This window comes from Oncorhynchus mykiss, chromosome 22 (genome assembly GCF_013265735.2).
Source record: "Oncorhynchus mykiss isolate Arlee chromosome 22, USDA_OmykA_1.1, whole genome shotgun sequence".
Classification (NCBI taxonomy): Eukaryota; Metazoa; Chordata; class Actinopteri; order Salmoniformes; family Salmonidae; genus Oncorhynchus; species Oncorhynchus mykiss.
The window spans coordinates 42,832,936-43,121,293 of record NC_048586.1 but is presented as its reverse complement, the minus strand read 5'-3'; the positions used below and the strand labels follow the sequence as shown (position 1 = coordinate 43,121,293).

Here is a 288,358-nt window from a genome sequence, read left to right as displayed (position 1 = left end):
ATTGGCCTATAGAGAGTCTACTGAAAACGGGCCCACAAAGTCTACTGAAAACTGGCCCAGTCTACTGAAAACTAGCCCATAGAATCCACTGAAAACATCTCTTCATGGCCACATTTTTGTTGGTAGCTGTGTTCATGTCTACCATCTCAACGACTCTAAACCTTAATAATCCTATGAGTCATTCAAAACTAATATGACAATAATACAAAGTAAAAGAGAAAAATACAAGTTATGATTTCAGCAACTGGTTCCACATAGGATGTTACATTGCATAAAGCCTGTGGTCTTCGAACATGAAGTCCCTCTTCAATACTCACTCACACACACACACAAAACCACACCACACGAACACACACAAAGCAAACAATATCTCCTGTAACCTTCATATATGTATGGTGCTTAGAGGACTCTCTGCCACTGCATTCTGAACAGAAAGCACTCCAGCAATGACATAGTACAGCAGATGTCTATGCGTCAGAGCCACACAAAAGCCTTCCTCTTTCTACCCAATGATCAGGTTATCTTAAACATTTCCACTGTGCACTAGAGTCTGAATAGATACAGTGTCTAGTGCCCTGGCAAGATCTCTTTTCTTTCACCTGCCTAAAGAAGTATTAAAGAAGCAGCGTAACCTGGATCTTCACCCATAATGCCATGCAACAGTGTCCCTTCATTTCTAAACAATTTATTCCCCTAGCCGTGTTGCAAAGCGCATTTTAGAAAAGGCGCTGAAAGACGGCGAAACAATGTAGCATTATTGTGGCGGCATTATTGGGGTGGCAGGTAACCTAGTGGTCAGAGCATTGGGCCAGTAACCGAAAGGTTGCTAGAGCAAATTCCCGAGCTGACAAGGTAAACATCTGTCGTTCTGCCCCTGAACAACAGCAGTTAACCCGCTGCTCCTAGGCCGTCATTGTAAATAAGAATTTGTTTTTAACTGACTAGCCTAGTTAAATAAACAAATAGAATAGAGGGTGATGTTCATCATAGAATCTGAAAGCTTTCATTGTTTCTAATTTTCTTTTCTAAATAACTTTCACTTTTCCAGATACATCCTTGGGTGAAAATAAAGTGCATTCATGCTACCTGAAAGGGGCTTTTAAAGTTGAGTACAGCTAGCGCTGGCCTGAGAATGACTCAATGTTTATAACCTTACCAATGTTTATAACCTTACCTAGAATACAAGACGACTGATAAATGGATGAATACTCTCCACCAATTAATTGAAACTGGGTCCAGAGCATATCCAGAGCATATAGTAACCAAACCACAATGCCAGATTTAGTTGGAAGTAGAATATAGGCAGAAGTGTCCTACTCATAGGGGGCACGTGCCCACACAGATTTGTCCTGTAAAATGTTTACATATGTGTGTTTTTGTTTGACTTTTCTCTGTAATATTACTAGCCACTTTATGGAGTTGGCTTTTAACTAGACCAGACAGGTTCCCAACCTCCCAACCTCATATGTAGCTACCAAGAAGTCATTTCAGGTTATCACTCAAGCTAGCTTGCCTAACTAACTATCTTAGCTGGCATACCTGCTGGCAAAATGAATAGTCTTTAGAAAAGAAAGCAATAACTAAATGTACTGAATAAGACTCCTTTCATTCCTTTCAATATTTTACCCAGATTTTAGCAGAGATGTAGAGAAGCATATTTTTTTTGACCACCAGTCAGGAGGATACAGACAGCACAAGAGGTATGCTTAGATATTCAGAAAAATATACCATTTTTTTACATAGCATAATGATTATGGCTCTAGAATGTAGGGAAAAGCTGTTTCAGGTGTTTGAAAAATGCAGCCTTCCTCATGTACTTTGTGCCCCCTCCGGTATTGGGACTGCATGACACCCTTGAATAAAGGTGATTTTTACATAATTATCTTTTGGAGGGAAATCTTTCTCAAGCATATTATTGCAGTATTTTATTATTGATTTGGAAGCTGAAAAGCTATGAATCTTGAAGATTAAAGTACATTTACGATAAGATACATAGAGCCTTTTTCTCTTAGCTGTCAGCCCCCTTCCCATAGTTCACAGACCCCTTCTCACTTCATTCCGCTAACTGGTGCTCCAAGCTTCTCCGTCGCTGACCAGGCATCAGCCTCCCTGCTCTGATAAATGGGCTTATTTGAATTGATGGTAGATAATGTAGACACAGTCTTCATTTCTTGTCACTCAATTAAACTGCAATTATCCCAAGTAAAGGAGAGTAAAAAAAAAGTGGAAAGAACGGTCAAAGAATGAAGGACTGAAGCTCCCTGGGAGTCTTTCTGTCAGACACATTAGCCCAGATTGGCTCCATTCTGATAAAAGACCATTCCTCGCACTTGGCAGTGTACAGCAAGGTGCAGACTAGCAGCAACCTGCGGCTTAGATTAGAATTCCTGTACAACGTTTGTGCCATGCCTCAAAGTGGCTGGGAAGAAAAATACCTAAATGTATACAGGTTGTCTTTCAGCTAAAGCAATATGGCATTTAGATGGGAGTCCTTTGTGCCTTTAGTGAAGCTGAGCGCATCAAGGTTTTAGCCCCAAATAGTCCCCATGGACTTTTTTGTTTTATGATGCAAATGCCAGGGACACGTTGTCGGGAGCAACAAAAGTGTGTATTATGAGAAACCTTTGTCGTCACTATATAGTAAGTGACTGATCAATGTAAGAACCCTGGAGTGGACTACACAGGGGTTCACAAAACTACTCATGATCCCGGGGCGAACTAAAATCTGCTTCGACCCTGAGTGTGCCTACTGTTCCTTCACAGAACCAAAGAGAAACTTTCTTCTTTCTGCCTGCAGATGAATCAGAAACACATGAGACCCTCCACTGGCACAAAATCTAAGCAGTAAATGAATGCTTTTTGTAATTACTGTTCCTTGTAGTAATTATCACTTGGGACAATTTATGGATCTCCTTATTGATTTGACTTGAACCTTGGCAGAGCTTAATTTGGATCACTAAGACAGACACTCTGGGGTGTCAGATGCCTTATAACAGCTCTGTGGGGCTGTAGGGAAGCTAAGCTTTATGGACGTTGCTGTCACTTGTGTATTTAGCCGATGAACATCCCAAAGGATCATTCAATGTGCTGTGTGAGGGTGCAGCTAACCCTAACCCTTCGGTGTAGCCAGCCGGTTGGGGTGTGGCTCTGCATGGGTATCGACTTTGGAAACCAAAAGGAGCGTTCATAATGACCCCACTTTAATCCTGACGCAACCGATTAGTGCTTTGAAGTCTTTGATTTGTAAATGCCCCTGTTCCTCTGCATCACAACTCCTACCTCTCAGGCTCCATAGATAAACACAAATAAACAGATTATTTAACTCATTAAGCAAACATTATCTTAACGCCCAAATACAGCCTGCCGTAGAAGGCTTAAGCAATAAGGCATATGAGAACACAAGGATTATCGTGTGACAACTCCCGACTAAGGGCTGTTCTTAGGCCCGTAGTGAAACTGAGATTACCAACATGCTTTCATTAAAAACGTTATCTTAATGAGTACATTTGTTTTATTTCATCTGTTCAACAGACTATATAGACAGGGCAAAAGCCAGTTGTTCATTCTGAGGTTCTGAAGTTGCTAACCAAACAGTGTGGTCGTTCATTCTTCAGGGATGCTTTGACCCAGTCGTTCATTGCATTCATTCCACATTGCTATGCTAAGCAAATCATTGGCATGTAGATATAGTAGTAGCTAACTAGCAAGCAGAGGTTAAATGATGACAAGAGACAAGAACTTCAATAAATAATGATTGTAAAAGTAATGTATACAGTAAATAGGCAAGAATAATTAATAAAATAATGATTTTATGAATAATGCATAAATTGGCAAAACACAGCTTACTTTCAAGTCAATAGTTGTGGAGGATAGCTAGGCTAATGTTGTTTCTCCTTTGCTACCTAGCTAGCCAACTATACCCAATCACATCAAACAGCTGAAATGACAGCAAACTACGTGCATTTTAGTTTGTTTTTTCCTTCGTTTCTGTATTGCATTTCTTAGGATATATCCATTATAAACATCCTGATAAAACCTGGCTCACATTCAGGTGCATGGCACATTGGAGATTAGAAAAACTGCAACGTCAAATCAAATCAATTTTTTTGTCACATGCTTCGCAAACAACAAGTGTAGACGATCAGCGAAGTGATTACTTTACGGGCCATTCCCAACAAGGCAGAGAGAAAGAAAATAGAGAAGTAATAGAAAAGTAAAACACGTAATAATACAAGTAATAATAAATACACAATGAGTAATAATAACACAATAACTTGGTTATACATACGGCATACCAGTACCGAGTTGGTGTGCAGGGGTAAGAGATAATTGAGGTACAGTAGATATGTAAATATAACTAGGAATAAAGGGACAGATGATAAACAGTAGCAGTAGCATATGTGATGAGTCCAAACATTTAGTGCAAAAAGGGTCAATGCAGATAGTCCGGGTTGCTTATTTGGTTAACTATGTAACTAACTACTGTTTAAAAAATCCTTGGCATTTAGCTAACTAGCTAGCAGAGGTTCAATGATGATGAGACACAAGCACTTTAATAAATAATGATTGAACAAATAATTTATCGATAGTTAGTTATGGAGAATAGCTAGGTTGATTCCCAGCTAGCAATGAGGAATCTGCCCAGAAGCCGATTGAATCGGCCCAGAATCGGGTGTCGGACTCGGCCTGGAATCAAAATTAATGACCGCCCAGAATCGGCCCAAGGACATCCCGGCCAGCTACCCTTACTTGGACGATGCTTGGTCAATTGTGGGTTGCCTCATGGGTCTCCCGGTCACTGCAGGCACAGGTCTCAAACCAGCATCTGTAGCAATGCAGTTTGCACTGCGATGCAGTGTCTTAGACCGCTGTGCCACTTGGGAGGTTCTATCCACAAAGTTTTTAATGTTTATCAGTTGCCTTGCATAAAGTATCAAAAATACTTAAATACTACACAGGACTCTTAAAGAATTTCATTTAAATGTTAATTGTATTTTTTGATCACAGAAACAAATATGGAAAAATAAATAAATAATATGTTAATTTTATAAAGCAGCCCCTGTAATCATCTGCCAGAGAGTAGCCCCAATCGGCCCGACCCCCAAGTAATACATTTCTGCCAGATAACTCTCACTGGAATCGGCCCGGGCCCCAAGTAATACATTTGGGCCAGACAACTCACACCAGAATCGGCCCGAGCTCAATCCCCGCATCCTAGCCATAAGTACTACTGCCAAAGGCAGCCCAGACTCAGGCCACATGACGTCGGCCGAGTCTGACTGTCAGCCGAGGGTCCCGACTCTCAGCCGGAATCGGCCCAGATCCACTGTGCAAGCTGGGTGTTAACTTAACTTGTCCTTTGCTAGCTAGCTAACCAACAAAAGCTAGCACACAATCATCAAGCTGCTTAAATGACAGCAAACCATGTGCATTTTCATTTGTTTTACCTTAATTTCTATTGCCATTCTTTGGATATATCCATTAAAATGACCCTGATAAATTAATTTGCCTGGATCAGAGAAACTGTCAGTCTCATCACATTCATCACATCACATTCATATGAATGGCACGGTGGGCTGTGGGACAGTGGATGCACATTGATAAATCTAATGGAACTGTTAACAGGCATTACCTGTGGAATGCGGGGATTGTGGTGCTATCAACCAATCAGCATCCAGGATCCAGGATTCAAATAACCCGTTTTATCATCATAAGTATAACCCCTTCTGCCGAAAGGAACTAATAAAACTGCTGCAGTGTGTGCTGCTCTGTGCACAGTAACAGCTCCTACAGTAACAGCTTACGGAGAGGAGAGTGTACTCTGTCAAAATGTGATCAATAATTCCCATAAGTGTCTCATGTGTTTTGCATGGAGAACGGGCTGAATAAGCAACATCTGAGGGGTCTGTGTGACTGGAGCCTCTCCACTGATGTGTCCATCAATTAATGAGATCACCTGAGACAGCCACTGTCACAGCCCCTTCACACAGGACTTAGTAACAGGACACATGCCCTCCCATTGATCAAACTGTCATTCAAACCCCCCGATCCTCTGCTTAAACACACACACATGCTCTCACCCACACACACATACAGTAGCAGTCAAAAGTTTGGACACCTACTCAACCATGTTTTTTTTTTTTTTACTATTTTCTGCATTGTAGAATAATAGTGGAGACATCAACAATATGAAATACCACAAATGGAATCATGTAGTAACCAAAAAAGTGTAACTAAATATTATAGATTTTAGATTCTTCAAAGTAGCCAACCTTTGCCTTGATGACAGCTTTGAACATTCTTGGCATTCTCTCAACCAGCTTCACTTGGAATGCTTTTCCAACAGTCTTGAAGGAGTTCCCACATATGCTGAGCACTTGTTGGCTGCTTTTCCTTCACTCTGCAGTCCAACTCATCCCAAACCATCTCAACTGGGTTGAGGTCGGGTGATTGTGGAGGCCAGGTCATCTGATGCAGCGTTCCATCACTCTCATTCTTGGTCAAATAGCCCTTACACATCCTGGAGGTATGTTGGGGCGACCCCTCCTGTCTCAGCCTCCAGTATTTATGCTGCAGTAGTTTATGTGTCCGGGGGCTAGGGTCAGTCTGTTATATCTGGAGTATTTCTCCTGTGTTATCTGGTGTCCTTTGTGAATTTAAGTATGCTCTCTCTAATTCTCTCTCTCTCTTTCTCTCTTTTTCCCTCTTCTTTCTCTCTTTCTTACATTCTTTCTCTCTCTCTCTCTCAGAGGACCTGAAAGAGGACTACCTGGCCTGATGACTCCTTGCTGTCCCCAGTCCACCTGGCCATGCTGCTGCTCCAGTTTCAACTGTTCTGCCTGCGGCTATGGAACCCTGACCTGTTCACCGGACGTGCTACATTTCCCAGACCTGCTGTATTCAACTCTCTAGAGACAGCAGGGGCGGTATAGATACTCTGAATGATCGGCTATGAAACGCCAACTGACATTTACTCCTGAGGCGCTGACCTGTTGCACCCTCGACAACCACTGTGATTATTATTATTTGACCCTGCTGGTCGTCTATGAACATTTGAACATCTTGGCCATGTTCTGTTATAATCTCCACCCGGCAGAACCAGAAGAGGACAGGCCACCCCTCATAGCCTAGTTCCTCTCTAGGTTTCTTCCTAGGTTCTGGTTTTCTAGGGAGGTTTTCCTAGGCACCCTGCTTCTACACCTGCATTGCCTGCTGTTTGGGGTTTTATGCTGGGTTTCTGTACAGCACTTTGTGACATCAGCTGATGTAAGAAGGGCTTTATAAATACATTTGATTGATTTGATTGTTGAGTCATTATCCTGGGAAAAACAAATGATAGTCCCACTAAGCGCAAACCAGATGGGATGGCGTGTCACTGCAGAATGCTGTGGTAGCTTTGCTGTTTAATTGTGCCTTGAATTCTAAATAAATCACTGACAGTGTCACCAGCAAAGCACCATCACACCTCCACCTCCATGCTTCACAGTGGGAACCACACATGCGGAGATTATCCGTTCACCTACTCTGCGTTTCACAAAGACACGGCTGTTGGAACCAAAAATCTCAAATTTGGACTCATCAGACCAAAGGACAGATTTCCACTGGTCTAATGTCCATTGCTTGTGTTTCTAGGCCCAAGCGAGTCTCTTCTTATTATTGGTTTTCTTTTAGTAATGATTTCTTTGCAGCAATTCGACCATGACGGCCTTATTCACACAGTCTACTCTGAGCACTTGAAGAAACTTCCAAAGTCATCAAGGCAAAGGGTGGCTACTCAAATATAAAATATATTTTGATTTAACACTTTTTTGGTTACTACATGATTACATATGTATTATTTCATAGTTTTGATGGCTTCACTATTATTCTACAATGGAGAAATAAAAATATATATAATCCTCTGAACGAGTATGTGTGTCCAAACGTTTGACTGGTACTGTGTATACATCAGAAATATAAACACAATGCAGCAGGTAATATAAGAAACTGTGTTGGCCTCCATGTTATAACCCAGAAAAAACATCCCAGTCTTCTCAGGAATACGTTTTGTCACTTTGTCAGGCACCATCGCTATAAGAGGTTTATCTTGAGAGATGTGACATTCAGCTGCAACAATGAGCCGTCTGCAGGAACACTCTTATTTCACTCTATTGAAAAGAGGGAGTTTTTTTCTCTCTCAATGACATGGTTATTATCATGATGATCACTTTTTCTCCTCAAATAAGATTGACTTCCATTTTCAAGCAGTGTTAGGGCAGCTCTGTTAGAAAGCATCCAGACCCTGGGAACCATAGTCAAGGTTCCAATGCATCCTCACAATTTCTTCATTTGCTAGAGGTCACAGCTACTATGGTTGCTCCCTTGACATACTGATGGCCAAACATGCAAAGGCTTTTTCATTGTTATAACTGATTGAGAAGAGCAGAAATACCTCCGCAATTCATTCCAGGAAGAGATATGGGTTTGTGTGTGTCATATAAATGCAAATTGTCTTTATTTAAGACAATCTGGTGCATCTTGATAGACATGTGGATGACAATAAGGAGATGGTCACCTTGCTATAATTCTGTGATGTTATTGTTTTACAGACAGTGGAGGTGACCATACAAATGAGCTGTTTTTGTTCTTACTTTCATTCACAATTCATTCAATTTTTGCCAAGTGACACTGGCAAGACATAATTATAAATTATGTATTTATGCTTGCAAATCCATCACAAGTTATCCTTATACATGTTATAAAATAGCTCTTGAAATGTTGTGTGCTGGATATTTTGAGTAATCGTTTGAAGTTATTGGCCTACATTATCTTGTGAGCCATGCGTGTACATTTTTATAACATTTGTGTACCGGTCCCGTTTCAGGAAACTAAGTGTATGTCACGGGGTCACTACATTGCAGGAGAGACGTTTGAACATAAACTTTTTTTTCATCAAAATTCATTTTTTTTGTTGCAAAAATGCCTTCTGGAACATGTGAACTTTCATGTGCCTTAATAACAAACTTGTATGCCATCTGTAAATACGAATAAAATTGTTAAATTATGAGCCTAGTTGGTTTAGCCACATAAAAACACAGCAAACTTCCCAATAGCCATTGTTCGCTGAGATAATGATTGGGTTGGACATGCAGAGAGATGAGTTTGGATTGGCCATATAGCACGCTACTATTTATTTGAGCTGGTCAGTATGTCTAGGTAATCCTGTCTAATGTGGCTTTTTTATTTTATATATCGTAGTGTAGTAAAACTGCATAAGTTTTGCTCTCCACTTTCTGGAGGACCGAGTTTTGAAATCAGTGAAATTTGAGTGTGATAGCTAAGGAGATCGAGAAAACAGCTGTCTCCGGATTACATCTTCAAACTGAGGGCAACCATGGCATTCGACAGGAGACGCGCACCATCCATGATGTATACGGGTAATATAGTCTAACTAGCTACATTTTCAGATATTACACGCTTCTAATTTTGACAGAATGTGGTTTCATTTCAAGTTAAAGTGTACTGTTAGCTAGCTAACGTTAGCTGGCTGGCTTGCGAGCTAACGTTACTTGTATAATCTTATTATTCGTATCTCAGAGCAATTTGCTTGACTAGCTAGCTAACATTGAAACTAGTTGGTTAACTACCTGCATATTCATGCAGGGTAGTAATGTCATGATTTTGGATTATGGTTCATTGTTTAGCTAGCTAGCTACTTGTCTTAACAAAAGACTCCACTATGCAAGTAATCATTTCGGGTGTGTTCGTAAATTCAGTCTGGCCATTTACTACGATTTCAGAGCACTCGTGTCTGAGTTTGCCAGAGCGCAGAATAACTAATGAATTTACGAACGCTCAACACCCATTGAATATGGCCGGTGTCAGTAAACGTTGGCAAAAAAATTGTAATTCAATTGTTGCCAGCACCACAGTTACAGTCACCAACACTCTGGATAATATGAAAACAGCTAACCACATCTGCTAGGGCGAGTAAAATGGTCAGAGTGGGGTGTTCTCTCATTTGTGTCTGGAAGTAGCTAGCAAGCTAGATAATGTTAGCCAGTTAGCTTGGGTGCTTGACTGCCATTGTGAGGTTAAAATGTTCGGATCAACCTTACTCATCGGCTAGAGCGTCCATAGTGGGCTCTGAACGCTCCAGGAGCGAAACGCTCTGAATTCATGAACCGACAATCTGACACCACAGTTGCAGTCACCAAAGCTCTGAATATCGTAACAGCCTAATCAGATCTGCTAGGGCGAGTAATGTTCAGTGAGCTGTTCTCTCATTTTTTGTCTTGAAGTAGCTTACAAGTTAGCTTAGGTGCTTGACTGCTGTTGTTAGTGCAGTATGCTCAGATCAACCCTTAAAGAGTTGGGTGGGGCTAATGCTTAAGAGGGTGTGAACGATGCTGAATGGGTGTAGACAAGGAAGGGCTCTCCCGTAGTAGTACCAAAACATTCAAAGGCCATTTTCTCAAAGGTGAGTTTACAAGTTTAACAACTTTCAATGCAGAAGTACTTTCCCATCGTTCCTCAACTGTAGTGTATGATATACCATTTTCTAGCTCTGTCTCTACAATTATCCAATGTAAAAAACATAATTTAAAAATGTTCTTTAAGACCGATTTGAGCCGGTCGGTCAAATTTGTTCCAATACTTTGAGTCACATCCACACATCTAGACTTAGGTAGTTTTAACTTAGGTGATGTTGTGACACATGTGAATACAGCTGTTCAAGGTCGAAAGTGATGTCAACTAAAAGTATTAATGAAACTCAAAGGTTGAACAAGAAAGATGTACTTTCAACATTTACATAGAAGTGCCAGCAGTCTCTTCTCTGCTTGCCTTTGAGCTTGTATACAGTGTCACCGATGAACAAGGTACTCACTCTCGTTTGCTGAAGGACAATGGTACAATATGAAGGCCCGAATAGCATGTCAGTGCACTGCTGCAGGTTCAAGGGGATTGGATCACTTTTTGTGTGCCGAACGGACTCAATTCTACCTCCACAGAAAAGCGGAGTGAAACTGGAAGAGAACTGAGAAAGAACAGACTTTGTGGGGGCTAAGGGAGAGGGTGGATGAAAAATAGTCTTGTAGCGTTAGTTTCTCTCTGATCCCAAATGGAACTATACATGTATCTGAGAGATGAGCTGTCTAACTACAGTATGGCGGGCATTGCTACAAGCAGCCGCTGTCTACCTACAGCATGGTAGGCTGTGCCACAAGCAGCCGCTGTCTACCTACAGCATGGCAGGCTGTGCCACAAGCAGCCGGTTTCTTCCCTGTGTGCCTGTGCTGAGCTGGCAGGACCTGGTGATAAAGCTGATGGAGGTGGTGGTATCAGGTGGCAGGTTGGATAATTACAACTCTCTATATGGGCTGTGCAGCGATCCTGGGCCCGATAAGGAAAAGGGGGCAGCTTTAATGCACCCGCTAAATGTTGGGAAATAGTGGATAATGGCAAAGTAATCTCAATGCCTGCAGGGACACAAGTGTCTTCTTATTGATTTAAAGCACAGGACTTGGCGAGAGAGAAAATGTGGGTGTTTTATTTTAAGCAAAAAAAATGGTGCCCTGTGGAAGGTTGTAGGGATATCTGACTTTATGACAAAAGGTTAAAGGTTGCTCTATAATGATTCAGGAAGTCTATTTAGCCACCGCTGTTATTTAGTTTTGCCTAAAGATGTGGAGATATCCTTCAATGAATGATTATATGTGAATCACTGACAAGACTTATCAACCTCGGAGGTCTTATCAACCTCGTCACAAGACTTGGAGGTCTTATCAACCTCGTGATTTTCTTGTGCTACAGTGGCATGCACAAGTATTCAGCCCAATTGGCATTTTTCCTATTTTGTTGGCTTACAACCTGGAATTAAAATTGATTTGGGGGTGTTTGTATCATTTGATTTACACAAGATGCCTACCACTTTGAAGATGCAAAATATTTTTTATTGTGATACAAACAAGAAATAAGACACAAAAAAACAGAAAACTTGACAGTGCATAAATATTCACCCCCCCTGCCCAAAGTCAATACTTTGTAGAGCCACCTTATGCAGCAATTACACCTGCAAGTCTCTTGGGGTATGACTCTAAAAGCTTGGAACATCTAGCCACTGGGATTTTTTTCCATTCTTCAAGGCAAAACTGCTCCAGTGTCACGTTCTGACCTTTATTTCCTTTGTTTTGTCATTATTTAGTATGGTCAGGGCGTGAGTTGGGGTGGGCAGTCTATGTTTGTTTTTCTATGATTTGGGTATTTCTATGTTTCGGCCTAGTATGGTTCTCAATCAGAGGCAGGTGTCATTAGTTGTCTCTGATTGAGAATCATACTTAGGTAGCCTGGGTTTCACTGTGTGTTTGTGGGTGATTGTTCCTGTCTCTGTGTTTGCACCAGATTGGGCTGTTTTGGTTTTTCACATTTCTTGTTTTGTTAGTCTGTTCATGTATAGAGTCTTCATTAAAGAATCATGAATAGAAATCACGCTGCATTTTGGTCCGCCTCTCCTTCAAGTCAAGAAAACCGTTACATCCAGCTCCTTCAAGTTGGTTGGGTTCTGCTGGTGTACAGCAATCTTTAAGTCATACCACAGATTCTCAAATGGATTGAGGTCTGGGCTTTGACGAGGCCATTCCAAGACATTTAAACATTTCCCTTTATACCACTCGAGTGTTGCTTTAGCAGTATGCTTAGGGTCATTGTCCTGCTGGAAGGTGAACCTCTGTCCCAGTCTCAAATCTCTGGAAGACTGAAACAGGTTTCCCTCAAGAATTTCCCTGTATTTAGCGTCATCTGTCATTCCTTCAATTCTGACCAATTTCCCAGTCCCTGCTGATGAAAAACACCCCCACAGGACTACCTGCCACCACCATGCTTCACTGTGGGGATGGTGTTCTCGGTGTGATGAGAGGTGTTGGGTTTGCGACAGACATGGCGTTTTACTTGATGGCCAAAAAGCTCCATATTAGTCTCATCTGACCAGAGTTCCTTCTTCCATATGTTTGGGGAGTCTCCAACATGCCTTTTGTCGAACACCAAACGTGTTTGCTTATTTTTTTCTTTAAGCAATGGTTTTTTTCTGGCCACTCTTCCATAAAGCCCAGCTCTGTGGAGTGTACGGCTTAAAGTGGTCCTATGGACAGATACACCAATCTCTGCTGTGGAGCTTTGCAGCTCCTTCAGGGTTATCTTTGTTCTCTTTGTTGCCTCTCTGATTAATGCCCTCCTTGCCTGGTCCGTGAGTTTTGGTGGGTGGCCCTCTCTTGGCAGGTTTGTTGTGGTGCCATAATTCCGTTTTTTTATCATGTATTTAATGGTGCTCCGTGAGATCTTCAAAGTTTCTGATATTTTTTTATAACCCAACCCCGATCTGTACTTCTCTAGAACTTTGTTCCAGACATGTTTATATAGCTCCTTGGTCTTCATGGTGCCGCTTGCTTGGTGGTGACCCTTGCTTAGTGGTTTTACCTACTCTGGGGCCTTTCAGAACAGGTGTGTATATATACTGAGATCATGTGACAGATCATGTGACACTTAGATTGCACACCGGTGGACTTTATTTAACTAATTATGTGACTTCTGAAGGTAATTGGTTGCACCAGATCTTCTTTAGGGGCTTCACAGCAAAGAGGGTAAATACCTATGCATTCAACACTTTTCAATTTTTTTTTTTACATTTTTTTTTTTTCACTTCGTCAATTTGGACTATTTTGTGTATGTACATTACATGACATCCAACTAAAAATCCATTTAAATTACAGGATGTAATGCAACAAAATAGGAAAAACGCTTGTCTTGCTCCATAAATGTGCTTTCAAACTTTAGCCATTTTGTGTTGTATCTGCCAGTTCTCAGGTCCTCAAGACATGAATTGACAAGCCCCCCCCCCCAAAACAGGGCACATGACATTTTTAAACCCACGACAAAATATTAACTTTGCTCACATAAATTATGTATTTATTCCAAGCTCGATATGACTATTTATGTGTAATGTAATGCAGGAGACCTTATTGTTGATTTGCTAAACCTGTCATTATGTATCTTGACACTTGGGGAACGTCTACTAGGCATTGTACAAACACGGAAGACATGGGACCAAATGACTTCTAATCTAAATACAACAACAAACATCTTTAAATAGTAATCAATTGGATTTTACACACGACTGAACTGTTCAAGGCATTAGCTTTATCTATGTATTAAGATACGAAACGGAAGCAAATGGTATTCAATGGATGCAAAAATGTACTTCTTTCAATAGCGTCTGGCTCAGGGGATCATGCAGAGAACATTCACTCCTCTATGTTTAATTGGATTAAATTGAAATTGAACAGCTTTCACTGCTGTCATTTTTTTTATTTTAAAATGTAAAGAATATCGTCATAATTTCTAATAGATGTTTTTTTGTCATTGTCCCATTATTCTCAATTCACAGTAGTGCTCAATGCTTAAACCACAGAATTGGCTATGTGAGGAAAGCTGATTGAGCTCTCGTGTGTTCATGGAGAAGAGAATATCGAGCATGTTAGCACAAAGATAAGTGGCTATAAAATAGGAACAATAGGGATGGTTTGAAATGGGTTAAAGAACCTGACTACCTGGTTAAAGAACCTGACTACTTGGGGTTTAATGGTTTCACCCTCCTCCTAGTGATCTACTTGGCAAGACTTGCAGTATTTATATGTCCTTAATCTCTTCCTATAGAAGGCCTGGTTCAGTCTTTAATCTCTTCATATAGAAGGCCTGGTTCAATCTGGTCCTTAATATCTTCCTATTGAAGGCCTGGTTCAGTCTGGTCCTTAATATCTTCCTATAGAAGGCCTGGTTCAGTCTGGTCCTTAATCTCTTCATATATAAAGCCAAGTTCATTCTGGTCCTTAATCTCCTTTTAGAGAAGGCATAGTTCAATCTGGTCCTTAATCTCTTCCTATAGAAGGCCTGGTTCAGTCTGGTCCTTAATCTCTTCCTATAGAAGGCCTGGTTCAGTCTGGTCCTTAATATCTTCCTATAGAAGGCCTGGTTCAGTCTGGTCCTTAATATCTTCCTATATAAAGCCTAGTTCAATCTGGTCCTTAATCTCTTCCTATAGAAGGTCTGGTTCAGTCTGGTCCTTAATCTCTTCCTATAGAAGGCCTGGTTCAGTCTGGTCCTTAATCTCTTCCTATATAAAGCCTAGTTCAATCTGGTCCTTAATCTCTTCCTATAGAAGGCCTGGTTCAGTCTGGTCCTTAATCTCTTCCCATAGAAGGCCTGGTTCAGTCTGGTCCTTAATCTCTTCCTATGTAAAGCCTGGTTCAGTCTGGTCCTTAATCTCATCCTGTAGAAGACCTGTTCAGTCTAGGTGTCAGGAAGGGGGATGAAACAATAGGGCAGAAGACAGAAGGCAGGGCTGTGATCAGGCAAGCACAAAGAAAATACCACCACATCAGGTCAAGCCCCCCAGATATAGGGATTTTACTTAAGTAAAACAACCAACTTTTGCTGCTATGTCTGCAAATTATCTCACCTCTTGAGCTTCCATTTCAGACTATATTATGGCTAGGCTTTGGAGTGAACCGTATGAGATCTCTCCATAAAAATGTCCCCTGTGGGCTTGTTTTGCTGTCTGCCTTCCAAATGCATGATATTTTTCTTGTCAGCCTTATCACCAGTCAGTGTGCTGTGAAGTAGGAGGGCTCTGCTCCCTCCGTCTCAGAGGATGGACCCAGGCTTTATCACCAGGTAATTCTCCCACTCTCACCAGCCCATCTTATTCCCACTCTAACCTCAGCCCCGGGAGAAGGAAACAGAACACAACAGAAAGGGGCTGAAAAAACACTAATTTACATCAATTTATTAGATCTTAATTACATGTGTTGGCCAAGCTGGCAAATGGTGTTACTATTTCAGTAAATAGAAAAGGCAGTGAATGAATCATTGATAAATCAAATAGGAGTGAGGTTCAGGTGTGGAAATACTAATTGAATTGAGGGTTTAATCAGCGAGGCTTTATCATCAGGAAAGTCAATCTCAGGGTGCACACTATAATCTGCTGGTCATGCTTCAGCAACAGGCTATTATGAAACAGTTCTTATACACAGGATAAATGCTGCTGAGTTCAGAATTAAATGTGTTTAATTTTTTTACCCAACAAATGTCAATAGTGGGGAGTAACATTTATGAAGTTCACGATTATGAGAAGATGAAAAGCATCTATTTTTGTGCTCAATGGACTGTACACTTACTATCTACAGCTGATAACAACTTTTCCCTTAACTTATTCATATAATTCATAGCTATTTGCGTGTTTGTGTCATAAAAGGAGATGCTCTTCACAGTGATTCGCGTGGTTCTCTGCTGGAATGTTATCTAAAGCAATGACAGCCCAACAATAGGAGCACAACGTAGTGTTGAGAGAGACGCGAATACTTTCAGTTGAGGCTGCAGCTTGTCTCTCTCAAAACGTCAAGGTGCACTTGTCAATCAGCGGCCGGTCATTTTTACTCGCATCATCTCCTGACGATCAGGCTGCCTCCAAGTTGAGACAATGGAGCAGTTTCAGTGACAAGGCCACTATTTCCCGGCCGCAATGAAACAACATTAGCGTTACTCGTTTAGGCTCATCAAATTGCGAAAAGTAAATCACACCAACTAGAGGACGGACAACTACAGCAGTCAATGGAGCTGTATGTCCCATCTAAGTAGCGCATCCTATTGAGTTCATCCAATGTTCCAATGTCATTCAATCAAATAACTTGTTTTCTTCATTAATTATTTTTCCTGCATTATGTATTTTTTTGAACCTTTATTTAACTAGGCAAGTCAGTTAAGAACAAATTCTTATTTTCAATGACGGCCTAGGAACAGTGGGTTAACTGCCTGTTCAGGGGCAGAACGACATTGACATAACACATTATATCTCAACGTATCCCATCAACCCCTCCTCATCCTGTATCACTGATTATTTCAACACTGTAATGGCTGATGGGATGGCATGGGCATGAGAGTTTTCATGAGAACTAATTGAAATTACGGAAAGGCCACGACTTTAGGACAAGACCTAGTATGCGTATGCACTAATAATAGTAATACTACTACTAATATGTAATAATAATCGTCATAATACTCATACTAATATGTAATAATAATTATAATGATAATAATAATAATATAGAAAAGACGGGAGGAAGGAAGACTCAATATTGACACTGTTCAGTCGGCTACCTGTCTTACCAGCTGAGTTGTCATAAATTCATACTCAGGTACAAATGCAAATCATTCATGAAAGACGACTTTATATTTAATTCAATTTGGCATTAATTCATACACTATATCAAATTAAATGCAGGGACTACAAATCGCCATGTCAATTGTTTGATGCAGCCTTTTTTTTCACTTTTTCATTTTAATAATTATGCACAACCGAGAAGGTGCGGGAACAAACCACTTAAACAGACGATTTACTCAACGAGTCTTTCAGATAACTGTAATTGCTTAGTTGAATATTCGACAACCTAATTTCGGTTGTCGATTCTCCGCCCTTGGGAAAGTCCTTTGAAGTGAAAGTGAAAGGGGAAATTCAGGAAAATAATTAATTTCACCAAACGCGATTAGAGACACTCTACCGTCGTCAATATTTAGGCGTATTTATGACAAACTGCTTTTCACAATATCAGAAAATTAAAGAAGACATTCTTTACTTAGCTATCTTGCGTCTAGGCATGTACCATTTCTATAATACCAGTGCCACCCATGGAGCAAGGAACAGGAAAAGCCACTCAGGAAGAGATGAACGACATTATGCTGTGGATTTAAGAGCCAGTGCAGAGTAGCCTACAACAGTAGGATATTTAGATCAAATAAAAAGTAAAGACCATAGTTATTTAGAAATAAAATAGCGTGCAGTTCAAGCTTTAATGTCACATGCGCAAGTGAAATCACTTTCTTGCCAATTCCAAACCCAACAATGCAGTAATCAATATCTATGTAGCACCAACAATAATATAAGGTAGAACAAAAACACAAAAAGTAAGAAGTTATATACAGGGTCAGTTCCAATACCATATTTACAATGAGCAGTGATACTGGAGTGATAGAGGTAGGTATGCATAGGGGTAAGGTGACTAGGCATCGGGATATATGATAAACAGAGTAGCAGCAGTGTAAATGATGACTGTGTGTGTGTGTGTGTGTGTGTGTGTGTGTGTGTGTGTGTGTGTGTGTGTGTGTGCTTGAGTGGAGTCAGTATGCATGTGTGTGCATGGTATGAGTGTGTTGGAATGTCAGTGTGTGTGAGTGTGTAGAGTCATGTGAGCGTGTAGAGTCCTGTGAGTGAGTAGAGAGACTGTGTGTGAGAGTGTGTAGAGTCCTGTGAGTGTGTGGAGTCCTGTGAGTGTGTAGAGTCCTGAGAGTGTGTAGAGTCCTGTGAGTGTGTAGAGAGACAGTGTGTGAGAGTGTGTAGAGTCCTGTGAGTGTGTAGAGAGACAGTGTGTGAGAGTGTGTAGAGTCCTGTGAGTTCGTAGAGAGACAGTGTGTGAGAGTGTGTAGAGTCCTGTGAGTGTGCAGAGAGACAGTGTGTGAGAGTGTGTAGAGTCCTGTGAGTGTGCAGAGAGACAGTGTGTGAGAGTGTGTAGAGTCCTGTGAGTGTGCAGAGAGACAGTGTGTGAGAGTGTGTAGAGTCCTGTGAGTGTGCAGAGAGACAGTGTGTGAGAGTGTGTAGAGTCCTGTGAGTTCGTAGAGAGACAGTGTGTGAGAGTGTGTAGAGTCCTGTGAGTGTGTAGAGAGACAATGTGTGAGAGTGTGTAGAGTCCTGTGAGTGTGTAGAGAGACAGTGCAAAAATAAATACAAGGGTCAACTCAGATAGAATTGGGTAGTTGGGGATGAGAGAGAGAGAGAAAACAGACACCATTGTCAATACAACCCATATTTATATTTATTCATTTTCCTTTTTGTACTTTTAACTATTTGACACAATATATGACATATGACATGTCTTTATTATTTTGGAACTTTTGTGAGTGTAATGTTTACTGTAACTTTTTATTGTTCATTTCATTTTTTTTTTATTATCTACTTCACTTGCTTTGGCAATGTTAACATATGTTTCCCATGCCAATAAAGCACTTACAGTGAAACATTTAAATGAATTGAGAGAGAGACAAAGTAGCCTATTGACGTTTCCATGTTCACTGCTCATTACCTCTGTCATTGGGCGGCATGTGCAATCAATTGTTTTAAAATAAGCCTTTTATTTAATTTACCCAGTGTTCGGAGAGATCTTAAACTTACTGTGCATTTTCAACGTACTCTTAAGAAAAGCCTAGACTTCTCGGGAACAGTTTGGTTACAAGCCCATTACGTTATTTAGCGTCTATACTAAAATTATATATATTTTAAATAAAGGTAGTCTTACTAATAGTATTATTAATATATTATAATATAATAATATATCGTGACAATAATAGGTTAGTCATGATGATCCATATGATAATATGCTATATAGAACTACACTATTAATTTCACTATGAAGGACATATGCCATGAGATGAGGGGATATAGCCAAATATACAGTGATGCGTTTTCTTCCTAGTCCGTCAGTGTGTGTCAGATGTACTGCGCATGCTCCTGGAGCACTTTCACTACATGCCTCTGAAAACCTTATTTCACATGGGGCAGCCCGGAGTTATCAACCATTTGAGTAAACGCTGGATTCAAGTGCTGAGTGGTGGTTAACAGTCTGGCGATAGTAGCAAAACAAGATAAGAACTTCGCTAGGCATATTGCCTTCTCTCTTCTATGCAATATTGATTTTACTCGTCGGACATCAACATGCATCAGAAAACATAACTTTTACTGAGTTTCTCATCAGGACGCAGCGCATTGCTCTTTTCCAAACGGATATCTTACAACGGTGTGATGAAGCACTGAGATTTTACGTACGTTAATGAAATATGTTATTTTAAGCATTTTATCTCACATAATTATTGTTTCTCTGCTAAATGTAATTTAATTAGATTACTTAGTTGTATCATATATGTAGACCTATGTAACTGTGATTTGCGTTGTTAGGCAACCTGAGGCTTTACTGTCACTAAATACTAGAAAGAGACTTGACATATTGTCTGTGATATTTCCTTTTTCAGACCATAAGTACTTTGTACCAACATGTCTAAACCAATGGATCACGTAAAACGACCGATGAATGCCTTCATGGTTTGGTCCAGAGCGCAGAGAAGAAAAATGGCTCAGGAGAACCCAAAAATGCACAACTCCGAAATCAGCAAAAGATTGGGAGCGGAGTGGAAACTTCTCACTGAGTCGGAGAAAAGGCCATTCATTGACGAAGCTAAACGACTGAGAGCCATGCACATGAAGGAGCACCCTGACTATAAATACAGACCTAGGCGAAAGCCAAAGACTCTGATGAAAAAAGACAAGTTTGCCTTCCCAGTGCCCTACAATCTTGGGGAGCACGACGCGCTTAAAGTTAGCGGTTTATCTCATGGAGCACTTTCCGAACACCTATTAGGGAACCCCGACAAGGCGGCAGCGGCGGCCGCAGCAGCGAGAGTCTTTTTCAACCCGTCCATGTCCACGAACCCCTATTCGTTTTTTGAGCTCGGATCGAAGATGTCAGAGCTATCCTCGCCCTCGTTTCCTTACCCATCTCTGGGCTACCCTGGTGGCACGGCTTTCTCTGGAACTGGCGGTGTCGGTGGAACTCACACCCACACTCACTCTCATCCAGCCCCGGGCAACCCAGGCTACATGATCCCCTGTAACTGTACGGGCTGGCCCTCTGCGGGTCTCCAGACACCGTTAGCCTACATCCTACTCCCCGGGATGGGCAAACCTCAACTTGACTACCCTGCATATGCAGCGGCATTATGATAGCCTATTGGACTTAGAAGAAGTTTAAATGTGAAAAAATATTCATGCAAGAGTTTATTATGCATGCACAAACTTGTACATGTGATAAAGTGCTCGTCGTCTCAGATATCACATGTGTATGTATATTGATTAATGCCTTTATCTAAGGTAGGGCCTAATGCTTATTTAGAGAACTCACGAAACTAATATTCATCTGTCAAATCCCAGAGGGACAGAACAAAAGGATTGCAGGAATACAGAGAGCAAAGGGCCCTTGTCAATGTGAATTCTAATTTGAAAGGCACCATGTCTGTTGCTAAAGCACCTGCTTTACTGGCTTGTTATCAAGTAGGCAGTTTACTACATCACACAACAAATCAGATATAAACATGAACTGGTCATACTTATCTTCATATATTTTATCTGATAATTAAATATTGTTTAAGAAATATAAATCACTTGCTTTTATATGATTTATATTGTTGGTCAAGAAGGTTTGTTCATTTCTTGTGCTTCTGGCTACGCTCGTGTTGCTTTATTGTTTCAATCAGAACGGCATAAGCCTGTAAATGTGTACAGCTAGCGTAAATGGTGGTAATATTTAATTTGCCATTTGGCTAGTATTTGAGATGTGGTCTGGAACTGACTGGGTGGTTTGGCTCAAAATCCAGTTGATATTTTAAGTTTTCAAACACTGTTTTATAGATGTCTGTAATATTTATTGTTTAGTGGGAATCATTATGCTGACCCGGTTGATTGAACAGTGGACATACCTTGTCCTGTAACATTTGCACAGGAAATATTAAGTGCTTATGGGATGTAATTTATTTAAAGGAATCACACTGCCAAGTATGAAGAGCCTAAAAGTTTTTTTTAAATTCGACAACAATCGGTATCCTTTCTTTCAACATTGGCAATTCACCAAATTGTCATTTATTATTTTTTGGTTTCTTGAGACCTTCGCATTTATGTGCGTTAGGTGCAGCACTCGTTTTTACTAACTCTTAATTAATTAAGTTGTATGTTTTGTGTTTTATTTAAACACCACTTACATGTACTTTAAACTCGTAAATGCTATTATGTTCATTTGTTGAACAAAGGGTTATAATAAAGCTATTGCGGACAAACAGAAAGAATCGCGCTGTAGTTCTTGTTGAATTGCTAACAAGATGTTTATCTGAATTGCCCTGACATGGTCAGCCCAGGTGGAGTGTAATATATCCTCCAAAGGCCGTTTTTGTTCCCGCTGTGAATATCATTACTCGGAAATCTAAATCCACCCATTGTAATCAAGAGCCAAAACCTGATTTATCACAATTTTAATCGTGAATAGGAAGGAAGATAAAACTGAGTGAGTTTCTTTAAGCCCTCCCAGTAAAAATGAGCTCTTTAAGTCTGTAGAACAGAAATCTCTATGAGGTTTAAAACAGGGCCTGAATTAAGTGTCAGCTTCCAATTACAAAACACAACTAATTGCATTGTATTTCATGTATTTTTGTTATATATACTTTCTTCAACATTCGTCACTATGTTACGGTTTGTGTGTGTGTGTGTGGGGGGGGGGGGGGGGGGGGGGGGGGGTGCTCGTGCGCGTGTGTGTTGGTGATATCTCTGAATTTATGTTCATATTATGACATGTAATACATTGGACATGATATTTAAGCAAACTACCCCTCCTAGATTACATTAAGAAGTTAATTCATATGGATCAGAGCGATTATGCAAAACTAATTTGGACTGTCCAAGGATAATTATCATCCGACACGGTTAATTAGACCCTTTCACCATTCTGCATTCTCTATTGTAACACCCCGATCACTTCTTTCAACTGAACTTTCTGCTTAGCCCTGGAAATAACGCACAAGTGGCCTTGTTCCATTCAGTATAAAATAAAAAATATATAAAATTCAATATTTATCCTCCCAACATTATTTCTGCGCATTTTAAAACAAACGAAGTCAACGATTCACGGGGGACTTTTCTCTGTGTCTTTGGTCCCCATTCTGACACCAGTGTTTTATAACCAGCAGTTTGGCCTTGTTGGAGAATAGCCTACATACACATCAGTAGAGTACGCTAGGTTATTATGGGATATATATTTTTTCGAAAACAGAAAGGATATTGATTTTTGATTTTTGTTTTCTTGAAGGTACCACTTATTTGATCGTTTTTGGTAGGAAGTAAAACAGAGATTGTTAAAGGGTAGTCAACAGTTGGCTGACCGAAACGCCTGAGGTCGCCAGGTTAATAAAAGAGGCGCATTACCATCTCAGTGAAAAAAATCCCTCTCTTTATGTGGCCTTGTATTCTATATTTTACTTAAGAAAAGGGGGAGAAATCTGAAAGAACTGTTTCTTCACTGGGAGCGTTTAGACGGTCAAGGAGGTTTTGTCTGGGAACAAAACGTGGGTTGGGAGGTTTTTGTGAGAGTGTTGTTTGTTGAAGTGGAGCTCAGCAAAAGCGTCTGCTTTCCTTCATTGTGATGAAAGCAATCAGTGGTATTTGGAAAACTGTTAGCATTGTGCAGTTTTTCTGTGTCCATTGTGGAGGATTTCTTTTCACAAGGTTTTTTTTTCCAGCCTATCCAGCTGGCCGGAGTGAATAGCACTGCAATGTGTACACGCTTTGTCCCTCGAAGCCCTTCAAGTAGCCCACATTGAATAGAGTGAGTTGACACTGCATGACAGTGAAACAACACAATAAAAAATACATGGGCACGTGAATAGAAGCAGGAGCATAAATAAATAAAATGGGTAGCCAAAACTGGATAAACTGAATGACAAAACGGTGAAAGGAGGAACTAAAATATATTTAACACGCTAGATTAGCATTAGAATGCAATCTACAAGGCTGAACAATTGGTGAATAGGTTTACCGGCCAAGAAAGAAATGGACTAAATGCCTTTTGAATAGATAAGCCGATGCTTTTTTTTCTCCTTGGTAGAAAAGGGGCCTCAATGGGAAAGGTGGAGATGCAACTATGCAAATAACTGGGAGAAAACTTTTTTCTTAGAATTGTTTTTTTCCAGAGTTTGATTCCAAGATAGGCAGGTCATAGAAATTCAGCCATGTCAGTGTCAGTATTGAAAATGACCAAAACCTTTTCAACAATCATGCTCATAAGCAATATTGAATTTCATGATCATTTCATTTTCATGTTTTTTATTTAAACTGGATGCATGGAGACTGAATGATGATCACTGTCAAATCCCTCAATCACATCTCAAATGTCTCTGATTGCTTTAGCCTCCTAGCCAATACCAGGGCCCCCAAAACAACATATTTGAATATTTATACTAGTAATTGAAATAAACCTTTTCACCCACACATGCCCAGGCATGTCTTGGAACATCTTAATACACATATGCTTATGGAAATGAGTGAGGTGCCTTGTGTTTTGTATTTAGTATTTATTTATTATGGATCCCCATTAGTACATGCCAAGGCAGCAGCTACTCTTCCTGGGGTTTATTATGGATCCCCATTAGTACATGCCAAGGCAGCAGCTACTCTTCCTGGGGTTTATTATGGATCCCCATTAGTACATGCCAAGGCAGCAGCTACTCTTCCTGGGGTTTATTATGGATCCCCATTAGTACATGCCAAGGCAGCAGCTACTCTTCCTGGGGTTTATTATGGATCCCCATTAGTACATGCCAAGGCAGCAGCTACTCTTCCTGGGGTTTATTATGGATCCCCATTAGTACATGCCAAGGCAGCAGCTACTCTTCCTGGGGTTTATTATGGATCCCCATTAGTACATGCCAAGGCAGCAGCTACTCTTCCTGGGGTTTATTATGGATCCCCATTAGTACATGCCAAGGCAGCAGCTACTCTTCCTGGGGTTTATTATGGATCCCCATTAGTACATGCCAAGGCAACGTCTACTCTTCCGGGGGTCCAGCAAAATTAAGGCAGTTATACAATTGTAAAAACATTACCATAGATTTCACAACAGTTTTTTAAAAATCTGATTCTACTGCTTGCATCAGTTCCTTGATGTGGAATAAAGTTCCATGTAGTCATGGCTCTATGTAGTACTGTGCACCTCCCATAGTCTGTTCTGGACTTGGGGACTGTGAAGAGACCTCTGATGGCATGTCTTGTGGGTATGGATGGATGTCTGAGCTGAGTGCTAGTTACAGTATGGTTATGGTATGGTTATGGTCCTGTCTTTGGGTTCGGGGATGACAGTTTGTGTATTGTAGCTTGTTAGCTGCTGGGAAAAAGGCCCTGCATCTTTTAGCCTTCGCATGTCTGGGATCACTGACATTTCAAAGATACTGGGACACCTGCTGTAAGAGAAAAACATATCTTCCACCTTCAATGAGGTGGTTATTATTACACACCAACTCAATAGACACTACATGTGTGTTATTCAGCATGCTTAATGTGGGTTACTGCTACAGTAGCCATTAAAAAAATAATGATTAAATTTAACCTTTATTTAACTAGGCAAGTCAGAGAAGAACAAATTCTTATTTACAATGACGGCCTACACCGGCCAAACCCGGACGACGCTGGGCCAATTGTGCGCAGCCCTATGGGTCTCCTAATCACTGCCAGTTGTGATACAGCCTGTGATACAGGCATAATATATCATTTTTCATTTATATGAGTGTTAGTATGCTGGCTATTACCATTGTCTTGGGCCTAGTGGTTAACTAATGGCTGTTGGAAGTTTTGCAGGGGACGTTTTTGACAACATCTAGCATGGTGAACCTGTGCAGTAAAATGATCCCCCCTTTACTCAGAATGACACAATCACCTTGTGCTAGCAGAGTTGTATTTACGTAATTTCCACAGTGTATTTGAAATAACTATACATCTTTCCAGACGAGGGGCGGTCACACAAGATCAATACAGTAAAGCACTATGATTTCCCACAGATAACATTCATTATAGTTTACTCAATATTTAGTTTCATTTACCCATTATATAACCAATTCATTTAACCATTATATTAGTCGCATTATACATAATATTGGGAATATATATATATATGTGTGTGTGTGTAATTGTTTGTCATTTAGCAGGCACACTTATGCAGAGTGCTTTACAGGATGTGCTCAAGGCGCATTTGAACCAAAGATGTTTCAGTTATAGCCCAACTCGCCAAACCGCTAGGCTACACCCAGCCCATATCATACACATCATATTTAGTCTCATCATTGTCAACATATGCAAATGATTTTTCTTGTTTCATATTATTTTTTTTTAAAAGTATATAAATAATGCATCTGCGTTACAGTAGATCAAGAGGCAACGTAAAGGTTTCTCTCATGATTTCAAGCCTTGGACTGTCTCAGATTTTCATAAACCCTTTTATGTGCCTGTAAGACATTTGTAGAGGAGAGATTAGGCAAATGAACATGCACATGTAGCACTGGGTCAACTCTGACCTCGGATAGATATACAGACGTTCTACATTCCTAATTTGCTCGGGGCTACCCCACAAGGGCTTGGATTAAAGCCTGGCTTCAATGGTTTAGTTGGATCAAATTTAGCATTTTTCTCAGAGATGAATACTAATAAACCATCATCAGCTCTTTGTTGTGTTTTATTTCATGAATTTAAATACTTGGGACACATTTTTTTAAACAGATCTGTACATTTTATATTGAACAAAAAATATAATTGAACGTGCAACATTTTTAACGATTTCACTGAGTAACAGTTCATGTGAGGGAGTCAGTAAATTGAAATAAATTCATTAGGCCTTAATCTATAGATTTCACATGACTGGGCCCACCCACTGGGAAGCTAGGCCCAGCCAATCAAAATGAGTTTTTCTCCCAAAAATGGCTTTATTGGTCTCAGATGATCCTGCAGGTGAAGAAGCCGGAAGTGGAGGTCCTGGGCTGTCGTGGTTACATGTGGTCTGCGGTTGTGAGGCCGGTTGGACGTACAGCCAAATTCTCTAAAATTATGTTGGAAATGGTTTATGGTAGAGAAATGAACAATAAATTATCTGCCAACAATTTTGGGGAACATTCCTGCAGTCAGCATACCAATTGCACACTCCCTCAAAACTTGAGACATCTGTGGCATTGTGTGTGACAAAACTGTTAATTTTAGAGCTGCCTTTTATTGTCCCCAGCACAAGGTGCACCTGTGTAATGAGGTTGCTGTTCAATCAGCTTCTTGATATGCCACAACTGTCAGGTGGATTGATTATCTTGGCAAAGGAGAAATGCTCATTAACAGGGATGTAAACATATTTGTGCACCATATTTGAGAGAAATAAGCTTTTTGTGTATATGCACATTTTCTGGGATCTTTTATGTCAGCTCATGCAACATGGGACCAACACCTTACATGTTGCGTTTATATTTTTGTTCAATATAGTATGGGTGGAGAAAGAGATATCTAATGCTATAGGGCAGGTTTCTCTGTTAAGAACCTCAAAGACATCGCTGACTTCTCCAGCTCATTTCAGGCAAATCAAAGTGTGAAAATGTCCTTTCCTGGAGCAATCTCTCCATCATCTGGTTGCGTCAAGAATGTTTATGAAGGCTATGCGCCGTATTACCTGTAATCTCCAGAGAAGGACCGGCTCCATTTCTTACTTCTCTTTGCTCACAGGAGGGGAAAATGCCCCCAAAATATCTTCATTTGCACCTTTCCGACCAAACCTCCATGTCTCATATCAAAGGCTCCAAAGCATACATGTCACTGTGCCCAAGGTGACCAGAAGAAATGAGAAAATCTCTACAGTACATTCCCATAAACATGCCACATCCTCTGAAGTCTAGCTTCACTTTCAGGAAGGTCCAAGTTTGTTTAAAAGTACATAATGCAATGGTATATGGACTCCTGCTGGGGCTCAGGGAGGCATTCTGAAATTAGGAACAGGGGGGTGAGCAGAAGGTGTCTCCTCTTGCCCAGGTGAGTGCATGGTGGAGAACATATCATTTATCACATTTCCGCTAACATTATCCACGGGTAGCTCTGAAATATTTGAAGTGTATATTTGGTCAAAGACCAAATATTACTTTTACAAATCCATATTATTGAAGGCCACCACATCATAATTACATTTTTTACTCAAATAACTGGGTTAAATTCCAACAACTTGACTTATGCCTGTGCTGTCACTGTGGTACATTTCTTTGTTGCTGCAGGAGGAAATGGTGAAACTACTTCTTCGTTCTTGTGTTTGTAGAACATTATGCTTCGGAGTCACTAAGGAAGGATATCTTAGATTATCTGTAAATATTGTTGGCATAACTATACACAATTGCTCAGGGAAGGTTTGTTCTGCGTTTGTATGGTCATCAAATGACTCATAGTTTTCCCCCCAGGCCAAGAATTCATCCAATGAAGTCAAGCAGTTACACAAGATATTATGAGGGAGAGGACTGGGATTTCCATGTGATCTTTGCATGAAAAGGATTGAAATTGTGATCTACAGTAGATAAAGTGGTATCAGTTGTCTCAGCGGTCAGTTCTCTTGTGTTATGTGGCCTGCCAGAGAAAGCTTGCTAGGTCACATCGTAACCATTTCTAGAGAACAACTTGACTTTATTGACAGTATCAAGGATAGACTCTACCTGTAGAAAGTATTCATTACCTTTTGCGAATAGTCGTGCTATGTCACAGATAGAGTATAATTCAAAATGGTGTATTTAGTAACCCTTTCCTGGAGTCAAATAACCAAATCGTCTTATAGTGGCCTCATGGATGGAATGTTGTTAATATTTTTAATAATTTCATAATTAATCATCATTATTGTTGGCTCCCGAGTGGCGCAGTGGTCTAAGGCCTTAAGGCCATCTAAGGCCATCGCAGTGCTAGCAGGCGTCACTACAGGCCCTGGTTTGATCCCGGGCTGTATCACAACCGGCTGTGATTGGGAGTCCAGTACGGCAGTGCACAATTGGCCCAGTGTCGTCCGGGTTAGGGGAGGGTTTGGCCGGGGTAGGCTGTCATTGTAAATAAGAATTCGTTCTTAATTGACTTGCCTAGTTAAATATTTCAAAAAACCTGCTGAAAATCTAGTGTTTCTAAGTCAAAGGTTTTTGTTATATTTCAGTCATCTGTGATGTATATAAAGTGTAATTGTCACGCCCTGACCTTAGAGAGCCTTTTTATTTTTCTATTTGGTTAGGTCGGGTTGTGATTTGGGTGGGCATTCTAGTTTTTCAATTTCTTTGTTGGCCGGGTATGATTCCCAATCAGAGGAGGCTGTCTATCGTTGTCTCATACTTAGGCAGCCTTTTTTCCACCTTTAGTTTGTGGGATCTTGTTTGTGTGTAGTTGCTTTCTGCACTGCATGTAGCTTTACGTTCGTTTTTGTATTTTGTTGTTTTTTCGGTGTCATTTAAATAAAATAAAAATTTACGCCTACCACGCTGCACCTTGGTCCAATCCATCTTATAACAATCGTGACAGTAATATTGCAATGCAAACTCAAAATTGAATGCATTTCAACTCTATATCTGACATGGTAGAGGTGTCTTTTTTTTGTCCATGACCATGTGTGTGAGGTGTATGCTTTTGTTTAAAATATATTTGTTTAAGACTACCAAGAAACACTCTGTGTGACCTTATTTAGCCCACTGTAGTAATAACTGTATAATAGCATGTCTAATGTCAAAATCAAGCACAAATTACTCATGGGAGTAAGAGTATTTGAACATGAATCAATTTGCCATAGCTGTTAGAGACAGGTAAGCTTTAAGATACCAGGTCTACAGATGTAGGATCTTAATTTGATCACCCTGTTGCAGGAGAACCTTCCTGCAATGCAGGAAATGTAATTTGTAAATTGTTTAGTGTATTTGAGGTTTAAAAAGTCTTCTGAAGTTTGTCATTTGCACTTACTGAAAATATATCAACCCCTACTATGTTGGTACCACTTTGCTTGACACCCAGCGTCATAACACATTATGACACTGTCATAACCATGTCATAATATGTCATAAAAGCTGACATAACTGGCCATAACCTGATATAATATGGTAATAACACTGTTGTGCCACATATATTTAAACCTGTTGTGACATTTATTATGTTATTTTATGGCTGGTAATGACACCTACATAAGACTGTCAAAACACACAAAACATACAACACAAGGCAAAACAATCCATTACAGCCTACATGTCAACAATAAGTTTATGTTTTTTTTTATATATATATATATATATTTTTTTTTTGGAAAACCATGTTAAATTATCATTGTAATTGTGCACACATTGATGTCAGACATGTACCTACCCTCAATGCTCTGTTGCTGATGACCGGGATGAATGCAGAAGGAGATTTTAGGAGCAGGACTCTCTTTTCGACTGATAACTGATATAAGTGCATGTACGTGATAGGCTTATCCAGCTTGTATGATTCTGATGGTCACAATGCTTCTCGACAGTGTCATGAAGTGTATTTTCTTAGTCCAAGAAAGTGACAAAGGACTGTCATAATGCTTCTTGACAGTGTCATGAAGTGTATTTTCTTAGTCCAAGAAAGTGACAAAGGACTGTCATAATGCTTCTTGATAGTGTCATGAAGTGTATTTTCTTAGTCCAAGAAAGTGACAAAGGACTGTCATAATGCTTCTTGACAGTGTCATGAAGTGTATTTTCTTAGTCCAAGAAAGTGACAAAGGACTGTCATAATGCTTCTTGACAGTGTCATGAAGTGTATTTTCTTAGTCCAAGAAAGTGACAAAGGACTGTCATAATGCTTCTTGACAGTGTCATGAAGTGTATTTTCTACAAGTTGTTTAAAATATGATGAAAAAACATGACTGTAAAGAATTTATTACGACAACAACAAAGGATTTAAGAAACAAAGTTTCAAACAAAAGGAAACTCCTTCGCAGGGGAAAAAAGATAGGGTTTTGACACTCTTATGTAGATGTCATAACCAGCCATAAAATTACACCATATATGTCACAACAGGTGTAAATATATGTGATATGACCATATGACCATATCATCACAGGTTATGACAAGTTATGTGAGCTGAAATTACATATTATGACATGGTTGTTAAATGTTACGAAACTGGGTGTCAAGTAATGTGTTACATAAAGGTCAGCATAATTCACATTTCCTATTGCTGCAGGATTATTTTCCTGCTGTAACAGACTTGTTCAAATTATGATCCTACATCTGTATTCCATTGCCTTCATTCCATTACTGTGCACTTGTGTCCCTTCTTAAACAGCACTTTGTGAGGCAAAGACTCTCCCCTGTCTTTACTGTAATAGGCTGTATAACACTAAAGCTCCCACTATGGTCTGGAAGAAATTAGTACGCTGACAATCTCTCCCATCAGAAACAGTGGAGCAGAGCTGCTTGATGATTCTAGATCAGTGGGATTCAAACTTTTTCAGTGAGAAACCCATTTTTTTCACCAGAATTTTTTGGGGACACCATTAAAAATATATATTTTTTAATTACATTTTTGGTAACCCCATTGCAATTCCCCCCTTACCAAGACTTTGAATACCATTGTTCTAAATTGTTTAATTTAAGTTCAGGCACCACACTCGAGTAGCTTTTTTCTTCTCTTCTCTTAATCATATCACAATCAATGTTCACCTGTTGAATGTAGACACACACACACGTATTTAAATTTGTCTGAAATATTATACAAAATATGCAAATGAAGTGATGTTGTAACAGTCTTCTTCCTCCTCTGACGAGGAGCAGTAGGAAGGATCGGAGGACCAATGCGCAGCGTGGTAAGTGTCCATAATGATATATTTAATAAATCAACTGAACAAAATAACAAAAGTACAAACAAACAACTGAAACAGTCCCATATGGTGAAAACACTAACACAGGATACAACCACCCACAAAACACAATAGAAAACAGGCTACCTAAATATGGCTCCCAATCAGAGACAACGACTGACACCTGCCTCTGATTGAGAACCATACTAGGCCAAACACATAGAAATATAACAACAGAACAAAACACAGAAAAACAACATAGAATGCCCACCCTAACTCACGCCCTGACCAACTAAAATAAAGACGTAAAAAAGGAACTAAGGTCAGAATGTGACAGATATTTAATTAAATAAGTCCATATTTGCATATACTGCAAATTCCTTTTTCTGGACACTAGATGCAGTCAGCCTAAACGTATTGGTTTAATGTTTGTTAAGACACTCCAGGACCGGACTTATTCAGACTCGATTATGGATAAATATGTAAGTAAAATGAATCTTTGGCACATTTTTCAAAGCAAACATTATCTAGAATATTTATTTTTACAACGTATCAAGTCTGAAGAACATAACCACACAAACACTGGTGAATGCAGATGCTTCTGAAGCTGAGAAAAATTACGTGTGGGAAGAGTCTGTCTTTCAGGAAATGGCAGTTAAAGACAAGTACATTGAATTTAGACTCCCAGTTGCTAAATGCCTATTTTGACCCAATAGCCATCTCTTCAAAGTAAGTTACTCCATATAGTCCAGTTTGTAACATTCTGTATGAAATGGTCTTTAAAATGATGTGTGATTCAATGTAGTGAACTTTTAAATGATGGATATATATATATATATATATATATATATATATATATATATATATATATATATATATATATATATATATATATATATATATATATATATCCATTTAAAAGTAGTTAAAAAGCATGAAATGTTGATGCCACTAGTATGGCAAACTAAAGAAAATATACATTCACATTACGTTTTTGACATTTTTATGTTTACATTTAAAAAAAATAGTCATATTAAAGGACCAAACTACCAAACATCTCAACATTTATAAGTAGATACAAAAATGTCATTTCATCGTGTGGTACCTGGCCTCATTTCAGTTGATGAATCCTAGTGCTTGGGTCCCATCGTGCAGTATGAAAGCCCACTGACACAATGTGACTCCTCCTGAGTGACGACTCACTCTACTGGTTCACTGTAGGAATTACTGCTCGATTAGTCAATGTCTAGGATTACTGGGAATTGTCAATTCAAATGTAAAATAATGCTAATATGATAACTCTAATATGATAACTCTAATATGATAAGTATAATATGATAAGTATAATATGATAAGTATAATATGATAACTCTAATATGACAAGTATAATATGACAAGTATAATATGATAACTCTAATGTGATAACTCTAATATGATATGTATAATATGATTACTCTAAAATGATAACTCTAATATGATAAGTATAATATGATAACGCTAACATGATAACTCTAATGTGATAAGTATAATATGATAACTCTAATATGATAAGTATAATATGATAACTCTAATATGATAACTCTAATATGATAACTCTAATATTGTCACACCCTGACCTTAGTTCCTTTTTTTTATGTCTCTATTTTAGGTTGGTCAGGGCGTGAGCATTCTATGTTTTGTTCTATATTTGTATTGGGAATTCCCATACCATACTTAGGCAGCCTGGTTTCGCCCTTGAGTTGTGGGTAGTTATTTTCTGTTTAGTGTGGTTTGCACCTGACGGAGCTGTTTCGGTTGTTTCCGTTGTATTTAGTGTTCAGTTTAGTAAACTAATGTTGAATACTTACCACACTGCATCTTGGTCCTTACCTTCTTCCACCAACAGTCGTTACAAATATGATAAGCATAATATCTCTAATAACTTTAGTATGATAACTCAAATTTTATCTTAATTTAACCAGGCAAGTCAGTTAAGAACAAATTCTTATTTACAATTACGGCCTAGGGTTAACTGCCTTGTTCAGGGGCAGCATGGCAGATTTTTACCTTGTCAGCTCGGGGATTTGATCTAGCAACCTTTGCGGTTACTAGTCCAATGCTCTAACCACTAGGCTACCTGCCGCCCAGTTGAATGTAGACATATATGATACCTGCCACCCAGTTGAATAATAACTCTAATATGATCACTCTATTATAATAACTCTAATATGATAAGTATAATATAATAACTAATATGATAAGTATAATATAATAACTCTAATATGATAAGTATAATATAATAACTAATATGATAAGTATAATATAACTCTGATATGATAAGTATAATATAATAACTCTATTATGATAAGTATAATATAATAACTCCAATATGATAAGTATAATATAACTCTGATATGATAAGTATAATATAATAACTATATTATGATAAGTATAATATAATAACTAATATGATAAGTATAATATAACTCTGATATGATAAGTATAATATAATAACTCTCTTATGATAAGTATAATATAATAACTCTAATATGATAAGTATAATATAATAACTCTATGATAAGTATAATATAATAACTCTATGATAAGTATAATATAACTCTGATATGATAAGTATAATATAATAACTCTATTATGATAAGTATAATATAATAACTCTATTATGATAAGTATAATATAATAACTCTATTATGATAAGTATAATATAATAACTCTATTATGATAAGTATAATATAATAACTCTAATGTGATAAGTATAATATAATAACTCTAATATGTTCAAGATCCATACATGGTTCAGTAATATACAGAAACAATTTAGAAACTTCTATGAAGAGGTCAGTTTTTTACATTATGTGGTCTTTCACCTTAAGACATTTATAGTCAAATAAGAGTGTGATTTGGATTGGATTAAAGATGATGAAATATGATGTATTTTCTTGTGATGTGATGAGATTATCTATGATCTGACTGATGGGAGACATGACCGATAAGTACAAATGAGTTTAAAAAAATAAGATCCCTCTCATGAGCCATTTAAAAAAATATATATTACTTTTATATAACTAGATAAGTCAGTAAAGAACAAGTTCTTCTCTACAATGACGGCTTACCTCGGCCAAACCCGGAAAATGCTGGGCCAATTGTGCGCCGCCCTGTGGGACTCCCAATCATGGCCGGTTGTGATACAGCCTGGAATCAAACCAGGGTCTGTAGTGATGCCTCTAGCACTGAGATGCAGTGCCTAAGACCGCTGCACCACTCTGGAGCCAAACATGTATTTATGTAAGCACAATCCTATTGTGAGGCACAGTCAATCAATTGACAAAGTTAGACTTTGTTGAAATATTCCATTCTAATAGTGCTCAGCGTGTACCAAGAGCATCCACTCTCCCCTTAAAAAAAACCCAAAGTGTCTGGCGTGTGTAGGATTACTTTTTGAATCCATCAATAAATTAAAATAAGATGGAAGGTGTACAGCTTTAAAAAATATTCTGTCAACTGACATGACATTTTTTGTTCCATTTCCAAATGTCCGCTGGCAGAGATTGTTAGCTCTCATATTAAATTCTCAGGTTTTTAGGGCAAACTCTATCTATCAGAAAGAGAAACGATGAACTTGAAGAGCTGATGCCCTGAGGAGCAGTCACAAAGAATTATATCCTTCTTTAAGACACAGGCAGTTGGCACACACTCTGCTGCATGTGCCTATCAATAAAACAGATTATTTTCACTGGTTATTACATTGGAGATCTGGGGGGCTCCTGATTGCACCTTTAATGAGAAGGAATGATTCCTTCCCACACTCTCCACAACAACTTAAAGTGAGATGTAATGCCATTTTTTTTTCTCCATTTCTCCCTTCACTTATTAAAATGAAATCTTGCCCACATTAATGTATAGGTTTTTATTTATTCACATTTGAACAGGATTATAATATGCAAAGCTTGATTTGGGATTCACTCGGTGCATTGTGATATCATGGCTCTGCACACACATTCTGCATACTTGCTTTAATTAACAACCGCAGCAAAACAGATCATTGCCAAATGATACGTTGCTCCATGACTAATCTCAATGTTCTGAAATGTTAGAAGCCTCAGCCCCCACTTTAGTGGATGTGATAACTTTGGCTTTATCAGTGGAATGAGGTGCACCACCTGGTTTATATAGCTCCTCTGCAGAAGAGCTTCCGTCAAGATTGGATTCTAAAAAGCAAAAGGTGAATTTAATCCCGATTTCCTGATGGCTGTTTATGTTGTTATTATCTTGAATCGCTCATGGCATCATCAACAACAGCCCCATGTCTACTGTGACAGAAACACTTTAAACTATTTTCTGCCTTTACGCGGTCTCTGTAGATAGTACAGACTATTTACATATCTAATATGTAAATGTAATATCTGCATGGAGGTTATCATTATTTATTTATTATAATACTTAAAATTGTATATAGATACCTTTGTACAGTGCCTTCAGAATGTATTCATACCCATTGACTTATTCCACATTTTGTTGTGTTACAGTCTGAATTCAAAATGGATTAAATATACGTTTTTTTTCTCCCTCATTTACACACCATAATGACAAAGTGAAAACATGTTTTCAGACATTTTTCCAAATTTATTGAAAATGAAATACAAAAACAGAGTATCTAATTTACTTAAATAGTCACACCCCAGTCAATACTATGTAGAATCACCTTTGGCAGCGATTACAGCTGTGAGTGTTTTTGGGTAACTCTATAAGTGTTTTGCACACCTGGATTGTATAATATTTGCACATTGTTCCTTTTAAAATTCCTCAAGCTCCGTCATGTTCATTGTTGATCATTGCTAGACAGCCATTTTCAAGTCTTGCCATAGATTTTAAGATTTAAGTCAAAACTGTAACTAGTCCACTCAGGAACATTCAATGTTGTCTTGGTAAGCAACTCCAGTGTAGATTTGGCCTTGTGTTTTAGGATATTGTCCTGTTGAAAGGTGAATTTGTCTCTCAGTGTCAATTGGAAAGCAGACTGAACCAAGTTTTCCTCAAGCTCTACTCCGTTTCATTTTGTCCTAAAAAAAACGCCCTAGTCCTTGCAGATTACAAGCATACCCATAACATGATGCAGCCACCAGCATGCTTGAAAATATGAAGAGTGGTACTCAGTGATGTGTTGTGTTAGATTTGTGCCAAACAATGCTTTGTATTCAGGACAAAAAGTTAATTTCCTTGCCACATTTGTTGCAGTATTACTTAAGTGCCTTGTTGCAAACAGAATGCAGGTTTTGGAACATATCCCTCTGTCATTTAGGTTAGCATTGTGGAGTAAATACAATGTTGTTGATTCATTCTCAGTTTTCTCCTATCATAACTATTAAACTCTAACTGTTTTAAAATTACCATTGGCCTCGTGGTGAAATCCCTGAGCGGTTTCCTTCCTCTCCGGCAACTGAGTTAGGAAGGACACCTGTATCTTTGTATTAACTGGGTGTATTGATACACCATCCAAAGCCTAATTAATAACTTCACCATACTCAAAGGGATATTCACTGTCTGCTTTTTATTTTTTGACACATCTACCAATCTGTGCCCATCTTTGCGAGGCATTGAAAAACCTCCCTGGTCTTTGTGATTGAATCTGTGCATGAAATTCACTACTCGATTGCCAATAATTATATGTGTGATGGGTTAGTCATTCAAAAGTCATGTTAATTACTATTATTGAACAGTTCATGCAGCTTATTATGTGATTTGTTAAGTACATTTTTACTTCTGAACTTATGGCTTGACACAACAAAGGGGTTGAATATTTATTGACTCAAGACATTATTTGCTTTAAATTTATGAATTTCTAAAATGTTCTATAAACAAAATTCCACTTTGACATGATGCGGTACTGTGTGTAGATCAGTGACACAAATCTCAATTTAATCCATTTAAAATTCAGGCTGTAACACCAGAAAACGTGGAAAAAGTAAAGGTGTGTGAATACTTTCTGAAAGCTCTCGCTTCCCATCTCCGGCCCTCAACGACCGGTCCTGGCAACCCATCCTTACACACACCTGGCAATCCTCATTACCCACACCTGCGCCTCATCATGAGGCACACCTGGACTTCATCACTACCCTGATTACTTCCCCTTCATCCAGCACTCCCCAACATCCCTCTTCAAGCAGTATTGGCTCTGTTTCCTTGTCAGACGTTTCACTTGTTTTGTATCGGTCTACGTTCACTATTATTAAACTCACTAACTGTACCTGCTTCCTGACTCCCCGTGTCAACGTTACAGCTCTGTATGTCCTGTATGTGCTTCCATAGTGCATTGATGATCATAACTGTTATGGGAACAATGTCATATTCAGCAGCAAATGCACATTTTCAATCTTTAAACATGGTCAGTGGATGAAGCACAACGTTATGTTGACCTCATTGAGAGCATGACTTCATACCTTAATTGGAAAATGTCAAGGTCTTCATAGCAAATCTATTATGACTGGTCCACTCAGATTTCACGATGCCGTGTGAACAAATCGAGCACAGAGCATCTGTGGTAATGTCTGTTGCTCTTCGTGACAGAGCTTTATAGAGTCGTAACGACCTTTGTTTTTAGGTGTTTTGAAACCGTCCTGGATGTCACATGTTCATTGATTCAGCACAGGTCAGGAGGAAGAGAGAGGGATCGAAAAAAAAGGGAGAAGGAGCGAAACAAAGTAGGAGAGAAAAAGGAAGAGAGAGCGAGGGACTAATCAGAGGTCTGTCCATCCGCCCTCGTCTCATTGTGATGACTCGACTAACAGCAGCATCACAAGGCTCGACATGACATGTTAGAGGACCTGTGGACATTCCTCGTTCACGTCTCAGTCAGTGAGAGGCCCTTCATTTGTCAGAGTGAGTTGAATAATGTTCAGGCTTTTTTACATAACTTAGCCACTTGGTCTCATTCGGCCCAGGTGCGGCCTTAAAGTGAGTGTGAAATAGCTCCTATGTAAAGCTGCCAATAGTAACATGAAGGTTAGTTATTTGGGCCAATGGGAGCCTACCGAGTGGCAGAACTGCTTCTGTGGTCTGAGGCCACATATTATACTTCCCTAGGTGGAAAAGGACTGAAACTGCCTGTACACAAAGTTGTTCAAGCAAAATGGCTGTTTGTTATAATCTGAAATGGGTCTTGTGTTTTTTTAAGTGCTATTTCAATACAGGTAGAATGACTTCACGAGCAACATAACTTTTTCTTCTGAATGCTATCCATGGAAAGTGTCACGGGAGACACACAAGGAACTTGAATGAGTTCAAACCAGCTCCAGACTAGACTGACAAGATTAAGGAAGGAAGGTGTACAAAAGACACACAGTTGCCACAGAGCACTAATGTACATAGATTTATCGACACTACAGCTCAAAAGTTTGGGGTCACTTAGACATGTTCTTGTTTTTCAAAGAAAATATAATTTTTGTTTATTAAAATAACATCAAATTGATCAGAAATCCAGTGTAGACATTGTTAATGTTGTAAATGACTATTGTAGCTGGAAACTACAGATTTTTTATGGAATATCTACATAGGCGTACAGAGGCCGATTATCAGCAACCATCCCTCCTGTGTTCCAATGGCACGTTGTGTTAGCTAATCCAAGTTTATCATTTTAAAAGGCTAATTGATCATTAGAAAACACTTTTGCAATTATGTTAGCACAGCTGAAAACTGTTGTGCTGATTATGGCGGTTTTGGAGCAGTGGCTTCTTCCTTGCTGAGAGGCCTTTCAGGTTATGTCGATATAGGACTTGTTTCACTCTGGATATAGATACTTTTGTACCTGTTTCCTCCAGCATCTTCACAAGGTCTTTTGCTGTTGTTCTGGGATTGATTTGCACATTTCGCACCAATGTACGCTCATCTCTAGGAGACAGAATGCGTCTCCTTCCTGAGCGGTATGACAGCTACTTGGTCCAGTGGCGTTTATACTTGCGTACTATTGTTTGTACAGATGAATGTGGTACCTTCAGGAGTTTGGAAATTGCTCCCAAGGATGAACCAGACTTGTGGAGGTCTATAAAAAATTGTCTGAGGTCTTGGCTGATTTCTTTTGATTTTCCCATGATGTCAAGCAAAGAGGCACTGAGTTTGAAGGTAGGCCTTGAAATACATCCACAGGTACACCTCCAATTGAGTCAAATGATGTCAATTAGCCTATCAGAAGCTTCTAAAGCCATGACATAATTTTCTGGAATTTTCCAAGCTGGAATTTTCCGAGGCTCAGTCAACTTAGTGTATGTCAACTTCTGACCCACTGGAATTGTGATACAGTGAATGATAAGTGAAATAATCTGTCTGTTAACAATTGTTGGAAAAGTTACTTGTGTCATGCACAAAGTAGATGTCCTAACCAACTTGCCAAAAGTATAGTTTGTTAACAAGAAATTTGTGGAGCGGTTGAAAAACGAGTTTAAGTGACTCCAACCTAAGTGTATGTAAACTTCCGGCTTCAACTGTACCACGTTTTGTTTGTTGGTTGGTGTACAGCGTGTAGACATGTTGGAATATGTCTCTCTAATTTGATGTACAATGCATCTTGACTGCTTGGGTATTTCAGGTAGATGGATTCTTAGCACAATCAGTTTTTTCATGCAGTTTCATTCCCCCAGTGAACAACGTTGCCTACAAAATGGGTAGTAGTCATCCCATTATGTTATCAAGATGACCCTTTGACTTAGTGATCCATTCATTCATGTTCTATTTAGTCCCATATCTGTATAACTCATCTCTGACCCTATCTGACCTCTTCTTCACCCAGCCCCTTGGAACCATACAATAAATAATGTGAAGACCTATTCCACGCCCATCCTCCTGGAACAATATAGTAAATATAGTGAAGGCCTATTCCTCACCCAGCCCCCTGGAACCATACAGTAAATATAGTGAAGGCCTATTCCTCACCCAGCCCCCTGGAACAATATAGTAAATATAGTGAAGGCCTATTCCACGCCCATCCTCCTGGAACAATATAGTAAATATAGTGAAGGCCTTTTCCTCACCCAGCCCCCTGGAACAATATAGTAAATATAGTGAAGGCCTATTCCTCACCCAGCCCCCTGGAACAATACAGTAAATATAGTGAAGGCCTATTCCTCACCCAGCCCCCTGGAACAATATAGTAAATATAGCGAAGGCCTATTCCTCACCCAGCCCCCTGGAACAATATAGTAAATATAGTGAAGGCCTATTCCTCACCCAGCCCCCTGGAACCATACAGTAAATATAGTGAAGGCCTATTCCTCACCCAGCCCCCTGGAACCATAAAGTAAATATAGTGAAGGCCTATTCCTCACCCAGCCCCCTGGAACAATATAGTACATATAGTGAAGGCCTATTCCTCACCCAGCCCCCTGGAACAATATAGTAAATATAGCGAAGGCCTATTCCTCACCCAGCCCCCTGGAACAATATAGTAAATATAGTGAAGGCCTATTCCTCACCCAGCCCCCTGGAACAATATAGTACATATAGTGAAGGCCTATTCCTCACCCAGCCCCCTGGAACAATATAGTAAATATAGCGAAGGCCTATTCCTCACCCAGCCCCCTGGAACAATATAGTACATATAGTGAAGGCCTATTCCTCACCCAGCCCCCTGGAACCATACAGTAAATATAGTGAAGGCCTATTCCTCACCCAGCCCCCTGGAACAATACAGTAAATATAGTGAAGGCCTATTCCTCACCCAGCCCCCTGGAACAATACAGTAAATACAGTGAAGGCCTATTCCTCACCCAGCCCCCTGGAACCATACAGTAAATATAGTGAAGGCCTATTCCTCACCCAGCCCCCTGGAACCATACAGTAAATATAGTGAAGGCCTATTCCTCACCCAGCCCCCTGGAACCATACAGTAAATATAGTGAAGGCCTATTCCTCACCCAGCCCACTGGAACAATATAGTAAATATAGTGAAGGCCTATTCCTCACCCAGCCCCCTGGAACCATACAGTAAATATAGTGAAGGCCTATTCCTCACCCAGCCCCCTGGAACCATACAGTAAATATAGTGAAGGCCTATTCCTCACCCAGCCCCCTGGAACAATATAGTAAATATAGTGAAGGCCTATTCCTCACCCAGCCCCCTGGAACAATATAGTAAATATAGTGAAGGCCTATTCCTCACCCAGCCCCCTGGAACCATACAGTAAATATAGTGAAGGCCTATTCCTCACCCAGCCCCCTGGAACAATATAGTAAATATAGCGAAGGCCTATTCCTCACCCAGCCCCCTGGAACAATATAGTACATATAGTGAAGGCCTATTCCTCACCCAGCCCCCTGGAACCATACAGTAAATATAGTGAAGGCCTATTCCTCACCCAGCCCCCTGGAACAATATAGTAAATATAGTGAAGGCCTATTCCTCACCCAGCCCCCTGGAACCATACAACAAATATAGTGAAGGCCTATTCCTCACCCAGCCCCCTGGAACAATATAGTAAATATAGTGAAGGCCTATTCCTCACCCAGCCCCCTGGAACCATACAGTAAATATAGTGAAGGCCTATTCCTCACCCAGCCCCCTGGAACCATACAGTAAATATAGTGAAGACCTATTCCTCACCCAGGTACCTGGAACTACAGTGCCTTGCAAAAGTATTCGGCCCCCTTGAACTTTGCGACCTTTTGCCACATTTCAGGCTTCAAACATAAAGATATAAAACTGTATTTTTTTGTTTAAAGCCGGATTTGGATACAAAAATATTTCCCAAGCTTTAAACATCCCAAGGAGCACTGTGCAAGCGATAATATTGAAATGGAAGGAGTATCAGACCACTGCAAATCTACCAAGACCTGGCCATCCCTCTAAACTTTCAGCTCATACAAGGAGAAGACTGATCAGAGATGCAGCCAAGAGGCCCATGATCACTCTGGATGAACTGCAGAGATCTACAGCTGAGGTGGGAGACTCTGTCCATAGGACAACAATCAGTCGTATATTGCACAAATCTGGCCTTTATGGAAGAGTGGCAAGAAGAAAGCCATTTCTTAAAGATATCCATAAAAAGTGTTGTTTAAAGTTTGCCACAAGCCACCTGGGAGACACACCAAACATGTGGAAGAAGGTGCTCTGGTCAGATGAAACCAAAATTGAACTTTTTGGCAACAATGCAAAACGTTATGTTTGGCGTAAAAGCAACACAGCTGAACACACCATCCCCACTGTCAAACATGGTGGTGGCAGCATCATGGTTTGGGCCTGCTTTTCTTCAGCAGGGACAGGGAAGATGGTTAAAATTGATGGGAAGATGGATGGAGCCAAATACAGGACCATTCTGGAAGAAAACCTGATGGAGTCTGCATAAGACCTGAGACTGGGAAGGAGATTTGTCTTCCAACAAGACAATGATCCAAAACATAAAGCAAAATCTACAATGGAATGGTTCAATAATAAACATATCCAGGTGTTAGAATGGCCAAGTCAAAGTCCAAACCTGAATCCAATCGAGAATCTGTGGAAAGAACTGAAAACTGCTGTTCACAAATGCTCTCCATCCAACCTCACTGAGCTCGAGCTGTTTTGCAAGGAGGAATGGGAAAAAATGTCAGTCTCTCGATGTGCAAAACTGATAGAGACATACCCCAAGCGACTTACAGCTGTAATCGCAGCAAAAGGTGGCGCTACAAAGTATTAACTTAAGAGGGCTGAATAATTTTGCACGCCCAATTTTTCAGTTTTTGATTTGTTAAAAAAGTTTGAAATATCCAATAAATGTCGTTCCACTTCATGATTGTATCCCACTTGTTGTTGATTCTTCACAAAAAAATACAGTTTTATATCTTTATGTTTGAAGCCTGAAATGTGGCAAAAGGTTGCAAAGTTCAAGGGGGCCGAATACTTTCGCAAGGCACTGTATATAGTAAATATAGTGAAGGACAGCAGCAATTACAGAGGTAACATGAACCCTTTGATTAGGGCAGTGTTATTTTTTACATCACATGCGACCAAACTAGTCCTGACAAGCTCTGGTTTTGTCTCATCTTGTCTATTGCCCAGTTCTATGGTCAAGGTGCGTGTGGAAAAATGACCTAAAAAAGCTGCAGCTGGCCTAGAACGGAGCAGCATGTCTGGCCCTCAAATGTACGCGGAGGGCCAATGTCAATAACATGCAGGTCAGTCTCTCCTGGTTAAGAGTGGAGGACAGATTGACTGCATCACTGCTGGTCTTTATAAGAAGCAGGGTTGGGGTGGCTGTAATCAGATTACAGATACTTTTGAAAAAACAGATGATTACTTATTGTATTACTTTTAAATTCAGAGCCGATGTTTGCGAGAGAGAAAAAAAATACATGATGACACTTTTCTGTTTTCTCAATGACGTTCAAATCAGCATTGAAAAAACGCGCAAGTTCTAGTTTGTTCTGCCGTGAGAGTCTGTCCACAAGTCAGAGGCCTGTAGCGGGGGGGGGGGGGGGGGCGGGGGGTTAAATACACAACAAGTAAATGAGGGAATTGAAATCAGGTGTGAGGAAAAACAAGACAAAACAAATGGAAAATGAAAAGTGGATCGACGATGGCTTGAAGACCAGCGACGCCGAGCACCGCTCAAACAAGGACCCGACTTTGGAGGAAGTCGTGACAAGACCACTGTGAGGACACACAAAATGTGCTTTATGGATCCCTTTTGTCTTCTTCTAGTGTCTCTTAAGGGAAAGTAATTCAAAAGTTAATGAAAGTAATCAGATTACGTTACTGAATTTGGGTAATCCAAAAGTTACACTACTGATTACATTTTTGGACCGGTATGTAGCGGATTACATTTAGAAAGTAAACTACCAAACCCTGGAAAAAATATTGGTGTGCTGAAAGTACCGAATTGTCTGTTCAGCCAGTTAACACACAGATTCAAAACACATACATACCCCACAAGACAAGCAATCAGGGTCTGTTCACAGTCTCCAAGTCCAGAACAGAGTCTGGGAGATGTACTGTATAGAGGAGCATTGACTACATGGAATTCTCTTCCACCTCAGGTAACTCAGGCAAACAATAAAATAATTTTTTAAAAGCGGAAAAAACACCTCAATGAACAATGCGGACTGTGAAAAGACAGACACACTACACACACATTATTCTTAGTATTTTTAATTTATTCGTTTTTCTTGTTATTTTTTTTTCAAGTGGTCATGGTGTTCTTAGTTTGGATTTGTGTTGCTGTTCCTGTCCGTCAGTGTTCTGTGTTATGTCATGTTCTGTGTTATGTCATGTTCTGTGTTTTGTCATGTTCTGTGTTATGTCATGTTCTGTGTTATGTCATGTTCTGTGTTATGTCATGTTCTGTATTAGGTCATGTTCTGTGTTATGTCATGTTCAGTGTTAAGTCATGTTCTGTGTTATGTCATGTTCTGTGTTATGTCATGTTCAGTGTTGTGTCGTGGTCTGTGTTACGTCACGTTTTGTATTATGTCATGTTCTGTATTATGTCATGTTCTGTATTATGTCATGTTCTGTATTAAGTCATGTTCTGTGTTTTGCCTGGACCCCAGGAAGAGTAGCTGCTTCTTCTTCAGCAGCTAATAAATAAATAGAAAATCTAATCCTGACTTGCTCCAGGGCTGACATTTCAAACATAACATCACTAAACAAAACATACCTTAAAGGAGAATGGCAGAGCAGGGGGTTTAAGCAGAAACCTGAAATTCAAGTTTTAGCGAAGACAGCGGACCCAAATTTCCTGCCCCTTCTTCTTGGTTACGTGCTTCTGCAAGCCTGGGCCCGGGGGGTGACATCGTATCCCTTACACAGGGATTGCCAGTGCATTTACATAGCATGGTTAATGGGAGATCAACACCAGGAAAGCGTCTGGAATATAAAGCTTTCTTGTAAAAAATAATGAGCGAGTGATTGATCCATACTCAAACAAACCGGTTTGCTGAGTTAATACCAAAAGCAGATTAAAGCCAGTGCCAAAAAGTGCCCTGGCATGCAATGCCTTTCGCTTAGGTCTCCAAACTTGTCATCACATTAGCACAAGGTCAAGGAGTACATCCTACCACTCTCATAATCTGCTTTCCTGCACAATTAACCTTCTATAATAAGGAAGAAAGAGGAAATCACTGAATCTTTACAGGTGACCATCTTTTAGTTCTTCAGAAACGTAGAGGCTAAGGTTATTTTTTTTCCTCTTACTTTCCCACTTACGACAACACGGAGAAACTGCTGTTTTATTGTGCAGAGACTGCTGGCTGGCCACTGTACGTTAACGAAGCCAGACAGAAACAGACATGAAGAGATAAAGCGAGAGACAGACAGGACGACTCCAACCAGACTGGGTCTTTCCTTGCCCCAGAAATCTGATGTAAGAGAGGGTCTGGTGGCAAAAAAAAAAAAAATTCTGAATCAAATAATTTATAATTTCATTCTGACAAAGAGAGAAAACGATGGGAAAGAGGAGAAAAAAAAGCAGGACGGTATGGAGAAGTGACGGGCTACGAAAAGAATAAGGAGAATTCAGTGCTGCTTCTTCAAGGGAAAAGAAGAAAAAAAAACATTGATGACACCCGGTTCCATTCTTCCGCTCTCGCCTTTCTCTGCTCTTCGCCTCACAGCACGGCGGGCTAAGCTGGGAGCTGTAATGTCATTAAATTGCAAATGCTTTTTTTTCTCTCCATTTTTTTTTTTCATTTCCGACACACACTGTTTACTTATCTGGCAAAAACATATGTTGGAAGGAATCCGTTCAATTCTGCCCATTGCCTTGGGTGAAAGTACAATAGATATGTGCCCACTGAGCTCCTTCTGTCCTCTCCTGGTACCACTTTGCCTTATCTACAAGGCTGCTTAGCAGCAAACTGGCGAGTTCAATGAAAAAAAGGGAAGATACAGTGCTAGATAAGGGAAGAACAGTGAGGGGAGAAATGCTTGGAGAGAGAGAGAGAGAGAGAGAGGGTCATCCCATTGCAAATGATTTCACTCCCCTCCATCTGCATAAAGGACTATTTTTAAGGCATCTCCAGCTGCTGTATATTTTTCTCACTCTGCCACACATTTAATTTTGCGCCCCGTGTTCTGAATATGCTTAAATGCATATCTCTGATACACCTTTAAGACGGAGGAAAGAGGATGGGGGGGAGGGGAAAGCAAAATGAAAGATAAATGGTGTGATTTGCACTATAAGTCTATTACATTATGGCATTTACATATAGTTTACCTCTGCAATTCAAATATTTGTTCAACCACCTTCCTATCAGCATTTGGGCTTGTTAAAATATGTATAAATCTCTGTTGAGGAAAAAAATTGAATTCCCAGCTGTAGTGGAAAGTTTTTGAAAGGTGCCCCATCTTCCCTCCACTTGTCCCCCTGCTCCCACCGGTAAAACCTACGGCAGACACAATGAGGCTGGCCCCACAAAGACACAGGTATGGACCGCTTTGTGCCTCGTGAGATCCCAGTAGTCCCCCCCTCAATGTTGAGACAGAGAGGAGAGATGGTCTGGGTCTGGCTCAGAATGGTAAAGACTGGCCGTACAGCAGCATGATGATCCATCTCAATGCACCCACTGAACAGACCACACTGCAGCAACATGGTCTTACGGGTTGACATGAATAGTGTCACAAAAAATACTATCAAGTGCAATAACAGATGTACTCTATTACAGTTTCAATGCCAGCAAAGTGAAACATTCAATAGTGCCTAGATACATGTCAAATATAGCCAGGCTGTCAGATGGCTGTGTTTATTCTACAGTGTTGCAATGGGGAAGTTTGATCTGAGAGAGGAAAGCCTGCCCCTCTGAGTAAGGAAGAGGCCTTGGATTTTCCTAGGAGTGAAAGGGGGACAGAGAAGGGTATTCAGAGCATGGTTCTTCTCATTCATCATCTGGCCCCTTACATTTGAATACTCTCACCCTGTGCAGCTGAGAGAATGCTTCAGTTTTCACATTGTTGCTGAGAGAATGCTTTAGCCTTCGCATTGTTGCTGAGAGAATGCTTCAGCTTTCACATTGTTGCTGAGAGAATGCTTCAGCTTTCACATTGTTGCTGAGAGAATGCTTTAGCCTTCGCATTGTTGGCTTTCTCTTCTTTTCGATCGGCAATTAAATGCATTTCAAATTGAACAACTGTACAGAAAGCAATTATGGTGAGAGAGAAATCCATTGCTTTTAACCTCCTTTGTTAATGTTTTGCATTTTGGGGCAAATGTTTTATTATGTGAATTTCACAATCAAAAACATATTTGTAGAGAAGATTCCACACAACTTAATAAAGAGTTATTCATTTGAAATGTAAATGTTTAAAAGAAAATATCATTTTAGTCTCTTATTTCCCTTCTATTTTAAAAGCAGAGCGTGTGTTTCTTGTAGCACGGGAGGTTGGTGGCACCTTAATTGGGGAGAACGGGCTCGTGGAGCGCAATAAGTGGAATGGTAACAAATACATCAAACACATAGTTTGCAGGTGTTTGATGCTATTCCATTTGCTCCGTTCCGGCCATTATTATGAGCCGTCCTCCCCTGAGCAGCCTCCTGTGTCTTGTAGGTAACATCCGACAGTAGGCTGGTTGTCCTTTGTTGTGTCATAGTCTCCACCCGGGTCATGTGATCAGTCGATTAGCATACACTGTCATCTGGTCATTTTCAGCTTAAACACCCTCCACATGTGTAGTGTTAGCTTTATGTACAAAGCATCAACTGCAAAACCAATCTCTTCCCCCAGCCATGCATTTTTAAATAACTGTAAATAACTCCAAAACCTCTTCTTACGAGGTTTACCCCTGGAGCACTTTGTAACTTATCAGGGCCGCCTTGTGCCTCCTCTAATGCCTGCATTATGCTCAAATGGGAATCAGTAAGCTGCAGGAAGCAGTTGGGCGGGAAGCACTGGAGAAAGAATCACTGAATGGTCTAGCCAATATTCCGATTGGCATAGTGAAAAATAGTAATTTTGTTTTCAGCAGTCAATTGCAAAACAATATACCATATTTTATTCCCTTGTTATACTGTAATTGTTGAACAATTCTGTCTGCGCTTGAAAGATCCTGAGACCCGGGACAGAGGAACAGAGGTTAAATGCTTACTTAAAGAGGATCATGCGTTATAGGATTTTGACAGGGCTTGTGAGAAGAGCATTAACAGCCAAGCACTTTAACCACTCAACCCTCTTTTTCTCCCTCTATAATGCAACTTTAATATATTCTGATTGAAAAGTGCCCAAAGTCTTTTTTGTATTTCTAATTTCCATCTCTAACAGTACAAAGGGGCAGATGACTAATTAGGCCCTTTATATGCATGTAATGAGCATGTATGCTACTGTAGGTTCCCCATATACAGAGCATTCTGTATATGTCCTTATTACGTCCTTATTCTAAAATGGATTAAAAATCTATTTCCCTCATTAATCTACACACTATACCCCATGATGACAAAGCAAAAACAGGTTTTTAGAATTTCTTTCCAAAAAATAAAAAATAAATGAAATATCACATTTAAGGATTATGGTTTAAGATGTTATACTGGGCCCCTATATCTATAGGCTACGCCACCCAGTTCAATGTATAGGCAATATAGAGTAAATCATTACCTGGCATGGTTGGAATTTGACCAATTTGGCAGTTTAAGTACAAAGCTTTACATACCCAGGTTATTTCATGGTGTGTTTGGCTTGGTCGATCATGCCTCTGAACAAAGACCAGAAACACAATACTGCCCCCTGAAGTCAATTAGACGTACTGCAACCAGCCCATTAGAGGGCTGGTTCAAATCAAAGGACACAGCTGCTCCTCCAGTTAGACTGTAGGTGCTGTATTTATTATTGATCTCCATTAACTGCTTCTAAGGCAGCAGCTACTCTTCCAGGGGTCCAGCAACATTAATGCAGTTTATACAATTTCTTAAAACATTTGAAACATTACAATATTACAACACACTGTGCGCTCTCAGGCACCTACTCCACCATTACCACAGATCTACAGTACAAAATCCATGTGTACGTGTGTGTATATAATGCGTATGTTATAGTGTGTGTGTATGCATGTGTCTGTGCCTGTGCTTGTGTTGCTTAACAGTTCCACTGTTTTATAAGGTGTATTTTTATCTGTTTTTAAATCAAATTTTACTGCTTGCATCAGTTACCTGATGTGGAATAGAGTTCCATGTAGTCATGACTCTATGTACTACTGTGAGCCTCCCCTAGTCTGTTTTGGACTTGGGAACTGTCAAGAGACCTCTTGTGGCATGTCTTGTGGGTATATACATGGGTGTCAGAGCTGTGTGCCATTAGTTGTAACAGACAGCTCGTGCATACAATTAGTGATGAAGTCAATCTTTCCTCCACTTTGAGCCAGGAGAGATTGACATGCATATTAATAATATTAGCTCTCTGTGTACATCCAAGGGCCAGCCTTGCTGAACAGTAGTCCAGGTGCGACAAAACTAGGGCTTGTAAGACCTGCCTCGTTGATAGTGCTGTTAAGAAGGTAGAGCAGAGCTTTATTATGGACAGACTTCTCCCCATCTTAGCTACTGTTGTATCAATATGTTTTGACCATGACAGTTTACAATCCAAGGTTACTCCAAGCAGTTTAGTCGCATCAACTTGCTAAATTTCCACATGATTTATTACAGGATTTAGTTGAGGTTTAGGTTTTAAAGTATGATTTGTCCCAAATACAATGCTTTAGAAGTTTTAGAAATATTTAGGACTAACTTATTCCTTGCCACCCACTGTAGAACTAACTGCAGCTCTTTGTTAAGTGTGGCAGTCATTTCAGTCGCTGTAGTAGCTAACATGTAGTGTTGAGTCATCCGCATACATAGACACACTGGCTTTACTCAATGCCAGTGGCATGTCATTAGTAAAGATTGACAAAAGTAAGGGGCCTAGACAGCTGCCCTGGGGAATTCCTTATTCTACCTGTATTATGTTGGAGACTTCCATTAAAGAACACTCTCTGTGTTCTGTTAGACAGATAAATCTTATCCACAATATAGCAGGGGGTGTAAAGCCATAACACATATGTTTTTCCAGCAGCAGACTATGATTGATAATGTCAAAAGCCGCACTGAAGTCTAACTAAACAGCCCTCACAATCATTTTTATCATCAATTTCTCTCAGCCCATCATCAGTCATGTGTGTAAGTGCTTGTTGAATGTCCTTCCCCATAAGCATGCTGAAAGTTTGTTGTCAAATTGTTTACTGTAAAATAGAATTGTATCTGGTCAAATACAATGTTGTCCAAAAGTTTACTAAGGGTTGGTAACAGGCTGATTGGTTGGCTATTTGAGCCAGTAAAAGGGGCATTACTATTCTTAGGCAGGGGAATGACATTTGCTTCCCTTGAAGCCTGGGGGCACACACTTTCTAGTAGACTTAAATTGAAAATATGTCAAATAGGGGTGGCAATATCATCCACTATTATCCTCAGTAATTTCCCATCAAAATTGTCAGGACCCAGTGGCTTGTCATTGTTGACAGAGAATATAATTTTTTACCTCTTCCACACTCACTTTACGGAATTCAATATTATAGTGCTTGTTTTTCATAATTTGGTCCGATATACTTGGTTGTGTAGTGTTTGTTGCCGGCATGTCATGGCTAAGTTTTCCAATCTTGCCAATGAAAAATCATTGCCTAAATTTACACTAATTACCACAGCCACAAAGTAAAAATTGTCTAAATCGTAAAAATTATGAAAACAAAAAGTTGCTTTTTGGTCTTAATTTAAGGTTATGGAGGCATACGGTTAGCAGTGTGTTTAAGGTAAGGATTAGGTTTAAAATCAAATTTTCTGAAAATAAATTGTAGAAATATGCAAGGTTTATGACTTTGTGATTGTGGTAACTTGTGATGACCAGGCACAACTCTGATATAAAGTTGTGGTTGTTTTTTCAAAGATGCCAGGTTGTCACGCATCCTTCTTATATCAGTAGTCTTGTAACAATCTTATCACTACGAAACTTCTATTCGATCAAATAAGCCCTTAAATATTTTGTCAAACAAATTCGACACTCTCACATTGACCTCCATACAAAAACTCCTCTCTTTGGTGAAATAAAAATTTAAGAACCCCATTTGCTGGAGAAGACAGATTTTGTCCTCAGTTATCTCTCCTCTCACTTCTTCCTCTCTGTTCAGAGTGCTGGTTTAAATCAGATGATTCAGCTGCTGCTCCAATCAGTTCTTCCCGTTTTCAGACAACTGAGCTCTGTTTTCAATGAATGAAGCTGTGCTCTCCATTACCATTAGAAAAGACCCTCTTTCTCCCAACCAACACATTATATTCCTTGAAATGTGTGCAGAGCACAACACATAATATTCACATAGCCATTAAGGAAATGGGTACATTTTGCCATCAACATGGTAATGAGTAGATCATTTCACAAATTAAACACATTACCTCCTGTGATATCTTTTGAAATGTTATTAAAGGAGAATGTCAATTTGCAGCACTTCAAAGGCTGAGCAGCACTTTCCCTTCACGCAACGCTGGCCTTTCATTTGGAACTTTCCATTTTAGAACTGTGCCACTTCCATTGGGGCTGATGCAGAGGACTCTCGACACAACCGGGCAACATTGTCTCCCAAACAAAAGACGACAACACACTGCATGCATATTCCACGCCGGTGCAATTAGCAACTCGAAAAATCAACAGCGCTCAAATTGTTCTCATACAATGTCCAATCACTCAGTGCAAAATCAAAGGGTAATAATAAATTAATAATGGGAATTAGGTGGAACAAATGGAAAGGATAAAACCAATACTTCCTCATCTACAATTTTAAAGGGGATTCGCATATACACAATAGAAGCATGCTTTTTGATAGAATGGAGTATATGTATCCAAAAAAAAGATTGTGAGCAGAGGGAGACCAATATAAGGGCCATACTGGGTTTTCTCTGTCCAAATGCTTATGGAATCTTCCTTTTCATATGGCAGATGATGTTTCAATTGCACCTCCTTCTGCTACTTTTCTGCCACAAAAAAACGAATGAAAGACATCATCATCATCATTCTTGTGCTCATAATAGGTCCTAAAAACACTTTCTGAGTATTCCTGTGTTTTCTTAGAATTTTGTGTAACATCAGGACATCAGGGACAGTTTAGGTATCGGTAGGTGCCAAATCTCAGAAAAACAACGTATACAATTTAAAGTTTGAATAGAACCCATTTACCTGCATCTACTGTTACTTTCTAAAAGCTATAGGGGTGGCAGGGTAGCCTAGTGGTTAGAGCGTTGGACTAGTAACCAAAAGGTTGTAAGTTCATATCCCCGAGCTGACAAGGTACAAATCTGTCGTTCTGCCCCTGAACAGGCAGAACCCACTGTTCCTAGGCCGTCATGGAAAATAAGAATTTGTTCTAAATTGACTTGCCTAGTTAAATAAAGGTAAAATAAAAAATAGCAGGACAAAATGACTTCATATTACCTTGTAACAATGAAGTGCTGGACTACAGTGACAAGCAGCACATAAGAATTCACTCATACCACTGTACATAACCACAAATACTTGTTTTCAAGAACACTTGCCGCCAAGGAGCTGATTCTGCCCCAAAGATGGCTCTCTAGCACCCCCATGTGGAGGCTTCGGGGGTCTATGTGACACAAAGTTCCCATTTCACGACAAGCTTCAGTCGTAATTCATTCAAAGATCTATTGAAATGAAAACCAGCAGGATTTATTGATGTTTTTTTGGGCCAAGAAAATGTGATTGTTTTTGGAGAGATATATCTTGAAACTGTACTTCTAGATGTAAGGAAATTGGTAATGCATTTATAAACAGCATATAACTGTATGAAAAGATACACAATGAGAAACATATACACACAGTCTAAAGTTGTTTTGTTAAAAAAGTGCATACCCATGGAGGTTTGAGGAAACATTCAGTTGAACACATGATTTCAAAAGAGCTCCTTAGGGATCTATGAGAGGATTCCAGTGTGACTAGTCCCATACTGTTGTAGAGTACAGTACATTAAAGGCCAGTCATCCATTGGATGATGTCAATTGTAAAATCAAACAAACCCTTCCTCAGATATTTACATGTACAGTTCTATATGTTAAACAGTGAAGACCAGATAACAACCAGATAACAGTAAACAGAGAAAGGTAGACCTAGATGATAAAAGTTTTTTCAAACGTTCAAATTGTTTATGATGAAACTCCTACTGAATTATGCATTTTTGCAGTAAAGGCACCAAAGTTGAGGTTGAAGTTCATACCTGTTACCAGAGGGCAGTCTTAGAAAGCAGTGGTAGAGTTGAGCGTGGTGTGAATGGTGTAAAATAGCTCGCTACTGTGGTATCTCTGTGGGTGGGAATGGGTATCAGATTAATGATATGAGAAAAAAATCACAAATTGTCATGGAGGGCCAATATTTTTTTATTTTTCTGTTACTGTGCATCTCATCTGCTACAACGTGATTTTTATTTGAGGGCGAGCATTGTGCAAACATACTGACAACATTGTGATCTGGGCTCTTAAAGACACTGTGTGGGTATTTGTATCACTTGTCCCTAGAAATCTTAGTTGGATAATTATTCCGGGAAAGAGCGGTTTAATTTCTTGTAGGCCAACAGCCCACTGTCAATGCTATCTGTCATCAAACGAAATGGATCGGAAATTCCAAAGTGAACCTTGAAGTTTCATTTTCTGGAAAATGGGAAAGACAAACACCATCAACTCGAATTAGTTTAATCTCTGTGTCTTATTGGAACTTATTGACCACATCATTGCTGGGAACTGGTGTACAAATACATTTTTTAGGGTGAAAGTAGAAGATTACAGCAGTGTGAAAGAGACAATGAGAGCTCTTGTGCTAGGGTTGGTCTGTTTTGTGGCATGGCCTGGTTCTACAGAGGCTCAGTTTCCTCGAGTGTGTAGCACGGTAGAAGGGATCGTCTCAAAGCAGTGCTGCCCTGCCCTCGGGTCTGATCCTGCTAACGTGTGTGGACTTTTATCTGGATGAGGACACCAAACCCTGGGGTGGACCAATTCCAATGAGAAACTGAGATGACCGTGAAAGGTGGCCAACTACATGTTTTAATCAAACTTGCAGGTGCTTCAGTAACTAATGAAATTATAACGTTGAAAATGTTAAACTGTACACTTTTAAGATATCTGCATTTTATTACATTTCTTACACACGCATGACATTTCTAACTTCAAGTTAAAATTCAATGTAAAAAGTGTATTAGTATGTTTTGCAGTATAGCTATAAACTATGCTCTATATTCCCTCCCTGTGTCTAGGTAACTTTGGTGGCTTTGACTGTGGTCAGTGTACGTTTGGCTGGACAGGACCAAACTGTGACGTGCATAAATCCCCAGTGGTGAGGAAGAACATCCACTCTCTGACTCCAGCTGAGCTCCAGGAGTTCCTGGATGTGTTGGACCGGGCCAAGAACACCACCCACCCAGACTATGTCATTGCCACACAGCACAGGCTGGCCCTGTTGGGGCCCAATGGAACCCAGCCCCAGTTCTCCAACAACATGATTCTCCCATAAAGGACCTGTCTTCATAACTTGGCACAGATACCACATACTCAGTCTGGAGAGAAACCTGCAGTTAAGAGTGTGAAGGTAAATTAATTGTTGTATTTGTCTTACAAAATATGAATATGCACTTGGGAAAATGTCAGCTTCCTTGAATGAGTGTATCTGAATAGTTTATCCTCTGCAGAGACTGACTGGCAATGAGAACTTTGCTGTTCCATTCTGGAACTTCGCCACAGGGCAGACTGAGTGTGACGTCTGTACAGACTCTCTCCTGGGGGGGCACAACCCAGATGACTCCTCCCTCATCAGTAACCAGTCCAGGTTCTCCAATTGGGGGGTGGTGTGTGACAGGTCTGGAGCAATTTGTGTCACAATATTGAATGTATGATTCTTATCTGATTACATAAATAAATGTGTGTTTTGATTGGTACTGTTTCTTAACCCAATAATGCCAAATTCAGCGTTTCATCAAATATTTGTTTCATATTGTTTTGATACCTTAACGGGTCTTAAAATTCCAAATCAAATAGCTAGATCCTTGGTATGACCATCTTAAAACAATTCCTTATGTTAGCTTAGACTCTGGAGCACGATTTCCCAAAACTCGGTGCTCGGGACCCCAAGGGGTGCAACGTTTTGTTTTTTGCCCCAGAACTACACAGCTGATTCAAATAATCAAGATTAGATATACGAATAAGGTGTTTAGTGTTAGGTCAAAAATAAATATCTATGTGCATCCCTTGGTGTCCCCAGGACCGAGTTTGGGAAATTCTGCTCTAGAGTCTAAGCTAACATGAGGAATTGTTTTAAGATGGTCATACCAAGGATCATTTAGCTATTTGATTTTGAATTTTAAGACCCGTTAAGGTATCAAAAAAAGATGAAAAAAAAATACTTGATGAAATGCTGAATTTGGCATTACTGCTATTAGCCCATAGAAATGCATTGAATAACAGATTCACTACATTGGAACAACAAGATAGTCCTTCAACAAAAAGTTAAGGAAGTTTGTTTTGAAGTGTTTGTCCTACAGTTTATCTGAGCGATACAAGAAAGATCAGAAAACACATTATTGTAAATGTATTTAACCCCTTTTGTAGGCACTAAACTATCTCCATATATACTTCTAGTAATTTTTTTAAAAACGGGTACCGGGGGACCATCAGAAGAGTATTGTGAGGCTTGTGGGTGTCCTAGAGCAAAACAAATCAAAAGCACAATCAAATCAAATGTTATTTGTCACAGACATTTTTAGCAGATGTTACTGCTGGTGTAGGGAAACAGCTTTCTTACTGTAAGTAAGTATTCTTCTTGTCCAAATGGGATAGGGCAGTGTCCAGTGCGATGGCATCGTCTGTGGATCTATTGGGGCGGTAAGTAAATTGAATTGGGTCGAGGGTGTCAGGTAAGGTAGAGTTGATATGATCCTTATTAACTAGCCTTTCAAAGCATTTCATGATGACAGAAGTGAGTGCTACGGGGCGATAGGCATTTAGTTCAGTTACCTTTGCTTGCTTGGGTACAGGAACAATGGTGGACATCTTGAAGCAAGTGGGGACAGCAGACTGGGATCAGGAGAGATTGAATATGACCGTAAACACTACAGCCAACTGGTCAACGCATGCTCTGATGACGGGGCTAGGGATGCCGTCTGGGCCGGAAGCAACGCTTAAATGTCTTACTCTCGTCGGCCACGGAGGACGTGAGTCTACAGTCCTTGGGAGAGGGCTGCATCGGTGGCACCATGTTATCCTCAAAGCGGGCGATGAAGGTATTTAGCTTCTCCGGGAGCAAGACGTCAGTGTCCGCAACGTGGCTGCTTTTCTCTTTGTAATCTGTGATTGTCTGTAGGCCTTGCCACATACGTCTCGTGTCTGAGCCGTTGAAATGTCACTCCACTTTGTCTCTATTATGACTGTTTGATTGTCTTACGGAGGGAATAAATACACTGTTTGTATTCAACCATTTTCCCAGTCACCTTGCAATGGTTAAATGGGGTGGTTCGCGCTTCAGTTTGGCACGAATGCTGCCATCTATACACGGTTTCTGGTTTGGGTGGGTTTTAATAGTCACAGTGGGAACAACATCCCCTGTACACTTCCTAATGTACTCAGTCACCGTGTCCGTGTATAAGTGAATGTTGTTCTCAGAGGCTACCCGGAACATATCCCACTCCACGTGATCAAAACAATCTTGAAGAATGGATTCCGATTGGTCAGACCAGTGTTGAATAGACCTTTGCACGGGTACTTCCAGTTTGAGTTTCTGCCTACAGAAAGGGAGGAGCAAAATGGAGTCGTGATCTGATTTGCTGAAGAGAGGGCCCTGTAGGCATTGGGGAAGTAGCAGTGGTTGAGTATTTTATCAGAGTGAGTACTACAGTCAATGTGTTGATAGAACTTCAGAAGCATTTTTCTCAAATTTGCTTTGTTAAAATCCCCAGCTACAATAAATGCGGCCTTAGGATATCTGGTTTCCAGTTTGCATAAAATCAAGTGTAGGAAGCCAAGTGGTTAGAGCATTGGACTAGTAACCGAAAGGTTGCAAGATTGAATCCCTGAGCTGTCAAGGTAAAAATCTGTCGTTCTGCCCCTGAACAAGGTACTTAACCCACTGTTCCTAGGCTGTCATTGAAAATAAGAATTTGTCCTTAACTGACATTACTAGTTAAATAAAGGTTAAAAACATGTAAATGTTCCTTGAGGGCCGTAGTGGTATCGGCTTGAGGGGGAATATACACAACTGTGACTATAACAGTCATTCTCTTGTGAGGTAATACGGTCGTCATTTGATTGGGAGGTATTCTAGGTCGGGTGCACAAAAGGACTTGAGTTTCTGTATGTTACCACAATCATTACTAGTTAATCATATAAAGTTAACCAACACCCTTCTTCCCGGAGAGTTCTTTATTACTGCCTATGCAATGTACTGAGAATCCAGCTGGCTGTGTGGACAGAGACAGTGTATCCCGAGAGAGCCATGATTCTGTGAAACAGAGTATGTTACAGTCCCTGAAGTCTCTCTGGAAGGAGATCCTCGCTCTGAGCTTGTCTACTTTATTGTCCAGAGACTGAACATTAGCGAGTAATGTTCAAAGGATTACATTCGGGAAAGTCGTATTCCTAGTCTTAATGCTGGTGAGTTACCGCCGCCCTGATATCCAAAAGTTATTTCCGGCTGCATGTAATAACACACAAAAACTTTCTGGGCTAATAATGTAAGAAGTAACACACAAAAAATACTGCAAAGTTGCTTAGGAGCTAGAACCAGAGCTGCCATGTCTGTTGCTGCCATCTTACTTGTACTGACATATACAGTACTTGTTTGTGAGAGACTCACCATTCCACAGAGGTGTGTAGCCCAAAATTGTTCGGACACTACAGACAGGAGTTGGCAGAAGAGGCTGTACCGAATTCAGATCAGTCCTGTGAAGTCTCATCTTTCCACAGAGGGGTCTGGTGGCACCTTAATTGGGGAGGACGTGCTCATAGGCTGGAACGGACAATATGAAATGGTATCGAACACATCAAACACATGGTTTCTATGTGTTTGATACCATTCCATTCCAGCCATTATTATGAGCCGTCCTCCGCTCAGCAGCCTCCTGTGCATAATAGTTTTGTAGGCCAAACTGTTCGGATGCTTCAGAAGTTTTTTTGTGAAAAGGCCAATTTTCAGTCACATGTTCTGACAAACACCGCTCTAGCGCCACCTTTCACCTCAGATGCGGAAGGGTGATATCGACGGAATTTTGTGGATTGAGATGCAACCCATGAAAAAAACTGATACACTACACGACCAAAAGTACGTGTACACCTGCTCGTCAGACATCTCATTCCAAAATCATGGGCATTAATATGGAGTTTGTCCCCCCTTTGCTGCTATAACAGCCTCCACTCTTCTGGGAAAGCTTTTCACTAGATGTTGGAACAATGCTGTGGGGACTTGATTCCACAAGAGCATTAGTGAGGTCAGGCACTGATGTTGGGCGATTAGGCCTGGCCCCGCAGTCGGCGTTCCAATTCATCACAAAGGTGTTCAATGGGGTTGAGGTCAGAGCTCTGTGCAGGCAATTTCTTCTAGACCGATCTTGACAAACCATTTCTGTATGGACCTTGCTTTGTGCAAGGGGGCATTGTCATGCTGAAAGAGGAAAGGGTCTTCCCCAAACTGTTGCCACAAAGTTGGAAGCACAGAATCGTCTAGAATGTTATTGTATGCTGTAGCATTAAGATTTCCATTCACTGAAACTAAGTGGCCTAGCCCAAACCATGAAAAATAGCCCTAGACAATTATTCCTTCTCCACCAAACTTTACAGTTGGCACTATGCATTCAGGCAGGTACCGTTTACTGGCATCCCCAAAACCCAGATTCGTCCATCGGACTGCTATATGGTGAAGCGTGACTCATCACTCCAGAAAACGTGTTTCAACTGCTCCAGAGTCCAATGGTGGCGAGATTTACACCACTTCAGCCGATGCTTGGCATTGCGCATCGTGATCTTAGGCTTGTGTGTGGCTGCTCGACCATTTCATGAAGCTCCCGACAAACAGTTCTGTACTGACGTTACTTCCAGAGGCAGATTGGAACTTAGTAGTGAGTGTTGCAACTGAGGACAGACAAAAAAATGGACAGTGCCACTGAGCTCTTCAGTAAGGCCATTCTATTGCCAATGTTTGTCTATGGAGAATGCATGGCTGTGTGCTCGATTTTATACACCTGTCAGCAACAGGTGTGGCTGAAATAGCCGAATCCACTCATTTGAAGGGGTGTTCACATACACTATATATACAAAAGTATCTCTAGCTTAAACAGATGGATTTTGATGGGGATTTATTTATTACATTAATTAGATTTCCGGGGCCTCCGGAATGGCACAGTGGTCTAAGCCACTGCAATGCTAACTGTGCCACTAGAGATCCTGGTTTGAGACGAGGCTCTATCGCAGCCAGCCGCGACCGGGAGACCCATGGGGCGGCACACAATTGGCCCAGCATTGACCGGGTTAGGGGAGGGTTTGGCCGGCAGGGATGTTCTTATGCCATCGCGCACTAGTGACTCTTGTGGCGGGCCAGGCGCAATGCACGCTGACATGGTCGCCAGGTGTACGGTGTTTCGCTGACACATTGGTGCGGCTGGCTTCCGGATTAAGCGGGCGTTGTGTCAAGAAGCTGTTCGGTTTGGCTGAGTTGTGTTTCGAAGGACGCACTGGCTCTCCCGAGTCCATACGGGAGTTGCAGCGATGGGAAAAGACTAACTACCAATTGGATACCAGGAAATTGGGGAGTAAAAGGGACGCAAAAAAATCTATCAATTATTTATTTTGAATCAAAAATAAATTAAAAGTCATTAAATTAAAATACAAAACATTTAGAAAAAGTTTATTTTTATATTTTTACATAGAATAATTTGATTTACGAAATTGTAGGAGAAGGGTTAAAAATGTGTATTTGATTGTTGCTGTTTCTTAATCTACAGCAACTTTCCTGTTATGGTGTGTGGGTGTGTTGATGAAAGTTAGTTTCCTTGACTCTGCCTTTCTATGTTGTGTGTGTGTGTGTGTGTGTGTGTGTGTGTGTAACAAGTTCTGTCTCATGTTAGAATTTCTCTCAAAATGTCAAATTTCGAGGTGTCTAAGGTTAGGTTTAGCCATTAACTCCACATTTTAAGTTTAGGGTTAAGATTAGTAATTAACTCAATAATCTTAAGGTAAGGCATTAACTTAAAATGGTTAAGGTAAGGGTTAAGGTTTGGGATAGACTTAAAACTAAAATCTCAAAAAAACGTTATGTCGCTGGATTCGAACATGCAACTTTTGGCTCCAGAGGCTGATGCTTATGCCACGTGATGCATCAGAACAGCCCTTAGCTGTGGTATATTTCCTGTTATAAACTGGGTAGTTTAGGTCCTGGATGCTGATTGGCTGAAGCAGCATTTCAGCCGTGTGTCTATCAGACAATATACTGTACCACGGAATGATGCAAAAATAGTTGTTTACTGTTCTATTTATGTAGGTAACTAGTTTATAATAGCAATAAGGCACCTCAGTGGTTCACGTTACATGGACAATATACCACATCTGTATCCATGCTGTATACTCGCATTGTGTCGTGCTTAAGAACAGCTATTAGCTGTAGTATATTGGCCAATATACCACATGCCCTCGGGCCTTATTGCTTAATTCATTTCTCGTGGACAGACTATGTAAGCATACATGGTACCATAGATCTGTCATGATACAACGGGATGCGTGAGATAACGAACTGCATCAGTTCCAGGGCATTGGACAAACCAGGATTTCACAGGTGTTAGCATCTTTTGAATTTCGGAAAGGGAGGGGACATTTGGCCCATAGACTTGCCCTTAACTTGCAAAGAGAGAGTGGAGGTCTTCATTCGGGTTCTGAATAAAGCATCTGACCAATTACGCAAGACTTTAGTTGTGAGTTAACTGAGATTAATGGGCTATATACCACAAACTCCTGAGGTCCCTTATTGCTATTATAAACTGGTAAATAGAACAGTAATTTTGTATTTTTCATACCGTGGTTTATTGTCTGATATACACACAGATTAAATGCTATTTTAGCCAATCAGCATCCACAAATAAAAAAAATGATAATTAGGTCTTTTCTCCCAGCATGGATGAAAATAATCGCCTGGTCACTCTGTGTAATGGAACTAGTGAGGGACGTATAAGGAGAGGTCAAATAGGAGGACCAACATGCTGCACCAGCGAAGACAGCATGGCTTTGAACCCTTAATACAATGGAAAGTACACAGACAACTCTTGAACTAAAGCCTAACAGGAACTAACAGTAAGCCTACAGTTTCTGATTATGCCTCTATGCAATGTTCATGTTATTGTAATAAATGGTCCAACTGAGAAGATCAATTGAAACATAACTCAGGAAAGTACTGATATCTTCAACATAAAATCCTGAGGGTAGAACGTTTGAGCACAGTCATGTCTATCCAGCTAATAATAATAATAATAATAATAACAACAACTTAGGGATAAACCTATACAGAATAATGAATACATACTGATCTTTACTAAAGCTAGTGCCTGTAATTTTCAGTGCCTGTTCCATGAATGATTTCGGACAAAAATGTAGTCTGTTTGAGATTAAAGTGAATTCGACATCCTTTCATTCTATAGTATTGTCACGTTCGTCGTAATGATGTGACCAAGGCGTGATAAGAATACATTCTTCTTTAATAAACAAAGAACTTAAACTAACAAAACGACCTTGAAGTTATCATAAACCGAGTCCTGACATGCAACTACACATAGACAATAACCCACAAAACCAAAATGGACAATGGCAACCTAAATAGGATCCCCAAACAGAGACAACGATAAACAGCTGTCTCTGATTGGGAACCAATTCAGGCCACCATACACCTACCAAAACCCCATAGAATTACAAAAAAATCTAGACAAAACAAAAAACACACATACCACCCTCGTCACACCCTGACCTAACCAAAATAATAAAGAAAACAAAGATAACTATGGTCAGGGCGTGACAGTACCCCCCCAAAGGTGCGAACTCCCGGCCGCAAACCTAAACCAATATGGAAGGTTCTGGGTGGGCATCTAACCTCGGTGCCGGCTCTGGTTCTGGACACTGCCCCCTTCTTTACCCTGGGTTCGCTCTTGTAGCACTGTCCCGTGGCCCGTCGCTGGAGACCCCGGGCTGTGGCCCGTCGCTGGAGACCCCGGGCTGTGGCCCGTCGCTGGAGACCCCGGGCTGTGGCCCGTCGCTGGAGACCCCGGGCTGTGGCCCGTCGCTGGAGACCCCGGGCTGTGGCCCGTCGCTGGACGCTCTGGACTCCGAGGTGCACTGTAGGTGCACAGGGTGAGTGCGGGGAGGAGGAACAGGACGTACTGGACCCTGGAGGTGCACTGTAGGCCTGGTGCGTGGTGCCGGAACTGGTGGTACCGGGCTGGGGACACTCACCTCAGGGCGAGTGCGGGGAGGAGGAACAGGATACACTGGACCGTGGAGACGCATTGGAGATCCAGAACATAGAGCTGGCTCAATACGTCCTGGCTGGATGCCCATGCGAGGAGCTGGAATAGAGTGCACCGGGCTAGAATAGCGCACTGGAGACACCATGCGCATCTCTGCATAACACGGTGCCTGACCAGTTACACGCTGCCCACGGTAAGCACAAGGAGTTGGCTCAGGTCTCCGACCTGACTCAGCCAACCTCCTCGTGTGCCCCCCCCCACAATATTTGTATTTATTGGGGCTGCCTCTCGGGCTTCCGTGCTAGCCGTGTACTTTCATATTGTCGCTGTTCCTCTATTCTCTGGTATTTTTCCTCGTAGTATCGCCGTTACGCTTTCGCTGCCTCTAACTCCTCCTTAGGACGGCGATACTCCCCCGGCTCTGTCCAGGGTCCTGCTCCATCTAATATCTCCTCCCAGGTCCATTTCCCCATTAAGCGCTGTTCCTCCTTTTCACGCTGCTTGGTCCTGGTTTGGTGGGTTATTCTGTCACGTTCGTCGTAATGATGTGACCAAGGCGCCAGGTGATAAAATACATTCTTCTTTAATAAACTAAAAACACTTAAACAAAACAACCGTGACGCTATCATAAACCGGGTGCTGACATGCAACTACACATAGATAATAACCCACAAAAACCAAAATGGAAATGGCAACCTAAATAGGATCCCCAATCAGAGACAACGATAAACAGCTGTTTCTGATTGGGAACCAATTCAGGCCACCATAGACCTACATATACCTAGTACATACTAAAACCCCATAGATAGGTCAGGGTGTAGTATATTATACATATTTCTTCATGACAATAATTAAAGGTGTTACAATGCTAGCATATTGTTTCTACGAGCTTACATTGAATTATGTAATTTTTCGATTTAGGATATTTATTTTTTCAATTCAGTTTTAGATTTAAAAAAAAGAAGAAGTTTTATCTCATTCCCTTCTGGCAGTATATGTGTGTAGCTATTGTGTGATTGGCAATGTAACTTTTCACTCACCATTCAACAGTCACATGCCAGATCATAGGTAACAGGGGGTAGGGAAAGTCTAGCTAAATGACACAAGCACAAAGCATATCAGCTATTTCTGCACTGACGTACAAAACATCATAAGTCTTCATTGATGTGTTTGGTGCTCCTCCCACAGAACAAAGAATGCTTGTTTCTCAGAGGAATTCAACAATCAGTTGATGACTTTTTCTCAGTGGAGAATGAGAAAAATTATTATTAATAAAACAGTATAGACACACGATATGATTAGGCTATCATGATTTAAATGATTTAGGATTATATGTATCATATGTCATGTGATAAAGAGGGAAGCGAACAGGAAACCAAATATCCTATCTGTAATTATGCAAATGTCTATCAATCAGTCTACTGTGGATTTAATTTCTAGCAAAAACAACCTTATGAGAAATTACTCTCAAATACTTAAAAAAAATATTATTCATGGGACTAACGTTGTGAGCTTCACATTAGATGGGTGGCAGGTAGCCTAGGGGTTAAGAGTGTTTAACCAGTCATTGAAAGGTCACTGGTTCAAATCCAGAGTCAACTATGTGAAAAATATGTTGATGTGCCCTTGAGCAAGGTACTTAATCCTAGTTGCTCTGGATAAGAGTGTCTGCTAAATGACTAGAATGTAAAAATGGACCTGTAGATAGCTGATGGTCTAACCGACACATTATGTATTTTGGCCTGAGGTATTTCTCTGTTAGGAGTCAAGCTCATAGTTGCCTGGTGTCAGGTGATTACCACGAGACCGTAATCTGTTCTGCCCAGACTTAAAGAGAGCACATGAATTGGAGGCTTTGTTAAAGTTGATGAGACCGACTGGAACACAGTCTACTCTCAGGCTGGCTCTTAGTTAACATTTATGACTGTAGCCAAATGTTGAATACACAACTTTGGAGCGTTACATATTTAATTCCTTGCGCTTTTGGAGAAATTAACTAATTAAGCATTGATGTGAACTGGTATACAAACTGATTTGCTAGTGGACAGACATGGACAGAAGAGGACCAGAGGTGTTGAAGACGATGAGGGCTCTTGTGCTAGGGTTGGTCTGTTTTGTGACATGGCCTGGTTCTACAGAGGCTCAGTTTCCTCGAGTGTGTAGCACGGTAGAAGGGATCGTCTCAAAGCAGTGCTGCCCTGCCCTTGGGTCTGATCCTGCTAACGTGTGTGGACTTTTATCTGGACGAGGAAACTGCTCCGACATCAGAGTCAGTACCAAACCCTGGGGTGGACCGTATAGGTTGAGAAATGTTGATGATCGAGAAAGGTGGCCGACCAAATTCTTCAATCAGACATGCAGGTGCTCAGGTAAGTAACATATTAATAAGGTGTTACATTTAAGTGTTAATAGCAAAAAAAGTGTTTCAAATTTAATAAAATATGTTTTGTTTAGACCACATTATAACTCATTGTTAAATTGTGATTATTAGGAAGACGTATGTAAAATATTTCAAGACTGTTGGGTGAACGTAACTTTGAGACCATTTAGTTACCCTAATGTTGGTGGCTGAACTACAGGTATTTGACAATAACATTTCATCAAATAAATGTATCATATTAATGTATTAGTTTCTAAAATGTATTCCAATAAGATTTATTTACAGAAACCACAATTCTTGGCCATTCCCATAGTCTTGACTTGGTTTGGTTTATATTTTGTTTATATTCCATCCCTGTATCTAGGTAACTTTGGTGGCTTCGACTGTGGTCAGTGTACGTTTGGCTGGACAGGACCAAACTGTGACGTGCATAAATCCCCAGTGGTGAGGAAGAACATCCACTCTCTGACTCCAGCTGAGCTCCAGGAGTTCCTGGATGTGTTGGACCGGGCCAAGAACACCACCCACCCAGACTATGTCATTGCCACACAGCACTGGCTGGCCCTGTTGGGGCCTAATGGAACCCAGCCCCAGTTCTCCAACATCTCCATCTACGACTTCTTTACGTGGCAGCACTACTACTCTGTCAGAGACACACTTTTGGGTAAAACACCAATGCATTATTTTCTGAAGTCATAAGTTTATAGATTCAAAAAATAATATGAATACATTATTAAATTATATTCAACCTTCAAACTAATTCCTTTTTGGTTGAAAATGAAAGACAAATGTTATAAATGACTCACTTGCTACGTTACTTACATGTTCTGAGTTATATATGACTCTCCATGTACTAGAAAGCTAGCAGAAGAGAACATTCAAACGTTGCTCATAAACCACCTGATTTGTTTCTTCTGTAGGTCCAGGTCGTCCCTTCAAGGCCATTGACTTCTCCCACAAAGGACCAGCATTCGTCACCTGGCACAGATACCACCTCCTTAGTCTGGAGAGAGACCTGCAGGTAAGAGTGGATTTGAAAGCTGAGGACATGAAGAACAAAATAGCTTCAAACATTGAAGAAAATAAAAGTAAAACGATCCTCTCTGCTGCAGAGACTGACTGGCAATGAGAACTTTGCTGTCCCATTCTGGAACTTCGCCACAGGGCAGACTGAGTGTGACGTCTGTACAGACTCTCTCCTGGGGGGGCACAACCCAGATGACTCCTCCCTCATCAGTAACCAGTCCAGGTTCTCCAATTGGGGGGTGGTGTGTGACAGGTGCGCTGTTGGACAGAAATGTGTTTAAAACATTGTGTGAAACAGATTAAGCCTAGTCCTGAACTAAAATGCATGTTTACTGAAGGATTTCCATTGAAAGTGCTTTTTAATCAGTTGTAATTCATGTCTCCGAAACCAGCCCAGTATGCACACTACCACTTAGAAATGTCAAATCAAATCAAATCAATTTTTGTGTTTTTGAAAGAAAAGCACATTTTTTTGTCCATTTAAAATAACATCAAATTGATCAGAAATACAGTGTAGACATTGTTAATGTTGTAAATTACTATTGTAGCTGGAAACGGTTGATCCTTTATGGAATATCTACAGTACATAGGCGTACAGAGGCCCATTATCAGCAACCATCACTCCTGTGTTCCAATGGCACGTTGTGTTAGCTAATCCAAGATGATCATTTTAAAAGGCTAATTGACCATTAGAAAACCCTTTTGCAATGATGTTAGCACAGCTGAAAACTGTTGTGCTGATTAAAGAAGCAAAAAAACCTTCTTTAGACTAGTTGAGTATCTGGAGAATGTGTGGGATTGTTTACAGGCTCAAAATGGCCAGAAACAAAGGACTTTCTTCTGAAACTCATCAGCCTATTCTTGTTCTGAGAAATGAAGGCTATTCTATGTGAAAAATTGCCAAAAAACTGAAGATCTCATACAACGCTGTGTACTTCTCCCTTCACAGAACAGCGCAAACGGGCTTTAACCAGAATAGAAAGAGGAGTGGGAGGCCCCGATGCACAACTGAGCAGGAGGACAAGTACATTAGAGTGTCTAGTTTGAGAAACAGATGTCTCACAAGTCCTCAACTGTCAGCTTCATTAAATAGTGTGCGCAAAACACCAGTGTCAACGTTTTCAGGTTCTTGGCAATTTCTCGCATAGAATAGCCTTCATTTCTCAGAACAAGAATAGACTGATGAGTTTCAGAAGAAAGTCCTTTGTTTCTGGCCATTTTGAGCCTGTAATCGAACCCACAAATGCTGACGCTCCAGATACTCAACTAGACTAAAGAAGGCCAGTTGTATTGCTTCTTTAATCAGCAAAAAAAAATTCAGTTGTGCTAACATCATTGTAAAAGGGTTTTCGAATAATCAATTAGACTTTTAAAATTATAAACTTGGATTAGCTAACACAATGTGCCATTGGAACACAGGAGTGACGGTTGCTGATAATGGGCCTCTGTACGCCTATGTAGATATTCCATAAAAAGTGTGCCGTTTCCAGCTACAATAGTCATTTACAACATTAACAATGTCTACACTGTATTTCTGATCAATTTGATGTTATTTTAATGGACAATTCATTCATTTTTTCTTTCAAAAACAAGGACATTTCTCAGTGACCCCAAACTGTTGAACAGTAGTGTATATAATATACCTGTGCTGGTTATGCTTGGTGCACGTATGCTATTTGTTATACTACTGGTTACATGTTCATCATGTGTTTTGTACCAGACTCATTGTCCTTAAATGTTGCTTGAATCTTTTCCCCTCCCCAGCTTGGATGAATATAACCGCCTGGTCACTCTGTGTAATGGGACCAGTGAGGGACGTATAAGGAGAGGTCAGATGGGAAGAGCGAGAACCAACATGAGTCTGCCGACCATGAATGATGTCAGGAGCTGTCTAAACCTCAGAGACTTTGACAACGCTCCCTACTATACTAACTCTACCTTCAGCTTCAGGCAACCTAAACTGTTCACATTGACCTGGGACCTTACACATTCACCTACATGGTGAAATTCTATGAGGTCAAGTCAAATTAACTCTCTAAATAGCATTGTTTCTGACTTCCAAATATACTTTGTCTCCTATACAGGAATGCTCTCGAAGGCTATGACAAGCCAGATGGCGAGGCAGAGCTTGACTCCACAGTTAACAACCTGCACAACCTGGTCCACTCCTTCCTCAGTGGAACCAGCGCTCGGTCTCACTCTGCAGCCAATGACCCCATCTTTCTGGTAATTATCTATTTCAAATCAAATCAAATCAAATTGTATTTGTCACATGCGCCGAATACAACAGGTGTAGACTTTACAGTGAAATGCTTACTTACAAGCCCTTAACCAACAATGCAGTTAAGAAAAATACCTCAAGAAAAATAAGAAATAAAAGTAACAAATAATCAAATCAAATCAAATCAAATCAAATGTATTTATATAGCCCTTTGTACATCAGCTGATATCTAAAAGTGCTGTACAGAAACCCAGCCTAAAACCCCAAACAGTAAGCAATGCAGGTGTAGAAGCACAGTGGCTTCGAAAAACTCCCTAGAGGCCAAAACCTAGGAAGAAACCTAGAGAGGAGTGGCCGGTGGGGTGGTCGGTCCTCTTCTGGCTGTGCCGGGTGTAGAATATAACAGAACATGGCCAAGATGTTCAAATGTTCATAAATGACCAGCATGGTCCAATAATAATAAGGCAGAACAGTTTAAACTGGAGCAGCAGCACGGCCAGGTGGACTGGGGACAGCAAGGAGTCATCATGTCAGGTAGTCCTGAGGCATGGTCCTAGGGCTCAGGCCCTCCGAGAGAGAGAAAGAAAGAGAGAAAGAGAGAATTAGAGAGAGCACACTTAAATTCGCACAGGACATTGGACAGGAGAAGTACTCCAGATATAACAAACTGACCCTAGCCCCCCGACACATAAACTACTGCAGCATAAATAATCAAAGAGCAGCAGTAAAATAACAATATTGAGGCTATATACAGGGGGTACTGGTACAGAGTCAATGTGTGCGGACACCGGTTAGTAATTGAAGTAATATATACATGTAGGTAGAGTTATGATGTGGTTGCCTATGAGTCTATGTATTTGACTGTCATGTGAGATAATGTAAAGAATTGGTAGTTGGTCAGATCTGTGCAGACAATGCAACAATGTTTTACAGTTACATAACTCTCTCTCTCTCTCTCTCTCTCTCTCTCTCTCTCCTCTCTCTCTCTCTCTCTCTCTCTCTATAGGTGCTCCATGCTTTCACTGACGCCATTTTTGATGAGTGGATGAGAAAGTCTGTTCCACCCAACTCCAGCTTCCCAGATGAGATGGCTCCCATTGGTCACAACAGACATTATAACATGGTGCCATTCTTCCCTCCTGTGACCAACGAGGAGATTTACGTGGCTTCTGATCAACTGGGATATTCTTATGCCATTGAACTCGATGGTTGGTGATTTCACAGATAACTTTTGCAATTAAATAATCGTCATCGACTTGTGCTTGTTTTATTAGCAGGTCAATGAAATGAGAACACTTTGATAAAGATCTTGTTGCATTAAATCTCTTCTTCTCTCCCTTCCTCAGCTACAGACGGTGGAATCGTGTTTGTGATGGGCTCCAGTCTGGGTGGTGTTTTCCTGGGTGCCCTGGTTCTTCTACTCGTCCTGGTGCTCTACTTGCAACAGTGTAGGAAACATAGCTTTGAACCCCTTATCGAAGCAGAGTTCACCAACAGAAAGTACACAGAGGAAGCCTAGAGACTGTAGGTACATTTTGGCAGTGTTCTGCACAACTACATAGAGTAGGCAACCAAATAGAAAGACGTAGCCAAACAGGCATCCCCGAGTCAGGGGGTCTGGGGGTGCTTGCTCTCCTGGGCTACTTTTTTTCCCAGAAGGAGCTCTATTTTGGTACATTCTAATGACTTGACTCCATCTGAAATACACAGTGAAATGATTGATTACTTTTTCGAGTTTACCTCCAAGTTGGAAAAATTAGTTGTGGTATAGACTTTTACAATTTGTATTGCTGAAAATGTATGAATTCAATGTATTGTTAGTTGTTTTGGATATTGTCTATGTCTATGTCAGAGAACGTTAAAACTGTTTTAACATTCTCTTGAGATTAAAGTCGTATTTACAGTTTTGCTGCAAGATATGAATTGCCACAATGTTTGTTCTTCAAATTATATATTTTATTTAAACAGACAAATTAAGTAAATAGCCCACATTATCTAGAAAAAATAATTAAAGGTTTTGGTTTTCCAGTTCTCTTTTCCCATTTTGTTTCAGGTTTTCGCTCTCAAAATCACATTTCTTTTAACCCTTAAAGTCTAAGCCATAAATGCTACATGTAACAACTTAAAATATTTTTTTGAGTTACAGTTCAAATAAAGGAAATCAGTGAATTTAAATACAGTCATTAGGCCATAATCTATGCATTACACATGACTGGGAATACAGATGTGCATCTGTTGGTCACAGATACCTTAAAAAAGGTAGGTGTGTGGATCAGAAAACCAGTCAGTATCTGGTATGACCACCAGGCACCAACTGAGTGCCTCATGCAGCACGACACATCTCCTTCACATAGAGATGATCCGGCTGTTGATTGTGGCCTGTAGAATGTTGGCCCACTCCTCTTCAATGGCTGTGCGAAGTTGCTGGATATTGGTAGGAACTGGAACACGCTGTCGTACATGTTGATCCAGAGCATCCCAAACATGCTCAATGGGTGACAAGTCTGGTGAGTATGCAGGTCATGGAAGAATGGTGACATTTTCAGCTTCCAGGAATTGTGTACAGATCCTTATGACATGGCAGTGCATTATCATGCTGTAACATGAGGTGGTTGCTGCGGATGAATGGCACGACAATGTGACTCAGGATCTCATCACGGTATCTCTATGCATTCAAATTGCCATCTATAAAATGCAATTTGTTTCGTTGCCCGTAGCTTATGCCTGCCCATACCAGAACCCCACCATAGGGCACTCTGTCAACAACGTTGACATCAGCAAAACGCTCACCCACACGATGTCATACACGTGGTCTGTGGATGTGAGGCCGGTTGGAAGTACTACTAAGTTCTCTAAAACGACGTTGGAGGTGGCTAATGGTAGAGAAATTAACATTAAATTCCCTGGCAACAGCTCTGGTAGACATTCCTGCAGTCAGCATGCCAATTGCACGCTTCCTCAAAACTTGAGACATCTGTGGCATTGTGTTGTTTGACAAAACTAGCCACTTTAAACAATGCCACTTTTATGTTTGGATACCCTACATTACTCATCTCATATGTATATACTGTACTCTATACCATCTACTGCATCTTGCCTATGCCGTTCTGTACCATCACTCATTCATATATTTTTATGTACATATTCTTCATCCCTTTGTTGTTGTTGTGGAAGTGTTAGGTTAGATTACTCGTTGGTTATTACTGCATTGTCGGAACTAGAAGCACAAGCATTTCACAACACTCGCACTAACATCTGCTAACCATGTGTATGTGACAAATAAAATTAGATTTGAAAACTGTGAATTTTATAGTGGCCTTTTACTGTCCACAGCACAAGGTGCACCTGTGTAATGATTCGCTTCTTGATATGCCACACCTGTCAGGTGGATGAATTATCTTGTCAGGGATGTAAACAAATTTGTGGACAAAAATGTAGAGAAATATGCTTTTTGTGTGCATGGAAAATGTCTGGGATCTTTTATTTCAGCTCATAAAACATGGCAAAAACACATTACATGTTGTGTTTATATTTTTGATCAGTGTATATGGAATTGTTTTAAAATTGTCATACCATGGACTATTTAGCTATTTGAATTGTATGACCCCCGTAAATATTATTATAATTAGTCATAAGGAATAAGGTTATGAAATGTCTCTCCTATATCTAGGAAATATAAGAATTCTCAGGAATATATACATTTTGGAACACATATTTAACCCCCTTTTTTTGATTGCACAAAACCACTTACATACTTTCATTCTTTAAACCGGTACCAAGTTACCTTCAGGCAAGTGATGCTTCTCGGGCTCCCCGACTGGCAACAGCGGGCCGAATGTGGCTTGTGGGTGGTATTACTTGGCCCCCCAAGTTTTCGGGAACAATTTTTTTATTTAATTGTACACAAAATACTCTAAAAACACCAGGAAATCAGCTACAAGTGATGTTCATTTTTGAAATCTATTCCCAAAAATTCCCACACATAATAAAGAGACACGTGATCATATACAAATGTTAGCAACATTTGAAATGATTATGTTTTAATCAAATATTATATCTGTTTGGGCTGCTTGCGGCCAATTGGCAGTCAACAAACTATTACGTTCTGGGCCGCGACCATCCGCTCAATAATAATATCATCCCACTGCTGAATCTAGTTGATGATCCCTATTTGTAGATCAAAACAGAGAACACTATCGTGTTCATGACAGTAAGGCTCATATTAGTTTGTAGACCAAACGGTTCGGGCGTTACAGCTAGATGTTGGCACATCAGTGGTACCGTGGGGCTAAAATAGTTAATATGCTACTTTGTACACCAAACTGTTCAGACGCTACAGACGTTTCCAGGAGGAGACATATTTTGGGGATTTCTCCTGGTCTGACAAACAGTGCTGTAGTTCTGCCACATTTTACAGCAGATATGGAAGGCTGACATAGGCGGATGCAATGGACTAAGACTCAGCCCATACAAGAAAACAGATACAGGGCCTTCAGAAAGTATTCACACCACATTTTGTTGTGTTACAGCCTGAATTTAAAATGGAATAAATTGAGATTGTGTGTCACTGGCCTACACACAATACCCCATAATGTAAAAGTGGGATGTTTAAAATAAAATAAAAATCTAAGTAATAAAAAGAAAAAAAAGAAAAGCTGGAAAGTCTCTTGGGTCAATAAGTATTCAACCCCTTTGTTACAGCAAGCCTAAATAAGTTCAGGAGAATAAATGCGCCTAACAAGTCACATAATACGTTGCAAGGATCCGCCCATTTTTTTTCCACCGAAAATGATATACCCAAATCGAATTGCCTGTAGCTCAAGCCCTGAAGCAAGGATATGCATATTATTGGTACCATTTGAATGGAAACACTTTGAAGTTTGTGGAAATGTTAAAGAAATGTAGGAGAATATAACACAATAGATCTGGTAAAAGATAATACAAAGAAAAAAAAAACTTTCTTATGTACTTTTTTTGTACCATCATCTTTGAAATGCAAGAGAAAGGCCATAATGTATTATTCCGGCCCAGGTGAAATTTAGATTTTGGCCACTAGATGGCAGCAGTGTATGCATAAACTTTAGACTGATCCAATGAACCATTACATTTCGGTTCAAAATTTTGTATCAAGACTGCCCAAATGTGCCCAATTGGTTTATTAATAACTTTTCATATTCGAAATTGTGCACCCTCTTCAAAAAATAGCATGGTATTATTTCACTGTACAAGCTACTGTAAATTGGATAGTGGAGTTAGATTAACAAGAATTTAAGCTTCAGCCCATATCAGATATGTCTATGTCCTGGAAAATGTTCTTGTTACTTTCAACCCCATGCTTTAGCCTATGTTAGGTTAACCGTCCCGTGGACGGGACAGATCCCTAATTAACATGATTTTTGAATGACTACTGAATCTCTGTACCCCACCCATAAAATTATATGTAAGGTCCCTCAGTTGAGCAGTGAATTTCAAACACAGAATCAACCACAAAGATCAGGGAGCTTTTCCAACACCTCGCAATGAAGGGCACTTATTGGTAGATGGGTAAAATAAAATAAAAAGCTGTTGAATATCCCTTTGAGCATGGTGAAGTTATAAATTACACTTTGGAAGAGGTATCAATACACCCAGTCACTACAAAGATAAAGGCGCCCTTCGTAACTCAGTTGTTGGAGAGGAAGGAAACTGCTCAGGGATTTCACCATGAGGCCAATGGTGACTTTAAAACAGTTACAGAGTTAAATGGCTGTGATAGGAGAAAACTGAGGATGGATCAACAACGTTATTGTTACTCCACAATAATAACCGAAATGACAGAGTCAAAAGAAGGAAGACTGTACATTCCAAAACATGCATCCTTTTTTCAACAAGGAACTTAAGTAATACTGCAAAAAAATGTGGTTAAGAAATGTAATTCATTTCCTGAATAGAAAGCGTTATGTGTGGGTTAAATCCAACACAACACAACACTGAGTAGCATGGTGGTGGCTGCATCATGTTATGGTTATGCTTGTCATTGGCAAGGACTAGGGAGTTTCTTTTTTGGTTGATAAAAAAAAAAGCACAGACAAAATCCTAGAGGAAAACCTGGTTCAGTCTGCTTTCCAACAGACATTGGGAGACACATTCACCTTTCAGCAGGACAATAACCTAAAACACAAGGACAAATCTACACTGACGATGCTTACCAAGATGACATCGACTGTTCCTGAGTGACATAGTTACAGTTTTTACTTAAATCAGCTTGAAAATGTATGGCAAGCCTTGAAAATGGTTGTCTACCAATGATCAACAATCAATTTGGCAGAGCATGAAGAATTTTAAAAAGAATAATGTGCAAATATTGTTCAATCCAGGTGTGCAAAGCTATTAGAGACTTACCAAGAAAGACTCACAGCTGTAATCATTGGCAAAGGTGATTCTAACTTGTATTGACTCAGGGGTTTGAATGTTCATGCAATCAAGATAGTGTTTTATTTGTCATATATTTTTTGCATATGTTTTGACATGAGTATTTTGTGTAGATCTATGACAAAGAAAAGACAATTAAAATAGTTTAATCCCACCTAAATGTGGAAAAAAATCAGTGAGCAGCTCACATATCACTGCACCTGTACATAGCCCTTCTGTGAACAGCCCATCCAACTACCTCATCCCCATAATGTATTTATTTATTTATCTTGCTCCTTTGCACCCCAGTATCTCTACTTGCACATCTACCATTCCAGTGTTTAATTGCTACATTGTAATTACTTCACCACCATGGCCTAATTATTGCCTTGCCTCCCTTATCTTACCTCATTTGCACTCACTGTATATAGACTTTTCTTTTATTCTACTGTATTTTTTGACTGGGTGGGTGAATAATGCAAACGTCTAGCAACCCAAATGTTGTGAATTCAAATCTCATCACAGGCATCTTTAGCATTTTAACTAACTACCACTTTTTTAGCTACTTTGCAACTACTTAGCATGTTAGCTAACCTTTCCCTAACTCTAAATGGAGTGTGTCATGTATTTACATATAGAATAATACTAAATGCTCTGAGACCATGATGATGAGGGATCTAATTATCATATTTTGTTCCTGCAGTGATGATTCACCATCTTCATCTAATGTTTCATAGTTCATCTGCAGATAATCGCCAAAAGCCTTGGCCTACCAGTAGCCTATGCAAATTAGGGAGCCAAATGAAATCTCTCTCACCGAGCTTCGGTAGGCTATACTAGCTATGTTTCCATTAACTTGTCCAGTGATATTTTTGTCAACATCTATAAAGTTTCCATAGAAAATATATGCGACAGTTGCCCGCTAGGATGCGTTTCCTTTTAACTATCGTGTAGAAAATAACTGCTGGACGTAATTATGTCACATCTAACAAATTCAAAAATTCACAAAAACCTACAGTGCCAAATAAATTTTTTTTGTGGTTGAAGTGTTTCCATTACTCATTTAGGCAAATTGTGTTAATTAATAAATTGCCGACAACTGTACGCCCTCCCACTTTCATGTCTCAGGTAGCCCGCAAAAGCCAGAATGGATTGAATGCAATAATTTACTAATATTTGCCACATTCTAATTCTCATGTGCCTAACATATCCTGATTGGCTGTCCAGGCAAGTCCGTCCCATGTTGAAACTTGCACTTCTGGTTTACTTGCCCCGATGTGATACCACGGCATGGACGTATAACCACTTTGCATGATCCATGAATGGCAAAGGGATATGGATATTCAGCTAGCAGGATTTACGCTGCACCAGCAAGATAGAACAGCACACTCTGATAAGACAAGTGGGGGCGGCGGTCTGTGCATATTTGTAAACAACTGCAGGTGCACTAAATCTAAGGAAGTCTCTAGATTTTGCTCGCCTGAAGTGGAGTATCTTATGATAAACTGTACACCACACAATTTGCCAAGAGAGTTTTCATCCATACTTTTCGGTGTTGTTTATTTACCACCATAGACGGAAGCTGGCACTAAGACTGTACTCAGTCAGCTGTATAAGGAAATAAGCAAACAGGAAACAGCTCACCCAGAGGCGGCGCTCCGGGGCCCTGGGATTGTAATGCAGAGAAACTTAAATCAGTTTTACCTCAATCAACATGTTAAATGCGCAACCAGAGGGAAATAAATTCTAGATCACCTGTACTCCACACACAGAGGCACATATAAAGCTCTCCCTCGCCCTTCATTTTGTAAATCTGACCAAAATTCTATCCTCCTCATTCCTGTTTACAAGAAAAAACTAAAGCAGGAAGCACCAGTGACTCGGTCTATAGAAAAGTGGTCAGATGAAGCAGATGCTAAACTACAGGACTGTTTTGCTAGCACAGACCGGAATATGTTCCGGTAATCTTCTGATGGCACTGAGGAGTACACCACATCAGTCACTGGCTTTATCAATAAGGGCATGGAGGACGTCATCCCCACAGTGACTGTACGTACATTCCCCAACCAGAAGCCATGGATTACAGGCAACATTAGCACTGAGCTAAAAGGTAGAGCTGCCGCTTTCAAGGTGCGAGACTCTAACCCGGAAGCTTATAAGAAATACGGCTATGCCCTTCGACGAACCATCAAACAGGCAAAGCCCCAACACAGGGCTAAGATTGAAACGTATTACACTGGCTCCGACGCTCGTCTTATGTGGTAGGGCTTGCAAACTATTAGACTACAAAGGGAAAGGGAATGACACGAGCCTACCAGATGAGCTAAATCACTTCTATGCTCGCTTCGAGGCAAGCAACACTGAGGCATGCATGAGAGTATCAGCTGTTCTGGATGACTGTGTGATCACGCTCTCCGTAGCCAATGTGAGTAAGACCTTTAAACAGGTCAACATTCAAAAGGACGGTGGGCCAGATGGATTACCAGGACGTGTGCTCCAGGCATGTGCTGACCAACTGGCAGGTGTCTTCACTGACATTTTCAACATGTCCCTGATTGAGTCTGTAATACCAACATGTTTCAAATAGACCACCATAGTCCCTGTGCCCAAGAACACTAAGGAAACCTGCCTAAATGACTACAGACCTGTAGCATTCACATCCAAAGCCATGAAGTGCTTTGAAAGGCTGGTAATGGCTCACATTAACACCATTATCCCAGAAACCCTAGACCTACTCCAATTTGCATACTGCCCAAACAGATCCACAGAAGATGATCTCTATTGCACTCCACACTGCCCTTTACCACCTGGAGAAAAGGAACACCTACTTGAGAATGCTATTCATTGACTACAGCTCAGCGTTCAACACCATAGTACACTCAAAGCTCATCACTAAGCTAAGGATCCTGGAACTAAACACCTCTCTCTGCAACTGGATCCTGGACTTTCTGACGGGCCGCCCCGAGGTGGTGAGGGTAGGTTACAACACATGCTGATCCTCAACACTGGAGTCCTTTAGGGGTGCGTGCTAAGTCCCCTCCTGTACTCTCTGTTCACCCACGACTGCATGGCCAGGCACGACCCCAACCCCATCATTAAGTTTGCAGATGACACAACAGTGATAGGCCTGATCACTGACAACGACGAGACAGCCTATAGGGAAGAGGTCAGAGACCTGGACGAGTGGTGCCAGAATAACTACCTAACCCTCAACATAATCAAGGCAAAGGAGATGATTGTGGACTACAGGAAAAGGAGGACCGAGCGCGGCCCCATTCTCATCGATGGGGCTGTAGTGGAGCAGGTTGAGAGCTTCAAGTTCCTTGGTGTCCACATCACCAAAAAACTAGAACGGTCCAAACACACCAAGACAGTCGTGAAGAGGGCACGACAAAGCCTCTTCCCCCTCAGGAAACTAAAAAGATTTGGCATGGGTCCTCAGATCCTCAAAAGGTTCTACAGCTGCAACAGAGAGCATCCTGACTGGTTGCATCACTGCCTGGTACGGCAACTGCTCGGCCTCTGACCGCAAGGCACTACAGAGGGTAGTGCGTACGGCCCAGTACATCACTGGGGCTAAGCTGGCTGCCATCCAGGACCTCTACACCAGGCGGTGTCAGAGGAAGGCCCTAAAAATTGTCAAAGACTCCAGCCACCCCAGTCATAGAATGTTCTCTCTACTACCACATGGCAAGTGATACCGGAGTGCCAAGATTAGGACCTCTCAAAAGGCTTCTCAACAGTTTTTACCTCCAAGCCATAAGACTCCTGAACAGGTAATCAAATGGTTACTCGGATTATTTGAATTGTCCCTCCCCCCATTTACCCCTCTTTTACAATGCTGTGGTGGATTGACTCGTCGTTACCACTTAAATTACATTGGACGAGCAAATTAACGAGCATCATGCTTTCCTCCCTGTAAAGAAATTCGACTGCAACCAGAGATCTGTATATAATGACGAGACACTCATGTCTCCGCCCCAACAATGGGAGTCATTGTCCCAAGGGCGGGAAGGCAGGCGACAAGCTTAGGTCCAAAATAAGTCCATCGATAACACTGTAAAGTAACCAGGAACAATGTGAAACCTGCAGATAGTTCCTGAATACTTTACAGTGCTATGTAAAACCTGCAGATAACACTGTACAGTAACCAGGAACAATGTGAAACCTGCTGGTAGCACTGTAAAGTAATGAAGAACAATGTAAAACCTGCTGATAGCACTGTAAAGTAACCAGGAACAATGTAAAACCTGCTGATAGCACTGTAAAGTAACCAGGAACAATGTAAAACCTGCTGATAGCACTGTAAAGTAATGAAGAACAATGTAAAACCTGCTGATAGCACTGTAAAGTAACCAGGAACAATGTAAAACCTGCTGATAGCACTGTAAAGTAATGAAGAACAATGTAAAACCTGCTGATAGCACTGTAAAGTAACCAGGAACAATGTAAAACCTGCTGATAGCACTGCAAAGTAACCAGGAACAATGTAAAACCTACTGATAGCACTGTAAAGTAACCAGGAACAATGTAAAACCTGCTGATAGCACTGTAAAGTAACCAGGAACAATGTAAAACCTGCTGATAGCACTGTAAAGTAACCAGGAACAATGTAAAACCTGCTGATAGCACTGTAAAGTAACCAGGAACAATGTAAAACCTGCTGATAGCACTGTAAAGTAACCAGGAACAATGTAAAACCTACTGATAGCACTGTAAAGTAACCAGGAACAATGTAAAACCTACTGATAGCACTGTAAAGTAACCAGGAACAATGTAAAACCTGCTGATAGCACTGTAAAGTAACCAGGAACAATGTAAAACCTGCTGATAGCACTGTAAAGTAACCAGGAACAATGTAAAACCTGCTGATAGCACTGTAAAGTAAGCAGGAACAACGTAAAACCTGCTGATAGCACTGTAAAGTAATGAAGAACAATGTAAAACCTGCTGATAGCACTGCAAAGTAACCAGGAACAATGTAAAACCTGCTGATAGCACTGTAAAGTAATGAAGAACAATGTAAAACCTGCTGATAGCACTGCAAAGTAATGAAGAACAATGTAAAACCTGCTGATAGCACTGTAAAGTAACCAGGAACAATGTAAAACCTGCTGATAGCACTGCAAAGTAACCAGGAACAATGTAAAACCTGCTGATAGCACTGTAAAGTAACCAGGAACAATGTAAAACCTGCTGATAGCACTGTAAAGTAACCAGGAACAATGTAAAACCTGCTGATAGCACTGTAAAGTAATGAAGAACAATGTAAAACCTGCTGGTAGCACTGTAAAGTAATGAAGAACAATGTAAAACCTGCTGATAGCACTGTAAAGTAACCAGGAACAATGTAAAACCTGCTGATAGCACTGTAAAGTAACCAGGAACAATGTAAAACCTGCTGATAGCACTGTAAAGTAACCAGGAACAATGTAAAACCTGCTGATAGCACTGTAAAGTAATGAAGAACAATGTAAAACCTGCTGATAGCACTGTAAAGTAATGAAGAACAATGTAAAACCTGCTGGTAGCACTGTAAAGTAATGAAGAACAATGTAAAACCTGCTGATAGCACTGTAAAGTAACCAGGAACAATGTAAAACCTACTGATAGCACTGTAAAGTAACCAGGAACAATGTAAAACCTGCTGATAGCACTGTAAAGTAATGAAGAACAATGTAAAACCTGCTGATAGCACTGTAAAGTAACCAGGAACAATGTAAAACCTGCTGATAGCACTGTAAAGTAATGAAGAACAATGTAAAACCTGCTGATAGCACTGCAAAGTAACCAGGAACAATGTAAAACCTACTGATAGCACTGTAAAGTAACCAGGAACAATGTAAAACCTGCTGATAGCACTGTAAAGTAACCAGGAACAATGTGAAACCTGGAGATAACACTGTAAAGTAGAACTCCTATGTATATGTGATTCATATATATTTTCATGCTTTAGCTGTTATTCATGATAGAAACTTGAACATACTCGCACCCTGTCATACAAGACATTGTTGATGGGAATTTACAGTACAATGTTTACAGTGCTTTGCTTATACTTGCAGCTACGGGTGGCAGGTAGCCTAGCGGTTAGAGCGTTGTGCCAGTAACCGAAAGGTTGCGAGATCGAATCTCCAAGCTGACAAGGTAAAAATCTGTCTTTCTGCCCCTGAACAAGGCAGTTAACCCACCGTTCCCCCGGTAGGCTGTCATTGTAAATAAGAACTCGTTCTTAACTGACTTGCCTAGTTAAATACAATAGGTAATACAATTAAAAATGATTTAATAATAGGATATTGTCACCTAAATCTCATGAATCAGTTTTCCAATTCTAAGCAACAGATATCATGATCTTCTTTTTGTTACAATAGCCTGCAGACAGCCTGTAAGATTGACATTATCATGTCATTATATTATTATTATATTATTATGTTTTTCCCTAATCTGTTATAATATACTTAAAAAAAAAATATTGTATTATGCATTTCAATCATTTTTTTTCTTGAAATTACAAATGTAAGTCAACAAATTGCAAAGCTGTTACAATCTTTTTAATAAATATTTATTTGCAAGAAAGAGTAACAAAACACAGATGCAACCATTTTAATTGCATTAAAAAACTGTAAGGCATTTTTGTTTGTACGGTCTTTATGTTAACTAGATCGTCAACCTTATTGGCTTGAATCAGTTTTCCAATTCTAAGCAACAGATATCATCATGATCTTCTTTTTGTTACAATAGAATGCATTTGACTGTATGATATGTTGATGAATAATGTTTCGGAAACATTTGTTTGACATTAATTTGCTGATCCATAAACATCAATTTTCAAGACAAAATATTGCAAATATATTACCATTAAAAGTGCAATGATACACAAAATAAAAAAAACAGCATCCTGCAAGATAATTATTCATATTAAAGAATCTTATTTTAAGGACACACTGACAAAGGGACAAAATGTTTTGTTCTCCATAATTTTGCACATCATAATTTTGCCTTACATTCATACAAGATGAACACTAATACTGGTTTATCAAGAGGCAACGAAGCAAGCTCACACAATTTATATGCTGCACTGAGTCCATTAAGAGACCATGATAAAAGCTGAAGGATTTTAATATAATCCTAACTCCCTTGTTATGTAAGCTTAGCTGGCCTTTTGTGGTTTACTGAGTTGACCGGCTGGCCCTCTGAGAACACCGAACACAGACTGGTTTTGTTGGCTAGCGTTTGAAGGGGGGGGAATACAGAACTCTCCTTTCAGTAATACCGATCCTCTTCCTAGTCTCTGTAGGCATGCTCTACTGCCTATCCTCACTGGAGCATTCAACCCTGTCCAGACACTCTCTACCTTCTATAATTCTAATTTCACAGGTGTCTGTGGTCGGCATTGAGCCTGTCACCGCAGATAGAACCCCTCAGGCCCCAGAGATAAATGCAGGTGTCTTTTTTGTCTTCTGCATTTTTAGCCTTCAATGTGCTTTTAACCTACTACAATTTGGCACGTCATCTTGTTGATCCTCAGTCATTATTTATTGTTTTTAGTAATGAATGAATGAATGCAGACAGTCTGGTTTGAATCAATGTTATGTGTACTGTACACGAGAAAGGGCTTGCTAGAATTTTTAGAACAAGGTGTCTTCCTGTATCAAAATTTGCCTTCATAACGACAGATGGGAAGTTCAAGACATCACATTGTTGGAAATGAAAACCCTTTGCAAGGCAGATGACCATGCAGTATTCTTATGAAGTTAAGCATGTGCAATTAAAGTTGAATTAACAATAAAAACATCATTAAAAACATATCAATCCTGAGTTATCAGGTAAAGGTTCATATCAGAGGATATAAAAAAATAGTGACACTTAAAAGGGACTAAATGAATGTATGCCTTCAATGACCTCCCACCAATACATTTCAGGTGGATAGTTTGCACGTTTGACCGTTCTCTTACTCTTTTCAATGATTAGAAAATACATAGTGGATATCACCATAGAACATAAAGCAATATTTCTGATGAGGTTCTTTGTGATATGATAACATTTGCACTCAAAAGAATAGAACGCAGTAAATGGTATAAACTCATATCAGATATGAGCAATACACAGTGTTGGGGAGTAGTGAACTGCATGTAGCTCAACTAGTAATTTAACTACATTTTGCAGTAGCTTGGTGGTAGTTGAATTACATTCTAATCTTGGTAGTGTGTTCAGTAGTTAATGACTTGTTACCATGTAGTGGTGTAGCTAACAACTGGAATTACACATTACTCTTTTTGCAAGATACGGGTAGGAAATCATTTCCTTTCTTTTTCGGCATCAGACCTGACTAATTCTCACTTGGAACATTGTGCTTGTGTTTAATAGACAAAATTACACATTCCGTTAACATTTTATCCCAAGATGCAATTTGTAGTCTATGACATTTCAGATTTGCATATGATCATTCATTTTTGAAGTAGTTTGGATGCAGTGAAATACTTTTTTTTAATATAATATATTACAATATATATAGCGTTAACATTATTAGGGTAGCTTTTGTGTAGCTTAACTTCTTCCAGTTTGAAGTAATTGGTAGCTTGGGAAACTATATTTTCAGAGTAGCTTCATCAACACTGGTAATAGAATATCTTACCTTACCTGAATAACATTAACAACAAACATGTTTCATTGGTATCATTTACTGTCAATGTAGATGTAATCAATAATATTTAAAGCAGAGGAAACAAGGTAGAAACCAACAATTATTGTGACAGCCGTACTGTTTCTAATTTTTTATTTTAAATATGATTTTGTGGTCGTCTGAGGTTTGTTATTTGAATGAAGAAATGCACTTCTAACCTGTCAACAAGTAAAAGACCTGTCAACTGAGATCACCTCATAGTATAATGTGGTATAACAGTAAACCAGAGTAAACATGTTTTAGCTGTGACTCCTGGTCACCTCTAGGTGTAACCTCTCCACATACTCACAGTGAAAAAAACATAACAACCTTCTATATCATTGAGAAAAATTAAAAATAAAATAGGACCAAAAGTGCAAGGGCTTTTTCTCATGGAGACCTAATAACATCTGCCTTGTGCCAGACAAAAGTAATTCTTGAACAATGTTTAACAGGAGATCATCTGTTTCTATCTTGGAGTGACTGCAGTCATGTGAAGCCCTGCCTAAGGATGGAATCAACAACCAGACACTCTTTGGGAGGAGGAAAGGGGAACCAGGATGCATGACTGCTGTCTCCAGAGCAGAGTAGAGACCCCTCTATCTATCCGAAAGGCCAAGGCTGCCTGAATACTGTCTGCTTGACTGTAGCTCCAGTCTGTTTGGGTAGAAAAACACAGCGTAGAGAGAGATCCTACTGTCCACGTTGGGTGAGTTCCCCCAGCATTATCTCCATAGTCTGTGCAGTGCCAGGGCTGAAAGGGCCAGGCTGGCCAGCAGGGCTGCTGAGGGGGCAGGGTGTGTGGCTGCTGCTGAATCCTCCATCGGGCCACTCCCGCTCCGGTCCGCTCCCACCACCGGGGCCTCGGTGCTGGCAAAGTCAAACTCAGTGACGCAGGCCTCCGTGCAGCCGCTGCCACTGCCCGAGCCACTGCCCTCGTCGCCTGGACAACAGCACAGGAACACACAGAGCACAATGAGCAGTCCAAAGATATACAGGGAGAGGAACTGACAGAGAACAACTAACAGAAAGAGCAACTGACAGAGACTATTGATATAAAATACACTTTGAACGTTAAAATGAAAACATGAACACAGAAAAAATTATTGCAGATTTTGAATGTGAAAACGTTTAATAATATAAATGTATACAGTACCGGTCAAAAGTTTCAGAAGACCTACTCATTCGAGGGTTTTTCTTTATGTTTAATATTTTCTACATTGTGTAATAACAGTGAAGACATCAAAACTATGACATAAAACATATGGAATCATGTAGTAACCCAAAAAATTTAGTAACCAAATATTTGAGATTTGCCTTTGCCTTGACAGCTTTGCACACTCTTGGCAAAGCTGTCATCACACTCTTGAACAATCTAATATATAAAATGTATTTTGATTTGTTATACACTTTTTTTAGTTACTACATGATTCCATATGTGTTATTTCATAGTTTTTATGTAGAAATGTGCAAAATATAGAAGAACCCTTGAATGAGTCGGTGTGTCCAAACTTTTGACTGGTACTGTATATACACAGTGCATTCAGAAAGTATTCAGACCCCTTGACTTTTTCCACATTTTGTTAGGTTACAGCCTTATTCTAAAATGGATTAATTTAATGTTTTTCCTCATCAATTTACAAACAATACCCCATAAGTGAAAACAGTTTTTTTTTATGTTTGCAAATATATATATATATATAAATACAAAAAAATACCTTATTTACATAAGTATTCAGAACCTTTGCTATGAGACACGAACTTGAGCTCAGGTGCATTCTGTTTCCATTGATCATCCTTGAGATGTTTCTACAACTTGATTGGAGTCCACTCGTAGTAAATTCAATTGATTGGACAGGATTTGGAAATGCACACACCTGTCTATATACAGTAACTTGCGAAAGTATTTCAGGCTTCAAACATAAAGATATAAAACTGTATTTTTTTGTGAAGAATCAACAACAAGTGGGACACAATCATGAAGTGGAACGACATTTATTGGATATTTCAAACTTTTTTAACAAATCAAAAACTGAAAAATTGGGCGTGCAAAATTATTCAGCCCCCTTAAGTTAATACTTTGTAGCGCCACCTTTTGCTGCGATTACAGCTGTAAGTCGCTTGGGGTATGTCTCTATCAGTTTTGCACATCGAGAGACTGACATTTTTTCCCATTCCTCCTTGCAAAACAGCTCGAGCTCAGTGAGGTTGGATGGAGAGCATTTGTGAACAGCAGTTTTCAGTTCTTTCCACAGATTCTCGATTGGATTCAGGTCTAGACTTTGACTTGGCCATTCTAACACCTGGATATGTTTATTTTTGAACCATTCCATTGTAGATTTTGCTTTATGTTTTGGATCATTGTCTTGTTGGAAGACAAATCTCCATCCCAGTCTCAGGTCTTTTGCAGACTCCATCAGGTTTTCTTCCAGAATGGTCCTGTATTTGGCTCCATCCATCTTCCCATCAATTTTAACCATCTTCCCTGTCCCTGCTGAAGAAAAGCAGGCCCAAACCATGATGCTGCCACCACCATGTTTGACAGTGGGGATGGTGTGTTCAGGGTGATGAGCTGTGTTGCTTTTACGCCAAACATAACGTTTTGCATTGTTGCCAAAAAGTTCAATTTTGGTTTCATCTGACCAGAGCACCTTCTTCCACATGTTTGGTGTGTCTCCCAGGTGGCTTGTGGCAAAACTTTAAACAACACTTTTTATGGATATCTTTAAGAAATGGCTTTCTTCTTTCCACTCTTCCATAAAGGCCAGATTTGTGCAATATACGACTGATTGTTGTCCTATGGACAGTCTCCCACAGCTGTAGATCTCTGCAGTTCATCCAGAGTGATCATGGGCCTCTTGGCTGCATCTCTGATCAGTATTCTCCTTGTATGAGCTGAAAGTTTAGAGGGACGGCCAGGTCTTGGTAGATTTTCAGTGGTCTGATACTACTTCCATTTCAATATTATCGCTTGCACAGTGCTCCTTGGGATGTTTAAAGGTTGGGAAATCTTTTTGTATCCAAATCCAGCTTTAAACTTCTTCACAACAGTATCTCGGACCTGCCTGGTGTGTTCCTTGTTCTTCATGATTCTTTCCGCGCTTGTAACGGACCTCTGAGACTATCACAGTGCAGGTGCATTTATACGGAGACTTGATTACACACAGGTGGATTGTATTTATCATCATTAGTCATTTAGGTCAACATTGGATCATTCAGAGATCCTCACTGAACTCCTGGTGAGAGTTTGCTGCACTGAAAGTAAAGGGGCTGAATAATTTTGCACGCCCAATTTTTCAGTTTTTGATTTGTTAAAAAAGTTTGAAATATCCAATAAATGTCGTTCCACTTCATGATTGTGTCCCACTTGTTGTTGATTCTTCACAAAAAAATACAGTTTTATATCTTTATGTTTGAAGCCTGAAATGTGGCAAAAGGTCGCAAAGTTCAAGGGGGCCGAATACTTTCGCAAGGCACTGTAAAGGTCCCACAGTTGACAGTGCATGGCATAGTAAAAAACCAAGCCATGATGTCGAAGGAATTGTCCATAGAGCTCCAAGAAGGGATTGTGTCAAAGAACAGATCTGGGGAAATGTACCAACATGATTCTTCAGCATTGAAGGTCTAGAACACAGTGGCCTCAATCATTCTTAAATTAAATAAGTTTGGAACCACCAAGACTCCCTGCCAAACTGAGCAATCGGGAGAGAAGGGCCTTGGTCAAGAACCCGATGGTCACTCTGAAAGAGGCCCAGAGTTCCTCTGTGGAGATGGGAGAACCTTCCAGAAGGACAATCATCTCTGCAGCACTCCACTAATAAGGCCTTTATGGAAGAGTGGCCAGACGGAAGTCACTCCTCAGTAAAAGGCAAAGTACAGAGAGATCCTTGATGAAAACCTGCTCCAGAGCGCTCAAGACCTCAGACCAACAGGACAACGATCCTAAGCACACAGCCAAAACAACGAAGGAGTGCCTTCGGGACAAGTGTCTGAATGTCCTTGAGTGGGCCAAGCCAGAGCCCGGACTTGAACCGGACTACAACATCTCTGGAGAGACCTGAAAATAGCTGTGCAGCGAAGCTCCCCATCCAACCTGGCAGAGCTTGAAAGGATCGGCAGAGTAAAATGGGAGAATCTCACCAAATCAGGTGTTGCAAGTTTGTAACGTCATACCCAAGAACCCTCAAGGCTGTAATCGTTGCCAAAGGTGCTTCAACAAAGTACTGCGTAAAGGGTCTGAATACCTATGTAAATGTGATATTTCCGTTTAAAATTTTTACTGAATTAGATTTTTTCATAAATACCTGTTTTTGCTTTGTCATTATGGGGTTTTGTGTGTAGATTGATGATGGAAAACTTTTAGAATAACCATTTTAGAATAAGGCTGAAACGTAACAAAATGTGGAAAAAGTCAAGAGGTCTGAATACTTTCCGAATGCACTGTATACGTGGAGTGTTACTTACTTGAGTCTTGAAAGTAGATATCATTGCCATTGTAGGCATTTTTTAACTTGTTTGTCATCACTCTCAGAGCCATGATCTGCTGGCGAATGAACGTGTCCGGCCTGGTGATGTCCACGCCCACCTCAGGGTTATTCACCTGATTGGTCAATCCGTCTTTCAGAACCTCTGGGAAATACCTGCCAGGCCAGACAATAACCATTCCTTTTCATTTTCATACATATTAAAAAGAGTTCCCATAGTTACCAATGCAACTGTTTTTTAAAGAAATCATGTCTTCTGCACACCGAGGCAAACACCAATTTGTTAGACAATTAGTAGAACATTTCATGTGGAACATTGGTGCAACACAGAGACTTCGGGTGAATGAGAGTAATGGCAGAGCAGTTAATGACACTCGACAGCCTCATTATAGTCTGGTCTGGCCTCCCCTGCATGCTGTGTCTGTCAAACAGAATTCTCCGGAACTGAGGCTGTGGGCTCTGCACCCTCCAGTTGGATAAGACAGGACAGAGACAAAGGCTGGACCCGCCATGTAACTCTCTACAGTGTTGTTTTTGTCCTCTGCTCTCCTTCTGACAGGCTGGAATAGCACAGGTCTGTCAGGGGTGACCAGGGTGAGTAGAGTGAGCTCTTGAAAGGCACTTGTCTAGGGATGTTTTGACATACTTTGAAGATATTTCTCCAGGGAAATTGTTACAGGGGTCACTTGCTATTTATTATTTCACAACTCAGTCACCGGTGCCACCCATCCAAGGCTGTGCAATGTTTCCCCACATCCACCAGTCTGTGCTGCTCTGAAACAGACAGCTTCGGGTAACAACACACCAAGAGGTATACTTTTTCAAATTATTTTTTAAATCATATTTTAACTAAAACCTGATTAAAAACCTAAACTCTGAAACAAGACCTGGGCTGTTACAAAAATCTGTTCTCCTACCAATTACTAATGCAAAAAAACCAACAACAACGACATAATAATACGCTTTCTAAACATCTGACAATTTACTTGGAACACCCACACAACCTATCACAGGTTATACTGGTCAGGCAACAAAACCGACGATAGTTGACATGGTGACAGTGCCTTCAGCATCTTCAGTTATGTTTGTATCTCAACCTTTGGGTGTTCAAACCCATAGAAAAACCAGTAAGGGGGAAGTATGTTTCCGCATCTAGACAACCTGGCATATCAAGAAAGACGGGGAAGAGATCACAATTCAAGAACGCTGGGATAAATGCAACCTCTATGTAATTATCATACAAAATTAAATATTACATTCATAATGACTCATTTAGTAATGAGATAGTCACATATAATTGATCTTTAGATGGTTCTTCATATGTCTGTGATGTTAGATTTTCTAAAAAAAACAAACAAAAAGTGAAACAAATGGAAAGAAAGAAAGTTGGATTGAATAAACCCATTTGAACTTGGTACTAGAAGGTTATATCTGCAATCCAATTACAAGCCTGAACAAATACCGATGGACCAATCCGAACACATCTTTGCCATGTCCGTCTAAGTATGGTCTAGGCTAGACTTGCCAGCAATAATGGCACGGAAGCAAAATAACAACGCAGTCAGAAATCTTAAAGTAAATGTTGTCACATCGTTGTTCAGTGATGATAGTAATTTGACTGATGATCATAATACACGGCTTAATATATTTGATGATGTGTTCGGGCTCTATCTTAGTAAAACAGTGTTATTCGATCAGTTATGCATTCAAATAGCTGCAGTAGTCTTAAAAACTGAACAATTGTCAGAAAGAACGTTATGGCTGAACACAGATTGACATTTCAGAGCCATAAGGTTGTATATGTGATTGCACCCTCCTAAAAAAAACATGATTTACAAGCATCTCAGGAGTTTGATACTCTGCACTTTAGGTACCTTTAAGGTGAGAACCTTAATGGGTTATGAAATAAGAATTCACTACAAAACAGTTTTGAGATCTGGGATGTAAAAACATTGATTCTCAATATCTCAGAACTATGCTTTGCGCAGATAGAACTTAAAGTCCTAACGTCACTAAGTAATATGCACATAAAAGTACAGGATGTATTATGACCTTGGAATAACAGTAGTTTATTAGTCTCCCCTTTTGGGACAAAGCAGAATTTAACTTCAGTTTACAAACATTTTGGCCGCTAACGCAATTAATTCCAGCAACGAGGCATTATGCTGGTTATAAAAAGACATCAAAGCAAATTAAAACCAACATTAAAAATGGAATCAGCTACTTCTAAGAGAAAAGGAAGAGAGACAAAAGACTGCTCAATCCAGAAACCAGATAATCATTGGAATTCATGTTGAAAGGTGGAGAGCATTGAAAGGTTAGAAGTGTGAAGCTGAAACTGCCACCCTTCATATGGACTGGTTTTTAGTCTACTTGCTAAATTACCTGCTAACCTTAGTGTGTGTAAAGTTCAAGCTAGCTAACATGGCTACTTAGCTAGCTAGCTAAGGTCCTCTGTATTCTGACTGTTTTGTACTCAAACTAATCTAACGATAGCTGCATCATGTAGCTACACTGCATAAACTCCACAAGATGGCCAAATGCCTTTATTTCAACTAGCTAACACTAGCTATCTAGCTAAAGCTTGATATGCAGATTGTTGACATCACAATTTAGTGGGTTTGGTTTGTAGATTATAATGATAGCTAGCTGGGTGGTAAACAGCATTTCAGGCCCAGGACCACCCCAAAAAAGTGCATCAGCTTTTACATCCGGTACAGTAACATCACAGAAACATGCATTTCTCAGGGAGATACTGGTGAAGACAATCTGATTTAGAGGGAACCTGGGGCTGTACAAGTTGTGGTGCAAAGCCTAACACTGAAAGAGAGGTAAGAAATTCTATATGCATTTTTTTTTATTATGCTTCTTGATTCAATAATGATATGGTTGCTTAATCGACCAAAATAGTTAGCTATGTTTGCCTGTTCAGCACATTGCCTGCCTATATACAGCATTGATTCCTACATAGCAGTGTTGGGATTAGTTACTTGAAAAAGTTATATATTACTCGTTACATTTAACAAAAGTAACGAGTTACTTTATAATATCACTTTGTGTGGAAAATAACGCATTATATTACTTTGCATTACTTAAATGAAAGAAATCTAAATCTGCCAGAGGGAGCAATGCGAGCCATGCACACTCTACCAAACATATGCTTCTTACTAACAGAGGTTAGATCACTAGTTTCTCCTTTCATCTGTGCCGCTGCTTTCCTGCACTAGTATGCAAGTGCTGCGCTATCATGTGGGCTCCTTAATTAGCCATATACAGTACCAGTCAAAAGTTTGGACACACTTACTCATTCAAGGGTTTTTCTTTATTTTTACTATTTTCTACAGTGTAGAATAATAATGAAGGCATCAAAACTATGAAATAACACCTATGGAATCATGTAGTAACCAAAAAAGTGTTAAACAATATTTTATATTTCAGATTCTTCAAAGTAGCCACCCTTTGCCGCGATGAAAGGTTTACATACTCTTGGCATTGTCTCAACCAGCTTCACCTGGAATGCTTTTCCAAAAGTCTTGGAGTTCCCACATATGCTGAGCACTTGTTGGCTGCTTTTCCTTCATTCTGCAGTCCAACTTATCCAAAACCATCTCAACTAGTGACCATATCCCCCGTGCATCCCACAAATGCAGAGGTGTTGCTAACATTCGCGATAGCAAAATTCAATTTACAAAATAATATTAAAAAACAACAGCATTTTCGTCTTTTGAGCTTCTAGTCATGAAATCTATGCAGCCTACTCAATCACTTTTTATAGCTACTGTTTACAGGCCTCCTGGGCCATATACAGCGTTCCTCACAGAGTTCACTGAATTCCTATCAGACCTTGTAGTCATGGCAGATAATATTCACATTTTTGGTGACTTTAATATTCACATGGAAAAGTCCACAGACCCACTCCAAAAGGCATTCGGAGCCATCATCGACTCAGAGGGTTTTGTCCAACATGTCTCTGGACCTACTCACTGCCATAGTCATACTCTGGACCTAGTTTTGTCCCATGAAATAAATGTTGTGGATCTTAATGTTTTTCCTCATAATCCTGGACTATTGGACCACCATTTTATTACGTTTGCAATCGCAACAAATAATCTGCTCAGACCCGAACCAAGGATCATCAAAAGCCGTGCTATACATTCTCGGACAACCCAAAGATTCCTAGATGCCCTTTCAGACTCCCTCCACCTACCCAAGGACGTCAGAATACAAAAATCAGTTAACCACCTAGCCGAGGAACTCAATTTAAACTTGCGTAATACCCTAGATGCAGTCGCACCCCTAAAAACTAAAAACATTTGTCATAAGAAACTAGCTCCCTGGTATACAGAAAATACCCGAGCTCTGAAGCAAGCTTCCAGAAAATTGGAATGGAAATGGCGCTACACCAAACTGTCTTCCGACTAGCTTGGAAAGAAAGTACTGTGCAGTATCGAAGAGCCCTTACTGCTGCTCTATCATCCTATTTTTCCAACTAATTTGAGGAGAATAAGAACAATTGAAAATGTATTTTTGATACTGTCGCAAAGCTAACTGAAAGGCAGAATTCCCCAAGAGAGGATGGCTTTCACTTCAGCAGTGATAAATTCATGAACTTCTTTGACGAAAAGATTATGATCTTTAGAAAGGAAATTACAGACTTCTCTTTAAATCTCTGTATTCCTCCAAAGCTCAGTGTCCTGAGTCTGCACAACACTGCCAGGACTTGGGATCAAGGGAGACACTCAGGTTTTTTAATACTATATCTCTTGACATGTTGATGAAAATAATCATGGCCTCTAAACCGTCAAGCTGCATACTGGACCCTATTCCAACTAAACTACTGAAAGAGCTGCTTCCTCTGCTTGGCACTACTATGTTGAAAATAATAAACGGCTCTCTATCCATCGGATGTGTACCAAACTCACCAAAAGTGGCAGTAATAAAGCCTCTCCTGAAAAATCCAAACCTTGACCCAGAAAATATATAATAAATGACCTTTTAATGGCGTCAGGCCGAGGCTCTGCATCTGTCCTCGTGCTCCTAGATCTTAGTGCTGCTTTTGATACCGTCAATCACCACATTCTTTTGGAGAGATTGGAAACCCAAATTGGTCAACACGGACAAGTTCTGGCCTGGTTTAGATCTTATCTATCAGAAAGATATCAGTTTGTCTCTGTGGATTGTTTGTCCTCTGACAAATCAACTGTACATTTCGGTGTTCCTCAAGGCTACGTTTTACGAACACTATTGTTTTCACTATATATTTTACCTCTTGGTGATGTCATTTGGAAACAAAATGTTAACTTTCAGTGCTATGCATACGGCACACAGCTGTACATTTTGATGAAACATGGTGAAGCCCCAAAATCCCCACTACCTGGAAGCCTGTGTTTTGGACATAAGGAAGTGGATGGCGGCAAATGTTCTACTTTTAAACTCGGACAAAACAGAGATGCTAGTTCTAGGTCCCAAGAAACAAAGAGATCTTCTGTTGAATCTGACAATTAATCTTGATGGTTGTTCAGTTGTCTCAAATAAAACTGTGAAGGACCTCAGCGTTCCTCTGAACCCTGATATCTCTCTTGACAAACATATCAAGACTGTTCCAAGGACAGATTTTTTCCATTTATATAACATTGCAAAAATCAAAAACTTTCTGTCCAAAAATGATGCAGAAAAATTAACAATTTGTTTTATTTTGTTATGTAGAACAGGAGTACTTTGGCCATTTCTTATTCACTCTTCCAACTTTTCAAAAGGATGCCCAATGTAATGTTTATCCGGACTCTGGATCAGTCAGGATTGGAGTAGCCTTTTACTATTTTTTTTCCTCTTTTGTGGTCGAGCTGATTCAGATCCAAGAACCGAGGATGATGCTTCTTTCTGCTCAGGGCTAGACCCCCATGTTTTCTTTCAAAGTGAAAAAAACAACAGCAGAACTGGGGTTGCCCACAGTCTGCGAATTTCAGCTTTAAAGGGCGTCACCAGGGAAGGCATCTGTTAAGACTCTGTTTGGTCGGGTGCTTTTATGTCTCCAAACTCCTCGAACTTACGAGTGCATAGCAGTGTTTCCACTTGTTTTGCAATGCCTCAGCCAGAAATGTCAAGGCTCTCCAATAGCGAACTGCCATATTTGGGCCAGCGCAAAATACATAATCAGAATGGTTCTTAATTCAGGGACCAGACATATTGTGGAAGTAATTTAGTGCTAGTTTACCCAAGTGTTTGGGGTAAGCAGCTTGTGTTCAGGTGCGAACACTTATTGTAGTCGAGTCTTACCTGCCCTTGGTGTGCCCATTCCAACACTGGTCATCATCGGTGGCATTCCCTGCTGTCAACCTGTGTGGCTTGCAGATGTCCTCAGGCAGGTTGGACCAGAACTTCTTGAACAGCTTCAGTTTCTCCTTGATGTCAATCAACTGAGCATGTGAAAGAATGAGAGGTAGATTTAACATCACACTGACTTGAGGATGATGTTACGCAAACTCATCAGGGAGGGAGGGGTACATCATATTGGGATAAAGACTGCAGTGTACACTTGCTACTTTATCATCCCATGGAACACATATATTGCAGCTAAAATAATGGTACAATTGTCAGTGTACATTCTGAGAGGATACATGTTTAAAAATGCATTTCACCCAGAGCTCAAGGAGACAAATAACATGTGCCCTATAAAGAACTGATAAAGGCTAATGTTGAGAAAAGCTTAGTCCAGACCAGAGATACAGAATATTGTATCTCTCTCTATGGTCCAGCCCAGCACCCCACAGAGTCATCCTCAGACACATGTATATAACAACCACAACATGCTTAGTGACTTGCACCATAAACTTTGAGGGTCCTTCTAAACCACTCAAGGCAATAGAACGGCAGGACCTCAGCCATTTCACCAGCTGTCATCATTGGCAGCTCTATGGTGAGAAACATCTCGGTTCCGGGGCAAAAACCCTGTGCTACCCTGGAGCATGAGTACAGGAAATTACAAGGCATCTTCCTACCGTTTTACGACTGCTGCGGGGGGCTGGCGCTGGCGCAGTCCATGTGGGGTCAAACGGCATTAGGAGGACTAGCTCAGAACTGCTGAAAATGTTTTTTAAAGAACTGATTCTAGCTCTGAAAGATTCCAAAAAGCGGCCAATTATTTCAGGCCAGGTACCATCGCTGGGTCACGGCTGTGAAAGATTCAGCAGGCTACTGGCATTACACAGCTGGCTAAAAGGTTACTGGCATTACGCAGCTGGCTAAAAGGCTACTGTAGCTCTGTTGGTGTAGCTTTTATAGATAACTTTGTCACCCTTTGGAAACGGAGTCCATCCAAATCATCTTGGCTCATGTCCGTATATTTCAAGGCTGCGTTGAGACAATGAGTAATCTGTGACCCAAGCCCTGCTCAGATAATCCCTAACATTGTGCCGTTGATTAGTCGTAGCGCTGCTGCAAATGTACATTGTCCCAGGGGTGTTGTCAGTCATATTGTAAGTAACCTAATGTATGTCCCTCCAACTCCCCTGAATGCTTATGTCAATCCTACAGCTATTGTCAGCAGTAATCAATCACCTACGAACCTGAGATATACTGTTAGCACTGAGGTGGTTTGCCCTTGTAGGAAGTCCACTGTCAGTCAGCTCAAACATAAATATCACTGTCATGTCTACCTCTGATAAGCCTCACAGTAAAGCAATAAAAACAATCAAGAATCGCAGAAAAGAGCTAAAAGTAGCCCACATTAACATATGTAGCCTTTAATTTACAATCTGCAGAAACTATGAGAATAGAAAGGTTCAGAACATTTGTGAAACAGCACAGTTAAAAATATATGGCAAATACAAAATCAAAACTGGATGGTATTCAGGGATAGATGGAAGGGGTTGAGTGGAGCTGAAGGATGGGACTAAAAACAACAAGATAACTAATGTAAAATATACTGCGTCCGTAAAATGTATATAAGTTCAGAATTTATGTGAATCGGCACAGTAAAGAATATATGGCAAATAGAAATCAAATCTGGATGGTCTTCAGAGATGGGATTAAAAACATGCAAACGATAACTATTGTGAAATGGGGGGGGGGATAAAAATATATATATGGGGGTTGGAAATGATGCAGACAATTACATTGATGAAAGCTAATCTATCCACAATATTAAAGCTGATCTACCCACTAAAAAAACACAGAAACATATGTAGCCTAAAAAACAAGGACCATGAAATCGATAACTTGCTAATAACAGATAACATCATTCATCACAAAGCCCACTGATACTGCCAACTACTTGAATTATTTTTTTCCTTGGCAAGATTAGCAAATTTAGGCATGACAACAAATTCTGAACCTACACATCCATGCATAACTGACCAAATTATGAAAGACAAACATTGTAATTTTGAATTCCGTAAAGTGAGTGTGGAAGAGGTGAACAAATTGTTGTCTATCAACAATGACAAGCCACCGGGGTCTGACAATCTGGATGGAACATTACTGAGAATGATAGTGGATGATATTGTCACTCCCATTTGCCATCTCTTCAATCTTAGCCTAATGGACAGTGTGTGCACTCAGGCCTGGAGGGAAGCAAAAGTAATTCCGCTACCCAAGAATAGCAAAGCACCTTTTACTGCCTCAAACAGCTGACCAATTAGCCTGTTACCAACCCTTGTAAAAAAAGTAAACTTTTGTGTTTGACCAGATACAATGCTATTTCACAGTAAACCAATTAACAAAAGATTTTCAGCATGCTTATAGGGAAGGGCATTTAAGATGTAACCACTTACACAAATGGCTGATAATTGGCTGAGGTAAATAATAAAAAGATTGTTTTGTTAGAGTTCAGTGCAGCTTTTGACATTATTGATCATAATCTGCTGCTAGAAAAACATATGTGTTATGGCTTTACATCCCCTACTCTACTGTGGACCAAGAGTTACCTGTCTAACAGAACACTAGGTGTGTTCTTTAATGGAAGCCTCTCCAACATTGTCCAGATAGGGTCAGGAATTCCCCAGGGCAGCTGTCTAGGCCCCTTACTTTTTTCAATCTCTTCTAATGACCTACCACTGTCTCGGAGTAAAGCCTGTGTGTCTATGTATGCTGATGACTCAACACTGTACACGTAAGCTACCACAGCAAGTGAAATCACTGCAGTCAGTTTCAGAATGGGTGGCAAGAAATGAGTTAGTCCTAAATATTTCTAAAACTAAAAGCATTGTATTTGGGACAAATCATTCACTACACCCGAATTATGTGGAAATTGAACAAGTTGAGGAGACTAAACTGCTTGGTGTAACCCTGAATAGTAAACTGTTGTGGTCAAAACATACTGATGCAAAGGTAGCTAAGATGGGGAGAGGTCTGTCTGTGATAAAGCGCTGCTACAGCATGCCTTCTTGACATTGCTATCAAACAACAAGTCCTACAGGCCCTAGTTTTGTGGCACCTGGACTTACTGTCCTGTCCTATGGTCAGGTGTCACAAAGAGGGACATACGCAAATTACAATTGGCCAAGAACAGAGCAGCACGACTGGCCCTTAAATGTACACGGAGATCCAACATGAATAACATGCATGTCAATCTCCCCTGGCTCACTTTATCACATTATTTGTGAGAGGTATTGACGTGTTGAATGCACCGAGCTGTCTGTTTAGGCGACTAGCACACATGCTCAGACACCCATGCATACCCCCACAAAATATGCCGCCAAGGCCAATACACAGTACTACATAGAGCCATGACAACATGGAACATTATTCCATATCACGTAACTCAGGAAGGCAGTAAAGTCAGATATTTTTTTTAAATAAAACTACACCTTGTGGAACAGCATGGACTGTGAAGAGACACACACAGGCACAGACCCACGCGCACACACACACACGCTAACACACGCACTCTATACACACGCACATTTGGATTTTGTATTGTAAATATGTTGTAGTAATGTGTAGGGAAGTGTAATGTTTTAACTCCGATGTAAATTGCCTTAAAATGGCTGGACCCCAGGAAGAATAGCTGCTGCCTTTGCACAAACCAATTGGGGATCCATAATAAATCCCAGGAAGAGTTGCTGCTGCCTTGGCAAGAACTAACAGGGATCTATAATAAATACAAATAGCTGGATGTTGTTTTTAAATGTTTGGATTTACGTGTTTCACAAAAGCTGAAGGGAAACCTGATAACATCAGGGTGTTCCCATTATCTGTCTGCAGGTTAAATTGTAGTGAACCTGTAGTTGAACATGAAAAGGTGCAGAACTTACAGTGGGGTCGCCGCCACTGCTTTTGAGGTGTTCATCCTGTCACACGGATGCCAAAGCACTTTAGCAGCTCTGATACTGCTGCCCAGAGGGGTCAGGACTCCACTCAGAGCACTAACATCACTGGCCATATTTAACTACACCACACAACTGACTGCATCAGGATAGCACACTTCTGGTTACGACATGATGCCATGTGTGTTATTTCATAGTTTTGATGTCTTCACTATTATTCTGCAATGTAGAAAATAGTAAAAAAAAAAAAAAAAGATAAAGGCTTGAATGAGTAGTTGATCTAAAACGTTTAGTGTTTATATATCTGCGTCATTGTATGTTACAAAGGAGAGGTAAACATCGATCTCATGTGATCCCAATTGAAACAAAAAACAGAGATTACATTGACATACCACTGACTCCTCCCCCATATTAAGTGGACCACGATTCCCTTGTGACAGATGATCTGAGGAACTGAACGGGGCTGTGTTGGTGAGGGCCTGTGTGGCGAGGGGCTGTGTTGGTGAGGGCCTGTGTGGCGAGGGGCTGTGTTGGTGAGGGGGCTGTGTGGGTGGCTGGATGGTGTAAAGAGGAGATAAGAGATTAATTTTGTCCAGTCTGTATTACAGAGCTTTGACAATAAATGAGGGCTTTAGCTTTATGTTCTGTAAAACAAAAGCAATTAATGTGTTTAATGGGAGTTTAATGGCATAGACATGAAAATATGACAAGGCTCCAGATTTAACTGGCTTTTAGAGTAGTTAGATATTCTTATTGATTTAGGGGGTGATATAGTCACACAATTCAGTTTCATAACAAAATAACTGAATACATTAAGTATGTATTTATTTTATATAAATGTAAAGAGATTGCAATGTCGTATCTGTCCCATTATAGCGTCTGGGAGCATACGGGCAGTGACATTGAGGCCATCTCCATTTTGAAGTAGTCCATGTTCTTCTTCTATTACTACTTGGAGTTGGTAAACAAACTGTAAGGGTGTGCAGTATACTGCCATCTAGAGAGTGTTGTTGGAACAGGTATAAAGCCATTGTTGGCTATTTACTACCACCTGCAGTTATGGAATGTTTGCTCACGAGTATAATTCATTGGCTGACTCTGCTGATAACCGAGATGGGATTATGTAATCCTTCCTTAAACCATAGGAAGTCCCACCAAGTTGACTACTTCAAAATGGTAAAACTGGCTTTTGGGCACTAGAGTACTCTATGCATCTCTATGATTTATTGATAGCCCTCATTCTAGGAACATTTCAATATATAACTGATATTCCTACAGAGCGAACAAAGACCATCTCCAGAGAGAGAAAATGTCCTTTTATACCATCTAAATGGAATTTGACTTTTATTTTCTACCTCACCTTCAAATAATTCAGCACACCCAAGGAGTGAGAATAAATAAAGAGGAAGGGAGAGTGTGCTTTTTCACAAGTAGACCAGATGCAATTTACTTCTATAAGCTGTTTTTGGCTATCTGAGTCAGTCTCCATCTTTATTCTGCATTCCCTATGAATAAATAAAATGGTATGAGGACTGCATCAATAAGCTGATACAGGCAGGCTGGCGATATGACCACTAGATGGCAGTCCATCTCTGAGAAATTGAAGGTGTGTGTGTGGCAGTGTTTCCCAAAACTCGGTCCTCGGGACCCCAAGGGGTGGACGTTTAGTTTTTTTACAATAACACTACACAGCTGATTGAAATAATGAACTAGTCATCAAGCTTAATGCAGACAGTATTAAGCAAAAAACAAAATGTGCACCCCTTGGGTCCCGAGGACCGAGTTTGGGAAATGCTGGTGTGTGTGAGTGTTAGAGAGTGAGACCATCTAAACCTAACATACTGTACCAGACATTATATATTACTGTATACACACATGCACACACATAAACACAGGTACGCGCACACACACACACAAACAAACAAATAATCAATTTTAAAAAGTATGGATTATGCAAATGGTATTCATAGTTAATACTCATGCAGAAAAAGAAACAAGACCACACTTTAAACTGTTCTGCCTCTTGCCCTGTTAATATGCCATGGGAATTGGAGTATCTGGACCAGCAAGTGATAAAGCATATGTAACCAATTTGTATTATGGCAAAAATATCTTTAGGTAAAATGCAGAGATACATAAAGATCCTCAGCATGTAAAGTAGAGCACATCATCTCAGCTCTCCATAGCGCCACAAACACTGGGGAGGAAGTTTGTATTCTCTAGTGTATGCAAAGAAAGTGGAGGCTGAGAAGCACTGACTGACAGGTACAGTATGTGCAGGTTGTCAATGAGGAGGGAATATTGAGAAGAGATAGAGAGAGAACGAGAGAGACTGTGATCGAGAGAGAGACAGAGAGACAGAAAGACAGAGAAAGACAGAGAAACTAAGATTATGTTCACAGTAGGAGATATTCCCATTCAAATCAAAAGCGTACAAACTAACATGGCAAACATCCTAGAAGCATCAGGTTGTTGAAATAGATGAAAATACCCCTTGGGAAATTAACACTTTCTGTCTTCTCTAACATCCACCACCGACAAATGTGTAGCCACAGGACATTAAAGGCGTGATTATTAAAACTGGTCCTCTGATTAGGATTGAGAAGTGATCACAGTGAAGACAGACTTATGTTTATCTACTCATTTCCTTTTATTTGCCACTTTTATGAGCACAATTACATGTTGCACTACAAAAAACGGAAAATGTGCCATTATATATGAGCTGGGTGTTAAATGGATAGCTGGCAGCATTCCCTGTCGAGGAAATAAATACAGTGCAAATCGCAGGTTGACATTTATTGTCATGAAACTTGCCCTGGAGGCAGAGCTGACTGATTTCCACTTGATGGGCCGGCTGCAGACTCAAAATTGGCTATACTGTAAAAATTCATGATATTTAAAAAAATATTTAAAAAAGTATAGCTTTTTCGTCTTAATTTAAGGTTAGGTTTAGGCATTAGGATTAGCAGTGTGGTTAAGGTTAGGGTTAAGGTTAAAATCACATTTTATGGCTTTGTGGCTGTGCTAGCTAGAGACCACTCTGCAGAGCTGCGTCTAGAACAACATTCATGATGAAAAACGCTAACCTGTGTACAAATCACTGTAGACTTCATTTGCCAACCTACAGTCTGATTTATGGTGGTAATAATGTCCAGGGTATTTAATAAAGAATATATCATAACAGTCATCAAGAGAGTACTGTTACTGTTCAGAGTTTCTGTATTTTACTAGCTAATCTCACTGTGGGGTCTTTTTTTAGGTAAAAGAAAACCCAGGACTACCCTATCAAAGAGCCTGGGCTTGTCTCTCTGCTTCTGAACTAATATGTACATTCTGTTTAACGCATCATGCCATCTATAATCCACCGCTCTTCAAAGCACAGAGCAGTCCTTTAAGCCAATGACAGAATATTTAGAATACCTCCAGAGGACACATGCGTGCTGATTGCACCGACATGCAGGGATGGCCACAGAACCTGACAAACAGGGAACAACTTCATTGGGAAATGTGAAAGTGTTTCAGGATTGCTGGGTACCGAGGCTTTCTGAATTTCAAATGACATTTCAGGTATCACTTGTTTGTATTCATATAGTGAAATAGCATACCGTTGCCACCAAGCTTTTCACATAAAGGTCATGTTAAAAAAGGAAAGTGTTATGGTTTGGACAGAATAATGTGCGAAAACATTGAAGATGAAACATGAAATTAAACAGAGAAGATCAAATGCTGCAGCAGAGTCCAGCCTTGTCTGCTGCCTACTCTCCCTCCCTGTCCTGAGTCATACATCTCTCTCTCTACAATTCTCTCTTCCACTCCCTCTCCCTGCAGCTGTCTGCAGGCAGATTACCAGTGGGAAACCAGCAGGTCTAACTAATGGATGTAAACAGCAGTACTGGGGATTAATCCAGCTGTAAACATGATTAAAAAGGAGGCTGTAATGTGCTAATGTTGGCTGTAAATAACATACACACTACCTGTCATCCAGGGACATGACTTTACTTTTAAACTCAACTAAAGTGCCTTCAAAATTCAAAGCAGTGTGTTCCAAATCAAACATGTCGTACAGACTCTATTTTCTCATTGTGGGAAATAATTGGGCGGACAGAATACTTACAGATGATTATCACTACCTAGGCTACAACGGTAAAAAAATAAAATGTAAACTTCGAATATCTGTGTGTATTGATAAAAATGACACCTGCCTTATCACTCTTCTGTCACCTCTGTTGGGGGTGTTCAGATGCCCTTGCCGCCAGATCTAAATCTGACGTTTCACCGGCTCCGAAGCCAAAGTCCCCCTCCTCCCCTGGCTGCTGTACAATGCTGCCAGGCCTCATAACCAATCTCTAAACTGTCTACTGGATGAAGAAAGACCAAGGGGACTAAACTACATGACCAAATGTCAATGTCCACTGGCTGTCAGACTGCTGAGGTCAGATGTGTTAAAAGGGGTCATGCCCTCAAGTGATTCAGCGCTGCGTTAATTAAACATATTTTCGTTCCAATTTTCTCATCTCTAAACCCTTAGTGTCTTTAATGTCACTTACAAAGTCCACATTGATGATAAATCAGCTGTTAATTATGGGTTTTCTAAATGAATAACAAAGGATGTCATCAACTGCGTATAAAAGCTATCGTTCAGTCACAACACTGCTAGTAAATGAGTCTAATCATAGCCTGTACAGAAGGTCTGGCCGCAGAAACAACAAGGGGCAGAGAACTCCATGATCAAATTATTTTCCATGGCAACAGTCGCTACTGTCTGCATTTAAATAGGTTTTCATTTTAAATGCTGTATTCTAGCTGCATCTCAATTACAGTACAGAGATGACGGAGTCTGCTCTCTCTGCACCTGCTATACACATAGTCTCTGACTATGACCAACACTGAGATGGAATGGTTGCCCCCCTGACACACATATCTCTGTCCACAGCTAAATTAATATTTCAGCTTGCTCATCAGACTCTACGCTACTGCATTGGGCAACACTGCTGGTTCTATCTACCAGTAGAGACTGATTCAAGCCTGGGATAAGGGCTGAATTAGACAGCCCTGCCCTTTGACAAGGTTGCTAAAATATATATTACAGTACCTGTTACAGTACCGTATTCAACAAAAGTGAAATCTAAACAATCTTAGAAAACCATACCTATGCTTTTGAAGACTGCAGATGTCCTTGTCCCCTGTTCCCTAGTCATTCTCCATTCTCCGCCTCCAGTGTTAGAGAATGGTGGCGGTGCTGTGAGGCCCTGTGGGTGTGTGTCCCTCGACACGGCTATTTAATCACTGGTGTCTATCACCTCATAAACCCTTCCTCCTGGGCCTGGGTATCCTCATAAACAGCACAGCTTCTCAACCACGACACACCATCTGTTCCCAAACCCACTCTGCATATTAAAAATCTAGAACAAAAATAATATTGGCACCCCAAAAAATACACATACTGAGTAAATGACCTCTGTGATTGTGTTTTGAACAAGACTTTCCACAATAAGAGAGAGAGTGTGTGTGTGTGTGTGTGTGTGTCCTTGAAGGAGAACTGCTGTATCTGACAGGTGACAGGGTTCACTGCTTAGAGCAGGCAGTGGATGTGTGGGGCTCATTTCACCCTAATCAATAACAATCAACAGAGGGCAAATATAAACATGTTTCCCCTCTGTGACCCCTAAAATAGAACAAACAGCTGTTTATGCTTCCAGGTTATGCAGAGACAGGATGGATACACCTGAACAGTTCTTCAATCCTACTCGAGTCAGGAAATGACACGGTCACTCTTTACAGTAACTTCAAAGGGTCGTTTGTATCATAAAACTATAGCCTACTGCAGTACACTCACTTGCAAGAAACAAAATGAAACTTCCAAATCACAAAAAAACTGATGCCATTGGCAAACGGCCATCCATTATTGTAAAGAGAATATCTTGGTGAGTAATATCATAACTGTATTTCGGGAAACAATAGGGAGAAAGTTAGCTGTCATCCGCAGCATTCTGAACTTGTCGCATTGTATCAGCAGTACTCTGAAATTGGATTTGAATAAAGTGCTTCAATCAATGCCAAACTGTGGCGAATTTGTGGTACTCTGGTATACTGTTTTCCAATGGCTACAAGATAAAAGCATTTGGAAGCCATTGACTATTTATCCATGCTGCAATAGGTGGAGGCCTATCATCCTGCAGCTCCAGCCCTCTAGCTCCTGCCACACCCCCACAATTCAGTCTCAGCAGCCCAAGTCCTACCCCCCGGCTCCAGCCATGAACCCAGCTGCCCTAAATCCGAGTAGCCCCAGCCCTATGCAGCCTCAGCCCTATGCTGTCTCAACCCTATGCAGCCTCAACCCTATGCAGCCTCAGCCCTATGCAGCCTCAGCCCTATGCAGCCTCAGCCCTATGCAGCCTCAGCCCTATGCAGCCTCAGCCCTATGCAGCCCCATGCAGCCTCAGCCCCATGCAGCCTCAGCCCTATGCAGCCCCAGCCCTATGCAGCCCCATGCAGCCTCAGCCCCATGCAGCCCCATGCAGCCTCAGCCCCATGCAGCCCTATGCAGCCTCAGCCCTATGCAGCCCCATGCAACCTCAGCCCCATGCAGCCCCATGCAGCCTCAGCCCTATGCAGCCCCAGCCCTATACAGCCCCACCCCCATGCAGCCTCAGCCCTACGCAGCCTCAGCCCTATGCAGCCCCAGCCCTATGCAGCCCCAGCCCTATGCAGCCCCATGCAGCCCCAGCCCTATGCAGCCCCAGCCCTATGCAGCCCCATGCAGCCTCAGCCCCATGCAGCCCCAGCCCTATGCAGCCCTATGCAGCCTCAGCCCTATGCAGCCTCAGCCCTATGCAGCCCTATGCAGCCTCAGCCCTATGCAGCCTCAGCCCTATGCAGCTTCAGCCCCATGCAGCCTCAGCCCTATGCAGCCTCAGCCTTATGCAGCCTCAGCCCTATGCAGCCCCAGCCACCCTGCCTCGGTTCCCTAGAGTCCTGATTACGTCTCTGGATTAAATCTGCCACGAGCGGAAGGCTATGATTTAACACAGAGATCCCAGCATGGGGGTGGTGTGTCCCGCCTGTGTATCATTCCAATACCTAAGAGTGATGGCACCATGCGTCTGTGACAGCCCCGTCTTTGTGACTGTTATTACAATGCTTCCCGGCAGCAGCACATACTTGACGTGAGGGCGAGAGTCTTATTGTCATTCAAATGGACCTATTATTTTGAGGTTGATTTGATTTAACTTTGGAACTGTGGGGGAAAAAAATGAAGCAGGATGTTTCTCAGTGTTACGGTTGAGAGGATAAAACAGAGACAAGCAAGGCTACAGAACAATGGACATGAAAACTGTGTTACCACTCACAAGGTCTCCACATACTGTATATCAACTCTTGGGAATGTGCAATCCTCCAGTTTCGTCAAGGGGATAGCACCCGTAGAGCAACGGTGAAACAACAACTCATATCTACAGAATAACGGCGATCGACTTTGACCATGATCCAGTGCCTCTTCAATTACAGTAGAAGAAACAAACAGTACAGTTATGACTGGTGTCAGGTGTTATTTATGGTGACAATAAACTGCTGTTTTGATTACATTTCCAAATATATATTGAATTGTGGCGTTTATTTCTAAAATACCTTGAGGAGTTTTTACTCTATTCAACACGTCAGTATACTTGCATGAGATAAATCCTTTAAACATCATTTCATGTTGCTGTGTTTCCATCTTGTTACTTCTCTAGATCCTGAAATAGCTGTGATAGTGCCGTTTCAGGGGACGCATAATTACCTGTTAATGGCTTCTCTCTCAAAGGGATCATTTGCTCAAGTTCCATCAAAGACAAATCAGCCTTCTCTCTCTGAGGGATAATTTGTTCAAGTGCCATCACAGACAAATCAGGCCGCTTCTTTCTCATCTCTAAACCTTCACGGATAGATAATAACGCTGAGAGGACAGGACAAGACCAAATGCATACTGCCTGAAGAAACCAATGCTTTACAAGGTAGTGTGTTATAGTGTACCATGTTCAACTAATGAAAGAAATACAGTATGTTTGTGCTCTGAAAATATAGCACCAAACCTACTGTATTAACATACAGTATGTCACTGTGCAGTAAACGTTGCTCTGTCCACTCTGTGTAAAGTACCCACGTTGTTCATCCCTCTTGCTTGCAGGTTCCAGGGGGAGTGTATTAACAAAGGGGGGCGAACAGGAACCAACAACCAAGTGACTTCTTTCAATTAGTTGCTGTTATCACAGCTATTTTACCCACAGTCAAATTGACCCAGCATGCCGTATTCAGAGTAGCCCCATTATACATATCCTGCCGAATACCCTGGGCTCAGTCCCTGAGCGACTAGGCAGTTAGGCAATATACTTTATCATGGTGCACTCCATTTATCAAACAGGGATCCCTTGGGGAGGTAAAATGACAGAATATTGATGAAATGGTTGTAAGTTTGTGGAAGAGATTTGCCCTAGGCTAGGACTGGAGAAGTAGTTAAGCGAGAGGAGATGATTAAAGGGAAACTCGGAGCAATCACGGGCCGTCCCTTCCCCGGCTGGGCCGTCCCTCCTCCGGCTGGGCCGTCCCTCCTCCGGCTGGGCCGTCCCTACCCCGGCTGGGCCGTCCCTTCCCCGGCTGGGCCGTCCCTCCCCCGGCTGGGCCGTCCCTCCTCCGGCTGGGCCGTCCCTCCCCCGGCTGGGCCGTCCCTCCCCCGGCTGGGCTGTCCCTCCCCCGGCTGGGCCCGACTCCCCCGGCTGGGCCGTCCCTCCCCCGGCTGGGCCGTCCCTCCCCCGGCTGGGCCGTCACTCCCCCGGCTGGGCCGTCACTCCCCCGGCTGGGCCTTAACTCCCCCGGCTGGGCCGTCCCTCCCCCGGTTGGGCCGTCCCTCCCCCGGCTGGGCCGTCCCTCCCCCGGCTGGGCCGTCCCTCCCCCGGCTGGGCCGCCCCTCCCCCGGCTGGGCCGTCCCTCCCCCGGCTGGGCCCGACTCCCCCGGCTGGGCCGTCCCTCCCACGGCTGGGCCCGACTCCCCCGGTTGGGCCGTCCCTCCCCCGGTTGGGCCGTCCCTCCCCCGACTGGGCCGTTACCTCCCCCGGCTGGGCCGTCCCTCCCCCGGCTGGGCCGTCACTCCCCCGGCTGGGCCGTCACTCCCCCGGCTGGGCCGTCACTCCCCCGGCTGGGCCGTCACTCCCCCGGCTGGGCCGTCCCTCCCCCGGCTGGGCCGTCACTCCCCCGGCTGGGCCGTCACTCCCCCGGCTGGGCCGTCCCTCCCCCGGCTGGGCCGTCACTCCCCCGGCTGGGCCGTCACTCCCCCGGCTGGGCCTTAACTCCCCCGGCTGGGCCGTCCCTCCCCCGGCTGGGCCGTCCCTCCCCCGGCTGGGCCGTCCCTCCCCCGGCTGGGCCGTCCCTCCCCCGGCTGGGCCCGACTCCCCCGGCTGGGCCGTCCCTCCCCCGGCTGGGCTCGACTCCCCCGACTGGGCCGTCCCTCCCCCGGCTGGGCCGTCCCTCCCCCGGCTGGGCCGTCCCTCCCCCGGCTGGGCCGTCCCTCCCCCGGCTGGGCCGTTACTCCCCCGGCTGGGCCGTCACTCCCCCGGCTGGGCCGTTACTCCCCCGGCTGGGCCGTACCTCCCCCGGCAACACCATTAGTTAAGATGAAGGAATGATCCACAGATGGAGATCCAGCTAACAGGAGACCAGGAGGAACTTGGTGTGAAGATGCACCAAAATGAATCATGCCAATCTGTTCCGCCAAGTATTACATTAAATATCTGCATATTAATAGCCATATTTATTTTTCAAATTACATGCAGTTAGTTTCAAGTTATGTGCAGAGGTTATTGGTACTGTCCAATTCAGGGCCCCCTGAGTGGCACAGCGGTCTAAGGCTCTGCATCGAAGTGCTAGAGGCGTCACTACAGACCCTGGTTCGATTCCAGGCTGTATCACAACCGGCTGTGATTGGGAGGCCCATAGGGCGGCGCACAATTAACCCAGAGTTGTCCGGGTCAGGGTTTGGCCGGGGTAGGCCAACTTGTGTTTGTGGTAGGTGGGTGGTAGTGGTGGTAGTGGTATGTTTGTCTGGAGATGGGAAGGAATGTGTTATTTGGAAACACTCCTATGAGAACATAACTGTTCACATCTCCAAACAGAGTGGCATCCTGACATGGTTGTGGAGCCATGGCTGTTCAGCTGTTCACGTCTCCAAACAGAGTGGCATCCTGACATGGTTGTGGAGCCATGGCTGTTCAGCTGTTCACATCTCCAAGCAGAGTGGCATCCTGACATGGTTGTGGAGCCATGGCTGTTCACATCTTCAAACAGAGTGGCATCCTGACATGGTTGTGGAGCCATGGCTGTTCACATCTCCAAACAGAGTGGCATCCTGACATGGTTGTGGAGCCATGGCTGTTCAGCTGTTCACGTCTCCAAACAGAGTGGCATCCTGACATGGTTGTGGAGCCATGGCTGCCCAGCTGTTCACATCTCAAAGCAGAGTGGCATCCTGACATGGTTGTGGAGCCATGGCTGTTCAGCTGTTCACATCTCCAAGCAGAGTGGCATCCTGACATGGTTGTGGAGCCATGGCTGTTCACGTCTCCTAGCAGAGTGGCATCCTGACATGGTTGTGGAGCCATGGCTGTTCACGTCTCCAAGCAGAGTGGCATCCTGACATGGTTGTGGCGCTATGGCTGTTCACGTCTCCAAGCAGAGTGGCATCCTGACATGGTTGTGGAGCCATGGCTGTTCACGTCTCCAAGCAGAGTGGCATCCTGACATGGTTGTGGAGCCATTGCTGTTCACGTCTCCAAGCAGAGTGGCATCCTGACATGGTTGTGGAGCCATGGCTGTTCACGTCTCCAAGCAGAGTGGCATCCTGACATGGTTGTGGAGCCATGGCTGTTCATGTCTCCAAGCAGAGTGGCATCCTGACATGATTGTGGAGCCATGGCTGTTCAGCTGTTCACATCTCCAAACAGAGTGGCATCCTGACATGGTTGTGGAGCCATGGCTGTTCAGCTGTTCACGTCTCCAAGCAGAGTGGCATCCTGACATGGTTGTGGAGCCATGGCTGTTCAGCTGTTCACATCTCCAAACAGAGTGGCATCCTGACATGGTTGTGGAGCCATGGCTGTTCAGCTGTTCACGTCTCCAAGCAGAGTGGCATCCTGACATGGTTGTGTAGCCATGGCTGTTCACGTCTCCGAGCAGAGTGGCATCCTGACATGGTTGTGGAGCCATGGCTGTTCACGTCTCCAAGCAGAGAGGCATCCTGACATGGTTGTGGAGCCATGGCTGTTCATGTCTCCAAGCAGAGTGGCATCCTGACATGGTTGTGGAGCCATGGCTGTTCAGCTGTTCACGTCTCCAAGCAGAGTGGCATCCTGACATGGTTGTGGAGCCATGGATGTTCACGTCTCCAAGCAGAGTGGCATCCTGACATGGTTGTGGAGCCATGGCTGTTCACGTCTCCAAGCAGAGAGGCATCCTGACATGGTTGTGGAGCCATGGCTGTTCATGTCTCCAAGCAGAGAGGCATCCTGACATGGTTGTGGAGCCATGGCTGTTCACGTCTCCAAGCAGAGTGGCATCCTGACATGGTTGTGGAGCCATGGCTGTTCAGTTGTTCACATCTCCAAGCAGAGTGGCATCCTGACATGGTTGTGGAGCCATGGCTGTTCAGCTGTTCACATCTCCAAGCAGAGTGGCATCCTGACATGGTTGTGGAGCCAAGGCTGTTCAGCTGTTCACGTCTCCAAGCAGAGTGGCATCCTGACATGGTTGTGGAGCCATGGCTGTTCAGCTGTTCACATCTCCAAGCAGAGTGGCATCCTGACATGGTTGTGGAGCCATGGCTGTTCAGCTGTTCACCTCTCCAAGCAGAGTGGCATCCTGACATGGTTGTGGAGCCATGGCTGTTCACGTCTCCAAGCAGAGTGGCATCCTGACATGGTTGTGGAGCCATGGCTGTTCACGTCTCCAAGCAGAGTGGCATCCTGACATGGTTGTGGAGCCATGGCTGTTCACGTCTCCAAGCAGAGTGGCATCCTGACATGGTTGTGGAGCCATGGCTGTTCAGCTGTTCACGTCTCCAAGCAGAGTGGCATCCTGACATGGTTGTGGAGCCATGGCTGTTCACGTCTCCAATCAGAGTGGCATCCTGACATGGTTGTGGAGCCATGGCTGTTCACGTCTCCAAGCAGAGTGGCATCCTGACATGGTTTTGGAGCAATGGCTGTTCAGCTGTTCACATCTCCAAACAGAGTGGCATCCTGACATGGTTGTGGAGCCATGGCTGTTCACGTCTCCAAGCAGAGTGGCATCCTGACATGGTTGTGGAGCCATGGCTGTTCAGCTGTTCACGTCTCCAAGCAGAGTGGCATCCTGACATGGTTGTGGAGCCATGGCTGTTCACGTCTCCAAGCAGAGTGGCATCCTGACATGGTTGTGGAGCCATGGCTGTTCACGTCTCCAAGCAGAGTGGCATCCTGACATGGTTGTGGAGCCATGGCTGTTCAGCTGTTCACGTCTCCAAGCAGAGTGGCATCCTGACATGGTTGTGGAGCCATGGCTGTTCACGTCTCCAAGCAGAGTGGCATCCTGACATGGTTGTGGAGCCATGGCTGTTCACGTCTCCAAGCAGAGTGGCATCCTGACATGGTTGTGGAGCAATGGCTGTTCAGCTGTTCACATCTCCAAACAGAGTGGCATCCTGACATGGTTGTGGAGCCATGGCAGTTCACGTCTCCATGCAGAGTGGCATCCTGACATGGTTGTGGAGCCATGGCTGTTCAGCTGTTCACATCTCCAAACAGAGTGGCATCCTGACATGTTTGGGAATAGAAATAGCTTTCTTCCCTCTGTCACTAGACACAGTTCTGAGAGTGCATGGTGCCATGCTGTCTTTCTGCTGTTTGGCACACAGCTCATCCCCTCCCCTCGTTTCACAATATCATCAATTAGTGGATAGCTAATTCAATAAATAAAATACAAGAAAACACCACAACTATGTTGTAGGGGAAATGATATTATATTATAAACTATTATAGAGTATTATAGAATGTGTATACATTTGACTATTTGAATTCTGAATTCTACAATGAGAGACAAAAGACTAGTATCCCCCATCTCCTCATCTCATCCTGTGATAGAAACATGGTGATAGTACCACGCTGGTAGAAACATGGTGATAGTACCACGCTGGTAGAACCATGGTGATAGTACCACGCTGGTAGAACCACAGCGATAGTACCACGCTGGTAGAACCACGGCGATAGTACCATGCTGGTAGAACCACGGCGATAGTACCACGCTGGTAGAACCACAGCGATAGTACCACGCTGGTAGAACCACGGCGATTGTACCATGCTGGTAGAACCATGGTGATAGTACCACGCTGGTAGAACCACGGCGATAGTACCACGCTGGTAGAACCACGCCGATAGTACCACGGCGATAGTACCATGCTGGTAGAACCACGGCGATAGTACCACGCTGGTAGAACCATGGTGATAGTACCATGCTGGTAGAACCATGGTGATAGTACCACGGCGATAGTACCACGCTGGTAGAACCATGGTGATAGTACCACGGCGATAGTACCACGGCGATAGTACCACGGCGATAGTACCACGGCGATAGTACCATGCTGGTAGAACCACGACGATAGTACCACGGCAATAGTACCACGGCGATAGTACCACGGCGATAGTACCACGGTGATAGTATCATGCTGGTAGAACCACGGCGATAGTACCACGGCGATAGTACCACGGTGATAGAACCACGGCGATAGCACCACGGTGATAGTACCATGCTGGTAGAACCACGGCGATAGTACCACGGTGATAGTACCATGCTGGTAGAACCACGGCGATAGTACCACGGTGATAGAACCAAGGCGATAGTACCACGGCGATAGTACCACGGCGATAGTACCACGGCGATAGTACCACGGTGATAGAACCACGGCGATAGTACCACGGTGATAGAACCACGGCGATAGAACCACGGTGATAGAACCACGGCGATAGTACCACGGCGATAGTACCACGGCGATAGTACCACGGCGATAGTACCACGCTGGTAGAACCACGGCGATAGTACCACGCTGGTAGAACCACGGCGATAGTACCACGATGATAGTACCATGGCGATAGTACCACGCTGGTAGAACCACGGCGATAGTACCATGCTGGTAGAACCACGGCGATAGTACCACGCTGGTAGAACCACAGCGATAGTACCACGCTGGTAGAACCACGGCGATTGTACCATGCTGGTAGAACCATGGTGATAGAACCACGGCGATAGTACCACGCTGGTAGAACCACGCCGATAGTACCACGGCGATAGTACCATGCTGGTAGAACCACGGCGATAGTACCACGCTGGTAGAACCATGGTGATATTACCATGCTGGTGGAACCATGGTGATAGTACCACGGCGATAGTACCACGCTGGTAGAACCATGGTGATAGTACCACGGCGATAGTACCACGGCGATAGTACCACGGCGATAGTACCACGGCGATAGTACCATGCTGGTAGAACCACGACGATAGTACCACGGCAATAGTACCACGGCGATAGTACCACGGCGATAGTACCACGGTGATAGTATCATGCTGGTAGAACCACGGCGATAGTACCACGGCGATAGTACCACGGTGATAGAACCACGGCGATAGTACCACGGTGATAGTACCATGCTGGTAGAACCACGGCGATAGTACCACGGTGATAGTACCATGCTGGTAGAACCACGGCGATAGTACCACGGTGATAGAACCAAGGCGATAGTACCACGGCGATAGTACCACGGCGATAGTACCACGGCGATAGTACCATGCTGGTAGAACCACGGCGATAGTACCACGGTGATAGAACCACGGCGATAGTACCACGGTGATAGTACCATGCTGGTAGAACCACGGTGATAGTACCATGCTGGTAGAACCACGGCGATAGTACCACGGTGATAGAACCACAGCGATAGTACCACGGCGATAGTACCACGCTGGTAGAACCACGGCGATAGTACCACGCTGGTAGAACCACGGCGATAGTACCACGATGATAGTACCATGCTGGTAGAACCACGGCGATAGTACCATGCTGGTAGAACCATGCTGATTGAAACATTTGCTAACTAGTCACCTGTTTTTTTCATCCTCATTTCCCTGGAAACGGCCTGGCAAATTATTTAGCATACAAGTGGCTCTAAAGGCCTTGAAGAAAACACTAAACCACTTGTGTCAAACCCATTGTGATTCGCAATATTCTGAATGCAGTCTCGGGTGGTTATCCAAGATTGCTGGTATTTGTCAGGCTACCATTTTTCAACCATTACATTTGTATGCTTGAGTACCGCCCTCCGTTCAGAGATTCCTAAATACACTGTCAAATAATAGGACTATCCATTTTTACACTGTTTATTTTCATGTGGTTTCGGTAAAAACTAACAATTATGTTAGAATCTGTGGAATCTACATAATAGCATGGCTTAGCCTAGAGTGGACAAATACAACCACTGGATATGTGGACTGGCCAACTTAGTTCCACTAAGCCGTATCCAAAACAAGAATGTTTCAGTGTCTAAGTGATTCTGGACTGCAGATGGTTTATGTATGGGTCAAGTCTTTGGAGAAGGAGAGGATGAAGGCTTCCTGGCAGTGGTATAACCCAGGCCACCACACTGGTATTTCACATGTGTTCCAATGCGTATTGGCTGCAAATAACACAGGATATGTATAGTTGTTTCAAATGAATGAGAGACTTAATTCTATGAGTTCCAATTCTACGAGAGACCTAAATCTACTATGCTTCAGAGAGAAATGGGTAAATATAAGTAATAAAATATTATTGGTATAACAGGTAGCATATAAAACACTAAGAAGAAGCAAAACTTCAGCTCAGAGGGCAGAATATAAGATTCAGCTGCATCAGACTGTTGTTGTGTTCCAAGATGATGCTCATCTAGCTAATGAAGATAGACTGTAGTGTGGTATCTATGGCACTGAAGCTATCCAATTTCTTTTACTGCACATGAGGCGCCACATCCATGCACAGCTAGAGGACTTTAGTCTCCCAAAAAGCAATCAATGAGTCAGGCACAATTAATTTACATCCACATAAATGTACTGGCGATGGAGAGCACACAGATTTGCAAAAACATGGAAATGGACATCACCCTATCGAGTTATAGAAATCTGAAGCCAAGAGTATAATTGCACAGAAATAATTTAACGGGGTTTATCAACCTGTTGCGACTTCCACATTCAGTTGTGCACCAAATTATGCAGAGACTGGAGCAATACCTAAATCCAAAATGTTTTTATGTGCATACATTTCTAACTAAATGGTTGTAAATAGCAACAAAACATTATTTTATAATTCAATCATTTAACTTTTTTGCTTCCTGCTTTTTCCTGTGATTGAAAAATTATATTGGAATAAATTTCCCATCAAATCCTGATAAATCAGGTAAACAGGTTGTGTATCCATGCAGTAAACAGGTTGGGTATCCATGCAGTAAACAGGCTGTGTATCCATGCAGTAAACAGGCTGCGTATCCATGCAGTAAACAGGCTGTGTATCCATGCAGTAAACAGGCTGCGTATCCATGCAGTAAACAGGCTGTGTATCCATGCAGTAAACAGGTTGCGTATCCATGCAGTAAACAGGTTGTGTATCCATGCAGTAAACAGGTTGTGTATCCATGCAGTAAACAGGCTGCGTATCCATGCAGTAAACAGGTTGGGTATCCATGCAGTAAACAGGCTGCGTATCCATGCAGTAAACAGGCTGTCTATCCATGCAGTAAACAGGTTGTGTATCCATGCAGTAAACAGGTTGTGTATCCATGCAGTAAACAGGCTGTCTATCCATGCAGTAAACAGGCTGCGTATCCATGCAGTAAACAGGCTGTCTATCCATGCAGTAAACAGGTTGTGTATCCATGCAGTAAACAGGTTGTGTATCCATGCAGTAAACAGGTTGTGTATCCATGCAGTTAACAGGCTGTGTATCCATGCAGTAAACAGGTTGTTTATCCATGCAGTAAACAGGTTGTGTATCCATGCAGTCCAGACAAGAACGTGGCAGGAGAAGACACTGAATAAAACTAGACCTTAACGTATACTAAATGGTACAATAAAGGGCCGCCATATCATCAAACATCAGCCATTAAAGGCCCTCTCAGCCTGACACTCTGTAGTGTCTTCATCTCCCTTTGGACATCCAAAATATCCATTCCTCTCTCAGGACTGTGATGGCGGATGGTGACAGGATGTCAGGCAATTAAGCAGTCATTACTCATGGAGCTGGAGCCTGGAGGTATGCTGGCTCCTCAGGGCTCCCACATAAACACTGCAACGCAGCCAGACGACGACACACAGACAGAGACACTTCCGATGTCCCAGCCATCCCAGGCTCGGCTCCCATCTTTTGGTTGGCTAATTCAGCGATGAAGTCAGACACTAACTCTGAATCAAAGGACACCTTAGCTTTTCATACATGCGATATCACCGAGAGTGTAACTGATAATGATGATGATAGAGAAGTTAAAGGAGGACGGTGAGCGGTGTAACTGTGGAGGAGGCCTCCCACAGTGAACCCAGACAGCTCTGATGATGAATAAACAGACAAGAGCAGTGATAACTGCTGCATCTGTGGGAGACTGCAGCTACAGTAGGAGAAGCCACAGGATCCTAGTTAATAACTGGATGCTACTTGGCAGCTGGAGGTGGGCTGCAGCCTGGCAGCTGGAGGTGGGCTGCTACCTGGCAGCTGGAGGTGGGCTGCTACCTGGCAGCTGGAGGTGGGCAGCTACCTGGCAGCTGGAGGTGGGCAGCTACCTGGCAGCTGGAGGTGGGCTGCTACCTGGCAGCTGGAGGTGGGCTGCTACCTGGCAGCTGGAGGTGGGCTTCTACCTGGCAGCTGGAGGTGGGCAGCTACCTGGCAGCTAGAGGTGGGCTGCTACCTGGCAGCTAGAGGTGGGCTGCTACCTGGCAGCTGGAGGTGGGCTGCTACCTGGCAGCTGGAGGTGGGCTGCTACCTGGCAGCTGGAGGTGGGCTGCTACCTGGCAGCTGGAGGTGGGCTGCTACCTGGCAGCTGGAGCTGGGCTGCTACCTGGCAGCTGGAGGTGGGCTTCTACCTGGCAGCTGGAGGTAGGCTGCTTCTGGATGAGCAGACACCCCCACAACCCCAAGCCTAATCCAAACTGCAGCAATCTACAGTATTGCCTCCTCTATCACATTTATCACGCCCCCTTCTGGATTCATATTTTCGTAGTCTGATCATTGATTGTTAAAGTTAACCCTTTACTTAGGTGGGCTAAATATGGGTCACACAGAGTGTTTCTTGGTAATCTTAAACAAATCTACTTTGAAACAAAAGCATCCACCTCACACACATGGTTATGGGCATTAAAAAATAAGACACCTGTACCATGTCAGATAAAGAGTTTAAATGTATTACATAACACAACTGTTTGACAGAGACACACTGGATTTTCGGCATATTCTTTTTTGTAATGTTCATACATTATGAAATTATGAAAAAATATGAATAACATTCCACCGATGAGGCCACAAGGTAATTTGACTACAGGAAAGGGCTACAGAATGATGCAATGACATTACCATATGTCTGCACTATATCCTTACAGTTTTTTTTTTTACACTGCTTTAATACCCCCTATAACTCATACATCAATGAAAATACATTCTGACATACAAAATGCATTTTGTATTCAGAAATAGATTCTTTAGCAGAAATTCATTTCTCTGTGGGCAGTGTGATTATTTTAAGACAACGTCCAGCTTCACATTTCATGCTAATGACGGGCTTTGCATAAAGAAAAGCATACCCGTGTGTCTGTTTAACATTCTGGCTCTCGCCGACACCACAACAGCTCCTTGCATTATTATCGAATGAACTCTATGGCATCATGAATCTGAGAGGACGGCTGACTATGGAAAGCTACAGTACTGTAGTAACTCAAACTTTTTATGGAGCCAGGAAGATCTATGAACCAACCAGCACAGCAGAGAACTAGACACCCCCTGACTACAGTGCACATGGATGCTCATAACGGATACCCTCATCAGGTGTCCTTGTCTAGCCGTCACATGTCCATAATCAGCCTCTGTCACTCACCTCAACATCTAAAGGGAATCTCCAAGCTGGCTAAATGCCCAGTTATTCATGAGGCAGTCTGGAGGCCTCATTTCACTCTGTCTGCCATTTGAGCAGCCACCCAGATGACGACTGCCACCCCCGGTGGTACACCTGACAACTATCTACAGCACCAGTCCTGGTGGTACACCTGACTACTATCTACAGCACCGGTCCTGGTGGTACACCTGACTACTATCTACAGCACCGGTCCTGGTGGTACACCTGACAACTATCTACAGCATCTGTCCTGGTGGTACACCTGACAACTATCTACAGCACCAGTCCTGGTGGTACACCTGACTACTATCTACAGCACCGGTCCTGGTGGTACACTTTACAACTATCTACAGCACCGGTCCTGGTGGTACACCTGACTACTATCTACAGCACCGGTCCTGGTGGTACACCTGACTACTATCTACAGCACCGGTCCTGGTGGTACACCTGACAACTATCTACAGCACCAGTCCTGGTGGTACACCTGACTACTATCTACAGCACCGGTCCTGGTGGTACACTTTACAACTATCTACAGCACCGGTCCTGGTGGTACACCTGACTACTATCTACAGCACCGGTCCTGGTGGTACACCTGACTACTATCTACAGCACCGGTCCTGGTGGTACACCTGACGTCTAATACAATGTTTAACAGCCAATGTTGTTACAGAACACCATAAAATACAGAGGCCCTGATTAAGGTCTCAACAGCTCCAAAAATGCAATGCTTTGTAATCAAACGCAGACCACTCTGCAATAACATAAAACATGTTACTTAAAATAGTACTCTTATTGGAGTAGCTTCTGAGACAGTGGCTGAGATGGTGGCTGAGATATATACACTGCTCAAAAAATAAAGGGAACACTAAAATAACACATCCTAGATCTGAATGAATGAAATATTCTTATTAAATACTTTTTTCTTTACATAGTTGAATGTGCTGACAACAAAATGATCAAGGGAAATCAAATGTATCAACCCATGGAGGTCTGGATTTGGAGTCACACTCAAAATTAAAGTGGAAAACCACACTACGGGCTGATCCAACTTTGATGTAATGTCCTTAAAACAAGTCAAAATGAGGCTCAGTATTGTGTGTGGCCTCCACGTGCCTGTATGACCTCCCTACAACGCCTGGGCATGCTCCTGATGAGGTGGCGGATGGTCTCCTGAGTGATCTCCTCCCAGACCTGGACTAAAGCATCCGCCAACTCCTGGACAGTCTGTGGTGCAACGTGGCGTTGGTGGATGGAGCGAGACATGATGTCCCAGATGTGCTCAATTGGATTCAGGTCTGGGGAACGGGCGGGCCAGTCCATAGCATCAATGCCTTCCTCTTGCAGGAACTGCTGACACGCTCCAGCCACATGAGGTCTAGCATTGTCTTGCATTAGGAGGAACCCAGGGCCAGCCGCACCAGCATATGGTCTCACAAGGGGTCTGAGGATCTCATCTCGGTACCTAATGGCAGTCAGGCTACCTCTGGCAAGCACATGGAGGCACCAAAAGCACCAAAGAAATGCCACCCCACACCATGACTGACCCACCGCCAAACCGGTCATGCTGGAGGATGTTGCAGGCAGCAGAACGTTCTCCACGGCGTCTCCAGACTCTGTCACGTCTGTCACACGTGCTCAGTGTGAACCTGCTTTCATCTGTGAAGAGCACAGGGCGCCAGTGGCAAATTTACCAATCTTGGTGTTCTCTGGCAAATGCCAAACGTCCTGCACGGTGTTGGGCTGTAAGCACAACCCCCACTTGTGGACGTCGGGCCCTCATACCACCCTCATGGAGTCTGTTTCTGACCGTTTGAGCAGACACATGCACATTTGTGGCCTGCTGGAGGTCATTTTGCAGGGCTCTGGCAGTGCTCCTCCTGCTCCTCCTTGCACAAAGGCGGAGGTAGCGGTCCTGCTGCTGGGTTGTTTCCCTCCTACGGCCTCCTCCACATCTCCTGATGTACTGGCCTGTCTCCTGGTAGCTTCTCCATGCTCTGGACACTACGCTGACAGACACAGCAAACCTTCTTGCCACAGCTCGCATTGATGTCCCATCCTGGATGAGCTGCACTACCTTAGCCACTTGTGTGGGTTGTAGACTCCATCTCATGCTACCACTAGAGTGAAAGCACCGCCAGCATTCAAAAGTGGCCAAAACATCAGCCAGGAAGCATAGGAACTGAGAAGTGGTCTGTGGTCACCACCCACCTGCAGAACCACTCCTTTATTGGGGGTGTCTTGCTAATTGCCTATAATTTCCACCTGTTGTCTGTTCCATTTTCACAACAGCATGTGACATTTATTGTCAATCAGTGTTGCTTCCTAAGTGGACAGTTTGATTTCACAGTAGTGTGATTGACTTGGAGTTACATTGTGTTGTTTAAGTGTTCCCTTTATTTTTTTGAGCAGTGGTATACCGTTGGGGCTTTAGATGTCACTGTGCTTGTTTACAACAGTAGTTACCAGGAAATACACAACCCTATCTCGTCTGTACAGATGTCAGAACTTAATTTGATCCATCACGTCGCAGGAGGAAAATAAGATTCCTGCAGCAGGAGGATTTGAATGAATATTTAAAATCACTATAGCAGCGTGGGCAACTAGCAATTCACTGAACAACTATCCCAAAATGGGAATATCTGACACGAATTAAACAAGCAACCAAATCGATCTCCTCAGTACATGTTAGTGAAGTCGACACAGATCAGAATAATTATCCTACGGTATAGGGTCCTCCTCTCACATATTGCTTGGTCTGCTGCTCCATCGGTGTGGACATGACAGGTAAGCTTGTATGCATGATATCATACAGGCTACGATTTTTTGAAAATAACCTATTTTACTGACTTTTTAAGAATGATTAATAGCCAGAATAGTGGTGTTTCACTGTGAAGATAATATATGTACATTTATTATTAAATGACACCAATACTCAAGATAAAATGGGTTTATATTTGTTGATAACTAATATTGAAAAGTGATGAACCAGAAACTTGTGGAGACATCAACACTTTGAATAAATGCTAACATTTGTATTGTTTATTATTATTATTATTATTATTTATATCTGTGCATTAGTTCTTAAAACACAATCAACTGTACAAATACGTCATTCCCGAGTGAGGGACATCTCAAGGAGATTAACCTCCAACATTCAAATTTAATCATGACAGCCACAGGATTCTTTTTTAAAGACAGGACAGGAGTTTACAGGTTGTTGTTCCAGCCCTTCACTAACACCTAATTAAACTTATTGTGATCTAAATTGAAGATTTGCACACAGTGCAATCCCCTGTGACAGAAATCAAGTCTGTATTCAAGAATGAGATTCATGGGTTACAATGTCCTGACAAACCTGCATGATAAACAATAACATGGGTAAATCTATTTCTATCTAACATTGTGATGTTAGATAGAAATATGGTGATTATCCTTGTGACTGGGAAATTCACAACACCTTATTTACATCTGCAGGGTGTCAGGGTGGGACGTCCTTCAACCTAGAACATGCAGAGATAAGGGGGGAGGAATTAACCACACTGCTCAGATTTCTAGTTGCTGAAGCCACAACTACCTTCATTAAAGTACAATCGTTTTTATTACAGTTTTGCATATTTTTAAGCTTGGTCAAGTTGTAAGTGTAGAATAACTTAGGCTCTAATTTTGTTTAGTAACGATAGGGGAATGAATAGTGGCAAGAGAAAGTTAGCTAACGTTAGATAGGCAACGTTAAACAGTTAGCTGCTAGCTGTTTTGCAGCTAGCTAGCAAAACAGGCTCATCCTCAGAAAGCATTAATTATTTGGCTGGCTAGCAAGCCTAGATTGAACAGAGGACCGCTGGCTAAATTTCCTATGTTATTCATCAGATGTTGATAAAATGTCTTACCTCCAAAACGAGTTAGGCAGGACTGTTTTCTCCTGCCAAGCCAATGCAATGGAGTGAAACGTGACCAGGTGCAAAACTTTGGTCCATCGTCGGCGAAGGATACATTGGATTGGCCAATTTTGATGTCCCGCCTAGAAATTCTGTCTCAAAAGGCAGCCTCCTTATTATCGCCAGCTGATGTCTTGTTAAACCATCAATACATGCTAAATCCATCCGCATCGCTGATCTCAATTACAACCATTACTGGTCACCTAATTACCACTTCCTAAAATATTATGTCCGTGTCCTGCTTGCAACCAAAATCTTGGTCTCAAGATATGTTCGCCCTCTGGTTGGTATTGTCATCGCAACAACTTAGTAATTTTGAACAGACTAAGGGCGATTTATCTATACTAAACAAAAATATAAATATAATAAACAATTTCAACAATTTTATTCAAAAGTGGTATGGTCATTTCTTCTCAATATTGGGGGTAAAATAACCCTGGACTGTCCATATTTGAAACTACATGAATGTCCATATTTGAAACAACATCAAGTCAATCTGGAGATTTAGTTATTTGTGCCAGAAGGGCGTGGGCCGGAATCAAACCCACGCTGACAAGGTAGGCCTATATGTGCGTCCTAACCGCTAGACCACCCCAGGCCAAGATTGAACTCAATTTTGACATTTCATCTGTAAACTTCGGATACACTAGACACTTGTATGTCGTAGCCTAGCGGAGAACAATATCTATCTTGTGTTATTTAGCTATATAAAACAACGGGTGTTGATGTGTAGGGCTGCATTTCATGTTTAATTTATTTTACATTTATTTGAACGATGCAGTAATAGGACCTAGGTCTATAGCGTTTGAGCGAGTGAGAGAAAACTTTATTTTGATAGCAAGCCCTGATCCCAAAGACCTGACTGCCCCCGCATGGAGAGAAAGAGAACTGCTCATTGTCAGCCACTCAAGGCTCATTTGAATTTCAAGATGAATCAGGAAAATTCTCAGTGACAAAAGAGGGATCAAGTTAAGATCTGTAATTCTTATTTTTCAGTGACAATACATTAGAGAGTAGGGCATAGGAGACAATAACATACAATAGAGTCCCAGACAAAATTATAAACGTTAACAGTAGAATTCATAAAGCTTACACTGTGTTGCATCGCACTCCAGACAATCCTCTGGTAAGCAGCATAGAATAAGAAAGAGAAGCACTTTAATTAAATAGAGCAGGAAGAGGGAGGTACACACAAATGACATCCAAATGCATTAATCCGAAGACATCAGAGTCCTTCAAAAAGAGTTAAGAGGAGGAACAAAGTTAAGGAAAATAATAATTACTATTCATCAATTAAATAGATGGAAGAAAATGTATATTTTCTCATAATGGTATTCTGGTTTTAGCATGAAGTCATGCATAACTTCATTTTCTCAATCCAGTTATTATTTTCCTGTGTTACAAAATAGAGTTGACATTCAATTGAGTCCATAATTGAAATACCGAATGAAAGGAAGGTCTGTGCGTAAGTTGAATATTGTTCAACTTGCAGCTACAAATGTTATTCATCAAACAGACGCATATTGAATAGATAAACACATTTAGAATACATTCAAAATGAAGTGCTTGAGGATTATTGAGAGAAACACCTTTAACCTCAAGGTTTTTGTTCTCCTACAAAAATAGCACTGCACGATAGAGACAGACTTTTGAAATCGGTCAATTTGACAAGCCTTAACTCCTGGCCTTCACATTACCCTCTGCATGCAGACAAAGTGACTGGACATGTACAAATAATAAATGCAGATACATTTCTCACACCTGAATTGGACTGTCAGCTATATATTGAGCTTAGGATCCTAAAGCCTACCCTTACCAAAACACCAAGTTAATGTCACTGTGATAAAAATCAGACCACGATTCAATGATTCAAAACAAAGCTAATCTGATCGAAAGTAAAGGTTTACTTTGTACAGCAAACACCTGCCTCTGTCAATCTCTCAAATTCTATGAATCTTTTCTTTCTCATTTGTGAGATACACAAAGACAGGAAAAGCATGGGTTGCTGGACACTTCTCTTTGCACTACCGGGGTAAAGCTGATGATTTGTTAACAAACACAGATCGATAGAGAGAGGGAAAGAGGGGCCTGAACGGAGGGCGTTTTAATCAACAGTGTCAAGACAGAAAGACAAATTATGTTTACTCTGAGGCAGTGGCTCTGTGGGCTGTGTGTCTCTGCTTCTCCTTACCAGTCTGTCCAGGCTGGTGCCAGCTGCAGTGGTGGGCCGCTCCTCTGGGCTGTAGGGCCTGAAACGGGCGTTGAACACATCCGAAATGCCGCGGGTAGACCTGCCACCCATTCCTGAGGGCTTTGGCTGGCCGCAGCCTTGAAAAACCTGCAATTACACAGAGAAGGACATCGAACTGCTGGACTGCGAGAGAAGCTAGAATTACCTGGGATGTGGAAAAGATGGAAAACAAGATGTTTTGATAAGGCTTTGTGGATCCTAAAGCCTTGTGGATCCTAAAGCCTTGTGGATCCTAAAGCCTTGTGGATCCTAAAGCCTTGTGGATCCTAAAGCCTTGTGGATCCTAAAGCCTTGTGGATCCTAAAGCCTTTTGGATCCTAAAGCCTTGTGGATCCTAAAGCCTTGTGGATCCTAAAGCCTTGTGGATCCTAAAGCCTTTTGGATCCTAAAGCCTTGTGGATCCTAAAGCCTTGTGGATCCTAAAGCCTTTTGGATCCTAAAGCCTTGTGGATCCTAAAGCCTTTTGGATCCTAAAGCCTTTTGGATCCTAAAGCCTTTTGGATCCTAAAGCCTTGTGGATCCTAAAGCCTTGTGGATCCTAAAGCCGTTTGGATCCTAAAGCCTTGTGGATCCTAAAGCCTTGTGGATCCTAAAGCCTTGTGGATCCTAAAGCCTTGTGAATCCAATGGCCTTGTGCATCCTAAGGCCTTGTGAATCACGAACATGACAGTGCTCAAAGTCACATTGATCTAACCAGAGCTGATAGGTTTTTCAAATGAGCATAACCAGTTCACTTTTTAAAGGATTATGGGCAATTCACCACATATATTGTACTTTAAAGATAAACAAATTTGTATCATGAGAAAGCTATTGTAGTATTTATCCTTGAACGAGAGCAAGCATTCAACATGTAGCCTTGGACGAGAGCAAGCATTCAACATGTAGCCTTGAACGAGAGCAAGCATCCAACATGTAGCCTTGAAAAAGAGCAAGTATTCAAGCCTGTGTAGACTGAAAAATCTCCTCACAACCACTTCAGTTTATTCTTGCAATGACTACAATTTTGTGGGCAAAGTAAAATGCCGTAAAACACAGGAAACACATTAACTTCTGTTAGTTGAACTAAGATTATCTAACCAATGGGGAACATGTAATTCAAATACAAAGACCTAAAATTGGATATAATGAGAATGGTTTGCAATACTCACCTAAAGCACGATTCAGTTGGTTTTAAAATATAAACTGTACCTGACAGAATACAGCTGTGCCCTACTGTCCTTACAGACTTAATATGGGAGTACAGAACAAGTAACGCCATACACTTTTAATGTGTGTTTTATTGGACTCTAGACACTTTATTTGCTTCTGGGAATCAGTTTGATTAATTTGGTTGACATACCTTGTAGGAGAGCTGGACGCTGTTGTCTTGCATATTCATGATGGCCTCTGAAATCTTCACATCAATGGGCTCCATGACAGACTCAATGTTGAAGGGTCCCTCCAGCCTCTGTGCCACCAGCAACATGGCATCTGTCACGGAATAAAGAAAGGAGAGAACTTTAGCCACAATGTCTTCCAAAAGCTTTGCATGAGTTTGAGGATGTATGGGTGTCCAGAGAAAGCAGATTATCCCCATTTGCATTCAATGCTTTACCATGGTATCAATATGTAAATTCATGTATCTCTTCAGCAAAATGTACAGCGGCGTCAGAAAATATTCATTCCCCTTAACGTATTCCACATTTTGTTAAATATATTGTTTGTTCTCACTCACCTACAGAATACCCCATAACTACAAAGTGAAAACATGTTTTTCAAAATGTTTGCAAATGTATTTATAATCTAATGCAGAAATATCTCATTTCCATGCCAAGAGTGTGCAAAGAATTTGAAGAATCTAAAATCTAAAACATATTTTGATTTGTTTAACACTTTTATGGTTACAACATGATTCCATACGTGTTATTTCATAGTTTTGATGTCTTCACTATTATTCTACAATGTAGAACATAGTAAAAATAAAGAAACACCCCAACATTTTGACTGGTACTGTTAGTATTCACACCCTTGGCTCAATACATGTTCGAATCACCTTTCGCAGTGATTACAGCTGTGAGTCTCTCTCCCTCTCTAAGAGCTTTGCACACCTGGATTGTACAATATTTGCATATTATTCTTTAATTTATCCAAGCTCTGTCAAGTTGGTTGTTGATCATTGCTAAACAGTCATTTTCAGGTCTTTCCATAGATTTTCAAGCAAATGTAAGTAAAAAACTGTAACTCGGTCACTCAGGAAAATGCAATGTTGTCTTTGTACGCTTTGTAAGCTTTCTGTTTTAGTTTATTATCCTGCTAAAAGATGAATTTTCTTCCCAGTGTCGGTTGGAAAGCAGACTGAACCAGGTTTTCTTCTAGGATATTTACTTTTTTTCAACAAAAAACCCAACCTAGTCTTTGCCAATGACAAGCATACCCATAACATGATAAAGCCACCACCATGCTTCAAAATATGAAGAGTGGTACTCAGTGATGTGTTTGCCCCAAACATAACGCTTTGTATTCAGTACATATAATGTTACTTTAGTGGCTTATTGCAAACAGGATGCAGGTTTTGGAATAGTTTTATTCTGTACAAACTTCCTTCTTTTCACTTTGTCATTTAGGTTAGTATTGTTGAGTAACTATGATGTTGTTGGTCCATGTTCAGTTTTCTTCTATCACAGCCATTAAAGGGATACTTCAGGATTTTGGCAATGAGGCCCTTTGTGTACTTCCCAAGAGTCAGATGAACTTGTGGATACCAATTTTATGTCTCTGTGGTAGTTTCGCGAGCCAATTCTAACTAACATTAGCACAATGACTGGAAGTCTATGGGTATCCAAAGTGTACAAATAGACTTCCAGTCATTGCACTAATGCTAGTTAGCAATTGAGCTAACTAGCACTAGTTAGCAACTTCCTTCAAACTGCAAGCAAAGACATAAAAATGGTATCCACAAATTCTTCTGACTCTGGGTCAGTAGATCAAGGGCCTCATTGCCAAAATTTCAATGTATCCCTTTAAACTCTAACCATTTTAAAATCCCCATTGGCCTCATGGTGTAATCCCTGAGCGGTTTCCTTCCTCTCCGGTAACTGGCAAGTAAACTAAGAAAATGGGGAAGAGAAATACATTTCAATAGTATGCAGTCTGTATTTTTGTAGTGACAGGATGTATTGATACACCATCCAAAGTATAATGAATAACTTCACCATGCTCAAAGGTATATTTAATGACTGCTTTTTGTGTTTTTACCCATCTACCAATAGGTTCCTTCTTTGCGAGGCATTGGACAACCTCCCTGGTCTTTGTGGTTGAATCTGTGTTTGAAATTCACTGCTTGAATGAGGGACCTTACAGATAATTGTATGTGTGGGTACATAGATTAGGTAGTCATTCAAAAATCATGTTAAACACAACTTATTATGTGACTTGTTAAGCCAATGTTGAATACTTTCTGAAGGCAGTATTCAGAATATAGTATATACACTGAAAAATATAAACAGAAAATAGAACATTGTTATTGTTCATATAAGGAAATCAATCAATTTAAATAAATAAATTAGGCCCTAATCTAATGGATTTCACGTGAATGGGAATACATACAGTGCCTTGCGAAAGTATTCGTCCCCCTTGAACTTTGCGTCCTTTTGCCACATTTCAGGCTTCAAACATAAAGATATAAAACTGTATTTTTTTGTGAAGAATCAACAACAAGTGGGACACAATCATGAAGTGGAACGACATTTATTGGATATTTCAAACTTTTTTAACAAATCAAAAACTGAAAAATTGGGCGTGCAAAATTATTCAGCCCCTTTACTTTCAGTGCAGCAAACTCTCTCCAGAAGTTCAGTGAGGATCTCTGAATGATCCTATGTTGACCTAAATGACTAATGATGATAAATACAATCCACCTGTGTGTAATCAAGTCTCCGTATAAATGCACCTGCACTGTGATAGTCTCAGAGGTCCGTTAAAAGCGCAGAGAGCATCATGAAGAACAAGGAACACACCAGGCAGGTCCGAGATACTGTTGTGAAGAAGTTTAAAGCCGGATTTGGATACAAAAAGATTTCCCAAGCTTTAAACATCCCAAGGAGCACTGTGCAAGCGATAATATTGAAATGGAAGGAGTATCAGACCACTGCAAATCTACCAAGACCTGGCCGTCCCTCTAAACTTTCAGGTCATACAAGGAGAAGACTGATCAGAGATGCAGCCAAGAGGCCCATGATCACTCTGGATGAACTGCAGAGATCTACAGCTGAGGTGGGAGACTCTGTCCATAGGACAACAATCAGTTGTATATTGAACAAATCTGGCCTTTATGGAAGAGTGGCAAAAAGAAAGCCATTTCTTAAAGATATCCATAAAAAGTGTCGTTTAAAGTTTGCCACAAGCCACCTGGGAGACACACCAAACATGTGGAAGAAGGTGCTCTGGTCAGATGAAACCAAAATTTAACTTTTTGGCAACAATGCAAAACGTTATGTTTGGCGTAAAAGCAACACACCATCCCCACTGTCAAACATGGTGGTGGCAGCATCATGGTTTGGGCCTGCTTTTCTTCAGCAGGGACAGGGAAGATGGTTAAAATTGATGGGAAGATGGATGGAGCCAAATACAGGACCATTCTGGAAGAAAACCTGATGGAGTCTGCAAAAGACCTGAGACTGGGACAGAGATTTGTCTTCCAACAAGACAATGATCCAAAACATAAAGCAAAATCTACAATGGAATGGTTCAAAAATAAACATATCCAGGTGTTAGAATGGCCTAGTCAAAGTCCAGACCTGAATCCAATCGAGAATCTGTGGAAAGAACTGAAAACTGCTGTTCACAAATGCTCTCCATCCAACCTCACTGAGCTCGAGCTGTTTTGCAAGGAGGAATGGGAAAAAATGTCAGTCTCTCGATGTGCAAAACTGATAGAGACATACCCCAAGCGACTTACAGCTGTAATCGCAGAAAAAGGTGGCGCTACAAAGTATTAACTTAAGGGGGCTGAATAATTTTGCACGCCCAATTTTTCAGTTTTTGATTTGTTAAAAAAGTTTGAAATATCCAATAAATGTCGTTCCACTTCATGATTGTGTCCCACTTGTTGTTGATTCTTCACAAAAAAATACAGTTTTATATCTTTATGTTTGAAGCCTGAAATGTGGCAAAAGGTCGCAAAGTTCAAGGGGGCCGAATACTTTCGCAAGGCACTGTATATGCATCTGCTGGTCACATATACCTTAAAATGAATGTAGGGATGTGAATCAGAAAACCAGTCAGTATCTGGTGTGACCACTTTTTGCCTCATGCAAATGAAATAGAGTTGATTGTGGCCTGTGGAATGTTGTCCCACTCCTCTTCAATGTCTGTGAGAAGTTGCTGGATATTGGCGGGAACTGGAACACGCTGTCATACACATTGATCCAAAACATCGAAAACTTGCTGAATGGGTGACATGTCTGGTGAATATACAGGCCATGGAAGAACTGGGACATTTTCCAGGAATTGTGTACAGATCCTTGTGACATGGGCATTATTATTTTGAAACATGAGGTGATGGCAGCGGACAAATGGGCCTCAGGATCTCGTCAAGGTGTCTCTGTGCATTCAAATTTACATTGATAAAATACAATTGTGTTCATTGTCCATAGCTTATTCCTGCCCGTACCATAACCCCACCGCCACCATGGGACAGTCTGTTCACAACGTTGACATGAGTAAACCACTCACACACACAAAGCCATACACAAAGTCTGCGGATGTGAAGCCATTTGGACGTACTGCCAAATTCTTTAAAACAACATTGGAGGCGTGTATGGCAGAGACATGAACATTCAATGCTCTGGCGACAGCTTTGGTCGACCTTCCTGCAGTCAGCATGCCAATTTCACACTCCCTCAAAACTTGAGACATCTGTGGCATTGTGTTGTCTGCCAAAACTGCACATTTTGGAGTGGCCATTTATTGTCCCCAGCACCAGGTGCACCTATGTAATGATCATGATGTTTAATCAGCTTCTTGATATGCTACACCTGTCAGGTGGATGGATTATCTTGACAAAGAGAAATGCTTACTAACAGGTAAATGAAACATTGGACCAACATTTTACATGTAACATTTTTGTTCAGTATATTTAGGAATCACGCAAAACACATGGTATTGGCCAAAATTCATCTGTCATACTTGACAATAGTGTCTCATCATAACAAATTGTTATGTGGGTTTGACACATTAAATGAATTACCGCATCTCATTGCAGCAACACATAATTATGTAGCATGAACACTTCTGGGAGTAAAATTGAATTTCTATGTAGATTAACTCAATAGAGTCAATATAATTTAGTTGTACAAAATAAAACGAACAGCGCTGATGAGTCATTGTTTTAATAGAATTTCTCAAAGCGAAGCACTTTGAGGTCTTATTTACATCCGCCCAAGGCACGGACACTATAAAGTCACTGAGGTCTTACTTACAGACGTAGCCAAACGTTTTGAGAATGACACAAATATTAATTTTCACCAAGTCTGCTGCTTCAGTGTCTTTAGATGTTTTTGTCAGATTTAACTATGGAATACTGAAGTATAATTACAAGCATTTCATGAGTGTCAAAGGCTTTTATTGACAATTACATGAAGTTGATGCAAAGAGTATATTTGCTGTGTTGACCCTTCTTTTTCAAGACCTCTGCAATCCACCCTGGCATGCTGTCAATTAACTTCTGGGCCACATCCTGACTGATGGCAGCCTAATCTTGCATAATCAATGCTTGGAGTTTGTCAGAATTTGTTATGTTTTGCTTGTCCACCTGCCTCTTGAGGATTGACCACAAGTTCTCAATGGGATTAAGGTCTGGGGAGTTTCCTGGCCATTGACCCAAAATATCAATGTTTTGTTCCCCGGGCCACTTAGTTATCACTTTTGCCATTTTTCATTCATGGCTGTGTTCTTAGGCATAATTGTGAGTAAGCCCACTCCCTTGGCTGAGAAGAAACCCCACACATGAATGGTCTCAGGATGCTTTACCGTTGGCATGACACAGGACTGATGGTAGCGCTCACCTTGAAAAGCTTTTTTCCGGATGTCCCAAACAATCGGAAAAGGGATTCATCAGAGAAAATGACTTTACTCCGGTCAGCAGTCCAATCCCTGTACCCTTTGCAGAATATCAGCCTATCCCTGATGTTTTTCCTGGAGAGAAGTGGCTTCTTTGCTGCCCTTCTTGACACCAGGCCATCCTCCAAAAAGTATTCGTCTCACTGTGCATGCAGATGCACTCACACCTGCCTGCTGCCATTCCTGAGCAAGCTCTTTACTGGTGGTGACCCGATACCGCAGCTGAATCAACTTTAGGAGACGGTCCTGGCGCTTGCTGGACTATCTTGGGCGCCCTGATGCCTCTTTCACAACAATTGAACCGCTCTCCTTGAAGTTCTTGATCATCCGATAAATGGTTGATTTAGGTGCAATCTTACTGGCAGCAATATCCTTGCCTGTGAAACCCTTTTTGTGCAAAGCAATGATGACGGCACATGTTTCCTTGCAGGCAACCATGGTTGACAGAGGAAGAACAATGATTCCAAGCATCACCCTCCTTTTAAAGCTTCCAGTCTGTTATTCGAACTCAATCAGCATGACAGAGTGATCTCCAGCTTTGTCCTCATCAACACTCACACCTGCCTTAACGAGATCACTGACATGTCAGCTGGTCCTTTTGTGGCAGGGCTGAAATGCAGTGGAAATGTTTTTGGGGGATTCAGTTAATTTGCAGGGCAAAGAGGGACTTTGCAATTAATTGCAATTCATCTGATCACTCTTCATAACATGCTCCAGAGCATATGCAAATTGCCATCATACAAACTGAGGCAGCAGACTTTGTGAAAATGTATATTTGTGTCATTCTCTAAACTTTTGGCCACAACTGTACATCTGCCCAGAGCATGGATGCTATAGAGTCACTTTGAGGTCTTATTTACATCCTCTGTGGGCACGGACACTATAAGGTCACTGAGGTCTTATTTACATCCTCCCTGAGCATGGACGCTATAGAGTCACTTTGAGGTCTTATTTACATCCTCCCTGAGCATGGACGCTATAGAGTCACTTTGAGGTCTTATTTACATCCTCCGTGGGCACGGACACTATAAGGTCACTGAGGTCTTATTTACATCCTCCCTGGGCATGGACGCTATAGAGTCACTGAGGTCTTATTTACATCCTCCGTGGGCATGGATGCTATAAGGTCACTTAATATCACTGAGTGGACTGAAACCATATGCTAACGTCTGAACTGTATAACTTCATCACAACACTGCATTTACTTACAGCACTTCAATCACTGGTCTGGAACAAAAATAACATCATGTGACCCATGAACCAAAGAGATGTCTACTTCAGAAGAATTCAGAAGAAATACACATCTCATCCTCTTTCTTATTAATTGTCTACTGTATAAGACAATATTCTGCGTGTCATTGCTGTCTAGAATCGCTTAGCGAACCAGAGATGCCCTTTAAAGTAAGAAATTGTAATTAACTTGTTAGATAAATAAAGGTTAAATAAATATTTAAAAAATATATAGATATATACAGTTGATATATATGTACAGTTGAAGTCGGAAGTTTACCAACACTTAGGTTGGAGACATTAAAACTCGTTTCGTTTTTCAACCACTTAAATTTTTTGTTAACAACTATAGTTTTGGCAAGTCGGTTAGGACATCTACTTTGTGCATGACAAGTAATTTTTCCAACAATTGTTTACACACTTATAATTCACCCTATCACTATTCCAGTGGGTCAGAAGTTTACATACACTAAGTTGACTGTGCCTTTAAACAGCTTGGAAAATTCCAGAAAATGATGTCATGGCTTTAGAATCTTCTGATAGGCTAATTGACATCATTTTAGTCAATTGGAGGTGTACCTGTGGATATATTTCAAGGCCAACCTTAAAACTCAATGCCTCTTTGCTTGATGTCATGGGAAAATCAAAAGAAATCAGACCACAGAAAAAAATGGTGGACCTCCACAAGTCTGGTTCATCCTTCGGAACAATTTCCAAAGGCCTGAAGGTACATATATATATATATATATATATATTATTTTTTTAACAAGAGCCATGGGTTATTTGTTATTGTCATGGAGCAGAGCTACTGGAGTCCATCCTGGGGGGATATATATAATGGTAATGTGGGACTGGGACTGTCTGTGGAATTACAGGAGTGGAAAATCTACAGTCACAAGGGGACCTGGCTAGCTAGCAGCCCCAGAGGCATGTTGGCATTTATAGTCATGAGTCTTGACCTGGAGAGCGGTCAATAGCTGGCACAGCCATAAAGTCAGAAAATCTGACTTTAAACCTAATTCTTACCTTCATCACTCTGATAACCCCCGATGCCTAACGTTAATTTAAGACCAAAAAGCACATTTTAATTTTCTTTTCAAGATTTAGCCAACAGCTGGCCCATCTAGTGGAAAAGGCTCAGTTCTGCCTTCAGGGCAAGTCTCATGACAATAAAAGTCAACCTGCACTCCAGAGGGGAACACTGAGACCTAAGTAACACTACTCTAAGGCTCCCTTATCATGGAAAACTCCTCAGCCATACCAATTCAGAGTTCTTGTCTACAGCCAGTAGACCTCCCAGGAGGTCACCACACATACACAGTCAAAATTACTAGTTACTACTAATTATTAGATACGAATTAAAATTAACAATTATCATCACTCTATCATTACCACCCTACTGAATGAAGTAATCATTTAATTTAGGGATCGGAAAAAACATTGACTACTAGTAATCTGCATTAACATTGACCACTACGCTACAGATGACGCGGATGCTACGCTACAGGACTGTTTTGCTAGCACAGACTGGAATATGTTCCGTGATTCTTCCAGTGGTATTGAGGAGTACACCCCATCAGTCACTCGCACACACAGATGCGTAAACATCTCTCCCTCTATTTGGCAAATCTGACCATAATTATATCCTCCTGATTCCTGCTTACAAGCAAAAACTAAAGCAGGAAGCATCAGTGACTCGGTCAATAACAAAGTGGTCAGAGGAGACAGACGCTAAGCTACAGAACTGTTTTGCTAGCACAGACTGGAATATGTTCCAGGATTCTTCCGATGGCATTGAGGAGTACACCACATCAGTCACTGGCTTCATCAATAAGTGCATCAATGACGTCGTCCCCACAATTATTGTACGTACATACCCCAACCAGAAGCCATGGATTACAGGCAACATCAGCACTGAGCTAAAGGGTAGAGCTGCCACTTTCAAGGAGCGGGATTCTAACCCGGAAGCTATTAAGAAATCCTGCTATGCCCTCCGACGAACCATAAAACAGGCAAAGCTTCAATACAGGACTAAGATCGAATCGTACTACACCGGCTCCGATGCTCGTCAGATGTGGCAGGGCGTGCAAACTATTACAGACCAGAAAGGGAAGCACAGCCACGAGCTGCCCAGTGACACGAGCCTACCAGACGAGCTAAACTACTTCTATGCTCGCTTCAAGGAAAGTAAAAACATGTCTGAGAGCATCAGCTGTTCCGGACGACGGTGTGATCACACTCTCTGTAGCCGATGTGAGTAAGGTCAACATTCACAAGGCCGCAGGGCCAGACGGATTACTAGGACGTGTACTCCGAGCATGCGCTGACCAACTGGCAAATGTCTTCACTGACATTTTCAACCTCTCCCTGTCTGAGTCTGTAATACCAACATGTTTCAAGCCGACCACCATAGTCCCTGTGTCCAAGAACACTATTTATTTTTTATTTTATTTTATTTCACCTTTATTTAACCAGGTAGGCTAGTTGAGAACAAGTTCTCATTTGCAACTGCGACCTGGCCAAGATAAAGCGTAGGAATTCGACACAACACACAGAAATAAACAAAACATACAGTCAATAATACAGTAGAATAACAGAAAACAAAACGTCTATATACAGTGAGTGCAAATGAGGTAAGTTAAGGAAATAGATAGGCCATGGTGGCGAAGTAATTACAATATAGCAATTAAACACTGGAAAGGTAGATCGGCAGAAGATGAATGTGCAGGTAGAGATACTGGGCTGCAAAGGAGCAAAATAAATAAATATATACCAGTATGGGGATGAGGTAGGTAGATGGGCTATTTACAGATAGGCTAAGTACAGGTGCAGTGATCTGTAAACTGCTCTGACAGCTGGTGCTTAAAGCTAGTGAGGGAGATGTGAGTCTCCAGCTTCAGAGATTTTTGCAATTCGTTCCAGTCATGGGCAGCAGAGAACTGGAAGGAAAGACGACCAAAGGTGGAATTGGCTTTGGGGGTGACCAGTGAGATATACCTGCTGGAGCGCGTGCTACGAGTGGGTGCTGCTATGGTGAGCTGAGATAAGGCGGGGTTTTACCTAGCAGAGACTTGTAGATAACCTGTAGCCAGTGGGTTTGGCGACGAGTATGAAGCGTGGGCCAACCAACGAGAGCGTACAGGTCGCAATGGTGGGTAGTATATGGGGCTTTGGTGACAAAACGGATGGCACTGTGATAGACTGCATCCAGTTTGTTGAGTAGAGTGTTGGAGGCTATTTTATAGATGACATCACCGAAGTCGAGGATCGGTAGGATGGTCAGTTTTACGAGGGTATGTTTGGCAGCATGAGTGAAGGATGCTTGTTGCGATATAGGAAGCCGTTTCAAGATTTAATATTGGATTGGGAATGCTTAATGTAAGTCTGGAAGGAGAGTTTACAGTCTAACCAGACACCTAGGTATTTGTAGTTGTCCACGTGTTCTAAGTCAGAGTCGTCCAGAGTATGATGCTGGACAGGCGAGCAGGTGCAGGCAGCGATCGATTTGAAAAGCATGCATTTAGTTTTACTTGCGTTTAAGAGCAGTTGGAGGCCACGGAAGGAGAGTTGTATGGCATTGAAGCTCGTCTGGAGGTTAGTTAACACAGTGTCCAAGAAGGGGCCAGAAGTATACAGAATTGTATCGTCTGTGTAGAGGTGGATCAGAGAATCACCAGCAGCAAGAGCAACATCATTAATGTATACAGAAAAGAGAGTCGGCCCAAGAATTGAACCCTGTGGCACACCCATAGAGACTGTCAGAGGTCCAGACAACAGGCCCTCCGATTTGACACACTGAACTCTATCAGATAAGTAGTTGGTAAACCAGGCGAGGCAATCATTTGAGAAACCAAGGCTATCGAGTCTGCCAATAAGAATGTTGTGATTGACAGAGTCGAAAGCCTTGGCCAGGTCGATGAATACGGCTGCACAGTATTGTCTCATCGATGGCGGTTATGAATTCGTTTAGAACCTTGAGCGTGGCTGAGGTGCACCCATGACCAGCTCTGAAACCAGATTGCATAGCGGAGAAGGTATGGTGGGATTCGAAATGGTCAGTAATCTGTTTGTTAACTTGGCTATCGAAGAAATTAGAAAGACAGGGTAAAGATAGATATAGGTCCGTATTGGTCTGGGTCTAGAGTGTCTCCCCCTTTGAAGAGGGGGATGACCGTGGCAGCTTTCCAATATTTGGGAATCTCAGACGATACGAAAAAGAGGTTGAACAGGCTAGTAATAGGGGTTGCAACAATTTCGGCAGATAATTTTAGAAAGAGAGGGTCCAGATTGTCTAGCCCGGCCTAAATTATTACCGACCGGTAGCACTCACGTCTGTAGCGATGAAGTGCTTTGAAAAGCTGGTCATGGCTCACATCAACACCATTATCCCATAAACCCTAGATCTACTCCAATTTCCAGAACACCCCAACAGATACACAGATGATGCAATCTCTATTGCACTCCACACTGCCCTTTCACACCTGGACAAAAGGTACACCAATGTGAGAATGCTATTCATTGAATACAGCTCAGCGCCCTCAAAGCGCATCACTAAGCTAAGGACCCTGGGACTGAACACCTCCCTCTGCAACTGGATCCTGAACTTTCTGATGGGCCACTCCCAGGTGGTAAGGGTAGGTAACAACACTGATCCTCAACATGGGGGCCCCTGGGGGTGTGTGCTCAGTCCCCTCCTGTACTCCCTGTTCACTCATGACTGCATGGCCATGCACGACTCCAACACCATCATTAAGTTTGCACGCCCCCATTCTCATCGACGGGATTGTAGTGGATCAGGTTGAGAGCTTCAAGTTCCTTGGTGTCCACATCACCAACAAACTAACATGGTCCAAGCACACCAAGACAGTCATGAAGAGGGCACGACAAAACCTATTCCTCCTCAGGAGACTGAAAAGATTTGGCATGGGTCCTCAGATCCTCAAAAGGTTCTACAGCTGCACCATCGAGAGCATCCGATGGGTTACATCACAGCCTTGTATGGCAACAGCTCGGCCTACGACCGCAAGGCACTACAGAGGGTAGTGCGTACAGCCCAGTACGTCACTGGGGCCAAGCTTCCTGCATCCCAGGATCTCCACACCAGGCGGTGTCAGTTTTATTGGTATATAACTGTTATGAAAGTTGTATTGTCAATTTTGTTTTGTATTTAAAATGGCACTTTAAACGTGTACATTACACTGCAACAAAATTTCCTTATGGGGACAATAAAGTCAGTAAGTAAGAAGGCCCTAAAAATTGTCAAAGACTCCAGCCACCCTAGTCATAAAATTGTTCTCTTTGCTACCACTCGGCAAGCTGTACCGGAACGCCAAGCCTTGTTCCAAGAGGCGTCTAAACAGCTTCTACCCTCAAGCCATAAGACTCCTGAACATCTAATCGAATGACTATTTGCATGCCCCCCCGCCTTCCTTTACGCTGCTGCTTCTCTCTGTTTATTACCTAGTCAGTTTAATAACTCTACCTACATGTACATATTACCTCGACTAACCGGTGCCCCTTGTATATAGCCTCCACATCGACTCTGTACCGATACCCCTTGTATATAGCCTCCACATTGACTCTGTACCGGTACCACCTGTATATAGCCTCCACATTGTCTCTGTACCGGTACCCCTTGTATACAGCCTCCACATTGACTCTGTACCGGTACCACCTGTATATAGCCTCCACATTGTCTCTGTACCGGTACCCCTTGTATACAGCCTCCACATTGACTCTGTACCGGTACCACCTGTATATAGCCTCCACATTGACTCTGTACCGGTACCACCTGTATATAGCCTCCACATTGACTCTGTACCGGTACCACCTGTATATAGCCTCCACATTGTCTCTGTACCGGTACCCCTTGTATATAGCCTCCACATTGACTCTGTACCAATACCCCTTGTATATAGCCTCCACATTGTCTCTGTACCGGTACCCCTTGTATACAGCCTCCACATTGTCTCTGTACCGGTACCCCTTGTATATAGCCTCCACATTGACTCTATAACGGTACCCCTTGTATATAGCCTCCACATCGACTCTGTACCGATACCCCCTGTATATAGCCTCCACATTGACTCTGTACCGGTACCACCTGTATATAGCCTCCACATTGACTCTATACCGGTACCCCTTGTATATAGCCTCCACATCGACTCTGTACCGATACCCCCTGTATATAGCCTCCACATTGACTCTGTACCGGTACCCCCTGTATATAGCCTCCACATTGACTCTGTACCAGTACCCCCTGTATATAGCCTCCACATTGACTCTGTACCAGTAAACCCTGTCTATAGCCTCCACATTGACTCTGTACCAGTAAACCCTGTATATAGCCTCCACATTGACTCTGTACCGGTACCCCCTGTATATAGCCTCCACATTGACTCTGTACCGGTACCCCCTGTATATAGCCTCCACATTGACTCTGTACCGGTACCCCCTGTATATAGCCTCCACATTGACTCTGTACCGGTACCCCCTGTATATAGCCTCCACATTGACTCTGTACCGGTACCCCCTGTATATAGCCTCCACATTGACTCTGTACCGGTACCCCCTGTATATAGTCTCCACATTGACTCTGTACCGGTACCCCCTGTATATAGCCTCCACATTGACTCTGTACCGGTACCCCCTGTATATAGCCTCCACATTGACTCTGTACCGGTACCCCCTGTATATAGCCTCGCTATTGTTATTTTACTGCTGCCCTTTAAATATTTGTAACTTTTTTTTTTTTTTTTTTTTTAGGTATTGTTCTTAAAACTGCATAGTTGGTTAAGGGCTTGTAAGTAAGCATTTCACTGTAAAGTCTACACCTGTTGTATTCGGCGCATGTGACAAATACAATTTGATTTGATTTGATAATAGTTTGTAGGCCAAACCGTTCGGACGCTACAGACGTTTTTGTAAGAAAACCGATTTTCGGGATGTCTCATGGTCTGAAACACCGCTGTAGCTCAGTCACCTTCCATCGCAGATGTGGAAGGCTGCCATAGGCAGATGTGGAAGGCTGCCATAGGCAGATGTGGAAGGCTGCCATAGGCAGATGTGGTGTATTGATTTTCGGGATGTCTCTAGCTTAAATTGACACATTTTTATGGGCATTTTTTTTTTGTGACTTAGATTGATGCATTGGTGTGTCAATAGACTCTTAAGGATTTTTGACCCTAATTTGCTCCATGGGCGCCATACTACTATGGCTGACCCTGTAAAACACCACATTTCACTGCACCTATCCGGTGTATGTGTGCACCTATCACAGTGTATCCACTGTGTGACAATACCAAAGTTATTTTTTTTATGTTTATGTTTATATTTTTTTATGCACCAGGAGTGCAACCGTCCCAACATCACAGTTCCAGTTTGTTCAAATACAATAAATATTGGTTCTATGATGTGGCTTTGTGTTGTAATTACAAATCCTGTTGGCTTGCTGCCAAAGTCTCGCCTTCATCATTCAATAAGCAATTTTTGAGAACAGTTGGCTTTTGATTGCCATGAACTAGTGCAGACAGAACAAGGGGAACAATTTGTTAATGCGTTATTGTGCATTGAAACATTGAAATTCCTCGTTTGAAAATCATAACTTGCAGGTAGAAAATTATATAGAGTGGAGCTTTGATGATTTCAAAGAATTTACAATCTTTTTTTTTAAATGTACTAATCAAACTACACACCCCATAATAACAGAGCAAAAAAAACGTTTTTTAGAATGTTTGAAAAAAATGTTTTTTAAATAAAATATCACATTAACATAAGTATTCAGACCCTTTACAGTACTTTGTTGAAGCACCTTTGGCAGCGATTACAGCCACAAGTCTTCTTGGGTATGGCCTTACGAGATTGGCACACCTTTATTTGGGGAGTTTCTCCCATTCTTCTCTGCAGATCCACTGAAGCGCTGTCAGGTTGGATGGGGAGCATCGCTGCACAGCTATTTTCAGGTCTCTCCAGATATGTTAGACCGGGCTCTGGCTGGGCCACTCAAGGACATTCAGAGACTTGTCCCGAAGCCACTCCTGAGTTGTCTTAGCTGTGTGCTTAGGGTCGTTGTCCTGTTGGAAGGTGAACCTTCGCCCCAGTCTGAGGTTCTGAGCGCTCTGGAGCAGGTTTTCATCAAGGGTCTCTCTGTACTTCGCTCCGTTCATCTTTCCCTCAATCCTGACTAGTCTCCCAGTCCCTGCAGATGAAAAACATCCCCACAGCATGATGCTGCCCCAACCATGCTTCACCGTAGGGATGGTGCCAGGTTTCCTCCAGACGTGACGCTTGGCAGTCAGGCCAAAGAGTTATATCTTTGTTTCATCAGACCAGAGAATCTTGTTTCTCATGGTCTGAGGGTCCTTTAGATGCCTTTTGGCAAACTCCAAGCGGGTTGTCATGTACCTTTTACTGAGGAATGTCTTTCGTCTGGCCACTCTACCATTGGTACTGCTGAGATGGTTGTCCTCCTGGAAGATCATCCCATCTCCACAGAGGAACTATGGAGCTCTGTCAGAGTGACCATCGGGATCTTCGTCACCTCCCCGACCAAGGCTCTTCTCCCCCAATTGCCCAATTTGGCTGGGCGGCCAGCTCTAGGAAGAGTCTTGGTGGTTCCAAACTTCTTCCATTTAAGAATGATGGAGGCTACTGTGGTCCTGTGGACCTTCAACGCTGCAGACATGTTTTTAGTACCCTTCCCCAGATCTCTGCCTCGACACAATCCTGTCTCGGAGCTCTATGGGCAATTATTTCAACCTCATGGCTTGGTTTTTGCTCTGACATGCACTGTCAACTGTGGGACCTAAAGACAGGTGTGTGCCTTTCCAAATTAGGTCTACGATTTCTTGTTAGATATTACTGCACGGTCAGAACTACAAGCACAAGCATTTCGCTACACTCGCATTAACATCTGCTAACCATGTGTATGTGACCAATACAATTTGATTTGATCAATTTAATTTACCACAGGTGGACTCCAATCAAGTTGTAGACACATCTCAATGATGATCAATGGAAACAGGATGCACCTGAACTCAATTTCAAGTCTCGTAGCAAAGGGTCTGAATACTTATGTAAATAAGGTATCTGTTTTAATGTATTTTTAATACATTTGCAAACATTTCTAAAAACCTGTTTTTGCTTTTTCATTATGGGGTATTGTGTGCAGATCGATGAGGGATAATTATTTTTTCATCCGTTTTAGAATAAGGCTGTAACGTAACAACATTTGGAAAAAGGGAAGGGGGTATGAATACTTTCAGAATGCTCTGTATAATAGTGAAACTCCCAGTGTCCCAAAACTAGGCTAGACAATTGCAGAATATGGATGACAGTGGTCTTTGGGGACTTGCTATCATTCATGGCAGGGAAAGGAGCTGAGAAATGGCTGGGCAATGTTACCTCAGTCAGTTCCGGTACCATTTCCTTTATGTCTGATGCCAGCGCTTTGACGAGTAAACTGTTTGTTTACACTGAGGCAGCAGATAGCCTGTGACGTTCTGTTAGATATCCAGCAACACAGCTGAGGCCAGGGACTAGGCTGGATCTTGTGGTTTCCTACCTCCTGTCTGTGAAGTGGCCACGAGCTCAATGAATTGTATATTGCCAAAGAAAGGGGAATTACACTGAGCACAAAATTAAGATTCAAATTGTATTTTCATATGATTATGCAGATCTGAAGACAATAACCTTGTACTTCAAAGAATGTACGTCAACAAAGATTTACGTCAGACAGTGCCAGTATCCATGTTGATAATATACATACAGTATAATCTGAATGTATGCAACAGGCCTTAGGAATGTTGTAGGGACAAAAAACAATTCCAGAACTCAAAGAAACAGTTTTTCAAAAAGTGACAATTCAGGTCAGAGCAGTCAGTGGTGAGGTCCTCCTCTGATCTCTAATGCAAAGAGTGAAAGGAACTGCCGTCAGCAGCACCAGGGAAGATGGCAATCTTTCCCAGTCGTGTGGAGTTAAGATAAGTTTAATCAGATGGGCACTACAAACACAGGGAGCCCAGGATGCAGCGCCCACAGAAAGATAGAAGGAAGGTAGTGTCGAAACCTACTAAAAACCAAATCCAATACCTCCTAGACACCTTCCTGAACAAAATGTTTCCCTGCAATAGTGAAGGTGTAAACTTAGCAGTAGGAAGCCTGAACAGTATTTTTGACATATCAGCTAACATATCACATTTAAATTCAAGCAGAAAACCTAAGAAAACAAACAACAATGAAAAATGATTTGTTGAGGGATGCAAAAACCTTAGAAAGAAATTTAGAACCCTATCCAATTAAAAACACAGAGACAGAAAACCTTAGCTTACGCCATCACTATGAGGAAACACTAAGACAGTACAGATATACAGAAAAAAGAAGGAACAGCATGTCAGAAAATAGCTCAATGTGATTGAAGAATCCATAGAATGAAATTACTTCTGGAACACCCTAAACAAACAACAACAACAAAGGGCTATCTATCCAAAATGGAGATGTATGGATAAACCAGTTCTCCAACCTTTTCAGCCATATAACAAAGAATCAAGAGCAAAAACATACACATGATCATTACAAAACTTAGAATCAGTTATTTAAGACCACAGAACACTTTGGAATCTCCAATTACATTGGAGAATCCAAAATGTCTCACTAACTCAGAGGAGGCTGCTGCCTACATTGAGACCCAATCACTGGACACTTTAATAAATGGACCACTAGTCACTTTAAACAATGCCACTCTGAATAATGCCACTTGAATAATGTCTACATATCTTACATGACTCATATCACATGTATATACTGTATTTTTTACCATATATTGCACCTTGCCTATCCCGCTCGGCCATCGCTCATCCATATACTTATATGTACATATTCTCATTCACCCCTTTAGATTTGTGTGTATTAGATAGTTGTTGGGAATTGTTAGATTGCTTGTTAGATATTACTGCACTGTTGGAACTAGAAGCACAAGCATTTCGCTACACTTGCATTAATGTCTGCTAACCATGTGTATGTGACCAATACAATTTGATTTGATGAGCAACAGGACAAAATACACACCTTCCTACCCAAAAAAGCCTGTTGTGTTGATGGTATACTAAACAAAATGATCAAATATATAGACCACTAATTCAAATGGGCTATTCTTAAACTTTTCAACATTATCCTCAGTTCTGGCATGAACTCCAATATTTGGAACCAAGGTCTGGTCACACCAATTCACAAAAGTGGAGATGTATTTGACCCCAATAATTACTATGGAATCTGCATCAACAGCAATCTCTGAAAAACTCTCTGCAGTATCAACAGCAGACTCTAACATTTCCTTAGTGAAAACAATGTCCTGAGCAAATGTCAAATGTCTTCTTACCAAACTAGTATATGACAGACCAAGTATACACCCTGCACACCCTTATTGACAAACAAACAAACCAAAACAAAAGCAATGTCTTCTCATGCTTTGTTGATTTTTTTTATTTATTTTGACTCAATTTGGCATAAGGATCTGCTATACAAATTGACAGAAAGCAGTGTTGGCGAAAACATATAACATTATAAAATCAATGTACACAAACAACAAGTGACACAAACAACAAGTGTGCATTTAAAAATTGGCAAGAAACACACAGATTTCGTTCCTCAGGGCCGTGGGGTGACACAGGGATGAAGCTTGAACCCAACGTTCTTCAACATATATATCAATGAATTGGCGAGAGCACTAGAACAGTCTGTAGCACCCGGCCTCACCCTACTGTTTTGCAGATGATCTGGTGCTTCTGTCACCAACCAAGAAGAGCCTGGGCCCTGACAGTAAATCTCAGTAAGACAAAAATAATGGTGTTCCAAAAAATTTCCAGTTGCCAGGACAACAAATTCAAATGATATTTATCTAGACACCGTTGCCCAGGAGCAGGTATTCCCAAACTGGGGTACACGCAATGCTATCGGTGGTACGCCAAATAAAAATGTGATTCACGGGCTTCCCGGGTGGCGCAGTGGTTAAGGGCGCTGTACTGCAGCGCCAGCTGTGCCATCAGAGACTCTGGGTTTGCGCCCAGGCTCTGTCATAACTTATCCCTTTTTCTCCCCAATTTCGTGGTATCCAATTGTTTTTTAGTAGCTACGATCTTGTCTCATCGCTACAACTCCCGTACGGGCTCGGGAGAGACGAAGGTTGAAAGTCATGCGTCCTCCAAAACACAACCCAACCAAGCCGCACTGCTTCTTAAAATAGCGAGCATCCAACCCGGAAGCCAGCCGCACCAATGTGTCAGAGGAAACACCGTGCACCTGGCAACCTTGGTTAATGCGCACTGCGCCCGGCACGCCACAGGAGTCGCTGGTGCGCGATGAGACAAGGACATCCCTACCGGCCAAGCCCTCCCTAACCCGGACGACGCTAGGCCAATTGTGCGTCGCCCCACGGACCTCCCGGTCGCGGCCGGTTACGACAGAGCCTGGGTGCAAACTCAGAGTCTCTGATGGCACAGCTGGCGCTGCAGTACAGCGTCCTTAACCACTGCACCACCCGGGAGGCCCTTATTTACAATTTTTATATACAAGATGGTTAAATAAAGAGCAAAATTATTGATTATTATAATATTATTATTTGTGCTCTGGTCCTATAAGAGCTCATTGTCATTTCCCACGGGCCGGGTTGTGACAAAAACTCACTCTCATGTTTAAAAAAAGTATCGTACTGTGTGTGTGTGGCAGGCTTACAATGATGGCAAAAAACAACATTTGAGAGTGAGCTGACCCTGGTGCTAGAGGGGGTACACAGCTGGAGGTTTGAAGGGGCACGGGACTATAAAAAGTTTGGGAATCATTGCCCTAGAGCACACAAATAATTATACCTATCTCAGCCTAAACATCAACACCACAGGTAACTTGTCAGGCAGTGAACGATCTAAGAAGGCAAGAAGGGCCTTCTATGCCATCAAAAGGAACATAAAACTCGACATCCCATTTAGGATCTGGCTACAAATACTTCAAATCAGTTATATAACCCATTGCCCTCTATGGTTGTGAAGTCTGGGCTCCACTCACTAACCAAGTATTCACCAAAATTTGACAAACACCCAATTGAGACTGCATGGAAAAAATATACAATGCAAAACTAAACAATACATGCAGAGCTGAATTATAACTTAACTCACAAAATAGCTGTTCTATTCTACAACCACCTAAAAGGAAGCAATGCCCACACATTCCACAGCAAAGCCCTCACCTACAAAGAGATTAACCTAGAAAAGAGTACCTTCAGCCAACTGGTTCTGGGGCTCAGTTCACAAACACAAACAGACCCCATAGAGCCCCAGGACAGCAACACAATTAGAACCAGCCGAATTATGAGAAAGCAAAAGATACTGTAACTATTTGGCACACATGAAAGAAACAACCAAGAAACGAAGCAAATTAGAAATCTATTTGGCCCTAAACAGAGAATACACAGTGGCAGAATACCTGACCACCGTAACTGACCCAAATTATGAAAATACTTGACTATGTACAGACTAAGTAAGCATAGTCTTGCTATTGAGAGATAGCCTGTCTTCTCTTGAGAGCCAGGTCTGCTTATGTGTATACTGCCCACAAAATGAGGTGAAAACTGAGCTGCACTTCCTAACCTCCTGCCAAGGAGTGTATGACCACATTAGATATACATATTTCCCACAGATCACACAGACCCACAAAGAATTTCAAAACAAATCAAACATTGACAAACTCCCATATCTGTTTGGCAAAATCAGACAATGGGCAATCACAGTAGCAAGATTTGTGGCCTGGTGCCATGAGAAAAGGGCAATCAGTCGAGCACAAACAATATTGTAAATACCACCAATATGTATTGGTTTATTTATCTATCCCCACTATTCGTACTACAACAATTTCCACATTGCTAAAACACTATAGCTGATTATATAACACTTGAAATGTCTATCTTTGTTTAACCTTTTTGAGCTTAAATTTGTTCCTTCTCACTTTTGTTATTTTCACTTGCTTTGGCAAAGTAAACATATCTTTCACATGCCAATGAAAGACATTTAATTTGAAATTGAATTGAAAGAGAGCGAGTGTGAGAGCGAGACAGACAGACAGAGAGGGGGTATTGAAGAGAGAGAGAGACGGAGAGTAGAGAGAGGAGGGGGAAGAGAGAGAGCGACTCCTGAAGCAGGCCCGGGTACAGTGCACGCTGACCAGGTCACTAGGTGCACTGTGTTTCCTCCGACACATTGGTGCGGCTGGCTTCCGGGTTGGATGCGCGCTGTGTTAAGAAGCAGTGCGGCTTGGTTGGGTTGTGTTTCGGAGGATGCATGACTCTCGACCTTCGTCTCTCCCGAGCCCGTACGGGAGTTGTAGCGATGAGACAAGACAGTCTCATCGCTTTATTTAAAAAATTATAATAATAAAAAAAGAGAGAGAGACAAAGAGGAGGGGGAGGAGAGAGAGCAGAGAGAGTAGATGGAGAGGTGGGATTAAAGAGATAGACGGAGAGTAGAGAGAGGAGAGGGAGGAGAGAGAGAGCAGAGAGAGTAGATAGAGAGTGGGGGATTAAAGAGATAGACGGAGAGTAGAGAGAGGAGGGGCGAGAGAGAGCGAGCAGAGCGAGTAGATAGAGAGGGGGGATTAAAGAGATAGATGGAGAGTAGAGAGAGGAGGGGGAGAGAGAGCGAGCAGAGCGAGTAGATAGAGAGGGGGGATTAAAGAGATAGACGGAGAGTAGAGAGAGGAAGGGGGAGAGAGAGCGAGCAGAGAGAGTAGATAGAGAGTGGGGGATTAAAGAGATAGACGGAGAGTAGAGAGAGGAGGGGGGAGAGAGAGCGAGCAGAGCGAGTAGATAGAGAGGGGGGATTAAAGAGATAGACGGAGAGTAGAGAGAGGAAGGGGGAGAGAGAGCGAGCAGAGAGAGTAGATAGAGAGTGGGGGATTAAAGAGATAGACGGAGAGTAGAGAGAGGAGGGGGGAGAGAGAGCGAGCAGAGCGAGTAGATAGAGGGGGGATTAAAGAGAGAGCGACAGAGAGTAGAGAGAGGAGGGGGGAGGAGAGAGAGAGCAGAGAGAGTAGATAGAGAGTGGGGGATTAAAGAGATAGACGGAGAGTAGAGAGAAGAGGGGGGAGAGAGAGAGCGAGCAGAGCGAGTAGATAGAGAGGGGGGATTAAAGAGAGCGAGATGGAGGGTAGAGAGGGGAGGGGGGAGGAGAGAGAGAGCGAGCAAAGAGAGTAGATAGAGGGGGGATTAAAGAGAGAGCAACAGAGAGTAGCGAGAGGAGGGGGAGGAGAGAGAGAGCGAGCAGAGAGTGTAGATAGAGAGGGGGGATTAAAGAGAGAGACGGAGTTGAGAGAGGAGGGGGGAGGAGAGAAAGTTAAGAGAGGGAGAGATGTAAATAAGACCTCAAAGTGCTTCGTTTTGAGAAATTCTATTAAAACAATGACTCATCAACACATGCTACATAATATTGTGTTGCTGCAATGAGATGCAGTAATTCATTTCGTCTGCCAAACCCACATAACAAACCCACATAACAATTTGTTATGATGATACACTATCGTCAGTTAGTGTGTTGCATAAATATAAACACAACATGTAAAGTGTTGGTCCCATGTTTCATTTCATGAGCTGAAATAAAAGATCCCAGAAATGTTCCATATAGACAAAAGGCTTAATTCTCTCAATGTTGGTGACATCACTCCAACGTCATTTTAAAGAATTTGGCAGTACATCCAACCGGCCTCCAACCGCATACCACAGTACGGCGTTGTGTGGGCGAGCGGTTTGCTGATGTCAACGTTGTGAACAGAGTGCCCAATGGTGGCGGTGGGTTTATAGTATGGGCAGGCATAAGCTACAGATAACAAACACGTTTGCATTTTATCGATGGCAATTTGAATTCACAGAGGTATCGTGACGATATCCTGAAGGCCATTTCCGTGACATTCATCCGCCACCATCACCTCATGTTTCAGCATGATAATGTGTCACGCTAATTCTAACTTCTTATCCACACCCCTACCTTTTTTTAAACCCCCTAAGGTCGCGAACATCTAATTAGCATAATAAAAACATCTCCATAAAAATCTGTCAGTTTAAGCAAAGATATTTGTTGTTTTACATTGGATCCTGCGGTGAAAGGTGGCAAAGATAAACTCAGCAAACGTCCCCTTTTCAGGACCCAGGCTTTCAAAGATAATTAGTCAAAATCTAAATAACTTCACAGATCTTCTTTGTAAAAGGTTTAAACACTGTTTCCCATGCTTGTTCAATGAACCATAAACAATTAATGAACATGCACCTGTGGAACGGTCATTAAGACACTAACAGCTTACAGACGGTAGCCAATTAAGGTCACAGTTATGAAAACTTAGGACACTAAACAGGCCTTTCTACTGACTCTGACAAACACCATAAGAAAGATGCCCAGGGTCCCTGCTCATCTGCGTGAACTTGCCTTAGGCATGCTGCAAGGAGGCAGGGAGACAGGACGGACAGCTGATCATCCTCGCAGTGGCAGACCATGTGTAACAACACCTGCACAGGATCGGTACATCCGAGCATCACACCTACGGGACAGGTACAGGATGGCAACAACAACTTCCTGAGTTACACCAGGAATGCACAATCCCTCCATCAGTGCTCAGACTGTCCGCAATAGGCTGAGAGAGGCTGGACTGAGGGCTTGTAGGGCTGTTATAAGGCAGGTCCTCACCAAACATCACCAGCAACAACGTCGCCCATGGGCACAAACCCACCGTCGCTGGACCAGACAGGACCGTCAAAAAGTGCTCTTCACTGACAAGTTGCTGTTTTGTCTCACCAGGGGTGATGGTCGGATTTGCGTTTATCATCGAAGGAATGAGCGCTACACCGAGGCCTATACTATGGAGCGGGATCGATTTAGAGGTGGAGGGTCCGTCATGGTATGGGGTGGTGTGTCACGGCATCATCGGACTAAGCTTGTTGTCATTGCAGACAATCTCAACGCTGTGCGTTACAGGGAAGACATCCTCCTCCCTCATGTGGTACCCTTCCTGCAGGATCATCCTGACATGACCTTCCAGCATGACAATGACACCAGCCATGCTGCTCGTTCTGTGTGTGATTTCCTGCCATACAGGAATGTCAGTGTCCTGCCATGGCCAGCGAAGAGCCCGGATCTCAATCCCAATCCCATCAATCCCATTCCCCCCAGAAATGTCCGGGAACTTGCAGGTGCCTTGGTGGAAGAGTGGGTTAACATCTCACAGCAAGAACTGGCAAATCTGGTGCAGTCCATGACTAGGAGTTGCACTGCAGTACTTAATGCAGCTGGTGGCCACACCAGATACTGACTGTTAATTTTGATTTTGACCCCCCATTTGTTCAGAGACACATTATTCCATTCGTTAGTCACATGTCTGTGGAACTTGTTCAGTTTATGTCTCAGTTGTAGAATCTTGTGTTCATACAAATATTTACACGTTAAGTTTGCTGAAAATAAATGCAGTTGACAGCGAGAGGACGTTTCTTTTTTTGCTGAGTTTAGAGCGGTGTTGGTTAGACCATGGGACATCCTGAAAATCGGTCTTCTCACTAAACCGTCTATAGCGTCCGAACGGTTTGGCCTACAAAACTACCATAACCCATTTATGGATCTGTTGTTCCATGTAGTGAAGTGAATATGATATTCAATGCGTTTGCATGGGCTAATAGCAGTAAGGCCCAATTTATTTTTCAAAACATTTTTGGGGGGATATATATTGTTTTTGAAACTTCAAGGGGTCTTAACATTTTAAAATAAATAGCTAAATGATCATTTGGTATAACTTTCTTAAAACAATTCCATATAGCTTAGCAAAACATGTTGATGACGGTAGTATGATAAACCAAAGAAAATATACATTTTCATACATTTTTGACACACTAATATTAATGGAGCAAATCTCAAAATTGATAGGTTGATGCAAAAATCTGCCTGTGGTGCCTGGCCTTAATACAGATCATCAAAACTCTGCTTTCACACACAATTGCATAGCCTATAGAAATGGTGCACAATGACTGGCCTTATAAGAACACTTATTTAATTTCATGCATCAAACAGCTATTTGAGGAGCTGGCTCACGCTGTGTGACAGTTGATATTCAGCTCAAACTCTGAATGCTCTCCAACCCTGTTCCTGAAGATCTACCCTCCTGAAGGTTTTCACTCCAAACTCAGATGTTACTAACCTGATTCCTCTTATTAACCAACTAATTACTAGCCTCACATCCAAAATGTACCAAATGGCTGTAGCTGTGTTTGAAACAAGATCTCATTTGCATTGATTTCAAAGAGATAAGAGGGACAGTAGAGCGCTGACCACCAGGCAATTAGCGACTTGAGGGCAGTTAGCAAGTTTGGTAGGCTACTGACAACCATCAGCTGTAGTGGAGCAGGTCGGGAGCTTCAAGTTTCTCGGTGTAAACATCCCTAAGGAATATACATGGTCCACACACACCAACACAGTTGTGAATGAGGCTGAAAAAGACTTGGCATGGGCTTTAAGATCCTCACACATTTCTACAGCTACACCATTGAGAGAATCTTGACCTGATGCATCACCACTTGGTACGGCAACTGCTCAGCATCCGACTGCAAGGTGCGACAGAAGGTAGTGCGTACGGCCCAGTACATCACCGGGGCTGAGCTCCCTGCCATCCAGGACCTATATACCAGGCGGTGTCAGAGGAAGGCCCAAAAACCTGTCAAATACTCCAGCCACCCAAGTCACAGACTGTTCTCTCTGCTACCCCCTGCAAGCGGTACCGATGCACCAAGTCTGGAACCAGCAGAACCCTGAACAGCTTCTACCCCCAAGCCATAAGACTACCAAATAGCTACCTGGACTATCTGCATTGACCCTCTTTGCACTAACTCTTTTGCCTCATCACATACGCTGCTACTACTTATTATCTATCCAGTTGCCTAGTCACTTTACCCTTAACTATATATACATATCTACCTCAATTTCCTTGTACCCCTGCACATCGATTCAGTATTGGTACCCTGTGTACAATATATAGCCAAATTATTGTTACTCATTGTGTATTTATTCTGTTTGTTTCTATAGTTCTCTCTCTGCACTGATGGTAAGGACCCATAAGTAAGCATTTCACTATTAGTCTACACCTGTTGTTTTACGAAGCATATGACAAATAACATTTGATTTGATTAATTTGAAGAGTGCCATTTTGGAGAAGCCCAGTTACAGTGACTCAACGGTCACTTGTAATTACACTGCAGGCCTGACTGCTGGTGTGCTGGTAACGCGGTCACCGTAACAGCCCTAGTCAGGGCAGTTATCTGTCGTTAGCCACAACGCTACCTCCCTGAGGAGGAGGCAGCACGTAGAAACATTCTCTACCTACACGGAGAATGAATAAGTCTTATTTTTATGAGGAGACCACAGAATCTGGTCCACTGTGACTGAGCTGCTGCGAGCCAAGCTCAGCTCTCCCAGTCATCACCGTTGCAGTTTGGAGATAGGCCACCGACCAACAGGATGAAATCTGGTTATCATCACCACACAGCAAATCTTGTCCTATTTTGAGGCGAGAGACCAAAAATTATGATGAGGGTGCTGCTAGCGACAGTAGTTTCATTCAACATGAACAAACTTAGAAAGAAAGACGAAGTATCTTTCTGAAATTGGATGATAAACATTTTTTAGATGTCATTTAGCCAAATTTATTCGAACACTCTATTACAGTATGTTGTAATACAGCCACACAAAAAGCCCGTCCTATAGACATTCTCCTATCTTCAGCTATCGAAACGGTTGCCCTCGAAAATAGAGGCCATCTGCTATAAAACCTCCAGCAGACAAGGACAAATACGGAAAGTGAAAAGGCCCATCTACGGGTCTGAAGAAATCCCTGGGATGAAAAATGGCTCTTGTGTAATTTGGATTCTGTAAAGCATAGCTCATCTGCAGTTCACTCAGCCAACGAATGGTGCAGTATGGCACTGAAAAAAAATGGGCATATTGTTCCTTGTTCACAATTTGTCCTGATAAAAAAAAAGTCCTTGAGCACACATACTTGCACACTCTCTCTCACACACACACACTCACTCTCTCTCACACACACACTCACTCTCTCTCACACACACTCACTCTCTCTCACACACACTCACACTCTCTCTCACACACACTCACTCTCTCTCACACACAAACTCACTCTCTCTCTCACACACTCACTCTCTCTCTCACACACTCACTCTCTCTCTCACACACTCACTCACTCTTACACACAGACCAGAGATTAAGATGAGACAATCCACTGCTCTTTTGAAACATTTATAGCTATGATACACATAAAAAAGACAAATGGATGAGTTTAATCTTTTTCTCTCAAGCCTTACATGCTTTGTGCACATGGTAATTTCCTTTCTCAAACAGAAATTTATTTCCTAAAAAGCTCTCTATTCATTCACATAGTTAGTTTCCAAACGGCCACATCACACCAGAGAGTAGCATATTCCTGATACCTTTCTCTGGAGACTTGTTCTTTCTATTCTCCCAGAAAGATCAAATAACAGACAGTTCATTTTCTTTCTGATTCATAGATCTAATGAGGCAAGCTTATTTGACTTGCAAAGCATACAATTAGTCAAACAAAATGAAACATGCAAGAAAGTATTTATTGCTGGTTTACATGTACAGTATATGTCTGGAGAAGACTGAAATGCTCACATCTGATAGTGAGAACCCAAATACTGACACCACTGGCACTTGCATCATGTTCAGCTGGAGAAGCAGCCGATGTCTGACACAGCTTGCCTTTAATCTCAGGATAACACTGGGGAAATAGCCTCGTTTTAAACACTGCCTTGAATATTTAATTTACAGATAAAACGATCTGCATAGATGACGTCCTTTCCCAGCTGAACGACGAGGGGAAACAAAAGGAATTCCGACCAGAGTTAAGCGTGCATAAACATTTTTAATGCACTTTTCTCTCTTACCGTATTCTGACCTTGAATTTAAGCATGAGAATAGCGTGATATTCACCCAATATTCATTTGGGGTATAGATTTAAGAAATAAAGGTGTGTGGGAGATGTGTTTACGTAGGGCTGTCCCCGACTAAAAAAAAATCTTGGTCGACCAAGAGTCATCTGGTCTTTTGACCAATTGATTGGTCAAAATGTTAAAACGTGTATTTTGTCATATATAGACACACCCTATCTATGTGTTTGAATAAAATCATATGTATGTAGGCTACTGAGTGATGCTTAAAGCATGGCAATTAAAAACTAAGACACAAATTACTAAAGAGGAAACCAGAGATCAATGTAGCCTAACCAGAAGAAAAAAACCTGTTCCCGACCTTCCTCCTCTTCGCAGATTCTGCTATTAAGCTCATGAAGTTGCCAGCAATAGGCTACACCAGCGGTCGGCAACCTTTTCCATTTGGAGTGCCAAGTTTGGAGTTTCCATTTTATTGTACCGTATCGTTATTCTACTAATCTGCATGCCAGTTATGATTTTCATATGCACATTTTCGTGGAACAGTTTCAATATTATTTATAATATAGTCTTCATACAGTATCTCAAAATCATGAGGTCAATCAAAATTCTATCTAAATGAAAACACAAACCTAAAAAGTAACTTCTATTGCCATTGCCAATATGTAAAAATAGCCTACATAAAGCCAACAAATTAAAATATTGCAGCCCACAGGTAGAAAATATCCTGATAAAAATAAACCTATAAATCATATGCCTGTCTTCAAGGAACTTGAAACATTGTATCAACTTTTAACTTGGTTGTGCTAGCGAACTTGGTACATTGTATCAACTATTACCTTGGTTGTGCTAGAAAACTTGCTACATTGTATCAACTATTAACTTGGCTGTGCTAGCAAACTTGCAACATTGTATCAAATATTACCTTGGTTGTGCTAGAAAACTTGCTACATTGTATCAACTATTAACTTGGCTGTGCTAGCAAACTTGCAACATTTTATCACTTGGTTGTGCTAGCAAACTTGCAACATTGTATCAAATATTAACTTGATTGTGCTAGAAAACTTGCAACATTGTATCAAATATTCTGGAGCCTCAGAGTTTCTCTGCCAGTGAGCTCTGGAAAGACACAGCCGTAGGCTATTTCCACAAAGGATAAGAAGTAATCAAGTAGGCCTATTTTATGACATTCCCACGGGATCAGAGCATGACATTTTTTTCCCCTTTCATGCAGAGTGGTTATCGAAAGGAGCGAGCTGTAAAGATTTTTCGAATAGGCTACGTTGAGGAACTATTGTCATTCGCAATGGACGTAAAAACAGAGCCAGAACCAACGGCAGCCAGTTGGTGCATGGTGTTTCCTCCGACACATTGGTGCTGGTTTCCGGGTTAAGCGAGCAGTGTGTCAAGAAGCAGTGCGGCTTGGCAGGGTCGTGTTTCGGAGGACGCATGGCTCTCGACCTTCACCTCTCCCGAGACTGTGTGGGAGTTGCAGCGATGGGACAATACTGTAACTACCAATTGGATATCACAAAAATTGGGGAGAAAAGGGTAAAAGTTTTTAAAAAGTATAATATTGAAACTACACTATTGAAATAGTGCCATTGTAAATTAGGAACAAAGTCATTGGCATTTCACCAACTTTTCTAGCATTTACGCACAATTTATGTGAGGTTAGTTTTATCTGATAACGGATCAATAGAATAAAATTATTATGTAGAAACTGATTATACCTTTTGAGTTGTGCTATTATTTTTATGTAGTTCTTAAATATAGTCCTACGTACAGTTGAAGTCAGAAGTTTGCATAGCCAAATACATTTGAACTCAGTTTTTCACAATTCCTGACACCTAATCCTAGTAAAAATTCCCTGTCTTAGGTCAGTTAGGATCACCACATTATTTTAAGAATGTCAGAATAATAGTAGAGCAAATTATTTATATACGTTTTTATTTCTTTCATCACATTCAATTAGTATTTGGTAGAATTGCCTTTAAATTCTTTAACTTGGGTCAAACGTTTCGGGTAGCCATCCACAAGCTTCCCACAATAAGTTGGGTGAATTTTGGCCCATTTCTCCTGACAGAGCTAGTGTAACTGAGTCAGGTGTGTAGGCTTCCTTGCTCACACACACTTTTTCCGTTCTGCCCACACATTTTCTATAGTATTGAGGTCAGGGCTTTGTGATGGGCACACCAATACCTTGACTTTGTTGTCCTTTGACACAACTTTAGAAGTATGCTTGAGGCCATTGTCCATTTGGAAGACCCATTTGCGACCAAGCTTTAACTTTCTGACTGATGTCTTAAATACATTTTGATGCCATCTATTTGTGAAGTGCACCAGTCCCTCCTGCAGCAAAGCACCGTTGGGATGGTGTTCTAGGATAAAGGACTAATTTTACTGTGGACATAGATACTTTTGTACCTGTTTCCTCCAGCATCTTCACAAGGTTCATTGCTGTTGTTCTGGGATTGATTTGAACTTTTCTCAACAAAGTACGTTCATCTCTAGGAGACAGAATGTGTCTCCTTCCTGAACTGTATGACGGCTGCGTGGTCCCATGGTGTTTATACTTGCGTTCTATTGTTTGTACAGATGAATGTGGTACCTTCAGGCATTTGGAAATTGCTCCCAAATTGCTCCCATTGTTTTCTGAGGTCTTGGCTGATTTCTTTTGATTTTCCCATGATGTCAAGCAAAGATGCACTGAGTTTGAAGGTAGGCCTTGAAATACATCCACAGGTACACCTACAATTGGCTCAAATTATGCCAATTAGACTATTGGAAGCTTATGAAGCCATGACATCATTTTCTGGAATTTTCCAAGCTGTTTAAAGGTACAGTCAACTTAGTGTATGTAAACTTCTGACTGGAATTGTGATACAGTGAAGTTAAATAATCTGTCTGTAAACAATTGTTGGAAAAATGACTTGTGTATTGTGTTTTTTGTGTATTTGTATTGTGCACAAAGTAGATGTCCTAACTGACTTGTTAACAAGACATTTGTGGAGTGGTTGAGAAACAAGTTTAATTGACTCCAACCTAAGTGTATGTAAACTTCTGAATTCAACAGTAGGCGTGTATCGCCCTCATCAACACAGAACAGCAATGTATACTTCCAAACATTACACTAGTAGATTAGGATGTGCTCACATGACTGCGGAACTTATACAAAACAGGGAAATGCTGCATGCATTAATCAGATTTTTCTTAAGATCCAACATGTGATTATCACTTGTACAATAGCTGACAATAGGCATAGTTTTGCTATAGGAAACCAGTATGCTCTCTGGGGTACCTGTGAATGCACAGAGCAGCTAAGCCTAATGAAACTCTGCAGCAGAACCCAATAGTGAGGCATTCTCCAATGGATCCTGTTACTAATGGGGTGAGGGATGTCATGGGGATTGTCTTTTGATCAAAGCATCTGTCCACAGATATTTAATGCAAGCTGACAGGGTTGTTTCAATAATTTTGTCCACAAATATGTTGAGGAAATCCTTGTTTCCAGTCAACATCCATTTTCTCCTCGTAAAACCACATGTTTGGGAACACATGATGACCACAAAACCCAACATAATCTACACCCAGTCCCACCAGCTGGACTGCTCTGAAATCAGAGAAGGAATGTGACCAATGCAATGAAAAGTTTTTTTCAGACGCAATGACTACAGCAGGCACACGGCATTATGACACCCATTGATCTCTCTATATAGAAAGAGATTTTGAAGATTTGCAAAAGAGCTTCCATATATATATATATATATATATATATTAGTACCAGTCAAAAGTGTGGACACACCTACTCATTCAAGGATTTTTCTTTATTTGTACTATTTTCTACATTGTAGAATAATAGTTATTCTGCCCTTGAGTTGCGTTCCCATGCAAAACTAAAGACATCAAAACTATGAAATAACACACATGGAATCGTGTAGTAACCAGAAAAGTGTTAAACAAATCAAAATATATTTTACATTTCAGATTCTTCAAAGTAGCGATCCTTTGCCTTGATGACAGCTTTGCACACTCTTGACATTCTCTCAACCAGCTTCACCTGGAATACTTTTCCAACAGTCTTGAAGGAGTTCCCACATATGCTGAGCACTTGTTGGCTGCGTTTCCTTCACTCTGCGGTCCAACTCATCCAAACCATCTCAATTGGGTTGAGGTCAGGTAATTGTGGAGGCCAGGTCATCTGATGCAGCACTGTTGAAAAACAAATAATAGTCCCACTAAGAGCAAACCAGATGGGATGGCGAATCGCTGCAGAATTATGTGGTAGCCATGCTGGTTAGGTGTACCTAGAATTTTAAATAAATCACTGACAGTGTCACCAGCAAGCACCCCCCATACCACCTTCTCCATGATTCACGGTGGGAACCACACATGCAGAGATCATCCATTCACCCACTCTGCGCTCACAAAGACACAGCGGTTGGAACCAAAAATCTCTCATCAGAACAAAGAACAGATTTCAACGGTCTAATGTCCATTGCTAGAGTTTCTTGGCCCAAGCAAGTCTCTTCTTCTTATTGGTCCTTTAGTAGTGGTTTCATTGCAGCAATTCGACCATGAAGGCCTGATTCACATAATCTCCTCTGATCAGTTGATGTTGAGATGTGTCTGTTACTTGAACTCTGTGAAACATTTATTTGGGCTGCAATCTGAGGTGCAGTTAACTCTAATGAACTTCTCCTCTGCAGCAAAGGTAACTCTAGGTTTTCCTTTCCTGTTGCGGTCCTCACGAGAGCCAGTTTCATCATAGAGCTTGATGATTTTTGCAACTGCACTTGAAGAAACGTTAAAAGTTCTTGACATTTTCCGGATTGACTGAACTTCATGTCTTATAGTGATGTTGGACTGTCGTTTCTCTTTGCTTATTTGAGCTGTTCTTGCCATAATATTGTCACGCCCTGACCTTAGTTATCTTTATTATTTTGGTTAGGTCAGGGTGTGACGAGGGTGGTATGTGTGTTTTTGTCTTGTCTATGGGGTTTTGGTAGTGTCTAGGTAAATGTAGGTCTATAGTGGCCTGAATTGGTTCCCAATCAGAGACAGCTGTTTATCGTTGTCTCTGATTGGGGATCCTATTTAGGTTGCCATTTTACATTTTGGTTTTGTGGGTTATTGTCTATGTGTAGTTGCATGTCAGCACTAAACTGACTTGCCAAGTTAAATAAAGGTTAAATAAAATGTTTTAAAAAAACTACAGATAGGCTCAAAAGAATTTCCACAAAATAAACTTTAAACAAGGCACATGTTAATTCAAATCAAATCAAATGTTATTTGTCACATACACATGGTTAGCAGATGTTAATGCGAGTGTAGCAAAATGCTTGTGCTACTAGTTCCGACAATGCAGTAATATCCAACGAGTAATCTAGCTAACAATTCCCATGATCTTTTTGGCCTTCCTGTGACATAGGGTGGTGTAGGTGTCCTGGAGGGCAGGTAGTTTGCCCCCGGTGATGCGTTGTGCAGACTTCACTACCCTCTGGAGAGCCTTACGGTTGTGGGCGGAGCAGTTGCCGTACCAGGTGGTGATACAGCCCGACAGGATGCTCTCGATTGTGCATCTGTAAAAGGTTGTGAGTGTTTTTGGTGACAAGCTGAATTTCTTCAGCCTCCTGAGGTTGAAGAGGCGCTGCTGCACCTTCTTCACTACGCTGTCTGTGTGGGTGGACCATTTCAGTTTGTCCGTGATGTGTACGCCGAGAAACCTAAAACTTTCCAACCTCTCAACTACTGTCGATGTGGATAGGTGGGTGCTCCCTCTGCTGTTTCCTGAAGTCCACGATCACCTCCTTGGTATTGTTGACGTTGGGTGTGAGATTATTTTCCTGACACCACACTCCGAGGGCCCTCACCTCCTCCCTGTAGGCCGTCTCGTCGTTGTTGGTAATCAAACCTACCACTGTAGTGTCGTCTGCAAACTTGATGATTGAGTTTGAGGTGTGCATGGCCACGCAGTTGTGGGTGAACAAGGAGTACAGGAGAGGGCTGAGAACGCACCCTTGTGGGGCCCCAGTGTTGAGGATCAGTGGGATGGAGATGTTGTTACCTACCCTCACCACCTGCGGGCGGCCCGTCAAGAAGTCCAGGACCCAGTTGAACAGGACGGGGTCGAGACCCAGGGTCACAAGCTTGATGACGAGTTTGGAAGGTACTATGGTGTTAAATGCTGAGCTGTAGTAGATGAACAGCATTCTCACATAGGTATTCCTCTTGTCCAGATGGGTTAGGGCAGTGTGCAGTGTGATTGCATCGGCTGTGGACCTATTGGGGCGGTAAGCAAATTGGAGTGAGTCTAGGGTGTCAGGTAGGGTGGAGGTGATATGGTCCTTGACTAGTCTCTCAAAGCACTTCATGATGACGGAAGTGAGTGCTACGGGGCGGTCGTCATTTAGCTCAGTTACCTAAGCCTTCCTGGGAACAGGAACAATGGTGGCCCTCTTGAAGCATGTGAGGACAGCAGACTGGGATAAGGATTGATTGAATATGTCCGTAAACACACCAGCCAGCTAGTCTGTACATGCTCTGAGGACGCGGCTGGGGATGCCGTCTGGGCCTGCAGCCTTGCGAGGGTTGACACATTTAAATGTTTTGCTCACGTCGGCTGCAGTGAAGGAGAGCCCGCAGGTTTTGGTAGCGGGCCGTGTCAGTGGCACTGTATTGTCCTCAAAGCGAGCAACGCAGTTGTTTAGTCTGTCTGGGAGCAAGAAATCCTGGTCCGCGACGGGGCTGGTTTTCCTTTTATAGTCCGTGATTGACTGTAGACCCTTGACCCAAATTATTCTATATGTGTTATTTCATAGTTTTAATGTCTTCATTATTATTCTACAATGTAGAAAATAGTACAAATAAAGAAATACCCTGGAAGTAGGTGTGTCCAACCTTTGAGTGGCACTGTATATATACACATATTCAGCAACTCTCCTACAAAAGTTCACATTTTTGTTCAAAATGATGGTGAAAAAGTAATTTATTTCAGGTGAATTATGGTAATATTTGAGTAACAGGCTCACAACTACTGTTTTCACTACGTCTTTATTAAAAAACAAATGTTTCTGGTCTGCCTTCAATCTGGTGACAGATTAGGTAAATACATTTTTCAAAGGCTCAGCCTACAGTCCATCAGGAATATATTCTTAATGTATTTGGGATAATGTTCCAGCAAGGAAGGGCTCATTGCCATTTCTTCTAACAGCTTTGACTATTCAACCCTTACCTTTCCCCACACCTAGGGACATGAATGGATTCCAGGATTCTATCAACTGTGGTCACATATCACAAAGGATATAAGATGACTTATTTGTATTTGCTTAACCCTGTGTCCCTGTGTGGTGAAACCGGCCACAAAAATTTGTCCAAGAGCAAACATCCATTATAAATCCATTTAGCAGAGGTTCCAGTGGTGGGGTGGAATAGCATTGGAAAAAGACCTTGCTAAATCACACACACACACACCCCTCCATCCCTCCCTCCCCCCCTCCCCATCCCTCCCCCATCCCTCCCTCCCCCATCCCATCCATTCATCCCTCCCTCCCCACCCCCCCCCCCATCCCTCCCTCCCTCCCCCCATTCCTCCCTCCCTCCCTCCCCATCCCTCCCTCCCCCTGATTGCACCTTCATCTGTTTATTATTAGATACATTATCAAATTGCATGTCATTTATCTGCCTTTCTTCTAAGCAGTCAAGCTAAGACTTAGACACGCTGCGGAGTGAACAAAGCAGAGAATCCAGATAGGGAAGATTCACTTCTTCTGTCAAAAAGTCATTGTCTGCCAGATACAAAGACAATTACAACCATCATAATTATCCATTTAGTACTGCCGAGTGTTGCTTCATATTCTGCATCTGGTGCTTTTGTCTTTCATTCAGATCCATCTCAAATTATACGTGACTCAAGGTTACATTTGTGAAAACAAGAGTCAAATGGTGAACACCAAGATTGATATTTCTCTGAGCGACAGAGACATATGAAGCCTAAAGGCACAGTCATCCTATTTCCAGACAGAGACATATGAAGCCTAAAGGCACAGTCATCCTATTTCCAGACAGAGACATATGAAGCCTAAAGGCGCAGTCATCCTATTTCCAGACAGAGACATATGAAGCCTAAAGGCACAGTCATAGGCACAGTCATCCTATTTCCAGACAGAGACATATGAAGCTTAAAGGGAAGGCACAGTCATCCTATTTCCCAGACAGAGACATATGAAGCCTAAAGGCACAGTCATCCTATTTCCAGACAGAGACATATGAAGCCTAAAGGCACAGTCATCCTATTTCCAGACAGAGACATATGAAGCCTAAAGGCACAGTCATCCTATTTCCCAGACAGAGACAAATGAAGCTTAAAGGGACAGTCATCCTATTTCCCAGACAGAGACATATGAAGCCTAAAAGGCACAGTCATCCTATTTCCAGACAGAGACATATGAAGTTAAAAGGGAAGGCACAGTCATCCTATTTCCAGACAGAGACATATGAAGTTAAAAGGGAAGGCACAGTCATCCTATTTCCAGACAGAGACATATGAAGCCTAAAGGCACAGTCATCCTATTTCCAGACAGAGACATATGAAGCCTAAAGGCACAGTCATCCTATTTCCCAGACAGAGACATATGAGGCTTAAAGGGACAGTCATCCTATTTCCAGACAGAGACATATGAAGCTTAAAGGGAATGCACAGTCATCCTATTTCCAGACAGAGATATATGAAGCCTAAAGGCACAGTCATCCTATTTCCAGACAGAGACATATGAAGCTTAAAGGGAATGCACAGTCATCTTATTTCCAGACAGAGACATATGAAGTTAAAAGGGACAGTCATCCTATTTCCAGATAGAGACATATGAAGCTTAAAGGGAATGCACAGTCATCCTATTTCCAGACAGAGACATATGAAGCTTAAAGGGACAGTCATCCTATTTCCAGACAGAGACATATGAAGCTTAAAGGGAATGCACAGTCATCCTATTTCCCAGATAAATAGTCTTAGAGTGACAAAAAACGTCACCCATAATATTGTTTCCCGATAAAAATTCACCTGAATTTGAGAAAATGAAACCTCTCTCTCATCTTTGACTATCAGAGAGGCTGTTTGATTTGAGAGCAGAATGTATGAAATATGATCCATAATGGAAGTTGAAGTTGAAATGGTGCTGGAATAGTGGAGGCAGTTCCTATTTTCTTTGTGACTTGAGGTAACTCTCTGTGGTTCTAAATCAATAGTTGTTTAGCGGTCTGAAAATGTTGGAAACATTAACTTACTCGACCATGCTGTAGGTCAGGCAACTGTTTGTTACATGCAAAATGCTTTGTGGACTTCACCGGACAGAGGCTGTTATCTGGTTTTGTGATGAAACACAGGTGTGGTTGAAAATATTCTGTCACTGTGTCTTCTTATTGTGTCAGCCTCAGGCCTATATATCACGGTGGCAAGGCATTTGAATTAAGAGGATGTAGGGCAAACAACGCAATTATCACAACACAGGTTGTAATATGGCTTTTTATTATTTTTAAGGGGGGGCTTGGCTACCCTAGTGATTTTACCCACGCACCGCTACTGGCTAGATAGAAGTTTGTTTTGCTCGGCAGCATTCTCGGCATGGATGATGGTGAGCCAACCCCTATTCGGAGGGAGACCTGTGATTCAGGGCAAAGAAGGATTCCCATTGGTGTATGCACATTTATGAACTGGTGACGTGACTCGTTCGACCAATAGGCTGCTCCCCCTGAACTCGTTCATTTGACCGAGGCGTTTTCACACTGGGTTTTATAGATGAGCCAACAGTTGTCATTTTTCAGACGTTATTGATTGTACTTTCACCTGGCATCCTCCACACATGACATGATGAATAACGCGAGTTTGACTGTGCCTGACCTTTAATAAAACCCTGTTGCATTAGGTCCCTACTGACGGACTTCATTAGCTGCTGTGGTGTTGAGGCAATTAATTAGATCAATGTTTAAACAAATGTAAGGAAAGGACACACAATTAATCAACAATATATTCACTATTTCAATTCCCTTTAGTGCAGTGCCTTTGCAGAAGAGGAACATCTTTTAGCCAGTTTGTGAGGTCTAATTCTCAGCCAGTCCTTCAGTGGTGTGCTGCTGGGAGTTTCTTCCCTTCCTCTGCTATATTTTATTCATGAGGACATCTCCACAAAGGACAGGAAATGTTGTTGGTTAGAAATGTCATGAATAGTGAGGTTGTGGCTGTCTCCGGTTACCCCGGTGAAACAAATCACACAAATTAAAAATAAATTAGCAAATAAAAATCAGTGTGGTGACATACGGCCTCCAGAGAGAACAACACTAGTCAATATCACAACGAAGCCAAATAATTGAAGGGAAAACTGTGAGTCAAGGACAATGGGTGGTCTTGTTGTGTGCACTGCAGTAGTCGAGCAGGAAGGAAAATCGCTTACTATCCATCGGTTTCAACCACCTGTCAACACAAAAAAAATGATAATGTCACGTGGGGTGTAAAATAGAGAGGGCCACATTCATCACCACAGCAGGTGACGGATGTTCCAACGACATAGGCTGATCGAGACATCAATTCTCTAGGACAGCCCAACAAAAACCTCTTAAAAAAAAAAAGTTTTTACAAAATTTGGCATTTCAAAACATTATTCAAATGAAAAGGACAATTCCCTATACAAAAATTCAAAGGCACCTCAAAGACATGTAATTATAACCAGCCAGTACACAAACTGAGTCTATGGAATTATAACCAGCCAGTACACAAACTGAGTCTATGGAATTATAACCAGCCATTACACAAACTGAGTCTATGGAATTATAACCAGCCAGTACACAAACTGAGTCTATGGAATTATAACCAGCCATTACACAAACTGAGTCTATGGAATTATAACCAGCCATTACACAAACTGAGTCTATGGAATTATAACCAGCCAGTACACAAACTGAGTCTATGGAATTATAACCAGCCAGTACACAAACTGAGTCTATGGAATTATAACCAGCCATTACACAAACTGAGTCTATGGAATTATAACCAGCCATTACACAAACTGAGTCTATGGAATTATAACCAGCCATTACACAAACTGAGTCTATGGAATTATAACCAGCCATTACACAAACTGAGAGTATATTCTCATTGACGAGATTTAAGGAGAATTTTGAGAGATTCTCAAGAGGTATCGAGAGAGACGTAACTGTAATGTAAGCTGGCGTTTTCCTTACATGTAGAACGCTACCTCTGGAGGTCACGCGTGACACTCTCTGTACCTTTAAGACAGGGTGTTATTCCCCACCTTGGCTGCTCTGAGCCACCGTCCAGGCAGGATGCATGCAGCAAGAAGCTGATTAACTCACCAGGGGAATTATCAACATTATCAACTTCAGTCACAATTTTGCATTTGCCTCATATAATGACTTGTACAGTATAATGAGATATTGATGGTTTTTGTTTTAAGGTAACTTTAATACGCTGAAATTGTACTTTTATATTCATATGAGAGGGGTAAACATTCACGTTTACAGCCGCATGGGGAAAAACAAGATTAAGTCATGACAGAGGTGGGGGTGTTCGTTTAATTTAGGGGTTAGTTAAATTAGCATTATTTAAAGCCCCCCCCCCCTCCTCCCCCCAAGTTTTCCCTTCTTGGATTTAGGGGGACTCACGTCTCATTCAGGGGGTCTGAGACCACCCTTGTGCCCCCCGTAATTTGCACTCTGTACTAAAACTTTGGTTGGTGAACGCAGCATATGTTCAGTGAGGAGTAATAAGGTGTGGACTGACAGATGTTCATCAGTTAGCTTCCTCAATGCTTCAGATATTTCATCCTATCAACAAAAAAATATACATATATAATCTCATCTAATCTTACTTCACATGACTACTCAGTTTTTCTATTACTGGATCAAATCAAATGTAATTATAAAGCCCATTTTACATCAGCAGATGTCACAAAGTGCTTATACAGAAACCCAGCCTAAAACCCCAAAGAGCATGCAACGCTGATGTGGAAGTACGGTGGCTAGGAAAAACTCAATAGAAAGGCAGGAACCTAAGAAGAAACCTAGAGAGGAACCAGGCTTTGAGGGGTTGCCAGACCTTCTTCTGGCTGTGCCGGGTGGAGAATAGAAGAGTGCATGTTCTTACTGGCGTACAATATGAACAAAGTTTTTTGTAAAACCCCTGGAGTGAAATGATTCACATGCATGCCATAATTCATAACGCAGCTTAAATAAAGGATGTCTGCCTCCTGTTTCCATCATTCATAGACTGAGCCATTCTTGTTGTTTTTTCATGCAGGGGTCAGCATGGATTTCTCCTGCAATGGGAACAAATGGATTTGACACTGTCCACTCAGTGGAAACAATATAATCCATGATGTATTGCTTCTATTTTAAATACATGATTAAGAAAAACGCCTTTAACCATTTTGCTTGAATTCAGCCGACAGATTAGCACATTTAAACATTTGTCATTTCTACTGTCTGATTCATGTTAAAACAGAGGTAGGCATATGTTCGATGTGCAGACAGGTGGCATAGATAAAAGCCTCTGAAAATGATCTTCAATGCTGTAATGTTTAATCTGATACGTTTTAACCACTGGCTTTAGTCTGGAAACGTTTTGGTGTCTAATATGTTATGTGTGTGATAACTGCGTCATGACCTTTACGATTAATCAATCTCTCGTGTCTGAGCTGTTGAATTGCGACTCCACTTTGTCTCTGTGACGTTTTGCCTGTTTGATTGCCTTACGGAGGGAATAACTACACTGTTTTGTATTCAACCATATTCCCAGTCACGTTGCCATGGTTAAATGCGATGGTTTGCGCTTTTAGATTAGCGCGAATGCTTCCATCTATCCACGGTTTCTGGTTTGGGTGGGTTTTAATAGTCACAGTGGGTTCAATCAATCTTTAAAAGGTACAGCACCTTTCCCACTCAGCCCTTTTCTTAATAGTTTGAAATGCTGAAATTAAGCCGTGCTTATTTAAGCAGTGAATTCTACTAGGTTCACTGAATATTTGACATTTTGTTCTACGTGAAATAACTCAGTCATTTGTCATTCGCTTGGCCCATTTGTTTCCCGCCCAAGGCAAGAAAAGAGAAAGTGCAAACTTGCTAGTCTTACCAACTGACAGACAAATAAAACAAACAACATTTTCTTTGCATAAATAAATTACTGAAAGCAGGTTCCCGCAGGGGTATATCATTTGGGTTGGGTTGGCCGTGGGGGTTGGCCACGAACTCCTTAGTAGCCATATATCTCTCCTCACCTCTCCACCTGATAGCTGATGTGTGGTCAATGCTCTGGTACAAAAATGGTCACCGTGCATCACCCAGGTGGGTGCTACATGTTGGTGGTGGGTGAGGTGAGTTTCCCCCTACTATGTAAAGCGCTTTGAGTACCTCAGTTGGAAGAAAAGTGCTATATAAATCCAATCAATTATTATTATTACATTAACACATGCAAAACCACAAATAACTGAACTGATTTGTAGTGCCACTCAACCACAGCCGTCTGGTGGCGCCTTAATTGGGGCGGCAGGGTTGCCTAGTGCTTAGAGCGTTGGACCAGTAACCGGAAGGTTGCAAGTTCAAACCCCCGAGCTGACCCCCGAGCTGCCCCTGAACAGGCAGATAACCCACTGTTCCTAGGCCGTCATTGAAAATAAGAATTTGTTCTTAACTGACTTGCCTAGTTAAATAAAAGAAAAACAATTATCAAAACAAATTGGTCAGGATGGGTGGATAGCAATGGCTGGAATGTGATCCCATAATGAATCACAGTTTCCATGTATACTCCATTCCAGCTATTATGAGCCAGCCTCTTGTGCTCAACATACTAATGGTTTGCAGTACACAGTGCATCTGCCAAGCTTAATCTAAGCCCTTTGATATGCTAACGTTACTAGCTAAACATTTCATTTAACAGTATTTTTTTAATTATTAACTTTGAATTTGGCATGAACACAATCAGTCATGATGTTTTCATCTTCTTGTCAAACAAATCACTTCAAAGAAACTAGGCTACCTGTGGATGTTCGTCTACTCTAACAATTGCACCTCCGCTAAGCTGATCCTCAACACGGGCGCCTGCTCAGCCCCCTCCTGTACTCCCTGTTCACCCATTACTGAGTGGCCACACACGTCTCCAACTCAATCATAAAGTTTGCAGTCGATACAACAGAGGTAGGCCTGATTACCAACAACGACGAGACAGCCTATAGGGAGGATGTGAGGGCCCTGGCGGAGTGGTGCCAGGAAAATAACCTCTCCTTCAACAAAACCAAGGAGCTGATGAACTTTAGAGCGAGCATGCCCCCATCCAGTTGAGACGGTGAAAAGATTCAAGATCCTCGACGCAATGACAACCTGAAATGGTCGATCCACACAAACAGAGGTGCACTTGCTGTACTCACTTCATACAGTATGTACAGTTGAAGTCGGAAGTTTACATACGCCTTAGCCAAATACATTTAAACTCAGTTTTTCACAATTCCTGACATTTAATCCTAGTAAAAATTCCCTGTGTCAGAACAGTTAGGATCACCACTTTATTTTAAGAATGGGAAATGTCAGAATAATAGTAGAGAGAATGATTTATTTCGGCATTTATTTATTTCATCACATTCCCAGTGGGTCAGAAGTTTACATATACAAACTCCAATACCTTGACTTTGTTGTCCTTAAGCCACTTTGGAAGTATGCTTGGGGTCATTGTCCATTTGGAAGACCCATTTCCGACCAAGTTTTAACTTCCTCACTGATGTCTTGAGATGTTGCTGCAATATATCCACACAATTTTTCCTCCCTAATGATGCCATCTATTTTGTGAAGTGCACCAGACCCTCCAGCAGCAAAGCACCCCCACAACATGATGCTGCCACCCCCGTGCTTTACAGTTGGGATGGTGTTCTTCGGCTTGCAAGCCTCTCCCTTTTTTCTCCAAACATAACAATGGTCATTATGGCCAAACAGTTCAATTTTTGTTTCATCAGACCAGAGGACATTTCTCCAAAAAGTACGATCTTTGTCCCCATGTGCAGTTGCAAACCGTAGTCTGGCTTTTTTATGGCGGTTTTGTAGCAGTGGCTTCATCCTTGCTGAGCGGCCTTTCAGGTTATGTCGATATAGGACTCGTTTTACTGTGGATAGAGATACTTTTGTACCCGTTTCCTCCAGCATCTTCACAAGGTCCTTTGCTGTTGTTCTGGGATTGATTTACACTTTTCGCACCAAAGTTTGTTCATCTCTAGGCGACAGAACGCGTCTCCTTCCTGAGCAGTATGGCGGCTGCATGGTCCCATGGTGTTTATACTTGCGTACTATTGTTTGTACAGATGAATGTGGTACCTTCAGGCATTTGGAAATTGCTCACAAGGATGAACGAGACTTGTGGAGGTCTACATTTGTTTTTGCTGAGCTCTTGGCTGATTTCTTTTGATTTTCCCATGATGTCAAGCAAAGAGGCTCTGAGTTTGAAGGTAGGCCTTGAAATACATCCACAGGTCCACCTCCAATTGACTCAAATGATGTCAACTTAGTGTATGTAAACTTCTAACCCACTATAATTGTGATACAGTGAATTATAAGTGAAATAATCTGTCTGTAAACAATTGTTGGAAAAATTACTTGTCATGCACAAAGTAGATGTCCTAACCGACTTGCCAAAACTATAGTTAGTTAACAAGAAATTTGTGGAGTGGTTGAAAAACAAGTTTTAATGACTTGTGTATGTAAACTTAAGTGTAAACCTATGTGTATGACAACCTAAGTGTATGTAAACTTACGACTTCAACTGTATATACTCTATACTAGTCAAGGCTGATCCTACTGTAGTATAACTACTGCTGTGCATACCTTTTGTATCCATAATGTCTATACACACACCATCATATACACACAGCTATTCTGAGAAGAGATGGATATTTAGGCATTACATATTTAGCTAGCTTGACTGAATGAATGGAAGCAGAATCACAGTTGCATTGAATGAACATCTGTTTTGGACTGCTCAAGGCCGTGCTACCAGAGTCCCTCCTCTAACCCCCCACACACTGAAGATAAATGAAGGTCAGGCTGAGGGTAATGTGAATGACTGCCCTCTTGTCCAAGTTCTGTCAGGAGTTCCTATGCACGGTGTCAAAGAGTGAAATTTCCTGCTGGTGGAGTTCTATCAACGAGGAGGTGCTGAGGGAAAAATCGTTGCTATCGGGAGCTCAGCTTCCAGCTGAAAAAAGATTTTTCAGTCCTTGGTTGAATTAGCTTTTCACCTCTCCGGTATCTCGTCTAGTCAGTGGAGCAGACACTGTTGGGCTGGATAGATGCCACTGGAATCAAGATGAATATCTTTACGTACCCCTATACGGGTTGGAAAATGGCAGATTTGGACAATGATAAGCACCTACATTGTGGCTGTACAGTAATATGCTGTAATGATGTCAGAGCTCTGGCTCTGCGCTTCACAGCTCTGTATGGGTTTTGACTGACAGCCGTTGTGAACTTGAACACCACGCGTGACAGGAAGTTGCCCTTATCCCTCTAGCTAATTGGGCAACTTTTGCAAATGTTTTAATGTCCGAGTGAGGGAAATGCTGTAACTTACGAGAATTCTATGTATAAGATGAGATGTTGAGGGTTATAATAAATACTGCTTTGATGTCATACAAGCAAGCAAAAACACCCGAGAGTCCAAATGTGCACATAAAACTCATGTAATACACAGTGACAAAGTTTATAATCACGGTGTTTGATGTAGAGTTACAAAATGACATGGCGTCATACCCTGGGTTGTCCTGAACAGAATGAGCCTGTTTGTTGTATTGTGAAGAACGTTTGTCGTGGCATCTGAATGCACTCCAGTCTGCGTAGTAAAATGTGCTTCTCTGAATTGCCTTGTGAAAGCCTAACACTAAGATTCTATTTTATCATTTAGTTAGTCATGTTGGCAATAAAACAAGCTTTCAAATTATGCCCACCTGACCCATATTCCGATTTATAATGGACCGTTTAGGATTGCGTATTTTGGATTGCGTAGACAACAACAGTAATTGTGTAAAGGTGGGGATGCAGGGCTATGTTCCAAACAAAATAACAACTGTACATGTGTGCTTGTTCTAGTTCCTCAACGCCATAGCTAGGAGAGCTTAAAAAAAATGCAGCAAAAAGTACAGTAAATGTCAAAAGCACATCAAATCAACAGTGTCATGTTTGGATTCAGTCTTGTGTCAGGTCAACTGTTTTGTCCAAACCTTTAATCTCATAATTTTCCCATAATCTCCAAACTGTTAATTGCTACCATGGTTATGCATATGCTTTCCATATTTCTTCTGTAAAACACATTTTAATTTAGCCCTATCCATATAGGCCAATTTCCCACAAGTGTAAGGGGTTCCATGCAAGTTCCATGTCGGTCAGGGCTTTTGTGATCTATTTTCACTCAAAACCCTGTAGTCACCAGCTTCTCCCTTCTATTCACAGCAACTGGAATAGCTGGTTTTCATGTGAGTTTGATGTACATTACTACACTGTGGTCCTATTCGTGGATGGAAAAGAATGATGTATGATAATCCTACATTGGTTTGTGAGCTCGTATGCAAACTAAATGGATTTCACCATCACAGCAGAAACCATCAATGCTAGTGTTATTACAGATAGCAGTTAATTATTTGAGCAGTTTATTATTTAAAAAAAAAAATCTAAACTACTTAAAGAACAACGAGAAGCTCAGGGGACATCTGGCAGACATGCAATCACTACTGTAAGCTCTGAAAGCAGGATCGATATCTCTTTGTGGTTGGACCTTGAGCTAATTGAAAATCTTTGAGCCTATAATGAATATGAAATGTCAGAGAGCCAAAAGATATGAAACTGACATTTACTCTACACCCTGGGAACAATCCTCCATTTGAGAGTATGAGCAATTCAAACCTAGAAAAAAAAAAAGACTATTTCAGTTAGGTTGATCAACAATTTGTGCAGCAGTGTTGACCACCCAATTTCCAAATAGAAGAACATAAAAACACACCATGACGAAAGGTTTCTATAATACACTTAGACAAATCTTATAATGAAGTAGTTCAGTGACAAGTACTGCTGGACCATTCACTGTAGTGACTGATGTAGCCTACAGCAGGGAGCCTGTGAAGTGGCCGAGCACTGTATCACGACATCAGACAGTAAAACACACACCATCAGCTTAGGCCAAGTAACAAGGTTCTAACAGTCAACCTTGATTCTTACCATTGAATATTCATCTGACGCACGTTACGCTGCTCCACCAACATCTCAGTGCGCTGTACTTTACATTGGACCTCTGCTCTTCTGACATGAAACAACTATCCAGAGAGCTGTGGCCCCGTTTCAACTGCTAGTTTCTGACAGTGGCATTCTTGACATGCGTCTCTAAAGTGCAGCTCACAGCTAGCCTGCTCTGCTTTAGATCACTCCAGCAGTCCTGACATGAAGGCTCCAAACCGAATAAGGTATTCTAATAAATAAATAACGTCCATGTTATATTCATGTTTGTAATCTCCCCGAGCTGAACAAGCTGCTGTTGAACTGCTTTTCACAAAGCTCTGCGTTCCTCATAGTGCCTAGCTACCACACTGCAAGTGCTCATTCAATACAGCACGAGCCCACCAGCCAATAAATAATGGCGTTTTCATCCAGAATAAATTGTCAAAGGTAAAAAGAAGGATTCAAACAGTAAAAAGCACCTTATCACAGCGCCCAAGTTCTGCCCGTGGAACTAAATGCAGACAAATGACAACACTGAACAACAATTCAAGACAAAATGCATTTTTTATACGAAGCAAAGTCAGAACAGTCCAAATCACAGTCAGGGAGGGAGGGAGGGAGGGCTCTTACCGATGTACTGGTTCCACTCTGGGTCCAGATCAGCCTGGTTGGCGAGGCAGCCCTTCATGACGTTCAGACAATAGTTGTTGCAGGGCTTCACGGAGGGCATGGCTTGGCAGTATGGGCAGTACATCATCTTGGTCAGAGCTCGGATACACGCTGGGGTGCTGCTCACCTAGTGGGTAGATGTGACAACAAAGGCCAGCTATACATCAGATACAACATAAAAGGCTGTTCAACACATGGAAATTAATCCAGTAAACGGTATGTTTCCATGTTTCATGTATATAAATAAATGAGCTGGCTTAAAAAGCATCTAGCTCCGCTGTAATCCATCGAGCTCTACATACAGCTTTTACATCTAGCTCCGCTGTCCTCCATCTAGCTCCGCTGTACTCCATCTAGCTCCGCTGTACTCCATCTAGCTCCGCTGTACTCCATCTAGCTCTACATACAGCTCTTACATCTAGCTCCGCTGTACTCCATCTAGCTCCGCTGTACTCCATCTAGCTCTACATACAGCTTTTACATCTAGCTCCGCTGTACTCCATCTAGCTCTACATACAGCTTTTACATCTAGCTCCGCTGTACTCCATCTAGCTCCGCTGTACTCCATCTAGCTCCGCTGTACTCCATCTAGCTCTACATACAGCTCTTACATCTAGCTCCGCTGTACTCCATCTAGCTCCGCTGTACTCCATCTAGCTCTACATACAGCTTTTACATCTAGCTCCGCTGTCCTCCATCTAGCTCCGCTGTACTCCATCTAGCTCCGCTGTACTCCATCTAGCTCTACATACAGCTTTTACATCTAGCTCCGCTGTCCTCCATCTAGCTCCGCTGTACTCCATCTAGCTCTACATACAGCTCTTACATCTAGCTCGGCTGTACTCCATCTAGCTCTACATACAGCTCTTAGATCTAGAGCCACTGTCCTCCACCTAGCACCACTGTCCTCCACCTAGCACCACTGTCCGCCACCTAGCTCCACGGTCCTCCACCTAGCTCCACTGTCCTCCACCTAGCTCCAGTGTCCTCCACCTAGCTCCAGTGTCCTCCACCTAGCTCCACTGTCCTACACCTAGCTCCACTGTCCTCCACCTAGCTCCACTGTCCTCCACCTAGCTCCACTGTCTTCCACCTAGCTCCACTGTCTTCCACCTAGCGCCACTGTCCTCCACCTAGCGCCACTGTCCTCCACCTAGCTCCACTGTCCTCCACCTAGCTCCAGTGTCCTCCACCTAGCTCCAGTGTCCTCCACCTAGCTCCACTGTCCTACACCTAGCTCCACTGTCCTACACCTAGCTCCACTGTCTTCCACCTAGCGCCACTGTCTTCCACCTAGCGCCACTGTCCTCCACCTAGCGCCACTGTCCTCCACCTAGCGCCACTGTCCTCCACCTAGCGCCACTGTCCTCCACCTAGCTCCACTGTCCTACACCTAGCTCCACTGTCCTACACCTAGCTCCACTGTCCTACACCTAGCTCCACTGTCCTACACCTAGCTCCACTGTCCTCCACCTAGCTCCAATGTCCTACACCTAGCTCCACTGTCCTCCAGCTAGCTCCACTGTCCTCCACCTAGCTCCACTGTCCTCCACCTAGCTCCACTGTCCTCCACCTAGCTCCACTGTCCTCCACCTAGCTCCACTGTCCTCCACCTAGCTCCACTGTCCTCCACCTAGCTCCACTGTCTTCCACCTAGCTCCACTGTCCTCCACCTAGCTCCACTGTCCTCCACCTAGCTCCACTGTCCTCCACCTAGCTCCACTGTCCTCCATCTAGCGCCACCGTCCTCCACCTAGCGCCACCGTCCTCCATCTAGCTCCACTGTCCTCCACCTAGCTCCACTGTCCTCCACCTAGCTCCACTGTCCTCCACCTAGCTCCACTGTCCTCCACCTAGCTCCACTGTCCTCCATCTAGCTCCACTGTCCTCCATCTAGCTCCACTGTCCTCCATCTAGCTCCACTGTCCTCCATCTAGCTCCACTGTCCTCCACCTAGCTCCACTGTCCTCCACCTAGCTCCACTGTCCTCCACCTAGCGCCACTGTCCTCCACCTAGCTCCACTGTCCTCCACCTAGCTCCACTGTCCTCCACCTAGCTCCACTGTCCTCCATCTAGCGCCACTGTCCTCCATCTAGCTCCACTGTCCTCCATCTAGCTCCACTGTCCTCCACCTAGCTCCACTGTCCTCCACCTAGCTCCACTGTCCTCCATCTAGCTCCATATACAGCTCTTACATCTATGTTGCTGAACAGAAGCTCAGCAACAATACAGCAACAGAAATGTTTTAGTCAATAATGCAAATATCCACACCCTTTTGTTTAAAGTCAGACTCCAAGGTAATGGCTAATGGCTTCATCTCTTTTTCAAACACAGACAGGTTCTTAAATAGTTTCTTAACCTTATTCTGTAGCTCAGCCCTCTATGAAATAGCTATTCCCTGACCATCATTTCTGTCAGTGCTTCAGTTTGCTTTCGTTTGTGTGTGTGTTTCTACATGTTTTATGCATTTTATTAAGTGTCTGAGATTCTTGTTACTCTGGCAAAAAAATCGATAACATAAAAACATTCCCATTTCATGAGAGTATTTTCCAATTAATCTCAACATCTTTAAAATAAAAAGAAAACACCTAGTCTTTGTTCTGAATTTCAAAAAATAAATGAAAGTACAATTTTACACAGGGCTCAAACTACTTTGTGTATTTCAGAACAAATCCAACAAAGGTAGAGGGAGGAGTAGGGATGTACCAGTGGGGAGAAAGGGAGTTGTCAGGTACTGGTCTGAACTTTCCAAAGTACCCAGACACTGCACGCATGAGGTGAGAGAAGAGCCGCAGCTCGGCTGGAAGTCAGTGTTTTGAGTGGCTTCTGAGCTGTCTTCATGTTTGATATGATTGGACCCCTGCTTCTCCCAACCCACCAGTGAGGATTGCTGAGGAAAAGAGGAGGTGGAGGCATCATCAGCCGCCTCCACAGAGTCAGGCTAGTAGATCAAATAATACACTACCGCCGATGGACTGATATGCCTCAAACATCTACTGCTAGCTTCCTTCGTCATTGGCTTGATTTAACACACAGCCTGATGCTGATCACACACAATGTCATGTTCCCACAGACACCCCCACAAATTCACATGTTGCGAGTAGCGAGTTTAAGCTATCAAGGGGATAATCTCTGGTACCTGTCGTCACTATAATCTCTGGTTCCTGTCGTCAATATAATCTCTGGTACCTGTCGTCACTATAATCTCTGGTACCTGTCGTCACTATAATCTCTGGTACCTGTCGTCACTATAATCTCTGATATCTGTCGTCACTATAATCTCTGGTACCTGTCGTCACTATAATCTCTGGTATCTGTCGTCACTATATGTGCCTTCAATATTTGTGAGATTTCTGATTGCTTTGTTCTGCATTTGCATAGAAACTGTTGGTAAACACAATTCATACATTTCACATTGACACTAAAACTATTTGTCTTTTTCAGATTCCAATTTCATTCATTTGAATCTGAGATGCACTTTATTTTAAAATACTCCACTGACAGAATCCTTAATGTGCATTTCCGTACAGTAAGATATGGTATAGCGTTGCTTCCTCCTTTTTCAATTTGCAGAACTGACACCTGACAAATGCTTTCTTCCTCCACAAATGGCTTTGGTGCAGACCAGCACTCAGTAAGTTGCCATAATGTCTGCATGACTCTCCCCCTATCTCCCTGGACTGCTGGCTTCTTTGAGTGCATTACAGCGTTTGCAGAGCATGTATTATTCTAATGATTCGAGCTCATCAAAAGAGAGTCCTATTATTAGAATCAATCAATAGCCACATCACGGCTTTCCAAAACTGAAGAATAGAAATACGCTGTGTGCCCATAATGACAATGTTGGAGCCTTGATATATCCCTGGGCATATTTTTTCATTTCAGAGGTTTAGAAAATGGGAAAACATTAGTCCATGCTGGTATTTATGCAGTAATAAGTGTAACTGAATGCCAAACTCTGATGGACCATGGATAAGCTCTGATTGACCATGGATAAGATCTGATTGACCATGGATAAACTCTGATTGACCATGGATAAGATCTGACTGACCATGGATAAGATCTGACTGACCATGGATAAGATCTGACTGACCATGGATAAGCTCTGACTGACCATGGATAAGCTCTGACTGACCATGGATAAGATCTGACTGACCATGGATAAGATCTGACTGACCATGGATAAGATCTGACTGACCATGGATAAGCTCTGACTGACCATGGATAAGCTCTGACTGACCATGGATAAGCTCTGACTGACCATGGATAAGATCTGATTGACCATGGATAAGATCTGACTGACCATGGATAAGATCTGACTGACCATGGATAAGATCTGACTGACCATGGATAAGATCTGACAGACCATGGATAAGATCTGATTGACCATGGATAAGATCTGATTGACCATGGATGAGCTCTGATTGACCATGGATAAGCTCTGATTGACCATGGATAAGATCTGATTGACCATGGATAAGATCTGATTGACCATGGATAAAACTCTGACTGACCATGGATAAGCTCTGATTGACCATGGATGAGCTCTGATTGACCATGGATAAGATCTGATTGACCATGGATGAGCTCTGACTGACCATGGATAAGCTCTGATTGACCATGGATAAGATCTGATTGACCATGGATAAGCTCTGATTGACCATGGATAAGATCTGATTGACCATGGATAAGATCTGATTGACCATGGATAAAACTCTGACTGACCATGGATAAGATCTGATTGCTGATTGACCATGGATAAACTCTGATTGACCATGGATAAGCTCTGATTGACCATGGATAAGCTCTGATTGACCATGGATAAACTGACCTGACCTGGGATATAGATAGGCAGTGTAGTAGTGTCTTAGTCATAAACTGTAAACTGCTGTGATGTGAGGTAGTGCAGCAGCTCCTGGAACTCAATAAAGCCCCTTAGCAGCACTAGGCATAGATGTCACATGTCACACCCCTCCTCTGGGGTGTCCTATTCCATTATGCTTACACCCAATCTCTCCAGATGAGTTGAGGCCCCTTGGATCAAAGGGCCGTGGCCCCGCCACATGACCCGTGTCACAGGTCCCTGGGTAATGTCAGAGTTGAGGTGGGGACACGGCGGCTGCCAGGGAATCCAGGACGTGTGTCACTACCACAGACAGTAACAACTCATCCTCATGAAGAGGGTTTCATCAGGCAGCCCTGGCTGGAGTTCACCATGCTTGCCGGTAATGAATGACCAGCAGTGGAAAGATTGAGTTTGTTCTATGTTCGGGGGTTATACATGTGATTCTCCCCTTGCAGCCTATTGCCTTGGGTTTCCTTGTGCCTTTGACCACTCATAGCTGCGCTACAATCTGCATGATACACACCCCATCGTGAATTATGGTGAACATAAACTCATTGGCCAGCAACTGTTGCAAAAGGACGCCATTTCCAAACAGTATATTTAACTGTTTACTAGCCTTGATGTCCAGGCTTCTCCTCTGACAACACAGAACAGTGTACACACATTACTATTAACACCAATAACGGAAACAAACACATACAATTCAGATAAATTGCTTGTGAGCACGAGGCTATGGAAGCAAACTTGTTCTACAAGTCTAGCCAGTGTTCTAATGTTGATATCAACCAGTGGTGTAAAGTACTTCAGTAAAAATACTTTAAAGTACGACTTAAGTCATTTTTTGACGTATCTGTACTCTACTATTCATATACTTTACTTTACTAAATTCCTATAGAAAATATTGTACTTTTTACTCCATACAATTTTCCCTGACAACCAAAAGTACTTGTTACACTTTGAATGCTTAGCGGTCGTTACACTTTGAATGCTTAGCGGGGCAGGAAAATTGTGAAATTCACTCATTTATCAAGAGAACACGTGGTCATCCCTACTGCCTCTGTTCTGGCAGACTCACTAAACACAAATGCATCCTTGGTAAGTAATGTCTGAGTGTTGGAGTGTGCCCCTGGGCTATCCATACATTTTAAAAACAAGAAAATGGTGCCGTCTGCTTTGCTTAATATACGTCATTTTAAATTACTTACATTTTTCTACTTTTGATACTTAAGTATATTTAAAACCAAATACTTTTACTTAAGTAGTATTTTACTGGGTGACTTTCACTTTTACTTGAGTAACTTTCTATTAAGGTATCTCTACTTTTACTCAAGTATGACAATTGGGTAATTCTCCCACCACTGATATTAACTTAAAACAAGACATCTAGAAAACAGCTGTTGTTGAGTGGAGCCAATGTCAAGCATACATCTCTTGCTATGCCTTTAAATGTTCCTTTGCATACGATCGAAAGTACACACTCCCAAGGCAATGATATACAGCAAAAGCAGCTAGCAGCATTAACATTACATCAAACAGAATACTCACAGCAAGATTAATGGGGACGGTATACAGACTTTAAAAATATTGGGTGATAGAGATACAAACATCCATAGCAAAAAAATATATATATATATTCCCATAGCTTGGAGCCAGATAGTCTTCCCATGCTTGAGAATTCCTCCTGAACAATGGGAGGCCCCACCAGAGGTCATTATAGAATCCTTGAAAAGGCAGCCCCGAGCCTTAACCCAACAGCCCATAGGCCCATACAAAGAGATGGTAGTGGTGGGAAGGCAGTGGTAAGTCAGTCAGAAGAGTGTATGATCGAAATACCAGCCTGTGGGGGATCTCCTGGGAGAAAAGAAAACCCAAAAAGCAAAACAGAGACCTTCAGCTTGTTTAAGAATGCGTTGGATACACTGTTAGATTATGTTGTACTTCTCTCTACACCAGCACAATCCATCCAGCCCCAAACACCAACAAAATACTCTGTTTTATGATCTATGAGGTTTTGAAATATAATATTGATATGTGATAATGATGGATCCAACAAAATCTGTCAATTGTTCAATTCTGGGGAAATTGTTGATATAAATTTCTGACATTAATTTTACATGATCAAATTGGGTGAAAGGTTTCAGGAGGAAATTCCCATTGGGCAAGTGGTATATATTCCTTATTAAAATGACCATCATCCCCTGCTGCACAATAGCAGCAAATTAGCCCAAACTAAACCCAATTTGCTTATGAATGGCAGAGACGAGGGCTTACCTTGGACACCCTGCTGGCCACCTCTCTACCGACCGAGAGGCCCTGGACGAAAGTGCGTGCCACGATGAAAGCCCTGGTAACCTGAGCCTTGAGCTTCTTGGGTACGTCTCCAAAGGGCTTGAGCTGGTCCGTGTACTTACTGATGCACTCCAGATAGTCCTCAGTGATGACGTACTGGGAGTTGAGCAGCGTGAACATGCGCTCCAGCAGCCGCGACCAGAAGTCGTTGAGCATCTCCTCCAGGTTGACGTTGCCTCCCGTGTAGTAGCGTTTCAGCTCGGCAAACAGGTTCTGGAACACCTCCGAGTTCTGCATGTACGGCTTTCCGTAGGTCCGCACGAACATCTCGTTCAAAGACTTCTCCGTGTTCTCCAACAACTCCAGGAAGAACTCTGGGTCAAGAGGAAAAGGAGACAATTAAAATATTGTTCATCATAGCCTATGTAGGCCTACATCTGTCTTCAAATACGAGCACTCTGATGCTGTTAAGATGGGCATGCAATTATAATGAGATGCCTATTGACTTGAGTCAACATTTGTATTCTTTAAAATGTAAAGACACTGTACATCAGTTTTGTCTTTCATAGATGAAACCTTCCATGAGGTTTTTACATTACACTGTTGCTAAAATTAAACGGAGAACAGACAGACGTTTTCAGGTTAACACTGAGTGTTTATTCACACCAATACTACCCATCTTCATATTCTCCTCTAGACTTCAGAAGTGTTAATGATTAGTAATCCTATACTGCCAGTCACTCTTTATAGGCTGGCCCTATTCAAGCATACTTGGACTTGCTACTGTACATACTGCTTCAGCAATAAGAATGCTCACGTTGATTTGTAGAAATGCAGTGGAGTTGGCAGTGTGACTTTGCAGTAGAGGTTTGTATATTCATACATTCAATACAGCCATTGATATGTGATAAATGAAAAGATTGTTGCATTCAAATTGCTATAGTTACTTGTAACTATTTCTATAGTGGTGAAAAGACACAATGTATTTTCCCAGATAGCTTGGTTTTGGGAATGAATAGCATTTGCTGTGGATATCAAGAATATCAGAACAACTGAAATACCAGAACAACCAGAACACCTGAACAACTAGAATATTCAAAACAACCAGAATACCAGAACAACCCGAACAACTAGAATACCCGAACAACCTGAATACCAGAACAACTAGAATACCCGAACAACCTGAATACCAGATCAACTAGAATACCAGAACAACTAGAATACCAGAACAACCAGAATAACAGAACGACTAGAATACCAGAACAACTAGAATACCAGAACAACCAGAATACCAGAACAACCAGAAGACCTGAACAACCAGAATAACAGAACGACTAGAATACCTGAACAACAAGAATATCTGAACAACCAGATTACCAGAATGACTAGAATACCAGAACAACCAGAATGCCTGAACAACTAGAATACCAGAACAACCAGAATACCAGAACAACCAGAATACCAGAACAACCAGAATACCAGAACAACCAGAATACCTGAACAACCAGAATAACAGAACGACTAGAATACCTGAACAACAAGAATATCTGAACAACCAGATTACCAGAATGACTAGAATACCAGAACAACCAGAATGCCTGAACAACTAGAATACCAGAACAACCAGAATACTTGAACAACTAGAATATTCAGAACATCCAGAATAACAGAACAACCAGAAAAACTAGAATACCAGAACAACCCAAATACCAGAACAACCAGAATACCTGAGCAACCATAATACCAGAACAACCAGAATACCAGAACAACCAGAATACCAGAACCTGAACAACTAGAATACCAGAACAACTAGAATACCAGAACAACCCGAATACCTGAACAACTAGAATACCAGAACAACTAGAATACCTGTACAACTAGAAAACCAGAACAACCAGAAGTACTAGAATGCCAGAACAACCTGAATACCAGAACAACCAGAACAACTAGAATACCAGAACAACCAGAACAACTAGAATACCAGAGAAACCCGAATAACAGAACAACTAGAATATTCAGAACAACCAGAAACCAGAACAACCCGAACAACTAGAATACTAGAACAACTAGAATAGCAGAACAACCTGAATAGCAGAACAACTAGAATACCAGAACAACCAGAATACCTGAACAACTAGAATACCAGAACAACCAGAACAACTAGAATACCAGAACAACTAGAATGCCAGAACTACCAGAACAACCAGAATACCAGAACACCAGAACAACCAGAACAACTAGAATACCAGAACAACCAGAACAACTAGAATACCAGAACAACTAGAATATTCAGAACAACCAGAACAACTACAATACTAGAACAACTAGAATACCAGAACAACCCGAATACCTGAACAACTAGAATACCAGAACAGCCAGAAGAACTTGAATGCCAGAACAACTAGAATGCCAGAACAACTAGAATACCAGAACAACCAGAATACCAGAACAGCCAGAACTAGAATACCAGAACAACCAGAATAACTAGAATACCAGAACAACCAGAATACCAGAACAACCAGAATGCCTGAACAACACAACAACTAGAATACCAGAATAACCAGAACAACTAGAATACCAGAACAACCAGAATAACTAGAATACCAGAACCAGAACAACCAGAACAACTAGAATATTCAGAAAAACCAGAATACCAGAACAACTAGAATACCAGAACAACCTGAATACCAGAACAACTAGAATACCCGAACAACCAGAATAGCTGAACAACTAGAATACCAGAACAACCAGAACAACTAGAATACCTGAACAACTAGAATACCAGAACAACCAGAACAACTAGAATGCCAGAACAACTTGAATACCAGAACAACTAGTATACCAGAACCACTAGAATGCCAGAACAACTAGAAAAACATAACAACCAGAACAACTAGAATGCCAGAACAACTAGAATGCCAGAACAACCAGAATGCCAGAACAACTAGAATGCCAGAACAACCAGAATGCCAGAACAACTAGAATGCCAGAACAACTAGAATGCCAGAACAACTAGAATGCCAGAACAACTAGAATGCCAGAACAACTAGAATGCCAGAACAACTTTGTGAAAAATTAAGAAAGTCATAAGGACCGTGTTTGTGGTGAAGGTAGAAACCAATAAGAACTGTGTTTGTGGTGAAGGTAGAAACCAATAAGGACTGTGTTTGTGGTGAAGGTAGAAACCCAAGAGGACTGTGTTTGTGGTGAAGGTAGAAACCAATAAGAACTGTGTTTGTGGTGAAGGTAGAAACCAATAAGAACTGTGTTTGTGGTGAAGGTAGAAACCAATAAGAACTGTGTTTGTGGTGAAGGTAGAAACCAATAAGAACTGTGTTTGTGGTGAAGGTAGAAACCAATAAGGCCTGTTATTGCAGTGAAGGTGAATCGTTATATGTGTTTAAATGACACCTGCCATGCTCCAAAAACTGTCCAACGCACGTTAATGGGAATGACAACGCACGTTAATGGGAATGACAACGCATGGAGCACATATTACATATTACAACAACAAAAAATTCAAGTGACGCTATAAAGAACAGAGGGAATGCTTGACCCACTCACTTATTATTCACTTCCTACTCACAGCTTATTGTTTACCGAATGGCCTCTATGGGTGGTCAGTAACAGGAATGAGGTGATTAGGTCTTCCCACCATCTGCTATGGATGATGATAGCCTTGCCTCTCAAGGAACCAGATTCAATTTGAATAGAGCTCATGCCACTCTCTCCAAATTAGGAGACAGGGTGCAACAGTTTAAGACTAATCATAGCAGACATGTCCATTACAGGCAAAATATCAAGATTTTCTTATCTTCTTAAATATAACAGTGTATGATATAGGAAGTTATACCCTGGGCAGTCTTTGGTGCAGTTCATGCTGGGTCACATGCTGTTCAGCCAGGAGCCCAGAGATGCTCTCCTCTCACTTATCAGGCCAGAATCAAAAGGGCCTTGTTCAAACTGTAATGGCTCTAAGTGTTCATTAGCGCTCTGCAAAGCTAGTGAAATTAAATTACATTAGGAGCAACACATTAGCGAGACTCTAAACACCAGAGAGAAAAGTTCTATGGGAAATCTGATCTGAAATCCTGTAATGCTGAATCGTATCTGTTTCAGTATCTCTTGCTGGAGGATGTGCTTGTCTCTTCATTCAATGCATCTGCATTTAAGAGATGCTCAAGTTGTCTTGTGTTGCTCTCTATTTCTGTCTTCCGTCATTAATGACCCAACCTGAAGATATCTAGCTCCTGCAACTCCATGTGCACCCTTCATCCAACTACATGTACTATGTTCTTGGTGCATCAAATCGATACCATTGCTTTTTCATTATTATCAATTCAATTCACGGGGCTCTCACACCTGCCCGTCTGTAACTGAAGACATCCTTGATTATTTACACCCTTGTCTCTTAAAATAGATTGCTTCAGATTTACCAGCAGTTTGTTGCTACTCAACATGGCTCAGTATTTAACACATCTAAAGCCCGCTGAGAGGAAAGAGATGAGCGGTACTAAATCAAATCAAAGTTCATTGGTTGCGTACACAGATTTGCAGATGTTAATAGCAGGTGCAGCGAAATGCTTGTAAAAAAATAAAAAAAATAAAAATGTAATACTAAAATACTAACGAGGCATACAGCTGTTATCTTGGTCCAAAAGTGTATTAAGGGCTTTAGTTATACTAATAGTAATGCAGTATGCTGAAAGAGTGTGGTGGTTGACTGCTTTACACTTCTCTGAGGCATGACAGATTGAAATGTCAGAAAAGATGGGTGTTTGTACTATGGAGTGTTATTGGCATGTCTGAATTCACGTTTTCACGTTTTCAACAAATCCTTTGTTATTTCTGTTTTTTTACCAGTTCTTTAACGTTACTGCTGTTAGACTTCAGTGACATGTTTGTGTCCCATGGGACGTAATTACATCAAATTATCTTCCCAGACCTTTACCATTTACCAGTGTGACGTGTTCACAAGAAATAATCATGAGAAAGAATGGCATCATTTAATTCAGTATATTTACTTGTTTATCACTTCCTGAAATAAGTGGCACTTCCTTAGAACTTCCAAACAACTTCCTGAATTAAGTAGCATTTCCTTAGAACTTCCAAACGACTTCCTGAAAGTAAAGTTTTGTCTTCAGTGAATTATTTAAGTAAAAAGATTTGTGTTTTAAACTACTTGTCTTGTGCTTATTAGAATTGGCTTCATTAATACAACATCAGAGTCCATGGCACCCAGTGACATCCTTTCTGATTAATGACAGCTTTGAAACTGAATTGAGGATAAGAATTATCAGTGCAGTCAATTCTTCTCCCTTCCAGATAAGCTCGGCTATTAATCAAATATAAATCAACATAATTGAGGTGGGATTCATTTTAAATATAGTCTGAATATTTGATACAATGCCAAGCTCTATTTCAGTACAATTAGGAGGAATAATGAGCACAGACATTATGGGGTGACCACAACACAGTTTACATTTAGTGAAAAAGACAAACTAGTATAATTACAGCAAATCCATGAATAGGATCATATTTTTCAAAATCTGGTATTAAGGGGTATGGCAGAAACTGCAAATTCAGAGTAGATCTCACGTAAGGCCTCAATTACATAGCAGTAATTAATAGATCTACCCAAAATGAAAGGCTGTGACCCCGAGAGAACAATGAGGCAGAAATGTTCAGACTTATAACTGGCACAGAGTTCATTACTTTCAGCAGATTAAGCTCAATATGGCCACCTACTCCTCACACAGAGCACAGGCTAAACAGAGCCATTCTCACTTTGACAAGTGTAGAGTCACTATGAGGTCAGCCAGTCTCTCGCCAAAGCATTCTGAAGAACGTCAAATCCGTTCTAACAAAATCTAAATATTTGTATAAGAGAATATACACAGAGAGAACAGGCAAAAACATGCTTTTCACAACTCTTTGGAAACTAAGATTTATTTTAGAGACGCTCAAGTGTCTCGATCTTTATTTTGAAGAAAATTGGTTCCACCATCTACCCTTCAGCAGCAGATGTGCATAGCGATGACAGTGAGCTGCTTTGGGACATTGTTCAGGGCCACAGTGTAGAGCTAGGCCCTGCGGGGCTATAGTTAATTACAGCCACTTCCCCCCGAGACATGACCAGCAGTAACTCTCACTACAGGGCTTTGTAAAACAACACAGCAGCCGTGTAATTGTGATTCATGAAAGCTACGGGACAAATCAAAATCACAGAGATTCCCAGTGATCTAAAGCCTTCTGCACAAAAAGAAACAACAAATAAAAAATATCCCCACTCTTCGAAACTACACTTGAGTTGCAGCATTCACCGAGTGACATTGTTGATCCTAAATGCAACCCAGAATGTTCTGATGTTTCTGCCGTGAGAGACTATTTGCCTTCAAGCAAATACGCAGAGTCACAAGCGTTTAAACTGACAGTCAAAATGTGGACGTTACATAATTCAGGCAACATACCTTGATAACAGGAGACTATTTCAAAAATGTCATTAATCACCATACGGCAGGTCATTTATAACAGCCTCGACGTTAAAGATATACAGCCCCTCAACATTGATCTTACATGACCATCAGTTGGCAGCATGGAGCATCAGAGTTTGAGCATGCAGAATTCACAAAGCGGGTCTCTTTGAGTGAACCTCATGACGTCCACTCACAGCAGGATGGAACAATAGATCACACCACAAAAATTATCAAAGGATCATGCTTTTCAAATAATGCTTGAATTGAATAGATCCATAAATTATCGTCAGAGTTAGCTAACAGCTGGGTATATAATAACGTTTTGGGCAGGTTTCTATCATGTGATAAAACCCCTAAATCCACACCTCATCCATAGATAAAAAAAGCTACACTCGTTCATACAAGAAAGTCATTCAAGAGTACTGTATCCACAAAGTTCCCCATTGAGTTTTATCACTTAATAAAAATAACATTGCCAGTTATTTCTGAGCATAGCACACACACCATCTTATCTCCACCTATTCTACCCTGGGGGCTATCCTGCAGGAACAAAGCCAGTCAACAGAAGAGCTCTCTCTCTCTCTCTCTCTCTCTCTCTCTCTCTCTCTCTCTCTCTCTCTCTCTCTCTCTCTCTCTCTCTCTCTCTCTCTCTCTCTCTCTCTCTCTCTCTCTCTCTCTCTCTCTCTCTCTCTCTCTCTCTCTCTCTCTCTCTCTCTCTCTCTCTCTGCATGCTGGGAGTTTTTGGAGTTTGAGTGTTTGGTGTGGAAAGCTCTATCCTAACTAACTTTCTTGATTATTTTATTTACATGTTAGTTTTTTACAGACGGGCAGGTGTGAGACACGTTGTTTCGTTCAGGAGGCAAGTGTTTATGTTTCTGAACAATAATGAGCAACAGCTAAATGTGCATTTTAAAGTGGGGCATGGGGAGGGGCTCTATGCCGGTTTTGCCAGCACAGATAGTCTACGGTGTTTTGAATGTGGGGATTTGGGGCACAAGAGTTTTGCGTGCCCACATAAAGGCCATAGACAAGGTGAGGGTACAAGCGCAAGTGGGGGAAATCGAGGTCAAAATGCAGGGGGTAAGGAGATGCAGATAGCAGAGGCTGGGCATAGTCAGTCTAGAGATGGTGGTGTAGATGAGGCTGGGCCTAGTCAGGCTAGAGATGGTAGGGTAGTGGAGGCTGGGTCTAGTCAGGCTAGAGATGGTGGAGAAGCAGAGGCTGGGTCTAGTCAGGCTAGAGATGGTGGGGTAGCTGAGGCTGGGCCTAGACATGCTATGGAGGGTGGTGCAGATGATGCTGGGCCGAGTCATGCTATGGAGGGTGGTGCAGATAATGCTGGGCCGAGTCATGCTATGGAGAAGAGGAGGAAAGTGAGTCTGAGGAAGAGGAGTTATTTTTTTCAGACTCCTCTTCAATTGGCCCGGAGCTGACAGCCAGTCAACCAGAGGGGTCTAAGTACACGTTGAGAGAACTGACAAGGTTCCTGAATGAGACTAAGGGGAAAAAAGTTAATCTTGAGGCTTTTTTTCCTGATCCTAGAAAGTTTGTAAGATCAGTACAACATGCTATGAGAAATGAGGGGCATGGTGTCCTCTCACCCAGGAAACGGTTTAGGTTGAGGAAGTGGGTCACAACAGTGCGTAAAGGTTTACCTTCAGACACTGTTTAAATGTTTAATTTCTTACTGACACTGGGGCTTTTTGAGCTTTGCTATTGGTCTATTTCTCTGCTGCCTTTTCTCCCACGTCTTATGGAGACTCTTCGGGTAGGCTCGCTCAATATAAATGGCGCCAGAGATGCGGGAAAGAGGAGTGTGTTGGGTGAATATGTAAAACAAAAAAAAATACAGGTGTTGTTTCTGCAGGAGACGCATAGTGATGTGGTGAATGAAGTTGATTGGGGGCTCTGGTGGAAAGGGGCAAGTGTGTTGAGCCATGGGACAAATCTTAGTGCAGGGGTGGCAGTCCTTTTTGCACCGGGTCTGGCTGTAAAAATGTGCTCCTCAAAGGAGGTGTGTAGGGGTAGGTTGCTTGTTGTTAAAGCAGAAATGAACAACATGTGTTTTGTCTTTATAAATGTGTATGCGCCTAACACAGGGAGAGAAAGAGGGGTTCTATTTGGGAGTCTTAGACAGGAACTCTCACAAGTAGCGCCTGAGGAGACGCTGGTGATTGGAGGTGACTGGAACTGTACAATGGATTTTACAAAAGACAGAAATGGGGAAGAGCCTCATTCAGTGTCAGTGGGAGTGTTAAGGGATATCTTTAATCAGTTTGACCTAGTGGATGTTTGGAGAACTAAACATCCAAACACAAGACAGTATACGTGGGTGAAGGTTTTTGGGGCTAGGGTGAGTGCAGCTCGACTTGATCGTTTTTACATGTCCAGGAATCAGAGCAATAGGCTGCTGGGTGCTACCATTCTCCCAGTGGGGTTTTCGGATCACCACATAACCATGGCTCGGCTGTCTATTTCACCAGGGCCCCGGCAGGCATCTTATTGGAAGTTCAATGTAAAGCTCTTACAAGATGCCACTTTTTGCTCAGGTTTCCAGACTTTTTGGGAAAGATGGGGGCAGCGAAGAGAGGAGTATGAGTTTCTGAGTCAATGGTGGGATGTGGGGAAAGTGCAAATTCGGCTTTTCTGTCAACAGTATACTGCCCTCTCATCCTCAGAGGCTAGGAGAGTATTGGGGGAACTAGAGCGGTGTATTAGTGAGATGGAGGTAGAGATGGTGGGGCAAGGCAATGTAGGCCTCCAGGCTAACTTAGCCGAATTACGTAGGGACCTGGGCAGTTTTTTCCAGGTTAAAGCAAAGGGAGCACCTGTAAGAGCTAGGTTCTCCATGCTCAAGGAGATGGATGCCCCCAGCTCCTTCTTCTTTGGTTTGGAAAGACAGAGCAGTGAAGCCAAGGGTATGCATTGTCTACGGCTATCTGATGGGCGGGTGACCTCTGTGGTGGGGGAGATGCGGGAGCGGACTGTGGAGTTTTATACTGAATTGTATAGGGCAGAAATGTGTGATCCTATGTGTGCTCAGGTCTTGTTCGCAGGACTCCCTAAGCTCTCTCGGGCACAGAGGGATGAAATGGACATTCCTCTGTTGTCACATGAACTGGCAGAGGCAGTAACCCAGATGTCCCCCGGTCGTGCACCTGGGGTCGATGGACTTCCAGTGGAATTTTACAAAAAATTCTGGGGAACAATTGGACAGGATTTCTTTCGCGTGTTGCGTGAATGCGTCGGGGTAGGAGAGTTGCCGATGAGCTGCCGTCGGGCGGCTCTGACTCTCCTTCCTAAAAAAGGGGACTTGTGTGAACTTAAGAACTGGAGGCCTGTGGCATTACTCTGTGCGGATTACAAGATTTTTGCCAAGGTCCTCTCTAACAGACTGAAGTCCCATCTGGACTCTATAATACACAAGGACCAGACATATTGTGTACCGGGACGCTCAATCACGGACAACTTGTTCTTGATTAGGGACATGTTGAACTTGTCGAGAGGTTCTAATGTGAACTTTGGACTGGTCTCTTTAGATCAAGAGAAGGCTTTTGATAGAGTGGATCATGAGTATCTGTTTAATGTGATGTCTGTGTTTGGGTTTTGGGAAGAGTTTTGTGACCTGTGTGAAGCTGTTGTATGCTGGGGCGTCATGTATGGTTAAGGTGGGAGGGGGGCTCAGTAGGCCAGTCTGGGTGAGACGGGGCATTAGACAAGGATGCCCTCTATCTGGGCAGCTGTACACACTAGCCATTGAGCCTTTTTTAGGACTGCTACGCAGGAGACTGCGGGGAGTGTGTTGGACAGGCATGGATGTGGTGACAGGAATAGCAGTCTCAGCATATGCAGATGATGTTTATGTGATGGTCAGGGATGGGCAAGATATGCAGGAACTAGAGACCAGTCTGAAGGTGTACGAGGGAGCTTCATCAGCTAAGGTAAACTGGGGAAAGAGCAAAGCTCTGTTATGTGGGGCATGAGGGGATAGGGTTCCTCCTCTGCTTCCAGGGGGTTTGCAGTGGGGTTGTGAAGGGCTTAAAGTGTTGGGGGTGTACCTGGGCTCGGAGAGGTGGGTCAGCAAGAACTGGGAGGGGCTGTCACAGGCAGTGGTGTCAAGACTGGCCAGGTGGAGGTGGCTCCTGTCCCAAGTGTCATATAGAGGGAGGGTGCTGATAATCAACAACCTGGTGGCATCTTCCTTGTGGCATAAACTGGCTGTCCTCAACCCCCCCGCCGGTCTGCTTGCAGACCTGCAACGCAAGCTGGTGGACTTCTTTTGGTCGGGACATCACTGGCTGAAGGCAGCAGTTTTGTACATGACCGTCCACGAAGGAGGACAGGGCCTGGTGGAACTGGAGAGCAGGATGGCTGCTTTCCGACTAAAGGCGGTGCAGAGACTGCTGTACCACACTGATGTTGGCTGGAGGGAACCAGCATGCGCGCTGCTGAGGAGAGCTGGCGGATTAGGGTTGGATCGGCAGCTGTTCCTCATGAAGCTGGAGAGGCTGAGTACAGCAGGTCTCTCAGAGTTTTACTCTCTTTTTTTGCGGTGCTGAGGGCCTGGCAGCTGCTAAGGCCCACACGAGAAGGGGGTGTGGAGCCTGGGCAGTGGGTGTGGGAGGAGCAAAGAGGTCAGGGGACCTCCAGTGGAGGGTTCTTCATGGAGCCCTGGCCACTAACAGCTGGTTGGCACGGGTTGATCCGGGAATTGGGCAGGGGTGTCCTTTCTGTCAAATGAAAGAAACTGTAATTCATGTGTTTTCTGTGTGCACCAGGTTAATGCCATTAATGTCTCTGTTGGAATGTCTGTGTGACAGGTTGGGGGTGGTTTTTGCTGTTGGGATGTTTATAATGGGATACAGGTATTCGAGTAAGGAGAAAGAAAAATGTGTTCTGTTGAATTTTCTGTTTGCTCAGGCAAAGTTAGCTATTTGGCTAACAAGGAGGAACAGGGTTAAAGGTGGGGGTATAACAGACCCTTTACTACTGTTTAATGGGATGGTCTCTGCGCGCCTTAGGGTTGAGTTTGAGTTCTATAAAATGATCAAATGTGTGGAGATGTTTGAGGAGATATGGTGTGTTGGGGGGGGCTGTCTGTATTGCTGGGGAAGATGTTTTGGATATACGGTTGTAGGAGAGGGTTTTTGTGTATGGTGATTTGTATCATGTGGTAGAGGATATATTTTTATTTTTTATTTTAGGGGAGGGGGGGGGGGTGAGTTTTAAATGAATTGAGAATGTTTCAATAAAGAAAGACCAAAAGTCAAAAGTCTCTCTCTCTCTCTCTCTCTCTCTCTCTCTCTCTCTCTCTCTTTCTATCAGTCTCTCTCTCTCTCTCTTTCTATCAGTCTCTCTCTCTCTCTCTCTCTCTCTCTCTTTCTATCAGTCTCTCTCTCTCTCTCTCTCTCTATCAGTCTCTCTCTCTCTCTTTCTATCAGTCTCTCTCTCTGTCTCTCTGTCTCTCTCTGTCCCCCTCTGTCTATATCAGTCCCCCTCTCTCTATCAGTCCCTCTCTCTCTATCAGTCTCTCCCTCCGCGTCGCACTCCCTCCGCGTCGCACTCCCTCCGCGTCGCACTCCCTCCGCGTCGCACTCCCTCCGCGTCGCACTCCCTCCGCGTCGCACTCCCTCCGCGTCGCACTCCCTCCGCGTCGCACTCCCTCCGCGTCGCACTCCCTCCGCGTCGCACTCCCTCCGCGTCGCACTCCCTCCGCGTCCCACTCCCTCCGCGTCCCACTCCCTCCGCGTCCCACTCCCTCCGCTTCCCACTCCCTCCGCGTCCCACTCCCTCCGCGTCCCACTCCCTCCGCGTCGCACTCCCTCCGCGTCGCACTCCCTCCGCGTCCCACTCCCTCCGCGTCGCTCTCCCTTTAAAGTCTCAATTTGGTGTTTGTCCCATTTTGTGAAGTCTTGGTTGGTGAGCGGACCCCAGACCTGAAGACCATAAAGGGCAATGGGTTCTATAACCGATTCAAGTATTTTTAGCCAGATCCTAATTGGTATGTCGAATTCTATGTTCCTTTTGACAGCATAGAAGGCCCTTCTTGCCTTGTCTCTCAGATTGTTCACAGCCTTGTGGAAGTTACACATGGCGCTGATGTTTAGGCCGAGGTATGTATAGTTTTTTGTGTGCTCTAGGGCAACGGTGTCTAGGTGGAATTTGGATTTGTGGTCCTGGCAACTGGACCTTTTATGGAACACCATTATTTTTGTCTTACTGAGATTTACTGTCAGGGCCCAGGTCTGGTAGAATCTGTGCAGAAGATTTAGGTGCTGCTGTAGGCCCTCCTTGGTTGGAGACAGAAACACCAGATCATCAGTAAACAGTAGACATTTGCCTTCGGATTCTAGTAGGGTGAGGCCGGTTGCTGCAGACTGTTCTAGTGCCCTCGCCAATTCGTTGATATATAAATTGAAGAGGGTGAGGCATACCTGCCTCACCCCACGGCCCTGTTTTTTGCCAATATTAACCGCACATTTGTTGTTTGTGTACATGGATTTTATAATGTTGTTATGTTTTTCCCACAACACCACTTTCCATCAATTTGTATAGCAGACCCTCGTGCCAAATTGAGTCTAAAGCTTTTTTAAATCAACAAAGCATGAGAAGACTTTGCCTTTTTTTTGGTTTGTTTGTTTGTCAATTAGGGTGTGCAGGGTGAATACAGTACGTGGTCTGCTGTACGGTCATTTGTTAAAAAGCCAATTTGACATTTGCTCAGTATATTGTTTTCACAGAGGAAATGTACGAGTCTGCTGTTAATGATAATGCTGAGGGTTTTACCAAGGTTGCTGTTGATGCATCTCTCTCTCTATCCCAGTCTCTCTCTCTATCCCAGTCTCTCTCTCTATCCCAGTCTCTCTCTCTATCCCAGTCTCTCTCTCTATCCCAGTCTCTCTCTCTATCCCAGTCTCTCTCTCTATCCCAGTCTCTCCCTCTCCATCCCAGTCTCTCCCTCTCCATCCCAGTCTCTTGCTTTCAAACCCATTTTCTCTCTCTCACCATCCCAGTCTCTCTCTCTCTCTCTCTCCGTCCCAGTCTCTCTCTCTATCCCAGTCTCTCTCTCTCTCTCCGTCCCAGTCTCTCTCTCTATCCCAGTCTCTCCCTCTCTCCATCCCAGTCCCTCTCTCTATCCCAGTCTCTCCCTCTCTCCGTCCCAGTCCCTTGCTTTCAAATCCATTTTCTCTCTCTTGCCATCCCAGTCTCTCCCTCTCTCCATCCCAGTCTCTTGCTTTCAAACCCATTTTCTCTCTCTCTCTATCCCAGTCTCTCCCTCTCTCTATCCCAGTCTCTCCCTCTCTCTATCCCAGTCTCTCCCTCTCTCTATCCCAGTCTCTCCCTCTCTCCGTCCCAGTCTCTCCCTCTCTCTGTCCCAGTCTCTTGCTTTCAAACCCATTTTCTCTCTCTCACCATCCCAGTCTCTCTCTCTATCCCAGTCCCTTGCTTTCAAATCCATTTTCTCTCTCTCACCATCCCAGTCTCTCCCTCTCCATCCCAGCCTCTTGCTTTCAAACCTATTTTCTCTCTCTCTCCTTCCCAGTCTCTCTCTCCATCCCAGTCTCTCTCTCTCTCCATCCCAGTCTCTCTCTCTCTCTCTTCATCCCAGTCTCTCTCTCTCTCTCTTCATCCCAGTCTCTCTCTCCATCCCAGTCTCTCTCTCTCCATCCCAGTCTCTCTCTCTCTCCATCCCAGTCTCTCTCTCTCTCCATCCCAGTCTCTCTCTCTCTCATCCCAGTCTCTCTCTCTCTCTCATCCCAGTCTCTCTCTCTCTCCATCCCAGTCTCTCTCTCTCTCCATCCCAGTCTCTCTCTCTCCATATCCCAGTCTCTCTCTGTCTCTCCATATCCCAGTCTCTCTGTCTCTCCATATCCCAGTCTCTCTCTGTCCTCTGTCTCTCCATATCCCAGTCTCTCTCTCTCTCCATATCCCAGTCTCTCTCTCTCTCCATATCCCAGTCTCTATGTCTGTCCATATCCCAGTCTCTCTCTCTCTCCATATCCCAGTCTCTCTGTCTGTCCATATCCCAGTCTCTCTCTGTCTCTCCATATCCCAGTCTCTCTCTGTCTCTCCATATCCCAGTCTCTCTCTCTCCATCCCAGTCTCTCTCTCTCCATCCCAGTCTCTCTCTCTCCATCCCAGTCTCTCTCTCTCCATCCCAGTCTCTCTCTCTCTCCAACCCAGTCTCTCTCTCTCTCCAACCCAGTCTCTCTCTCTTGTCACAGTATCTCTCTCAATTTCAATTCAATTTAATTCAAAGGGCTTTATTGAATTGGGAAACATTTACATTGCCAAAGCAATTGGAATAAACAATAAACAAAAGTGAAATAAACAAGGGGAAATATATCAGTAAACATGACACAATGTTATATGATTGGCTACCGTGTTGTAACAATGTTATATGATTGGCTACCGTCTTGTAACAATGTTATATGATTGGCTACCATGTATTAACAATGTTATATTATTGGATACCATGTAACAATGTTATATGATTGACTACCATGTATTAACAATGTTATATGATTGGCTACCGTGTTGTAACAATGCTATATGATTGGCTACTGTGTTGTATCACGGTTGTATTATTGGCAATGTTGTAACAATGTGCAAATAGTTGAAGTATGAAAGTGAAAATAAATAACAATATAAATATAGGTTGTATTTACAGTGGTGTTTGTGTTCCACTGGTTGCCCTTTTCTCATGGTAACTGGACACACATCTTGCTGCTGTGATGCACACTGCTGTATTTCTCTATCTCTCTCTCTGTCTCAATCTATCACAGTCTCTCTCTCTCTCTGTCTCTCTATCTATCACAGTCTCTCTCTATCTATCTATCACAGTCTCTCTCTCTCTATCACAGTCTCTCTCTGTCTATCTATCTATCAGAGTCTCTCTCTATCTCATTCAGTCTCTCTATCACAGTCTCTCTCTATCTATCACAGTCTCTATCTATCACTGTCTCTCTGTCTCTATCTATCACAGTCTCTCTCTATATCATTCAGTCTCTATTTATCACAGTCTCTCTCTATATCATTCAGTCTCTATCTATCAGTCTCTCTCTCTATCTGTCTATCTATCACAGTCTCTCTCTATCTATCTATCACAGTCTCTCTCTCTCTATCAGTCTCATTCAGTCTCTCTATCACAGTCTCTCTCTATCTATCACAGTCTCTATCTATCACTGTCTCTCTGTCTCTATCTATCACAGTCTCTCTCTCTATCATTCAGTCTCTATTTATCACAGTCTCTCTCTATATCATTCAGTCTCTATCTATCAGTCTCTCTCTCGATCGGTCTATCTATCACAGTCTCTCTCTATATATCACAGTCTCTCTATCTCATTCAGTCTCTATCTATCACAGTATCTCTCTCTCTCTCTATATCACAGTCTCTCTCTATCTATCACAGTCTCTATCTATCACAGTCTCTCTCTATATCATTCAGTCTCTATCTATCACAGTATCTCTCTCTATCTGTCTCTATCTATCACAGTCTCTCTCTATATCATTCAGTCTATCTATCACAGTCTCTCTCAATATCATTCAGTCTCTATCTATCACAGTCTCTCTCTGTCTCTATCTATCACAGGCTCTCTCTCTATCTATCGCAGTCTCTATCTCTCTCTGTCTCTATCTATCACAGTCTCTCTCTATCTATCTATCACAGTCTCTCTCTATCTCATTCAGTCTCTATCTATCACAGTCTCTCTCTGTCTCTATCACAGGCTCTCTCTCTATCTATCGCAGTCGCTATCTCTCTCTGTCTCTATCTATCCCAGTCTCTCTCTCTACCATTCAGTCTATCTATCACAGTCTCTCTCTCTACCATGCAGTCTCTAACTATCACAGTCTCTCTCTCTATCATTCAGTCTCCAACTATCACAGTCTCTCTCTATCACAGACTCTCTCTCTATCATTCAGTCTCTATCTATCGCAGTCTATATCTCTCTCTGTCTCCATCTATCACAGACTCTCTATCATTCAGTCTATCTATCACAGGCTCTCTCTGTCTCTATCTTTCACAGACTCTCTCTCTATCATTCAGTCTCTATCTATCACAGTCTCTCTCTCTATTATTCAGTCTCTCTCTCTATCATTCAGTCTCTCTCTCTATCATTCAGTCTCTCTCTCTATCATTCAGTCTCTATCATTCAGTCTCTCTCTATCATTCAGTCTCTCTCTCTCTATCATTCAGTCTCTCTATCTATCATTCAGTCTCTCTCTCTATCATTCAGTCTCTCTCTCTATCATTCAGTCTCTCTCTCTATCATTCAGTCTCTCTCTCTATCATTCAGTCTATCTCTATCATCACTGGGGCGGCAGGGTAGCCTAGTGGTGGTATCATTGGACTAGTAACCGGAAGGTTGCAAGTTCAAATCCCTGAGCTGACAAGGTACAAATCTGTCGTTCTGCCCCCTCTCTATTATTCAGTCTCTCTCTCTATCATTCACTCTCTCTCTATCATTCAGTCTATCTCTATCATCACTGGGGCGGCAGGGTAGCCTAGTGGTGGTATCATTGGACTAGTAACCGGAAGGTTGCAAGTTCAAATCCCTGAGCTGACAAGGTACAAATCTGTCGTTCTGCCCCTGAACAGTTAACCCACTGTTCCTAGGCCGTCATTGAAATTAAGATATTGTTCTTAACTGACTTGCCTAGTTAAATAAATTCAGTCTCTCTCTATCACTCAGTCTCTTTCTGCCTTTCTCTTTTGATCTCTCTCTCCATCCCAGTCTCTCTCTCACTTCATCGCAGTCTCTCTCCATCCCAGTCTCTCTCTCTCTATCCCAGTCTGTCTCTCTCTCTCTCTCTATCAGTCTTTCTCTCTCTATCCCAGTATCTATCTCTCTCACAGTCTCTATCAGTCTCTCTCTCTCTATTAGTCTCTCTTTCTCTCTCTCTATCCCAGTCTCTCTCTCTCTCTCTATCAGTCTCTCTCTCTATCCCAGTATCTATCTCTGTCACAGTCTATATCAGTCTCTCTCTCTCTCTATCAGTCTCTCTTTCTCTCTCTCTATCAGTCTCTCTCTCGCTCTCTCTCTATCAGTCTCTCTCTCTCTCTATCAGTCTCTCTTTCTCTCTCTCTATCAGTCTCTCTCTCGCTCTCTCTCTATCAGTCTCTCTCTCTCTCTCTCTCTCTATCAGTCTCTCTTTCTCTCTATCAGTCTCTCTCTCTCTCTCAGTCTCTCTCTCTCTCTCTCTCTCTATCAGTCTCTCAATTCAATGTGCTTTATTGGCATGACATAACAATGTACATATTGCCAAAGCTTACTTTGGATATTTAAAATAATAAGATAATAAGAATCAAAATTGTAAATGGGACAATAGTAATAACAATAGCCAAAAATAGCCAAAAATAACCATACATTAAACAATAACAATAAGTATACAGTAGAGGACATGTGCAGGTTGATTGGTATGTTAGACACTGTCCCTAACATCTTATGGCAGGCAGCAATGTAGTTTGCTGCCAACCCACAGCTCTCTGCATCCTCCCCCAAAAGGACGGGTAGCCTACTCTCATCAGAGAGGTCTTTGAATGAGGGTTTCAAATTTGGGGAAATTACACTCTCTAATTGTTTTAAATTTTTGACATTTTGTCAGGAAATGCAGCTCTGTCTCAGGTTCTGCGATTTAGGCCCAGATAGTACTGCATTTTGCTTTGTGCTTCCCAATAAGCAATGTAGTTTTGTTTTGACTGTGTTGTAATTTGTTTTATTCTGATTGATTAGATGTTCTGGTCCTGAGGCTTCACTGTGTTTGTAGAACAGGTTTGTGAACTCAGCCCCCGGACCAGCTGGATGAGGGGACTCTTTTCTTGGCTCAGCTCTTGGCATTGCAGGACTTGGTGATGATATGAGAGGGTCACTGTATTTCAGATGTTTCCTAAATGTAATTGCTATTTTTTGAGTGCTTATTAGTGGATATTGGCCTAATTCTGCCCTGCATGCATTGTTTGTAGTTTTCCTCTGGACATATAAGGGAATCTTACAGAACTCTGCATGCAAGGTGTCAACGGGGTGTTTGTCCCATTGGGTGAAATCTTGTTTTGCAAGTGGACCCCACACCTCGCTGCCATAAAGTGCAATTGGTTCAATGACATATTCAATTATTTTAGCCAAATGTCATTCACTGCATCATTAAGGTGTCCAGTTGAGCTTATTTTTAAACCTAAATAATTGCAGTGTGTGCAGTACTCCATATATTTTGTACAGAGAGAGAGACAGAGAGAGAGACAGAGAGAGAGACAGAGAGAGAGACAGAGGGAGACAGAGAGAGAGATAGAGAGACAGAGAGAGAGACAGAGGGAGACAGAGAGAGAGATAGAGAGAGAGAGAGACAGAGAGAGACAGAGACAGAGAGAGAAAAAGACAGAGAGAGAGGGAGAGAGAGAGAGACAGACAGACAGAGGCAGAGACAGAGAAAAAGACAGAGAGAGAGAGGGAGAGAGCTCTCTGGAGAAAAGCATCCTAATTCCACCTGTCAATCAGAGGCTGGCATTACCGAGAGGAAAGGATCCTGCCATCAGTCTAATAGGGAGGGTGCTGTCTGAGGGACAGGAATGAGTCTGAGAGGAGGACCTCTGTTACTGTGGAGAACATGACAGCCTGACCTTTTACACCAGGCACGCCTGGGGTTTATTCCTCTGCGGTTGCTGTTGTGTCGCTGCTGGGTGAGATGGCTGTGGGAGTGGGCCCTGTCAAATCAACTGGTTCAACAAAAAAATTTGAAGAAAAATTAAACAGTTTCATATTTCCCCTCTTCTCCTTGAGTGGGTATAATTGTTGTGGCATAGTGTTCACCCGCATGAGGGGCAATGGTAACCAATATGATCTCAGGCCGGTAATATGATAGACAAACGCCTCTTAGTCTTTAAGAAGCCCAATTCAAATCACATTGACCTATTAGTGTGGAAGAGAAACACAACTGGAATAAACACTAACTCTTGACGCCATGATCACATGATGACAGACCTTTGTCAGAGCAAAGATGGTTACCACAGAGCAGACAGACCTTTGTCAGAGCAAAGATGGTTACCACAGAGCAGACAGACCTTTGTCAGAGCAAAGATAATTACCACAGAGCAGACAGACCTTTGTCAGAGCAAAGATAATTACCACAGAGCAGACAGACCTTTGTCAGAGCAAAGATAATTACCACAGAGCAGACAGACCTTTGTCAGAGCAAAAATAATTACCACAGAGCAGACAGACCTTTGTCAGAGCAAAAATAATTACCACAGAGCAGACAGACCTTTGTCAGAGCAAAAATAATTACCACAGAGCAGACAGACCTTTGTCAGAGCAAAAATAATTACCACAGAGCAGACAGACCTGTCAGAGGAAAAGGCGGTGAGGATGGACGCTATTCATCTCTATGTGTGAAAAACGAAAATGTCCAAATGTTCAGCTAAAAGCACTGCACCACAGGCATAGGGCTGTTTAAGAGTCCGCAGCTCTAGATGGAATCGATCGTACCGGTCTCACTACATTAATATTCTGTGTAGATCGGCAGCACCATGGTGTTAGTGGTCAGCGGAGAGCTAGGACATTGATTAGTAATTAAGACCCCCACCTTAGCATTTAATGAGCTTAACGGGAGAGAAATCTGCAGGCCTGTTCTTTCTCTAATTTCTCCGAGCACAACAGTACTGTTTCCCAGGGTCCTGGGATATGGATTGGAGCCAAGTCACTGAAAATTATGCTACGTGGTACGCATGCATAAATGATCCACCAGAACCGAGGAAAATCCTAATAAATCCCACTAATAGGAGCCATGTTGGTGACATGGATAGTTGAGATGATGGCCTCTATTCTCTCTTGTAGGTCTTGTGTTACAGCTGGGCTCACTGACAGAGTAGTCTAGATCTTTTTGGTGTGATGCGGGATACCTCTGCCTGGAACAGCTTGGCAGAGGATAGCGACAGTGTCCTCTCACTGTGGTGGAAGTGACACGTAGGCAATGTTGTCAAGATATGCGTAGGTTGCTTTGTCAGCTACAGTAAAGATCATGGGCCCCACTCCACACAGACTGTAAGAAATACATGAACACTTACTCTATGTGAGTGGGACTCCACAAACAGGTGTTAAATTCATGGTAAATATCATTTAAATGAGACAGCGAGCGCTGCACAGTGGTGAGGCTTACTTGTTCAGTGTCCTCCGACTCAATGAGTACGTTCACATGCACACTAATAATTTGATATTACACTGACAGTGGGCAGATTATCCAATAGTAATGTAAACACCTTACTCTGCTTCACTTAATATTGGAGTAAGGTCAAAATGGAAGTAAGCGCACACCAGGGGTGAAAGTAATCCGGTCCGGAAGCAAAATAAACAGTGGTGGTGGTGCGCCGCCGCACTGGTAAAACATGAGCCTATTACAAACGTTTTTATCATCAAGAAAACTGTAGGCTATTACGCCACTATTTATCATTACGTCATGTCAGAGACGTGATACATTTGCGAATGGACTTGAAAACAGGTGGTGTATTCTACGCTCCAAAATGCAATGTGGTTCCGCGAAAACACAGACATTTTTTGGCCAAGGCAGAAGTGATTTGAAGTGATTATTTGACAAATCAGATGCAAACATCATCATGGCTGGTTGTTTTTATTCCACAATAAAAAGGTCATACAATTAAAAAGTGAAATGACAAATCTTTAGGACGAGGCCCCAGAGATCCTATTAAATGAATAGGGATTCTACACTGAGTATATCAAAAATGAGTAACTTTCTAATATTGAGTTTCATCCTGGCTGGATGTCCTTTGGGTGGTGGACCATTCTTGTTACACACGGGTAACTGTTGTGTGTGAAAAACCTAGCAGTGTTGTAGTTCTTGAAACAAACTGGTGCGCCCGGCATACCCTGTTCAAAGGCACTTAAATCGTTTGTATTGCCCATTCACACTGAATGGCACACGTACACAATCCATGTCTCAAGAGCTTGGATTTAACAAGAGACATCAATAAGGGATCATAGCTTTCACCTGGATTCACTTGGTCAGTCTATGTCATGAAAAGAGAAGGTGTCCTTAATGTTTTGTATACTCAGTGTGTATGTAATTCTACGATTAAGCCCATAACAATATAGGAGGTCCTGTACCCGGAAGAAATTCATTCTACTTTCACCCGTCATACGCCGAGCTAGCGCCAGCCGAGAGCCTCCCTCTTTAGAGCTATCGCCAGCCGAGAGCCTCCCGCTTTAGAGCTATCGCCAGCCGAGAGCCTCCCTCTTTAGAGCTAGCGCCAGCCGAGAGCCTCCCTCTTTAGAGCTAGCGCCAGCCGAGAGCCTCCCTCTTTAGAGCTAGCACCAGCCGAGAGCCTCCCTCTTTAGAGCTAGCACCAGCCGAGAGCCTCCCTCTTTAGAGCTAGCACCAGCCGAGAGCCTCCCTCTTTAGAGCTAGCAGCAGCCGAGAGCCTCCCTCTTTAGAGCTAGCACCAGCCGAGAGCCTCCCTCTTTAGAGCTAGCACCAGCCGAGAGCCTCCCTCTTTAGAGCTAGCACCAGCCGAGAGCCTCCCTCTTTAGAGCTAGCACCAGCCGAGAGCCTCCCTCTTTAGAGCTAGCGCCAGCCGAGAGCCTCCTTCTTTAGCGCGAGTGAAGTGAGTTCGGAACAACTGAACGTATGCGTCTCAGAAGTAGTTCACATATAAACTTATATGTCTGAAATCAGAATCAAATATGCTTCCCAAAAATAACATGATCGCTGTGGTAGAACCTTTATTTTGATTGGTGATTTTCAGCATTTATCAGAGCGCGATCAGGTTGCCTGATTTCAGATGTGTCCATGTTAACAGGATTTTTAGGGAAATCGTTATTTTCCGAAGCAATTAAACGTTTAAATCAAACTATTATATTAATCTGACTATCCACAATAATTGTCTTATTGTGTGCATGTGACCATGTGGACACAATAATTGTAGCCTGGTTAAACTCTGTTCCCACCATTCAAATAAATCAAATCAGTTAAAGATACACTTCTTTTTTTAATAGAAATAGTGACAGTAAAAAAAAATTACAAAACATTGTTTCACTTCAAACAAATGGTGAGCCGTTTAACCAGACTCATTTCCCTGGTGTTGACTTTTTCATCACATACTGTACAATAGTTGGTCTCTGATTCCATCCTCCTAACACTAGCTGGTAAAACCCAGAGCTGTTCCTAATATACCTTGGTGTCCAGGGCGGTGACGGCTGACCTTGCCAAAACGACTCCAGAAATTCTCCAGGCTTGAACATTTCTCCAATGTGATTGAATGTATAGATAACCAACACATAAATTAAATCAGAGTCCAAACAGGAATGTCTCATGTTTCCTGTGTTGCCAGTCAGCAGAGACCCTCTCCAGACTCCGTGTCTCCTGTAAAGCTCGCAGCCAGCAGAAACCTGCACACAGCATCCATCCTGACACTGATTAAATTATGGAGAGTGGCAGGAGGCCCCTAGAGAAACGTGGGTGCCTGGAGTCATGGACGTAAGTGCTGCTGGACAAACCCCATTTACTTCCCCCATCTTCATCCTTGGAGCCCTCCTCTCTTCTCCCTAACAGAGGCCGATCAAAATATACACTTGTTTATTGATGCACGCTTGCTTCCAGGAACGGCACATGTGCTAAAGATTTTTGTTTTCCTGGAAAAAAAGAACACACTGACGTTCTGACATTGAGTTTCTGTGCAACTATCCGATCATTTGAGAGTTATAGGCTGTAATTCAATAGCCCCAGATACGATGAGGAACAGTTTAAAAGGAGTGGGCATGGTGAATCATGACACTTGCTGCTGGGAATTGGGCTGAAATCCGAAAACACTCAAAGAGTTGTCTGAAGTTGCAATTATGTTTGGTTTATAAAATGTGTGAAAACTAAAAAAAAGTGACAGTTGTCTTGAGTGAAGGTAAACTCTGGTCTTCTAAATAGAGGGCTATTGGGCTCAAAATACAGAGATTCATGCAGTTGTGTTTTCAAATCAAATCAAACTTTATTTGTCACATGCGCCGAATACAACAAGTGTAGACCTTACTGTGAAATTCTTACTTACAAACCCTTAACCAACAGCGCAGTTCAAGAAGAGTTAATAAAATATTTACCAAATAAACAATAAATAATAAATAACACAATAAAATACCAATAATGAGTCTATATACAGGGGGTACCGGTACCGAGTCAATGTGCAGGCATACAGGTTAGTCGAGGTAATTAGTACATGTAGGTAGGGGTAAAGTGGCTATGCATAGATAATAAACAGCGAGGAGGAGCAGTGTAAAAACAAATGGAGGGGGCGGTGCGGGGGGGGGGGGGGGGGGGGGGGGGGGGGTCAATGTAAATAGTCCTGTGGCCATTTGATTAATTGTTCAGCAGTCTTATAGCATGGGGGTAGAAGCTGTTTAGAATCCTCTTAGACCTGGACTTGGCCTCTCCGGTACCGCCTGCCGTGCGGTAGCAGAGAGAATAGTCTATGACCGGGGTGACTGGAGTCATCGTGAGATTTTCAAAGAACTTAGGTTGTAGTTTACTACGGTGAGAGCAGGTTTAATGAGGACATCTCACATGGAGAGGCATTGAACTTGGTGTATTATAATAAAGTATGAGATGACAGTGGAAGAACAATATCAACAGCATAAGCATTTTACAATAAACTTGGGAAAACAGAAGCAGAAGGAAATGCATAATTTGGACTAAATTATTCATAGCTAAATATATAGCCATAAATTTAAACATTTGCTTACTCTTAACTTTTTGGGTCACCTTGCCAAATAAAGGTCAGTTGACAACAGTAGCAACAGTAAACTTGTAACGAGTTGGTAATAAAACATATTCATCGTCTTTTGTGGAATCATTATAAATATTAGCCTATACTATTTTGCTAGTGTATTCCAACAATCAGTAGTGGCCCTAATGCTGTTACTGGAGATGTGTAGTAATACTCCTACTGCACCGTATTGCATTTTCAATCGTATTGCATCGTATTTTCAATTTTCGCCTAAATTACATACCCAAATCTAACTGCCTGTAGCTCAGGCCCTGAAGCAAGGATATGCATATTCTTGGTACCATTTAAAAGGAAACACTTTGAAGTTTGTGGAAATGTGAATTGAATGTAGGAGAATATAACACAATAGATCTGGTAGAAGAAAATATTAAGAAAAAAAAACAGCCAGTCTTTTTCTACCACCATCTTTGAAATGCAAGAGAAAGGTCATAGCTATAGCCATCACTCTGGTTGTAATTCCGATAATGTCCACAAGATGGCAGCAGTGTATGTGCAAAGTTTCAGATGGATAACTTGAAAAATTAGTGAACAACAAGACTTTTAGTGTGAAGTCCCCAGGTACATTAGGGCAAATTGTGAAGAAGACATTCGCATTCATATTCCATTTTTCTGCAAGAATATCGCCAAATCTGTATACTTAAACTTTGATTTATCTTTCCAAGTGGTAGTAGCCATATTATAAGCTCAACATTTGCAAAACAACCAGTTTTCATAACTTCATAACTCTGAATATCCTCATAATTTTTGTCCAAAATGAAAAGGCATGCTGTCGTACAAGGTTAGAAGGTACATTTTATGACATATATGGTTTACGGATACTTCCGTAAAGCACAGCTCATTGGCTATCTAGCTAGCTTTGTTTGACCCCGATTGGTGCTTATTTGACAAAGATACAGTTGTTGCAAGTGATGGCCGCACGCGTCATCGGCGTGCCATGAAGGCGTCGCTCTCTGACCAAATATGGTGTTCTATAGGATATACTACACCCCTAATGAAATAGTTAAGTCTTGTTACCTTCTAGGATCTCTGAGGAATACATACGAATGTGATTTGACTGGTTGAAACAAGATTTAGGGTTAGATTTTCACAGATTCCTTTCTTTGCAAATTGAACGAGTGGAAATACAAAATCAATCGTGCTATATGGACCTTTTTAGGATGTGAAAAATTATTTTATCTAATAAAAAGATACTTCATGTTATCTCTGGGACCCTTTGGGTGATACATTCTGAAATCTTGCTCTGATTTAAGTACACATTTCACCTTCAGAGGTGAATTTATCAAACCTATCGCGTTGAAAAAAAGTGTTTTGTTGTTAGGAGCTCTCCTCAAACAACGGCATGGCATTTTTTTCGCAGTAATAGCTACTGTAAATTGGACAGTGCAGTTATATTAACAGGAATTTAGGCTTTTAAGCTTAAGACACTTATATGTACCGACACTTGTTGTTACTCTAAAATCTGCGATCTTGATATAACGCGCTGCATGATTTTACAACTGTTCTATTGACGGAACGCAGATCCTTAAGAAACGGAATCATTATAAATATTAACCTATACTATTTTGCTAATATATTCCAACAATCAGTAGTGGCCCTAATGCTGTTACTAGAGAGGTGTAGTGATACTCCTATTGCATCGTATTGCATGAAAAATGACTCTGCTTTAACTCTCAGGTGCAGATGACTGCAGCATTTAACATGCACTACTCTCCATTGAATAATTGCGGGGCCTGTATTCAATATATGCTTTTTCAGCACTGCTCTCCGATTTGAGGCACTTACTCAAGAGCTTTAGCTCATTTTTCACATCCCACACAATAAACATCAAAGCAGTGTTTGCCCTAGACATTAGATGAATGTATTTTTTCTAACAAGTGTTAACAGTCAAAAGTGTAATACTATTTAATCATAAAGCGTTTGGCTTAGTTGTGCAGAAAGTGGGGAGATTGAAGTGGAGAGAGAGAGAGAGGGAGAGAGGGAGAGAGGGAGAGAGGGAGAGAGGGAGAGAGGGAGAGAGGGAGAAAGGGAGAGAGCGAGAGAGAGAGAGATCATTGTTATTGAGAGAGAGAGAGAGCTCATTGTTATTGAGAAGCATTGCACTGACACTGTGGACTAATCTGTGAAAGCCCTTAGCTCCTCACACTGGAGAGAGCACTGTTGAATCAAGGCCACTGCTTGGCTTAACGTTTACAAACTCCCTGAATTCCCTGTGTTAACAGTGAGCCAACTGAAACATATCCAACCCAAAACAGAAGCACAATATGGTTTTGGTTGAACCAAATAAGGTTAAAAGAAGCCCCATCTGGAGCAGGGAGAGCCAGCACAGACACTTTCTCCACAGAGTTTCTCTAACATAAATCACATAATAAAATTATATTTTATAAAAAGCCGCTGACTGAGATGTGACAGGAGGATGGATGGCTGTGGGATGACATCCCATAATTGACATGATTTACCCCCATCTCCTCTATCTCCATAGTCCTGATGAGCAGCTGCTGCCCATACTGCTGAGGGTGCCATTGGAGAGATTTGTGTTATTGCTCATTAAACCATAACAAGCAGGGACTCACTGGGAAGAGGACGATCAGCAGGAAGTGTGTGTGAAAGTCAAGGCCGAGGCGTAAAAACAAATATATCTCCGCAAAGAGAATCTCCGGTCTCTGAGCCGAGGGCGGTCAGTAGAGGTTGTCAGAAGAGTCGCTGTGGAAGTCAGGATCCTACATTCTGCCGCAGCAGACCGGTTATAGGAGATGTATTAGAGGAGGAGGATGCTCTACGCTACTGGTTCCAGCTGTCAATATGTGGTGCAAGAGGCCATGCTTGTCTAACCCAAAGGAGGTACTCACAGTCTTCATGATGATTTATAATTCAAATGCCCTTCTGAGCAAGTCAACTAAATTGCAAACACAACAGTAAGCAAAACTGAAATAGAAGTCAACAGAACAAACTTTGTTCAGGGATCCTCAAGTAGCTGTGTATAGAGAACAGGAGGTTGGTGGCGCCTTCATTGGGGAGGACAGGCTCTTGTTAATGGCTGGAGGGGTATGAGTGGACTTGTATCAAATACAACAAACACATAGTTTTCATGTTTTCCATGGTTCCAGGTGTTTGATGCCAATCCATTCGCTCCGTTCCAGCCATTACTGTGAGCCGTTCTCCCCTCAGCCGCCTCCTATAGGTGGCTCAAAACGAAAGAATACGTAGGTGTGCAACAATTGAGAAGAGAGTATTGCGGATAAACAAAAGCAGAGTTTTTAGAAACAACACCAGAAACGTGTCTTACCGTCAAACTTTTTATGTCTGGAGACAAAGGTGCTTCGTAATTCATGACTAGTTTCATCGACCAGGTTCTCCAACTCCAGCTTGCTCCGTTGGCCAAACTTGTCCTCCATTTCAGAGGTGCAACAGGTGCTCCCTTGAGGACATACACGAAGATGGTCGCCTGGAAAAACACAGAGATGCTATTCAGTCACACAGATCTATCATGTTATAAAACAGCAGACCAAAACTACAAACACATTTATAAATCATATTCAACTAACACAAGGAGGGTTGATTAATAAACTACGGCTCTTCTCTGACAAATGGGATGCTGATTTTACTATTTTTTTTTGTAATAGAGTAATATCAGTGATTTCTCTATAGATTGAGATCACTGATTAAAAATAGAAATACGTTTTAAAAATCCTCATCTTTAGACATCTGAAGTATTGTTGATGCTCTAACAACGCCGTGCACTTCTCGTTCACTGTCAATGTGCAGTCACTTTTCATTATTTCATTATAAAAGAGTCATATTTGTCAAGCTGTGCTACTCAAAACATGATAATAAAGTGTTGTCAATGTCTTTAACACAAAGGAGAGGGAGCCTAAATCCACAGTATCTCCACAGGCCAGGGGTTAGCTGCTTAAAATGACTGGATCAATTCTAATAACAGCTTTTTATTACACTGTGTTCTCAATTTGAACCAGTCTCTGCATGCAACCATTACTGAATTTAATTAAAGAGGCTGAACTGCCAGATAATTTCAGGTTTACCGGTAAGAGAATTACATTATATTTTGAGGGCCTGTAACGAAGCGCTATGAGAGTGAATAAAATACAACGATTTAACATCTAGAGGTGTTGATTCCTCTAGTGCAGGGTTACGGTTCCCCAACTGTTGGCCCGTAGGCAGAATTTGGCCCGCGGGTGATTTTATATGGCCCCCAACTTCTCTGAGCAAATAATAAATAAACATGGGGGGCATAAAATAAATCAGCTCCAATTGATTTTCATTTTGGAAATCTGTGCCAAAGTATTACCGCGTATAAAATAGTTATGTATGTGATTGTATACAAACGCAAGCTATGTTTGAAGTGATTATGTTTTGGATTTGAATTATTTAAATTATTTGTAATTATGTTCCTGCCCCCTGACCATCCGCTCAAGAAAAAATTATCCCGCAGCTGAATCTAGTCTATGATTACTGCTTTACAGTGTTTCTGTGTTTCTGTTTCAGTGTTTCTATTGACTCTTCATGTTAAATGTATTCATGTATTAAAAGGGATGAGGGGGTGCCTGTGAAATGTACTGTAGGACATTCTCCTGCAGAACAAAGTCTGTTGTGCCTGATGGGAAAGGAGAATGGGAGATACCTAGTCAGTTGTACAACTGAATGCATTCAACGGAAATGTGTCTTCCACATTTAACCCAACCCCTCTGAATCAGAGAGATGCGGAGGGCTGCCTTAAATCGACCTCCACGTCGTCGGCGCCTGGGGAACAGTGGGTTAACTGCCTTGCTCAGGGGCAGAACGACAGATTTTTAGCTTGTCAGCTCGGGGATTCGATCCCTCTATGTGAATTAGCCATGGTGCGTGACTGTGAAGCCAGCCATTAAATCATGCTACAGCACACCTCAATCCAAGGCAGCATTAATACGTGCAGCATTTATCAGCACTAGCTAGTGTAACAAAGTAAAGGCCTTGAAAACATAACCAGAAATAGTATATAACAGTAATCTTAGGTCTGGTTGGATGAGACAGTGGCAGACACGGCTTCCTATCTCTCTCACTCCCATGCAATCATTCCGTTCTCACAACTTTCAGCCAGCTCCCTATGTTGGTAGAGCACAAACAAATTAAATTAAAATTGCCAGCAGCCCAGAGATGAAATTCATGCCAGGATTAATTTATCACTTGAGGACAAAGACATGTGTTTCTCTGCTGGTTATCACCATGTTTCTCTGCTGGTTATCATCACGTTTCTCAGCTGGTTATCATCATGTTTCTCTGCTGGTTATCATCATGTTTCTCAGCTGGTTATCACCATGTTTCTCTGCTAGTTATCACCACGTTTCTCTGCTGGTTATCACCACGTTTCTCTGCTGGTTATCACCATGTTTCTGTGTTGTTTATCATCATGTTTCTGTGTTGTTTATCATCATGTTTCTGTGTTGTTTATCACCATGTTTCTGTGTTGTTTATCATCATATTTCTGTGTTGTTTATCATGTTTCTGGGTTGTTTATCATCATGTTTCTGTGTTGTTTATCATCATGTTTCTGTGTTGTTTATCATCATGTTTCTGTGTTGTTTATCATCATGTTTCTGTGTTGTTTATCATCATGTTTGTGTTGTTTATCATCATGTTTCTGTGTTGTTCATCATCATGTTTCTATGTTGTTTATCATCATGTTTCTGTGTTGTCTATCATCATGTTTCTGGGTTGTTTATCATCATGTTTCTGTGTTGTTTATCATCATGTTTCTGTGTTGTTTATCATCATGTTTCTGTGTTGTTTATCATCATGTTTCTGTGTTGTTTATCATCATGTTTCTGTGTTGTTTTTCTTCATGTTTCTGTGTTGTTTTTCTTCATGTTTCTGGGTTGTTTATCATCATGTTTATGTGTTGTTTATCATCATGTTTCTGTGTTGTTTATCACCATGTTTCTGTGTTGTTTATCACTATGTTTCTGTGCTGTTTATCACTATGTTTCTGTGCTGTTTATCATCATGTTTCTGTGTTGTCTATAATCATGTTTCTGGGTTGTTTATCATGGTATTTCTGTGTTGTTTATCGTCATGTTTATCATACTAGGAGAGCGTTCAGAAACATTCCTGGTGGTTTTTCCCAAAAATATTTACAGTAAATGAAGGAATCATGAGAACTGATATGACATTGGCTATAGGATTTACACTTGTATGGGACAATAGGTGATTGTCTAATGATATTTACAACTTGTCCAATGTCCTTAGATCATAATGTATTAATCAACACATTCCATGTCTTTCTGGCTTCTATTTTCTACTATTTTTCATAACGTAAATGTTAATATTGCCAATAAGTATTCTGTGTGTAGCCTGTAGAGAGAACAGGGTTATTGCCATTCAGATGAAAATCACATTACTATTGATGACATGCATGAAAAGCTGAACTGAATTACAAGTTAATGATCTACATCCCCATTCTATGTTCCATGGACAACGCTGATTCAGCTTTTCCTCTGCATGTCACACTATGACAACTGCAACATCACTTTGAAGACCAAATGTGGAGAAATATTCTAAAATCACGTGATGACGAACCAATGATTCTTGACATAAAAAATGTTGAGTGTGTTGTGTAATTTTTTTTGTTAAAAACCTAAAAGCAACCAAGCAAGTACCCCAGTCAGCCCTCTGAAAATGCGCTAATTTCAGAATTTGCCTCGCCCTCTCACTGCCCAAATAGAATTGAGATGTTATTTAGTCAGAAAAATGCAGGTTAACCAAACTTTGTGAATCAGTTCAGCTTCCTCTGGTAGGAGCTGATTTGACCTCAGCCATAAAGAAGGTGGTTATGTGAGGAGATTATGTGAGTAGGTTGACGTTTATTGGGTAAATCTCGTCCTGGAGGTGGAGCTGAGCTATTTCTACTAGATGGGCAGTGGCAAAGTCAGCGTAAACATTGATAAAGGAAAAAAAATACTTTGGGGCAATTCCACCACTTTTAAATCTAATTTTCATTATATCCAGCACAATCTCAATCGCATTCCACACTGCCCTTTCCCACCTGGACAAAAGGAACACCTATGTGAGAATGCTGTTCATTGACTACAGCTCAGCGTTCAACACCATAGTGCTCGCACAGCTCATCACTAAGCTAAGGACTCTGATACTAAACACCTCCCTCTGCAACTGGATACGGGACTTCCTGACGGGCCACCCCCAGGTGGAAAGGGTAGGCAACAACACGTCTGCCACGCTGATCCTCAACACTGGGGCCCCTCAGGGATGCGTGCTTAGTCCCTTCCTGTACTTGCTGTTCACCCAAGAATGCATGGCCAAGCACGACTCCAACACCATCATTAAGTTTGCTGACGACACAACAGTGATAAGCCTGATCACCGACAACGATGAGACAGCCTATAGGGAGGAGGTCAGAGACCAGGCAGTGTGGTGCCAGGACAACAACCTCTCTCTCAATGTGAGGTGAGCAAGACAAAGGAGCAGATCGTGGACTACAGGAAAAGGTGTGCCGGAACAGGCCCCCATTAACAACGACGGGACTGAAGTGGAGCGGGTCGAGAGTTATGTTCCATGGTGTCCATATCACCAGCAAACTATCATGGTCCAAACACACCAAGACATTTGTGAAGAGGGCACGACAAAGCCTATTCCCCCTCAGGAGACTGAAAAGATTTGGCATCGGTCCACAGATCCTCAAAAAGTTTGACAGCTGCACCATCGTGAGCATCCTCATCACCGCCTGGTATGGCAACTGCTCGGCATCTGCTGTAAGGCGCTACAGAGGGTAGTGCGTACGGCCCAGTACATCACTGGGTCCAAGCTTCCTGACATCCAGGACCAATATACTCGGGGGTGTCAGAGGAAGGCACGAAAAATTGTGAAAGACAGTTATAGACTGGTTTCTCTGCTACTGCATGACAAGCGGTACCGGAGCACCAAGTCTCGGTCCAAAAGGCTCCTTAGCAGCTTCTACCCCCAAGCCATAAAACTGCTGAACAACTAATCAAATGGCCACCCGGATTATCTGTTGGATTCTAGCTTGAAATATACTTACTCATGTCACCACACTAGAACTTATTGATTACTTTACATATATAAGGAATGTATGTGTTGGGGTCAATGGAGGGTGGATAACAACTAAGTTACAGAGTGAGACAAAGGGGAGTGCAGGAAGTTTACATTCTGTCAAAACATGTTATTGTAAAATCTCATGGCTCCTAAGGAGAGAGGCAAAGGGCAAAAGTCAGGTTTCAGTCACTGATAAGGTAGGACAGTCGTGGATTAGGGAGAAGTGAGGAATTTTTCCCGAGGTCAGGTCTGATGAAGTGAGAAGGAACAGTGGTATCCCACACACATCCACCACCCGAAAAATGTTTCTAGCGTGAGGCAGGGCCATGACTACACCAGTGAGAGGAACCAATTAAGTTCCTGACTAGCAACAGAGATGCATTGGCTGTCTAGATGTGCAAGGAGTGGACGTCACCTAGTCGGAGGGTATACATAGACATGTTTACAGAAGCACATATAGTATATGTATATTTGCAGCTGTATGACCCAGTGGGTGAATAAACTTGGTTTGAGATTTTCCTAATCGTCCGTTTGAGTTTTTACTCTGTTTGTTCAGAACCTAACAGAGTTCAGGTTAGGTCTAAAATCAGATTTTATGACTTTGTGGCTGTGCCAGCTAGTGACTACCATGCAGAGCTGCCTCCAGTACGTGAGTCATCCAAGTAAATGCCAACCTGCATTATGTGACGGCATGAGGTTTGAACCCACGCACAGTTTGTTCAGAGCTATTTTTTATTTTTATTTTTTTCCCCACAGCTTATGACTGCACCATAAACACTGCTTTTGTTTACTTCACAGGTCAAAAGAAAACTCAGCTTTAGGTAGGTCACTGACGGTCTATAAAAGGAAACATTTGACATCCAGTGTGAACACTCTAGTGAACACTTTAATGGGCCAAAGGTTGATGGGAGTCAGGGTGGTCCCATTGGTCAAAGGTCTGAGTGCAGCTCTCCATCAGCGACGTGTCACACACAAAGAGGTCCTCAAGTAGACCCAGCAGTGGGTTCCCGCAGTCTCAACAGAGAAAAACAGCACTTAAAAGGAGTCTACATCCCATAAGGAGCTTTCAAGGGACCTCTCCACTCAAACAAGGTGCCCTCTGCATGTGCTACATGGCCAAGGTTGAAACAGCACCGTGGACACAAAGATATGTTTCCGTTGGTACACAATGGAATACAATAAATTCCCCATTAGCCAGAGAAGAAAGAGTGGTACAGACGGCATACTCTTTGAATAGCCTTTATTTTTTTTAAGGCCTATCTTTAGAGGAACACAGAATATGCCAGCAGTATGATAAACACATTTATTATATTCCTTTCTGGTGAAAGGAATATATTTTTTTTAGTATTGCTGTACAGATTGCAAACTACTCTCACCGCATGTCTGACTATAGTGCAGAATACTGTTGGATGAATGTAATCGTGAGTGAACCTGGGCTCTGATGGCTGAATGTGATCCTGAGTGAACCTGGGCTCTGATGGCTGAATGTGATCATGAGTGAACCTGGGCTCTGATGGCTGAATGTGATCATGAGTGAACCTGGGCTCTGATGGCTGAATGTGACCGGAGTGAACCTGGGCTTTGATGGCTGAATGTGATCCAGAGTGAACCTGGGCTCTGATGGCTGAATGTATCCTGAGTGAACCTGGGCTCTGATGACTGAATGTGACCGGAGTGAACCTGGGCTCTGATGGCTGAGGGGGACATTATTTCCTGCTAATATCCTGGCATCAAAGTGTTTCTCTGGCAGTCATCTAATATTAAGAGGGCTGTGATGGTGAAATCAAGAGATGTGTCCCAATGCAACCTCACATCAGCACTAGCCCAATCCCTGTCCACTCAGTTGGTTATCAGAGCTGTCAGGGTGCAGAACAGGGCTCCACTGCTTCCTGCTTTCCCCAGACACAGCACATTTCACACATGCATGCAAGCATCTGCTTGTCCTCACATTGTCATGTAAGTGAATAAAACAAAAAAATATATATATATATATTGAATGTCATTGCAGTGATTAGCATACTGGTGAGAGTGAGTCAGATCCTGAACAATAATGTTCATGTCTGGGGAATAGGCTAAACTTACATGTTTCTTCAAAAGGCACAAACTAAAAGGTGAGTGGGGGGGGGCATACAGATTTCTCATTGGCACACTGTAAACAGGGTTAGGAAGTTACTTTCTAAATGTAATCAGTTACTAGTGCATTACCCACACTCAGTAACGTAATCTAGTTATTTTACATTACTTTCCCTTCAGAATAAGACAGATGAATATTACCAATTGAATGACATCTATTGCAGGACAAATTCATGGATGTTGCAATTTACTTTACGTTATGGGTTATATGTAGGCTTCTTCTAACCCTTTGCCTTCTACTTCAATATAGATAATATGATTAAGCTATATCTTTACATTAAAAACAAGTCTGACAGATTTCCAGTCATTCCTATTAATTTAATACCCTCTACATCTTCAAGAATAGGACTTCGAAATACGGAAATATAGATAAGACAATTTTTTTTTACCTGATCATGACCGCAAAACCAAGGATTTATTAGCCTCTCTGTAGTTTATGATTTTGTTTTCATGGAGGGCCGATTGGGCTCATTGCTTCGAGGGGAAGAAGAAATGCTGCTCTCACGGAATGGAATGCTTTGAGCACTACCGGAAAATACTATATGCATTAGAGGTTGACCGATTATGATTTTTCAGCGCCGATACCGATTATTGGAGGCCCAAAAAAGCTGATACCGATTAATCGTCCGATTTATTTATTTATTTGTATAATGACAATTACAACAATACTGAATGAACACTTATTTGAACTTAATATAATACATCAATGAAATCAATTTAGCCTCAAATAAATAATGAAACATGTTCAATTTGGTTTAAATAATGCAAAAACAAAGTGTTGGAGAAGAAAGTAAAAGTGCCATGTAAAAAAACAAAAGTTTAAGTAACTTGCTCAGAACATGAGAACATATGAAAGCTGGTGGTTCCTTTTAACATGAGTCTTCAATATTCCCAGGTAAGAAGTTTTAGGTTGTAGTTAATTTATAGGACTATTTCTCTCTATACTATTCGTATTTCAAATACCTTTGACTATTGGATGTTCTTACAGGCACTTTAGTATTGCCAGTGTAACAGTATAGCTTCCGTCCCTCTCCTCGCCCCTACCTGGGCTCGAACCAGGAACACAGCGACAACAGCCACCCTCGAAGCATCGTTACCCATCGCTCCACAAAAGCCGCGGCCCTTGCAGAGCAAGGGGAACAACTACTCAAAGTCTCAGAACAATTGACGTCACCGATTGAAACGCTATTAGCGCGCACCCCGCTAACTAGCTAGCCATTTCGCATTGGTTACACCAGCAGCCTAACCTCGGGAGTTGATAGACTTTAAGTCATAAACAGACTCAATGCTTGAAGCACAGCGAAGAGCTGCTGGCAAAACGCACAGAAGTGCTGTTTGAATGAATGCGTATGAGCCTGCTGCTGCCTACCATCGCACAGTCAGACTGCTCAATCGAATAATAGACTTAATTATAACATAATAACACACAGAAATGAGCCTTTGGTCATTAATGCAACTGCTGTGTCAGATGTCAAAAAAACTTGACGGAAAAAGCATAATCTGAGAACGGCGCTCAGAACCCAATCCAGCCAGAGAAATATCCGCCATTTGGAGTCAACAGACGTTAGAAATAACACCATAAATATTCACTTACCTTTGATGATCTTCATCAGAAGGCACTCCCAGGAATCCCAGTTCGACAATAAATTACTGATTTGTGCCATAAAGTTCCATAAAGTCCATTACTTATGTCGAAATAGCCACTTGTTGTTAACGTGTTCAGCCCAGTAATCCATCTTCATGAGGAGCAGGCACTTCGTCCAGACAAAAACTCAAAAAGTTCCATTACAGTCCTTTAGAAACATGTCAAACGATGTATGAAATCAATCTTTAGGATGTTTTTAACATAAAACAACAATAATGTTCCAACCGGAGAATTCCTATGTCTGAAGAAAAGCACTGGAACGAGAGGTAACTCTGTCGGGAGGGCGCGTCATGAGACCAAGGCACTATGCCAGATCACTGACTCAAACAAGCCTCATGAGCCCCTCCTTTATAGTAGAGTCCTCATTCAAGTTTCTAAAGACGGTTGATATCTAGTGGAAGCCGTAGAAAGTGCAACTTAACTCCATAGACACTGTGTATTCAGTAAGCCAAGCTTTGAAAAACTACAAACCTCAGATGTCCCACTTCCTGGTTGGATATTTCTCAGGTTTTTGCCTGCCATATGAGTTTTGTTATACTCAAAGACATCATTCAAACAGTTTTAGAAACTTCAGAGTGTTTCTATCCAAATATACTAATACTATGCATATATTAGCAACTGGGCATAAGTAGCAGGCAGTTTACTCATCCAAGCTACTCAATACTGCCCCCAGCCATAAGAAGTTATTAACTGACTTGCTTAGTTAAATAAAAGGTGTCCTAACATACCGATTTCTGATTGTTGTGAAAACTTTAAAATCGGCCCTAATTAAATCTCTAACCTCCACCCTACCTGTCACCCTAGACCCATTTGAATTTGCTTATCACCCCAATAGGTCCACAGACGATGCAATCGCCATCACACTGCCCTATCCCATCTGGACAAGAGGAATACCTATGTAAGAATGTTGTTCATTGACTATAGCTCAGCATTCAACACCATAGTACCCTCCAAGCTCATCGTTTATCTTGAGGCCCTGGTTCTCAACCCCGCCCTGTGCAATTGGGTCCTGGACTTCCTGATGGGCCCCCAGGTGGTGAAGGTAGGAAACAACACCTCTGCTCAACTGATCCTCAACACTGAGGCCCCACAAGGGTGCGTGCTCAGCCCTCTCCTGTACTCCCCGTTCACCCATGACTGCGTGGCCATGCACGCCTCCAACTCAATCATCAAGTTTGCAGATGACAACAGTAGTAGGTTTGATTACCAACAACGACGAGACAGCTTACAGGGAGGAGGTGAAGGCACTCGGAGTGTGGTGTCAGAAAAATAACCTCTAACTCAACATCAACAAAACAAAGGAGATGATCGTGGACTTCAGGAAACAGCAGAGGGCACACCCCCATTTCCACATCAACGGGACAGCAGTGAAGAAGGTGGAAAGTTAAGTTCCTAAGGGTACACATCACAGACAAACTGAAAAGGTCCATCCACACAGACAGTGGGGTGAAGAAGGCGCAACAGTGCCTCTTCAACCTCAGGAGGCTGAATAAATTTGGTTTGTCAACCAAAACCCTCAAACTTTTACAGATGCAAAATTGAGAACATCCTGTCGGGCTGTATCACCGCCTGGTACGGCAACTGCACCGCCCACAACCACAAGGCTCTCCAGAGGCTGGTGCGGTCTACACAAAGCATCGCCGGGGGCAAACTACCAGCCCTCCAGGACACCTACAGCACCTGATGTCACAGGAAGGCCAAAAGGATCATGAAGGACATCAACCACCCGAGCCACTTCTTGTTCACCCCGCTACCCTCCAGAAGGCGAGGTCAGTACAGGTGCATCAAAGCTGGGACCGAGAGACTGAAAAACAGCTTCGATCTCAAGGCCACCAGACTGTTAAACAGCCATCACTAACACAGAGAGGCTGCTGCCTACATACGGACTTGAAATCATTGGCCACTTTAATAAATTGATCACTAATCACTTTAATAATGTTTACAAATCTTGCATTACTCATCTCATATGTATATACTGTATTTTATACCATCTATTGCATCTTGCCTATGCCGCTCTGTCATTGTTCATCCATATATTTATTGTATTTATTCTTATTCCATTCCTTTACTTAGATTTGTGTGTATTAGGTAGTTGTTGTGGAATTGTTAGATTATATGTTAGATATTGCTGCACTGTCGGAACTAGAAAAACACAATTTTGCTACACTCGCAATAACATCTGCTAACCATGTGTATGTGACCAATAGCATCTGCTAACCATGTGTATGTGACCAATAGCATCTGCTAACCATGTGTATGTGACCAATAACATCTGCTAACCATGTGTATGTGACCAATAACATCTGCTAACCATGTGTATGTGACCAATAACATCTGCTAACCATGTGTATGTGACCAATAACATCCGCTAACCATGTGTATTTGACAAATAACATCCGCTAACCATGTGTATGTGACCAATAACATCCGCTAACCATGTGTATGTGACCAATAACATCTGCTAACCATGTGTATGTGACCAATAACATCTGCTAACCATGTGTATGTGACCAATAACATCTGCTAACCATGTGTATGTGACCAATAACATCTCCTAACCATGTGTATGTGACCAATAACATCTGCTAACCATGTGTATGTGACCAATAACATCTGCTAACCATGTGTATGTGACCATTAACATCTGCTAACCATGTGTATGTGACCAATAACATCTGCTAACCATGTGTATGTGACCAATAACATCTGCTAACCATGTGTATGTGACCAATAACATCTGCTAACCATGTGTATGTGACCAATAACATTTGATTTGATGTGAATGTCATTGGGAATACAGAAAGGTGTCAATGTATTTTTTCAGAAACACTGTTTCAGAATTTTAAAGTAATCCTAGAAGTAATCTAGTTTCTCAAAAGTATTTGTAATCTGATTACAATATTTAGCTGGTAACAGTTTACAGTTACAGTAAGTGACTCCTAATCTGTGACTGACTGGATCTTTTATTTCTGAGGCTTCGTATCCGTGAGTTCGCTAATTGTCGCAGTATCTGGGGGAATTTGCGACTTCACTCATTTCCTCATGTCGAAACCTGACAACATACATACTAGTTAAATCAGAGTTAAATGCCCAAAAAATGAACGGATTACATGCAATCCCTTACTCCCCAACCCTGACTGTAAATGTGCAAATGCAGTGGTGAAGTAATGGAGAAGGGCCTATGCATACATTCAGTGTTTCATCAACAGCTAGATGAGCTGCCTTCATGAGTTGCAATACTTCCTGTCACTCCAGTGTCTGTAATCAAGCAGTGTCAGTCAGATCACCCCTCCCATTATCTGTGCTGATGAATCCTTTCCCGGGGCCTAATACAGGAAGACATTCATATTCCACACACTCCACCACTAAAGGTCTTCTCGTCTTGACTTTGCATACTCAATACCAGGTAGTAAGAAAGCTTCTTACTGGCACTTACACATGAATTTACTCATGGATTGATTCTGATTCTAACTGTGCTATGATTTTAGTGCTCAGAAGATCACAGGTCAGCCATGACAGAAACACAGACGCCCGTACATATTAGTCTAGAAAATCATCCTGTAATCTACATGAAGACCTTTGTGCAATGTTCTTAAAAACAGTCAGCTAAAAAAGGACAGAAAATTATACTGCTAAATCAAGTCATGGCAAGTCACTGTGTAAATCAAATTTTATTCTTCACATGCTTCATAAAAATGGTTGTAGACTAACAGTGAAAGGCCCTTCCCAACAGAACAGAGCTAAAGAAAATAGAGAGTTAATAAAAAAGTAAAAGTCATAAAAAATACACAATGAGTAATGATAACTTGGCTATATACACTGGGTACCAGTATTGAGTCAACGTGCAGGGGTAAGAGGTAATGGAGATACAGTGCCTTCAGAAAGTATTCATACCGCTTCACTTATTCTACATTTTGTTAAATTACAGCTTTATTCTAAAATGGATTAAATAAAACAACATCTTCATCAAGCTAAACCCAATACCCCATAATGACAAAGCAAAAACAGGTTTTAGAAATGTTTGCAAATGTATTGAAATAAAAAACAGATATACCTTATTTACATAAGAATACAGACCCTTTGCTTTGAGACTCGAAATTGAGCTCAGGTGTATCTTGTTTCCACTGATCATCCTTTAGATGTTTCTACAACTTGATGGGAGTCCACCTGTGGTAAATTCAATTGATTGGACATGATTTGGATAAGCACACACCTGTCTATACAATTGTCTGGAGAGCTCAGAGACAGGACTGTCAGGGCAGAGAACTGGGGAAGTACCAAAACATTTCTGCAGCATTGAAGGTCCCGAATAACACAGTTTTCTCCATCATTCTTAAATAGAATTAGTTTGGAACCACCAAGACTCTTCCTAGAGCTGGTCCACCGGGCCAAACTGAGCAATTGGGGGAGAAGGGCCTTGGTTAGGGAGGTGAGCAAGAACCCGATGGTCACTCTGACAGAGCTCTAGAGTTTCTCTGTGGAGATGGGATTACCTTCCAGAAGGACAACTATCTCTGCAGCACTCCACCAATCAGGCCTTTGCGGTTAAGTAGCCAAACGGAAGCCCCTCCTCAGTAAAAGGCAAATAACAGACCACTTACAGTTTGCCAAAAGGCACCTAAAGACTCTCAGACCATGATAAACAAGATTCTCTGGTCTGATGAAACCAAGATTGAACACGTTGGCCTGAATGCCAAGCGTCACTTCTGGAGGAAACCAGGCACCATTCCCCACGGTGAAGCATGGTGGTGGCAGCATCATGCGTTGGGGATGTTTTTCAGCGGCAGAGACTTGGAGACTAGTCAGGATCGAGGGAACGGAAAACACTCTGAAGTACAGAGATCCTTGATGAAAACCTGCCCCAGAGCGCTCAGGTCCTCAGCACACAGGCAAGACAGGAGTGTCTTCGGTACAAGTTTCTGAATGTCCTTGAGTAGCCCAGCCAGAGCCAAGACTTGAACCTGATCAAACATCTCTGGCGAGATCTAAAAATAGCAGTAAAGCGACGCTCCCCATCCAACCTGACAGAGCTTGAGAGGATCTGCAGAGAAGAATGGGAGAAACTCCTCAAATACAGGTGTGCCAAGATTGCAGCATCATACCCTAGAAGAGGCTCGAGGTTGTAATAGTTCATTTATTTTGTATTTTCAATACATTTGCAAAAATTTGTGCTTTGTCATTATGGGGTATTGTATGTAGACTGATCAGGGAAAAAAAAATATTAATACATTTTAGAATAAGGCTGTAATGTAACAAGGAGACTGAATACTTTCCAAATGCACTTATAACTAGGAAGAGTGACGAGGCAACAGGATAGATAAACAGTAGCAGCAGCGGATGTGATGAGACAAAAAAAGCTAGTGCAAAAAAGTTAGTGCAGATAGTTAAATAGTTAACAAATAGCTACCAGGACTAACTAACTTTAACAGTCTTATGGGTTGGGGGTAAAAGTCATTCAGGGTCCTGTTGGTTCCAGACTTGGTGCATTGGTATTGCTTGCCGAGCGGGAGTAGAGAGAACAGTCTATGACTAGGGTGGCTGGAGTCTTTGACCATTTTTCGGGCCTTCCTCTGACACCGCCTGGTATAAAGTTCCTGGATGGCAGGGAGCTTTGCCCCAGTGATGTACTGGGCCTTACACACAACACTCTGTACCGCCTTGCAGTCGGATGCCAAGCAGTTGCCATACCAAGTGGTGATGGAGCCAGTCAAGATGTTCTCAGAAGTTTTTGAGGCCCATGCCAAATCTTTTCAGCCTCCTGAGTGGGAAGAGGCGCTGACGTGCCCTCTTTACGACTGTGTTGGTGTGTGTGTAGCATGACAGAACCAACATGATGTGGACACAGAGGAACTTGAAGCTGGCGACCTGTTCCACAACAGCCCCTTTAATGTGGATGGGGGCGTGCTCAGCCCTCCATTTCCTGTAGTCCACAATCAGCTCATTTGTCTTGTTGATGTTGAGGAAGAGGTTATTGTCCTGGCACCACACGGACAGGTCTCTTACCTCCTCCCTATAGGCTTTCATCGTTGTCAGTGTTGCGTCGTCAGCAAACTTAATGATTTTGTTGGAGTTGCGTGGGTGAAAAGGGAGTACAAGAAGGGACTAAGCACGGACCCCTGTGGGGCTCACGTCTTGAGGGTCAGCGTGGCGGATGTGTTGTTGCCTACCCTCACCACCTGGGGGGGTGGCCCGTCAGGAAGTCCATGATTCAGTTGCAGAGGGCTGTGTTCAGTCCCAGGGTCCTTAGCTTAGTGATGAGCTTGGAGGGCACAATGGTGTTCAACGCTGAGCTGTAGTCAATGAACAGCATTCTAACTCTTCTCCAGGTGGGAGACGGTAATGTGGAGTGCAGTATGGGGCGGTATGCAAATTTGAGTTGGTCCAGGGTGCCTGGGATGATGTTGTTGGTCTGTGCCATGACCAGCCTTTCAAAATAATTAATGTTACAAATGTGAGTGCTACGGGGCAATAGTCATTTAGACCGGTTACCTTGGCGTTCTTGGGCACAGGGACTATGGTGGTCTGCTTGAAACATGTAGGTATTACAGACTGGGTCAGGTTGAGGTTGAAAATGTCAGTGAAGACACTTGCCAGCTGGTTAGCGCATGCTCTGAGGTTTTGTGAATGTTAACCTGTTTAGAAAGGTCTTACATCGGCTACGTAGAGCATAATCAGACAGTCGTCCGGAAACACATGGTGCATGGTTCACTGTTGCTTGCCTCAAAGCGAGCATGGCAGGCATTTAGCTCATCTGGTAGGCTGGCGTCACTGGACCGCTTGTGGCTGGGTTTCCCTTTGTAATCCGTGATAGTTTGCAAGCCCTGCCACGTCCAACGAGCATCAGAGCCGACATAGTAGGATTTGATCTTAGTACTGTAGTTGACACTTTGTCTGTTTGATCTGTTTGCACGTCGGAGGTCATGGCGGAATTTCTTATAAGCGTCAGTATTAGTGTTCCACTCCTGGAAAGCAGCAGCTCTAGCCTTTAGCTCAGTGCGAATGTTATCTGTAATCCATAGCTTTCAGTTGGGATATGTACAGTACGTACGGTCACGATGGGGACGACGTCGTCGGTGCACTTATTAATGAAGCTGGTGACTGATGTGATATACTCCTCAACGCCATCGGATGAATCTCAGAACATATTCCAGCCGGAGTTAGTGAAACCGTCCTGTAGTTTAACATCCGCTTCATAGGACCACTTCTACATTGAGCGCATCACTGGTACTTCCTGTTTGAGTTTTTGCTTCAGGAATCAGGAGGATAGAGTTATGGTCAGATTTGCCAAATGAAGGGTGAGGGAGCACTTTGTATTTTAACCAGTTTTTCTGTGTGGGGAGAAAAGGTGATCTAGAGTTTTGTCTCCTCATGCTGGTAGAAGTAAAATACATTTCAGTTTCCCTGCATTAAAATCATCGGTCACTAGGAGCGCCGCCTCTGGATGAGCATGTTTCTGTTTGCTTATGGCCGTATACAGCTCATTGAGTGCTGTGTTAGTGCCAGCATCGGTTTGTGGTGGTAAATAGACAGCTACAAAGAATATACATGAAAACGCTCTTGATGCACCTCCGCCACACTCAAGGTACTAAACGATATCAGAACCGCCATCGATAAAAGAAGGTACTATGCAGCTGTATTCATCGACCTGGCCAAGGCTTTCGACTCTGTCAATCAAGGTATTCTTTTCGGCAGACTCAACAGCATTGGTTTCTCAAATGACTGCCTCGCCTGGTTCACTAACTACTTCTCAGATATAGTTTACCGTGTCAAATCGGAGGGCCTGTTGTCTGGACCTCTGGCAGTCTCTATGGGGGTACCACAGGGTTCAATTCTCGGGCCGACTCTTTTCTCTGTGTATATATCAACGATGTCGCTCTTTCTGCTGGTGATTCCCTGGTCCACCTCTAAGCAGACAACCATTCTGTATACATCTGTCCCTCCTTTGGACTCTGTGGTAACAAACCTCCAAACGAGCTTCAATGCCATACAACACTCATTCCGTGGCCTCCAACTGCTCTTAAACGCTAGTAAATGTTTTCAACCGATCGCTGCCCTCACCCGCCCGCCCGACTAGCATCACTACTCTGGACGGTTCTGACTTAGAATATGTGGACATCTACAAATACCTAGGTGTCTGGTTAGACTGTAAACACACCTTCAGGACTCACATTAAACATCTCCAATCCAAAATTAAATCTAGACTCAGCTTCCTATTTTGCAACAAAGCCTCCTTCACTCACGCTGCCAAACATACCCTCGTAAAACTGACTATCCCACCAATTCTCAACTTCGGAGATGTAATTTACAAAATAGCCTCCAACACTCTACCCAGCAAAACTGGATGCAGTCTATCATAGTGCCATCTGTTTTGTCACCAAAGCCCCATATACCAACCACCAGTGCAACCTGTATGCTCTCGTCGGCTGGCCCTTGCTACATATTCGTCGTCAGACCCACTTGCTCCAGGTCATCTATAAGTCTTTGCTTGGTAAAGCTCTGCCTTATCTCAGCTCACTAGTCACCAAAACAACACCCACCCGTAGCACGCGCTCCAGCAGGTATATCTCACTGGTCATCCCCAAAGCCAACACCTCCTTCCGTACAGTTCTCTGCTGCCAATGATTGGAACGAATTGCAAAAATCGCTGAAATTGGAGACTTTTATCTCCCTCACTAACTTTAAGCATCAGCTATCTGAGCAGCTTACCGATCGCTGCAGCTGTACACAGTCCATGTGTAAATCGCCCATCCAATCTACCTACCTCAACCTCATCTTGTATTTAATTACTTTTTTGCTCTTTGCACTCCAGTATTTCTACTTGCACATCTATCACTCCAGTGTTAATTTGCTAAATTGTAACTACTTCGCTACTATGGCCTATTTATTGCCTTACCTCATCACGTCATTTGCACACGCTGTCGATAGACTTTTCTATTGTGTTATTGACTGTTTCTTTATTCCATGTGGGGCGGCAGGGTAGCCTAGTGCGTTGGACTAGCAACCGGAAGGTTGCAAATTCAAACCCCCGAGCTGACAAGGTACAAATCTGTCGTTCTGCCCCTGAACAGGCAGTTAACCCACTGTTCCTAGGCCGTCATTGTAAATAAGAATTTGTTCTTAACTGACTTGCCTAGTTAAATAAAGGTAAAATAAATAAAATGTGTAACTCTGTGTTGTTGTTTGTGTTGCACTGCTTTGCTTTATCTTGGCCAAGTTGCAGAACTTGTCACTGGTTAAATAAAAGGTGGAATAAAAAATAAAAATACACAACTACCTGATAGATTTAAAGGAATGGAATAAGAATATATACCTATAAATATATGGATGAGCAATGACAAAGCGTGACAGGCAAGATGCAATAGATGGCATAAAATATAGTAAATAAATGCTTCACAGAGTTCAAGTAACAGACACATCTCAACATCAACTGCTCAGATGAGACTGCGTGAATCAGGCCTTCATGGTCGAATTGCTGCAAAGAAACTACTACTAAAGGACAACAATAAGAAGAGACTTGCTTGGGCCAAGAAACATGAGCGATGTACAGTTTATTAGACCGGTGGAAATCTGTTCTTTGGTCTGACGAGTCCAAATTTGAGAATTTATGTTTCTAACCGCCGTGTCTTTGTGAGACGCAGAATAGATGAACGGATGATCTCTGCATGTGTAGTTCCCACCGTGAAGCATGGAAGAGGAGCTGTGATGGTGCTTTGCTGCTGACACTGTTTGTGATTTATTTAGCATTCAAGGCACACTTAACCAGCATTGCTACCACAGCATTCTGCAGCGATACGCCATCCCATCTGGTTTGCACTTAGTGGGACTATCAATTGTTTTTCAACAGGACAATGACCCAACACACCACCAGGCTGTGGTTATTTGACCAAGAAGGAGAGTGATGGAGTGCTGCATCAGAAGACCTGGCCTCCACAATCACCCAACCTCAACCCAGTTGATATACTTTGGGATGAGTTGGACCACAGAGTGAAGGAAAAGCAGCCAGCAAGTGCTCAGCATGTGACCGACCGGCTCAAATCGTTCTTATGTAGAAAAATTTGAAATGGTGTTTTTTACATTTCAGAGCTACAAATTGGTATATCATACACTACAGTTGAGGAACAATGGGGAAGTAATTTTGCTTTGAAAGTTGATAAACTTGTAAACTCACTTTTGAGAAAATGGCCTTTGAATGTTTTGGTTCTACTACGGGAGAGCCCTTCTTTGTCTACTCCCATTCAGCATCGTTCATTACACTCTTAAGCTTTAGCCCCACCCATCTCTTGAAGGGTGAATCCGAGTGTTCTGTGCTAACAACAGCAGTGAAGCACCACTGTAAAGACCTTCATTATATACAGATTCAAAATAGCTATTGATAACCAATGTGTATTTTGTGGTTGTGACCCAGAGACTCTTGACAGTTCATTTTTTTGAATATTTATATTATAAAAGAAACTACTATTAATGTTAAAGACTCTGATAACATGTTTTATTTTGATCCAAATTAAATGGACCCTGATTAACCTTTCATTGTTAATTTGTTTATTTTTCAGTGCAGATTCTTTATCCATAAAATGAATTGGATAGAGAACAAACCACTAATTTTGAAATAATAAGTCAGTGTAAAAACAAAAAAGGAATATGTACCATAAAACTTATGACACATTGAAAATGTATCTCGATATGTAAAACCCTTGTCTGTTATGTTTATGTACTCTTGTTTGTATATTTCTGTTTTTGCATTTGTTTTGTTCATAATAATAAAATATATATAATAATAATAATATAACTATATATATATATATATATATATATATATATATATATATATAAACTGACTTGCCTAGTTAAATAGGTTAAGGTTAAATATAACAATTACAAACAAAAAAAAAATACAGCATGCATGTTGGTACAAATGCCAAGTTAGAAAAACAATATTTTCCTGTGGCACAATATTTATGAGTGAGACAGTAAAGGTATTATGGTAAGACCAGCAAGAACAAGAGAGATTTACCACCCATTAATGTCAGAGCACTTTCCCCCTCATTTTAATATTCACACATTGCAGCAACTTCAAATGTGTCCTTGCGAATTATTAAGATGAGATACCACAACGTTCTAAATAAAGTGATTGAGGTTAGGGAGAAGGAACTTGATCGTGCCTTTTTCAGTGTTATCCCAATTCAATATGCACTGGGTGTTGGAGGTTTTAACATTTACGAAAAGTGAAAATTGCCTTCAGTGTTTTCCTCACTACCCGAGCCTCATCCTTTTTTTAACAATAACCCATGTGTTATTTAGAACAGCAGATTCTAGCTAGGACATCAATCAATACGGAATGACATTGTATTCCCCAAGCACACTAGACCATGCCAAGACTTCAGATGAGAGGGATGTCCAATGTTTTTTTTTAGGTTGGCACAGCAAACTTTTAAAAACAAACATGAGAGGAAAAAAAAAAATGCTTTTCATCATCAGGTGACATGGGTACGCCGCCAAACGCAATCTCCTCTGTGGTGCTGAAGGTTTCTCTCAAGAGGTATTTTGAGTATACACTGAGTATACAAAACATGGCAGAGGCTGACCAGCGGAATCCAGGTGAAAGCTTTGATCGCCACTTGTTAAATCCACTTCATTCAGTGTTATAGAATGATTTTTTTAAGCCTTGAGACAATTGAGACATGGATTATGTGCCATTCCGAGGTTGAATGGGCAAGACAACAAGTTAAGTGCCTTTGAACGGGGTATGGTAGTAGGTGCCAGGCGTACCGGTTTGTGTCAAGAACTACAAGGCTGCTGGGTTTTTTCACGCTCAACAGTTTCCCGTGTGTATCAAGAATGGTCCACATTTCGACACCTTGTAGAGACCATGCCCCGATGAATTGAGGCTGTGCTGAGGGCAAAAAGGGAGGGGTACAACTCAATATTAGGACGGTGTTCCTAATGTTTGGTATACTCTGTATGTTCTTATATGAATATTGAACATGTCCTCAGAGAGAGGTAAAAGCAGCACAGTAGGTCTACACATGACAGTGTCACAGTGTACCTTCAACACAATGACATGGTGGTCTGCGTCCTCAGGAGAGTCAAATATGATGGCATATCAAAATGTTAATATCTAAACCAATGTCACAATGATGAAATGCCATTGTCGATGCATTTCAAAATTGTGCCACAAACTCGCAACTCTGTCATTGTAGGGGTGTGTGGCAAGAATAATTGATTTGTGAGCGAATTCATTCTCATTAGAATAAGATGTTTCATTGCAAGGGAAAGAAATCACCTAAGGGAATTCACACAAGCAAGAAAAATAATTTTAAATTAGGCTAGTCCCTCTGCTACTGCACAGAAATGCTGTTTCAAAGACCATATTCATGTATATACCTTATTCTCAGGTGTATTTGAAAGGGGCTTGTAGGTAAATGAGCTCTCTAGCCAATATAACGCACTTTCAGGATCTGTTGATTCTGCCACATACAGAATATAGCCATTCAATGACATTTGAAATCTGGCCCAATCCATTTTTCTAAAGGCCCTCATGCTGCAGCTGAGGTGACTCGTACGTCCTAGATCGCCCTGCTGTGGACTCCCTTAAAGTTCAAGGCTAAAGGTTCACTGTCTAAAAAAAGACATCCCAAAAGTATTGTGGAAGTCACTTCAAAGTAACACAACGGGTGTAGACTTTACTGTGAAATTCTTGCTTACAAGCCCTTCCCAACGATAGCGTTTTTAAAAAAAATATTAAAATGAAAAAATAAAATACACAAGAATGAAGCTATATACAGGGAGTACCAGATCAATGTGGAGCTATGTACAGGGAGTACCAGATCAATATACTGCTATATACAGGGAGTACCAGATCAATGTGGAGCTATGTACAGGGAGTACCAGATCAATATACTGCTATATACAGGGAGTACCAGATCAATGTGGAGCTATATACAGGGAGTACCAGATCAATGTGCTTCTATATACAGGGAGTACCAGATCAATGTGGAGCTATGTACAGGGAGTACCAGATCAATATACTGCTATATACAGGGAGTACAAGATCAATGTGGAGCTATATACAGGGAGTACCAGATCAATGTGCTGCTATATACAGGGAGTACCAGATCAATCTGGAGCTATGTACAGGGAGTACCAGATCAATATGGAGCTATGTACAGGGAGTACCAGTACCAGATCAATGTGGAGCTATGTACAGGGAGTACCAGATCAATGTGCTGCTATATACAGGAAATACCAGTACCAGATCAATATGCTGCTATATACAGGGAGTACCAGATCAATCTGGAGCTATATACAGGTGGTACCAGTACCAGATCAATGTGCTTCTATATACAGGGAGTACCAGTACCAGATCAATGTGCTGCTATATACAGGGAGTACCAGTACCAGATCAATGTGCTGCTATATACAGGGAGTACCAGTACCAGATCAATGTGCAGGGGTACAAGGTATTTGAGGTAGATATGAGATAGATAATAATAAGAGTAAAATAAAGATGATTAAATGTTGGATCTGGAACCAATACCATAAATCTGACTGGGATAGCACCTCATTGGATAAGAATGTCTATGATGATACCAGAATAGCTACCTTCAACAATGATACACACAACTAGATGACACACTGGAAATGGTAAACCTATAGAGGATCCCATAAAGAATGGTAAACCTATAGGAGGATCCCATAAAGAATGGTAAACCTATAGGAGGATCCCATAAAGAATGGTAAACCTATAGGAGGATCCCATAAAGAATGGTAAACCTGTAGAGGATCCCATAAAGAATGGTAAACCTATAGAGGATCCCATAAAGAATGGTAAACCTATAGAGGATCCCAAAACACCATGTACATTACAGTATGGAATAACAAGCTATGCATAATCAGCATACGTACAACCATGTCTGGCTTTGATATTTATTGGGGACTACAGTATGTAATAAAAGGAGTGGTGCAGGAATGGAAACACGGCTGAGGACATTTGATATTCATGGGCAGCGGGCCTAGAAGTGTGACTCTTCTGCATCAACTTGCTAACTGGAGCATGGCTAAGGACTTACAGCCAGGTAGCAGCTGGTGGCTGAGACTAGACACTAGGAAGGCCCTAAGGCCTGTACTGATCATTACCTTTCACTACTCATTTACAGCTTACTACAGTACCGCAGCTCTGGTCTTCATTAGTGCCCTGTTACTCTTGTGGTATACCTCCACTCTGTGGCCAAGTGGACTGAGAGGAGCGCTCAATACCTCCCCGATGGCCGCTTACGTAACACACAACCTCGTTGGCCCCTGCCCAGGAGCGGTGAAACGGCCCTCCTACAGGTACACATGTCTAGTCTGTTGTCAACAGGACTGACGTGACAGACATGGGGCTAAAGATAGATCCCAACGGTGACGGCTAGGTATTCAAAGGGGCTTTGTTTTTTGATGGCTCACTGTTTTGACAGGCTGAGGAGGAATAGGGAGATATAACGTATGTATGACTGAACATTGTTGCTGTAAACACGGTCCAGGTTGTTTTTGTTAATCCAAGAAGATCCACTGAGTCACCGGGGGTGTACGTAAGTGATCAGTACTATCAGAGTTGTATGAAAAGTTAAGAGTTGACTAAACGTTACACACATTTTCACTGCTGTGGGCTAAGGTGACTGACTATACGTGAGTTTCAATTTCCTAAAATAGTTCTCTTTCACATAGGTTTCATATCACTCCAATCAAATAATCTTCAACAAGATCCCCAACCAAAACCATATATTCATGTCGGATTATATTAACATGACAAAGCAATTGAATAACTTATTCTCCATAGCTTCTGGTTCTATTTTAAGTGGATAACTCTGACAGATTCTGAACGACATGGATTCCATTCCGACAGTGAAAGCATATTCTTTCAACACAACAAAGTAATGATGACTTGCGTTTCACGAGAATCACTGGTATTTCTTGTAAATATGTATGATATATATACTTAATTAAACCGTGATGAGACTGTCAGACATGTATGATTTATTAATGATGTATCATTATTAGTGCCAAGGAGCATGCCCCTCCTGACAATGTGTCAAATCAAATCAAATCATATTAGTCACATGCTCCGAATACAACAGTGAGATGCTTACTTACAAGCCCCTAACCAACAATGCAGTTTCAAAAAATACAGATAAGAATAAGAGATAAAAGTAACAAACAATTAAAGAGCAGCAGTGAAATAACAATAGCGAGACTATATACAGGGGGGGTACCGACACAGAGTCAGTGTGTTATCTTCTCTGAGATTACATGAGAGAGATGACAAGTCTAACTTAAATAATAATGAAAATAATTTAGTAAACCCTCACACTATTGGTCGAGACCTTCAAGTTCAAACAGTGACAAGGACAATTATATATATATATATATATATATATATTGTTTTATATAAATGGAGAGACATAACCAATGACTATTAAGGGATCTATTATGGCGTGTATTCCTTATTAAGACTAATATAAAATCAACAAGTGTGCAGAGAGCCTAAAACAAAGAAAAGATGCTTAGGAAAGATACTCGAAACTTGTGCTAAAAATCAACTACAGGGGTGTAATGGTACAGAAATTAGCCTTTCATCTTCCAAGCTCCGTATCTAAAGATACCTCCTTTATAGTGTGAAGTATAATGACACTATACCGTATCTAAAATTGTACTGTTGGGAATATGATCAAAACAGTAGCAAGCGTGAACAAACAGTGAGCTATACAGCCTAGTGGTTAGAACGTTGGGACTAGTAACCGAAAGGTTGCTTAGATCGAATCCCCGCGCTGACAAGATAAACATCTGTCGTTCTGCCCCTGAACAACGCAGTTAACCCACTGTTCCTCGGTAGGCCGTCATTGTAAATAAGAATTTGTTCTTAACTGACTTGCCTAGTTAAATAAATTACAAATATCAACAAGAACCCTAGAATGAACAATGAAAAATAGATTGAGAATGCAGCAGTTTGAGAAATGCTCTTACTATTTACTGTACATTTTTTATTGTTTATTTGACTTTTGTTAATTATCCATTTTCACTTGCTTTGGCAATGTAAACATACGTTTCCCATGCCAATGAAGCCCTTAAATTGAATTTAATTGAAATGCTCAATTACACATTTGTATCCAATATAAAAGAACTAAAGACAAAAGTGGAGGAGAAAACAGTGTCCCCTTGACAGCTTAATTTCTTGACAAAAGATACTGGCACCAGCGTCTACGCTGCAGGAGCTTGTTGATATGCTTTGAGCTACTACCCCGTTATTCTGTTATTCTCCCTGCGAGGATGAAACAGCAGCAGACAGACCGGAGTCATTCCTCCTGATCCAAGAGAGAAACCCCGTCATGCAGCCCATTTTAGTATTCATGAGCATGATTATTGGCATGGAGATAGAAGAGGCGTTTGAGAAATCCACTTTGGAGAAAAAGACTGTTTGGGTCCCTGGCTTTCCTGACGATACATGATTAAATCTACAGTCTATAACCCCAACACCCCTACCCCGCCAACACTGCTATTTACAACACTTCCAATCACTGCCAATCCCAACAGTCCAATCAAGAACAATTCCATCACCATCCTTTTTATGAGTTGGCCATTGAAATGCAGAGGGTTACCACCACCACACCATCACATGTGATCCTTGATCCATCACCTCAACTGTGTTTAGTGGGGGGGACACAATAATCTGATAATGCAGCATAGTAATACGGATGAATCATGCCAGAGACCAGCACATTCACTTGGCTGTTCTCTCTGCTGGCCTGGCTCTCCCATTTAGCTATTTTCAATCCATTCCACACATTACACGGCTCAGCAGAGAACATTTGGCTGCTTGTATATGCAGCCATGGACCACATCAAATATCAGCACCGTTATTTCTGTCCCATTCCACTGCTGGGAACAGGAAGGCTGAGCAGGACGTGAAATGATAGGGTGGAGCTGGGACAGCTTGAGAAGTTCCACAGACACCGTTTGGACGTGTGTGTGTGTGTGTGTGTGTGTGTGTGTGTGTGTCTGTCTGTGTTCCTAATAACACACATCTACCAGGAAAGGTCTAGCAGTCTGTCTGACTCATCTTCCAAGTCCCCCTGTCGTCGCTTCTCGGGCATTGGGTAATTCATTGGGTCAGTGAATGGAACCTGAGACAGATCTGTCACAAGCCTGCGTGCAGGGTTAGTCTTTCACCAGGGCAGTGATGGGCTTGGATTAAGGAGGTATATAACTGAACTCACTGACCGATTTATTTATTTTTTTAATACAGAGTCAATAACCTGTAGAGGAGAGCTGGAGGAGCACCAGACAATTTTAGCTGCGCTGACAGTCCAATGATGAAGGACATAAAGTGCACTGTGCATCCGGTCCACTTTCCCAGTCTCTCTTAGTTTTTAAGCCTTCGCCACTGTACTTTCTGTCAACTTGGACCAGGGCCTATTGAAAATGCACAGGCCAGGGCCCATGGTATTACCGTTCCAACCGGGCCTGCAGGCTTTGACACATAGCAGCATTTCTGTCAATAACGCTGACACCCCTGCTGACATTCTACATGACCTGGCTGATTCTGACCACACACTCTGGTCAAAACCTGGCTGCTCCAACTGAGTCCCATAAACCCATTCCATATGAACCACTGGTCTGAAACAATAGGAGTGGAATAGCATGCTAACTGTGGATTAGACTCTCTTGAAAGTAGCTTTGAACAAGCCTAATCACTTTCAATAATCCTAAATTATCATTCACATCTTGTTTACCTTGACATTGTTAATGCTAATAACCTGTATATTCATGTTTTCACAAGAAGTTGTGCAGAGACACCACCTGGTTAAATGAAGGAATTACAATCAAATGAAGCTCTTTAAACCCCGAATGAATTATAACTAGACGTGCAATACAAAGAAACGGGGTTGAGACAGTGCCACGGACATCTTTCATTCACTCCAAAAGCAGAGCACAATATTCAGGCACTAAAGACAGTCAACAGAGCTCAATTAGCCTATACCGAATAAAAGTCACATATGTTTGCATATCAGACACCACTGAAAAAGAGTAGAACCACGTACAATATGAAGCCAAAGGGATTTTGTAAGGATATGAGGGGAATTCCGGTGCCTTCGATATAATTTGATGATGTACAATATCGTCAGTCTCTGAGGTGTCAGACATCAACCCATCTCTATTTGACCACAACTAGAAGTTGACGGGCCTCCTCTTGGGGACGTGGCCAAAAGCAACAGACCTCAACTCAACTGATTATGCAGTGAAGAGCTTTGGACAGGATTCAATCACAACGTAAAACGATACACAGAGCTTCCTGCCTTATACCACGGTTAGAATTCACATTAAATATTTGAAGGATTGGCTTCACACCAATAGGCTAGCGAATGAAAATATCAACCGGATTATACCAAATAGACACTTGGTTTTTTTTTTCATCTCAATTGTACATTGAATCAAAACTTTAACACACTCTTAGAAAAAAGGGTGCTATCTAGAACCTAAAAGGGTTCTTCAGCTGTCCCTATGGGAGAACCCTTTGAAGAACCCTTTTGGGTTCCAGGTAGAACCTTTTTGGGTTCCATGTAGAACCCTCTGTGGAAAGGGTTCTATTTGGTATAATCCGGTTGATATTTTCATTCGCTAGCCTATTGGTGTGAAGCCTGAAACCAAAAAGGATTACACCTGGAGTTCTCCTATGGGGACAGCCAAAGAAGTCTTTTGGAAACCGTTTTTCTAAGGGCATGCTCAGCTCTGTATGGTCTGACTGGCATGCTGGTTGTACAAGGCTATTAGATGAGAAAGCGTTTTTCTAAGGGCATGCTCAGCTCTGTATGGTCTGACTGGCATGCTGGTTGTACAAGGATATTAGATGAGACACCATTTGCACCAGTGGCAGTGACACAGAGATGTTTACATCACTATTATTAATAAATAAAGGATATGTACACAATTGTGTCGGCTAAACAGACCATATGCACAGTGCACAAATCTGAAATATGCACTCTCTCAGACTTTCAGCAATCAATTTGCTGAGGTGTTGACATTGCATTAAATCAGTCATTGCCATTCCTGAAGACAAATGGGGTCAACACCCATGTGGATGTGATCACAGTGCTTCCATACAGCTGCATCACTCAGAGATGACAGACTGAGCTTTTCATTCATTTGGAGATTAGACGTCAACGACAGGAGCGTGCCGACATCAGAGGGATTAAAATCAGGTAGATCTCCAAGCCCGTCTATGAACAGGTGTGCTTGTTATCAAATACACAACCTTTCACCGGTGCCAGATTTCTGTCCAACCACAGAATTATGGGATCATGACATCATGAAATGAATGGTCTGGGCGGGCAAAGTTTATACTCATATGAGAAGGGAAAGAGGAAACAACTATTTGATTCACTTCATGCATGCAATCGATCATCATTACCTAAACTAAATAATTCAAATGTTCCTTGTGACAACTCTCCTTTTGCAAATCTACCCTTGTGAATGCTGGAGCAGAACACTGAAGCAAAAATGTAGGCTCTGACTGAGCCAGTCACAGTTTCACTTGGGTGGGTCTGAAAAATGCAAGCCTCCATGGCCTGAAATAGGAAAGTCCATATAAATATTATCTGAAGACCAGCAGGCTACCATTATGTATATGTTATACATTACATATGACAAGAACCATCATACTAGCATCATGCCAGCATTACTCTGTGGTTGACACACATATGAAGGAGAATGGATATTGGTTGGATAATTTAATTGCACTGATGTTTGCAATGACTTGAGGTAGCATTACATGACGGCTTCATTGTCACGTTATTAACAAGACAGAACTCAATCCGGTGAATGCATGGCTGACGATTCTGAATTATTTCGACACAGAGGCACAAAGAAGACAGAGACCTCTACTGGACACACCAGCACATCTAACGCCAGCAGGTTTATTCTGCTGCTGCCATTTACATATTATTCAGAGTGTTAGATAAACAAAGAAATTGACATTATTTAGTCAAATATTAAATTACATTATGTCCAGGGCTACTTGTATTATATTTTAATGTAGGCTAGTGGATATATTTAGGATTAACTTTGAAACAATGAACGAAAGTATCACGAATGGGAACGTTATAAACTGGGCTACTGTGACATATCTGCATTAGGCTACTTTGATTAAGAATTAATCGAGGGTTTTAAGTTGCTACAGTTTTATTTCTAAGGGGTTTGTATTGCTCCTGAGTTGCGCAGCGGTCTAAGGCACTGCATCTGAGTGCTTGAGGCGTCACTACAGACACTAGTTCGAATCCAGGCTGTATCACAACCGGCCGTGACTGGGAGTCTCATAGGGGCGGCACACAATTGGCCCAGTGTCGTCCGGGTTTGGCCGGTGTAGGCTGTCACTGTAAATCAGAATTTGTTCTTAACTGACCTGCCTCCATTAAACATATTGTACAATGTAAAAGTAGGCCTAAAGTGTGTTCAGTAATATTCTGGCTACCTTTATATCACAAATGCATTTCCTTCATTAGGCAAAATCAACCACAACTTCATGGATGACAGGCGAGTATACCCTTCATTCAACAGCAACAATACTTTCATATGGCTGTGCATTATCATAATAAACAACTATATCCCTAAATAAAATGTATGTATGTGCTTTGTAGCCTAAAGCCAAGGCGCCGGTTATCAAAATGTCCATTCACGCACTATAGTAGTCAGTGATGTAAATTAGAACATTACAGTTTTGCATAATACAGAATTACATGTGTTCTTCTTATCCACTTGATATGGTTTATTATGCCATGACTATACCCACTTAACGACTGTGTTCAATACATCATTATATTGACAGGTAGCACTGACATTTTACATTCCCTTCTTACCTGACGTTTCTTGCAGAGGAACATTTTCAAAGCTGAAGCCTTTTGCGATAGAAGCTTGTCTAACCTCACTGCAGTTATGTGCTTTAAAATCTGCTCCAGTGACAACGGACAGCGCCACAGATAAAGTCCATAGGACGGTCCGTATTCCCAACATCGTGCACTTCCGTGATTAATCCTTCTTTAATCCTCTGCAGATTCCCGTTTGTAGAGGAACTCCCACTGCAGTGCATCCGGACGTAGTAGGTACTAACAACTCAATATCTAATGATTACCACTTTTCTACAACTGTCTATCATAACATCTTTCTCAATCAAAATCTGTTTATTTTTGCCAACGATGGTAGACGGTCCTGCGTTGACGCAAAAACAGATTGTTGTTGTGAGTCCAGGTAAAACCACATGGATCCAACAGAGAGCGGGCTCTCAACGTGTTCACTCAACTTCACTCAGCGAAAGCGCCGTTGGGTGTTATACGTTACTGTAGAAAGTCAAAATGCTCAGAACTGGAGAGGAGGGAGACACCTATGATGCGTTAGTAAATCAGAGAGGGTGGGAAAACACGGAGTGGAGTCAGTCTCGCCAGACTGTCAAACTAGATTTCACATGGCTTGGATTGCTCCTGAATGGGTGATAAAGGCTACAATTGTTTTAGTGGCAGTTAAAGGGATGTACTGTCCTGGTTTAACAGCATTTAACAGCAATAACAGCATTTCTTTCATATGTCTTTCTTCATATTACCCCATGTTATATGTTTATTACATCATTACATTGCTTGACCAACTCAACAGCCAATAAATAAACCCCATTAGTTTACTGCCTACTGTCCATGACAGTGGTTCTCTATGAGAGAACTCTCCATTTCAGAGCCTGTGTTGAACAACGGGGCTGTGCTTGTATGTGGAATCGACTGAATCAGGACAAGGTGACAATGATCGATGGATTTGGTCAAACCTGACATTGATTATCAGTAGATTTTATGACTAGCTCAGGAGTAATCTTCTTACAGCCGTAGTGTGACTGAGGTGGTACTGGTATATTGGCTGTGTTGTGTGGAGACCATGCTTGAACCTTTCAGTGCTTTAATGATTTTTTGAGCAGCTTTAGTAGCGGAGTAGATCAACAGTGGATTATCATCATGGCTGCAATAGCAGCTACACTTCCACCTCCGTTAGATGTCAGAGTTACATGTACGGTTCCATTCAGACTGACTGGCGCACAGTGTTCAGGGGTGTTAACACAGCATACTGTAGCCAATATCATTACACTTCCAGTGACAGGATATTTTCTTCATAGTCCGACGTCATTACACTTCCAGTGACAGGGTATTTTCTCCATAGTCCGACGTCATTACACTTCCAGTGACAGGGTATTTTCTCCATAGTCCGACATCATTACACTTCCAGTGACAGGGTATTTTCTCCATAGTCCGACATCATTACACTTCCAGTGACAGGGTATTTTCTCCATAGTCCGACATCATTACACTTCCAGTGACAGGGTATTTTCTCCATAGTCCGACATCATTACACTTCCAGTGACAGGGTATTTTCTCCATAGTCCGACATCATTACACTTCCAGTGACAGGGTATTTTCTCCATAGTCCGACATCATTACACTTCCAGTGACAGGGTATTTTCTCCATAGTCCGACATCATTACACTTCCAGTGACAGGGTATTTTCTCCATAGTCCGACATCATTACACTTCCAGTGACAGGGTATTTTCTCCATAGTCCGACATCATTACACTTCCAGTGACAGGGTATTTTCTCCATAGTCCGACATCATTACACTTCCAGTGACAGGGTATTTTCTCCATAGTCCGACATCATTACACTTCCAGTGACAGGGTATTTTCTCCATAGTCCGACGTCATTACACTTCCAGTGACAGGGTATTTTCTTCATAGTCCGACGTCATTACACTTCCAGTGACAGGGTATTTTCTTCATAGTCCGACGTCATTACACTTCCAGTGACAGGGTATTTTCTTCATAGTCCGACGTCATTACACTTCCAGTGACAGGGTATTTTCTCCATAGTCCGACATCATTACACTTCCAGTGACAGGGTATTTTCTTCATAGTCCGACATCATTACACTTCCAGTGACAGGATATTTTCTTCATAGTCCGACATCATTACACTTCCAGTGACAGGATATTTTCTTCATAGTGAGCTAAAATGCGGCATTTTAACCAAATACTGCATTACTGACCCTTTGGGGTGTGATAACCAATTGTGGATATTTGACAAACGGGAGATGAACTGATTGTATCTAGGCACAGCAAAATGTTCTATGTCAACAAAGCATTGATATTACCTTGGCTTTGCTACATATTGTGTAAGACACATTCATTATTTAATTCACATGTGAGGTAGGCTATCCCCCCAGCTTATTTCCAAGGCTTAAAGGGATTCTCTGGTCCTCTTGTATACGTTTTAGCCAGCAGTTCTGAAAGTAGCACTCATGAGCCAAAAGTGTTCCCCGAAAATTGTGTACTACGTCACATGTGCAGATATGTGCACCAAGTTGTTAAGCTCTCTCTCTCTATCTTTCTCTCTCTGTCCTCTCTCTGCTGTGTCCACTGAGCCGTTGAGCCAGCCCTGCAACCTCATTGGATAATGCTGGGCAGGCCTCTTGCTAACTGTCACTCAAATGCGAGGGGCTCAAGTTCATTGGTTAGAACTCGAATTGCTAGGGGGCTGGCCCACGTGGGGGGGCAAATGTAGGGAAAATGTTGCGGCACAGCTTCAAGAAAACAGTCACTGTCAAATTAGGGATTTTGTGGCTAATTGAGGTAAAACGGTACTTCTACTCATAGATTATGCATGTGTGAACTACACATTGACGCATCCAGCCCAAAGCAGAAGGTTTAAAAAATGCTCAGTAGTCGCCAAAGTTACGGGAAAATGTCTTTAACAAATAGCTCTCAAAGTTTGTTTGGAAACAGTAACGACAGGAATCTTATCATAGAATATGGGAGATGGAGAAATATACGCCACAATGTATAGTGGTCTGTTGAATATATTCATTGAATGTCAAAGACAATTGCTCATGTGCTAGATGTCTTCCAGGCAACTCTCTTTTCTGCAAGAAGAGAATAGGAGTGTAAAAGCATGGTCAGAAAGTTCCCCACGTACATTCTGAGATTCCTGAGGCAAGTGAAGACATTTACAGTGCTCACCCCTCCCTCACGTTCAGGAAATTCCTCATCGTGTCAGACAAACACGTCCTTGGGGTATTTTTGACTCTGAGAAATTAAGCTACTGAATAATAAAAAGTAACAACAAACAGTATGCAAATACAGTAAGAAATAACAACTGTATTAATGTTCTCCTTGACAGACTCTGGCTTTTGATTTAATTCAATAGCAGAACAATGATATTCAATGTAGTCACGCACCAGTGGAAAACCATGGTTTAGTTGTCAAAGACAAACGGACAGGTTGAGAATTCAGATATGTTATGATAAGTGCTAAAAAATCATTACCCTTCCTGCTCTTTCTAAAAGCAAAATCTAAACTCCTCCACAGGACCTGTCAACTTTACAAACCCCAATTAGCATAATTATGTTAACAGCGATAGCATAGCAGGATCATCTGAATGTAGCCAACCCTAAGTAGGGAATTCACCTGACACAGCCTGTGGACCAGCAGCAAACAGCCTGGTGAAGCAATACAACTGGGTAGATTAGGAAATAAAAGTAAATGCACTGCCATTGCATTTTACCATTTCAATGATCTACTGTATCTCTGGAGTGCATGGGTCTGAAATAATTTAGTCATGGCTGAAATTGTTATGACATTATTGTTCAAGGATGGTAGACAAGACCCCATTACTGTGTCACGGAGGATTGCTGTTATCTAGGTTGCTGCTGTTGTAGTTTGGCTTTTATATGCACTGCGACACACACCCCCAAAAAAATCATTACTGTCTGTAAAGCTGTGATAGTCAACCACTATTTCAAAGACTTGTCGGAGATGTCTTGGGGAAAGACATCATGGATAAATAAATGTTTTTTTTTTTTAATTCATTTACATTTGCTCTGCAAGACTTCTTTCTATCTTTGTTTTTTTGCATCCTATTGTGCATCTCATGCTGACTCATCTGGCGCAAGGAGGAATCAAGGACGAAACAAGGACAAAACCAAACGCAGATTTCTGATTATAATGAACATTAAACAGTACAGACATCAAATGCAGAGAATTATACATTAAAATGTTGTACATCGGTTCGATTAGGTCCAATTGAATCATTAGCTAGATAATTGTGTAATTGTGCCAAATCTTTCAATAGCGTCACTGTGCATTTTAGTTGATTGAAATTCGATATTGTGATGTGCCTTATTGTGGTATGAATGAGTTAACCTATGCTTTGGATGCTTCAAGATAATTGTTTTTTTTATAGTACATGACTTAACATATCTGAGAATCACTCCCTGATAAAACACAACTTTTTCCCTAGGAAGATTGAGACCTACAGTAGGGATGATACCCTGACCTCCAGACTTAATCCGCCCCGCAACATAGCATCCTGCTTGGTTTAATTCAAGCTCTGGGACCAAAAAGTATCTCACACTGGTAAATGGCTAGATTTAATTTTGTCACGTGTTCCCTTTTCAGTCCTCCAGGAATAAAGACAGGGGAAAGCATTCGTAGAATTCGGACCATGACTTAATTCATATGAATATGCACTTCTGACCTCCACATCCTCTGGCATTAGGGGATTTCTGAGTGCTTAGTATGAATGATGCCTGTGGATCAGCCACAGGGCAGTGGGAGGAAAACTGTCGATGTAAGCAATCTGCTGAATAAATATATAGGAAACATGGTGGCACATTCATTTCAGATCAAAAATGTTTTTTTGCTTTTTTCTGGTTTCAAATGAAGCCACGATCTAATCACGACAATCTGCGGCTAATGGCGACAGACATTGACTCTATTTTCGGGGGAATTAGGAGCATTTGCAATACTTGTATAAGATAAGTGTTAATGAGTGGCTTTTACAATAATTACTCTTAGAACTTTATGAAGTCGTGAGACGTGATACTTTAGATCGATCCACTAATGAGTGGCCTCAAGGCAGTTACAGGCAGTTATCACATCGAGCACATTGAATTACAATGTTGATTGTAAACCTGCAGAAGAGTCATTGGGGCTTGTTCGACTTTGCACACTGATCTACAAAGAACCTTGCATCATAAATAACTACTCATTATAATTTGCAGATCAGTCACAATTTACCCATGATGCATTACGGTTTTGATTGCCTTGAACATGGCCATTATGTTGACATTCTGCACACCACTTGAAAGAGTTTCCACTGTGTCGATGCATCTAATAACCAGCGAAGGGTCATGGACAGTTGTCGCTGTCTGAAATCGTCGGCGTGACAGCATGTTGCCTGTTCTAATGAAGGATTAAAAGAAGGATTCTGGTCCTGTTGTCAGATCCTCAGACATTGAACATTTACATTTACATACCTTTCCCACAGAGTATTAGTTGTATAACAGCGAACTGCTGTATCATTCATTTTCTCCAGATGTGGGTTCTTTGATGTCTTTGTCTCTGCAGATTTCCAATGAATTTGCATGAATGTTAAACAGGACAGGTTTAACGTGCAGGCAGTTTAAGCAGCCTAAGCAGAGCCTTTAAGCTGTGAAATATATGGTCTCCCCTGTGGTTAATTTACCAACGTGGCATTAACCAATAGTCCAATCAATATATACTGCCGGAACATTGCTCATAACAGTGGGTCATATCAACCAGACAATCCTGAAACTTTTGTCAGTACATTTCTTCTAGATTTACAGTTTACAGGACTTGTTTGTGTACTAATGAATTAAGCTCTTGTTTTAAATGTCAGCAGAGTCGACATAGACATGCACTGAGCTGACTGATTGCTTAATGTCAATGGATTATAGCAGCAACAACAATATCATCCACGTAATATTCCTGAACGGATTGATGCTACACTAATCATATTCAAATGTCAGGACAATAAAACAGTACGTTGTTCAAAATCAATAGGCTTTAGGGTAAGATTAGCATGATCTCCTCTTTCCCTCTTCACACTATTTCCTGCACCGTCATAGCTGTCTGTGCACGCTCCGAGACGTGTAGTCATCATGTTTTACGTCATAGCTGTCTGTGCACGCTCCGAGACGTGTAGTCAGCATGTTTTCCGTCATAGCTGTCTGTGCACGCTCCGAGACGTGTAGTCATCATGTTTTAAGTCATAGCTGTCTGTGCACGCTCCGAGACGTGTAGTCATCATGTTTTACGTCATAGCTGTCTGTGCACGCTCCGAGACGTGTAGTCATCATGTTTTACGTCATAGCTGTCTGTGCACGCTCCGAGACGTGTAGTCAGCATGTTTTCCGTCATAGCTGTCTGTGCACGCTCCGAGACGTGTAGTCATCATGTTTTACGTCATAGCTGTCTGTGCACACTCCGAGACGTGTAGTCATCATGTTTTAAGTCATAGCTGTCTGTGCACGCTCCGAGACGTGTAGTCAGCATGTTTTACGTCATAGCTGTCTGTGCACGCTCCGAGACGTGTAGTCATCATGTTTTACGTCATAGCTGTCTGTGCACGCTCCGAGACGTGTAGTCAGCATGTTTTACGTCATAGCTGTCTGTGCACGCTCCGAGACGTGTAGTCAGCATGTTTTACGTCATAGCTGTCTGTGCACGCTCCGAGGCGTGTAGTCAGCATGTTTTAAGTCATAGCTGTCTGTGCACGCTCCGAGGCGTGTAGTCAGCAGTTTTAAGTCATAGCTGTCTGTGCACGCTCCGAGACGTGTAGTTAATATTTTACATCGTAGCTGTATGTGCACGCTCCGAGACGTGTAGTCGGCATGTTTTACAGTAATTCACATTAATATCGACACTTGGAAATTGTGAATGATGGAGTGATCTCAGATTTTTTTAGAGGTGAAAGAACATTTAAAATTGGTCCTAGCCGTTACTTCTAATTTAATCTAAGGTATGACACCTAGTAATTCATATGTTCTAGACAGAGTGAAAGACCAGGACATGACTCATAATATAGCCAAGTCATTTTAATGGATGTAGAGGTCAATGTTAAAAACATCAGGCTGTTAGAAAAAGTCCAAGCTTCTGGCATCTCCCAGTCAAGAGCAAGGGCGAGTAGCCAAGGGGTTTAGCTGCACCTGGCTACAGGTTTGAATCACAGATGTAGCCATTGGAAGTACCCCAGAGAAATGTCAGCCACTTTATTACTTTTTATAGACTTGGGATAAAAGAGACCATTGAATTCTGCAGTGTCAATACACTGACGGATTGACACACATAGAATCGCTTTTATAGGCGATACTAAACTCACCGGTAGCCTCGAGGTTAGAGAAGCGGGCCCGTAACTCGCCTGTAGCCTCGAGGTTAGAGAGGCGAGCCGGTAACTCGCCTGTAGCCTCGAGGTTAGAGAGACGGTTTGAACCACTGAGCGTCCTGCTGGGGAATCTGCAGGGAAAGACCCGGCTGTCGGAGGGTTACCGGCTTCAATATCCCTGTGTATTATCTACCACCGTTGTGCCCTTTACTTAAGCAAGGCACTTTACTTAAGTGTTCCAGGGGTGCTGCTCTGGGATCTATGTGTTGTGTGTCAGGTTGGTTAGTGTGACAGCAACAAAAAAAAAGAATATCCGGGCAAATGGACCAATAAAGCACTTCTAGTCTGAAGAGACAAGATCAAAGACCATGGTAATGATAACAGTCATGTCCAGCCATTAAGATGCCAGACCCAATCCTCCACACAAGAGCAGCCTGTTCCCCTCTCCTGTCCTCTAAAGGAGACCATGACTGCTTCCAAGCCATTCCCATGGCAAGTCAAGCAAAAAACGTATTTCTCATACCTCCACATGAGCTAACAGCACATAATAGCTTTTCTCAGGTTACCCCAGTATTTTTACCCTTCAACGACCACCAGGGCATCCATCCTGCTTGTTCAGTCATGAACAGGAGCCGGATAGACGGATCGATACGACCCAGTTAGAACCACTGCATTACTCAAATCAAAAGGCCCCAGTCTCATCTTTAGAATCATCCTGCTAGACAATGTGTTGTTAATAATGGATCCAGTTGTTCTGCTATCTGCTGATCACACAGTGAGACACACTACCTGCCACACTATGTGTAAATAATAATAGGCTTCCATTGTTATTTCTCTGATGCAATCAATTCTAATCTAGAGCCAGTGGTCAATCACTTGACACTGTAACAGGAAGCCTGCAGATGAGGACAGGAGAAGATGGAGGGTCAGCTTGGCATTGCTGCTGATGTCCCACAGTCCTTCTCTCTCCTTGGGGCTGGGCTGAACGCCCTGGCTCTGCTTGGTAAATAAACAATAGAAACAGGCAGACCTTCTCCTGACATCCTCCTTGGCCCTCCTCTTTAGTTTAATCTGCTTCTATGTACCTGCCAGAGACAATAATGACTTGGAGCATTCTAGGGGCCTGGAAGATGCTCTGAAAACATATTCCAAGTTAAATTACCAGAGGGACTGTGTAGGACACTGCAAACCTGATGGTGTATAAACACTGATAAGGGAAGATGGATGATGCAGAAAAAGGATGGGGCAGAGAATGGGCACAGAGACTTAAATAGTTATGGCACCGACATGGCCAGGCTACTACTGTACACCATACACTCATACACCCATATAGCACCACCAGGCTACTACTGTACACCATACACCCATATACCCATATAGCATCATCTGGCTACTACTGTACACCATACATCCATATACCCATATAGCACCTCCAGGCTACTACTGTACACCATACATCCATATACCCATATAGCACCTCCAGGCTACTACTGTACACCACATATCCATATACCCATATAGCACCATCTGGCTACTACTGTACACCATACACCCATATACCCATATAGCACCATCAGGCTACTACTGTACACCATACATCCATATACCCATATAGTACCTCCAGGCTACTACTGTACACCATACACCCATACAGACTTTCATGATCATACGTTTTGTACTGGAGACAATCTTGTGTTGAAAAGCTAAAAGTATGCTGCGTCCCTAACCAATGACCCATGTGAACAGTACAGGGTTACTGTGAAGATATACTTTGTTCTCCATAGAACTCACTGGTATTTATCAGCAACATTTTAGCCAACTGCAGAGAGATCAATCAGTTACATTACCGTAACGAAACAGGTGATCCTCTTCATGTGAGTGGTTCTAATAGCAGCTGAGTATACATGATAGAAGGGAATGAACGGGAATCGCTGGGGCCTGTTTAAAACAGTGCATCTGATCTGGGGCCTGTTTAAAACAGTGCATCTGATCTGGGGTCTGTTTAAAATGCTGCGTCTGATCTGGGGCTAATTTAAAATGCTGCGTCTGATCCGATAAAGGCTGCACCATTGAGAGCATCTTGACAGGCTGCATGAAAGCTTGGAATGGCAACTGCTTGGCATCAGACCACAAGGCGCTACAGAGGGTAGTGCGTACGGCCCAGTACGTCACCACAAAGTTGGTTGGCCCTCTGTGATGTTACGTAGATTGATACATTGCTATGTTTTCATTTATAAAGCCCTGTTACAAAAAGTCCCACTACACCTAACGTCATCGCTAAACTTCATCATACATAGGAGTTACTTTTGGTCTCTACTGAGTTAGGTCAAATCAACTTTGAGTTTTCTTGCACCTTATTTGTAGAACAAACTTCAAAATGTTCTTAAAATGTTCTGCTGCCTCTAGGTCAACTCAGAAAGCTGATTGAGGACCTTATTACTGATGAAGGTGTTTGTTCTGCTGCCTCTAGGTCCATTCAGAAAGCTGATTGAGGACCTTATTACTGATGAAGGTGTTTGTTCTGCTGCCTCTAGGTCAACTCAGAAAGCTGATTGAGGACCTTATTACTGATGAAGGTGTTTGTTCTGCTGCCTCTAGGTCAATTCAGAAAGCTGATTGAGGACCTTATTACTGATGAAGGTGTTTGTTCTGCTGCCTCTAGGTCAATTCAGAAAGCTGATTGAGGACCTTATTACTGATGAAGGTGTTTGTTCTGCTGCCTCTAGGTCAATTCAGAAAGCTGATTGAGGACCTTATTACTGATGAAGGTGTTTGTTCTGCTGCCTCTAGGTCAATTCAGAAAGCTGATTGAGGACCTTATTACTGATGAAGGTGTTTGTTCTGCTGCCTCTAGGTCAACTCAGAAAGCTGATTGAGGAGGACCTTATTACTGATGAAGGTGTTTGTTCTGCTGCCTCTAGGTCAATTCAGAAAGCTGATTGAGGACCTTATTACTGATGAAGGTGTTTGTTCTGCTGCCTCTAGGTCAACTCAGAACGCTGATTAAGGACCTTATTACTGATGAAGGTGTTTGTTCTGCTGCCTCTAGGTCAACTCAGAAAGCTGATTGAGGACCTTATTACTGATGAAGGTGTTTGTTCTGCTGCCTCTAGGTCAACTCAGAAAGCTGATTGAGGAGGACCTTATTACTGATGAAGGTGTTTGTTCTGCTGCCTCTAGGTCAATTCAGAAAGCTGATTGAGGACCTTATTACTGATGAAGGTGTTTGTTCTGCTGCCTCTAGGTCCACTCAGAACGCTGATTAAGGACCTTATTACTGATCAATGTGTTTGTTCTGCTGCCTCTAGGTCAACTCAGAACGCTGATTGAGGACCTTATTACTGATCAATGTGTTTGTTCTGCTGCCTCTAGGTCAACTCAGAACGCTGATTGAGGACCTTATTACTGATCAATGTGTTTGTTCTGCTGCCTCTAGGTCAACTCAGAACGCTGATTGAGGACCTTATTACTGATCAATGTGTTTGTTCTGCTGCCTCTAGGTCAACTCAGAACGCTGATTGAGGACCTTATTACTGATCAATGTGTTTGTTCTGCTGCCTCTAGGTCAACTCAGAACGCTGATTGAGGACCTTATTACTGATGAAGGTGTTTGTTCTGCTGCCTCTAGGTCAACTCAGAACGCTGATTGAGGACCTTATTACTGATCAATGTGTTTGTTCTGCTGCCTCTAGGTCAACTCAGAACGCTGATTGAGGACCTTATTACTGATCAATGTGTGTGTTCTTTATGACCGTGTTTTTCTTTCTGTTTGCATTATGTATTTATATTGGATGTGGGTATTTTATGTCATTTGTCATTCAGGGCTCATCTGTAAAAGAGACATTGGTCTCAGTATGACTCCCTGATAAAATAAAGGTTAACTAACATTTAACAAATCACTGTGGCCGAGCTCCCTGACATCCAGGACCTCTATACCAGGCGTTGTCAGAAGAAGGCCCTAAACATTTTCAAAGACTCGACGGGGCTGCAGTGGAGCAGGAGGAAAGAATCAAGTTTTCTGCATCCACATCACGAAGGATCTATCATGGTCCACACACACCAACACAGTTGTGAAGAGGGCACGACAATGCCTCTTCCCCCTCAGGAGGCTGAAAAGAATTGGCACGGGCCTCAAAAACCTCTGAGAGCATCTTGACTGGATGCACCATCGCTTGGAATGGCAACTGCTTGTCATCCTACCGTAAAGCTCTACATAGGGTAATGTGTACGGACCAGTACATCACTGGGGCCAAGCTTCCTGCCAGCCAGGAACTCTATACCAGGCGGTGTCAGAGGAAAGCTCTAAAAATGGTCAAAGACTCCAGTCACCCAAGTCATAAACTATTCTCTCTGCTACTACACGGCAAGCGATACCGATTCACCAAGTCTGGAACCAACAGGACCCTGAACATCTTCTACCCCAGGCCATAAGAGCTGCATTGACCCTTTTCGCACTCTCTTTTGACTCATCACATACCCTGCTGTTACTGTTTATCTGTCCTGTTGCCTAGTCTCTTTATCCCCATCTATATGTACATTTCTACCTCAATTACCTCATACCCCTGCACATGGACTTGGTACTGGTACCCTGTGTATATAGCCAAGTTATCATTACTCATTGTGTACTTATTCCTTGTGTTATAATTTATTTATTTTTTTCACTTTTTTTCTCTCTCATTGGGAAGAGCTCGTAAGTAAGCATTTCACTGTTAGTTTACACCTGTTGTTTACCAAGCACGTGACAAATAAACTTTGATTTGATTTGAATCACTGCGGCTTGTTTAAAACACTATGTCTGTTCTGAGGCCTGTTTAAAATACTGCGTCTGATTCACTAATCACTGGGGCTTGTTTAAAATACTGCGTCTGATTCACTAATCACTGGGGCTTGTTTAAAATACTGCGTCTGATTCACTAATCACTGGGGCTTGTTTAAAATACTGCGTCTGATTCACTAATCACTGGGGCTTGTTTAAAATACTGCGTCTGATTCACTAATCACTGGGGCTTGTTTAAAATACTGCGTCTGATTCACTAATCACTGGGGCTTGTTTAAAATACTGCGTCTGATTCACTAATCACTGGGGCTTGTTTAAAACGTTGCATCTGACCCTGTAATCACTGGGGCTTCTTTAAAGCGCTGTGTCTGACCCTGTAATCACTGGGGCTTGTTTAAAACGCTGCGTCTGTTCTGAGGCCTGTTTAAAATACTGCGTTTGATTCACTAATCACTGGGGCTTGTTTAAAACGCTGTGTCTGACCCTGTAATCACTGGGGCTTGTTTAAAACGCTGCGTCTGACCCTGTAATCACTGGGGCTTGTTTAAAATGCTGTGTCTGACCCTGTAATCACTGGGGCTTGTTTAAAACGCTGCGTCTGACCCTGTAAACACTGGGGCTTCTTTAAAGCGCTGTGTCTGACCCTGTAAACACTGGGGCTTGTTTAAAGCGCTGTGTCTGACCATGTAATCACTGGGGCTTCGTTACAGCGCTGTGTCTGACCCTGTAATCACTGGGGCTTCTTTAAAGCGCTGTGTCTGACCCTGTAATCACTGGGGCTTCGTTACAGCGCTGTGTCTGACCCTGTAAACACTGGGGCTTCTTTAAAGCGCTGTGTCTGACCCTGTAAACACTGGGGCTTGTTTAAAGCGCTGTGTCTGACCCTGTAATCACTGGGGCTTGTTTAAAACGCTGTGTCTGACCATGTAATCACTGGGGCTTCGTTACAGCGCTGCGTCTGACCCTGTAATCACTGGGGCTTCGTTACAGCGCTGTGTCTGACCCTGTAATCACTGGGGCTTCTTTAAAGCGCTGTGTCTGACCCTGTAATCACTGGGGCTTCGTTACAGCGCTGTGTCTGACCCTGTAATCACTGGGGCTTGTTTAAAACGCTGTGTCTGACCCTGTAATCACTGGGGCTTCTTTAAAGCGCCCTCTTTGCTTGATTAACTCTGTAATCCATGAACTATCCCTAAACCCTGCAGTAGAGGATCCCCTTACCCCTGCTTTGTAGTAGACCAGAAGTGGATGATATATTGTAGGGGGCAGAGAATGCCCCCTCTAGGAGAGCTGTCAGAGAGGTACCCAGGAGTATGGGTGGGTGTGTATGTGTTGGTACCATAGGAGGCTGGTGAGGCTGGTGAGAGGAGGATGGCTCAGAGTAATGTCTGGAATTGAATTAATGGAATGCTATTAAACACATGGAAACTATGTGTTTGATACCATTCCATTCCAGCCATTACTTTCAGCCCATCCTCCCCAATTGAGGTGCACCAGCCACCCGTGGTGGTTACGTACGTGCCTTCATGAGTGTGTCTGTTCAGGAAGTTCAGGAAATTGAGTGTGATAACTAGATTTATTTGAACTTAGAAATGAGGGTTAATCATGGGAAAACAAGATAAACTAATAGTTTACATTAGTGGGAAATGAAACTCAATGAAGGTACACTGAACCAAAAACAACCTGTCATATTCATTCAGAAATTATTTTAAAAACAGCTACTGGTTTAAAAGCTTTGGTGCTATGTGTTGAATTAGTAATAACACGAAAACTCTCCTCCGTCATGACTGATAATATGCTGCCACCCCATTGTAAGTTTAGCTTGCTTTTTATTTGGATGAATATTTTTCGGGATATGTTTTCATTTCACCAGAGACATCTTGAAAGCTCTGTGCCACAAGACAACTGTGGCGCAGCGGTCAAAGGCACTGCGTCTCAGTGCTAGAGGCGTCACTGCAGGCGTCACCTGGTTTGATCCCGGGCTGTATCACAACCGGCCGTGATCGGGAGTTCCATAGGGCGGCACACAGTTGTCCGGGTTAGGGGAGGGTTTGGCCAGGGTAGGCCATCATTGTAAATAAGAATTTGTTCTTAACTGTCTTGCCTAGTTAAATAAAAAAAATAAAAAACTGTGAAGCACTGTCACGTTCTGACCTTAGTTCCTTTGTTTTGTCTTTAGTTTTAGTATGGTCAGGGCGTGAGTTGGGTGGGTTGTCTATGTTAGTTTGTCTATGATTTTCTATTTCTGTGTTTGGCCTGGTATGGTTCTCAATCAGAGGCAGCTGTCAATCGTTGTCCCTGATTGAGAACCACATTTAGGTAGCCTGTTTTCCATTGTGTTTTGGTGGGTGGTTGTTTTCAGTCTTTGTGTGTCTGCACCAGACAGAACTGTTTCGGTTGTTTCTGTGTTGTTTTGTTGCTTTATTAAAAAGATGAACACGTACCACGCTGCGTATTGGTCCTCACCTTCTTCCCACGACAGCCGTTACAGGCACAATAAAATGCGTTTCTCTTTCTTCAATACACAAAAGTCCAGAAGAATACCACTCCATGCAATGCACCCATGAAAACTAGCAGTGAAAAGCTATTGTAACCTCAAGTTACCTAGAAAGTCATACAGTAAGCATTTTGACACATTTCCAATATATTTCTTATTGTAAGACATTTGCACTGGTAAGACTGGATTGTTATTTCTGTAAATAACAGGGATTCACGCATGCTCCTAAGGCTTACCAAACACATTGTTTTAGGACTACTAATAATACATAACTTCTTCACAGACAAGGCATTATCGCAATGAAAGTAAATCATTTGTTTTCAGTATGCTAATTGTCGTTGACCAACCTTGAGACTTTGCCAGTGTCTTGTGAAATACAGAGCCAACCCCGAGCCTAACCCAGAAAAACAAATCAAACTGCTGTGAACAAGTCAAGAGGGGATGCTGAAACTTCTGATTAAAGAGAATTTCCATCAAGGAAGTGCCACGCTCTGAGAGTGCTGAACCGTACCACCACCCTGTAAGGGTCCCAGCACCTCAGAGACCCTTACCATTTCAGATCCAATTTCAGACATCAGACTGCTTGCAACATAAATGAAAACCCATTTGAATGAAAATCAAGGAATCATCATTCTGTTTGACAAGTTTTGGAGCCACTGTCTGATCCACTGTTCTAAGCTAACATACAGTACCAGTCAAAAGTTTGGACACATCTACTCATTCAAGGGTTTTTCTTAATGTTTTACTATTTTCTACATTGTAGAATAATAGCGAAGACATCAAAACTATGAAATAACACCAAAAACAAGTGTTGAACAAATCAAAATGTATTTTATATTTGAGATTCTTCAATGCAGTGCTGTATATGGCCATACAATTGATTGGTTGGGAGAGAAAAATGGGACATATTCGTTGCATTTTAGGAAATTGCATTATGTTTAATTCAGAAGTCATCCAGTCCTGGACAACAACAATACATTAACAACTAGATTTGTTCCCACATGTTTATCCAAGCAGGGAATTAGGGCCAAAGGCTTTATATTCTTAAGTGTACCAGGATGGTTTGAACAAATGCTTTTCTATCATACAGTACCTGTGCTACACACCCCATAAGTGCAGAGCTCAGAAATTAGACTGTGTTATCCTGTGATTTGTTGACTCAGATTTGTATAACGGTTTATTATCGTGCCATCAATTGTCCTCTTGCCAGGCAGACAAAAATGTAAATAACACTCAGTATTACGTAACAGAGTTCAGACGCAAATGTATTGTTTGTAATGAGTAGCAAACAAACAGCACAGTCCATAGAATAATGCATTCAGGAAGAATTGCTGACTGGAAAATGGAGACTGAATGTGTGATAGATGACTTTCAGCTCAGCAACTGCACTAACTGTGTATCAATGAAAAAGCACTTATAGTAGGATAATGCTTAATGAACACATGACTGATATGCTTTTTTGCACTGTCAGCCATTGTTATAATAGCTTAAACAACTGGGCAGGGAGTCAATATGGATTGGAGTAATGGCAGGGACCAGGGTGAGGGTTTGGATACAGCTGAAGCTGAAGCTAGGACACGTGTGAGTCTGATAATATAGCACCACTTCAGTCAGCGGCACACTCTCACTGACTGAAGCAGTGCTACATTATTATTACTGGGCTAAATCAGAGTGTAAAATATCTGGGTGTAGCACGCGCAGAGGAGTCAAGCGCAGGACAGCAGAGATGAGTAATCAACATAACTTTACTCAAAATACCAAATACATGTAGTGTATACCAAGCCCACACAAATAGGACCGAAATACATAAAACAAATACACACAAAAACCATGGGAAAACAGAGGGTTAAATAATGAACATGTAGTTGGGGAATTGAAACCAGGTGTGTAAAACAAAGACAAAACAAATGGAAAATGAAAAGTGGATCGGCGAAGGCTAGAAGGCTGGTGACGTCGACCGCCGAATGCCGCCCGAACAAGGAGAGGGACTGACTTCGGCGGAAGTCGTGACACAGGGTCACACAGTGTTTCTTGGTAATCTTAAACAAATCTACTTTGAAATAAAAGTCTACACTTCACACACATGGTTATGGGCATTATGAAAAGAAGACACCTGTACCATGTCAGATATAGAATTTAAATGTATTACATTTTTGGTTTTCATCCCAATATTACACTTTATGTACATCACTTTATATACATCACAGAATACTCCAATATAACAAAAACCCGTTTGACATAGAAACCTTTTCAAATAAGAAGTTATTTAAATAGATTAGAACTAAATAGAATTGAGTAGAGTTACCAGAGGCGGGATCTGGGAGATTATGCTGTTGGGCAGGCTGTTTTGTTGGCTCTCTGTGGTGACCTCATAATTACCAGACTGATTACTGCTGCGTTATCACGGAATCCATGTAGCGAAACAGAATGTAAACTTGTCTCACAAGTTGTACGGGGTTAGTGATCTCGGTCCGGGTGGCCTGGGATTCGCTGATGGGCCAGGACCCATGACAACCGCCACAGGAAGTTGCCCATACATAGCACCATCAGATTCTCAGGCTTGGTCCACACTTTCGGTAGCCATGGAGCTACAGAGAAAAACGGGAATAACCATGGTGAAAAATACTAGTCTGATGTATCTCTCTGACATGTAGTCTTGGAATAATATAGCTACTGTATGGGCTAGTGTGGGAAGAAATTAGTCACTTTGAATAAATAAGGCAATAGTCTACATTAATATGAGAAGAAGCTTTTTTTCAATAAGTTTGTGGAGAGCCTTGGAGTCTGTTACACCATGATGCATGAGAAAAGAGTTTGCTTATTTGAATAAACACAGTCTCAGTCAACCTGACGTTGTAGCAAGTTAATAATAATATGAAAACAATGCATATTACATAAACCTATTATTGCTACTTTTTCCTATGATCTGCTGTGCATTACTTAAAGAAAAACGTATGATTTAGTCTAAATGGAGGTCTATACATCTCTATCCAATGGCAGGTGCTGGGGATGAAGGTAGAGGAGATTTAAACCTTCAAGTTATCACCTGTTAGTCTAATAATTTATAGACTTAGGCTCTCATTTGAACTGGTAACATAGACCTCAGACACAATGGGTCACCACGGGAGGGAGGGAAAGTGACAAAAGAAAGTAGTAGCTAGCTAGACAATGTTACAATGTCTTACCTCCAAACCAGTTGGAAGAGTGTCCTGCCAATGGAGTGAAATGAGCGCATGTCCTCTTCAGACTGTAAGAACATGTTTTGCTAGATTTGTCATTAGCTGGCTAGCAAGTTCACCAATTTAGGATTTACAAACTGTCCAGTTTTTCCTAATTTACACATTCATGAATTCACAATTAGCTAGTTAACATTATTTTAGTTGTCCATCTAAAGCCCTGATTCAGATGTGATCAGTTGCAAACTAGCTGGATCATGTCAATTGTTAGTGGGGCAAACTGGGAATTGTATGTAAAAATTAGTGCATTTAAAATTCATATGAAAATAATTAGTTGAACATTCTAACATTAATTTGGTGAGTAAATAAATGTAATACTCACATTTCATGAAGTTATTTCTCATTCTTCTGGAAATGTTTCTCAGAAGCGGGACTTACGTCCGCCATAAATTTAACGGACCTTGTTTTTTTTAGCTAGCTAAGTCGTAAGATGTTATGGGATATCCTACATATACATATTCTAAGAGATATAAGAAATATACTGTATCTAATTTTATCTCAGCTATCTTATATATTTATAAGATATTTATCTTCAATTTTTGAGGATACATTGGATGATGACTTCAGAATCGCAGGAATTTTTACGTCCTGAAATGGTGCCTCCAAAGGCAGGGTCCTTGTCGCTTGGAACACAGCCAAAGATTCAAACCTTGTCCTAGGATCAGGTAGAGCCAGGTAACCTTCAGAACAGCCATCACAGCAGCTGACCCAATCCACAGTGATGGCTGTCTCTCTGGGGGATGAGATTGAACTTCTTCCAGCATCCAATCTGACAGCCATGACAGGTTCAGTGTCAAAACTCTGAGACCAGTAGGCCCTGTCTCCCACCTTCACAGAGTTCCCATGGAGGAGACCATGGGGCAGAGACACCGCTCACCTCTCACCTCACAAGTGTGAAGTGGATCTGTGACAGCGGATAAAAACACTGAAATAACAGGCCTATGCAGGTGCTTGACAGAAAACAAGTATATGTACTTTGGAGGACAAAACCAACCTCAACACTTACAGGTTGTTGTTGTTGTTGTTGTGCATGATAATGTGTTTTCAATTCCATTGCTAATATTATTAAGGTCCAATAAATAGATATCGACTTGATTCTCATTCGAAATATGACTTAAATATCAGTGAAAATACATGATCGGTAACAGCACTTCTGGTGATGTCAGTCTTAATGAGGTTTGCCGCCACTGTCATGTTCAACATTGCCTTCAGGAGTACAAGTGTCAATGTGATCTTCTGACAGAGTCAAACCATCAATTCAACAACCGAATGAAGAATGGTGTGACAGATAATTACTTGCAGCTTTACTTTGTAAACTTCATGAGAGGATAAGGCTGAAGTTAGATATTCTAATTAATGCTGAGCTTCTGATTGTAGTCCGTGTAACACTGGCTCAGAGGGGAACCACGTGCTGATAGGGGAATTATATGCTTAACTTGGTGGACTGTAACAAGACTGGTTAACTGCCTTGGGGCAGAACAGCAGATTCTTTACCTTGTCAGCTTGAGGATTCGATCCAGCAACCTTTCGGTTACTGGCCCATCTAACTACTAGGCTAGCTACCGCCACAAACTGATGAGACCGATAGATTCGATCCAGCAACCTTTCGGTTACTGGCCCATCTAACTACTAGGCCAGCTGCCGCACCAAACTGATGAGACCGATAGATTCGATCCAGCAACTGGCCCATCTACCTACTAGGCTAGCTGCCGCCCCAAACTGATGAGACCGATAGATTCGATCCAGCAACCTTTCGGTTACTGGCCCAACTACCTACTAGGCTAGCTGCCGCCCCAAACTGATGAGACCGATAGATTCGATCCAGCAACCTTTCGGTTACTGGCCCATCTAACTACTAGTCTAGCTGCCGCCCCAAACTGATGAGACCGATAGAACGAGGAGCATCACATTAGCTGGATTGCATTTGCACATCTAGATCACACACATGAGTTGTCATTAGCTCAGATTTCAGGGTGACAAGAAAGGTCTAATGGGACTGACTTTCTGCCTTAGCAGTTTTCACACCTGATTTGCTATGTTGCTCTCTTTTCTTAAACTAACAAGGACCATACCATGTGTATTGACACTTTAATTGAATCACAGTTTCTCATCCATGAAATGGAATAGAGTGAAAATTAATATCTCAGATTCCTTCCCACTTAATTGTGGGCTTTGGTGCAGCCCCTTAGTAAATGACGCTGCTGACAGAATACGATGTTATTCAATTGAAATCACAGGATTCATTGGCGTTATTGCTCAGATTGTCCTTGCTACGCTACACATGTATTATCTGGGTGAAGAATTCCTTCCTTCGATGCACTAGTTAGGCTTATCCTGTGAGACACCTATAGTGCTTCCCTGTCTCCGCCATGGGACTAAATCACCACAGTGTTACATAACGCCTTCGCCCCCTGAGACAACCTATTAATTAATGAGAACCTGCTAAGAGGCCCCAGACTTCTTCCTCTCCTTGGATTTCCTTGCAGGAAATCAATTTTATGTCATTTTAGCTGCCAATAAATCTCACCGACAAGTTTTATTATATCCCTTCCCTCAGTGAGTCAAAGGCTTACAGTACAGTACACAGCGCTGAGATGGAGCAGCTGAAACTGTCAGAGGATTAGGAACCACTTCCTGTCTGTTCACTTTGTTTTGAACATTCTAGCAACACTCTGAGCTGGTTGAGGCTAAGGGAGGAGGTTGAGGCTAAGGGAGGAGGTTGAGGCTTAAGGGAGGAGGTTGAGGCTAAGGGAGGAGGTTGAGGCTAAGGGAGGAGGTTGAGGCTAAGGGAGGAGGGAGGAGGTTGAGGCTAAGGGAGGAGGTTGAGGCTAAGGAAGGAGGTTGAGGCTAAGGGAGGAGGTTGAGGCTAAGGGAGGAGGTTGAGGCTAAGGGAGGAGGTTGAGGCTAAGCGAGGAGGTTGAGGCTAAGGGAGGGGGTTGAGACTAAGGGAGAAGGGAGGAGGTTGAGGCTAAGGGAGGAGGTTGAGGCTAAGGGAGGAGGTTGAGGCTAAGGGAGGAGGTTGAGGCTAAGGGAGTAGGCCCATACGGATTGTAAACCTACTCCCACACCTTCCCTCCTTATGTTAGGATCTACTCTTCACTGTGACAATGTGGCTGGCAGATGATATTCTGCTGTTAGAGAAGTTTGAGATTTAATGGAAATAAAGAGCCTGTCTCAAGAGGGCTTATGTCCTAGAAGACAAGGGATTTTCTATGCTGGTTCTGCAACAAAACAAGCTCCTTTTCCTCAGTTAGCTCTGGAGTTGTGATATGCCTCCAGTGAGATAAAGCTAAGGCTGCCATCATGGGACAACCAACTCTACTGAAATGAGCTGCCTCACCATATCAGCGGTATAAAGTAGAAATTGCTACATGATATTTGAAGAAAACAACAAAACCTTCCCAGTGAAAATCTCACTTTTAAAAGTTCAAATAATGTTGTTGACTCATACTATACTTGTATTTGTGGCCAAAGCATAAATTGGAGAAAAAACACAAACAAAATCCCCACCTCAAACTTGTATCTCAAACAGACCGTTTAAAAAATGCTTGCTATTTCCTCATTGAGGATGATGTCTCTTGCGGAGGTTCAGCTGGCCAATCAGCGGCCTACTTGCATGAATTTAGTTATTACCGGTATATGCCCACACCACTCTGTTGTTGGGGAATGCCCACACAATTCTGTTGTTGGGCCACGCTCACACAATTCTGTTGTAGGGGCACGCTAAGACACTTCTGTCATTGTGGCATACTCACACCATTCTGTTGTTGGGATATTCTCACACCATTCTGTTGTTGGGGCACGCTCACACCATTCTGTTGTTGGGGCACGCCCACACCATTCTGTTGTTGGGGCACGCTCACACCATTCTGTTGTTGGGGTACGCCCACACCATTCTGTTGTTGGGGTACGCTCACACCATTCTGTTGTTGGGGCACTCCCACACCATTCTGTTGTTGGGGCATGCTCACACCATTCTGTTGTTGGTGCACGCCCACACCATTCTCTTGTTGGTGCACGCTCACACCATTATGTTGTTGGGGCACAACCACACCATTATGTTGTTGGGGCACAACCACACCATTCTGTTGTTGGGGCACAACCACACCATTCCGTTGTTGGGGCACAACCACACCATTCTGTTGTTGGGATATTCACACACCATTCTGTTGTTGGGGTATTCTCACACCATTCTGTTGTTGGGATATTCTCACACCATTCTGTTGTTGGGGTATTCTCACACCATTCTGTTGTTGGGATATTCTCACACCATTCTGTTGTTGGGATATTCCCAAACCATTCTGTTGTTGGGTTATTCTCACACCATTCTGTTGTTGGGGTATTCACACACCATTTTGTAGTTGGTGCACGCCCACACCAATCTGTTGTTGGGGCACTCTCTCACTCTCACACAATTCTGTTGTTGGGGCACGCTCACACCCTTCTGTCGTTGTGGCACGCCCACACCATTCTGTTGTTGGGGCACGCCCACACCATTCTGTTGTTGGGGCACGCTCACACCATTCTGTGTTTGGGGCACGCTCACACAATTCTGTTGTTTGGGCACGACCACACCATTCTGTTGTTGGGGCACGCCCACACCATTCTGTTGTTGGGGCACGCTCACACCATTCTGTGTTTGGGGCACGCTCACACCATTCTGTTGTTGGGGCTATTCTCGCTTCACGTTCCTAGGAAACTTTTTTACGTGTTATTTCTTACATTGGTACCCCAGGTAATCTTAGGTTTTATTACATACAGTCTGGAGGAACTACTGGATATAAAAGCAAGGTCAACATCATTACGACCAGGAATACGACTTTCCCGAAGCGGATCCTGGTTATGCCCACCACCCAGGACAATTGATCGGATCCCAGCCAGCGAACCAAAACAACAATGCCGTAAAAGGGGCAGGCGAAGTGGTCTTCTGGTCAGGTTCCGGAGACGGACACATCGCGCACCACTCCCTAGCATACTACTCGCCAATGTCCAGTCTCTTGACAACAAGGTTGATGAAATCCAAGCAAGTGTAGCATTCCAGAGAGACATAAGAGACTGTAACGTTCTTTGCTTCACGGAAACATGGCTCACTCGAGACACGCTATTGTTGTCAGTACAGCCAGCTGGTTTCTTCACGCATCGCACCGACAGAAACAAACATCTTTCTGGTAAGAAGAGGGGGAGGTTATGCCTTATGATTAACGAGACGTGGTGTGATCATAACAACATACAGAAAAAAAGTCCTTCTGTTCACCTGACTTAGAATTCCTCACAACCAAATGTCGACAGCATTATCTACCAAGAGAATTCTCTTTGATTATAATCACAGCCGCATATATTCCCCCCCAAGCAGACACATCGATGGCCCTGAACAAACTTTATTATACTCTATGTAAAGTGGAAACCACATATCCTGAGGCTGCATTCATTGTAGATGGGGATTTTAACAAGGCTAATCTGAAAACAAGACTCCCTAAATTCAATCAGCATATCGATTGTCCTATCCGGGCTGGTAAAACCCATTCACACCATTCTGTTGTTTGGGCACACTCACACCATTCTGTTGTTGGGGTATTCTCACACCATTCTCTTGTTGGGTATTCTCACACCATTCTCTTGTTTGGATATTCACACACCATTCTGTTTTTGGGATATTCTCACACCATTCTGTTGTTGGGGTATTCTCACACCATTCTGTTGTTGGGGTATTCACACACCATTCTGTTGTTGGGGTATTCACACACCATTCTGTTGTTGGGATATTCACACACCCTTCTGTTGTTGGGGTATTCTCACACCATTCTGTTGTTGGGATATTCACACACCATTCCAACACAGAAAAGCTGCTTTTGAACATGCTCAATTCACTTTTATTTTTAAGGAAAACAATTTCACTCATATTGTGTTTAAATGTGGGTCATATTTCATAGAAATCTGGAAACACTGGACAGTTCCTTTAACCATTGGTATATTCCTTCATTTTTTTACCATGCCTTTGCTTTGTGAATGTTTCATGTTACTCCTCAAGGAAATTTCTAAGTGACCCCAAACTTTTGTATTGTAGTGTACATACGTCTAGACCATGAATGGGTGCTGAGGGATTTGGTAGGCTACATTACCATATTACTGTAGCTGTGATTGATGGCAATATCTCAAAATGTCTTATAAAAACATGGTATAAGCCCATTTACTAAACTGTGATGGATTGGCAGGTGTTAATGGAAATTCTAAAATCAACATAGTGACTCATTTGATGGATTTCAAAAAGTGATCGAAAAAGAGAGCACACGGACATAAATCTGTTCCCCAGCACTCACAATGTACAGTACTTTCATTCACCTTTATTGTGGGTTTATAACCTCTATAACCTTTATTGTGGGTTTATAACCTTTATAACCTTTAGAACCTTTATTGTGGGTTTATAACCTCTATAACCTTTATAACCTTTATTGTGGGTTTATAACCTCTATAACCTTTATAACCTTTATTGTGGGTTTATAACCTCTATAACATTTATAACCTTTATTGTGGGTTTATAACCTCTATAACCTTTATAACCTTTATTGTGGGTTTATAACCTCTATAACCTTTATAACCTTTATTGTGGGTTTATAACCTCTATAACCTTTATAACCTTTATTGTGGTTTATAACCTCTAAAACCTTTATAACCTTTATTGTGGGTCTATAACCTCTATAACCTTTATAACCTTTATTGTGGGTTTATAACCATGTAATCTCGTGAAGAAATAAGAGAATAATGGCTTATTAGCATGATTTCGTACCGTTCTCAGAACTTACTGGCACTTCAATACCTGTTATAATGTTTGCCTTACGATATTTTTCGCTTGTGTTTGCCTATTGGCCTAACAGATTTTTTTTTTTAAAGGCTGCAACGATCCGTCAGTAATTATCATGTCAGTCAGGTTCAAATCTATTTTGACCGACATGGGAAAACAAACAAGCATCAGTTTTATTTAACTGAAACAGATCACTCTGAGGTGTAATTCATTGTGCCATAAGACAGTGTTCTGTGGTAACACAATGTGGAATGGTCAAACAGACTATATTTTCTACTCGTGTTATCTACTCAATGTACTGCACAGTACATGCACATAACACTTATGTTTTCCATTAAATATGAGGGAGCTTGATATTGATAGACTTATTTTCTCCACATTTTGTTCAAAAATTGGCACATAAAACATGGCCCTCATGAGTTAACATTCTCCCCTCATTTTTTCAACATACTTTAATGTGATCACATTGCATCAACCTGACTAGTTGATTGAATGAATCATCGACGTGACTGATTGACTGAATGAGTCATCTACCTGACTGGTTGATTGAATGAATCATCTACGTGACTGGTTGATTGAATGAGTCATCGACGTGACTGATTGATTGGATGAGTCATCAACCTGACTAATTGATTGAATGAGTCATCGACGTGACTGATTGACTGAATGAGTCATCTACATGACTAATTGATTGAATGAGTCATCGACGTGAATGATTGATTGAATGAATCATCGACGTGACTGATTGACTGAATGAGTCATCTACATGACTAATTGATTGAATGAGTCATCGACGTGAATGATTGATTGAATGAGTCATCGACGTGACTGGTTGATTGAATGAGTCATCGACGTGACTGATTGATTGAATGAGTCATCTACGTGACTTATTGATTGAATGAGTCATTGACGTGACTTGTTGATTGAATTAGTCATCTTTATTTAACCAGGTAGGCTAGTTGAGAACAAGTTCTCATTTACAACTGTGACCTGGCCAAGATAAAGCAAAGCAGTGCGACACAACCAACAACACAGATTCACACATGGAATAAACAAAACATACAGTCAATAGCACAATAGAAAATAAGTCTATATACAGTGTGTGCAATAGTAGCGAAATAAGGACAATTTAGCAATTAAACACTGGAGTGATAGATGTGCAGAAGATGAATGTGCAAGTGGAGATACTGGGGTGCAAAGGAGCAAAAAAATAAATAAATAAATAACAGTATGGGGATGAGGTAGTTGGATGGGCTATTTACAGATGGGCTATGTTCAGGTGCAGTGATCTGTGAGCTGCTCTGACAGTTGGTACTTAAAGTTAGTGAATGAGATATGAGTCTCCAGCTTCAGTGATTTTTGCAATTCGTTCCAGTCATTGGCAGCAGAGAACTGTAAGGAAAGGCGGCCAAATGAGGAGTTGGCTTTGGGGGTGACGTGTGAAATATACCTGCTGGAGTGCATGCTACGGGTGGGTGCTGCTATGGTGACCAGTGAGCTGAGATAAGGCTGGGCTTTACCTAGCAGAGACCTAGATGACCTGGAGCCAGTGGGTTTGGTGACAAATATGAAGCGAGGGCCAGCCAACGAGAGCGTACAGGTCGCAGTGGTGGGTAGTATATGGGGCTTTGGTGACAAAACAGATGGCACTGTGATAGATTGCATCCAATTTGCTGAGTAGAGTGTTGGAGGCTATTTTGTAAATTACATCACTGAAGTCAAGGATCGGTAGGATAGTCAGTTTTACGAGGGTATGTTTGGCAGCATGAGTGAAGGATGCTTTGTTGTGAAATAGGAAGCCGATTCTAGATTTAAGTTTGGATTGGAGATGCTTAATGTGAGTCTTGAAGGAGAGTTTACAGTCTAACCATACACCTAGGTATTTGTAGTTGTCCACATATTCTAAGTCAGAAACGTCCAGAGCAGAGGTGCTAGACGAGCGGGCAGGTGCGGGTAACGATCGGTTGAAGAGCATATATTTCGTTTTTTTTAAATTCGTTTTTTTTTATCCGTTATTTTACCAGGTAAGTTGACTGAGAACACGTTCTCATTTGCAGCAACGACCTGGGGAATAGTTACAGGGGAGAGGAGGGGGATTAATGAGCCAATTGTAATTGGGGATTATTGACCATGATGGTTTGAGGGTCAGATTGGGAATTTAGCCAGGACACCGGGGTTAACACCCCTACTCTTACGATAAGTGCCATGGGATCTTTAATGACCTCAGAGAGTCAGGACACCTGTTTAACGTCCCTTACGAAAGACGGCACCCTACACAGGGCAGTGTCCCCAATCACTGCCCAGGGGCATTAGGATATATATTTTTTTAGACGAGAGGAAAGAGTGCCCCCTACACCACTTCCAGCAGCATCTGGTCTCCCATCCAGGAACTGACCAGGACCAACCCTGCTTAGCTTCAGAAGCAGGCCATCAGTGGTATGCAGGGTGGTATGCTGCTGGCAATTTTGACATAACATTGAAGGTTGTGCAATGTAACAAGAATATTTAGACTTAGGGATAAATATACCGAACGGTTCCGTATTTCACTGAAATAATAAACGTTTTGTTTTCAAAATTATAGTTTCCGGATTCGACCATAGTAATGAACAAAGGCTCGTATTTCTGTGTGTTATGTTATAATTAAGTCTATGATTTGATAGAGCAGTCTGACTGAGCGATGGTAGGCAGCAGCAGGCTCGTAAGCATTAATTCAAACAGCACTTTTGTGCGCTTTGCCAGCAGCTCTTCGCAAGCACAGCGCTGTGCTTCAAGCTTATCAGCCTAATGGCTGGTGTAACCGATGTGAAATGGCTAGCTAGTTAGCGGGGTGCACGCTAATAGCATTTCAAACATCACTCGCTCTGAGACTTGGAGTAGTTATTCCCCTTGCTCTGCAAGGGCCGCGGCTTTTGTGTAGTGATGGGATGTCCAGGACCAACCCTGCTTAGCTTCAGAAGCAAGCCAGCAGTGGTATGCAGGGTGGTATGCTGCTGGCATTTAAGAGCAGTTGGAGGCCACGGAAGGAGAGTTGAATGGCATTGAAGCTCATCTGGAGGTTAGTTAACACAGTGTCCAAATAAGAGCCAGAAGTATACAGAATGGTATCGTCTGCGTAGAGGTGTATCAGAGAATCACCAGCAGCAAGAGCGACGTCATTGATGTATACAGAGAAAAGAGTCGGCCCGAGAATTGAACCCTGTGGCACACCCACAGGTGAACGAGTCATCAACGTAAACATACATCTAACCTAGATTTCACAAATCATTGATGAAGTTACAAAATGTGATTTATTTCAAATTAAATTCCCTTTTGTTGACAACTCAATCTCATCCCAAATTTGAGATCTATCTGACATTTTTACCCTGTGCAAAAGGAAAACTATTTTCTTGAAGCGTTAGCGGAGAAGAATGATTCTTCTCAATCCTCTTCGTGTCAGATGTCCTCTGCTCTATCAGCCTCACCATACAATGAAATGGTATAACACACTGTGCCAACAGAACGTGTTTAGCAGTTTCCACAGGGAACCCACACTGTGCTGCCCGAGGTGTTAGTTGGGCTTCAGAATAATGGTTGTACCCTCTGGCTGTTGATGCTCCAGCTGCGTTGTCCTCTGGCAGTGTTTGTTTCTCTGGGGGAGCTCAAATGAATAATGAGAATTGGGTAAAGGGAAGCTTACTAACTTCAGTTTACTGGTTTGCTGCTTTGAGAGACATGGAGAGTCAGGGGATGATTGTGCTGTGGGCTTTGTAGAGCTAATCAACCAGCACCAAAATGGGTTTGTGCACACTGAAAATGTGTATAGCGAGAATATGAACTAATCGGAATTCACAATAACCTTAAAGTAAAGGAAATGTGTATTATGTTCCAGGACATCTGTTCTAAACCATTGTTAAGCTGTATTTGTCAGTTTAACTTGAGATTTATTTTTAATAGGTTTAGACTAAACCTAACCTTTCACTTATTCAGTATTTCTACATGTTACCTGCACAGGAAATATGGTTTTGGAATATCAGCACAACTCCCTTTTATAATTTTCTATAAGGCTGAGCACAACCCCAGATGTACACTTTGGATGCTTTACCCTGCATAATGCTGATAAAATGCACACAGATGTCTGCCCGTCATTTGCCCGGTGTGGCCTCTCCAACATTCAGTCCCCAGAGTGAATAGCCAATTTCATCTCCACCAGAGAACCTCTTAGAAATCCATCAGGAGACAAGACTTGTTCCCCAACACTGTGCTTCAGCCAGATACATCTTCACGGCGACAGCTGCTTTATTAGATGCTGGTCCAAACTATTTGATAGCGTTGAATATCCACTGTTTAGGACCTACATTATTGATGGTAAATATTTAAATCTCATCGGGTTTCTGGATTTACCGGGACACAGTCATTTCACAGGCAAATCCCCCGCCATCATCTCTATGACATTTCTGCTGGAATTGTCTCCCTCCTGAGTGTCACGGGCGAGAACAGCTGTTGAGAGCAGTTGGTGCTTCAACATCTACAGAGCTGGAATCTCTGCCAGATTCATCTAGGAATACTGGCAGGTCCACTGGAAGTCAGTTGAACAGTTGAAAAACAATGAGGAAGGTTAGTGAGCCAGAGATAGACTGTGATTGTCTCCCTACAGAGCGTTGCTGGGTCTGAGAGACATGGGACAGCAAGAGATACAACCAAAAGATCCTCAGTCAGTGGGGACATTACGTAACACGACTGGTCAGTTATTTGACTGAATATATAGTGGCAAAAGTCTATTATCATTACTAACTTCACAAACATACATACATACACACAGACACACACACATTCACACACACACACGCACACACACGCACACACGTACACACACAAACATGCTCACTATTTACTTGCAATTTCAGGACAGAAAATTCATTAAAAAATATGCTGCAAACAGAAAATCATAAATATGTGATGTTTTGGTCATTAAAAAGTCATTTTTAGCCAACCTACCAATGCTAATCAGTGTCTGGGCTTCTGTAATTCCAAATTGCTTTTTGCTCTGCAGCACTGCACACCGTACAAAAGAGACGGTTGCTTCTCTCCTGACAAAAAAATAAAGGTTTTAACTCCTTTGTGGGTATGACTGCTTTATGGGATACAAAAGAGGTAAAAGAATTGTGCAGAAAATAGATTGAGAAGAGAAAGAACCCTTCACAAAGAATACTGCATTCATACTTATCGTTAGCAATCACTTCAAGATTTTACCTTGAAAACTATTTCCATTGAACTTATCTTTTAACAAATCAAAAAAGGAAAATTTAACAACTTACATAACAATAGCTTTACTTAATCATAGGAATGTCAACCTGACATGCTTGTAGCTGATCTAACGGAGGCTTTAATTGTAGTTGAGACGCAGAAGCAACTAAATGTATGAGGAGGCTGTCGAAAGGTGTCTTGATTTCTACTTAACACTTGGCAAGAGGCTTATTCCAGAGCTGCCACTTAACTTCAGCAGATAGCAGAGCAATAGGCTGTTACTGTCATGCTGAAGATGCCATCCAAAGTACAGCACGCCAGGCCGAATTTAGAGATGTATTTTAAAGTCCCTCGTTATGTTAGGTTTATGTCATAAGAAGAAAAAGAGATTTACAGGGAAACTGTTGTCATGACATTGGCCTGGGGGTAGGTCTATGACAGATATAAATACCTCTTCCCCCGTTTTTCCTCTCTCTACCCTACTGATGTTACATTTGCAAACCCCTTTGGTTAACATAGAGATTCTGGGAAGGTGGGGGGAAATTAACTATATTCTGGTAATCCGACCAATTGAACATATGCGGTGGTACTGTACTTAATGAATATGATGTCAGTTCAGTTGTCATCTGAGACATTCTCATCAATGATAAGATGACATAAACTCTACAGTGGAAAGTCTACACATCAGAGTTATTGGATTCACATGAAATTGTTATTCAATTTAAATGTTTGAATATGAAATTATTTGTGATGGGATGAAATGTGATTTTAGCTTCTAAAATGTGAGATTTGGGTTTTCATAAGGTTAGGGCTATGCTCAATCATAGGCTATAAAACTTTTCAAACACGCCCTCCTCTCCCTTCCTATATAAAGCCTTGACGACAATGTAACCTGTTCCGAGGATGTGAGGACGATGGTCCGATGTCAGAATGGTTCAGATAATAACTACAGAATGAAGCCAACATCAGCGTGAGCTTTGGTTGCGAATGGTATGAACTTTGAACTCTTATTCACTACAGAAGTGATACCTCCTAGCCGTTGAGTTAGCAACAGCAACTGCAAACGAGGGTTAGGAAGGAACAGACAGAGTATCCCGTCTATCACACAATGACGTTACTACAACGTACGCAATTGACCACCTTCTTCAAAGGACAAAGGACTTGGTTTGGCAACACGCTCTTCCATCTACCACCAACCTACTGAAGAGCAGCTCAGAGTAAATATTTATTGCATTTTCCTTTTCCAAATGGGCGGTAATTTAGAATGCATAAGATACTGTATTTACGATAGCACAGCTTCTTCCCTTTGTTCCTCAGTCTTCCCGCTCTTTCACTCAAACCCAGCCTTTTCTTTTGTGTAACAAGCTGTCATATCTGTTTCTCCCGCAAGGGACGTTTTCCTTTATGACGTAATTTGTAATCAAGTTATGATTAATTATGTGTGTGTGTGTAATTCTGTGTGATTAGTTAGGTATTTAGTAAATAAATAATTAAACCCCATTTTGGATTGCTGATTCAACTTGTTAGCCAGGGTTCGTGAAGATAATCAAGAATTTACAACTTTCAGATGAGACTGAATTAAGATGAGGATTAATATTGACTGCTATTGATGTAAAATATTACTAGGTCTTTAAGAGTTTATTCGGAAGATAACAGCTCTATAAATAGTATTTTGTGGTGCCACGACTCTCTAGTTATTTACATTTACATGATTAGCTCAATCAGGTAATATTAATTACGGATAAATTATTTTATAGAATAGCATGTCATATCACTTAATCCGGCATAGCCAAAGACACGACACTGTATAGATCCATCCAGAAACTAAATAAAATAATTAAGTAGTATTACTTTTAGTAGCCAACTACTTGTTTATTTTGAACTTCATTACATCCAACTATTGATACACAAACAGACAGAACTGGTACCATAAATCGTCTGGGGAATTTCTGACATACCAGTCCATCAGGGCGAAATGGGCCAGTCCACTAAAATACTCTGGGCTGGTGTCTGTGAAATTGGACAGCAGGCCATTAGCCAGAGAAATCATAATAACATTTCTTATCAGGCCCATTTTTTTTTACAATAAAAACATGTAATAATTCTCTACAATTTGCCCTAACTGTCCTACGGCAGGTACATTTCTGCAAACAGTTGCGAAAAGAAAGACATGCAAACCACAACTGTCAGATCAATGAACTAACCAACTCAAGTGATTACTTGCTGGAATATTAGCTAAATTTGCAAGACCTTGTTTTAATCTTGGGCACACTTCCACTTGAATTCTATCCATGCCTCTGCCTCACTACCCACAAAGTCAGCTAGTGTTCTGACACAAAAGATTGTGGTAAGGGTCATTGTGAAAACTCCTAATCAACTCTCTGAGAAAATTAATTGTTTTCCATGGCTAATTCGAGGGGCATTGGCATAAATTGACAGCTGGGATGTGCCATATGCATACGAAAATTGGTGAGTTAATTTCTAGGTCGTGTGGAGTCCTAGACATTGAGGTACAGTTAGCTCACAGAGGTCAGATGAAGGAAGCGACCCCCATCAGCATGGATGCCAGCAGTGGAGTGCCACTTCAGCATCCTGGCTGATCCTGTTTGTTAGCAGAATTGCACAACCCCCTGGGACACAACATCAACACAGAGACAAGGTCCCTTCTGAATCTTTAATTAGGCCATGGAGATAAATAACCAAAGTTTACCACATCTCCACAAAATCAATGACACTCTGATAACTATGGACACCCAGTACATGACAATGCTCGCTGGTGATATAGAGCTCTTCAGGTTATGCGGGTGTGTGCTTGAGGGTGTGGGTATGAGGGTGTGTGCTTGAGGGTGTGGGTATGAGGCTGTGGCTATGAGGCTGTGTGCTAGAGACTGTGGGTATGAGACTGTGGGTATGAGGGTGTGGGTATGAGGGTGTGTGGGTGTGGGTGTGAGGGTGTAAGTATGAGGGTGTGGGTGTGGGTGTGAGGGTGTGAGTATGAGGGTGTGAGTGTGGGAGTGTGGGTATGAGGGTGTGGGTGTGTGGGTGTATAAGAGTGGGTATTTTGATGTGGGTATGAGGGTGTGGGTATGTGGATGTATGAGGGTGTGGGTATGAGGGTGTGGCTATAAGGCTGTGTGCTTGAGACTGTGGGTATGAGACTGTGGGTATGAGGGTGTGGGTATGAGGGTGTGTGGGTGTGGGTATGAGGTTGTGAGTATGAGGGTGTGGGTGTGGGAGTGTGGGTATGAGGGTGTGAGTGTGTGGGTGTGAGGGTGGGAGTATGAGGGTGTATGAGAGTGGGTATTTTGATGTGGGTATGAGGGTGTGGGTATGTGGATGTATGAGGGTGTGGGTATGAGGGTGTGGCTATGAGGCTGTGTGCTTGAGACTGTGGGTATGAGACTGTGGGTATGAGACTGTGGGTATGAGGGTGTGGGTATGAGGGTGTGTGGGTGTGAGGGTGTAAGTATGAGGGTGTGGGTGTGGGTATGAAGGTGTGAGTATGAGGGTGTGAGTGTGGGAGTGTGGGTATGAGGGTGTGTGGGTGTGTGTATGAGGGTGTGAGTATGAGGGTGTATAAGAGTGGGTATTTTGATGTGGGTATGAGGGTGTGGGTATGTGGATGTATGAGGGTGTGGGTATGAGGGTGTGGCTATGAGGCTGTGTGCTTGAGACTGTGGGTATGAGACTGTGGGTATGAGGGTGTATGGGTGTAGGTATGAGGGTGTGAGTATGAGGGTGTGGGTATGAGGGTGGGAGTATGAGGGTGTATGAGAGTGGGTATTTTGATGTGGGTATGAGGGTGTGGGTATGTGGATGTATGAGGGTGTGGGTATGAGGGTATGGTATGAAGGTGTGGGTATGAGGGTGTGTGCTTGAGTCAAGGAATGATACTGTTAGTAGAGATAAAGAGGAGTGTTGTTTAATTTGTGTATTTTCAATGCAGTCTTTATTTCCAATGAAACAACACTAGTTACTTTGCTATAGGTTGCAGCATTGACCCTGAAACAAAGATAACAAGAATCTAGGTCTACAGAGATAGGGAGAAAACAGAGAGCTCTTTATCCACAAATGGTCTATCAGACTACCCATACCAAGTCCTGTAAAACTGGGGTTAGAGGTTCTCCATCCCTTATGTTTTTAGTTGTTATATTTACAGATTTTCAGGAACGTCTAAACCACATTGCCAAAATATATATTGAATAGTGAGCATGAATCTCCTCGCTTGCCCAATCTTCTTTGTAATTGAACAGAGTTGGTCTTTGTAGCAGAGCTAACCTTTAATAATGATGCAACCAAGTATTTCCAATCAATGGGAATCTATGAGGCATGAAGATATATTGATCATTGTTGTGTTAGAGTTGTGTTATTACTCAACAGTTCTGTTAAAGTTGTGTTATTACTCAACAGTTCTGTTAGGGTTGTGTTATTACTCAAATCAAATGTATTTATATAGCCCTTCGTACATCAGCTGATATCTCAAAGTGCTGTACAGAAACCCAGCCTAAAATCCCAAACAGCAAGCAATGCAGGTGTAGAAGCACTGTGGCTAGGAAAAACTCCCTAGAAAGGCCAAAACCTAGGAAGAAACCTAGAGAGGAACCAGGCTATGAGGGGTGGCCAGTCCTCTTCTGGCTGTGCCGGGTGGAGATTATAACAGAACATGGCCAAGATGTTCAAATGTTCATAAATGAGCAGCATGGTCAAATAATAATAATCACAGTAGTTGTCAAGGGTGCAGCAAGTCAGCACCTCAGGAGTAAATGTCAGTTGGCTTTTCATAGCCGATCATTAAGAGTATCTCTACCACTCCTGCTGTCTATAGAGAGTTGAAAACAGCAGGTCTTGGACAGGTAGTACGTCCGGTGAACAGGTCAGGATTCCATAGCCGCAGGCAGAACAGTTCAAAATGGAGCAGCAGCATGGCCAGGTGGACTGGGGACAGCAAGGAGTCATCAAGCCAGGTAGTCCTGAGGCATGGTCCTAGGGATCAGGTCCTCCGAGAGAAAGAGAGAAAGAGAGAATTAGAGAGAGCATACTTAAATTCACACAGGACACCGGATAAGACAGGAGAAGTATCCCAGATATAACAAACTGACCCTAGCCCCCCGACACATAAACTACTGCAGCATACAGGGCCAAACAGGAAGGATATAACCCCACCCACTTTGCCAAAGCACAGTCCCCACACCACTAGAGGGATATCTTCGAACACCAACTTACCATCCTGAGACAAGACAAAGTATAGCCCACAAAGATCTCCCCCACGGCACAACCCAAGGGGGGCGCCAACCCAGACAGGAAAATCACGTCAGTGACTCAACCCACTCAAGTGACGCACCCCTCCTATGGACTGCATGAAAGAGCACCAGTAAGCCAGTGACTCAGCCCCTGTAATAGGGTTAGAGACAGAGAATCCCAGTGGAGAGAGGGGAACCGGCCAGGCAGAGACAGCAAGGGCGGTTCGTTGCTCCAGAGCCTTTCCGTTCACCTTCACACTCCTGGGCCAGACTACACTCAATCATATGACCCACTGAAGAGATGAGTCTTCAGTAAAGACTTAAAGGTTGAGACCGAGTCTGCGTATCTCACATGGGTAGGCAGACCATTCCATAAAAATGGAGGTCTATATGAGAAAGCCCTGCCTCCAGCTGTTTGCTTAGAAATTCTAGGGAAATTAGGAGGCCTGCGTCTTGTGACCGTAGCGTACGTTTAGGTATGTACGGCAGGACCAAATCAGAAAGATAGGTAGGAGCAAGCCCATGTAATGCTTTGTAGGTTAGCAGTAAAACCTTGAAATCAGCCCTTGTCTTAACAGGAAGCCAGTGTAGGGAGGCTAGCACTGGAGCAATATGATCAATATTTTTGGTTCTTGTCAGGATTCTAGCAGCCGTATTTAGCACTAACTGAAGTTTATTTAGTGCTTTAACCCGGGATGCTGGAAAGTAGAGCACTGCAGTTGTCTAACCTAGAAGTAACAAAAGCATGGATAAATTTTTCTGCATCATTTTTGGACAGAAAGTTTCTGATTTTTGCAATGTTACATAGATGGAAAAAAGCTGTCCTTGAAACAGTCTTGATATGTTCGTCAAAAGAGAGATCAGGGTTCAGAGTAACGCTGAGGTCCTTCATAGTTTTATTTGAGACGACTGTACAACCATCAAGATTAATTGTCAGATTCAACAGAAGATCTCTTTGTTTCTTGGGACCTAGAACAAGCATCTCTGTTTTGTCCGAGTTTAAAAGTAGAAAGTTTGCAGCCACCCACTTCCTTATATCTGAAACCCAGGCTTCTAGCGAGGGCAATTTTGGGGCTTCACCATGTTTCATTGAAATGTACAGCTGTGTCATCCGCATAGCAGTGAAAGTTAACGTTATGTTTTCGAATGACATCCCCAAGAGGTAAAATATATAGTGAAAACAATAGTGGTCCTAAAACGGAACCTTGAGGAACACCGAAATATACAGTTGATTTGTCAGAGGACAAACCTTTCACAGAGACAAACTGATATCTTTCCGACAGATAAGATCTAAACCAGGCCAGAACTTGTCCATGTAGACCAATTTGGGTTTCCAATCTCTCCAAAAGAATGTGGTGATCGACGGTATCAAAAGCAACACTAAGGTCTAGGAGCACGAGGACAGATGCAGAGCCTCGGTCTGATGCCATTAAAAGGTCATTTACCACCTTCACAAGTGCAGTCTCAGTGCTATGATGGGGTCTAAAACCAGACTGAAGCATTTCGTATACGTTGTTTGTCTTCAGGAAGGCAGTGAGTTGCTGCGCAACAGCTTTTTCAAAAATGTTTGAGAGGAATGGAAGATTCGATATAGGCCGATAGTTTTTTTATATTTTCTGGGTCAAGGTTTGGCTTTTTCAAGAGAGGCTTTATTACTGCCACTTTTAATGAGTTTGGTACACATCCGGTGGATAGAGAGCCGTTTACTATGTTCAACATAGGAGGGCCAAGCACAGGAAGCAGCTCTTTCAGTAGTTTAGCTGGAATAGGGTCCAGTATGCATCTTGAAGGTTTAGAGGCCATGATTATTTTCATCATTGTGTCAAGAGATATAGTGCTAAGACACTTGAGTGTCTCTCTTGATCCTAGGTCCTGGCAGAGTTGTGCAGACTCGGGACAACTGAGCTTTGAAGGAATACGCAGATTTAAAGAGGAGTCCCTAATTTGCTTTCTAATGATCATGATCTTTTCCTCAAAGAAGTTCATGAATTTATTACTGCTGAAGTGAAAGCCATCATCACTTGGGAAATACTGCTATTTAGTTAGCTTTGCGACAGTATCAAAAATAAATTTGGGATTGTTCTTATTTTCCTCAATTAAGTTGGGAAAATAGGATGATAGAGCAGCAGTGAGGGCTCTTCGATACTGCACGGTACTGTCTTTCCAAGCTAGTCGGAAGACTTCCAGTTTGGTGTGGCGCCATTTCCGTTCCAATTTTCTGGAAGCTTGCTTCAGAGCTCGGGTATTTTCTGTGTACCAGGAAGCTAGTTTCTAATGACAAATATTTTTAGTTTTTATGGGTGCAACTGCGTCTAGGGTATTGCGCAAGGTTAAATTGAGTTCCTCAGTTAGGTGGTTAACTGATTTTTGTCCTCTGACGTCCTTGGGTAGGCAGAGGGAGTCTGGAAGGGCATCAAGGAATCTTTGTGTTGTTTGTGAATTTATAGCACAACTTTTGATGCTCCTTGGTTGGGGTCTGAGCATATTATTTGTTGCAATTGCAAATGTAATAAAATGGTGGTCCGAAAGTCCAGGATTATGAGAAAAACATTAAGATCCACAACATTTATTCCATGGGACAAAACTAGGTCCAGAGTATGACTGTGACAGTGAGTGGATCCAGAGACATGTTGGACAAAACCTACTGAGTCGATGATGGCTCCGAAAGCCTTTTGGAGTGGGTCTGTGGACTTTTCCATGTGAATATTAAAGTCACCAAAAATTTGAATATTATCTGCCATGACTACAAGGTCCGATAGGAATTCAGGGAACTCAATGAAGAACTCTGTATATGGCCCAGAAGGCCTGTAAATAGTAGCTATAAAAAAAAATGATTGAGTAGGCTGCATAGATTTCATGACTAGAAGCTCAAAAGACGTCATTTTAACAGTTCTGTTAGTTGTTATGTTATTACATACCAGTTCTGTTAGTTGTTATGTTATTACTCAACAGTTCTGTTAGTTGTTATGTTATTACATACCAGTTCTGTTAGTTGTTATGTTATTACTCAACAGTTCTGTTAGTTGTTATGTTATTACATACCAGTTCTGTTAGTTGTTATGTTATTACATACCAGTTCTGTTAGTTGTTATGTTATTACTCAACAGTTCTGTTAGTTGTTATGTTATTACTCAACAGTTCTGTTAGTTGTTATGTTATTACATACCAGTTATGTTAGTTGTTATGTTATTACTCAACAGTTCTGTTAGAGTTGTGTTATGTTATTACACAACAGTTCTGATTGAATTTGTTGAATTTGTGAGTTCTGCTGTGTTACAACAATCGCCTTTCAAGGTGATAAACCTATTTATGGAGAGAGTGCGGATGGGGCTTCAGTGAATACAGATAAGGGAGGAATAGGTCTGTCGGGTAGAGAACACAATCAGCTGCAGAGCAGAAAGCACCAATGCCTCACTAGAGACATGCCTCCATTGTACTGTAAGAGACAAGTCTTAATTGTGCCTTTGAATGACTTGAGAAAGGCTGTCTGGCATCTGCAAAGAGACAGGCATTCCTTTCCCAAAGCCATAGCTAATAGTTTTAATGATCAGATGTCCTTTTGTTCTCTCCAAAATATTATGATATTTTCCAAAGCAACACAGTTAAAGTTTAGACTTCTATGAGCATGACATGAATGGTTTTCATCAATTCAGTGCAATTTCCCTTTATTGACTGACTGACTGACTGACTGACTGACTGACTGACTGACTACCTGCCTGACTGACTGGCTAACTACCTGACTAACTGACTGACTGATTAACTGACTAACTAACTGACTGGCTAAGTGACTGACTAAGTGACTGACTGACTAAGTGACTGACTGACTAAGTGACTGACTGAGTGACTGACTGACTAAGTGACTGACTAAGTGACTGACTGACAAAGTGACTGACTGACTAAGTGACTGACTGACTAAGTGACTGACTGACTAGGTGACTGACTGACTAAGTGACTGACTGAGTGACTGACTAACTAACTGACTGGCTAAGTGACTGACTGACTAAGTGACTGACTGAGTGACTGACTAACTAACTGACTGGCTAAGTGACTGACTGACTAAGTGACTGACTGACTAAGTGACTGACTGAGTGACTGACTGACTAAGTGACTGACTAAGTGACTGACTGACTAAGTGACTGACTGACTAAGTGACTGACTGACTAAGTGACTGACTGACTAGGTGACTGACTGACTAAGTGACTGACTGAGTGACTGACTAACTAACTGACTGGCTAAGTGACTGACTGACTAAGTGACTGACTGACTAAGTGACTGACTGAGTGACTGACTGACTAAGTGACTGATTAAGTGACTGACTGACTAAGTGACTGACTGACTAAGTGACTGACTGATTAACTGACTAACTAACTGACTGACTAAGTGACTGACTGACTAAGTGACTGACTGAGTGACTGACTGACTAAGTGACTGACTAAGTGACTGACTGTCTAAGTGACTGACTGACTAAGTGACTGACTGAGTGACTGACTGACTAAGTGACTGACTAAGTGACTGACTGACTAAATGACTGACTGACTAAGTGACTGACTGACTAAGTTACTGACTGACTGACTATGTGATTGAGTGACTGACTAAGTGACTGACTGACTCAGAGTCTCGTTCCTCTCTAGGTTTCTTCCTAGGTTCCTGCCTTTCTAGTGAGTTTTTCCTAGCCACGTGCTTTTACATCTGCATTGCATTGGGGTTTTGGCTGGGTTTCTGTATAAACACTGTGACATCTGCTGATGTAAAAAAGGCTTTATAAATACATTTGATTTGATTTGACTGACTGACTAAGTGACTAAATGACTGACTGACTCATTGAAACAACATATTCTACATGCAGCAAATGGGGAAGAAAACAGGGGGACTGACTTGAACATATTTCACTCTGAGAAAAATATTATAAGACCAAAACATTTTGGGGACAGCTTTATGTCCCTCAGCATTGAATGACATGCATCCACAACATGGCCATTACGTTTTGTTGACATCACAGTAAATAGAGGTTGTAAGAGTAATCAGCATAGTCTGACAAGCAGAAATGCTTTGTCTGGACACTTCTCATTTATCTTGGCTGTCTGATAAAGGTCAGCATTGGGAGAGGTCAGAACCCCAGTAAACAGGTCAGCTGTGTCACCACAGAAACGTTCAACGGCGCCAATAAAATAACGAGATGACTAAACTGAGACGGTCATCAAGAATTGAAGAAAGAAAGAAAAAAAGGCTTGGTAGGTATTGCGTCACAGCAGAAAAATTGAAATACGGGTTATTTTTGATACCAGTCTCTCCTCAAGCTGTATGATACAGTAGCCTATATGACCATGTATGAGTGCTGCCAGTCCTCATCCTCAATCAGCCAACCACAATTGAAAAACAAATGAAAAAGTGACAAAAAAACGTTTTTGATTAGCCTAAATGCAAATGGAAAATGTACAGAATCACACACAAACACTGTAGCCTCAGCGATAAGACAGTGCATGGATTCAAACAATGTGCCCAGAAATGTGCAGTTCAAGGAAATTAATTAAAAAATACTGATTTCTAACAAATCCGGTTGAGTAAATACACCAAAGAACATGAATTAGATAAGTTTAGCCACTTTCCTTATGGAGGAGTAGACCTATCACACAATGTATGATACCTGTATCTAATACATTTTGAATGGTCAGAACGAAGCACAGGCTCATGGCCGTTTGAGGTTTTATTGAAACATCTCTTTAAACTGTGAATTACATTTTAACTATGTATGTGCTTCCATCTGCTGGATACAACTATAACTACATCATAACCATTGATGTGCTTCCATCTGCTGGATACAACTATAACTACATCATAACCATTCATGTGCTTCCATCTGCTGGATACAACTATAACTACATCATAACCATTCGTGTGCTTCCATCTGCTGGATACAACTATAACTACATCATAACCATTCATGTGCTTCCATCTGCTGGATACAACTATAACTACATCATAACCATTCATGTGCTTCCATCTGCTGGATACAACTATAACTACATCATAACCATTCGTGTGCTTCCATCTGCTGGATACAACTATAACTACATCATAACCCTTCATGTGCTTCCATCTGCTGGATACAACTATAACTACATCATAACCATTAATGTGCTTCCATCTGCTGGATACAACTATAACTACATCATAACCATTCATGTGCTTCCATCTGCTGGATACAACTATAACTACATCATAACCCTTCATGTGCTTCCATCTGCTGGATACAACTATAACTACATCATCACTATGCATTCCATGTCAAACTTCAAATCAAATCAAATCCAAGTTTATTTGTCACGTGCGCCGAATACAACCTTACAGTGAAATGCTTACTTACAGGCTCTAACCAACAGTGCAAAAATGGTATTAGGTGAACAATAGGCAAGTAAAGAAATAAAAACTACAGTAAAAAGACAGTGAAAAATAAAAGTAGCGAGGCTACATACAGTAGAGAGGCTATATACAGTAGAGAGGCTATATACAGTAGAGAGGCTATATACAGTAGAGAGGCTACATACAGTAGAGAGGCTACATACAGTAGAGGCTACATACAGTAGAGAGGCTATATACAGTAGAGAGGCTACATACAGTAGAGAGGCTACATACAGTAGAGAGGCTATATACAGTAGAGAGGCTACATACAGTAGAGAGGCTACATACAGTAGAGAGGCTATATACAGTAGAGAGGCTATATACAGTAGAGAGGCTATATACAGTAGCGAGGCTATAAAAGTAGCGAGGCTACATACAGGCACCGGTTAGTCGGGCTGATTGAGGTAGTGTGTACATGTATGTATAGTTAAACTGACTTTGCATATATGATGAACAGAGAGTAGCAGTAGTGTAAAAGAGGTGTTGGCGGGTGGCGGGACACAATGCAGATCGCACATTGGCTAAACGGGCTGGGGCAGTGGTTGGTCGGGCCAACTGAGGTAGTATGTACATGAATGTATAGTTAAAGTGACTATGCATATATGATAAACAGAGAGCAGCAGCTGAGTAAAAGAGGGGTGGGCGGGCACACAATGCAAATAGTCCGGGTAGCCATTTTATTACCTGTTCAGGAGTCTTATGGCTTGGGGGTAAAAACTGTTGAGAAGCCTTTTTGTCCTAGACTTGGCACTCCGGTACCGCTTGCCATGTGGTAGAAGAGAGAACAGTCTATGACGGGTGGCTGGGGTCTTTGACAATTTTTAGGGCCTTCCTCTGACACCGCCTGGTGTAGAGGTCCTGGATGGCAGGCGGCTTAGCCCCAGTGATGTACTGGGCCGCACGCACTACCCTCTGTAGTGCCTTGCGGTCAGAGGCCGAGCTGTACTGGTTGCTCTCGATGTTGCAGTTGTAGAAACTTTTGAGGTTCTGAGGACCCATGCCAAATCCTTTTAGTTTCCTGAGGGGGAATCAGCTTTGTAGTGCCCTCTTCACGACTGTCTTGGTGTTTTAAGACCATTCTAGTTTGTTGGTGATGTGAACACCGAGGAACTTGAAGCTCTCAACCTGCTCCACTACAGCCCCGTCCATGTGAATGGGGGCGTGCTCAGTCCTCCTTTTCCTGTAGTCCACAATCATCTCCTCTATTCTGCCCTTCTCTGATTCACATCCAAAAAATACATTTAGCCTCTTGACATGATAAATGCTACAGGTTGTGCAATATTCAGTAAATGGTTCAACAGACACCACAAACACACAACCCATGGCTCAGGTGCAAATTGTACATGGCACTATGCTGCTTGCAGTTAAAAGTAACTGCATCAAAATCAATTGAAAAGACAGGCCTATGTCATTACAGGCCTATGGTAATTCAGTCTACTCAGTAAACATGATGATTATAGATAGGAAATATTCTAGCCTACACACACATCTTATGTCAGTGTTAGGTCAGATGGATCAACTTGCTGGCAATGAGGATGCTGCTGTTTACAGGATCATTATTTTACTCTACATGTAGTTAATATGGTTATTTAATGCTTAAGTCACACACACGTTAAACGGTTTACCGGAGCACAACCACAAGACATGCGGGATCACTTCTGATGTTCCTCTACTGAACAGTGTGCTGTGTGTGACTAGTTTCATTTAAGAAAACATGTTTATTACGTATTCTATGTTTTTGTATAACATTATTGAAAGTTTCAAAAGACAAAAAGAATGGAAGCAAAAACAAATTAGGAAGTGTTAAAAAAAAAATGACACTGAAGCAAGTTTGTACTCTCCGTTAATAAATAGTGCATTTTTTTTTTTCATTTACAGTTTTTCTCATTTGTGTTTTTTTGGAACTGTAGTTTAACGTATCAATAGCAGAACAGCCATGGTCAAATTATTAAATACATTTGTGGACTGATCATTTTCTCGCCTTTGTACCTGGATTGCATGTCTTAAACCCACTTTTGCAAAACTGTAAATACAATTGTCATCAATGAATACAAAATTCACTGTAAAGTGAATAAAGTCTAAGCCTTTGTACAAGTATTGAACACATTGACTTGGATTGTGAGGATGCTGATGAATGATTTCCTGTTGCTGCTTGCCGATGTAAAGTCTAAGCCTTTGTACAGTATTGAAAACATTGACTTGGATTGTGAGGATGCTGATGAATGATTTCCTGTTGCTGCTTGCCGATGTAAAGTCTAAGCCTTTGTACAGTATTGAAAACATTGACTTGGATTGTGAGGATGCTGATGAATGATTTCCTGTTGCTGCTTGCCGATGTAAAGTCTAAACAGTATTGAACACAGACACATGAATGATTCCTGCACACAATGTGCTGATTTTCCTTTTTTTTATGTGAAATAATATTGAATTTAATGTGTATGAAATTGTTTTGTGAAATATGCATAAAAGGTGAGCAATTTTCCAAGCTGGTTGAGAGAATGCCAAGAGTGTGCAAAGTTGTCCTCAAGGCAAAGGGTGGCTACTTTGAAGAATCTCAAACATAAAATATATTTTGATTAGTTAAAAATTTTTGGGGTTACTACATGATTCCATAGGTGTTATTTTATAGTGTTGATTCATCAATGTTGAAAATAGTTTTAAAAAATAAAATAGGTGTGTCCAAACTTTTTACTGTAGTTTTAATGAATGTATTTTGAGAACAAACTACATTTAGAAAAATGCATTTACTGTTGATAGCTGTCTTGAGAACACCTTTGAAAATCGACAACATTAGTAAAAAAAAAAAATGCTTGTATGTGTATGAGAAAAACTGTCATCTCTTTTTCAATGCCAACACTTTGAAGTTGTATCAGTAGTCGCTTTGTTCACTTTGCATGCCAGTGTCTGAGTAGATGTGCGCACTCTGAAAATGACTGACTCCCAGGCTTTCACACGTTTTTTTTTTTGTCCATTAAAATAACATCACATTGATCAGAAATACAGTGTAGACATTGTTAATGTTGTAAATGACTATTGTAGCTGGAAACTGCAGATTGTTTAATGGAATATCTACATAGGTGTACAGAGGCCCATTATCAGCAACCATCACTCCTGTGTTCCAATGGCACGTTGTGTTAGCTAATCCAAGTTTATCATTTTAAAAGACTAATTGATCATTAGAAAACCCTTTTGCAATTATGTTAGCACAGCTGAAAACTGTTGTTCTGATTAAAGAAGCAATAAACTGGCCTTCTTTAGACGAGTTGAGTATCTGGAGTATCAGCATTTGTGGTTTCAATTACAGACTCAAAATGGACAGAAACAAAGTCCTTTCTTCTGACCGCAACACCTGTGCGTGTCTCGATTACGAGAATGTGAAACCTCTAGATGACAGGTTGAGCCAAAGCAGGTTGCTAAAAACCTCAAGCGTTTTTGAGTTACGGTCTTCCATTGTCTGTGATCTCAAGAACAAGCAATGCATGTACCGTGTTTTTTTGCAAAGTGTTGCTATGAGGAAATAGAGCTGGCCCTACCTGAAGAGAATGCACCGATTTTCATGGCAACAGCAGCAAAGGGAGAAATCAAGCAACGGGGAAAGTTTTGTGAATAAAAACAGAGATGGGCCCGTGGCTCGATCTGGTTAAACTTCAACGAGAAAAGGGATGCTCTTGTGAGGCACCACTTTAGCTGGTTATTGCTGAAGGAATCACATTTAATCAATATTTGTGGGCAGTAGTGATGTGTCGTTCAGGGTAACAAAATACTGTCATACATTATAACACCAGTATTTTATATTAAAATACAATACATTTGTTTTGTTGGCTCAGAAAGACCAAAACAAACCTCAAAGGATGAAGCGAAAGATATTTTCATAGATTTTTACAACTCAAAACACATTTTGAGTTGTACACATGACATGTCAAATATGTGATATTCAAAATAAAATGTCATTTTTTTCTGGGTAGTTATATTTTTGGCAGTCTAGGCATGGATATAAACACAGCAACAAAAATAAATGTCCCTTTTTCAGGACCCTGTCTTTCAAAGATAATTTGTAAAAATCAAAATAACTTCCCCGATCTTCATTGTAAAGGGTTTAAACACTGTTTCCCATGCTTGTTCAATGAACCATAAACAATTAATGAACACGCACCTGTGGACTGGTCGTTAAGACACTAACAGCTTTGAGATGGTAGGCAATTAAGGTCACAGTTATGCAAACTTAGGACACTAAAGAAACCTTTCTACTGAAAAACACCAAAAGAAAGATGCCCAGGGTCCCTGCTCATCTGCATGAATGTGCCTTAGGCATGCTGAAAGGAGGAATGAGGACTGCAGATGTGGCCAGGGCATTAAACTGCAATGTCCATGCTTTGAGACACCTAAGACAGAGCTACAGGGAGACAGGATGGACAGCTGATCATCCTCACAGTGTCAGACCACATATAACAACACCTGCACAGGATCGGTACATCCGAACATCAAACCTGCAGGACAGGTACAGACAGGATGGATACAACTACTGCCCGAGTTACACCAGGAACGTACAATCCCTCCATCAGTGCTCAGACTGTCCGCAAAAGGCTGAGAGAGGCTGGACTGAGGGCTTGTAGGCCTGTTGTAAGGCAGGTCCTCACCGGCAACAACGTCGCCCATGGGCATAGGACTGGACTGGCAAAAAGTGCTCTTCACTGAAGAGTCACAGTTTTGTCTCACCAGGGGTGATGGTCGGATTCACATTTATCGTCAAAGGATTGAATGTTACACCGAGGCGTGTACTCTGGAGCGGGATCGATTTGGAGGTGGAGGGTTCGTCATGGTATGGGGCGGTGTGTCACAGCATCATCGGAACTGAGCTTGTTGTCATTGCAGGCAATCTCAACGCTGTGCGTTACAGGGAAGACATCCTCCTCCCTCATGTGGTACCCTTCCTGCAGGCTCATCCTGACATGACCCTCCAGCATGACAATGCCACCAGTAATACTGCTCGTTCTGTGCGTGATTTCCTGCAAGACCGGAATGTCAGTATTCTGCCATGGCCAGCGAAAAGCCGGGATCTCAATCCCATTGAGCACATCTGGTACCTGTTGGATCGGAGGGTGAGGGCTAGGGCCATTTACCCCAGAAATGTCCGGGAACTTGCAGGCGCCTTGGTGGAAGAGTGGGGTAACATCTCACAGCAAGAACGGGCAAATCTGGTGCAGTCCATGAGGAGGAGATGCACTGCAGTACTTAATGCAGCTGGTGGCCGCAACAGATACTGACTTACTTTTGATTTTGATCCCCCCTTTGTTCAGAGACACGTTATTCCATTTATGTTAGTCACATGTCTGTGGAACTTTTTATGTCTCAGTAGTTGAAACTTGTTATGTTCATACAAATATTTACACAGGTTAAGTTTACTGAAAATAAACGCAAATGACAGTAAGAGGACATTTCAGTTTTTTGCTGAGTTGGGCATAAAACTAAAATGTATATTTTTTTTAAACTCTTGTTATATTATAACACAGTGTTATACTGAATTATGTTTTACTTGGTTACATTCATATGAATCACAATAAAAAATGAATTATTGCCTTTATTCTTGAATATAACTAATATAAGTGCATAGGTGACGCTCCAATGAACATAAAAAGCCTTTTAGGGAATTGTAATTGCTGTTACATTTTTTGCAACTTTTTTAAATTAATGTTTTATTTCACCTTTATTTAACCAGGTAGGCCAGTTGAGAACAAGTTTTCGTTTACAACTACGACCTGGCCAAGATAAAGCAAAGCAGTGCAACACAAACAACAACACAGAGTTACACATGGAATAAAGGTAAGACAATAAGAAGGTAAGACAATAAATAGTAAGACACATGGAAGGTAAGACAATAAATAGTAAGACACATGGAAGGTAAGACAATAAATAGGCCATGGTGGCAAAACAATTTAGCAATTAAACACTGGAGTGATAGATGAGCAGAAGATGCATGTGCATGTAGAGATACTGGGGTGCAAAGGAGAGAAAAATAAATAAATAACTATATGATCAAATCAAATTTCAAATCGAAATGTATTTATATAGCCCTTCGTACATCAGCTGATATCTCAAAGTGCTGTACAGAAACCCAGCCTAAAACCCCAAACAGCAAGCAATGCAGGTGTAGAAGCACGGTGGCTAGGAAAAACTCCCTAGAAAGGCCAAAACCTAGGAAGAAACCTAGAGAGGAACCAGGCTATGTGGGGTGGCCAGTCCTCTTCTGGCTGTGCCGGGTGGAGATTATAACAGAACATGGCCAAGATGTTCAAATGTTCATAAATGACCAGCATGGTCCAATAATAATAAGGCAGAACAGTTGAAACTGGAGCAGCAGCACGGCCAGGTGGACTGGGGACAGCAAGGAGTCATCATGTCAGGTAGTCATGAGGCATGGTCCTAGGGCTCAGGTCCTTCGAGAGAGAGAAAGAAAGAGAGAAAGAGAGAATTAGAGAGAGCACACTTAAATTCACACAGGACACCGAATAGGACAGGAGAAGTACTCCAGATATAACAAACTGACCCTAGCCCCCCGACACATAAACTACTTATGCTGCAAAAATACTGGAGGCTGAGACATATAGGGAATAAGGAATAAAAATAGCAGATCCGTACCACATTGAGTGAGGCGGGTTGCAGGAAAGTACATTTCGTTCGTAGATAGAAAGTGAGATTAAGATGTATACGATAAAGACCGGCTATTTACAAGGGATAAGACAAGGGATAAGACAAAGACAGATATACACATCCTACTCCGCTGCCATCTTGGATTGTCAATTTTTTAAAGTCTTGAAAACCTTTATGTCTTTAACCCTAAAAAGAGCTATGAAATCACATGTACTGTACAAATATGAACCATGTTCTTAATTAATACCATCAATAGAATATCAAAATCCTATGTTAAAAAGGATGTTCAATGAAAAACCTTGTAACATAGTTCAATGAAGGAGTCAAATGGCTATTTAATCTGACACAGAACTGATTCATGATTAGAAAAAAAACAGACATATTTCATACAGTATCTCCATATGAGGATCACAATGCAAAAGCAAGGAAAGGGAACATCAGGATTGGATGTCGTGCAGTCTATATATTTGCTGTGCCTCCGCTGTCAGAAGATGAAAATGAACTAATCATACAGTAGCTAGCCACAGAACGCTAGCGAGGCGCTAACTTTAGCCTGCTAGCAAGCTGGCAACCTGGCAAGCTATCTTCGTCATAATACCTCAGGAAGACAAACTTGTAAAATCCTGACACCACACAAAGACATCGTTTACACTGTATGTGACCAATATTGTTATGAGTATAGTACGTTTTCAGAGGTTACAATGTCCATTGAGTGAGTTTTATACATTTAAAAAGGGGAGGGCGGGAGAGAACACAGCCTACCTCGTTCAAATGGAAATAGTTCTGAACGAGCTGGAGAGCGCAGTGCCGACGTCACACACAGAGCTCAACAAAATCAGATCTACTTTAAACCAATGTGCAACACACTGGACTTAGATACAATTGTAATGAATAGAGCTGAAATGATTTATTCCTTCATGTGTCATTTAATATCTAGCCTTGTACTTTACTGTACAGCCAGCTGCTGGACTTGGGGGATGGAAGGCACAATGTTTGAATAAAACACAGCTGTCCATCTTAGTTCATTGAATATATGGACAGGAGAACAACTGGGCTCGTGAAACGGAATTTGAAAGACAAGCAGGGGAGGCTCAAGCATTGCACCCTTTCTCTCCCTCAACCGTGCATTGCCTATGGTTCAAGTCTCTCTGGTTCACTGTTTCAAGTAGTCTGTGCTTTGTTGAACACCCACTGAGGAATAGTTATTTGCTCCTTCATTAATTAATTATTTAATTCCAACTCTCTGGCTTTCTCCTCACTAACCCCTGATTAGAGTTCTTGGTCAGGACAAAACTCCCGCCCTTCTCATAAACCCTAAAATACCTATGCTCACTAAACCCTGCCAGCTCCAATCCCTAACCCCTGCTCCCCTTCCTAACCTCCATCTGTTTGTGGATCCACTTGAGGGACTGGGGTGACGCGAGTGTACACCCCAGGCTTGTTCCTGTCAACACGGCCCTGACCCCAGCTAATGGCCTCTACCAGCTTCCATACTGACGAGTCCTCACAGGCCAGAGGAGCCCCGCTGTTCCCTGGGGACCACAAACACAACAGTAAAAATGTTGCCAATATAAATGTGCTCAACATCCACTGAAGTAACTAGCAAGTTTACTAGATAGCTTCAGTAGTTACCGTGGTAACCAAACAAACAGGCTTGCTAGTTTAGCTAACCGAACCATCAAACATAGCTTGCTATTATGTAAAAACGAATTCAACTTTTGTTCAATTCAACTTTTGCTTTCAAAAGCAACTCAAACAAAACATTTAAAAATGAACTGTTGCCATTGAATTCTACCATGCAAAAATACAGTGCGCTGTAGGGAAGTAATACACACTCTAGAATGCCCTTCAAGCCAATCAGAAAAGAGTATTCAACAATGCCATGGTATAAGTATGTTTAACAACAACTATTTAACATTCATGAAAACATATGTATATGTATGTGTATATTTAACACCAAATTGACAGAAATGTTCCACTCTGCACTAAGGCTCACCACCATGGGCTTACAGTACCTGGGAGGAGTCTGTTTCTCCCTCCAGGTAACCTGCACAGATTATCCCGGGGGATATATTGATGGTAGACCCCTGGAGTGCTGCACACCTTAGTGGAGAGGAAAGCGACCTGGACAGAGAGTAATAAATCCCTAGCAGACTACACTCAGACAGAGCTTAAATTTATGAAAAACATTATGACTCTAAGACTGACTACTGGTCTGTAAGTGTGAATAAAGAAACAACATGTGACATGCTTAACAGCCTTGACTCACCTCCATACGAAGTGCCCCCCCCCCCCAGCCTGAGATCCAGCACATGGTCTCGTCCTCAAAGTCCTCCCCAAAGTTAGGTAGGCAGATGGGCTCCACTACACCTGGAGCAGGGAGGGAGGACAGTTCAGAGAAACAAACTAAAGTTCCCAGAAACACCTGGGTTTAAAATAGTGATAAAGTGAGAGTTCACTGAGACTATTGACTACTTACTATGGACCTGATTCTTATTCCTGGGGCAACTAACACATGGCTACTAAGCAACGCATTCAATAGTGAGAAGTGAGCTGGAGCTGAGATGCAGGGTCAAAGGGAAACAAGAGTATGGGTGTAGATGAGCCTTGTGGCCTCAATCACAGACAGACCATACACATAATGGCATGTCACTGTCAGAGCCCAAGCGACCCTGAGAGCCCAGGGGACCCTGAGAGACAGACAGGTGACCAGAGAGAAAAGGGGGTGTGTCAGTTTAAAATAAAGAGTGGGCAGTGTGGGAGAAAACCAGGGTTGGAGGGAAGGTTGATACAGAAACAAAGCCTCCATCCCTTCATAAAGACACATGGAGAGAGATCAGAGAGTATGTCTAAAGACAGCGGGGTCCCTTACCTACCATTAAAGACAGCGGGGATGTTAAAATGGTGGACACACTCATCTCATCAGTGGATCTATAGTTCTGTTTTCCTCCTCTTTTGTTTAAGTTTGCTGTACAGTAAGAGTACTAGGTAGGGAAGGCCCGATCTCTCAAGGTGACCGCAAAACCAAGGTTAATGTATTTTAATATCTGATCATGGCAGCCTGGCCCAGACACAGTTACATAATATACAGATATTTATCTTAACAAAGTGACCTCAGTCACAGCAGTTAAAAGCTGTCTGGCAGAGAAATTTCACAGCAGGTGATTGATTGTTCAACCTTTAAACTTCCTAATGAACAAACATCTAAGAATAATCTGCTGCGGGTAGGGAGGTCATTATCTTACAGTTTCTAGGGCCAAGAGTTTACAGGAAAAACTCTGGACCTGGTAATAACATTGGCCTCTTGCAAGAAGGCACAAGATTCTTGATATTTCATCCCATGCTTTTCTCACCTTTGGTTATCTGCTTTGAGTCTTTCATAGACAACCTCCATAGGCCTCGCAGTCGACTGCCCTGGTCCTTGTTTGTATCTGCACAGTGATAATCCATACACACAGCCAGTGTACACACAGCCAGTGTACACACAGCCAGTGTACACACAGCCAGTGTACACACAGCCAGTATAAACACAGCCAGTATAAACATAGCCAGTATAAACATAGCCAGTATACACACAGCCAGTATACACACAGCCAGTGTACACACAGCCAGTGTACACACAGCCAGTATAAACACAGCCAGTGTACACACAGCCAGTATAAACACAGCCAGTATAAACACAGCCAGTATAAACACAGCCAGTATAAACATAGCCAGTAACATCATCATCAGGCGGGGCACAGCTGGTGAGCATCATTAGATACAAATCAATGGGCACCAGTTCCATTTTGCCATGTTGACTGCAAAGCCCCACTCAGGGACAGTGAAGTTAGGCACGCACACTGTCCCTCGGTTTGGCCCACTCTTTTAACAGACCCACCAGCCAAATTGTGTTGTTACGGCTGTTAAAGTGCATCCAGCCCTTGATACTTGGTCGTAGTCAATGTGGTTGATAACACTCCCTTGACTCCCTTCCAGAGATTATTTTGAACCATCCTCCCCTCAGCAGCCTCCACTGCTTCCCATGTGACTAATTGTTTAAATCCAGATTAACCTGATACAGTGTTTCATGTTCAGAGATAGACCATTAGAATGCT

General features: G+C 42.0%; 3 protein-coding genes and 1 pseudogene across 4 annotated transcripts; 3 read left to right on the top strand and 1 right to left on the bottom strand.

Annotated features, from left to right (window-relative positions):
* The first annotated feature begins 19,644 nt into the window (after window positions 1-19,644).
* LOC110501903 (transcription factor Sox-21-B) lies at window positions 19,645-21,962 on the top strand. Its single transcript, XM_021579759.2, has 2 exons — window positions 19,645-19,899; window positions 20,107-21,962. The coding sequence occupies exon 2, from the start codon at window positions 20,129-20,131 to the stop codon at window positions 20,852-20,854; it is 726 nt and encodes a 241-aa protein (XP_021435434.1). The 5' UTR covers window positions 19,645-19,899; window positions 20,107-20,128; the 3' UTR covers window positions 20,855-21,962.
* A 32,196-nt stretch (window positions 21,963-54,158) lies between these two features.
* Window positions 54,159-61,745, top strand: LOC110502158 (annotated as a pseudogene).
* Window positions 61,746-64,819: 3,074 nt separating this feature from the next.
* On the top strand, window positions 64,820-70,890 carry LOC110501902 (L-dopachrome tautomerase). Its single transcript, XM_021579758.2, has 8 exons — window positions 64,820-65,331; window positions 65,707-66,006; window positions 66,263-66,363; window positions 66,455-66,621; window positions 68,133-68,318; window positions 68,453-68,594; window positions 69,596-69,797; window positions 69,936-70,890. Exons 1-8 carry the CDS (start codon window positions 65,013-65,015, stop codon window positions 70,106-70,108), a joined length of 1,590 nt encoding a protein of 529 aa, XP_021435433.1. The 5' UTR covers window positions 64,820-65,012; the 3' UTR covers window positions 70,109-70,890.
* Window positions 70,891-83,299: 12,409 nt separating this feature from the next.
* On the bottom strand, window positions 83,300-236,583 carry LOC110501901 (glypican-6). Of its 2 annotated transcripts, XM_036959353.1 has the most exons (10): window positions 236,093-236,583; window positions 206,655-206,813; window positions 179,102-179,493; window positions 171,945-172,110; window positions 125,088-125,218; window positions 123,689-123,835; window positions 122,591-122,620; window positions 94,399-94,538; window positions 88,103-88,278; window positions 83,300-84,581 (listed from the first exon to the last, which is right to left on the bottom strand). In XM_036959353.1, the coding sequence occupies exons 1-10, from the start codon at window positions 236,244-236,246 to the stop codon at window positions 84,364-84,366; spliced, it is 1,713 nt and encodes a 570-aa protein (XP_036815248.1). In that variant the 5' UTR covers window positions 236,247-236,583; the 3' UTR covers window positions 83,300-84,363. The 2 variants fall into 2 exon arrangements, with proteins under 2 accessions (XP_036815248.1, XP_036815249.1); XM_036959354.1 differs by lacking the exon at window positions 122,591-122,620 and having other exon boundaries at window positions 84,364-84,581.
* Window positions 236,584-288,358: the final 51,775 nt, after the last annotated feature.

Excerpts from the sequence above, each read along its gene's own strand:
- LOC110501903 (XM_021579759.2), top strand. The coding sequence starts at position 20,129 with ATGTCTAAACCAATGGATCACGTAAAACGACCGATGAATGCCTTCATG.
- LOC110501901 (XM_036959353.1), bottom strand. The coding sequence starts at position 236,246 with ATGTTGGGAATACGGACCGTCCTATGGACTTTATCTGTGGCGCTGTCC. Across the intron at positions 125,219-171,944 it reads AGAGTGGAACCAGTACATCG|ATGCCATGTTGCTGGTGGCA; the intron begins GTAAGAGCCCTC and ends ATTCCGTGACAG. Across the intron at positions 122,621-123,688 it reads GCACCAGCCTGGACAGACTG|AGGATTGTCTGGAGTGCGAT; the intron begins GTAAGGAGAAGC and ends GCTGCTTACCAG.
- LOC110501902 (XM_021579758.2), top strand. The coding sequence starts at position 65,013 with ATGGACAGAAGAGGACCAGAGGTGTTGAAGACGATGAGGGCTCTTGTG. Across the intron at positions 66,622-68,132 it reads TGGGGGGTGGTGTGTGACAG|CTTGGATGAATATAACCGCC; the intron begins GTGCGCTGTTGG and ends TCCCCTCCCCAG. Across the intron at positions 68,319-68,452 it reads AACTCTACCTTCAGCTTCAG|GAATGCTCTCGAAGGCTATG; the intron begins GCAACCTAAACT and ends TCTCCTATACAG.